Source organism: Sparus aurata, chromosome 22, assembly GCF_900880675.1.
Source record: "Sparus aurata chromosome 22, fSpaAur1.1, whole genome shotgun sequence".
Taxonomy (NCBI): domain Eukaryota; kingdom Metazoa; phylum Chordata; class Actinopteri; order Spariformes; family Sparidae; genus Sparus; species Sparus aurata.
This window is the reverse complement of record NC_044208.1, coordinates 22,045,213-22,276,360: the sequence shown is the minus strand read 5'-3', so window position 1 is coordinate 22,276,360 and position 231,148 is coordinate 22,045,213. Positions and strand designations below refer to the sequence as shown.

The 231,148-nt window shown below is 41.6% G+C and overlaps 10 protein-coding genes and 4 long non-coding RNA genes across 39 annotated transcripts; 7 read left to right on the top strand and 7 right to left on the bottom strand.

Annotated features, from left to right (window-relative positions):
- Positions 1-2,344: 2,344 nt before the first annotated feature.
- Positions 2,345-17,285, bottom strand: sec63 (SEC63 homolog, protein translocation regulator). The gene is made up of 20 exons (XM_030405143.1): positions 16,967-17,285; positions 15,938-16,037; positions 14,434-14,548; positions 14,067-14,179; positions 13,898-13,959; positions 13,468-13,526; positions 12,566-12,616; positions 12,346-12,454; positions 12,033-12,127; positions 11,779-11,911; positions 10,958-11,050; positions 10,637-10,782; positions 10,382-10,529; positions 9,210-9,292; positions 8,980-9,048; positions 8,691-8,846; positions 8,415-8,588; positions 8,063-8,263; positions 5,738-5,842; positions 2,345-4,864 (listed from the first exon to the last, which is right to left on the bottom strand). Exons 1-20 carry the CDS (start codon positions 17,088-17,090, stop codon positions 4,727-4,729), a joined length of 2,274 nt encoding a protein of 757 aa, XP_030261003.1. The 5' UTR covers positions 17,091-17,285; the 3' UTR covers positions 2,345-4,726.
- A 116-nt stretch (positions 17,286-17,401) lies between these two features.
- On the bottom strand, positions 17,402-59,922 carry iyd (iodotyrosine deiodinase). Its single transcript, XM_030405146.1, has 9 exons — positions 59,785-59,922; positions 57,453-57,576; positions 28,757-28,851; positions 28,261-28,311; positions 20,699-20,899; positions 19,178-19,375; positions 18,920-19,079; positions 18,592-18,748; positions 17,402-18,435 (listed from the first exon to the last, which is right to left on the bottom strand). The coding sequence occupies exons 2-9, from the start codon at positions 57,497-57,499 to the stop codon at positions 18,253-18,255; spliced, it is 1,092 nt and encodes a 363-aa protein (XP_030261006.1). The 5' UTR covers positions 57,500-57,576; positions 59,785-59,922; the 3' UTR covers positions 17,402-18,252.
- On the top strand, positions 23,317-50,016 carry ppp1r14c (protein phosphatase 1, regulatory (inhibitor) subunit 14C). Its single transcript, XM_030405151.1, has 4 exons — positions 23,317-23,690; positions 43,819-43,902; positions 44,770-44,802; positions 47,380-50,016. Exons 1-4 carry the CDS (start codon positions 23,454-23,456, stop codon positions 47,452-47,454), a joined length of 429 nt encoding a protein of 142 aa, XP_030261011.1. The 5' UTR covers positions 23,317-23,453; the 3' UTR covers positions 47,455-50,016.
- map7b (microtubule-associated protein 7b) lies at positions 59,789-86,811 on the top strand. Of its 10 annotated transcripts, none has more exons than XM_030405139.1 (20): positions 59,789-59,924; positions 73,170-73,328; positions 73,453-73,530; positions 74,161-74,324; positions 75,172-75,289; positions 75,763-75,864; positions 76,326-76,436; positions 77,187-77,282; positions 78,616-78,735; positions 79,881-80,053; positions 81,662-81,801; positions 82,070-82,302; positions 82,461-82,611; positions 82,703-82,874; positions 82,959-83,063; positions 83,146-83,196; positions 83,289-83,322; positions 83,839-83,953; positions 84,043-84,221; positions 84,898-86,809. In XM_030405139.1, exons 1-20 carry the CDS (start codon positions 59,879-59,881, stop codon positions 84,906-84,908), a joined length of 2,358 nt encoding a protein of 785 aa, XP_030260999.1. In that variant the 5' UTR covers positions 59,789-59,878; the 3' UTR covers positions 84,909-86,809. The 10 variants fall into 10 exon arrangements, with proteins under 10 accessions (XP_030260999.1, XP_030260993.1, XP_030260994.1 ...); XM_030405133.1 differs by lacking the exon at positions 59,789-59,924 and adding an exon at positions 64,420-65,564 and having other exon boundaries at positions 83,842-83,953; positions 84,898-86,811; XM_030405134.1 differs by lacking the exon at positions 59,789-59,924 and adding an exon at positions 64,422-65,564 and having other exon boundaries at positions 79,905-80,053; positions 84,898-86,811.
- Positions 86,812-86,908: 97 nt separating this feature from the next.
- Positions 86,909-90,024, bottom strand: armc1l (armadillo repeat containing 1, like). 3 transcript variants are annotated; one of them, XM_030405147.1, is made up of 7 exons: positions 89,916-90,024; positions 89,285-89,463; positions 88,625-88,716; positions 88,107-88,290; positions 87,879-87,995; positions 87,646-87,720; positions 86,909-87,535 (listed from the first exon to the last, which is right to left on the bottom strand). In XM_030405147.1, the coding sequence occupies exons 2-7, from the start codon at positions 89,435-89,437 to the stop codon at positions 87,341-87,343; spliced, it is 816 nt and encodes a 271-aa protein (XP_030261007.1). In that variant the 5' UTR covers positions 89,438-89,463; positions 89,916-90,024; the 3' UTR covers positions 86,909-87,340. The 3 variants fall into 3 exon arrangements, with proteins under 3 accessions (XP_030261007.1, XP_030261010.1, XP_030261008.1); XM_030405150.1 differs by lacking the exon at positions 89,916-90,024 and adding an exon at positions 89,778-89,876; XM_030405148.1 differs by lacking the exon at positions 89,916-90,024 and adding an exon at positions 89,555-89,687.
- A 30-nt stretch (positions 90,025-90,054) lies between these two features.
- On the top strand, positions 90,055-95,500 carry mtfr2 (mitochondrial fission regulator 2). Of its 2 annotated transcripts, XM_030405144.1 has the most exons (9): positions 90,055-90,204; positions 91,539-91,722; positions 91,944-92,048; positions 92,502-92,626; positions 92,829-92,921; positions 93,370-93,578; positions 93,704-93,983; positions 94,130-94,313; positions 94,954-95,500. In XM_030405144.1, the coding sequence occupies exons 2-9, from the start codon at positions 91,651-91,653 to the stop codon at positions 94,996-94,998; spliced, it is 1,113 nt and encodes a 370-aa protein (XP_030261004.1). In that variant the 5' UTR covers positions 90,055-90,204; positions 91,539-91,650; the 3' UTR covers positions 94,999-95,500. The 2 variants fall into 2 exon arrangements, with proteins under 2 accessions (XP_030261004.1, XP_030261005.1); XM_030405145.1 differs by lacking the exon at positions 92,829-92,921 and having other exon boundaries at positions 90,056-90,204.
- A 143-nt stretch (positions 95,501-95,643) lies between these two features.
- LOC115573984 (uncharacterized) lies at positions 95,644-99,443 on the bottom strand. The gene is made up of 6 exons (XR_003982398.1): positions 99,241-99,443; positions 98,080-98,136; positions 97,934-97,974; positions 97,747-97,821; positions 97,085-97,141; positions 95,644-96,411 (listed from the first exon to the last, which is right to left on the bottom strand). It is a non-coding gene; the product is annotated as an uncharacterized LOC115573984 (long non-coding RNA).
- A 6,544-nt stretch (positions 99,444-105,987) lies between these two features.
- On the bottom strand, positions 105,988-113,225 carry LOC115573983 (uncharacterized). Of its 6 annotated transcripts, XR_003982395.1 has the most exons (7): positions 113,009-113,225; positions 111,622-111,678; positions 111,476-111,516; positions 111,273-111,341; positions 111,100-111,156; positions 108,841-108,892; positions 105,988-108,702 (listed from the first exon to the last, which is right to left on the bottom strand). It is a non-coding gene; the product is annotated as an uncharacterized LOC115573983 (long non-coding RNA). The 6 variants fall into 6 exon arrangements; XR_003982392.1 differs by having other exon boundaries at positions 105,988-108,892; positions 113,009-113,223; XR_003982394.1 differs by lacking the exon at positions 108,841-108,892 and having other exon boundaries at positions 113,009-113,223.
- A 2,010-nt stretch (positions 113,226-115,235) lies between these two features.
- Positions 115,236-124,997, bottom strand: LOC115573683 (uncharacterized). 2 transcript variants are annotated; one of them, XR_003982325.1, is made up of 7 exons: positions 124,704-124,997; positions 121,191-121,267; positions 119,621-119,677; positions 118,039-118,085; positions 117,865-117,924; positions 117,140-117,202; positions 115,236-115,391 (listed from the first exon to the last, which is right to left on the bottom strand). It is a non-coding gene; the product is annotated as an uncharacterized LOC115573683 (long non-coding RNA). The 2 variants fall into 2 exon arrangements; XR_003982324.1 differs by lacking the exon at positions 124,704-124,997 and having other exon boundaries at positions 121,191-121,586.
- Positions 124,998-125,195: 198 nt separating this feature from the next.
- Positions 125,196-128,879, top strand: LOC115573682 (golgin subfamily A member 6-like protein 1). 4 transcript variants are annotated; one of them, XM_030404566.1, is made up of 9 exons: positions 125,197-125,511; positions 125,701-126,009; positions 126,112-126,375; positions 126,520-126,765; positions 126,898-127,161; positions 127,278-127,556; positions 127,687-127,950; positions 128,082-128,345; positions 128,480-128,876. In XM_030404566.1, the coding sequence occupies exons 1-9, from the start codon at positions 125,482-125,484 to the stop codon at positions 128,672-128,674; spliced, it is 2,115 nt and encodes a 704-aa protein (XP_030260426.1). In that variant the 5' UTR covers positions 125,197-125,481; the 3' UTR covers positions 128,675-128,876. The 4 variants fall into 4 exon arrangements, with proteins under 4 accessions (XP_030260430.1, XP_030260429.1, XP_030260426.1 ...); XM_030404568.1 differs by having other exon boundaries at positions 127,293-127,556; positions 128,480-128,875; XM_030404570.1 differs by lacking the exon at positions 127,687-127,950 and having other exon boundaries at positions 125,196-125,511; positions 128,480-128,879.
- Positions 128,880-134,262: 5,383 nt separating this feature from the next.
- Positions 134,263-156,393, top strand: LOC115574396 (cAMP-specific 3',5'-cyclic phosphodiesterase 7B). 2 transcript variants are annotated; one of them, XM_030405898.1, is made up of 13 exons: positions 134,263-134,591; positions 138,317-138,377; positions 148,144-148,233; positions 148,748-148,911; positions 148,992-149,055; positions 149,228-149,323; positions 150,340-150,440; positions 151,160-151,291; positions 151,407-151,498; positions 151,795-151,939; positions 152,029-152,125; positions 152,353-152,433; positions 152,533-156,393. In XM_030405898.1, the coding sequence occupies exons 1-13, from the start codon at positions 134,571-134,573 to the stop codon at positions 152,754-152,756; spliced, it is 1,368 nt and encodes a 455-aa protein (XP_030261758.1). In that variant the 5' UTR covers positions 134,263-134,570; the 3' UTR covers positions 152,757-156,393. The 2 variants fall into 2 exon arrangements, with proteins under 2 accessions (XP_030261758.1, XP_030261757.1); XM_030405897.1 differs by lacking the exons at positions 134,263-134,591; positions 138,317-138,377 and adding an exon at positions 141,519-142,431.
- Positions 156,394-164,119: 7,726 nt separating this feature from the next.
- Positions 164,120-167,021, top strand: LOC115573709 (uncharacterized). Its single transcript, XR_003982338.1, has 3 exons — positions 164,120-164,275; positions 165,088-165,148; positions 166,221-167,021. It is a non-coding gene; the product is annotated as an uncharacterized LOC115573709 (long non-coding RNA).
- A 23,398-nt stretch (positions 167,022-190,419) lies between these two features.
- myb (v-myb avian myeloblastosis viral oncogene homolog) lies at positions 190,420-199,166 on the bottom strand. Of its 2 annotated transcripts, none has more exons than XM_030404240.1 (15): positions 198,985-199,166; positions 196,753-196,870; positions 196,548-196,619; positions 196,313-196,405; positions 195,296-195,516; positions 194,589-194,805; positions 194,399-194,467; positions 194,211-194,315; positions 193,518-193,781; positions 193,210-193,374; positions 192,797-192,915; positions 192,525-192,702; positions 192,180-192,278; positions 191,922-192,005; positions 190,420-191,801 (listed from the first exon to the last, which is right to left on the bottom strand). In XM_030404240.1, the coding sequence occupies exons 1-15, from the start codon at positions 199,005-199,007 to the stop codon at positions 191,688-191,690; spliced, it is 1,941 nt and encodes a 646-aa protein (XP_030260100.1). In that variant the 5' UTR covers positions 199,008-199,166; the 3' UTR covers positions 190,420-191,687. The 2 variants fall into 2 exon arrangements, with proteins under 2 accessions (XP_030260100.1, XP_030260101.1); XM_030404241.1 differs by having other exon boundaries at positions 190,420-191,798.
- Positions 199,167-204,744: 5,578 nt separating this feature from the next.
- Positions 204,745-229,849, top strand: hbs1l (HBS1-like translational GTPase). Of its 3 annotated transcripts, XM_030405200.1 has the most exons (19): positions 204,764-204,870; positions 205,017-205,158; positions 205,786-205,851; positions 206,123-206,254; positions 206,393-206,641; positions 218,861-218,969; positions 219,186-219,436; positions 220,975-221,140; positions 221,897-222,014; positions 223,436-223,582; positions 224,032-224,106; positions 224,224-224,341; positions 225,874-225,942; positions 226,080-226,184; positions 227,578-227,668; positions 227,781-227,889; positions 228,013-228,113; positions 228,318-228,462; positions 228,671-229,849. In XM_030405200.1, exons 2-19 carry the CDS (start codon positions 205,116-205,118, stop codon positions 228,680-228,682), a joined length of 2,106 nt encoding a protein of 701 aa, XP_030261060.1. In that variant the 5' UTR covers positions 204,764-204,870; positions 205,017-205,115; the 3' UTR covers positions 228,683-229,849. The 3 variants fall into 3 exon arrangements, with proteins under 3 accessions (XP_030261062.1, XP_030261060.1, XP_030261061.1); XM_030405201.1 differs by lacking the exon at positions 204,764-204,870 and having other exon boundaries at positions 204,906-205,158; XM_030405202.1 differs by lacking the exons at positions 218,861-218,969; positions 219,186-219,436; positions 220,975-221,140; ... (9 more) ...; positions 228,318-228,462; positions 228,671-229,849 and adding an exon at positions 207,261-210,398 and having other exon boundaries at positions 204,745-204,870.
- Positions 229,850-231,148: the final 1,299 nt, after the last annotated feature.

The following is a 231,148-nucleotide window of genomic DNA, read 5'->3' as shown; positions in this document are numbered from 1 at the left end:
TGATGGCCTATATTATCTGTGTCGGAGTGTCCTTATAGAGTCGTTAAGGACATGTGTGAGCTAGGGCTAGGTGAGCCCAGGTGTGAAAGGTTGTTAAGCTGTCTGGGGAGGGAACTCACTAAGGACTCTGACACTTAGTGCTCACGGGTGTCCTGGCTGACTCTGTAAGGACATTCCCACGCAGAGTTTACAAGACTGCAACTCCCCCCCAGTTAGTTAGAACCGAAAAAGCCTCTTAGATAAGATGTGCAACGTCTTCAAGAAACTGAAACACGCCCAGTTGCCTACGACACAACACTTAGAATAACCATGACCTGGATGACTGAGAACTTTCATCAACACCTATAATGTTTTGAGTTTGTTTTCTTTCTTTTTAAAGTTAACATTGTCTGATTTCAGCCTCTTAAATGTTAATATTTTCTTATTTCATTATTTTTCGCTATGAATGTAAAATCATTTTTTTTAGGGTGTGGATGTATCAAGACAAAAGCCCAAAAGTCCCCTTTCGTACTCACTCATAAGAGTTTTTTTTAACACATGTTTTAAATCAAGATCCAGGCATTATGCCCAGACAAATAAATGAAAATGTTTTTCCCCCCCAAGACAGCCAATCACCAGCACAATTAGATCTTGGCACAACAAGCTGCATGCTTATTGGATCACTGACACTAACCATTAAAGCTGTATTCTGTAACTAATTATTTGGTTATATTTGCTAAAATTGTCATTATGATCTAACAGTAGAATAAGATACAGGTCAGCTGTGTAAAAATACACTGTCTGTGGGTCCACCCAGTGGCCCTAACTTGATTTGCAAGAATCCACTGCTATCGGTAGAATACAACCAATCAGAGCCAAGGAGATTGACTGAGACGTGTCAATCACTATCGTGCATATGCTGCTGGCAGCCACCTTGCTCGCGTGGCACGTACTCGGCAGTGCCCCTCCCCCGTGCAGGCGCAGTGCCTGTGAACAATGGCAGAGAACAGACAACAACAACAGAGAAGAAAAATGCCCCACCATTACTCAGGTCAAAGTGAAGACATAAGAGGACTGACGAAGAAAAGCAGTGTAAAAACAAAGAATTGGACCGAGCTAGAGAGAAAACACGGTTAAATATCATTGGTGGAGGGAGCTGCAGGATTTGTAAGGACTCAAGAGCGATGCAGTGTTGGCTGCTTTTCTGCTGGATAAGTGAGGACCCCTGCTTGATGTTTAATTCTATGTTTTAACAAGGCTATGGCAGCAATTACAGTAATACTCGCGATAGCACATATGGCCATACGATGTTGCAGTCGAGCTACGTAGCTTGTTGCTAATTCTAACTTGTTAGCTTGAAAATGAATCCGGTGTTTAGCTTTGTGTTATGGCTACTGGTTAGCAAAAGTCTCTTTCAAGTGACTGGGCAGTTATAACGTTAGTTTGTGTTCAAGGTGCCCTGAAGTGGTTGAATTGGTTTAGAGAAATAACGTTACACATGCTTCAGAGAAAAAATGTTGCGCCGGGTAATGATTAGCTGGTAACTTAGTCTACAGCGATGTGAGGAATATTGTTTGTTACTCGGGTTATTACAGTGATCGGCATGAGGCACTCGTCAATGTAATTTAGTTGTATTGGTCAGAAATAGAACATTCAGGGCTCATGTTGTTGTTGTTTGTTTTTAATGTGACATCTTGGTTATCTGGCTTCCTCTGTTGCCGTGGTTACAAGCCTGCACCTGCACAGCAGGCTCCTCTGTGGGGAGGGGCTTTGAAGGCAGGGCTGCAGCAGCAGAGAGGAAGAAGGAGGGACCTGGGAGCTGTATCATTCAATTGTTCTGGCTAAGTCCACTTTTTTCTTAAAACTCCAGACCGCAGCTTTAACTTTGGTATTAAATGACAAGACATTTTTCAGATAATAGTATCAAGGCAGTTTAGTCATGAAAGTCTTGAAGTTTGATTCCCAGCCCTAAACTGAGACAGGCGAAAATTGACCTCCTTCGCAGAAGTAAAAATCTTTCATTGCAGCCCTCATCTATTGATAACACATGGGCACACAATTGGGTAATTATGCAGGAATGGTTTCTCTACAACGCCAACAAGTTGAAATTGGTGGTTAAAGTTCCCTAGTGTGTTTTAAATTCACTAAATTACTTAAAAAACAAGTGATAGCACTGAATATATGGGGCTTTTTGGAGCCCTATCCTTGCCACGTGTATCAGTTTCTGCACACCAGCTGCACGACTGCACATTTAGAAGGACACTCATCCTCTCTGTGATCTAACGCACCTGAAATTCATCTTCGTCTTACATTAAAGGCCTGTATTAATATACCTTCAATACATTGGGGGAAAAATGACACCATCTCATTTAAAAGTTTTTATTTGAAATGATTTTAAATACAAATAATATATTTTTCCATTTACAATGACAGTTCCTTTGTAAACAAAAGTGGCAGATAGATAGTCATTGGGTAGTTTGTCCAAACTGAGGCGGCCTGCCAGCCAGTCGCCTGGACTGGGTCTGTCGTGGGAGAGATGGTGTCGTATTTAACCTCACTGCAGTTTTGCTTTTTTTCTCCACACAGCGTAAAATCACTGATGCTACATTCTATTGCAGAGCGATAAATACTCAAGAGTACAATATTACCTGTTAGCATACACCTGCCTCGAACACAATTACAGGAGGGTATAGTGCACTGCGCGCATGTGAGTTTGTGTGCATTGTGTCGGGAGAGCGTGCCCACTGACACCGACATGACACACTAGTATATACCTTTAAAAAAAAAAACTATTAGCTGTTGAGTGAAGTGAAAAGATTAATCATTTCTTTTTAAAAACTGCCGAGTGGTCGACATACGGCGAGAGCCCCCAGAGCTACGTAAGGAAGCTCTGATTTTCTTTTTTTTTCTGTTGCACTCATGAGTCAAACAGATGAGGAAAACCGAGGTTAGCATGGAAGAAAACAAGACAAAGACGTATGTGTTACATGTGTTATAACTACAGCTTAACTGGGACAAAAGAAAAAGATATTTAAATGAATCAGGGGTCAGAACTGCTCTGTACTCTACAGACAGAACAATTAAAAAAACAAAAAAATCCTCCAGGAGGTTTTGTGGAAAATGTGAAATGGCAGTTGTACTTACAAAACCAAGCTTGTTCCGCTTCAATGACTAAAGAGAATAAAGGTGCTGGACAGACGGAATACACTCAGTCTTGCACTTAGAAGATGATATTCAACAGCCTTTGGTTCTGGACACATTCTCATCATGAGCGCTGTGTGTCAGGGACCTCACACTCCAATCCCTTAAACATAGTCACTTGTCACGTTCCACTTTTAATCCTCTTCCAGCAGACGAAACTGTACTCATAGAGGCTTTGCCATGGCAGATAAGTGATATGTAGTCCGAGACTGTGTGGCTGTAGTTTACCACGAAGAGACTAACTAAAGTGAAACAAAAGAAAAACACTGTCGATTTTTACAAACACGAAATAAACAAAAGGGTTGTTTTTTTTTCTGCTCTCCCAAGAACTACTGGTGCATAGCACCCAAGGATTTGTATGTTGTGGTATTTCAGTTGTATTCATAAGGCCTTGTGGACAATGAGTATACACTGGAATGTGCTACAATTGTAAAACAAAACAAAAAAGATGAAGAGAAAGGAAGTCACCTCTCTGAAAAGCCACGAGTATGTATATATCTATTTATATATATCAGCGTCTAAACCCCTTAAAAAGACTGAAAAACTCACAACTTTTATGGAGATTATGGACAAAAAGAGTAGTCATAATTCAAACAAATCTTAACACTGCAAGTTTTGTCATTTTCCCCACATTATACTTGAGGTCATTTCATTTCTAGATCCACCTGCTTTCAAACAACATTCAGAGAAATACAGCTCGAAGTGGATCACGGGGCCAGAACAGAACATTAACGGAACTGACTGGAGATCATCTGTGGGCATCTCCTTCGACATACAAGTGACTGGCTGGTGTAACAGCGAAAAAAAAACAAACAAACAAAAAAAGGAAAAGGAAAAAAAAACTGACAAGACTCAACTGTGCCCCGTGTGCCGATAGGAGCAAATGTCCCAATGGGTTGACTCGGCTGTGATCCCCGACGAATTGGGCTAAAGCTCACACTTCTGCAGTTCTAAGTGTACAATAGACAGTATCATTGGTGTGGAAAACATTGGTGCCGAGTGATTTTAAACTTAGGAGCAAGAGCGATGTGGTACTTGTTAATTTTGCAAACTGAATCAGCTGTTATACATCCCCCCTCTCCCCCTCGAGAAAAGAAGTACAGAGCCCAGATAATAGGTCCTCCAGTCCACAGTGTGTCAATCTTTCACACCTGTACAAACATATACAAGGTAACAAACACACGTACGATCGCTCATTTTGTACCACACACACTCACATGCACATCCGTTCTCTCACACACACAGGCCTGGGTAAGTATTCACAGAATTCTCTTCCGGCAGCAGCAGGAAAGTGAATGAACAAGTCTCTGTAGAAAAGAGGAAATGGAGGGGCGAGGTCACAGTCCATGTCACCAAAAATGATAAAATGGAGGCGGAGGAGGGCTCTGTGTGTATAAACTGTCCCTGGTGATTCTGTGTGTGCGCACAGCTTCGCTGCTCCTCGTCTGCTCTTGAGTGCTGTTGTGGGGTCAGGAGTTGGTTAGGGGGGCCGGTCCATGGGGAAGAGGGGGGGTTTGAGCGTATGTATGTGTGTGTGAGTGTGCATTCAATCGTTGTCCTCGTCATCGTCTTCACTCTCCTCGATGCCGTCGCTGTCCTCCTGCTCCTCGTCCTCCTCCTCCGTGTCGGGGATGTCCCACTGCGGGTGGTTGTCCAGCATGGCCTTGGCCTCGTGGACCTCCAGCTGGAAAACACAACGTTTACATGTTTCAGCACCGAGTGGTTTCTTGTTTACATTTCACATAGCAACTCTTTCATCATTATTTAAATTCAACCGTCAAAAAACAAATGTGTTACCATGTTTACCAGTGCTCATAAGATCAATTATTTAAAAGTTGCCATCCAGAAGATACATTTTAAACTAGGTAAGCTGATTTTTTTAAATCAAAAATCATAGACTAGTATTGGCTTGGACACTAGGTGCAAAATTATATGTAAACCGATAAAGCTGTAATGTTTGATAAACCAAAATGACGCTGAATGAAAACACATTTTAAACTGCAAACTGAATGTGCGACAGAGTCCATGAGGAGTCACCTTGTCTAAATTAATTGAAAACCATTGATTAAATTCTTAATTGAAAAACTACAAAACAGTCAAAACAGAAGAAAGGTCGATTCAAAAATAAGTTTAAACCTCTTGTCTCACCATTCCCAGCTCAACAGTGCCTGACTTTAAATAACATGCCTGACATGGTTTTTAATGCCACTGCAACCATTAAATGAAGTTCTGACAAAACGACTTTCAACTAAAACATTTAAACTAAAATTTAGGACACAGAATCAGTACAGTTAATACTGATCATCTTGCATCAATTCTAGACCAACTGCAGCTACATCACACCTTAAGCGTAGCCTAGCTTAACATCCACCAGGTGTGAGAATGAAAAAAAATCATGCACTGTTTGTAACAAATCGTCTTATTCCCAACAGCTTGGCAGCAATTATCACCATTGTTCAGCTGCTGTTGCATTTTGACTGTGAATGGTGGGTGTATTGTCTGAGCGTTGCACACCACACACACATTCGCGCACACACACACACCGCTCTCTTCTCACCTTGAGTGGTTTGATCTGGTCCAGTCCCAGGTAGGAATCCGAGCGGAGGATGACAGAATATTGGTAGTTGCCGGTTTTGGAAGGGGCTGGAAACTTCAGCTCCACCTGGGGAACAACACACACACACAAAAAAACACATAGCTGTCAAATCCAATCACAGAAGCTCTCGAAGGGCATGACTGCTCGATGCCATTAAGTGTGGTGTCACAGTAAAACGGGGGCTGGACTGTAAACTGTTGATGTCGAGATGAAACAAGCGTCACATAATGAAACAAGGTGGAGCTGCAGCGGAGAAGATGTTTGTCATCAACAACAGAAGCAAGAGAAGGAGGCAAACGTGTAAAAAGTACAACGCTGCTGGATATCACAAACTCAAAAAGCCAATCGACTGTTACTGATGGCGCATAATCACCTCCAGAGGGATGCGGTGCGGTAGGTAATCACAAACGAACCACCACATGATGATGGGGTCCAACTGTAAATATTAGACCAACATTACCTCAGGCTGTGATTGCCGTGTTGTGCAATTACACATGGCAAACATCTAATTATCGGCACAATGAGGCTAATTATTATTCAGTGTGTGAGCGGAGAATGAGCCGTGAACACGGCGGCAATTTGCTGCCCCTGCTCCGTTGATGAATGCAGCCCCCTCTGCCCTCCCTGCCCGAGAAAAAACGTCTGTCAAACACGCAGCGTCATACAACACAAACAACAGCAGGAAGTGTTGAAGTGACAGACTAATTGATCAGCAGACAGTGAAGCATTACGCATGGGTGGGTCACCTCTCGCCATTACATTCCTTCAGAGCGGGGACAGCTGGTCGTGCAGACGTACACGGGCCTCATTAAGCCTTTACCTCGCTGTCAGTCTCAATTGTTGCTGGAGAACACCGGGATCAGGAGTGCAAATTGTTCAAAGTAAACACGCGCACACACGTATGCACACACACTCTCCTTTGTGGAAGTAATGACAGCAGTGCCAAAGGTTGCCTAGCAACAGGATGTGTGAGGGCCTACAGTGTGTGGGAAACAAGAAGCGTGAACAGACACACTTTAACTTATTAAGACCTTTCTAGTCCAGACGGATTATAGCATGGGCCACAATATACCCGCAAAGCATTTTAATATCAGACACACACACACACAGAACTGACTTAATAATAATAAATGCAAAAACTGAAAGAGTGCTGGAACAAAAACTAATAAAAAAAAAATGATACTGGCAGGGATGCACAGATTTACAGCATTGCACCAGTTCAGCCACCCTCTTACATTTAGCAGACGCTTTTAGGTGAATTAATGAACTTCAAGTCATTATATAAATGATTGATTAAATTAACAAAAACATGTAATTGCATAGTACAAACAACAAGAAATGGCAATAACCTCAATTGTTAAAAAAAAAAATAGAGTGCTTAATTTCTGGCATACCACCAATGAAAATGTTTAGTTTCACTAGACAGATCGAATTAGTCGCACCTGAGAGCCCTGGATTTACAGGCTGAACATTAGTACCAGTGGATAATCGCCTTGTTGACTGCTAATGGCCAATTCGTCAATAAGATGACATTCTCCAACAACGGAGGCCGATGTTTATCTGATGTGTTGCATCAACTCTGTGCTGGCGCGTCTATGAGTTACTAGCTTGTGACATCCCTGCCGTCAATTTGCAAAGCAATGCAAGTGCTGAAAAATTCTCTTCATTGAGTAGGTAGTTGTACAGCGGGCTAAAAAGGCTTTGGAAACCGTAACTAATCAAGCAAATTTTGTATGTGAAAGACTGTTAAATGATCATTACAAGGTTGTTTCATAAATTTGTATGATCAAATTGGGCTCCTTGGGCTAAATAACTTTAAAAACAGTATCTCTAACAATAAAGATTTCTTTGTTTCTCTGGCACAAAAGGGGGAATAATAAAACCAAAAAACAATCACCAGTACCAATAACACTGGCACCGCCATCAGCTATCTTCAAAACTACTATTTAAAACATCGGTAATAGCCCACAATTTTACGGTCGGTGCATCCCTATTTATTTATTTATTTATTTATTTATGTGGGACTCCTCACATAACGTGAATATGAGCTGACTTTTATAACAGCAGGTGGAGTGGATGGTTGTGGCGTTACAGCTTGGCAAGAACGCTTCTAAGCCAATGACCACTGTTCAAGACTGTGTTTCAACATGTGTAAAAAGACATCGACACATTCTCCAGCCATTTTTGTGGTGATTTTAAGCAAAAACACCCTAGCCAAGTGGTTTCTGTGCCTGAACTTAATAAGATTATTACAATGTTGCCATAAGGGCTGACGCACAAACTGACCTCTTCTGTGTCTTTTAACGTGCACACGTGGTAGGGCATGGAGACGAGGGTCTGATCCCGGCGGTCGGCGATGTAGAGCCACCACCACTCCTGCTTCTCCTCGGGGAAGTAGAGGCTGTAAACGGGGTGTGTCACCTTCGACTTGGTCTCTAGCAGGGCCCGCTCTCGCCGCTGGATGCTCTGCTGCAGCGCCTCCCACTCCTGAGGGGGACAGGTGTGGGGAGAGGAGGAGTGGGTTAGGTGCGGGTACAAGCAGAGATCAGGGGTCACCTTGTGATCATGTGTGGTGTATAACAGAACAGGAACACAATGCACAGTGCGTGATATTTTTCGCCCCACATGGCTCTCTGACCTCTTCATCGTCACCAGCCATCTCGTCCACTTCTGTGTCGCTCTGTTTGTCGCTGTCTTCGTCTCTCTCGCTGGGAGAGTCCTTGTTGGCCTCGCCCTCGTCCGACTCGCTGCCCTTGTCGGAGGCCTCTTCTTCTTCCTCTTTCGCCACTGCTGTGGATGCTGCTACGACTTCCTGTTACATCCATAAGAAGAATTATTTATGTAAGCAGAGTATTTTTATATTTGACATATCGAGTCAGTTAATTAATAAACTGAGCTGCGACTGGACACGTACATTTCCTGCCACGTTGCCGTTGGCCTGCTTGGTTTTGGCCGGCGCTGGTGTGGCCTTCTTCTTGGTTAATTTTTTCTTCTTGGACTTGGCTGTCTTCTTTGCCCCTTTACTCTTGTTCTGCCACACTTTTGTTTTGGATTTACTCGCATCTCCTTGCTTCACACACACAAACAAAGTAAGGTTAGGTAAACTTTCTTGAACCATTCAACTTCTATTCATGGCTAGATCTGACACAGCCTCAGTGAATGGATCAGAGTTGACATGTCCTATGTGTGTGTGTTATCCTTACGGCTTCTTCTGTAGTGGCAGCCTCCTCTGCTAGGCAAGGCGTTGACTCCTGCTCCTTCTCAAACACCTCCTGTACATCGCACACACAGATAGGAGTTGATTCATGTTTTTTCAACAATACATGAAGTCAACAGCACACTCTAGTGGTCATTCGTGGACGTACAGCTACAAGGAAGCAGCAGAAAAACTCACTATTATGTAAAATAGTGTTGGTATGCAATCATTCCTTACCGCCATCCGTTTTCTGGTCAAGGTGACAGTTACTGTGACGATAGAGCCTGCTGTGATGTTATTGCTGTCTTCATCATCAAGGACTGCAAAGACAGAAGGGCAGAGTGAAAAGGAACTAAGTATCCAAAAGTTTCACAACAACAAGTTCAGAGTCTCTACAGTGGCTCTACGATGCATTTGTGGTAATCATTGTAAACTAACGGGATGCTTCAAAGACTCTGTAAGTCAATAATATTCCAAGATCAGCTGTTTCACTGTATTCCATAATTAGGAAACGCCAAACTTACTATAATAACAAGGGGGTCATGATTTTGATTTGGGTTTTAAAATAATGGATTTTAGCTTTCAGTTTTGATCGTTGAATTCAAAAGGTAGCATCTCAGAGACAACACAGCTGCTAACAGGTGTAAAGGAATGTCCATATGTTAAGTCTCACTGATTCTGCGACATCAATTTGTTTATATATTTCATGGCCGAAGAATGTATCTGTGTCGCAGGCATTTGTGTTTACAACCAAGGTCACACTCTGGTCCTCCAGCTTCACCATATCTCATTCAAGAGATGCACTGGCGCCGTGATACACCAAACTCCATATTCACCAATCAAATACAATGTGACTTAGAAGAGAACATTTCAGATTATGTAACCAGCAGAGTGTGTTAGTTACATAGTCACAGACTAGGAAGTCAGAGATCCTTTATTGATTTGTTCGAGAAGAGGGTTTACTTGGGACAGATTTAAGAAACCAAATTGTAACAAACTTTCATATTTTGGTGATTATTGTTGAATCACTGAGGGGTGGTATTTTTTCTTGATGTCTTGAACTCTGGAATCTTTATGTTTGGTGAATTTTAATTGAACATGACGGCAAAAGCCACCTGGATATATTCAAGTTGCTCTCTTAAAAGAAGATTTTAAAAATGTAAATGACAGCTGTCAGGGCATGGACCAAAGGATCTGTTATCTTTATAAATGGACATAAAACAGCTTAAATTCCAAAGTAGAATCCTTCATGACCTTAGGTCACATTGAAACATGACACAAATAAATATCAAACTTAAGTACAGTAAGATGGAGCCATTTTACTGACATGTGGCAGTGTTTTAGACATGTCACAGGTCAACCGGTGGCCGGATTTGTCTGTGCTTGTATGTGTGTATTGTAGGACTGACCCTGCAGTTTGGTATCCATGGTGATGTGAGGGAAGCTGCCCAGCACGGCCATGACCTCATCGTACTTCTCCTCCCCCAAGAAACGCAGCATGCTGCGTCTGTCAGAGTCCTTGAGACTCACCAGGTCCTGGAGGCTCCGGACTTTATACTAGGGAGAAGAGGACAACGATCCACTGACCAATTGCAAGAAACCTTCCTTTTTCTTTACTGTGCTCAAGTACAATGAATGTGTGCATGTACACACTCCACAGTTACCTTCTTAGAGATGCAGTAGCGGAGGTGCTCCTCCTCAAAGTGGGGCAGCTGCAACAGTGGTGACTTGGACTCCTGCAGGCCCTGCACTATCATTTGGGTCAGCTTCATGCAATTCTCTATGGTTACCAGTCGAGGAGCGTGGAAACCTGGAAACACACAGACACAGTTTACCAATGAGCAAAATCATCAAAGAAGTTGTTGTGTGGGTTGAAGCTTGTGAGAATTTTATTCGAGGTGATAACTCCTGCTTATATTAACCAGGACTGTGTGTGTGTGTGTGTGTGTGTGTGTGTGTGTGTGTGTGTGTGTGTGTGTGTGTACCTCCTCTGCTGTTGGCCATCATAGTAAGCTGACAGCCCACGTTGATCATCTCCTGGAGGAGAGCTGGACTCTTCCTCACCACAAACCTCTGATCTGAAACAGAAACACACACACATACATGGCGTGTTCTTAGCAACATGTTCTTGACCTTTCCCTTCTTTAAACTCTTCCATCATCTGGATTTGTCATCGGTCAATCTTACGCAACAAAACCTGAACAGACAGCGTCACTTTTTTTTCCAGCATTGTGTAACGTTTCCTGAAAAAGGTTTCAGTCGCGCGAACATGCATGTTTCCGTCTCAATTAATCTACAAGTTTTCTCATTATTCATTCACCCATTCAGTCAAAACACTGGTGAATTGTTCACTTTACACACCGTGTTTTGAGTACATAAGCTCTAACTCTAACAGTTTGCCAAGATTGGGTTTTCACAGTTCACAAACAGATGTGGGAAAAAAAAAAACCTCATTAAATTACTCTAAACAGCTTGTTCTAGTCGAGTACGTAACGTTGCCTCTGTGTGGGAGTGTAAACAAGAATTGCGTATTCATAAAGAAATCTTGTGACTTCACAACTTCACTCCAAACTGCTTGTGCAGCCGTTTTAATTCCCATTTATGGAGCTCCAGAAAAACCACTTCCCGACCACCTATGTTGCTATGGAGGAGGCTGGCATGAAGCAACACAAGCCTAACTCGCTGACTGTTTGTGTGAACATATGAAATACAACAGACGTCATCGATCAGCCCTCCTGGTTGTCATATCTCTTAATGTAAAACACAATTTAATTAACATATATGACATAAAACTTGAGCGTCGTACCTTCCTCCAACTCCTCCGACACGTCCATGCGTGCCAGGTGAGCGAGCACCAGCACCCTGGCTTTCAAACTGTAAGGATAGCAGAATGGAGGCTCCTTCTTCTTCACGTTGATATTTCCCAACTCACGGATCAGCTACAAGACGGACAGAAGAGGCTGTTTAATGACACGTTACTTGACGATAATCTTAATTTTTTCCTTTGAATTCTGGACAATCTGTCTCTTCCTCACACACACACACGTTTGCATTTATTACCTGTGGCACTTCAATGTTGTCTGTTGGTCGTATGGTGGCTTCCTTATTGCTGCGAGGGTCAAACTCAAACGCCGCTGTCAACACCATGGCTAACCCTGGAGGGCCAAAAAGAAAAAAATTGTCAAAAACCTTATTTTGTTATGCAAGAAGTCAGGCTTGTTTAACTTAACTGATGTATTATTCACTTAACAAAAGAACATTATCACATGTCAAACATGTGCACACTCACTGTTTTCCATACACTTTAACTGTGGTTGTATCTAGTCTTATGTGCATTAAAAGTGACAATATAGTGTGGGAAAGGGACACTCACGCTTCATGTTCATGTTGGGCGTCTTGTACATGAAATGCATGAAGAGCTGGGTGGTGTTGATGAGGATCTGGTCACCGCTGTATCGGATGGAGCGGTACCACCACGTGCCCTATGGCAGAGACGGAGAAAATTAAAAAGGGATGGAGAGCAAAGGGAGCAATCCTGAAGGACGAGTGCGTTACAGCACAGAGCGCGGTATCAAACAGAGAAGAGGACTCACCACAACAACAGGGAGGATGACCATGAAGGCTAGTCCGTACACCAGGAGCACCTACAGAGGAAAGCAAAATCAAGGGTAAATGAGAGCAATAAAAGGCCTCATACATGTCTAGAATATGAGTTAGTGTTTAAGTAGAATGTTATGGTCCTGGGTTACTGATGACACTGGCTTGCTGCTAGTCAAATCAATGAATGTCAAGCAAACCAACATCAGTTATAGTGCCGATTTTCTGATTCAGATTGGTCTTCATTTGAATGATATGATATCACGTCATAAAATCCAAAGAACACTCTTTTATTATACCTTTTATGTGGTTAAAAACTATGCAAAAGGTCTCAACGGCATTTTGGTGCCATGTATGGACACACTGCCAAGGGACAGGGACTTCATGGTGCATTCAAATGAACCTCATAAACTCTGAAATGTAGATGGCGTTGCACAACAAAGCAGGCTGGCACCGGCAGGAGCTTCATGATGCATTCAAGTGCACCTCATAATCTCAGAAATCTATACCTTAAATGGCCAGGAAGGTTGTTCGAAATTAGAAAGCTTCTAATTTTTTTAATTTATTTAATATTCAGATGCTAAAATTATAACAAGCTTCATGTCACTTTTAACCACAAATCTCTGAAATCATGTAAGTCGATTCTGAAAGTTAAAATGTATATTTTAAGTAATGTGCAATTAACAGCATTAGTCCAGAATCTCTTTCATATCCAAGCAAAACCGGAATTGTAACTGAAGCATCCTGAACCAAATCAATAATTAATCAAATTTGAAAATCGAATAGGACCGGAACCTTCTGAACTGGGATCAAATCAATTTGGGAAATCAGTGGCACTAACCAGCCCTAGGGGGGTTTACCTATTAAAACATCATTGACGTAATCAATAAATAAATACCAGCATTGAGTTCTTCTGGTCAACGATCCAGGCAGGCAGGGCAATACCAAAGCTGGTAGCTGGAGATAGAGAGAGACAGAAGAGACAATGAAACAAAATTGCAAAATCGGCTTTTTACACATTATAACTCTTGGCTCTGTGGCACCGTGGACAAAGTTTGGAATGGAAATGTAAACCACATAACCAATTTTCAGCAGCCATGTTATCTTTGGTGCCCAGTGATCAAACATTACAGCAGAAGTGTGTGTAAATGCAGGAGGCACATTTTCAACGAAGGCAGGATGGAATAAACAGGCCGCCGTGTTTCATCTTTAATTGTTTGACGCTCATGACATCAAGAGGCTGACTCACCAGCACGAGGCGTTGCCTGCGTGTCAACACACGAAAACGCAAATGCATACTGTGATTGAGTTAGGAGAGCTTCACTCACCTCCTGGACCGTCTGGATTACCGTAATTCTCCCAGTTCTGTCGGGACTGTTCATTGGTCAGACTTTAGGAAAAAAGTGAGACAAGGAAGTAGATGAATCAATCGCCCTGGATTTACTAGTTTGTTTGTTTTTAATGATTATGCAAATGGAATGTGGATGAGGCACTTACGCAGCATGAGCTTTGGCAATTCTCATGAATGTGGCCTCGTCACCACCTTTGTCAGGATGGAACTTGAGTGACAGTACACGGTATTGCTTCTTGATTTCTGACAGCGATGCACCCTGGAGACAGATATACAGTTATGGCTTACCACACCACACCACACACAGTGTAAAAAAACGCCATCTTGGGCTTTGAGAAACACCGATTGCCATTTTATAGACCAAATAATTAATCAATTAATCAAGAAAATATCCAACAGATTAACCAGGAATGAAAATGCAAGTTGCAGTTCTAAATGTCAAATAAAGGGTGTCTTTAAAAAAAAGGAGGCTCTTGTAGGATGGAGAAGACTTCTTGTTTTGTGTGTGTTTACCGGGTCCAAGTTGAGGACTTCATATGGATTATACTCCTGGTATTCTCTGTCCAGCTTGGACACCTTGTACGCTAGCAGCAGGAACACAGCCCAGCCAAATAACAAGGCTGCTTTCCTGAAAATGGCAAACACACAAACAGGGAGAGAGAAGAAAAAAAACAATGTCACACACAAACATCTGTGTTCTCCCAAGACGACATCTGGCTTGCCTTGTTATTAACGGACATTTTCACACAGTGGCTTGTGATTGTTATAACTGCTATCCTGCAAAGGAAGCAATCTGCAATGCAAACTAGCTTTCAGCACTTGCAGCTACAGAGATTAGGTTGCAATCTGACAGAGAACACAAAGCTTTACTTGAATCTACTGCATACAAACAGAAGGGCAGAACAGGTTCTGACATTGTTGTTGTTTGGTACTTATGCATGGAAGTTGAACTTGTTTCCATGACAATGGCAAAACCCCATGGCCTGCTCTGCAGCATCTGTTGCCATGACAACTGCTCACTAGCCAGAGTTGTCTGAGTGGCTCAAGCAGAAGAAGAAAAAAAAAACACACTGGATGTCTGTAATAAACACCATCGTTATGATACAGTTGTGAAACAGATGCTGAGACTTTGAGAGAGAGACTGACACGACCAGTTGGATAAAGATGCTGGATGCTTTCACCGGCTTCAGTCACAAATACAACCATGCAAATAAAGAATTTATGAAATTTGAAAGCAAAAACAGGATGTAGGTCTGGTGACGGAGGAGGGGTGGAAAGTGGAAAAGACACGGCAGAGACAGAACAAAGAGGAGAGAGTCGGAGAGAAATGCTGCGACAAGGAGGTAAATGAGCGAGACACTCTCTGCAATCTCTCCATTAACCCACACACGCAGATCGAATAAACAGCGCTGAGAAAACAGGGTCAGGTTAGAAGAAATGTTAAACAGCGCAAGACTATGTTTACACCGACAGCCAAAGCACCTGAGAGGTTTTACGCATGAAAGCAACTTAAGGCAAACTTCTGCCGAAAATCACCCAAAAACAAGCACTTCCACACACGCACATAGGCTCCAGTCTCCCTGCACTATGACTACGGTCAGCATTGCCTTTGGCTCATCTTCACACAACAGTGACAACACATCCGTCCAGCTGGGAACACGCACACACTTGGGTGACGCTTCAGTGGTGGGAGGATGACTGAGCTTTCTCAATGCAAACAGCCCAGGGGAGTCAGAACCAAACACGTCTGACAACATAAGGAGGACGGAGCAAACCGGCAATTGAGCCGGCGAGCAAGCTGCAGCCAATCGGATGTCAAGACATTTACATGAAAGTAATCCACAAACGTGTTATACACAATGACAGAAATACCACCACCAGTGATTATTCAGGAGTATAATTAACTCAAGTCTCTTTTTCCATTTGACATGAGATGGGCTTGATCAGCTTTCAGAGATGACTCCAGGCGCTTTGGGAGAAAAACTGCAAACCCCCAAACCCAAACTATCGCACTCACTTTAGTGTTGGGACGATGCTCTGCTGTGACTTCATCAGCCGGAGCCGGTACCACAGACACCTGCCATGTACCCTCCTCAGGCTCTTCAAGCGCAGTTGTTCTGGAAAAACAGGATGGACGGAATGAGACAACGCCGACATGCTGGAAACCACCACACCAGACGAAATCAATACTGATAATGCCACAGTGCTTCTGGTGGGATTACTGCGGGTTGAAGTGAGCAATCTTCATTGATAAAATGTGAGACTGTGTGCATGTGTTAGTAAAGCATGGAGAGACATATGTTAACATCACTCATCTTATACATACACTTCTATGACTTTATCATTATGCAGCCTGGAGGAGAGAGAATTCAGTTAATTGTATTGCCGGAATTGTCTTCCATACATTAATCATCTTCAGTCGTGATATCAATACATTACCTGTCAGCTCCCATCTGTGTTCACCTGACTCTCAGCTGTTCCCAGCTGACCAGCTGAGTAAAGTTTGCTAGCATATGTTGCATAACCCATGTTAGATAGTCTGTTGTTGACAAACAGATTAGCCGTGCTTTGATAAGGATACACCAGTAAACGGTCAATAAAGGCATACAGGCAAGCTTGGGAGGCTGACAGAGAGTGACGCTGGCTTTTGCTGTTGCAGCTTTAGCTCAACTAGCTTGCACTTAGCTTCGTGTTTACCCACTCAAGCTGACAAAACTGGCTACATGTGTGAACTCAACACAGATGTGTGCGAGGTAAACGAGGTGAGGCAAGTGTTTTACTGACTTGTACTAAGCTCTGAGGCAGTGGAAGAGACGTGAACACCATCTGTGTAACGCCTGCTAGCTTACATTTGCAAGTTAATGTAACGTTTGCTTGGGCTCGCACAGCCTCTGCGCCCGCTAGCACACTAGCCAGATTAACGGGCTGCCAACTGGCGAGCGTTAGCAAGCCAAAAAAAATCCAAGCTTGAACACTTCACTGCGTTACACTGGCTGAGGAACAGTTAGTTAGCCAAGTTAGCGCTGAGCCAGACATCGGGCCTTACCAGCATTCTGATCCCGGGGCCAGAGGTAATATGTGGCTGGGATCACAATAAGTCCGACGAAGGACGTTAGGAAATAGAAAAAGGTGTTGCCGCTGTCATCGTACTGGAACTGTTGCCCGGCCATTTCGTAGTGGCGCTTGGGTCGCCCTTCTTCTTCTTCTCCACCGCTGCGCTTCCCCTCTCTTCTCTAGCCCAATGTGTGCGACTTGACAGACCGTTAGCTAGCCAGCTAGCATCCGACAGCCAAGACAGCGCTGATCATCGGTGTACGTGGTGTACGCCTGCGCAATGTGACCCGTCTTCTTCTACTTCTTCTTCTCTGGCTGATTGAGCGCGTTTCCTGAATGCTACTGACCCCTAGAGGCGGCAAGGAGGATAGCATAGAGGAGCTGAGTGTGAGTGACCAAGCGGGTAAAGCAGGTAAATGAGCCATAATTATGATATATAGATATTATTTTAATTGACATAAAAAATACATCAAATACTTTAAGAGATTGCTAGACAATAAAAATAAAAACAACTCGTCCAATCATCCCATATTCTAGTGAATTGCTTTTTATAAAATCTTATTTCTTGGCCCCCCCTCTAGGCACCCATACAGATTGTGATCCCCACAGTTTATCACCATGTTAGACAAAAAAATACGTGATGAATTAATTAAGATTTATATGGTCTGTCATACAACTCCTGCGCTTGGAAAAACCTGATTCGCCCTTTTTTGTAAATACAAATAAGACATAAGACAATGATTAGTCATTTAAATAAATGTTCAGTTACTTACATTTCTGTCAAAAAGCAGTACAATTATCCTTATTCTAATCTTTAGATAATGATAAGACAAGCAATCCCAAAAGAAAAAAACTGAGAACATGTTGTATTTTCTTCTTGGCAGAAGTAAAGTAAGTGTGGTTGACCTTTGTATGTCTGTATATAGATCAGTGATTTCACATTTGTCCAAGTAAGATTTCAGTACATGGTTTATACACCTGTCTCTGTAAACCTCAATGGTCTGTTAGGATAATCAAGATTAGCTCGACATAGACTGTAAAATCATGATAAAACTAAAAATGCCTGTTTAAAATGCTATTTGCCCCAGAAAGTAGTCTTTCTGTGCAGAGAAACTGCACGTGATTGGCTGTTTTATTTCCTATTCATTAAATATTCACTAGATATACCAGACCGCTTATATAATAGCAAGACCCTAAGTACAATTTAAACATTTCTAAGTCACATTTTGCTGTACTTGGAGCTTTTTTGGTATTTTAACTGGCTGCACACTGACTCTGTCATATGTGCACCATTATGTCATCCAGAGGCTTGCGTTTCAAGTCAGGCACTGTGGCGTCAGAGGCGGGATAGCCTACAGGAAGTAACATCAGCAGCTTCTCATTGGCTGGACGTTTGAGGAGGACCCTGATCTGGGGGCCGCAGTTCAGGGGCGTTGACGTGACCGTGACAAGGCCCACGTTCTGATTGGCAAACGGGGCAGAGAGAACGGGATGAATACTTTCATACAATGCATTTTAAAGAGGCTGTAAAGAACTTCTGTTTTTTGTTTTATATGCTCTTTATTTGTGACCAAGAAAGCTGAGATTGAATGATGTGTATTTTCGAGGGGTCTTTACCTGTAATGCAGCCAGCAGGAGACCGCAGGATATGGAGACACTAATTTCATTGTAGTAATGTGTCTTCTTCTTGCCGTTTGGTAGAATCCCATAGGTCTGTTTGAAGATGAGGAGCAAGTACGGAGCAACATCCAAGTATTCCTTAATCCAGTTTGTCCTACAAGAGGAAAGAAGTTGAGAGAAAAGGGAGAAATTAGACTATTTTGGAATAGTCTAATCTGAAATTGAGGACATCAGGGGGTTGGGGATTTAATCCTGCCAGCGCAGTTACTTGTTGATATATTGATATAAATGTGTGTGTGAGTGTGGAGTAAGGATGGGTGCTCACCGCAACCTGGCCAAATCATTGACCCACTTGTCCCCCATCCTCTGACGGTAGTTGACCTCCTCCTCTTCCTCCACTATCTGCCTGATCTGATGCTTCGTCTCTGGGTCTGACACCACAACGAAGGTCCAGGGCTCTGTGTGTGCTCCACTCGGGGCTGTACCTGTCCAGAGGATGGTGGAGGAGGGAAAGAGAAAAGACATATGTGCAAAACATTTCTATAACAGCTTATAGCTGATTTGTATTTAATTTCTCAAATGCCTGCAGTGCGGATGACGTTATCGATGACTTCTTGCGGCACCGGCTCCGGGCTGATGAATCGGACGGACCTCCGCTGGTTTAGCAGGGTGTAAAAATCCCTGGATCGCTCCAGCATCTTCTCCGCGGGGTAACGCGGTGGTGAGTAGGGAACGTGCTCAAGTTCTTCCTCCTCGCCGCCGTCCACCCAATCACCATCCTCTAAAAAAGGACGACAGACAAAGAGCAGGACCAGTGAGCAGCTTCTGATATGAATATTCAGATCATTTGAAAAATCTGAGCTCTTGGATTGTTATGCAGAGGTTTTGTAAATTATGCATCTTTTGCATATCTTATCACTTCGGGAGGGAAGGCACAGAAATAATTCCATTGTAAAGGGAAACTTGTTTGTAACCGTGCACAATAAACGCTTTGACTTTGAAGTTAAGTGCAAGTCAGCTTTAAGTGCTCATTAACTTCAAGAGTCAGCTTCATTATATTTTGCCTGCAGCATCTGGATCCTTAACATCGTCGTCATTAACCTGATTAATCGCAAAAACATATTTGGAAATATGAATCATGTGAGCATAATTCAGTAGTTGGGTCTGAGGGTCCCTGGCTGAGGTACAGTTCCACACTTTGTAATCCAGGTTGAGGCATCATCTTTATTTCTCACCAAGTAGCAAAGATATGATGATGTCCAGTTTTGGAAGAAGTACTCTGATCTTTTACTCAAAAATTAAACATAGCAACCACAGTGTAAAAATACTCTGTTACAAATTGAAGTCCCGCAAATAAAGTTTTACTTTAGCAAGCACATATTAGCATCAAGATATATCTGAAAGTAGTACTGAATTGCTGTGTAGTATTGTATTGTAATTAGTTACTTTGCACACTGATTATGGCTCATAATGCATAATGCATGCTGTCTGCTATAAACCATAAAACGAAAATCTGGTTCTAGGAAACTAGGTTTAAATGTGTGAGATTTAGTTTATCATTTACTGACATTTTCAAAACTTTTAATTCATAACTTGCTTGATTTATTTTAATGGAGAAAAGAGAAGGTACAATGACAAGTTCTAAAGCCACTCTACTTTCCATATATGTCTGTATAGGGTACAGGCCATTTACCATCATTGATTAACCCAGCTGAGAATGATAGTGTCTATAGTACGTTCACTCCTGCAAGGTGCATGCACTTCTCTTATAACAAGCGGTGGATGAAGTACTCAGATTCTTCACATTAGTGAAAGTACTCAAAACCTGCAACAAGTGTTCAGAGTCTTACTAAGTCAACCTCCAGTGAGGCGTGACACTCTGGTTGGCCTGCTGCCAACACTGGGTGAAGCTGAGTAAGAGACTGTCTGTCCAATATCCAACCTAAACTAACTTCACCTCGGTTTTTTGACTAAGTGAAAACCTAATCTTAAACTTTTAACCCACAAAAACTACAATGATTCACTTTGGTTTGTGTCTACCATATAAAAATAATTTCAGCCCTGCCGAGCGAGACGGGAGTGAAGCTTTCTGTTTAGGTCTGACCTTCCTCTCTTGCTGAGATGACTGTATCGTCCTGTAAATCCTGATCTGCCCAGGGTCTAGAGTCCACTTTAGACGTCCCTTTAGTTGTCCCAGGGGAGGTCGAGCTGGTCCCGGTGTCTCTTGTTTTGACCAGCATGAAGCCGATCACCAAGCAAAGGACCACAGCCAGGACAGGCGTGAGGACGGACAGGAGAGCCATGACTGCCAAGGTGGAGAGAAGAGGATAAGGGCCACCTGTGCTCGAGTGTACCTCAGATGATCTGGTGTTGTGAAACACTTGTGCTCTTATCTGGGCTGGGTCTATGCCAGATCAGACGTTGGAGCATGTAGTGCTATAAAACCAGTAAAAGCAACACGACACAATTACAACATGAATGGCCTAAAACCAGTGAGTTTAAAAGTGAAAATTGTAAACAGAATGTGAATAAATGACAGTTTTGACATCAGGCCAAAGACAGGAGGCTATTGCGTTGCAGTGGTATCTACTTGAGACAGCATGCAGCTAGCTGCTGCCTATCATGAATATCAATGCCACTCCGAGCTGGCTGGACTTCTAGCTGCACAGCTAACTATGCTAACTGAATCAATTAGCAAAGGACAGTTAGCAGCATTTAGTGGTTATTCTGGGGAGATGCTGCTTACTGTTTTTATGGAGTGACTTCAGACAGGTAGCCAATTCTTACATAATGTACCATAATAATGTGAGTTCAATGCAAAGGGTTGCATTTAGGGTATATATATACAATCAGGCAGAGTCACGGTGTATAAAATCAAATAACTAGATGATGTATGTTTTACTAAAGGAGACAGAATAACCAATTGACACGTAACACTTGAATAGTTAACACATGGTGGACAGTCATTTAAAGGGGCTGTATGTAAGAAAATCAGTTGAAAACTCTCTAAAATTAACTAAAATCATTAACGGATTGTGTTGTGTCGCAGAGAGATCTACTGAAGTTAGCATGCTAACCAGCTAGCCCTGGCCCGAGCCAGGTCCAAAGCTCCCTTGCTAGCAGTGTTAGCACCAGCACTGCCCACGTTCCCCGAACTCCCAGTCTGAACCGCTTGCTGCTAACTGAGCTAGCTAGCTAAGGACAGCTATAGTTAGCAGCAGTTAGCGGTTATGCTGCTGATATGCTGCCTTCTTTTTGTTCTGAGTTTTCTTACATATTGCACCTGTAATCTAATCAGACCAAGTTATTTAATTTAGTCACACTGACTCAGCATGATGGCAAAAATTATTAAATGTGACACTTTCAAATTAGATGGAAAATGTGTGTATGCAGCATTTTAGGCAAATCACTGTGTTGTTTTGACTGTAAAAGCTAAAGGTCAGTAATAAGAAGTCCATAAAAATGTAAAAATAAAGAGTAACGTTTATTGTTCGGCAAATTTGTTGAATAATTTACTCCAGATTTATTTTCAGAGTTTCTTTGTACTTGTGCTCCAATTTCACAGAAATAATAAGTTAAAGTCGGCCCAGTGTGGGGTCAATTTGGAAAAACTATTTTTTGTTTTTGTTTACCCAAATGGAAGGAAACTGCCCAAAAGAAAGGTTGTTTGGATCCGATAACCCAACTGTACCAGCCTATGAAAATAACACCAACACTGGGTCAGTGCACCCCGCTGGCACTGAGCCAAGTTAACTCAGTGGTGTGTGTGTGTGTGTGTGTGTTTGTGTGTGTGTGTGTGTGTGTGTTGTGGCCTCCTGGCACCACACTGGGTCAATCTTTAACCCTGCGTTTAATGTGTGGCAGAACATGAGGATGTGTCATGATTATTATTTACCTGGTGTGACCCAAAAATCTGTGCAAGTTGGTGCAATCATTAAACCTGGAGAACCAGAGTGCAACATTTCATGCAGCATAATTTTTTTTTAACCAATATGTAAGCAATGTATTCGATATGTAAATAATGTGTGATCAAGCATGTACGTGGAAGAAAAAGAAAAGTGTGTGTATCGCTCCATGTGACCAACAGGTGGCGCAAAGAGCTCTCACCACCGCATACCAGGCTGAAATCTGCGGGCTCAGAGCAAAAACATGTAGCTGATCCTGTATCAGGTGTGCACATCAGCCTTTTTTCCCCCACACACCTGTGTATCACACACATGCTCAATAGACTAGTTCATTATATAAACGGTAACACATGGTGAGTGTTGGGGAAAGACTCTCCAGCACCCTATCTCTCTCTCTTTCTCTCTCTCTCTCCAGAAGAGCACCATTGAGGGGGAACATGGCTAACACACTGCAAAAAGTTAAAACCTAATAGGTGATGTGTTGAACAAGTGTCATGCATTTAAAAATGTTTTACTTGACCTTAAAAACATATTAATGCCGTCACAGAGTCATTTCAAGTGTTTCTTATGAATCACTGCAGAACTTCACTTAGATATCTGCTGTTTTTATCAGTTGTGAAATATGGTTGTGTTTTATGATTCAGCTTCACAGGATAAGTGTTTTCTTTTTTCTTTTCTTTTTTTGTTTTTTGTGTGTGTTTTTGATGGGCACAGATTTTGTTTTTAACACGAGACGGGCGCCTGAGGAGCCGCTCACTTCTTGCAGTGTGCGCTCCGCCTTCTCCCTGTCTCCGGCGCTGCGCTTTAAATAGCAGCTGTTTAAAAGCTCCTCACACTCTCCTGTCTGCCGCGCAGCACCCGGTCCCTCTCTCAGCATCGCAGCCCCCCTCCCTCTCACCACCCGACTCATTCACAAATTTACCTTCGAAAAATTCGCATCTTTTTTTCCCCGCAATGTCGGCCGCCAGCACAGAGACCAGCGCCCCGCTGCCGACCGCCGGCAGCCGCGTCTTCTTCCAGGCGGCGACCGGTGTGGGCTGCGTGGGGTCCGGCCCCATCACCGCCGGGGACGACCCGGTGCAGAAGAGACAGGGCAAAGTGACGGTCAAGTACGACAGGAAAGAGCTGCGGAAAAGACTCGTGCTGGAGGAGTGGATCATCGAGCAGCTCAGCGAGTTGTACGACTGCGAGGTGAGTTGACACCTTATAGAGTAGATGCAGGGAGGCAGGTGGAGGACGAGAAGTGTAGCCCACAGATAGAACTGAGGCTCCAGCATCCTCCACCAAGCAGGCTGTAGGGTGATTGGCGTCTCTTTGTCCTCCGCATCCCTCAAACCTGCTGTTTTTTACAGCTGAGGCGAGGGGCGCAGCGACACAAAAGCTGTCTGGTGTAATAATGTGGCTCTCTGCTGAGCTGCTGGACACTCCGACACCCCGCACTGTCTCCCCTCTCATTACCGCTGAGGGGGAGACGGAGAGGGAGAGATGGGTGCCGGGGTTCAAGAGAAACCGCTCGGCTGCGCCTTTTACGCACGGTTCGCGTCCGTCTTTTTTGTCTACATGTATTGCTCCAATTTCCCGATCATATTCAAGTCGTAGATCCAGCAGCTGCATTCTGAGATGGGTTAATCATTTTATTCCCTGTACCTGCATGTCTAATTCGGGTAGTCCTCCAGAGCAGGAGGCATGTAAAATCATTTTTTTTACTCTCAGTGTGAAAGCGACGCGCGATGCGTTGGAATCGATCCCTCTGGCGTTTCTATGCCAAATTCCTGACCTTTTCAAACCTTTTTACACCTTCTGAGGGGGATGATCTATCGCCAGGCGGTATCGACAGCCCAATTATTTTTGCGCTCTCACGTCCACAAGTCGCATTCTTTAACATTTAAAGAGGGAGAGAGAGGGGAGGGAAGGGGAGGGGAGGAGAGGGGGTGCCTTGGGGGGGCTGTGTGCGTGCAGGTTAAGTGTGTGTGTGGAGTGAGGATAAAGAGAGAGAATCTATAGGTAATGTGTGTGTGTGTGTGTGTGTGTGTGTGTGTGCCCGCCACCACACACAGTATGCTTCCAGAGCCAAGCTGGGGGGAGGGGATGGACCGGAGGAAGAGGAAAAAAGAAGGGCAGTGGGTTAAGGATGTGCTGATGCTGTGACTCTGCTCACCAGCCAATCACCTCCCCTCTGGCTCTGACCCCCTTCCTTGCAACAGAGGGTCCACACACACACACACACACACATAAACACACACATACACATGCACACGTACACACTGCAGGCAGGCGTACAGTGTGTCTATCACCTCAGCCTCAGCCAATCAGAGAGGAGGCAGGCGGTGTGAGGGTGCATGCACACGTGGCGTGCACGCAGTCTCCACTGTCGGGGGGGATGTGTTTTAATTAAACATGGAGAAGGAGACGTGTGAATGTTGGCGTGTGGTTATTCATTTATGCCACATGAGCATCTCCTGACTCTAACTGAGCTCGACTGCAGTGCGTGCGCATGTGCATAAGGGGAACGCCACGGCAGGACGCCGATCGTCAGCATCACAGGTTGTGCCCATCGCAACGCACACATTTCTTCCCCCATGCTGAAGGCAAATAGACCACCTGAGAACGCACGAGGAGTTCACGCGGCTACTTATGTGTGCTTTCTAACCCTTACGCCGGCTGTCATCTCGTTCACAAGCTCCCTTCCTCCTTCTACGCTCCTGCTGCGGTTCTCGCCCAAGTTGAAATGAGCCGCATAGCCCGTCTGAGCGCCGTTTACATTTCAAAGCCGGCTGAGCTCCTGGCTGCGTGTCAAGTCTGACATCAGCAGATACGCTTGATCTACAAGTCATATGATGCCTCCCCCAGCGTGGATCGACCGATCTTTTTGATGTTTCGATGGGGGCTGGAGGGCGTTGATCTCAGGGAGTCACAGCTCGGTCATGCAGGATTTGCCTTTTCTCTGCCTCCTCTCTTGAAGCCGGCCTGTTATTTGTGTAATGTAAATCTATATTTGGCTAAAGAGCGTCAAGAACACCCACCAGCAGGATGCAGTCAGTCTCTGCTGTGATTTCTGAAAGGGCAGACATTTAATTCACGTTTGTAGCATTACTGTGTCCGCATACGTCCTATTCAATCGATGGCAGTTCTACCGTCCAACGGTCGATACAAAAATCACCTAAAATGATCAACAGAACGTGAGGAAATAAAGGTCTTGTATTTGTATTGTGTGTGTGTGTGTGTGTGTAAAGGTTAGCATGCTAACCAGTTAGCAACAGTCCGTCCCGGTCCGACAGTCCTGTCCTGGCACTGTAAACACCCACACTCCCCTGGTGCTCCGATCTCTCAGTCTGGACCGCTATATGCATGGCTAACCGAGCCTACTGCTGTAGCTTACAGAAGCAGTTAGCGGGCGATATGCTGCTGGCTGTTTGTTCCGAGGATCATTTCGACAGCTGGACAAATCTTACATATATTGCACCTTTTAAGCTAAAAAACCATATATAAGTAGTACATTTATGAAACCTTACTTTGACGTGGAAATGATCTTTTCTTTAAGCCAAGTTTCAACTTGACATACATGATTTTCCTGCTGGCTATGCAGTTATGAGTACTGCACTTTGGGATGCATATGCCTCCAAGCCTGTGGTGAACTTTAGATTAGCTTTATGATCAATGTGCAGTGTGCACTCCCAAGCTTTTTTTGTCAACCCACTATGAAGTACACTCAATAATATGTGTTGCCTGGTTTCAATCTCCACTACCATCACTGTAACCTTGCTCTCCAAAAAGTTGGATTTTCTCTTCTGGTCCCCGGTTGTTCCTTGGTCGCAAGGCATGTGTCGTCAATTTAAGTTTATTTTGAGATTTATAGATCACAGGTGCATAAGTCATCTGAAATCTTTTTTAATTGTTTTTTAATGTTCAGCATCCAACACTTTCAGGGTCATAATTTTATTGTGGGTTGATACTAGAGTAGGTTTGCATGCTTCGATGTTCAAAAACACGTCCGTTTTCTCATACTGTTCAGTGCAACAACACACTATTCCCCCTCTGTTACAGCTCCTGTCTCTTTACGAGCCCCCTCCTTCTGAATATCCAGTCTGCTCTGATTGGTCAGCTCACACACGCCTGAGCCAGGACCGCTCACCTTGTCTCCAGCCGGCTCTGTCATGTTTTCAGCATGCAGTTAGCTTCACTTGTACCTTCAATACAGGCATAAATAAAACCAATTTGTGATATGGTGATGTCAAGAAGTCACAGAATTAAAGGCGGAGCTGCTGACGAGACGTTTCAGGTGATTCAGGAGCAGTTTTTTCCATGGCAGAGAGCTCCTATCAAGAACTTTTACCTGCACAGTAACCTATATAACACACTGAATGAAAGGGGAAAAAAAAGCATAATAGGTCTCCTTTTAGAGTTTAAAAGTTCAAGTCTAAAAACTTTTATATAAGTGAGGCCCCCAGGTTTCACTGAAGATATTCCCAGCAGCATGACACCTCCTCATATTATGTCTTTCACACAGCAAATGGGATAATATCACATGATAATCCCGAGGCTCTCGGGTGCTGCTGCCAGTCTGATATCATGCTGGCGGCTGGAATGGGCGCAGCGTTGACTGGCGCTTGAAAAGACATGAAAGCTGGCAGGATTTCAGAGGACGGAAGGTAATGAAACCAGTACGTCATTATTTTTGACACGTTGTCACTCCGGCGCATTGTTGTGGCTTACTTTCATCCGTGCATCTGTCTGCTCGTCCGTGAATAGATGGATGATGGCAGTGTTTGAGCAGGTGGACTCAAACGGCCGCTTCGCTGATGCCGTTCGGTCACGTGACTGTAAACAGGAAGTTGCCCTCTCATCGGGCCTGTTAACACCTCCGTGTTCAGACCTAAGATAGACGCAGGTGTGTGTATTTTGCGTTGACAGTGTGTGCGATGAAGAGAGGGAGAGACTGCTGATTTGGCTGTGCTGGTCCGGTGTAAAGGTCAGCATGTGTATCAGTTTCATTAGACAACCTGATACTAGAGAACATCACAGGGTGCGTTTGTGTGTGTCGGGGGGTGGTGGTGACTGTGGAGCTATTGATGCTGAAACTAATAGAGTGCGGAAAAGGGTGAACTCATTCAGAATTGGAGTCGGTTTTCAATAACAAGCAGGTGAGAAATTCTTTTTCCTTTTAAAATATGTTTCAGGTCTTACGGTCGAAAAAAGCGAGGACGAGCACAGACTCCCAAGTATTCTCACGCAGTGAGCGCAGGTCGAAGACGCTGATACAGAAACTGGTTTGCTCACAGAGGATTGTGGAAGTGGAAAAATGTGCAAGAAAGAGAATCATTATCAGTTCTCAACAGACAAAAAGACATTATGCATACATGGTACGACACCATGCATTGATCGAAGTACTAGTCATGCATTTGTTACCATCCCTTAAAGCTAACAAGCAAGCCAAATTCAATATCATATTACCGAAATTTAATTAGAAATCATAAAATTCGACACTTATTAAAGTTACACAAGAAGACTGGTGGCAATCTCTGAGCAGTAAATATGAAGCTACAGCCAACAGTCAGTTAGCTTAGCTTAGCTTGGCGTAAAGAATTGCGACAGGGAAAAACAGCTAGCCTGGATCTGTCCGAGGGAGGCGAAATATGCCTTCCAGCACCTCTAAAGCTAATTATGTCCTGCGCACTATTGACAATTATTACACATATATATTATGTTCTGAGATAGAGCCACGCTAGCCATTTCCAGTCTTTATCTCCTACAGTGTATATACCTTTTTGCCTCACATGAGTATGGTACCGATCTCCTCCGATCTCTTCCAGCTCTGCAAAAAAAAACCCCAATAGTATTTCTCAAAATTTCAAAAACACTTTCCTTAACCTCGAAACAAATATTTGCTTAAAAGTCGAATCTCTAGAATTTTTGCATTGAAAGTTCCAAGACCCTTTTTCTTTATCCCAAATGTTTACAACAATTTTCAAACCAAGAGAAACGTTTAATAGTCACATTCAAAGTCCCATTTCTGCCTTAGTCACATCTGATAGATTTTCATCGGCAATGGTGGCTGCTCAACAACAAAGACAACAACTCCCATGATCCCACGGCACGCACATATTTTCTTTAGTTTTGATTGTGAGAACCATAATGTAACCTCCATGCAGGGTTAGTAGTATACAGCCGTGTCTCTTTGTCCTCTGTGTCTCAATGTCTTTCAATAAACTGTTTTTTCCAACATTGGCTTTAATTTGCTTTGAGCCTTGGTCTCTCACCTCCGCTCCCTCTCGGGGCTGATGACAGAAGGTGAGCTCTGTCAGAGATGGATTCCCCTTTGCTCTCCTGGGATGTGTCGCCTCTCTTCATTTTGCTGTTCAGAGGACAGAGAGGAGAGAGCAGAGAGGAGGGGTTGACTTTTAGAGAGAGCGAGAAGGAGAGAGACAAGCCGAGGACCCGAGTGCTCCCTTGGCTGCTCTTAATACAGTGGAGGCCTTCACTGCAGTCTCTCATGCTCTCTTTTACATCTGCTGCTTAGTTGGTGCCACTGCTCACATCTGCATTACGCTACAAAGACGGTGCTGCAGTGTCCGTTAGTTCTACAAAGTGCAAGATCCCAACGTCCAAAGATTCAGGGAGCGTTTCAGCCCCGTCGGCACCCCTAATTATCGGCATCCATGAATTTGATTAGGTCATCCACTGCAGGCATAACACATAGCAAGCGTCGGCTACTGTGGTGTGACAACCTTTTTTAACACGAAACCGTCACCGTAGCTGCTGAGCTAAAATAGTTAGCGCGTGCCCCTTCTGGTGCAACAGCTCGACAGCATATTGAGGGTGTAAGTAACGTCATTTCAAAACCATTTGGGATCTTTGGGCTTTGGGAGACTTCGATTACACCAGGCAGGCTGTGTTGAGCCGCTTCATCTTTTTTTTTATGTTGGATTTTATGTTTTAAAACAAGTCCCCATCTACTTTAGGAGAATGCTGCAGTTTTGGGTGAACTGTTCCTTTTAATCTTGAAAAATTCTAATTACTTTCATGGAATATTACCCCTCTTACCCCCCATATTACCCCTCTTACCCGTGGGTGTCGTGTCCCACCCCCCATTAAATGGCCCTAATATGCCAACGCGCACCTTCTCCACAACCTCTGAATATTAAAAAAAGCCACATACACACTCACTAACTCACTCAGGAGCCCCACAGTGAGCGACTGAACCAGGCTGATTAATGCTGAATCAGGTCTACTGTAGGTGATTAAAATGTGTCAGCGCGTTGATGAGTCTGTCCGTCTGAGAGCGCGTCGTCGCAATCAATGCAGGTTGTTTAGTCAGTGTGTGTGTGAAAGAGAGAGAGAATAACACAGCGACAGAGACCGATGGAGTGGCAAATCTGCTGCCGGCCCGCGGACTCTTCAGTTTCATGCGTGTGTCGGGGTGCGCGCAGCAGAATGAGAGGGAGGGGGGAGACGCACTGTAATGCCCTACTTTTTCATGGCTGGGCATCAATAGAACCCCACTCATTGAGGCTTATTCATGTGTGCGAGCACAGACACTGCCGACATACAGCGCTCTGCCCTCAGGCCTTGTGTGTGTGTGTGTGTGTGTGTGTGTGCGTTTCATATGTGTGTGTCTATGGGACTGTGTGGATGTTTGCTGAAGGTCCGACGTGTTTTTTTGGGTTGAAGATATTCTGCTGCTCTTTGGCAGATTTGGGGTGGCGAGCGGTCATGGGTGCTCTTTCATGAATGGATGAGCAGGAGGCCTCAATTGTAGGGCAGACACACACACACACAAACACACACTCACACACGCACGCACACACACACACACAGAGAGATCAGAGGACATATTTGGACCAAATGGAGCAAGGAGAACTCGGAGATGGAGCATCTTCTTGTCCTCTTCTGTCCAGCGCTCTATTTCTTGGGGGGGTTGTGGTAATTTCCACACTGCTTTGCGTAGGAGGGCTGTCTCGAGGCGGTGTTTGTGTGTCTGTATGTGAATCTGGGTTTTGCTGCCGACCTCTAAGTGGGAAAAAAAATCTCTTTCAGTCTGTATCATTGCCCCCTCCTCCCCCACTTTGCTTCCCCTGTGACCTTGTCAATAACATTCCCTTTCGTGTTGTTCTTTCTGGGAAGGACGACGAAATGCTATCATGTGAACCTCACAGAGTAGCACAGGAGGAGTAAACGGTGCAATCCAAGCCAAGTCATTAACGACGCTCAATAGGTTTTGCGATAGCATGCCAGGGACAAAACACACACTTATTGACACACAAAGACAGAAGCGTTGTGTTACGGTTAAGGTTACTGCGTGCACACATGGACAGACAGGTGGGAGCGGACGGTGTTTTTAGGTGTCATTTTTCCTCATTATGTGCATCCATCACCTCGGACACCTCGATGGATGCGATTCGGCTGAGAGATCAATTGAACACATCTCATGACAGGAAGTGGGCTCAGCTCATTATGTTGGAAACCCACTGTAATTTACACTCTGCTGAAGGTCATAAATGTACAAACAGAGCAGGAGGCGAGGGCTGGAGAGGAAGAGCGAAACATGCGCATATTCTGAACTTGGATCCACAATGGCTGCCATTGATTTAATTATTACAGCCAGGCTGACAGATCCACCCATTGGGAGATTTAGTCGGTCAATTGGATGGTTTGCTTTAACGAGTGACCCTGATGTGTTTATGGATCCGACGGGGGGGGGGTTCTTGTTATCCATCTGCGCTCGGAAAGCCAAAACATTTATCTCTCTGCCGTTTAATCTGCACGGGAACGAAAAAAGGACGCTCGCTTAGCGCCTGCATCCGAGCACGTGTTGACACATTTCACCTAGCACCTGCAGACACATGCATCTGCTGCTAAAACAAATCAGAGGTGTTGACATGGACGGACTTTTATCAGACGGATAGCCACCAGCTGCTGAGACGCTTACGAACACGCACGCAGCAGATAAAGGTGTCAAATATCCATCTCAGAAAGCAAAACAAGAGTTTAGAGGTCATTATGTGTTTGTTCCCCTCTCTGTCGTCCTTCTGCACGCCTCATGCTGCTGTCGTTCCCGGCGCTCATCCTCCTCTGTCTCGTCTCAACGTCTGACCCGCCGGGACTCCCACCTACCCGTTTTCGATCCTCCTCCTCCGCCTCCTTCTCTTTTGTTCTGCTTTCATCCCTGTGGCTTTCACATGCATGCAGATTGGCCATTTTACGTCGGGAGTAGACGCCATTAATCACAGGCTGCTACATCGCCAAGAATGATGCGTCCTAGAAAAATGGAACACTGTGCTGAAATAAATAATCACCTCCAGATTAGTAGTAATCATCAGTGAGCCAAAACAACGCTGAACAAAATGTTGAGATCGAAACGATCCAAGCAAGTTTTCCTCGTACTTTTCTTCTCTTTCGCTTCCCTCCTGTTCCTATTTCCTTCCTGTCCTTCATTCTTTGCCACTCCATTAACCCTGTACGCTGTGTTTATGGGCTTAGCTGTGATATAATGCTGTCATGGGGTTTTTTAGATGTTCCTACCAACCCCTTGGGGAGGCGTATCAGTCTGCCTGCCGCACGGAAGAGAAAATAAAGATGGAGAGGGTGAGAAATGAAAAGATCGGGGGAAAGAACAAAATGTCGGCAGGTTATTAACTTGAAATATAGCTCTTGTAAATATAGCTCGGGAGTCCCAAGACATAATGGTACAAAGAAAAAAAGGGGGATGTTAAAATGACCGGGGTAATTGGCAATCACAATTAAGTGACTCTCGCTCCATTTTGACTGTCATTTGGATTCAACCTGGACCGGCGTTTGGATTTATTTAAGGCAGTGAATTAGTCTCCAGGCTTGCTTCAAACATAATGCTTGTCTGAAAAGTGATTAAAGTTTGACAGAATCTGTGAACAACCAGATGCAAATCATGCAAAAGATAAAATGGAAAGCCGCCGAGACAAGTGAAAGGAAGAGACGCTGGCTTTTCACACTCGCACACTGAATTTCTTGTCTTCCTATGACATCTCCTCCCATCCCAAGACGATCCGGTTAATCACTGGTCTCATTGTCAGCGGGGCCCGACGCGATTTATAGACTGGCTGTGTACGAAAACACTGACTCACTCTCTGTGGTTGGCAGTGCGAAAACAGATGCCAAACACTGCCGTCGTTCACACGTGCCCGTGAGAGGGAGGCCGAAAGACACAGAGAGGGAGAGAGGAGGGAGGAGATGAAGGGAAGACCGAGATAAAGGAGGTTCGTTGTTTTGACAGTCAAAGTCAGCAAGGTGTGATGGTGTGGGTGTGTAGTTTACTTAGTATTTCTACCTTTTGCATGTGCTGAATGACTCTGCACATTTGGTTGTGATGGATCCAATCAGCAAGCAAACGCTAAAACCTAACTTATTCATGGTAAGACGAGCTGAAGTTGGTCCGTCACTCCTACGTCACTGCTTCTGCTCTTTGTCTTCACAACAAAGGTTTTCTTCTAATTGCCTCTGAATTTGAGTTAATCCATAAATTGGACTGGCGGGCTGCTTCTGACCCCGCTGCTATTGACGTTTTAAGTCCGGTTTGGCTGGGGGCTTCGCTCTGCACTGAGAGCAAAAAGGTCCAAATGGGCCCCAGCTGTCAATAGGATTAGCCTCAGGGAGGAACTGCATGCCTGATAAATACAATGAAATGAATCACACGCCAACCCCCCCAAAATCACAACACTGTGAAATCAAGTCACGAGACAGATGCTGACAGTTTCACGGTTGAATCCACGACAATATTCAGTCCCTGAGCTTTAAATCAAAATTTAAACCAGAGGTGATCTCAAGGATTTTGACCTTCTATACCAACAGCACAAAACAGCATGTGTACGCCTGCAGCTGCTGTGGACTGGGATCTGTTGGGGGATGCTGCTGCGATCCAGTTCATCCTCCACAAAGTGCTTTAAGAGAGAATAGCTCAAGGTGGACACGAGAGGCCGATTAGGCAGCCTCTTGTCAAATCTTCTGTTTATATAGAGCGCTCAGTTTAGCAGCGACCTCTTTGCCTGTCTGCTGTTTTCAGAAGATGATGGTTTAGTTAAAAGTGATGTGATCTATACGGTCATCGTCTCTACATATATACAGCCGATGTCTGCTGAGGAGTTATGGTGTAGCTTTGAAACGCATGTTGCTATTCCGTAGGCTAGCCATGGCTAATGTGCATCTCATAAAACTGTAACAACATGTCCAGGGTACGGCAGTGCCACATGGAAGAACTGGTCAGGTTGGGCTGCTATAGTGAAGGCAACATTAAGAAAGTCGAAGAAGGCAAAGGGGAAAAAAGAAGTTGGCCGAATCTGAAGCTCCACTTTTGTCAGTCAGGGTTGGGTTATGTCTGATCAGAAATAGCTTGTTTGAAGTGTTGTCTGACCACGTTGAAAACGAAGCGTCTAAAGGCCCAGTCGTTTCCATTTGCACGCACTAGAAAGCAAAGTGAAAGACCGGATGCTGGTGCACATTGTCACACAATCTCTCCTGAAAGGCATCCATAGTGCTGCAGTGAGTTTGATGTTCACATGAAAAGTGACAGAAATAGTTGTGTGGCAAATGAAAATCCTGGCTCCTTTTCTCACCTCTGCACAGCTGACTAATCACAAGACTGAAGTGGGTGTGAATGTGAGATTGTCGGTGCTTGAAGTCTCCGGGAATGATCAGACACAAACCCTCCCTCATCCATCGCTGGAAAGGTGAGAGGTTTTTTGAAACCGTTCAACTGTATGAGAACTTCTTAGGAAGCGTACTGGTCGCTTAGGCGCTTATCTCACCGTCTTTCTATACCCCAGTACAAAGTAAAAAGAATGTGAAGTTGCTGTGGGGAATATAATTAAAGCATGATATGGTTTGATCAAGTATAATACAGGAAATCTGACACCTGCTGTATTTTAGGTATCCACTTTGAGACTGTCATCAACCCCTTGCAGTCCTGGCCGAGTTTGAGTTTCAGAAAAGGGTTAGGGGCCTTTCCATTGCTTTATTTGATAGAACCTGTGAAGAGTGACACGGGGAAACGGGGTGGAAGAGAAGGGACGACATGCAGCAATGGGCCACTGATCCCTGAGCTACTGCAGCAAAGGACACAACCTTTGAACAGTGAGTGCATGCTCTACCAACTGAGCCGCTGGTGGAGCCCCCAACCAAAGGTTTTGATGTCTTGGACTAAACCATCATCAGATGGTTCGTTCTAAGAAGTCGTCCTTGGAAACTCTTTGGGACGATCGATCTGACTATCAAAGGCTAACTTTGACAGATCAGATCAACCAACCGCATGACAAAGTGGAAGAGTGCCATCAGCGGAGCCGGTTGGTCCATCAAACTCTTCCCGAAGCCAGTCAGGAGAAGAGCGATACCACTTTTTCTGTCGCGGAAAACCTTTTGGTGCCGTTCTTTGCTTTTTCTGTCAATGACGACATACTCTCCAGTTCATTTATATTGAAACCGATGCTACAGCAGCATTTACGTCAAATTCTTTTTGTTGTTTTGGAACAGTCGCTTCTCTCGCTGTTGGTTTGATTACGCCGTCATCTGCTTGAGCTTGACCTCAAACATGGATTCCAACACCTGGCTGAGCAGCGATAGTGTTGGTCCAAGTTGGAAGGAAACAAATTATCAGGGCAGCTACAACCCTATTGTGAAGAAGCAACCGCAACAATGAGTGTGCGGATGATTAACACATTTACATCATAATTAGCTTCCGACGCGCAGCATGCAGAATCATTGTTATTTTTGACTGCAGTTCTCCTCTGAGGATTAATTCCACCTCCCGGGCCTCATTCACTAGCAGTTCCCCCTCTCTGATATACTGTGTCCTCTGGAGTACAGCTGAATCAGCGTGGGAAAGAGCTTTTTTTGCTGCAGCAGCTAACTTTATCCAGTGAAGTCACATCATCCGTGCTGTATGGTTTCAGCAAATTGCATCGCCAGAGGGGGGTGAAGAGAGAGGTGCTGGGAGGCAGAGGAGGGAGGGGGGAGGAGGGATGGATGAAGAGGAAAAGAGCTGCAGAAACACTTTCCATCGCCTAAGTGTTTCTCAGTTCCTTTACTTTGTGAGGCGTGAAAACCTTTGTTCTTATCGCTCCTCTTCTTACTTCTCTCGTGCACTCTCCCGCCTTTGTCCTCTCATTCACCTTGATCCAACCCGGCCTCGCCGCGATTTCACCCGTCCCCATCCTCACCCTCCGTTCTTCTCTCCCCCTCTCCCTCTCCCTCATGTCGCGAGGCCTCGTGAGATGAATCCATCCCACCTTGAGCTCCTCCTCGCTTTGATGTGACACAGCATGGCAGGATGGCGAGGGGGAAAGAAAGCTGAGCTGTGAGCTTTTTACTCCGTTGCGCAATCCTCCTCTTCCTTCCCCTCCGCCTCATCATCACAGTGACCCACTTATCTGTGCGCTCCCCATCTCGCCGTATGTCATTTTCTCCTCTTATGTAGTCTAATTACCGCTCTCATGCGCACCTCTAATTTCCCGACACTTACCTTTGGCAGTCTTCTCATCTCTGCACATTTTAAGAAAACATTGCTTGCTAGTTCAGAGTTTGGCTTATTAAATCCCTCAATTTCCCCTCCTCTTTAATGACTTTTTTCCGTGTTTACAATATCATCTCAACGTTTTAGCGTCTGCTTACTATTAAAATTCACCTTCCTTTCATTTTCTACTACCATCTTTCTCTGCCAACTCCGTCGCCCCGTTCCTTTTTTCCCTATAATCTTTATCCGTCACCCAAACAGAGCTGTGACTAAAGAAGCGTGGGTGTTATTATCTTATTTACCGGATAACTTCTCTTAGAAAAAAACAGATCATGCCGTGCGTGTGTGTGTGTGTGTGTGTGTGTGTGTGAGTGTGCACAATATTATCTAAGTTACGCGGGGGAACTATCACTGTCAGCCACATTCTGCACTGTATGTATTACTGAGACGCTCTGTTTCAGTATCACTACAGACAGACTGGATGTTCTGGTGCTCTTGAAAAACAAAAAAAAAAGAAAAAACACACTGTCTCCGTCTGTCTCTCTCTCTTACGCATGCACAAAATGCACGCACACTGAAAATGAAAACTAATAGACGGTGCTGTCGACTGCTGAGCCTCCATTTTTTAAGCATCTGTGCCTCACAGCTGTCGTGGTGGCCCACACAGAATCTTGCAGCGGCACCTCACTGTCAGGGCTGCAGTGGTGCTGAGGTGCTAAAATAATAAATGGTATGATTTCTCACATCATGGCACAGTTTTCAAACCTCACACTTTCGACGTGGCTTGATTAATAAATAGACACAGGGGGCTTAAAGTTTCACTTTAGCTTTCACAAGCCGAGGTTTCAGGTCACTCAAAGGGGTTGGCTGAGCATTACTGTGTTCTAGCTAATCTGCTAGCATGGTAACTTCCATCTGATCAAGCGGTTGTTACAATGTTATCCTCCATACACCATAAAGGGCTGTTGTTTTGAGTATAATGTTTCATGTGTTTTTATGTTACAATATATTATAAATCATGAGACACTGATAGCCGACGTGGAGATTGATTATTCACATACTGAAACCAGGTTGTATCAAGCCAGACGAACCAAAGGGCATATTGATTTTTAATGCTTTTGTTGGTGCCGTTACAAATTTGCCTTTTTTTTGTCTGTGTATTTTGCACATTTTTAGTCCATAGAACATGTCTTATGATATAGCAGATGACAAAATGTCAGTGGGATGTTAATTGCCAGCTGAGCATTCTATTATTCAGTGTAATCTTATATAGAGCATGCTGGCTGTGGGTTTGACATCGTTGTGTCACAGACGTTTTTTTATGTAACCATATGTTCCATTAGAAATTGATACTTGAACACTTGTTTTTGTCTTTCAAGTACAGTAGCATTGAACCATTTTCTCTTTATTATCAGACACTTGACATTCTGAACAGAGCTGCTAGATATTTTACTCAGAGGCAGAAGTGCACACTTGAGAATACTGTGATAACCAGATTGTAATACATAAAAGGTTTTTTTTTTTATATCAGATTGCATGAATATTCAGAGGGGGTATAGACTGTATTTTTGATAGAGATTGGATTGCTACTGAGATGGTATATTAATGAAACACGGCAGGCTAATTAACCTTGTTTTGTCCTTTGCTGGAGAGCTGTGCTAATTTTTCGTGTCACGTGCTGTATGCTAGTTCAACTATACAGGCCAGCAGCTAGCAGCTAAAAACTAGTCCACTGATGTAAAAAAAAAAGTTTTTCTGTGGTATTTTTGAGCACAAGTCAGCAGCAGGCTAATCAGCCGTTATCCAATCATTGATTTCGAGGCCAGTCTGCTAGCATGTCTTTAGCTACCCAGCCATTATCTCCTCATTACCTGTAGACTTCTGTGCTGGTGATCCAGCCCTGGCACTAGCAAGCTAACCTGCACCATTTGACTGTGCTATTTCATACAAGAGTTAGCGGCAATCTTACCCAGCCAGTGTGCGATCATTACCTGTGGACTGTTCATGGAGTCCTTGAAATAGAACTTATTTTAAATATCAAACCGAGCCAACACAAACGTCCTCAGCAATTATCTCTTCAAGAAGTCCTATTAGCTGCTGTTAATACAACTGGTAGTTCTAGTTCATATAATAGGCTATGAATAGGATTAACCATGAATCACTTGGTACGACTGCAATGATTGCCCGTCACCGGGAGTTTGACTCTTTGTTCATGGAGAGTGTTTCAATAGAGTTTGTGTTGAGTCACAGGGTCGGGCCGCTTACATTAGCTTTGATTCACCTCATCACACACGAGGCAGACTGAAAGAACGCTGCCAGCTGCTTAGCAGTCGGTGAAAAACAAGTCTGACACACATGCAACACACTTTCTCTGCGCAACAACAAACACACCCGCTGGGCTGTCTCTCTCTCGGTTTCTCTCTCAAACTCTCTTCTGCTCGCCGGCTCTAATGCATAGTCAACACAAAGTTGCCTTCATTACGCCAAACACTTTTGTTCCTTGTTATCGCTCTCGCACTGACTATCCTCGTAATGAACATGAGATACACACTGACTCTCTTTTCCTGTTTTCATCACTGTGTCTTTCTTCTGAATGTACAAACACACAACTTTGCTCTCATCTGAAACAAATCGTGCTTTATTCTTCCCTTATACACACATATTTTTAGTCTAACACATTAAACTAAACTAATGTTGCCAGTGCACTATTTTGGCATTCGACACAAGAGATTTGTTTTACAAAGATAATGCTGATTATAAGAAGTTAAACACAATTTCAAATTTTAGGAACATTGAGGAAACATTTTTTTCCTGCATTTTCTCTGAATTTATTGGTGTTTTCATTGCGGGTCACTTGTTTCCCTCAAGCAATTTTTCCATCTGCATGCCGGCATTTTCAAGTTTATTTTATTCGTTGCGTGTATCACGTGAATGTCCTACATACATATTCAAATCACCGGAAGAATTTGTATGTCTATTGACTCCTCATTTGATCTCTTGGACATTTGTCTCGTCAGGCATGCTCATATTGTTTCTCTATTTCTGTCTGGTTTATGTTTGTGCTGTTTCTGCCGCTTGGGATTATATTAAAGAAAGAACAAAAAACATCTTATCTTGTCACACACTGTAAAGGAATACCTCCCCATATCTCCTATATGAAATATGTATTTCTCGAGTGAGGTCCTGTAGTACTTGCGTGAATGCCTTTTCAACCTGTGCCTCCATCCTGTCTTTCAAAATGAGCTATTATTCTTATTTTGGCATTATTTTGAATGTATTCTGAAGAGTGTGTGTGTGTGTGTGTTTGTGTTGCCTCTCCCTTTTCTGTCTCCTGCCTCCCTCGTCACCCTTTCACTGCCGGCAAGATGGAAAATTATTTCCCCCGAGAAGAAGTGGTGGGTGTGACCTCAGCTATTTTAGGCTCTCAATCACCAGCAGGACGACAACAAGTTCGGCGTTTATCCGCATGTTAAGTGTGTGAGTGTGTACGAGTGTTTCCATTCTTGCCATTGCAAGCAGTATTTTTAAACACACCGAGGTACTTTCTCACAAGCTCCATGGAGAGACAAGAGACCAAAGCCCCGTGGTGAGTGTCTCTACAGAAGATTGATGGGGGCAAAGATTGTCCGTGTGTGTGTTTGTGTGTGCGAAGATTTTCACGTCGTTGGCGATTGCCTTCGGTCATGCTTCACACACAGGCCATGCTTGCCCTAGTCATCACCAATCACAGTGACAGAGGGTGACGGACTGCCTGCTGACAAGTGGAATAGTCAGGCGCTCACACACATCTGCACACACACACACACCAAGCTGTCAAACTGAGTGATAACCACCGCACGACAGACAGATAGATGGAAAGACAGACAGACAGATATATAGATAGATGGTGCTGTCTTTTTCCCTCAGCCCCCTTTAAGAAGTAGGTCAATGTGTTAAAAAAACTCTCCTGACAGGTTTTCACTGTTACTCATTCTAATTCACTTATTCATCTCTATTATTAGGTTAAAGCCTCTCTCAGTAGCTTATAGATCCCTGCAGAACACAGCCAGCGTGCATCTCATCTCCTGTTATGTGCCATTCATAACTGAGGCCGTGACCCCCCCGTGCTCTGCTAGTCTCTCCGGACTCACAGGTAGCTGCTCTCAGGTGTAAAAGTAGTTGACCTTTTCAAGAAGGAGCAGCCGACTGTGATGATTTGTTTCTTGAAATTCTAGTTCGGAATCGTTAATGGGTTTCATCCAGCCTCAGGGCGTGAAACCCGCTCAACCGCGTCTGTCAACGTTTTTTGAGACCTGATTTAAGAATACTGCTGCCCGGGGATTTTATTAACATATCCTGCCTTACAACAGAGCGGTGACAACAGAAACATTAAAGTTGAGGAGAGGGTTAGAAAGGTTTGAAGGCTCTATGAACATTGACAGACCTTAAAGGGGCACTATGTAGTTTTGGAGAAGAAATTCATACTCAGAATTTTTTTATTTACTCTATTAATGAGGTAGTAATACAAACTCAGAAATATAACTTTTTTTTCCATATCTGAATAAACAAGCTGTTCTCAGAGGAAACCAAGGTCCCCAGGAGACTGTATGAAGCTAGAAAGGTGGCAGGGTCCGCCACATAAAAACAAAGTAAAACAGTATGGAACTGTGTCGTATCAGTCAATGAAGATCTTTCTCTCTTCTGATTAAAAATTCTTCCCCAAAGCTACACAGGGAACCTTTAATTTGATGCATTTTTAGAAATAACGTTATTTTTCAAAATTGCAGTCTGCCCATGGACAAATTCAATTAGCAGGAACTGCAATTTTTGTTTAATTAATCATGCCTTCAAGTCATATTCTCATCATGTGAGGGAACATGCTCGTCTGGCAGTGCTCGCAGAAAATGTCAGTTTTACTGTCAGAAAGAAATACTACGTAAAATAGGACATTTTGTGTTTCATTCAGCCAGATAGGTTAATCTGAATAATTATCACTGTCCTTACATAATATCCAAAAATTATAGTGTCATATATATCTAGGTTGTTAAAATTAAGTAAATAACCAACTGTTTGACTTTCTAGCATCTGGTATACCAAATATACGGTGTCATAAAGCAGCATCATTAGGTTCATTATTTCCTCTTCTCTCTTCAACATAAATGTCCCTCTTCTTCCCTCCATCTCTTTCTCTTGTCCATCCGTCCATTTTTCTCTCTCCTCCTCAGTTTGAAACAACTCATCGCTCTCTCTGATGTCTGGCATTTGCATATGACCTCGGCCCCTCTGGTTTCACAAGCACACACACTTCTATAGATGACAGGCTTTGATATGTTCCACCACATTCCCTCGTTTCTCCTGCCTCCCTCTCCTTAACGAGGGGGGGGGGGACTTCAGAGCGAGACCCTCTCGCTAAGACTTGGAGAGAGATTTCAGCGAAGAAGAGGTCGTAGGGGACGCTCGTCAGCAGGGAGACTGAGGTGCTTAAAATGCTGGTTGTGTAAATGCCTCTTAACGGCTCAGGAATAAGGATGAAGGTGGGGTAGCCTTGTGTGCGAGTGCGTGTATTGAATGTCAAGTGTGTGTGTCTGCGTGTGTGTGTGTGTGAACAAATGCAAATGAGTTATGTGTGAGCCAGGTTTAAGCATCGCTGATGTCAAGTGGAATTTCTGACAGTGTAACCCACAGATATGAGGTTTTATGGTCACTGCTTACCTGAAACATGTAAGTTCCTGTTTAATATTCAGTCCCACAGTGAGTTCCACTGCACTAATAGTTCGTCTGTAGTTATACTGTCATCACAGAGCACATAATGTACCGCTCGTCTTACATTTGGTATTGTAATTTCCGCAGGTATAATTGTGAGCTAATTCCATTCTGCGCGCATCAGCCCACCCACGCAAAAAAAAATGGAATCGGGGTGACTGAGTTTTAACGCTGAGAGCTGAAATCACATCATCCTTCCATCCTCCATGTTCCTGTGTCTGAATACCATCACACGCTCCGGGCAAAAAGCACACAGGAGTTCTCTGGGAGACCGAAGCACACACACACATGTGCATCATCTTTCTATGTTACCGGTGTGTCATGTAGAAGTTGTGTTAGGAAAGTTAGTCAGCCCCAAGCATTAACGAAAGGTATTTTTGTTTTTGAACGACAGTTTTCAATCTTAAATTGTACTTACTAATTTTGGTGTTATGGCTAAAAATAGCTTGTGTATTATTAATAAAGTTATTGTGAAAAACAGCTGAACTATAAAGCCTTTCCAGGTAAGAAACTACAGTAGTGGTAATTCTAAAGCCATTTTTGGAGATCCGTTGCACCCATTTTTGATGAACTTTCTAACAAGCTAACAGCAACAAAACCTTTATACGTACTATTGAGCCCTGCCAGTATACAGGCTGGATGACATTATTGGTATATGTTTTCCACTATGTGCTTACAAATACTTAACTGCTCAATTAAAAAAACAAAGAGATTTAAAATCTTTGTTACAAGGGTTGGATAACCTGAGTGAGGGATCATTGGAAAATGTGTATTCAGTGTACATACTTTTATCATCTGATCTATCAACATTGGAATTTTTGTATTCTCTAAAATCGGCATCAGCCAAATCCAGCAATAACTGGGCACAAATATACAGTCGTCTTATGATCAGCAAGTTATTTACTTTAGCTCTTTGGCCTTGGTGGAATTTATTTGCTGGAAACGGCTTACCATGGGGTAAATGTTTGGTTCACGATTCAACCAAGTGACCAAAAGAATGAGCTGAAAGTGACTGACATGGCGCTTTGTTGGAACCTGAGCGCACTGATCGATGATGATCGAAGTTAGTGCTGCAAAAAGTCGGACAAGAACACGTATAATTGACAATTCTACAAACCACTGAAGGCCAATGCCATCGTTTTTGAAAATCTTGCTTGCGCTTTCATAAGAAAGATATAAATCATGGTAAAATAAACTGGTTAGGCATCTTAAACACTTCAAGTTTAGAAAAAAATGATGGTTACAGTTATTACAAAGGAGACATAGTTGCCAGGCTGTAACGAGATGCAATCTGTAGACCCTCTCGTAACAATCCCGTTCGCTTCATGTCCAGTCGCCACCCTCACTTTCCATCTCTACACATAAAGGACATACTACTTCCTGCATTGACAGTGAGGGCTGACATTGAACGTAAATCGCGAGGTGCAGACTCATCCAATATGCAGCAGAGTCCGTTTTGCTGCAATCATGCAGTATGTTGTTAGTTTGCAGTTTCAGCTGTTGGTGGAGCACGAAGAAGCAGCACATGTACATGGTTTCCTCCGGCTGTAATTCCCAGAAGGGAGAGTTTGGAAGATACATCATGCGGTAGCTGGGAGGAAAAGGGTTGATCCTCCCTGCATGCCTCTTTTTACACAAGCCTTGTGGTGAAATAAAGTGAACCAGAGGGACACGGGACCTTTGAAGTGGTGCTGAGCAGACTACAGCATCCAACCACAGAGCCACTAAACGACCCAGCCCTGGCAGCTCGGCATGACACAATGACATTTCCATATGATAGTGCTCCTAATAGGCAGATACACTGTGTGTTCGGGCTATGTGGAGCTTAAAGTGCAAGAACGTGTTCTGAATACAAACTAAGATTTGTGCTGAGAAGTGAAATGAAGGGACTGAACGTGAGAGAACATGTGTAACTGGGATTGATTTGGGGTGAAAATGATGTAAAAATAGGTTTCACTGGCATCACTCCAACACTGAGATTCTCCAGTTATCCATTTTAACTTCCTGTTTGTCTCATCTCCTCTTGCTGGCTTGTATTCATCTCCTTCTTGAACTGCACTCTGTGTCAGCAGCTCACTAACCAAGTGTGTTTCTGTGTTTCAGGAGGAAGAGATGCCAGAAGTAGAGATAGACATAGATGACCTGTTGGAGGTCACCAGTGATGACGAGAGAGCCAGCAAACTGCAGGTATACCCCTGTGACTGTGTGTGTGTGTGTGTGTGTGTGTGTGTGTGTGTGTGTGTGTGTTAGTGATTGTCTTTGCAGCTACACATCTATTTTTAGCAAACTCCACTATGTTCAGACAGAAAACAGAGTTTGACTGCTGGACTTTTGTGTTTAATCACCCCAAATGTACCGACGGCACAGACATTAGCCGTAGCTAGCGAGCAGCATATGCACTGACAAAGTGTGTATTGAGTATGGCTGCAACTGCAAAAGTGACTTCTGCAAATTGTCCAATCAACAGTCAAAAACCCAAACACTCACTTCATTTGATGTGACATAGAAGACAAGGTTTTGAGAGTGCGCAGCCTCTGACTAACCTCAGGACTAACTAGAACTTCAGTCCTCTCATTAACCACGTGTTTATGAAGTACATTCATGAAGCATTAATCCGCTGCAGTCTGACGTAATTGTACTGGATCCATCTATCTGGTTTCTGGACACACACAGACAATATGTTGTCTCGATGAGATGAAGCAAAATCCTTGCTTTAAAGTCAAACTTGTCATCATGTCACTGCTTTGCATGCTGGTTTCCTGAGTCTTCTGTCAGTGGATAAATTGGCATCGCTGCCTTTTCTGCTGTACATTATGTTTGATTTCTCCCTGTATGATTCTTTATGCCGGTGCATTCAAAGACACTGTTGATGTGTGATTGTGGCAGATGCCAAAGCCCGATTCTCACTGACGTCCACAATTTAAAACCCACTGACAAAATAAACCTGCTGACGTTTAATGGTATATTAATTTTAACAGTTTCCTAGAGCTCCAGTGATTCAAAGACTAAAATCCATCATCCCCTCACTCTGTTTTCCCTTTTTTTTTAACACAGGAATCATTAACAGACTGCTACAAACCAACAGAGGTGAGTATGTTTAGTGTGCCTGTCATCTGTACAATGAAACGCTCAATATCAATGACCTGGCAGCTTTTGTGTAGACAGACGTTATTGATGCTCACGTGCACCGCTCGATTCGCAGCGCATAGAGCGCTGTATGTTGAAGCATCGTGTCCCAGATGTGCCAGTGTGTGGTTAATTAATGTCTGGTGACAGTCGTACACACATTTCCCTTTTCACAGTCATGCTGACCTAAATACCACAAAGTGCTTCAAAGAGAAAAAAAAAGGCGATGTTTGACCCTGTTAGCAAAAATAACACTTAACGAAATTTGTTTTGTTGGGTCGGTATGTGTTTGTGCGAAGGGGTGTGTGTGTGTTTGCGTGTCGAGTGTTTGGGTGCGGGTGAGGTAGGGTTAAGCTATCCCAGTGATTAAAGGTACTGCAGACCAATCACATTACACCTCTCATACGGCAATCTCGTCCAGGCTGGACTCCCCCATCTGTTGTCAGTGAGCTTGTGTGTGTGTGTGTGTGTGTGTGTGTGTGTGAAAAGCATTAGGTCGTACTGCGACAACCACTACAAGGTCATGATTGTTATCCAAAGCTACAGAAGTGTCCGAACAGGTTGACAGCCGCTTATACATGTCACACACAAACACAAACACACACACACACACACACACACACACACACTGTAATCCCTTGTGAGTGAAGTAGCACAGATGTCATTTTGAACACAATCCCACAAAGGAGGCATCAGCTGGGGATAAACAGAGAAGCAAAGAGAAAAAGGTGAACATGACAAAGGTATACTGGGAAAATAACAGGAGATGAGGGGGAGCAAGTAAAGGATAGGAACTGCTATTATACACTGTAGAGATGGAAGGGAAGGGTACAGAGGGATGTATGAAAAGACAGCTAGAGGGAGAAAGACAGAGAAGGAGGAGAGGTACAGAACGGGGGCATCAGTAATTAGGTCACGAGCGGTGTCACCCCTGAGATAATGAGGGGGATTATATTCTGGAATATTCCTTTTTACAACCTCGAGTTTAAACCCAAGATGTGGCTCCTCTTTGTCATCCTTCCTCACTGACTCAGTTTCTTAACAATCTAGTCCAATCCATCCAGTTTAAAAAAGGCACTCCCACTTTAATTGGAATTTGTTTTCCATCCCTTTAGTATTAATTCTGATTTATTTTCTTCTTCATGGATTCAGAACAAAATGAGATATTTTTGAGTCGACTCCACTAAGTAATTTTGGCTCCCCTCTCCTTTAATTACCCATGGCACGAAAAAACAAAAACTAATCTAATTCATTTGGTTGTCGATTACCCTGAAGAGCTGACAGTCACGTTTTGTATTGCTGCATTAGATACCAATATTAGAGCGTGAAACAAGCTGCCGCCAGGTTCTTTTGCCAGCATTTTGGAGAATTCACTTATTTGCTTTGTTGTCTGCACTGAATTTGAAGCTTAAACCCGCAGCAGGTTTCGATAACTAACATGGGGAAAGAGCTTGTCTGACTTTATATGGAGAAAGAAACTGGGGGCAGCATATCACCAGAGTAACCGCTGATTAACTGTAGCTGCCCTTTGCCTCCTGGCTCAGTTAGCCATGCAGCTAGCAACTTGAACTCGGGGTGCCGCTCAAGTGACCTTTGGACCGGGATGGGTCGGAGCTAGGTGGTTAGCATGTTAAAATGTTATTTCTTTACATTCCCTTGATATCTTTTGGTCATTTCATGTTTTCAACTACATTTTTTACACATTGCACCTTTAACAAACAGTCACTTTTGTTTATTTGAATCACAGGCTAGAGCTATGCTAGCTGCTTCCAGTTTTTATGCTAAGCTAAACTAAGTAAACCTAGCATTCCAGTTGGTTTGGAAAGGTGCCACTAGAATCTGTTTGGAAAGGGCGAGCATGTACAAAAAATAGTTGACTGAACATGCCATCGTCTATCGTGAGCTAACTTCAATGAATCAGATGAACAGTAGGAGGGGCTACGACCAACAGCGGCTCAAGCTGGTAAATCGAACTCTTGCTCAGGGCAGTAGAGAGAGGAGAGAAAACATCTTTTCCATGAAGAAAAGCCATTGTTGTTTTCCGACGAACAGTCGCTTCTCTCGCTGGTTGTCACATTTGAACCACACTCGTCATTCCTCATAGGAAGCTGACTGGTTAAACCAGTGTGTGTTCGGCCACAAGCCCATAGCTTGAAGCCTATCATTATCACAAGATCTTGTGAATCCAGCTTCCCGCCAGCTAAATAATAAGGTGCTGCCTGCTGTAACGTGATGTGAGAGTGGTATCAGTGTTCTTCTTTAACTCTTGGGCAGGAAAACAACTTAAATTTTCTCAAAGTGTTGAACTTTTCATCAATTCTGTTCAGGCCTACTTATGTTGTTTACGGTTGTCAATCACATCCCATAAACAACAGCAGGACTCCTCTGCCTGCTTTAGTCTGCAAAATCAAACAGAGATTTTAATTGTGGTGTTCTTATTTGGGAGTATTTAATGATCTAATTTGGTAACTTTGCTGCATGTCAAACAATCAAAGACATTTTCCTTTTCTTTAACCTGTTTTTCTCCTTTTCTTGCAGGACTTTGTCCGTGAGTTGCTGGGCAGGATAAGGGGAATGAGAAAACTCAGCGCGCCAACCAAGAAGGGCCTATAATGGCTGTAACGTCTACCATCGATCAACCATAAACTACATCATCTCAGCTCCACCTACTTAACCCACTCAACATGGACTGTCATCACAAAGATTAACTTATCTAAACATAACAGCATTAGTAACTATTCTGCAACCTGCAAACATGCACCACGAACTCCATGCATTCAGCAATCGTCATTCATTTCACAATCACATAGAATAACAAGGCGTATTATAATATTTGACTGTTGATAGGTACTTAAGCAAAACAGAGCTGACATGGTTCGATAGCATACAGCCACAATGAAACGTCAGGCCTGGAGCGTGCCAGAACTGCAACCCGTGCTTTAACATCGACACCACCTTATTCCACACGTCAGAGCCATGTTACAAGCCGACGCTGTGATCCCAACAGCCATAAAGACTAAAAAAAACAAAAAAACACCCACAGATCTCAAAAAAAGGGAGGTGGTAAAAAAATTGTTTGTACTGCAGTAGGTGTGAAATTAGCCGTAGCACTACGTAAACACAGTGCTTCATGATTTTGTTATTTTTTACTGAGGTGTTTTGCTGTTACTTCTTTTTAAAGAAAAAAAAACTGTACTGTACGTTGCCATTTATTGTTCATGTGATTGAAATGTGGTCTCCGACTGTTTTTCTTTTTTTGTCCTACTTCAAAGTCGACCTGCTTATCTTTACTCCGTCGGTGCTTGTGAGGGAGATCTGTAGTTTTATTTTAAGCACAAGGCGGTAAGGTAATGCATCACTTCTGTCCTTTTTTTGTGATACGTAACTCTGGGAAGAGTGGGGATATTTTAGCGAACAAAGGCTAAAATAGCACGAAGATCTTTTTTTTGCTTTTTTTACCCACTGTTCTAGAACACTTTTCACCACAGCAAGGCATGATGGGTGTTGCAGTCCTCTGTCCGAGACTACAAAACCTGTATGATTGGCAGCCTTTCACCAACCATGTTATGCGATGTTGTTCATTGCTCTCCCTCATCAGAATACATATCAGTTTGGTCATTTCGGTTTAAGCACAAAGCCCAAAAGCTGTAGTTGTTTCTCACTCTCCGGTTCACTTAACTCTGCTAACTTGCCTCTCTAATAGCAGCTGACGTTGCCTTCAAGGAATATTCAGGATCAGTTCACCTTTTTTCCTCAGCACTGAACCTTAAATCACTGACAACCTGAAAGGCAAATGCGGCTGAGTCAGAACCCAGAGGACAACTTGCAACTTTTGACACTTAAACCTGTCGGGTCCTGCAAGGGCAAGGTGTGCCAAAACCAGGAGTATTACATCCTAAATGTCATACGTCATGGAGGCATTTGTGCGAAACAGCATTTCCACAGAATAGTTTTAAGTTTGTGAGACGTCGTCAGGGGTTTGCGCGGAATTTTAAGATGTTTGAAACTTCTCCAGGTTGCAGGAAAAGATGTTTTTAATCGAATAATCCCGGGTTCAAGAGGTGGATTTAGTTATTTATTATTGTTAATGACCTTCTGTGCACCAACACACTCTAAGCAAACCTGTAAGCTCTGGTACAATCATGGCTGGTGTTATGGCGTTGGGCCCAGTTTCACTTCCGAGCAGTTGATTGCGAACCAACCGGAATGGAGCAGACCTAAACCTGCCCTGTGATATACAGTATAAACCCTCAGCTGCCAAAGACAAAAGCAGGGCAATGTTTGATTTTACATGACACTTGCGAAGCACCCGTCTTGCATGCTAACAACAGAGATAAAACACTGATAAAGAGTAGAGATATTATCAACTTATAATCGAGCAAAAAAAAACAAACCTTTTTGACTTAGCTGCCATGTCTGACTTTGTAGAACTTTTTTCTTTTGTGTTGAAACAACGTGACGGTCACGTTGGAGAGAATCCAGGAAAATTTAAAAAATATGGTGCTGTTTTTGATGTTCTTCCCAGGTTTCGGTCGTATAAAGACGCATTTTCACTGTCGAATGATGCCAGACTAATCCGTCTGCAAGAAACGTATCTGTCTTTATTGACAGGGTGCATACAGTCTACAGAGGAGTCCTCCTCTTATCTCCTTTTACTCAATTTGAACTGGACTGGAGTGGGAGGGAGGTAGCAATGGCTGACTTGTTTTCCGGATCAGTGAATTGGAAGGTAAAGTTTAGGAGGAAGCCATTATAGGCAACTGAGATGCATCCAGGGCTCACGTCGAGGTACTCCATAGGATATTCCTCTGTCAAGAAACAGTTCAGGGGCAATAGGCTGATATTTTATAATTTATGGGATTTCGTGTGGAGAGTATTTTGAAAGTGTCCATACTAGAAAGCTTTAAGTTTGCATGTGTTTTTAAAGTCGCATGTCGAGGGGAACATTTTGTTGGCCCAAAGGTTTTTATTTCACAGAATAAGACACTTTTTCCTTTTTATACCTTTTATTATGATTATAATTATTATCAAGACTAAAATATTCAGTTTTTCAGCTGCAGTTTTGTTTTTCTGTACATCCACGATAAGCGTTCTTGTTTTTAAAATGTAATGTGGTGTGTGGTTTGTTTTTGCTGATAATAAAAATGCAGAAAGACTCTGTACTGTTTAAACAGATACTCTCCCTGTGTATTTTTGAGTTTATTACGGGGAACGGATGTGTGTCTTTGTGTTTAATTTAAAGCAACGATTCAACATTTTGGTTGCAATACGCTTATTGGCTTTCTTGCTGAGAGTTAGCAGAATGTGTACAGAGAGAGTGGTATCGCTCTTGTCATCTTAGTCACGACCTGCAGCACGTTAGTTTAGCTAAGCGTAAAAACTGAAGACGGGTGGAAACAGCTTTCCTATGTCTTTCCAAAGGTAACAAAATTAACCTATTAGCAACTCTGAAGCGTACTAATTCTAATGTTAGTAAAAATGGCTAGTTTTTTGTTTTTTTCTGTTACCAGTCTTCATGCTAAGCCAAGCTAACCAGCTGCAGGCTGTAGCCGGTTAGCCTAAAAGGTTTGGGCACTGTATAAAAGGGGAATAAAAACCAAATGCAATCATTTACCAATTAATGTTTTTAAGAAGTATTTCCAAGCCCAAGTGCTTTAATATGAATGTGGTGAAGCTCGACCTACCCTTGCTTATGAATGATCAGCCTTTCGAGAATGCCCTCTCGTATGAGTCATGACGCTATTACCCGTTACCAATGAACCTGTTTACCTAGGGAAAGTCCCAAACAGGTGTTTTTTGGAGCATGCCACAGTTTTCCTGTCTTTATTTCCCGTGTCCCGATTTGGTTGAAATGTGTTGCTGCATCAAATTCATAATAATAATATATTTACATAAAACAACGACATTGATGAGGCAAAAGATTTACTAAACAGTCATTATGTTTTAATATATATATTTTATAGTTATCACATTCTGTTTTTTTTCATATTTCACACAGCACTCGAACTTCTTTGCAATTCTGATGTAGGTGCATGCAGGTGTTTTTGCACGAGGGGCATATTAAAGCATCGTGGATGTCAATGTGTTCCAGCCACGCAATGTGGCGGGAGTTTAGTAGGACAGTCATGTGCGCTGTCTGATTTTGTAAACTGCTCATCGGGGTATGACATTATTGCTCAATGTGCGCATGAGTAGCCTTTCTCTGCAGCACGTCTTTCCCCATATGGCTTGGCCTACTGTCCTACTGTACGCTGTTGCTAGGTAGAGAGTGTGCACCGATCTCTGAGGTTTTAAGATTATTTAGAAGGCCACTGTGAGTGAATGACCACAAAGAAACTTAAAATTTCATAATCATTGATTTGCGAGTGATCAAGTCAACCTCAATCATATGTTTTCTATTTCTAAAGAGAAGTTGTGGAAGAATATAGGCCAGTTTACAGAGGAGACAGACAGAAAGAGAGAGAGAGAGAGACACACCAACAGAACGTGATAATGAATGTCTTCTAATTCACTGACACACGTTCCCAAACAGCCTTGTTGATTTCACTGCAGGAACCAGAATTGCACGCACACATCCGCACACTGCTGCTGTTGCTGCTGCATGTTGGGAGGAACAGAAAGCCGGAGCGGTGCCAGAGTGACTGTGCGGTGCAACGAGGCTGCGTTGTGTGCCTTTAAATTCCATGACCCACTTTTCACAGCTGGGGCTGGCTGGCTGGCAGGGAGCGCATCGCTCGCGCACGCTGCCTTGAATAATTGGGACTGCAAGGTGAATGTGAGGAGAATGGTTAAAGACGGGAGCTTCCCCCCCGCCAGCCAGCAAGCCAGCCAGCAAGCCAGCCAGCGTGGTCGGTTCAGTCAGCTGGCTGCAAACCAGCAGATCTCACACCAGCGCCGTCCTCGAGTCACTGTCGGTCATGGTGTTTGTGAATATTAAAACTGATTTGAATGGAGACAGTTGTTTGGCAGAAGAAAGGATGTGGATGGATGAAATGAGATGAGACTGGCGAGAGCAAGGGAGTGTCATTTTTATGAGCTGCTATCATTTTGAAGCCACGGTCTGTTTTCAAGGAACACATCATAACTCCTTATGTGAAGAAGCCCAGCAGACCCTTCTGTAAATTTAATGTCCTCCCATCCCCCTCTTCATTTTCCCATTCTCTCTCCCTCTCTCTCGATCCTCGATCCCCCCTCTTCACTCTCGTCTTCTACTTCACTATGATTCCCCCCCTCTCCCTTGTGGATGCAGCGATCCATCATGCCAACACTTCAGGGAGACGAGAAGAGAGAGGAGGGGGCGCAGATTGAGAATGGAAAAAGACAGACAGAGACTGTATATATGACCAGGACGGTAAGGAGCGAGATGACAGATAGGGTGAAACCAACGTCATCCCCCCTACCCGGTAGAGAGATCCCATCTCGTCTCCACTGCTGTGGAACCCAACTGCACCATCAGATAAAATGCTGGGGCAGACATGTCACGCTGTGGTAGCCTGCTCATTCATTCACATGACAGGCAATCCAGCTGTACAGCATCACTGATTACCCAGACAGAGAGGGAGGGAGAGAGAGAGAGGAGGTGATGTTTTCTTCTGTCACCTCCATGTCAAAGAGCTGTATTTACCCTGCGCACTGGACCTGCTGCATTGTGGGTAAGGAGGACATGGCAGGCAGGACTCTCTTGCCCTTCCTCTACTTAACCCACTGTGACAGGAACGTTGTTACCAATAAACAAAGTGAATTGTAAAGACGGCCAAAAGTAGCTGCTCCAGATTGAGTAATTTCCAGTGAGATCATGTGTTTTGGACACGACTGAATATTTTATTCTACTTCAACTTTAAGTACAAGCAAATCCCTGAGAACAACCTTCCTGCCTTGACTCTATAAATACTATATAACACACATGCACGTGTTCCAGTTGCGCAGCATGCATGTGTGTGTGGCATAAAAACCTGCCGTGTATCTCGTGGGAAATCTCTTTAATTTCACTACACTGAGCCCATTCAATTTTCCAGCACTCCAGACATAAATGTTACAACTCTTGCTCCTCGTGCAGAAAAAAAGATGTAGGCGCGTACAACATCGCACAAGACTTTGTTGACCGTTTCTACCACTGCTGCCTCAACTACGGCTGGAGGCGAATAGATTTGGCTGGATATGTGGGAATTTGCTTTAGTGCAGCAGTCTGCAGCCGTTTAAACAAAGTTCAAGTTCAAAGCTGTTCCACTAATATTTACCTCTGTTTGCACACACTGACATGACTGGAGGGAAGGAGCTAATAATTGTGTAGTGTGCAATGGAAGAAGAAGTAGTCAGATCCTAGTCTTAAACGTACAAGGAACTTTTACCTAATTATGACTACGTGTCAATTTCATGCTGATGCCTTTACATGACCTACATAAGCAAACAAGAGATTTGTTGTTTCTGTATAGTTGTTATTCTTAATGCCCTGTCATTGGGTCAGATTTATACATGTCATAAAATTAAAACTGTGTCTATGACTGAGTGCTGGGGATGAATTAAGGAGTCTCATATCCTGAGGTAAGAAGCTGCTCTGTAGTTCAATAAAACAAGGATTACTTTGTTCACCATCGTCATGTTACAGTAAGTGTACACTTATTGAGCACTTATTTTAATGAAAATAACTCACAGCAGCAACTTCAAGTATAAGTTCCAGTACAACAATGTCAAAATGTTTGATGTTTTGCAGAAATAATGGCCTCCCTCGATGATATTATACCACATATTAGGGTTAGGGTTAGATTAATTAATGAAACATTATGATTATGTTTGTCATGATAAATTCTTAAATGCACAGTATGTAATTTCTACCGCTAGGGGTCTCTCAAAAGAAAAGATGTAAGTAGCATGGGATCATGGGAGTTGTTGTTTTCAGTGTTAAACAATCTGCATTGTTGCAGATGAAAATAGGCACTAGGGCAGAACGTTCACAGACGAGATAAAGCATGAGATTTTTATTCACGTTATGTTAAGCCACATTTGACAATTTCCTTCCTCACTCTCTGATGTTTTATCTGATGTTTTCCCAAAAGTAACAGTGACAGGTGACCAAATGAAACGCAGTGTTACTTTGAGTAAACCCACCGCTTTTTGTTGTTTGGAACAGTTGTTGGAAACATTTGGGATGATGTTAGTACAATTAATGCAGAAATGGTACATACATCTTCAAGAAGGCAAACATTATAATAGAGGCTATTATAACTACTTAATGTAGCTTCTGTCGAATCATTAGAACAAACAATACTCAGCAGGGGAGCATACGGAGCCTAGATGTTGTGTATCTGATGCCTTATAGTTCAGTACTGCCCTGGGCCCTACGCAGCACAATAAATGCCTGGATGTCAGACAGTAAACACTGCTGCTGTAAACACTGTGCAGACAATACCACTGTGACCACCGGAGGGATTAATTGCAAGGATTTAGAGGATTTTTTAAAAGCACTATTTACTTGGGTCACATAGCCATATGTCTGCTGGCCTGTTTGTGTATGAACTGCTTGTTGCTGAGGTTTGTTTTCTATGCTGTGATTGGCCCTTTCTGCGCATAATCAGAGGGATGAGATTGGTCAGCTGTAAAGGATCTCATACCTAGATACAGCACAGAGTGCAGAGATGTGTGTGTGTGTGTGTGTGTGTGTGTGTGTGTGTGTGTGTGTGTGTGTGTGTGTGTGTGTGTGTGTGTGTGTGTGCTCAGAGGCAAGGCAAGTCTATTTAGATAACATGGGGGCGAAGGGGGAGTCCTGGTGGGGGATCTGTCTATCTGCAGGGGGTGAGTTCAGATCATTCTTCATTATGCCATCTGTTTCTAGTGAATTATGTAGAGACAGAGATAATTAAAGGGGCTATTATCACTATGCTACCAAAACAACACAGACGTGCTTAGCACCCTTATAAGAATACAAACAACAACAGAAAAGTCTAACAGGGAGAAGAAGGTTAGAACTGCAGGCGAAGTTTGAGATTTTAGATCCAGACATAAAGAGCTCATCTCAAGAAGAAAAACAGACTGACTACGTGTCGTCATCATAACAACAATGACCAATTACACACAGAATTGTATCCCACGTTGGGTTTAAAGCAGCATTAATACTCCGTTGCACTGACATTGTTTGTTGCATAAAGAGGCGGTGAAAGTGAACATCGAGGCTAAACTAGTCTAGAGTGAATTGTTGCTATGCAGAGACAGTCCCAGTCTGTCTGCTGCAGCTAAGGTAACATGAGGATAAAGAGCCGGGGCTACCCAGACAGAAGTAGCGAAAAAAGAGACACAAAGAGTCTGTCTGAAAGGAAAAGTGATAAGATGAAGGAACAGAAGTGAGTCCCGGTTACAGTCTGTATTGTAGTGTGTGGTGCAATCACGGCAATAACGATTAACAGTTAATCATCTGCTTACATCTCCTCTTTAAAAATGCAGCATTGTAACACTACGCGGGCTGCTTGATGACAGCGGATAAAACCTGTATATTAATGTGCGTCATAAATTATAAATGTACGTGTCATTTCACCACCATGAGAACATCTGCAAAACTGAATGAATAAATTAAAAAAAATCAAGCACAATCCTGTTTTCTCAGGCACTTTATGCAAGGAAAAGATTATGGAAGCTAAGCTGTGAAAATCCATCGCTGAAGTGATATCACCACCACGCTGACATCTGCTCACTCGATGAGATGAGCGTTTTGTAGGTGGCAATGTGTTACTATCGTCAGCGCGGAGGCATGTGTCTGCAAGCTGGTTCGAAAATGAATTTCTTTACAGCCTATGCATTGTTTACCTCATTATCTCCTGGATGTTCTACACTTGCTCAGCACCGCATAATTAGCTGCTGTGCTGCCTTCAGTTGCTGTGAAAAATGTTGCAAGGCCAGGTGCAATACGGAGCGTGCTTTAATAACCTGCTACAGAATGTAAACACAAATGGAAAGTTTCATTTTACATGACACATGTTAAAAATTCAAAGATGTAGCATTCCTACTTTTGACATAATAAGGTGGTAATAACAATAATTATTTTTGTTTATTTCCGATATTCTCCTCTTATTCAAAGAGTTAAATTTTACCCACACCTGAGACTTTAAAGGACGAGTGTGTATAATTTAGTGGCATCCAGCCTTCAGGTTAAAAATCGCAACCAACTGAATACCCCTCCCCTCTCCTTCCCTTTCAAATTGAATAGGCCCTCTCCCGAGCCAATGTTTGATTTTGTCCATTCTGGGCTACAGTAGACAGCACAATGCTCATTCTAAGGTTACAAAAATACAAAGATTCTGGTGACTGAATAAATGGTAAGTATTCACCTATTAAAACAGAATTATGAGTATTGTATTTCAATTTCGAAATTCGACACACTGGACCTTTGATGTATTTTGGCCAGTTTTGGCCATTTCACATTTCATCAGGGATTTGGGGATTTGTGTTAATGTCTGTCCTCATCTCACTGGTTTGAAGGAGGCGGGACTCAATTGAAAAAAAAAAAAAATGTTGCACACTTCTGTGCACCAATTAGATTTTAGGATTTTTTTAAAATTCTAAATTGGATGACAGATGTAGAGTTGTATGACCATGTTGCCAGACCAACGTTCCTTGAATAACAACATTAAAACTCTGCATAAAGATGTCCTGATTTTGCTTTTACCCCATGTAACAAAAACATTCTGCTATAAATAGAAAGACTTAGTGTAAAGCTTTGAAACCAAGTTTTAAGGAGCTTTAGTGCCACATTCCTCTGGATATAAAAAGCAGTAGCTTGTTTCCGGATTGTTGATCTCACTCGTGAAACCAGCCTGCTTGACCTGGAAATGTATCTGACCTTCACCCACTCGGTTGCCAGCCCCTGCTCTATGTCATGTGCAAACACAAATGCATCCAAATAAATCAGTGAGGAGAGGTTGTTTGTCCTCAAAATCAATCAGTTCCTCAATCTGCTTATTCCTCAGCAGCCCACGCCCCGGCCCCAGTTGAGCATTAATCAGCGAGGATAAGCATCCAAAAGTGGAAATGTCTGACAATCCATCCCCTTCAAATCTTGCGAACATTTGGGTCAAGTGCATTGCCTTTCTTTGTCTGCCCTCGCTTCAGTTCTGCAGGTAAATACTGTGTGCCATGCAGAGACTCAGTGTGTATATTCTTTTCATGGTCTGGGTCTACTCCTGTGTAGGAAGAATCTCAAGATCCCCTTCCCTCGAGAGCCAATTACAGACAGTTCAGGGAGGCTTTCATCATACACACTGTGAACGCAGCCAAACACACATAACCCTGAACACCACCCCAGGCTTTAACCACCACCTACTGACCGAATCCTGTAACTCACAACCAACCTTTACATGGGAAAAATGAAATAACAGACATCAAGCACACACACAAAGACAGACACTCAAGAGGAAAAGAAGAGCAGGGGGTGGTTTTCTCTGGAGGGATTTTGTCTGAGAAATAAGTAGGGGGATGAGGGGCTTAGTTTAAACCATATACAAGACTGTTAAATATGTAAAGTTCTCTCTTTGTAATCATTTGCCCATCCTTTTCATCTCAGGCACCACAGACAAGCCCCAGAAGAGTGTGTCTGTATGTCGGTGTGTGAGTCTTGGGGTACATACCTACAGGCCAATATCTCCTCCTTCCATGCCAAACAGCTGGTTGCCATGGTTGCAGTTTGCTGTGCACCAATGAGTAGCCATTTTACTGGGGGTCCAGAGAGGGGGGGGAATGAGCCTGCACAGTCTGGCAAATAACAGTGATATGAGCAGAGATTAGCATACATTCAGCCAGGAACAGTAAATCCTCGCTCAAATATCACTGGGTTAGTTAAAATAACAGTGGTCTGTTTTATTTTTGACTCACGTCTCATTTTGTTTAATTGAAATGCCTCGTTGTTAAAGGCTACATGAGGCGAAATGGCCTTTATACTTCCGTGCACTGTGTTGTTCAATTACATTTTTGGCAAGAGCCAGATTTTGGTGTTTGGTGAATTGGGAAATTTATGGTAATGACATGTCATGGACTCATCAAAGCTGCCGTTATTCATGTGTAAATATTTCAAGGCATTAAACGCCACTTCATTAATTTTCATAGGTCTGCATTTAGCTGATAATGTTGATTTAAACATTGTATTGATGTACCAATGAAACCTAATGAGAAAAGTATTGAACCAGCACAAAGGGGATCGAGAACAGTTTTGATGAGTCAAACAATATCAATGTAAGCAAAGGGCTCCCTCTGCTGGTCACATCGGACAACAGCAATGAAGTCATTGAAGATTTGTCCTTTCTGGGTTGCTTGTTCAAAACCTCTTGCTATAACTAAATCTGTTGTCATGTGTAAACCATGTACCTCCAAATTTTACACAATTTTCCGAGGAGAGCTACAATTACACATATAAACAGGGTTATGAGGTGTCAGCTGATGTTAACAAACACGATAATAGTTCATATTGGTCAATCATAGTACAGAGGAGCAACACAATATAATGTGTTAAAGCACACAGACACAGGTGTATTCACTTATACTGTCTGATTAGAATTTGCTTGCCTGGCAGCTCCCTCGCTCTCACGTTGGCACCTGGTAGGATGGGACTATTTACACCATATTTACAGGCTGTTTTTACACAAGATGTTTGGCATGTCAGTAAGAAAAGCACAGGTGTAAATAATCAGATTAACGACGGCTGAATGCCTTTTAGCTGCTTCAGTTCCACAGTTCAAAGTAATGTTTATGCAGCCTGTCATGGCTTACCAGATAGAGAGGAGCCATCGTTATTGTTATTAGCAAAAGCTGGGCCTTTCCTAATATCACAAGTCAAAATGTCTACTGAGAACACCACTGCTTTTCCAGCTGCAGCATTAAAGTGATGTACACAAGTATCACTATATATTATCGAAAATGATGATACACATTATTTTGAGATTGGCCAATCTGCATAATGACTACTTTTACTGTTGGTACTTTAAAGGTGCACTGTGTAGTTTTGGGGAATAACCTTTAATAAAGAAGAAAGAGAGAGAGAGTGGTGGACCCTGCCACCTTTCTACCTTCAAACAGTGTTTTGGGACCTTATTTTCCTCTGAGAACAGCTTGTTTATTCAGCTCTGAAAAAAACCCATATTTCTGACTTTGTATTATCACCTCATTAATGTTGAAAATTAAACTCGCCCACTCTGATGATGAAACTTTTATAATTTACTTTTGACATACAGAGTATTGCTTCTTTTACGTTTATTCAGTCACGAAAGACTTTGATTATGTAGTTTGTTTAAACATGATAAGAAATCAGTCGATTTAGATTTATCTCATCTGATTACAGTTTCTTCAAAAAACTACAAGTGAAAGACTAGTGCATCTTTGATAGTAAAAAAAAATGCAGTAAAGTAACTAGTGACTAAAGTAACCAAATTAATGTAGTGAGTAAAAAGTGCAATATTTCCCTTGAAAATGTTGAAGTGGAAGTATAAAATGGCATAAAATGGAAATCCTCAAGTAGAGTATAGGTACCTCAAAACTGTATTTAAGTGTAGTACTTGAGTAAATGTACTTGTATAACAATGGTTTCACTATGTTGATGTACCTTGAGTGCCAGTAGATGTCAGCATACTTCAGACAGACCTGACACTGTGTAGTATCACTTGTACACCTTGCCACATCTCAAGTTTATCAAGCAGTCCCTTTTTTTCCCCAGTCAGTATTGATATCATAATTCACACACACTGGCTAATCTCTTAGCTAGCTGGGCAAGACTGCAACTCCTACACAGTAGCAGCTAATGCTAATTAGCCTCTAAGGTGCATTTCAAGCCCAAAATGATGCAAATGTATTGAATGACTCAGACTAATAGTGTGAGAAAGCTGTATTCTGCTTCTCGTATGTAATTATAACACACTGCTATGAGTTTATTGTAGTTTTTAGTTTAGTTATTCGCCGGTGTCGCACCCCCACCTGTCCGTGGGAGGGTGCCCGGCCTGCCTCAGGATCACTCCGGCAGGTCCCCTCGGGTTCCTGCCGTTGATCCTCTCAGCTGACGTCAGGAGAAATGGCGGACCAGGATGGCAGCGACGCATCTCCTCCCGAGTCCCAAGGTGAGTTCCCACCGACAGCAAAGTTTACTCTCACAAACTTTTTTTTAACACCGACGAGCTGTTATTCAAGCTATTACGTGCCGGGTCGGAGGAAAGTGTTTCGTTTGAGTTTGTCCGTGTTTGAACGCTGAATGACGGGGAGACTGAAGTCCTCGGAGCCGGGTCGGTCACGGGAGTGGGATTAACTATCAAGCGACTCACCCAACAGGTTGCTGTACGTTTGTTTCACAACTTTCCCCCCCTCTGAACTACACAGATATTGTCAGTTTTACGGTTGTCGTCGTCACTGTCGCCGGCAGATATTTTGAGCTCCTCAGACACCTGTTGCTGACATTTTGTCACCCGGTCGCGGCGCTCCTTCAGTTTGACGTGACAGGTGAAGTCTTGACGTGACCAGAAGCTTTGCTAGCTAGAAGCTTTGTGTCTTCAGGCTACAACTTTGTTCTCTGGCTGTTACAGGTGTTTAAAAAACATATTTAATTTCGTCCACACAGGTTTGGACTGGCCTGTGATTACCCCAAACTTATCTTTAACTCTTGATTACTGCGCACCTGCGACCTAAACAGTAAATTAATGGCGGTGTCATTTATTAAATTAACGTTAGGACTGAAAATGGCCTCTCACAGCCTCCATACAGTACGCTTTTAACCTCTTTTTGTGTTGGGCTCTTGTCTGGTTTCATGTACTTTTAATCTCAATCAATTAGCAATGTAAAAACCTTAATGTAAAAGCAAATAGTGGTGTTTCTATCATTTTTTTCAGTGTTTGAGCTGCTGTCAGTCAATTTTCAATTGTTAAAAAGCATCAAAGCTATACCCACTTATCACCAGTGGTGTCGCCAGAATCACAGAAACAAGAATATTGTGGGTAATCCATTTTTAAAAACATTTCTAATTAAATTTTTCATCACAAACAGGGCTGATTCAATTTCTGCAGCACAGTTCTCTGATGTTCGGAGAGTTGAATCGTGTTTGCATGTTTCGTCTCCGGCCAGACCTCGCTTATATAAAATGATGACACAACAGGCTGTTTTCAACTAGCTGTTAATTTGCCAAACGCCTCCGGTGACATCACTGTTACATCAGATCAGTGCAACCATCAATGTCGACAAACTTGACGCCATCTCCGCCTTAAGATGCTCTGTTGTTGTTGCTGAGGTTTTCGATGTTGCATCCGTTTCAGAACATGAGATTAATCATTGAATTTATGAAGTCAGCTTTTGAATTCTGCATGGTCATTGGCTAATAGGGGCGGGACAAAATATCAATAAGGCAGTAGATCATAATGCTTCTGTTTGCCATACAATTATCAATACAATGGCATGATGTATCTGTATTTTTATTAAAACATACAGGTACTGTAAACAAAGACTTGACTGGCCGGAGTCACTACTTCATAACTGCTTGTGGTGTGAACTTCAGTAAACCTGATTTGCACTGTTTTACTTTCTGGGAGTTTTGCCTTTTGCTAGTTCTTTCGGTTTACATTGGAATGTATAAGTTGCAGTGTGTGTGTGTGTGTGTGTGTGTGTGTGTGTGTGTGTGTGTGTGTGTGTATATAAGAAGTACTAAGACATTATGCACTTTTGTATACACTGTTTGATCCCTGTTCATATCAAATTCTGTGACACCACAACACAGTAAATAAATGCATAATTCTTGCTCTTTGCCTTTTTAGGGACATTTTGTACTCATCAGTTAGACAGATATCATGGTGTATCTTGAGATGATTGTCTTGCAATGCACTGATTATCGCCGTAATGTGATTCTATCGCTATTGGGGACAAGGTAATACTAATCATATCATAATCTAACCCAACATGTTTCACGAGGAAATGTGCTGGTTTGGTTAGGCTAATCAGGGTGAAATTTGCATCAGAAGGTGAGCTATACAAAGGCAAGCTAGTTTAACTTTTACATTAACTGTTAAGAATAGATGTTTTTTGTCAGATAGGTCGCTTGTCACAGCATTTTAGTGCAAGTATTCAACTAGGAACCCCATTTCAGATGTTAAAAGATTGAACCATTTATCTACAAATGGTTGCACCAAGTGCAGAAAAACAGGCTCTATCATTTTACCACACTGAGCGTCATCATCCTTATTCACCGTCATTCCCTACACGGTTGAGTGGGTGTGTCACTGAGTTTATCAAGTAGGCCGCAGGGATTTTTTTACCGTTTGATCTGTCCCCAACTCCTCCAGAGGACTCTAATCTATGCTGTCCTAGAATCATCCCAATTGGATGCAACTTCACTGGATGTTACGCTAAATTTAACATTTCTCCTCAGAAATAATCATTGAAAATAAAAGGGCAGCTCACCGTGTTGGCTTGAAAAAGCTTTTAATGACAAACAATTAACAATTAGTAGACTTAACATTTGTAGGATTACAGTAGCAGCGTTGTTGTTGGTTATTTTTTTTGCACTCCTCTCCATCAATATATTCGTCATCATCTTTCAACTTTCTCATGGATGAATACTTATGACAGTCTCAAGTGACTGTGCTGCAAACTCTTGTTGTCCTTTCCTATATTGTTATGCTTTTAAGCTTTCCAACCCTGCTGCCTGCCTAATATTCATAAACAACTTCCTTTCATATGCATTATTTATCTTTTATTCTCCTGCTGCTGTGAGCTTCCAGATTCCCAGTCCTTCACACCACTGCAACTTTGACCACAACACTGACACTGACTCTAATGTTTGGATCACTGTATTGTGGGATTATCAGCCGTCCTCTCATATCGGCCATTTTCCAGTATGTTGGCCCATAATATGCCTGCCCCAGAATGCTTTTTATGTCTTTTCTCAAACTGTGACAAAACCAGTTTTCATATCTCTTTCTATATCAGCTGACTAACTGATTCTTATTGGTTGCTACTGCGAGACACTTCAGAGCTCAGTTATGTTACCAGGTGTCAATGTGTCGCAGTTTTTCTTCAAATTTGCCTTGATTGGCAAGAAGCACAGCCTTCCCTGCAGCTCGTCTTCATGATTGTAATTCCTAATCTGGATAGTCACCTTTCTTTGGTCACTGTGTCGTCATGTTGTTGATTGTAGGATTGTCTTGTGTGGAGGTATCTTTGCACCAGTGGTGTTTTCTAAGGTTCATCAAAATTAGTTAACCCTATTTTTAAAACTGCCATTTTAGTTTTTTTGTGTTTTACACTGTTGAAAACCTGGCCCCAGCGTAGGACACAGGGATAAGACATAGCTTTTTGTCTTGGCCTATTCCTTGCTGTAAGATGAACTGCTTAGCTTTAAACTGAAACTTCTCCTGGCAAGAGCTTACCATTAATGTTTTTTTCTGACATTAGCGACCCATCATGTTCTTGTATCCTGTGCAACAAGAAAAATCAAGTATTTTATTTTGAAAACTTACTAAATTGATGCATTTAGAACTAAACTCATAATCCTTATCTACTAATTGCTTTGCTTTATTTCTTTACAATTAAGAATAAGGTAGGGTAAAGGCATTGCTAAATCTGTTTTACATTTGATCTGTTCTCATGTCTACACATACCCACAAGGTGTGAGAAGGGCGTGTAGCCTAGCCTATCCAGTTTAAGTCTGAGTGTAGGATTACAGCAGTACTCTATCCTGCGGGGACAAAGATCATATTGCTCTTTCATGAATACCGGGATGTGTGTTTGTGCAGCATGGGCTCCCGAAGGGAGATGGGGCAGCAAGTCTTGCCCTGGATGCCTTTATGCACCAGATACATATTTAAAAGAATTGTGAATCAGATGAATTCTTTAATAAATGCTAGTCTGCACTGAGATAATGTCTATTGGGAAATTTCCAATAGTTGACTTAAATGTAAGGCCAGCTACAAAGAGTGCACCTGCACTGGGTGTCAGCCAAGGTGCCTGTCAGTTGTGTCTTTAATCATTTCGTTACGTGGCTGTTCTGAGCCACAGCGTCTTAGTGGCAGGAAGACTCAAGCTGTCATACTGCGTGTTTAATCTTTGTGTGTATTTGCTTTGGTAGATGTGAGATAAGCAAGCATAGTCACATGCCACATGGTTGTTCAGGCTGATGTTTGCACTGTTATTGGACAGGCCTCCAATAATGTGGCTTATAATAGCAGTGATAACTTTATTATCCCATAATTTCTCCCTCCCTCCCATGACACCGGCCCTGCTTTCTGTCTCTGCCTGGTTAAACTGCTCAGCATGTCTTTGCTCCTTATTTCTCACCCTTCATATCCAGTGCATTTACACATGCAGTGTCAGTGTTTGAAATGAAAATGATGCACAAATTCAAGTCTGACAATCTGAAACTGCAGTGCAGCTACAACAGTACTGCTCATATGAATGCTGATAAGGTGAACTTATGTGTTTTTGTATTCCTGTGAGGATCCAGCAGGACATGATTTTCATATTTACCATGTCAAATAGCTGGTGGCTCTTTAAGTGGAGAATGGGGCGGGGACATATACCATGTGCTCTATGAGCACACCCCTTCCAGAGAGGCAGTTCCAGTACTGCATTGTTTGGTTTGGTGTGTGCATAGGCGTGCATCCCTAGTTATGTGTGTGTGTATGTGTGTACATTAAATTAAATTGTGCCTGTCCTCTGCTGTCTCACATCCACTGCGTCAGTGGTCCATGTGCTGCTGTTGTCAGGGAAACCCTTAACCGGTACCGGCTCACCTTCCACCGCTGGATTCCTACTGAATATTTTAACCGCCCTGCTGCCCTCTTTCACCCACGTTATCTGTGGGTCAGTGTGTGTGAGCGCACTGTACAGCCAGTTCCTGTGTGATGTGATTCTTCTGACAAGTTTGCCTTTGCAGAATAGGCCTAGCAAGAGAGAGGTGAGGAGGGAAAAGAGGGGCTGCAGTAGCAGTAGTGACAGCAGCAGCAGCATCTCTTGAGGAGAGAGAGAGTCAAGAGAAGTGCAATTTCTCTAGCTCTCTACCGAGCCAGTCGTATGGATTAAGTCTTCTTCTCTAAGCCAGACAACAAGAGCTCATCCTCAGACCCTGTCGCACTCTCTGGCTCTTCCACTCTTTCTCGATGCCTGGCACTGCCATCGTGGGCAGTGTGGACATGGCACAGTGAGCAGCTCTGTTTGTCTCTCTTTCACACTCTCCCTCATCTCATCTCTCTGCACCTTATTCTTTACCCTTTCTTAACCTTTCCTCTCATCTGCCACATTTCATAGTTTCATCTCTTCCATCTCTCCTGCCCTTTTTGCTCTGCCCTCCATCTCTCCTCCTCTCTCTCTTCTTTCTGCTGCCTCAGACACAGAGCAACAATGTGCATGCAGAGGAATTAGCTGTTAGCATTAGCTGGAAGCTGTCTACATCTTCACTGAGAAGAAGACTTTAACGGGTGGCCCCATCTATCACCATCCTTGCGCGTCGACCACCAACCTGCCCCCCCCCCTCCCCCCCCCATCACTGCAGGGTGGGATGGGCAGGGGTTGGGTGAGTTAGCCACAGGCTCGAGGGTTAGCAACAGGGCAGGCGATGCCAGATAGTAAAGGACAAGAACAAGGAAGAGGTGGAGGTGGGAGCTCAAGGGGCAAGCGGAAGCTGAAGAAGGGAGGCAGCCGTTCAGCCATCCCGGCTCTCTTCACCATCAATGAGGAAGATGAGGGGCAGAAACGGAGAGATGCTTACAGGAAGAAGAAAAAAGGTATGGAAGGAAATGATTGAGGGAAACTGACAGGGATGGTAAGTGGAGAGCAAAATTAACTTGCACACTCTGGTACTTTGTGCTGTTTATTAAATTTTGCATGTGTGTGAGTGAGTGTGTTAGGGCATTAATATGTGGGACAGAAAGGTAACTGGGGCAGGGAGATGTTTAGCCAGAGAGTGAATAAAACATCAGAAAGAGTGGAGCATTAAAAACAAGTGTACATGTGTATTTGTTAGTAGGATGGTAGTGATGAATATGTGTGCCAGGCTCTGGGATAGTAAGAAAGTAATTGTGTTACATTACTTTATATCTATGTGTGCGTGTGTGTGTGTATGTGTATGTGTAGTGTTTGCTCTTGCAGAGGAAAAGTCATCTTAACCATCAAGCTCAGCCATTTCGAGACGGGTGGCTGACAAGTCTGATGAGAAAGCAATGTGTGTGTGTGTGTGTGTTTGTGCGTGAAAACTAGCTGACAAGGCAAGATTAGGTCAACACAAGGGCAACAGATGAGAGTGAAGGTGCAGTCCACTTCACACGTGTATGCGGTTGTAATGCATCAGTAAGCAGAGCGGTCAGTCAACAGGACAGTGTGTGTCTGCAGTCACAGCGGGTGTAAATGTGCAAATGGATTTCACCAATCTTCTCTTGTTCTTTTGGGTTTATTTCCAGAACTTCTAAAATCTGAAATCAGAAGAATTCTCATTTATCTGTTCAGTCATTATAGATCTTTTCATACAGTGTCGCTGAGTCACATTTCCAGGGACAATTGGTTTCAGTAACCCATTTCTCTCTGATTAGGATTAGGGTCTAAAGAACTAGAAGTGAACTAAAGGGAGTGGAAAATAGCTATGAGCAATGTTTTCTGTGTATTGTAGTATTACAGTCTGGGTCATAAAGGCACTGGATTTGTGTTTTGGGCCAATCAACATGAATAAATTGGACTTCTCAAGGTCCATCTGAATTGGCAGTGTGCCATGATGCAAGCGAGAAACTGTTAAGCGCAATTTTTACGTCCTCCTTGCATCTTTCTTTTTAAAAGTTTTACTGTTGCCATTTTAATGTTTAACTTGTAAAGGTAGGATTTGGTCTTTGACTTCAGCCAGGAAGGCAATCAGTGACAGAAATATAAATTTTATATGATTTTTCACTTCATTCATGTACACTTAGTCTGCAGTCTTACTCCAGATGTTAGCTAACATGACTTAAGTATTTGCATCTGCACCAGCTCTATAATGTAATAAGGACAAGACATTACTCTCACACTCAGGCTTTGCAGTTTTGTCACGGGGCGAGCACTTAAATCATAAATAATTGAGGAGAATAAACCGAGGGAAGAGGGAAAATGAAGAGATGACTGAGAGTGAGATCTTGCAGCGAGCATGATCTCAAAGTATCAGGTAACTGCTAGGTTGTTCAACACTTTTTATTTAATTTTAAATGCTGTGAGACTGCCTTTTATTTAAAAGATGCAAAGTTTAGGTCGTAGTCAACAAACATCATTCAACCTAAGTCTTTAATGATCAAGAAAAGTTTGGTCTTCATCACTGAATGTGCTTTGCGAGGTGTGGAATACAGTCTTCAGTATTTGAGAGGATTAATTATGTTAATAGTAGTTTGGATGAGCTGAGATGGAGTTTTGATTGACATATTGAGTAAACGGAAATCTATGACTTTGTCATCTCAGACTAAATCTGATGCAAATACCAAATAATTGTTAAAGACAAGTTGCAAAACAAAGTTCCTACCAACATTACTTCTTTATCAAGCCATCCTGTAGAAGAGATGGCAAAACTTCAGCATTGGGCAACAGCAGTGTCTATTATTCATGGCCCTGTTGTCAGAGCTATACTGAGTGATAGGAGGTTTGTCTAGAGTCACCCTATCACCTGAGCTGAAAATTGTACCTGCCATGTGCAACAAATGCAGTTGTACCCTCCTCTCAGGCACCTGCTATCCAGGCCCGACTGCTCGTCCTGGGGCTAGAAACGAGGACTCCCACCCCCTGCCCTCGTTGCCTCTCTGTTGGCTGGAGCTTAGCGTTTAGCTTAGCATTAGCAGCGGCTAATCCTCTCAGGCTGCAGGGGAGGCATGAGCGGCACAGCGAGCTCGCCTGCTACCCACTGGCCCGGACAGCACAGCATTAATCGCTAACTCTGACCATTTAATCTGACTGCCAGTGAATGCAGATAGACTGGGGGTGGGGAGCACACCAGCACTACGGGAGGGAGGGGCAGATTAAACAGTCACACTCTCCCTATGTCTCACTCTCTGTCTCTTTTACACACACGCATAAACACACACATTTATGGACAAAAGGATGGGGGTTGGACAGTTGCCACAACCTGTCTCACACTCAGTCGGCTCTCAGCGACAGTGTCACCGACCAGAGCTGACCCCTCTCTCCTTCTCCCTTCCAGCTCTCGCCTTTATTCTGAAAAAGTAGCATTTCGGGTGGTCCCTTTTTTTGGGGTTGTTTGGTATTGCTTCTTTTTGCTTTTTCCCTCGTTGCCCTCGCTGCACCATGGACTTTGGATTCAAGCTTATCTTCCGCTGTGTAGGATGTTTTCAGGAAGTAGGAATGTTGATTCTGGCCCTGCAATCCGGCTAGTCGGAGTGGGACGACAACCAGGGGTTAAACAGGTCTCATCCTGGTATTGACACCCCTGGAATCATGAGCCAGAATCCAGGTAAAGTATTTTTGATTTGATCCCAGGAATTCCACATATTTAACTGATAATGGGCACAGGTTCTACAAGCTGTTTGTAGTAAGTGAACCGTGAAGTCTTTAGATAACAAGACAGTTTTGGTTTGGTTCTCTCTTCTAAAATGACACATGGCTGTGATTTTGAAGTATGGGCATTTAGTTTGAAGTAAAGTGCATTTAAGTTTTGGGGCTGATGCCAATATCAGTAGTGGGAAGTAAAACATTTTGGTATTAATGTATTGACACACATTTTTGCAGTGAAATGTGATAAAATACTGGTAGATATTACTTGGCTTATATATTGGTCAGGCTGTAGTGTTTACATCCACTCAGGATGATAAGTGTATTTTTATATGTAGTTCTCAGGCATCAAGAAGGGATATGAGTCCCACACTGTCTACCCAATATGGATTTGAAAACCCTGAAAACTCTTCATTGTTTCTGTTTAAATCCATTTAAAGTTTAGAAGAATTTAAAGTCTTTCAATGCTGTTTTTTTCATTGAATATAGAAGTAGCTCATGTATTGTATTGGCATGGCAAAAGGTGGTCTATGGAGGTTCAGTGATGGACATTTATTACTGGGCGCTGGCACTATTCTCCAAATATAATTGTCTTTGGTGTGTTTGCAAAGGCAGTTAAATGGCAGTCTAGTGTACACAAGCAAATATGCCTGCTGCTATTTGAGGCTTGTTTGCTTAATGACCCTGTCAACAGATGGACGAGGCTGAGAGAGGCAACAGAGGACACACATTGCGTGTGATGGAGCATTAGAAGACTATGAACCATTGTGTAAAAGTTTTTTTGATAAGTTCAGTTAGATGCCTGTCAGACAGTGCAGTGACCGAAGCCAAGCACTTGGTTTTGGCCCTAAATCTGCCGTTTTGGCGAAGGCAGATGAATTATGGATGATTTAGAAAGTTAAGCTAGTATGTTAGTGTAGAGATTGAACCCTTGCATTACAAGTAAAAGGCCTGATGTGAACTGTGAGTACATGGATCCAGGATAGAGTCCTAGTCTAACCACTGATTCATTCATTTCTATGACCATTTTCTCCCTTAGTAAGGCTTGATTTATTTAAGTCACTCACTCTTTAGGGTTACCAAACTGAAACCCCATGCTGCCCTTTGACTTCAGCTGACCTTTTCTATGCATTATGCCCTTAAGTTCACAACTCTCTTTTGATTTGGCAGGCTCTGTCTAGGAAACTAGATGATATAAAATAGCCACATCGGCCTTTTTTTTAGGTTCAGTCGAATTGAGGCTGCTACTGCTGCATCAGGCCTTTATTCAGCGAGAAACATCCTGTGTAGAGCCAAGCTGTGGAAGGACTTAAGGGTTATTGATGAGATGTCACCTGATGAAACCTTATTATAGATGACTGATGGGTTGCCAGAGAGATGGTTGGTTCATCAATCTGCCACTTTGGAATCCAAAAGTAATGACAAGATGTGCATTTATTGTCTATAACAGTCATGTGCTTCTCACATAGTGTTGTATCATTCGCACAAATGATAACTATCACACACCTCTGACCACAATCGATCGATAAGGGTACATCTGGCTATTATTGAACTTGCAAGTAATGTGAATAGGGGCCACACTATCTCACACAACTGTTGTTATGTATGCTTGCTTTAATACAAATGTCTGTTTTTCTTCATGTATCATCACCACTTCCTGCTGCAGAGATCCACATTTCTTCCTAGAATCATTTCCAGACGGTTTCTGTGGAAGTGGGATTGTAGATTATACATTTATGCTGCTGATCTGAGAAAACATAACTAAGTTATGAATTCAGTGTAAATAGTACAGGTTGTTTTTCCCCTCTTGACCCAATTGTCTCCGTCCCTCTTGTTCTTGTCTGCGTCTTTGTGTTTCTGTGCCAGACATTTAAAAGAAGGGAATTGTTCCTTATCCGTGTGGCTCAGAGTGTCCCCAGCTCTTGTCAGTGAAGTGCTCCAGTTCAAGCTGTCAAACTGAGGAAAGTGGCTCTGCCTTCAGCCTGTCACCGCTGGCTTATTGTGTAGTGGCCCACTCAGCTTGTCAGAAGGTCCACTTCATCATTCACTAGCTAGAAGTTAACTGGAATAAGTAGAAAGAATTCCTCATTGTGTTTCTTTTTGATGTAGACTAATGGTCATATGACCTTGTGTGGAAGTTGCTTGATAAAGAGCCACTGGATATATGACATGATTATTTGAATTGCATCCTGTCTGCATTGTTATGGTCTTGAAAGCCATTGACAAATCTCCAGTATAGTATTTGAGCACAGCACAATACACTCCTCACTCAATGAGCTAATGATTTTACGGGAAGGAATACATCGACTAGACATTATTGGAACACTGCCCAGCCCAGCCTTTCCTGTTATAACAATAGCCATGATAAAAACCAGATTCCAAGGCTGGTGCACCTGAGGCATGGTAGACCTGTTAATACTTGTGAATGTGCACACATCTGCAGATGTCCCACATGCAATACTTCTGCAGCTATGACCTCATGTCTTTGTCCAGCTCCTTTGTGATTCAGCGTACAAAATCTCAGTGTCTTCGGGTGGATACAGCAGAGCCAGTTTAGATTTATGCAATTTCTGCCAAAGTGTGAATCATTTTTGTTTTCTTGCCTTTTATTTGTTGCAGAGGCACCAAAATCCAATAAACTCAAATGTTGCTGAGCACTGTCACAAAATCATATACTCTCCATCACTGCTTAATCCATCTGCTGTGATGAGGGCCATGGAAGCATTTTAAAGCCAGGAAAAAGCTATATGTGTTGTCAAATATATAATTAGTTTTATTTGTTAGGAAGAGGAACAAAAAGATTTGGTCCATCTGAGGTCATTATCTGTTATTAGAATGTTTCCAGAATCTTTATTTATTAGTTGGGATTTTCCTTTAATATTGTATTATATGGATAACATTAGCATAACATGTAGCTTGATTATCATACGGGCATGTCTGATCACACAAAAACTCAGCTGAGTTGGTAAGTCAATGTTGGCTTTGAATAAGGCAGAGTAATGGAGGATCCAGTTGAAGTTGTGATTGTTGCATTTAAATGAATACAAATTAGACCTCGAGCCAAGATGTTCATTAAGGTATAGGAGACCACTGTGGATGTAAAACTTGTACTTTGCTCCTCACTGCCATTGGCCTCTTTAATTACCTGACTGAGCTTACACATCACTGAAGCCAAGAGATAAAGAAGCCAAGTAGAAAGATGTAGAATAGTGTGTGTAGCTTGTGCTATTTCAGGTAGAGTCCATGTGTAGTTTAGTCTAGGTCAGAGGGAAGGATTTAATTTCGTCTTCAACTTTCTGGGACAGATTGGTCTCTGAGGAGTCTTAACTCTCCCTCTCTCACCACGCTCTCACAAAGGAGGTGTTGAACACGTATTTTTGCACTCCATCGTTGCCTTTGCATATAGTTATAATTATTTTAGTTAATGTCGTACATCTGTCAGCAAATTTTGATCATGTTTGTCACTCTAGTACTGCCCGTCCTCAAATCCTTGACTAATTAAGCCAGCTTTTTATTTGGGACAGGCTTATCTGTTTCTGCATAAGGCCCGATGGTAAGCTCTGCGTCTGTGTCCAGGAGGCTGACCTGAAACTGCTGAGTCACCCTGAGCCTGAAGTACCATTAATCAATAGCCTAGCTCCGAGCCGAGTGGAAACACTGCAACACACCGGGAACATTTGAGAATCCAGGGAGAACAGTATATATTGTTTGAGCCCGTGTTGTTTCCTGTCAGGCTGCACTGCAGAGACCCTGCAGAGTTTGAAAGCACAGTAGAGGCAGATCATGCAGACTAACTGAAGATGGCTTACTTCACTCGACCAACACCTTTTTAATCAGATAACCTGCCTTGTTTGTTTTTTGCTTTTGCTTTCTTGTCTTTTCATAAATATATGACACGCTCAGCCATTCTATGTGGCATCTAGCATGGGTTACTCCTGGTACTGCACAAGTTCAACTCACAAACACTTGAATCATAACCCCCTTATGAAAACCTGTGTACGTGTCTTTAAAAAAAGGTTATGACCCGAACCAAATATGATGTGGTGTGTAAATGATTGAACTCTGTTGTTAGCATGAAAGAGATATTCAAATATTTTTGCTGGTGAGTGAAGCAAATCTACTGGCCATTTGAACATTTTATCAGCATCTGGCTGATGGATGAAGTTTATTTTGAGCCGTGGGAATAAGTGTTGTCTTTGCTGGTTTTTAAATGCTGCATTTCAGTAAAGTGATGGAATTTTCTGAACTTTTGAGACTCTTCTACTTGTTTTTATCATCCCTACAATATTGTCACAATATCTATATCGAGGTATTTGGTCAAAACTATCTGGACATTTGAGCTTGTCGCCCAGTCTCTTGCTTTTGAGGAGATTACAAAATACTGAGATATTCTCCATCGAGTTCATGTCCGTTTGTTCACACCTCGGTTTCTATTTGCCTCTGCGGGGTTCTTTTCCTTTTTGCAGTGTAGAGTTTCAAGAGTTATTCTAGTTATTCCACCGTTACTTGGGATAGAGAAAATGAATCCTCTCGCTGTTTTGGTTGCACAATGACAGACTTTAACTGTAAGACGACCCTCATTTTCCCAGGAAACATCGAGCCCAGCGGCAGGCCGTATAGCACATCAGTCTATATGTGGATGGTATCATTTAACCATTGTACTTTGCTGATGTGTAATAAGGTAAAGCAAAACATGTTGTCTCTTGCCATTGCCAGTTTGAGCTGTGGAAGATTATGAATGTATTTTTGGATGACAAGTCATTAAAACATTGAATCTTTCTGATGTGCAATTCTCTTCGTGTTTCTCTCTGTCTCTCTCTCGGTTTCTTGGTGGTCATTTTACCACTGACACTTGTATGGTTTGTTTTTCTTTCTAGCGTCTTACTCCCAGTATAGATCGGAGGATGGCAGAGCGTCTTCAGCCACCCGCCCTAGCTCGGCGGGCTCCGGGCAGACCTACACCCCCACCGTGACCTCCACCCCCACACCAACTCGCACCACCAGCAGCCCAAGTATCAATGCTTCCACCAAGACAGGTAAGTCACACTGGCAATCAGGGAAATAATTATACAAAGACATATTATACTACTGTATACTTCTGTCTTCACCAGTCTCTGTGGAGTCATTTATCCTGCTGTTTAACACTTGTTTGTGTTGCAGACTCGTTGATCTTCAACAAGATTGACGAGAGACAGAGGTTAGCCCGTGAACGTCGCGGGGAGCGTGAGAAACAGAACGGTGTGTATTCTTTAACTGCGTGTGTGACAGAGAGTAGAACGTAAATTAGTGCACAGAAGGCTTTAAAAGCGTCCCTCACTTTCTTTTTTGTCTTTCCCGCAACATATCATGGCTGAACTTGGTTGGTAGCTGTGGTGAAGTGCCCGTTTCACTGGTTGTTACATAAAGTCTAGGCTGAAGCCAGGCACCCCCAGTTGCCATAGCACCAATGTTACATAATAGGTCAGGCCATGGCACGGGGTTTAGGGAGGCTAATGTTTTGAATGTGTGTTTTTGTGTGAGGGTTTGAGTGACATGCAGCAACAAATGGGCTTTAGTAAAGTTGTGGCCTGTTTGTGTTTGTATGTTTTTGTCGCTGACGTGCGTTTATGTTCACAGTATAGTACAGTGGTCAAACCTCTGGCCCCAGCTGAGGGTCTGAGGGATTTAGTTTGTGTTGAGAGCTAAAGCCGAGTCACATGATCTACAGCTGACCCATCACACTGCTGCTATAAGCCTGTATGTGTGTCCATGCGGTATGTGTTTTAGCATATCACTATGTTTGTGTGCGTGAGCGCGTGAACACACAGATGCATGTGCATCAAGGCGTTATTATTATTGATTGTGTTTGTGTGTATGTGCGTGCATCAGCCATCAAGGAGGCCCAGTGGCAGGCGCGGGAGGAGCGAGCCAGGCAACACTATGAGAAGCAACTTGAGGAGAAGAAGAGAAAGCTGGAGGAGCAGAGGGTTAAGGAGGACAAGAGACGGGCTGCCGTGGAGGAGAAACGGCGGCAGAAAATGGAGGAAGACAAGGTGTGCCACACACGGCCCTGTACACACCCATGATTATGATCTTGTTACAAACATGCATGCATGCAAACCCTTTGTGTGCAACATATTTCTAAACCTCATGAACAGGCTTATAAATATCTACTTCTAGTGAACCACTGATACGCCCTGTGCCCCTTCCCTCTTTAGTCAGTTGGAGTTGAAACTTTCTGCTACTCGTATCTGCACACTTTATCCTAGTTTTTACTCATAAGCCCATATTACAGTCTTGATATAGAAAAACATGGAGGTAGTGTCTGTGTTATGATGTCACCTGTTGATTTCTGACAGGGTGCATTAAAGCTTTCATTTGGGCTTGATTTCAGAAGTTATCAAAGCTACAGTATGAAATACAAGTCATGACAAAGGCTTAAAGTCACGGTTGGAAATTAGATGAAAAGAGCATGTGGCAATCACTATGGCTGATTTTGATTGGCTGAGGCCTCAGTTAATCAAGGAATCACACCCCAAAACAAACAGCATTTCTTATTAAATCTCACTGCTGTGCTCCTGATGAAAATGTATGATTAACGAAAATAATTCATAAGACTGTAGTGTCTAGTACACAAATTGCAACAACCTAAAAGATGTCTTCACTTCCTGGGTGTTATTAATTCTAAGGACAAGTCTGAGATGAGCTCAGTGATTTCACTTTCATTTTGAGCTGGTTGCATTATCACAATTTGGATTGTATCTTCTATGTACTTCTGCAACTGGTGTCCATTCAGAGCTACACATTGCTTCAGTCTTTCAGCACTGCTTTTGCATATTGGGACGTTGTATTAATGCTGATTTTGTGACGATATTGTCGTTGTTGTTTTTGTGACTGAAGGCTCGTCATGAGGCGGTGATGCGGCGGACGTTGGAGAGGAGCCAGAGAACTAGACAGAAACCCAACCGATGGTCTTGGGGAGGGGCACTGAACACAAACACTCCCAGCACACCAGCCGGTACTTTTACACATCACACACACACCTATACACAATCATGGCAGTAACTCCCAACACTCTCAGTCAATTATTACAAACTATTGAGACACATTTTCTTGCCTTCCAGTCTCGCCGTTGATGTTTCCTCGTATTGTAGTTCTGCTTTTCCTCTTGAGTGTTTTAAGGTTCATTGAATACTTTTGATATCTCATCTACCCGATGTCTGACACTGTCTCTTGTGTAAATATGTCTGCCTGCCTCTGCGTGTCAGTATTGTTCTGCCGTGTTTGTATTTGAACTTTTCTGATCCCCTGCCAGCTGTTGTTACTGCTAACTCACGCCCTGATCTGCCTCTCCCCCTCTCTCTCTTTTTCTCTGTCCCTTACTCTTACCCTCTCTCACTTTCCCTCTCTCTTACCCTCGCTCTGGGATCTCCCTCTATCTCCTCTCCGCTCTTTGTTTCTCTGCCATTGTCCTCTTCCCTCCTGGTCCAGGTTTTGTCGAGTCGGCTTTCCTCTATCCACTCGACCTTGCTGGACTGGAGCACATGCAGAGTGCTTTCAGTTTCTACCGCAGATACGGAATGACCTCCCAATGTGAATATTATAGCACTGAGTCAGTTAGCCAGCCAGCGTTAGACTGCTGGCTCTAGCACTGTTACTGTACAAAACCGTTTTAGCTCACGGGCATTAGAGTAAATGTAGGCCAATGTGAATGGCGTGGTTAGTGTTTGTTGTTTTATTTGCATGTAGCAATCCAGTTTGTAACTTGAACATATAACCCAAGACACAGGATCATTCATTCAAACCATTTTAGCTTCATTTTATTAGACAACTTAAGATCCATTTAGCACTAATTCATTCTCTAATATTTTTCCCCCTTTAGCTACATGTTGGTAGTTTTTCCACATCTAACCACATTTAACAAAAATAGACTAGAGTGAACCTTCAAAGAGAGATTGCTGGATCCAGCTCTCTCTCTCTCTCTGTCTTCCCTAGTTCTGTGTCTTTTATATAACCATTAATTTGCTTTTATCATGTGTCTTCTTTGTTTCTAGATTCTGACAGACGGTCAGTGTCCACGATGAATTTATCCAAACACACAGACCCTATTATTACCAAACGCCTCTCCTCGTCCTCGGCCACACTCCTGCACTCACCAGACCGAGGTAATGAAAATGATCAATACACACAAATATCAAGATACAGTACACACTTTTGATGGTCTGTATTTGGCTGCATCTTCTGTCATTTGTGTTTCTTGGCAGTGTTGGTGCTCGTTGTTGTTTTATTTTATTAACTTTATTAACTAATGAACCATTAACTGAGTTCTGAGGGTACAATGATATTGACAAAAGACAGAATTGTACATAGGAGTAGGTCAGAATTTGGGGAAATACACCTCTTTCCTTTTTTGCAGAGATTAGTACCACTCGAATACTTTTATGGTAAATTTGAAGCTACAGCCAGCATTTAGCTTAGCTTAGCATAAAGACTGGAAACAGCTGGACCGACTGTGTGAAAGGAAGCCTACTAGCATATACAAATCTCACTGACAAACACGTTTAATCTGCATAAACAAAAAGTGTATCAGTGGCAAGTTGCGGTGTTATGTGAATCTTACTCACATCACCCTGAGGATGCTAGGCAGTAAAGACTCCAGGAGGTCATTGCACCCACACAAGACAAAGTAATGTCATAATCTGTTAGTTTTAGTAGGGTTAGTTTGTTATCTTTGGACGGTACCAAGCTTGCTGTTTCTTGATGCTAAGCTGACAGACTGCCTGCTGTAGCTTCAAATTCAGTCATCAAATAAATGAGTTGTGTAAATGTATCTCTTGATTCTCAGAGTATCAAACTATTCTTAAGTGGGACTATAACAATAAGATTACGTATCCTCTGATGTATGTTGCTGACAGGCTTACAGATGAGAACAGCCTCCTCCCCTGTCATTAGCAAAGCTCAGTCTAAACCCCGCCTACACCAAGGAAGGACCCCCCAGCACAAAAACACAGGTGTTTTCTGGGAATGTTTTGCAGTTTGGTCCATCATACTTTATGTTGCACACTATGAGATCATGGGCTGGAAACTGTTGAGAAATTTCAAAAAGGAATTGTGCAAAAAACCTTTTTCACTTCAACTGAGACAAAATTGATAGTCCTTTAATCGCAACATGCATACAATCCTCTTTCTTCTACATGCAGTTTTTAATCTGCAAATATAAACACGTAGCTTTGAACCTGGTTGACATTTATTTAATGGCCGAATTTAGACTTTAGAATTATATGACCTGCAATATTTATAGTAATGACAATCAACTCCAGTGTCCACACTCAGCTAATAGCATGCACTATACTGTATATGTGCATGCACCTCTGTTTGTTTCATCATAGGGATCAAGATTTTTTCTCCCCCCTCTAGCGTGACCCCTTTCTCTAATCCTCTGAAGATAATCTTTTTGTTTTTGTGGGAACACTGTAGTGCTGTTTTCATCCCAGCTTCAGCATCAACACCCACATTTTAACAATCGGACGTAAGCATAATTATAGACATAAATTCTACCCATGTGCCAAGTTTTATTCATGTTAGACAAACACTGAGAAACATCAGACACAAACCATTTAATCATTGCTTGAAAACAAGGTAGCGTAGATAAGATAATGGCTCCTTTGCGCAGTTTCCAGCCCAGTTGTGTCTTCGCCTCTAACTGACTTTTTAATTTATTTTATTCTGCATGCTCTGATAATAGTCACATTATTATCAGAGCTTGCAATGCTGCATGTTTTGCTTGATAAACTGTCCTTTGTCTCTTTTAAGTGGCAAATAAGGTTTTCATGAAGATTAATTTATCAACTTCTGGTTAATAAGCTGCAAATTTTGTACAACAACCCTACCCACGTATCAAGGACCCTGCATGCCCAAAGAATTTAACTTGCATAAAAGCGTTCTTGTATTAGTTTCCAGATTAATTCATAGATTTAAGTAAGTAAGTTTAAGTAAAGACCATTTTACAAAATGCAGATGCACCATGTCCTCTGTTCTGCACTGTTTATATGACTGCTCTCCTCCCTCTGTTTGCTCTTGGTTCACACCTCACTCCAGGCTGTTTGCTTCCCCTCATAATTAACAAACTGGTGCATGCAGGTGTAAGGTGTAACAGAGCAGCCTGTGCATGGTTACCACTAGCTCTTTCCTTCACTGCAAACCAGTGTGAGGAAAAGACTAGGTAACGTATACAGTGCTAGCGCATAATTTCTAATCTGCTTTGCCTGATTGATTAGGCTAATCAGTGGGCGGTAACTAGTTTAAGTTGTTATCAAAGCTCAAATGTTGCATGTGTGTGTCCAGGCCTGCGCCGTCTTCCATTGACGCCATGGGAGAGCAACGTGGTGAACCGCCTGCAGCAGCCAACACACTCCTACTTGGCTCGCAGCCGCAGCGCCATGAGTCTGTCTGGAGAGCAAACAGGTAACACACACACATCCCACATGGAAGACCCTCTTGGTTCCTGTGGGCAGCAGCGAGTGAAACAGAGGATTTAAGAGTGCACACCGAACAAAGAATCACAGCTCATGGTGCTGAAAGTATAAATGCAGTTTATATTCTGGTCTCTTGACCAGAGCAGTTTGGATGTTAATCAGATTTGGCCAGACTTAAAGCATTACACCGTCTGAAACTTCCTTCACCAGCCTGTATCAGGCACTCAAAGCTCACACGCACACAGACACATGCACACACAAAGGTACAAACAAGTAAGCTGTTCAGGAAGTATTCCTCTGCTGATATCATTCCTTGTCTCCTTCTATTGTTACCACGGCAACAATGGCTTTAGATTGTGTGTGTTTGCATGAACCCAACTCTGGTGTATTTCTGCCTGTTTGTTGTTCTTCTGTGTCTTTTTAATAATTACACTCTCTTACGCTCACACACACACACACACAAGAACTCACTCGTATTGACTCTCACGCAGCACACTGATCTTGTTTTTCTTGTCTACAGTGTACTTGCTTGGGAATTTTGCTGCATGCTCACTTCCTCGATGTGGTGTCTGCCTTTTAATGCATCTATATTTAGTAGTTTATTCTGGCTGAATGAAATCTTAGAAAGTAGAGATGCTTCCAACACTGGGACTCTTTAGAGGCTGGTTTGCCAAACCCCCTCCCCTAGGTTTAATAAAGCAGAAAGTGAACGGAATGTTTTCCATATTACATCCTGGCTTTGTTGTCACATATTACTCTCTAACCTGGCCAATCAACTTTACTAAATTCCTTTATTAAAAACGAAACACTAATATATTTGACTGATGGTTCCCAAGTGATGGTTGCAGTATATTAGCAGCTGTGCTTCCAGTCAGTAGCACTAATGTCTTCTCTCTCTCTTCTCTGTTTCTTCTTGGCTTCTTATCATCCCTTACAATTCTCCGCTGGTCCTCCCAAACTCTTGGCTTCCATTTATTAATTCCTCCTCCTCATTCCTTCCTCTCCTTCCTGATCTCTCGCTCTACGTGTTCCTGTTTATCAAACCCTTGCTGACATTCCATAAATCCTCACACTGTCCCTGATCCATACTTTCCTCAAAACACTTCCAAACTCTCACCTCGTACATCACCGTAGCCATGCCTGTGTGTCCTCGCTCAGTGTCCTGCCACCCCATGGGCTCCATGTCCTTTAAGGCCCTGCAGGCTCAGCCGCTTCCTCACTGCCGCAGCCACGACAGGAGCCTCAGCAAGGAGACGGCCTCGTCTTCTGCCAAGACTGCCCGCAGGAAGACCACCGGCGCCACACAGGTGGGTCATCAACCTCTAGAGATTGTTATAATAATGTTCTTTGTTCTTTTCCCCCTTGCTTTAATATTTTTGATCTCAATGTTGACACAATGATGATGCATTTGTTTTGGAGTGTTTCAAAATGCTCAAATTCATGAGTTATTTATGGCATTTTGCTCCTCTTCCTCTTGTCTTTCTAGCTGATAATGTCCCTGATCAGTCGCACACAATATATCAAGAGTATCTGTGTGGCTCTGCTCCTCTCTCTCTCTCTCTCTCTCTCTCTCTCTCTCTCTCTCTCTGTATCTCTTTCTCACACACACACACACACACACACACACACACACACACAATTTTTCCTCTCTGTCCATCTGTCTGTTGCTGCTGTGTCAGAGCTTACACCATTAAAGTCTTAGAAGGCGGGCATCTTCTGTACTTTTTATCCCACACAGTGATCCAGACACACATGTGTCAAGCATACGTGCACACAAACGCATTCATAATCTGGACCCAATCCAACATTTTTATTTATGTTGTTTGTTTCGGGCATGTCAATTCATAAGCATCACATTTCATCATTGTTCAAATAATACAACACACATGGCCGAAAGGGAAAAGCGGGAGAAGCCAAAGCTTATCAAGTCCCGCCCCCATTACCCACAGGATAAAATCTTCATCCTGATCTTTTCTTGTCTTTTGCAATTTACTTTTTTCTTTTCTTCTCTTTTTTTCTTTTGTTATGACCTTTGACAAAACATATTACAGCAGTAGCATACAGAGCTGAATTCAAGCTCTAGACAGTACATACAGATTACATGTGTGTCTGCACATGTGTCCATATTAGTCCATCATGAGTGAACAACAGTCTCATCTTATGGCCTCATCTTATAGCCAGGCTTGCCACAAAGTCAGAATATCCAATTGAGAGAGAGCAAAAGTCCAGTGTATTTATTATTTGTTGAGATGGTGTTGGGATGGTGTAAGAGCCCTTTAATGCATTTTCATGTTATTCATCAGTCTCCTCTGCAGCTTTTATCGCTGCTAGCTTCGCCATGTCCTCCCGATTGGTGGCTACATCAACTCGCATCTGTATCACGAAGTCGCGGATTGTTGAGATGTCAGAGCGTAACATAACAGTGATATACCAGTTGTAGCACTTACGTGCCATAATGTTTAGATCCAGTGTAAACATTGGTGAGTGTTGATGTGAGTTAAAGTTTGGCATGTCAAACTACAATCATTTCTACACCTTGAAGATGATAAATGCCTTGTAAAATGCTTTAAAGACGGTTGATTTATTGTTCTGTCAACAGTTACGGTAGGTTTTATTTTTTTATGTTGGTGTCGTGGCCTGATGCCAAAGGTTAAGCACGCCCAAAGGAAGGCTGTCTGATTCAAATCCTGTTACTGATCATCGTCTGCTGCTGTCAGTAGGACACCTGAGTCTGGGCAAAGTCTGTACCACCTGATTACTTTGTGTGTTGCTAAGGACACTTCTATAAAGCACTATTGTATTATTATAAAGTATGAGAGACATAATTCTGCTGGCATACTTGGGTCCTGTAAATCCTGCACATTTTGGGTAGTAATTTTTAATCTCTTGTTTCCTGCCATTCCCTGCAACAATAGGGCAAGGACCGTGACCATGTCAGGAAGTCATGGAGCAACCTGTCACTACCATTGGCTCCCATTCTTACTTTGCCCCCCAACAAGCGCTCGTCCTCACCAGGCAAAAAGACCAGCAAAGTGACAGCGACCTCTCCTGGCAGGTACGAGAACACAACTGAGGCCCATAAATAGATTGTCTGACAGGTTGGACTTCTGGATTATTGGAAGCAGGAAGAGGGTGTAACAGCTTTATAAGGTTTTGTGCAGCATTACTATGAGGGTGATGTTGGCATTTTTTTTTTAAGCTATGCTTATTTTAAAACTTTTAGGATGAAGGTAAAATGGATGATATCAGTAATCTAGGCACCATGAAAACTGTCCAAACACGGATTTTGATCAGCCAACTGCTGCTTTTCTGTCTGCACACAGACCTCCACAAAAGTCATCAGGGCGACCCCCAACCCCCAAGCTGCTTAAGTCTCCAGGAGCAGAGGACCCTGGAAATCTTCGTCCTTTCAGGATCACACCCGAGATCCCCCAGCCCACCAGAGCCCAAGGAGAGGAGGAGGAAGAGCGGGTCCTCAGTCCTCCTCAGCCGCGGCCTCAGCCGCTCGGGCAGAACAAGCCTAGTAGTGATCATATACCAGCAGCAGCATCCAGCGGTCAGTTAATTGAATAGCATAATTACATTTTTGTTTAATAGTGTGTCGTAAATGTTTTCTGTCCTGGCAGTGCTTTTAATATTTGGATGAACATTTTTGTTCTATTGTTTGCTATATTATCTGCTCTTAACTTCAATTTTAATTTTAATGCTTTTTAGAGAATATAAGCAGTCCCCCAGCATACAAGCCCTCAGCAGGCACCACAGATCCAGAGGAGGCGAGCCGAATCCTGGCTGAGAATCGCCGGCTGGCCCGCGAGCAGAGAGAGAGAGAGGAAGAGGAGCGCAGGCAACAGGAGGAGCAGGCGAGGTACGTTGGCTGAGCTGCAGTAAATATGAATGTGATCTGTGAGAGTGCAAGGAGAGATGGATAATATGCATCTGCATCCTTGACTGTACAGGTTAGCGAAGGAGGAGATGGCTCGCCGTAAGGCCGAGGAGCGAGCAAAGAGAGAGGAGGAGGCTCAGCGCCTGGCAGAGGAGAGGAGAGCGAAGGAGGAGGAGGAGGAGAAGAAGGACGAGGAAGAGAGACTTCAGAAAGAGAGAGAGGAGGCAGAGAGACTCCAGAAACAGGTCAGAGAGAGTGTACCGGTGGACTTGTGGAGGCATCCAAGAAGTCTGTCGTTCTCACAATAGGAAACTGTGTTTGTGTATTAGAAAGAGGAGGAGGAGTCTCGACAGAAAGAGGAGGCGGAACGACTGAGGCAGGAGAGGGAGAAACACTTTCAGAAAGAGGAGGCCGAACGCCTTGAGAGAAAAAAGGTGACGCATGTTCACACACATACGTCATTTGTCTTAAAATCCCTCAGGTGCAGTGCATGTAAAAGATCTTGTTTTCCAACAGCGTCTGGAGGAAATCATGAAGAGGACAAGACGTTCAGACACAGCAGAGAAGGTAACGCCTCTGAGAAAAATTGTATCTGACTAATCATGAAGAAGCGATGTTGTTCCTGAGTGTTCATTCTGTTTACTCTTCTCCGTCTCTAGAAAGTTGTTCCAAACAGGAATGGAGACAGTGCAGGTAACTTAATTGATCTCTTTTTTCAATCACACTTCTGTTAAAGAGACAGTTCACCCCAAAGTCAAAAATACATAGAAGTAAGAGTGTGTCTTCTCATGAAGTGGGTAGCTGTCTTGGCTAATGTCAGAGGTCAGCCAAGTGAAGAGGCCATTAATGTTTCACCCCGTGCTGTCACAAGCAGAAGTGTGAGCTTCTTGTCCATGTGTAGATGCAAACTTCTTTTTGCGCAGTGATGCGATTGGTGGAGAAAAATATTAGTTACGTGAAACTGCTCGAACAAGTAACTGGGTCATGATTTCTGGATAGAGACATTGCTGTTGCACCAGCAGACATCTCTACAGCCGCTATCTTAAAAACTCAGTATCTCAAACCAAAACAGTCTAGATGGATAAATAAACGTTTTTTGGGGTTTTTATTTTTTCATTTTGGGATGAACTGTCCCTTTAAATTATAACCACTGTAGTCGTTCAAATGATGCTGTTTCTGACTGCTGTGTTTGTTCTCTGTCATCATCAGCAGCTCCGAGTTCATCTGCAGTGACGGCGTCACCGACACACAACAGTAACGGTCGCCAACCTGACCCCAACCCGAACCCCAACAACTCCGAGCTGAGCCATCCTGACCTGTCCAGGTAAATGTCATGTAAATCCTCACACTGATGTCGTACATGACCGTACTGAAAGGAGAATTTAACAGATCCTTTCCGTCCTACGTTCTCAGGGAGAACGGGGAGTTTGAAGAGGTGATCGAACTGCCTTCACATTCCAGGCTGACTCCTCCTGAGGGAGAGGAGGAGCATCATGAGGAAGAGGAGAGAGTTCCTGTCGTAGCCTTCAGGGAGAACGGTCTCCTAAAGCCTCTCAGTGGAATAGAGGACATATCAGCCCAGCAGGGTCCAGGTCAATAAGCATCCTCTCTCTGCTTTGCCTCATCTTATTTCATTTGTCGTCATCATCACTTTATCCTCTCAATGATAATTGATGATAATTATAGGGGACCTAGTTTTCATTACGCATTTACTTTATTTTGAGAGTAGCACAAAGGGGCAAGCCTGTTCTGTACAATGACTAATTCATTAACTTGACTCTTGCTCATTATGTTCAGCTTTTGGTGTGAACCCTATTGTAGCATTATGGGAAATTTAGGATTGAATGTTTTTGAAACTTTCACCTACACTCAAAAAGAGGATATCTTGACTTGTGCTACATTCATTTTGACTGTCTTTTAATGGAAGTTCAGTACTTAGCCATCCATCCTCTCTTCTTCCTCTGAGCTTCACACACTGTACCCTCATTGTGAGCTGAATGGGCGGTTGGCTTCATTTACATTTGAATCTACATTTATGACGTTTGGCAGATTGTCCTATCACGAGCAACTGAAAATACCTGTCAGGGTTTAATATTACAACAATATTCAGTATCAGAGCAGGTGAACACAAACATTTGGCACTAATCAAAACAAACAAAACTGTTGTTTGTTTATTAGAGAGTTGAGATAATTTTTAAAGAGGTGATTTTTAAAGTACCTTAACCTTCATAGCAACTGCCACTAATCTATGTCATCCATGTGTTTTAGATGTTGCCTGATGCGCTGTTAGACCGAGATGATTCCACGCCCAGAGAGACAGGAAGTGAGATGGTCAGAGAGGGGTAGCACAGAGCTGTACAAAGGAAGGACTCGCTGCGTCAGAGCCAGGACCCCTCCAGAGGTTTTACTTACTTTGTCACGCTACAGAAGAGCACCGCGGCCACTTCCCAAAGATGGTGTCTCCTCCAAAGATCTCCTTAAAGCGTCTCCAGAGAGAAGTTACTGTCCCCCTACAAACTGTGTGGGGATCAGACCTGCCTCTCTGTCTCTGACCATAATCACACTTGGTCATAATGTTCTGTGTACAGCCCCAAACTACCCCTCATTCTGAAGTGAATGTCCTGAAGTCACAGGAGGCCATTGAGCACCTGTTCCATCATGTGAATCTCTTGAGATGTGTGTGTTTATGTCTGTGTGTGTGAGAGAGAGAGAATGAGAGACTAATAATAATGTAAACTGAGATCAGCTGTAAAGTCTTCAGCCGTGATACTTGAAGAGTTTTTTTTTCCCCCGTCGCTGTAGAACACACTGTAATCAGACTGATAAACTCAGTGGCGTTAAAACTGGAACTCGCTCAACAGGCTTTGAATTACAGGGTTTCATTAACGCGGTTTGCTCTCTTTGACTGGAACCTCCTAATTCTCATGTTTCTATTGAAACGTTAGAGAAGAGATGGGATGTAGGAGTGCATGAAGTTGTATTAAGCCTACAGGAAAGTGTCATGTAATATATTTTTGCGGTGTCTACAGTGTTTAAGACTATAGGTTATTACTGGGGTGAGGCAGGGGCACCTGGAGCTCAAGTTAATGAGAAAATGAAAATACTGTTTTCTCAGAAAAACTGAGAATTAGGGTGAAAACTACTGATTTTTTGTTTAGTTTTATTTAATTGCTGTACAGAAGAAATGTGATTCTTTGTTTTCGTCCTCATCCTGTCTTTGCTTTCTGTTCAAATTAAGAAAAAAAGAAACTCTGCTTTGACGTTAAGTCCTGCTTTTTTCCTTTTCAATAGTTTACCCCATCGATGCTGCATCGTACGGTGTTGAAGGACACAGCCGCCTTTTGTCAGAGATTAACCTTTGTTTTGGCCCGAGTAAATAAATTAAGTTTAATTAAGTTTGTGATGGTAACTCTGAAATAATCTGATTAATTTGATCTTTTTTGATGAAGGATTTAAGAAGAACTGCTGCTAATTTTGATGTTCCTTTGCCTTACCGCATCATAGGAAGAATGAGGTGACTTGTCTGTACTCAGTGAAGATACGCATTCCCATATGAGCTTTGACATTCTGGCCACATGCCCGAAATATCCGGAGACTTCCTTTTCTTGATTTACGTTGAAAGTATGAAATGTTTGTCTGTTCTATCATCATATAAGAGCTATACTGTCAAACAATTTGTCCTTTTTATAACGCTTTTTTTGACAGAAAGACTAACGAGGGATTCAAGTAAAACACTGGAACCCAAACATTACACCTGACTCTCAGTACTGCTGCTCCCTTAGCATTTGGTTTGAAACCTTTGCACTTAGTTTCCTCTTTGTTGACCCTGATGGAAGGAAACCTCTGAAGGATTACATGTCTTGATTATGTAGTGCTGGTCTTTACCAGTAGTACACAGCATGCTGTCATCGACACGGTGACTTGACATTGCTCGCAAATAAATTGCTTTAACGGAAGCAAAGTCCCTTGTAAATGACATTATACATAGATATCCTATAAATTATGTTTAAAAGTCGATATATTTTACTAAGACTGACCTCGAGGCTTTGGAAAATAATAAGCCCTTTTCTTCAGATGAGGGGCTGTGGGATGAGATCTTTGAACCACTGTAAAGCTGAAATCACTGTACAACTGTTGCAGCTATACTGTTTGGCAAGTAAATAAAACTTTTTGAACTGATTACCTATTCACTCATGTGGTATTGTAATCTTTTTTTTTTTTACTTCTCTTTATCCAAAGCACAGAGGAAATAATGAAAACATTTACAGTACACAATGAATACATGTGATATTTTGTAGATTTATTTTAGCATAAACCAGTACATCTACAGCAGGATATACTGAAAAAGACTCTTCCAACTTTAGAGAAAAGTAGCAAAAATCTTTAAAACACTTTTTTACACAGAGAGAAAACAGACAGTTTGGAAAAACTGACAGAAAATATTTACATTACATGAGAATACTGGATAGAAACCAGCATTATGAAAGTCCAGAGACAAAAGATATTTTTCATGTGAGTGTGCCTCCATTGGAGTAGGTGAGCACATTAGTAAAACACAATGTTGACAATTTATAGTTCTTCAAAAGAATTTATGTCAAGCTGCTGATTGGTAACATCCAGTAATGTCCATTCCAGTAACTTACAGCAGTAGGACTGTTCTTTGAGCACAACTCTGTGTCACTGGATCTCAGGGAATCAACTTGCACCAGTCTCACCAGTAGAATGTTTTTGTGAGGAAGCTGGCAGCACTGTTGAGCCAGCTTCCACTGGAAGTGTCCTTCGCTGTGGTGCGAGAAATTGCTCGGTCGACCTCCCTCTCTGGGCTCTCCTCCTCCTCTGGGAGGTAGTCTGGTATAGCTGAGTTTTGCTGCACTTCCACTCCGGAAGACTTTAGAGGGATTAAAACCTAAAAGGGAGAGAAAAGTTACAATTCTTCTAGTTTCTTGGTTTACCCACTCTTGGTACTTCAATATTATACTGTTCAGTCAAAAGGTGTGCTCTGTGACCACCACCCACCTCTTCTCCCGCCTCGTTTTTCACCACCTGTTGGGCCGACAACACTTTGGTGGCAGCGATGGCTGATGCCAAACTCTGCAAATTAAGAAACATAGGCCAAAAAGATAACTGGAATTAATTAAAATCCATCAGAAATTGGGTGTGCCATTTTCTTTTGCCAAGTTCCTGCACCACATGTTCATCAGTGGCTTTGACAATCCAATAATACCGAAGGTGAATATATCAAGAGTTACCTCAGTGGGCAGGTCCGAGCGGATACGGATGGTACATCTCTTGGAAGCCATCTGGAAGGTGAAGCTGATCACTCCTCTGACCTTAAGGAGAGCCTCCTCACACAAGCCTCGCTGGTCCTGGATAAGAATCGCACACGGTTATTATGAGTTCCCTTGCTGGCCTAATAACCACAAACAATCGCTAACGTATGAGTGCGCGTGTGTGATTGTGTCAGTCAGCCTACTCACAGTGCTGTCCAGCCCCTGGATGTGCAGAGTGACAGATTTGGCCTTCTTGTTGGAGGTGTTTATAAAGAACTGGGATTTCTTTCTCTGCTGCCTCTCAGGTGTGCGTGGCAAGGGATTAGCAGGTGCATTCAGAATATTGAACACCTCCTGGGCCAAGGCTGTGATGTCAACAGACAGTCCCTCCCTGCATGGAGACATGTTATATTTAAATGTAGCCTGATCCCAACACCACCCAATTATCTATAAAATTACATGGCACTTCAGTCTGATCATTTGGATGTATTAATCAATAATCCTATGTTTTATGGTGACTAAATACAACATGATATGACCTTAGAACTGCTTTCTTCTGTATTGCTAATTAAACTACAAATATATATGTGCCATAATTTGAAATGCAGAAAGTTCAAGCAACTATTGTTTCAACCAAAATCACATAAACATGCCACGAAAGTACTTTCCAGACAGCTCGACAGCAAGTCACAAGGACAATAAAAAAAACAAAAACATCAGCTCACCTCCCAATAAGGTTCTCCAAGCTCACCATCATACCCAGTTCATTCTTCATGGTAGAGATGTTGGGGGTCAACTCAGCCAAGTAGCGCAGGGTCTGAGGTCAGAGGAAGGTCAAAGATGGATTTAAGTATACAAAGCTATGCTACAACTAACCTATCAACACAAGCTGCCCTGCATTACAACCATGGGCATCATTTTCTACTTTTCAAGCAGCCTGTGTAAATAGATGTTTTTGCAACATTGATATTAAGGAAGGGCCAATTTGATATAAAATATAAAATATTTTGTTGCCCAGACCGAAAAAGTATGCAGTGCTTGTGAATAGGCTTCAAAATATCAAGGTACATATCATTCATCGCGGTATGGCCAAAAAATATCGGGATATCATTTTCAGGCCATGCCCTACAATAATATCATGATTCATATCATGATTCAAAACAATCAATCAAGAATAAAAAAAAACTAAATGTTCTCTTTGATGGATTACTTATCACAACAACCTGTAAAATCTCTGCAGGCCTATTTTTCTATCTGTTCTAACAGTAGGAAATCACATTAAGAAATGTTATATTAAGATAATACAATGATAAAACTTGGAAAATAGCTGGTAGTAAAGGTATCATCAAGCACGTTAACACCCCAGTCCAACCTCTTTCACACACCTGAAGAGTTGCAAACAGCACGTCTGGGTTCTGGTGGTCCAGGAAGAGAACCAGTCCGGGGAGACAGCCCTGATCCTGGACAATAACCTCTCGGTTCTGCGGCTCAGAAGCCAGATCCCGCAGCTGACTCACCACTGACAGTGCATCCATCATCTTTGTCTATTTCACCAGACCTGAAACTGAGATCGGGAGGTTAACGTTACTAAAGTGTGGATTTACAGTTAGCATGGTCAAAAGTTTAACGTTGAGCGATCAACAAAATATACTAACGTTATGCGGATGTTTAAAGAATTCAAACGATGAAGCGATAGTCATTTATTTGTTACGGTCTCAGTTTGAAGTTTTTAAGCAAGAAAAACTACACATACGAGGCTAAATCGGTTTAAAGGCGACACATTCAGTTGTCCTGTCAAGTCGCAGCGTGAGCGTTAACGTTCTGGTTAGCTAAAGAAGCTAGCGTTAGCTACTTTCGAAAAATGAGGAAGGTGGCCACCTTTTAAAAAATACATCTTCAGTTTCTTCGTTATAACGTTTGAACATAAAACTGCGTTGTTGTTACAATTTATAACACTATCAATGCTCTGAATGTGTGGTAAATGGAGTGAAATTAAATGTAGCAGTGTTTTCTTACCGAGGAAAAGTTGCAGCTCGTGTAGAAATACAAATTTGGTGCAAGCGTTTCATGAGACTCAATTGGTCAACGAGCGTTAAAGTCGCCCACTCCTATTGGCTTCTCTGCCTCTCCAGCCAATCAGAGAAGGTTTTGCTACTGCGGCTTTATTTGACTGACTCGTGGGAGCCCAGAGGGGAACTGCAAGTTACTACTGTTTATCTGCAGTTACAGTTCGTGTTAGCGGTTATTATGAATGTCCCGGACAAATGTAGCTCCTAAAGCACGTTTCGACAAGGACACGAGTACGGTAAGAACAGTTATTTATATATTTATCCGCTTTCCCCCGCATGTTTACCAGCGTCGCGCATCCGAGTTTTGATGAGCCATGCAGCTTTTTTAACAGAGGAACACACTGCGGTTCCTGCACGGGCTGAAGTTACCTGCACTGCCCTGAACAGAAGGTTACTCTTAAGGTTAAAACAAAAAATCCACTCATCTGCTTTTATGTCGACCGAATGTGATTCTATGGCCGAGTCAGCATCCATCGTTAACCTAAAGAAGAAGAGACAACTGCCTCCCTGAGCATCAGTCTGTGATGCCACCAGGTGACATCTTTTGACAGTTGGGTCAAAAATGGACGCCAGGAGAATATTTGTAATCCAAAATGTGTTTTATTTGAATTTAGCGCCGTTCTTTTTGTTCCTGTGGTTCTTCCAGTTTCATTATTAGTCACAGCTATACTCCTCACCAGTACAGCCTCAGGCGGAAAGCTGTTTAATTCACACATTTAGCAGTACATTATCAAAAATGTAGATGTTTGTTGTAAATTATTGGCATTTAAAGATATTTCAGCGTACAGTAGAAAATAACAATTTATCACCAGAATATGAAGAAATAACACCAACATGCCCTCAGTGCAGGCAGAGTCAGCTGATTCGACCGCTAACTGCACAGGTAGCTGAGCTTACTAGCTAACTGCAGCTACAGTTAGAGGTTACTCTGGTTATATGCCTCTCTTTTTATGTTTGGACTATAACATGGACAGGTGATCAATTCTACATACAGCACCTTTAATTGTATAGCCCCTTTCAAAAAGACGATTTAATGGAAACAAGTGATAGGCGGGTGGAGTGGCTGAGATGAAGACACCATTCACCATATCACAAGACACTGTGCCATCAAAATGATTTTGAAGCTGTTAGATAAAGGATAAAAGTTACATAATGTTGCTTTCATGTGATAAAAGGCAATGTATGGACAGTGAACGCTGCTTCTTCAGGTTTAGCTTTGAGTCTGGGGACAATAACTGTATCAGCAGGTAGAAAATGTGTTGTTTTTTCGCCATAATGCAATTTTATTCTTTATAATCCAATAGTATCATGTTAAAAAAAATAAAGAAGAAAAAAAAAGAAACAGCTCTAAGAACTGGACCATTGTGGGCTGATTTGATCGCCTTGGTGAGCATGAGACCGGCAGACCAGTTTAGCTGAGGTTCATATGTTCCTAAATTCTTGCAGTAGTTTATAGGCGATAAAAACTACTCCAAAACTACTCTCAGCTTTGTGGCTCAGTTTTCAATTCAACTTCAACTTTTCAACTTCAACTTTCAATTCTTCTCTTGTGTGCTTTATTTTGCTTCAGGTGTAAAGTATGTGACTTAGTGGCATCCATTCCTTGTTGACCTCTTTTGAAGTCAGTCAGCAGAAAGAGGAGCTCAGCAGTCATCAGCTGGCAAAAAGAAAAAGTCCTTCCAATGTCTTTATTAGAGGATGTCCTGGATGTGCTGCGCATCGTCCTGGAGTACTTTGGAGTGTCTCCAGATATGGTGAGCACACACACACACACACACACACACACACACTTCTGTTATGATCATATTACTGAATCTCAAACCAGCATCCAGGGATATCAGTGGGCTTACCAAAGGCATTTCTCACCAAGGTCTTATTTGTGTGTGTGTGTGTGTGTGTGTGTGTGTGTGTGTGTGTGTGTGTGTGTGTGTGTGTGTGTGTGTGTGTGTGTGTGTGTGTGTCGTCCTGTCTGCAGCTGGTTCCAGTGTGGGACAGTCAGCTGTGCGGTCAGTATCGCAGCATTGTGAGGATGATTGGGACCAACCTTCCACTGGCACCTCAACCACGTGTCCACTTTCAGGTACCCATTCCACTTTTCTAACAGACTGAAGATTATCACTCAAAATCAGTCCAGTTTATTATGATGGTTTTGTCTTTTTAAGTGCATCTATGTGTTTCTACATGTAACAACCCTGACAAAGAAAATATGTAATCTGAATTAAACTGTCACATAGTTATTCCTAAACAGAAGCAATTCTGTTTTTTTGTCATTAGCAAGTGCTCATTTATATTGTTAAGACTGTTTTATCATGAGACACACCAAAGATATTCACTTGTTCTATAGTTATGCAACTTCCCTGTTTCTCATTTTCATTCTTATATTCCTTTTCTGCAGAATGATGTACACATGTTGATGAATTTTGTCAGGTTTTATTTTTATGTTATCATTTATAGTTTCTGCAGTTTTCTGTTGTTTTTGTCACCTAGTCAGCCTCCCAGTGTGTCATCATTCCTCGTCCTGTTTCGTCCTTAGGTCCCTCTGCTTGCCTACAAGCCCCATGGTTGTGTCGACGTCCCTGCGGACACACCAGCCATTCCCTCATTCGCTGACGTACTCTGGGTGTTTGAGGACGAGGGGGAGAGCTTCGCCAAGACCAGGTAAGAAGGGACACAAAACAAACAAGGTAATATTGCCAAGTGCAAGTTTACAGTGTAGAATAACTAGAGAATGAAACCACATAGGCTGTTTGTCAGACAAAATATTTCTTCCTGACACGAGCAAGACATTGGTTTGTATATTTAACGAAATGTGATGAATCAAAGAGCGCATGCATCCGAGTCCACTGTAGCGTTTGAACAGAGACAGGCAGAAGCTCAGGGTGTCACTGGCAGCTGCTGCTGCTGCTCAGAGGAACAACAAGACAATAGACAACTCCGCAAGTGTTTCAGCCAGGTAATGTTTGTATTCAGTGTTCATAGATAGCAAGGTTCTAATATGAACTTTTCTTTGGTTACTATAATAAAAGCGGTGAGTGTAGCTAAGTGACACTTTTGTACTGCACAATGTGTGTGTAGCCATTCATTTTTTTTTGCTTTAGTTCATGAAGTTTCTTTCCTGAAGCAAGCAGAAAAGCTTGCTTTCTGTAGACAGGTGTATTAGTTAGTTCATGCTGCGGGGTAAAACATAGCCCTTCTCTTTCTGGCTGGTATAAAAACACGGGTGTATTTGTAAACCGGTGATGTACTTGTGGGAAGCCTGTCTAAGCAGGACAATGCTGATCTCTGTAAAGAAAAGCAATGATTGGACTTTTTCTATGTTTTGTATATGCATATATAGTGCATGTCTGGTCTTCTTTTAAAATGTTCAAACTAAATAGAAAACTGATATTTCGTCTCCATAGGAACCATTTGCCTCCGCAGAAGCAAAGTACTGTAAATCGGGATGTGGTGAGATACCCAGGACCGGCTCTGAATCAAGCCCAGAGAGGAGGCAGATCTGTACGGCAGGCAACAGATCCAGACGCCCTGAAGAAGATCACACTATTGGAAAACGAGCTGCTTCAACTGCAAGCTCAGATTGCCATGATTGTTACTGCTGCTCCGGCTCCAGGTCCACACTCTTTGTGACTTAAGCTTTTCACTAAAGATGCAAATGTATTCAGCATATAATGCTGTGAGTTATTTTTAAAAGTTAAGCAAATGTAACAACATTTTCATATTCTTACATTTTGTTAGGTCGGATCGAGTCCCAGAATGCACCTGGCACACCTCTTATGTCTCCTCCAGCTCTTACCTCGACACCTCGCTGTGGTGCTCCTCCACCTCCACCTCCACCTCCTCCTCCTCCTCCTCTTTGTCCAAACTCCTCCAATGAGAATGCTTCTGTATTAGAGCTGATCCGTCAGCGCAGGAAGAACGAGAAAGGCCTTGTGTCGGGCTTGGAAGTTAAAGGGATTCCTTCCATGCTGGATGTTCTTAAGGACTTAAATCAAGTTAAATTACGTTCAGTGGAGAGGTAGGATTGAAAGAATATGGGTGCACGTTCATTTTTAATAGTAATACCAATATTATTGCCCTAAAAATATGGTTTATGTGCTTATTCGTTGCCTGCTGGTTAGTTTTCTGTCCCTTGACAAAGCATTTCCCATCCTTTCTTTCCAGATCACCAGGAGGCACACCAGTCACAAGGAGACGCAGTAAGGGAGGTGCAGCATCTCTCAGTGACCCAGCTGCTCTTATTGCTGAAGCACTAAAGAGAAAGTTTGCCCAGCATCGCCATAACAATTCCTCTGATAAAGAGAACTCACTGGAACTGTCACCTTTCGGCAGTCCCGAAACACCCAAGGTTTGTTTTCTGCAAGATGCACCCCATACTCACATACCTGTTTCCATGGTATATCAGAAAAATTGCAAAGGGGTCTGTGAATCAATATCATACAAACTTATGAATGAACACGATCACCAGTGTGGTGCAGTGCGTTTAAAGGGGCTCAGTGGTCCACAGTATGGACCCTTTTGACAGCAGACACTTGACTTATCATAGCAGCAAAACTTTGCTGGAGAGTCGGAGCAAAACAATGTCATATCATTCTCTTAAGTAGATGGGAACTTGTCTTTAAACCTGAAAAAAATGCTTCAACTCCGTTTTGCTGAGAGGCTGAGTTTTGGGGACTAAAATAAAAAAAAAAAGGGGGGGTGAGTAGATAATGACTTTTAATTTTTGGGTGAAGTCTTCCTGTTACATACATGCCTTTTCTTTTATAAGTGTTTTCCATGTTACCATACAATATTTCTAACATGTTATTACAAACCTGACATTAATCATTCATTTAAATACATTTTTTTTAACATAAGGCAGCTAAAAGATGTATAACCAGGCCAGTGCAACGAGCATTTTTAATTGTGTCCTTGTATCTTAATGCAAAATCTGAGTTTGTAAGATTTATACTGTATTAAGGTCGGTAAATTTGATTCTTCTGTTCCAGGTTCCTCTCCATATCAGAAGAAGTCGGGGTCGCCTCCATCTCTGATCCTGTTGAATAGTAATTTCTCACCCCAAAATTTCGTCTCATTTACAGTCCCAACTGCAGCTCCCCCAGATGTGCCTCACAAACTGATTTCAATTGCAGCTACTGACTCACAGTTCATTTTTATTTTTGTCTGTCCTTTTGTTTGTGAAAGAGAGTTTGTATCACAATGAGTGTCTATGTTGGGAGTTTTGGATGTGTGTTTTAGTCAGAGCTATTGCTGTGAACATGGTTTTTGGTACAGTTATATTGTTTTTGTCCAGTGGAGTCTTACGTTTCCAGTGTTATTGATACAGTAGTGAAATTTTATTAAAGGACATAATGTGTATAAGCAGGTAGGCACTGTAGCTTCTAGCTACAACTTAATGCCTCTAAAGTCACTTTTTGTGGCCTTAATTCTTACCTCAACCCAGGTAATAATGGATATTGAGATTCACACTGCTCTATTCTATGCAACTGCGGTTTCAAATGATTTTGTTTTTATTAAAATGCACTATCAACTTTTTTTGGTGTTCTTGTTTGCATGTTTTGTAATATTTCAGTAAACCTCTAAATCCAGTTTTAGTTAATGAAGGGAGTCTTGCCAGAGATATGAAGTGGTGCAGGCTCTACAGACAACATACAGGCAGTCAAACACATAAGCATATATTGATTACACATCTTCATTAGAAACTTTATTATATTATTATTTAGTCAATACATTTAAACAGTGATGAGTCCTTGCCCCAAGTGAAGGAGTTTAAGTACCTCAGGGTTTTGTTCAAGAGTGAGGGGGTGATAGGGTGTGAGATCGACCGGAGAGTCGGAGCAGCGGGTGCGGTGTTGCATGCGCTTCACCGCACAGTTGTGATGAAAAGGGAGCTGAGCCAAAAGGCAAAGCTCTCGATCTACCGGTCAATCTTCATCCCTACCCTCACCTGTGGTCATGAGCGATGGGTTATGACTGAAATAATGAGATCGCAGGTACAAGCAGCCGAAATGGCTTTTCTCCGTAGGGTGGCCGGGGTCTCCCTTACAAATATGGTGAGAAGCTCAGCCATCCAGGAGGGACTCAGAGTAGAGCCACTGCTCTTCTGCGTGGAAAGGAGCCAGTTGAGGTTGTTCGGGCATCTGATGAGGATGCCACTAGGGCGCCTTCCTTGGGAGGTGTTCCTGGCAGGTCCAACTGGGAGGAGACCTAGGGGTAGACCTAGGACCAGGTGGAGGGATTCCCCCAGTCAGAGTTGGCTGCCGTGCCCGGGGAAAGGGAAATCTGGGCCTTGCTGCTGCCCCCGCAACCCGACTCCGGATGAGCGGTTGACAATTGGTGGATGGATGGATTTGGACAATAAATAACCCATAGAGGGCATTCATAAATACTAAGGCAGCTGTATCCCAGGAAGTAGAAAGGGTTGTCGTAATCAGTGGAAATTGGATCTGGAAAAGTAAAATAGAAGTCAATTTATCAATATTTTACTTCATTAACTTAATTAATTTTGGCTTATTTGGAATCTGATCCCAGTATTTCATACAAGATGGGACAGGGTTAACAAAAGACTAAGAAAGTTGAGTGCTCAAAGAATACGTGGTTATCAGTGTAACTGATAACAGATGATAGTATCATGCTTATCTCTCAATGTAGAAGGAAGTCATTAATAAAGTTCAGTTCATAATTTCAGGTAATATTGTTGCCATACTTGAACTTTGCTTACTAGCAAACTCATTATTAGTTTCAGTTAATTAGTTTCTGATTACAAACACAATCTTTGTAGGGATTGTGCAGCCTCAATTGTTAATTAAAAGTAATAGTTTGAATTAGAATTAAGCTTATTCACTTCCTTGCTAAGAGTCAGTCTCCTGCTGTATGTTAATTATGAAGCTGTAGCTCAGACACAGTTAACTTGGCTTATCATAAAGACTGCTGACAGGTGAAAACAGCTATCCTGGCTGTTTCTTAAGTAACAAAATCCACCAACTACAATTTTTAAGGCTCATAAATTAACATGTTCCTTATGATTATTTTTAATCCATACAGAAAACTGTGCAACAGCAAATGATTATCTTGTTCATCATCACTAGTTCAGCAATTGTTGAGATAGAACTGAAATACCTGTGCTCCAGCTAGTCTACCTCCATCGGGATCTCATCGTCAGTTGGAGCCACATTGCTGCATGGAGAGCAAAGTATCTGCCTTTAGTAAGTCATTCATAAACAAATGAACAGTGAACAGTAGAAACTAATATTAAAACCACACTGAAAATACTTTTCTGCAATTAAAACTTCTCCATCCTAAGGAGCACTTCTAGGGCCACAGGGTAGAAAGAAAAATGGATAGGGAAATCCATGGAAACAGATTTTTAAACAGTGCACGATGTGGTAAATCCATGCTCTTGGATTCAAAATCAGTGCGAGGATGAGGAACATATTAATTATTGCACAGAGCCATTCTAGGGTCATATGGTAGAAAAAAATGGATGTGGAAATCGGTGTTAGTGTAAATGATCAATAAAGATGATGACAACTCCTTTGACTGTGTCTGAAAACATATCTCAAAATCTTCTATTTAACTGGATAAGGAGGAGCACTGCGGTGCATCTCTGTGTGTGTAATGTGGTGCGCGGATCTCATACAGGACATACAGACTATCATTAAGCTGTTTACATAATGCATGTAGGGTCTTACAAAGATTTTGCAACAACTATTCAGAGGACAATGAAACACACTTTCTGTGTTAAATAGATTTTAAAAAGACTTAGATCGAGTAATCTTTACCTAGTTTTATCTGAAGGCTCCCACTCCATGGCAGTCTCTTGATCGTGACAGTTTGGGGATTGACATGGTCGGGAACTGCATCAGAGAAAAGGCAAAGTATAACATAAACAGGTATGTTACCAAAGTAAAAATGTCCATGCATTGTGTATGCAAAGTGTGGTGCACCGGACAATAAGACCATATTAACCTTTGAGGGTCTTCACCAGAAGGAATCCTCCCATTTGCGGTCTGGCAATGTAAGGAGCAAAAACACATGATGAAAGATATTTACAAATTCTATGTTACATGATTTAAGGACATATTTGGTTTTTGACTTTCTGGTAGCAAACTCACCGTTAACCGAATGGTATGGATGATCTGAGCAGTACAACCACCAAACTTGATAGAAACCTGCAGTATAAATTCATGAACATGTGGTGAAAATGGCTGTAATATCATAATAGACGACAACAGCCAGAAATCTATTTCCCCACACTCAATAGAAATCTGCAAAAATCATCGAAAACACATTGTGAAATTACCAAAGAATACCAAACTGTACTATTTCACAGCAGGTTGCTTAAATTGACATCGGCATACTCAACAATGCTAACAATGCTAATGTTTCAAACGAACACTTTCTGATCAATTCACAAAGTTAATCCACCTCTAAATATAAACACTAACTTCCCAAACTGCTGTACTTCTACATACTACACCAAATACTTGTATGATTATGTTCATGTCAGCCTAAAATGTGTAAACTTACATGCTCCCGTATTTCAGGAAAGCCCGCCATGTTGCTCTTTCCTCTACAACTAAAGCAATGGCGATGAGGTGATGTGGTGACGTCAAATCTGGCTATGACCAGTTGACTAAGACGTCCCTGCACTCTTAGTCCAACGGGAAGTTGGCCATTTTGATTTTCGCAGCTACTATTACCCATTTTCATACCTTGTACTTAAAAAACTCTTCCTACAGATTTAACACCACACACTTCAAATTCGGTCAGTATCATCCTCAGACCATCATTCTCAAAAACCTGGTGACAAATGGTGACGTGCGTCACCATGCTAGTGTTCCATACTGAATTCAGCATTGTAATATTTATCATACAACAATGTTGAGAGTCTTAAGAAGCTCTTTAAATAATCATACCAATCACTTTCTTGGTATGTTATTCTAGAATTATATTATTTTTCATTTGAATCGGACTTTGTAAAAACATTTTCTTCAGTTAAAAAGCAACACGTGATGTGAAAAGTACCTCTGTCCCTACGTGAAGAAATACTAAAACTACTTGGTCTTGACTCACTTTTTACAACACTACTCCTCCAAAATCCCAAATAAGTCTACTTGGACTTATCTTGCAGAAGTTTTCCAGCAGTTTGTTTACAAGACATGTAACAACGAGTTGGACCAGTTTTGAGTCTGATTATTTTAATCATAAAAATCACCACCATGAAGGACAACTTACTCTCAATTTCTGGCAATTTTTGGCAAAACGCAACTTACCTCTTTTCCTGGGATCCTTGTACAAAACACTGATTAGATTTTCCTTTCATCATTGTCATTCTGCCTTGGTCCACTGCCTCGGCTGAGAGAATTTGCGGTAATATCTGTACTCAATGGTTGGATATCTGTGTCTGTCTAAACTTGCCAACACCCAAAGTACTTGATAAAGAAATGCCTGTGACAGACACAAATGACTAATGACTACTTCTGCACTCCCACTTCTGGATTTAAAACTTCTGCATTTTCAGCTAGGATCAGCAAACTAGTCAGTTTCAGTTCTCACAAACTATGAAGCCTGCTATAACTAAATGGTAAATGTTAAAAGAAAATATTGCCTTCATGGGAATCTAGAGAATGTTAACTGTTAGTAGTCACACTCTTTGTCCCCTTTGGATACAGTATCTTAGATTAGAAGATCAGCAGACTGTCCACAGTGGCTGACAGGTTAGCTTGTTGCAGATTACTCATGCTTCCTAGTTTCCTCTCTTCCATTACATACATGTGGTGGAAGATTTTGCAGAATTTGAGAGTTAAAGTATTGCAATTTGACCCACACTATCGAATTAGTGTGTCATCAAGCGTTTCTTTTCTCTGCTGTGATATAGATATGCTGTTATTTTAGTGCACAACCATGGAGTGACATTTTAGAGCATGCTCAACTGTGGCCTTTACGAAAGTCTGATTTCACTTCACTTTTCACTCCTGATTCTGAGTTTAGAATCAGTCAGTCTGTTGCATATTGAAGTTTGACTATAATCACTATAATAACATTTTTTTTGTTCTCTTACCTTTCATGCTATTTATCTATCTAGATTGATTTGATGTGAGTTGTCTGCCTTCTCACCAGTGTAATGGAAGTAGATGGCACTCGGCTTGTGCTGCTCAAAGTGTTAAAAAAGTAAGTTTGCAGCTACGTCTCTTTCCAGTTATCATGACCCAGTTACTCAAGATTGTTTTGTGGTGTTTCATGTAGGAGCTACTTTCTTTCTGCTTTCGACAGCAGGGGATGTACATTTTTAAATTTTATTCGAGTCCTCCTCAGCTGAACTGTAATGTTAGCTAGCTTGGTTAGCTTAGTTAGCTGGCCTCCTGTCCATAAGCAGAGGCATGCTTTCTTCTGCTCTGTGATGTGGAATGAGAAAAGTTCCCACGTGAAACTGCTCAAACAAAAAAATGTGTGAAAATCGCCTAAAACGCTTTGGGATGGTGGCCGACCTGTCATATAATCACAAAGTGTCAGTTTTTGAAGAGTTGGGAATGAGACACAATAATAGAATTTTCTTCAATTCTGTCCTTTAAGAAAAAGTTCACGCCAAAATCTTGTTTAAGTTAGTTGACAAGTTGGGAATGAGACTCACAAATAAACCTTTAAATAAAATTAATAAAATGAATAAATAAACCCAACAAATAGAACCTTTAAATGACCATTTCACTGTAATTAATATACATGGTTTTACACAGACAGTTAAAGGTCAGTAAATCTGGTGTGATTAACCCTCTTGCCTTGATTTTTGCAAACCATACCATGGATTTTCATAATTAATCTGTAGTAAATGTCGAGACTGTAATCATTTGTGACTGTGGATGTGAATGTGGAATTACAAGGGTTTTCACTTTCATAAAATAAAGGCTCTGAAAGGGTATGACAGGCACCATTTAATTAGTTTGAAATTTGACTAATGTGACACATGTTGCAACAGTTATATTCCACAACAAAGATTTGAATTTCTGTGTAACTAAATAAATATTATGCAGATTTCATAGTATAGTATAGGATAGTAAACTATATTTGTAATCTAGACTGTGCCTTTGAACAAAACGGGGCCCTTGCTACCAAAAATTGCATTCCATGGTACAGATTTACTAAATATAAAGTGTGTAGGATATTCAAAATTAATGTAGAGTAACTCTCAAATATCTTTTCTTCAATTGTTGTCAAAGATTTAGTGTATTTCAAATTAATGCTTTACACAAAAACTGAGATATGGGAATTCACTCAGCAACTGTCTCATCTTATCTTATTAGGAGACTAATACCAACCTAGTGTCTGTATGTTAGAATTAAATGTTTAGCTGACAGTTGGTTTAGCTTAGCACAACAGCTAGAAACAAAGGAAACCATTGGCTTTTCAAGACATTAAGTATGCAGGTTTCTCTTGTCATCCATCTTGTCATCCATGTTGATGCCTGATGGCTGTAGATGCACCCAGTTATCCCCTTCATCCTCCACCTCCTCCTCCTCTTCCTCCTGAAGACTGGGAAATATAACAGAAGTTCAGAATGACGTCATACCATCGATCTTATATACACTGGTATAAAATGCATTTTATCTAGCTTTATGAAAATTAAAATACCTTGGATCAATTACAATAATCATAATCAGTAATAAACACATGGGAAAAAATGGCTTAAATGTTAGAAATGAAATGGGACTGAATAAAAAACAAAAAACAACCATAAAGGCAAAATTGACAAAGATAAGTCCGCCACTACGTGTCCAAAGCTCCTTTTGCACACATCATCAAATACTTAACTCTGTAGTGTGAGTGTTTATTTTACAATTTGGCTTTTTTCACACAAAAAGAAAAGCCAAATTAAATATTGTCAAAGCAGTAAAAATGCAACAAATTCAATTATTAGTAGCCAGGAAAAGCCTCATGTATGACTGTAATCAGTAGGCGATTTGAGGGGGGATGCCATCCCCATTGTTAGCTAAATTACCAAAAAGCATCCCCCTTTTTAACCTGCCATCAGTCTTCATCCGCTAGTAGCAGATAGTATGTTAAAATCACAAGTGGCCGCAGTCAGCTCCGACGCACTGTGGAGTACAGCCGGGCACGGGTTCTTTGCGATCCGGCTGCCCGGTTTATTTCTGACGAAAGCCGCAACAAGTTGCACAGAGCAGATCGAGCAAACAGGAAGTCAGAGACACAGGAACGGCATAGAGTATCCGGACAATTTTCAAAATAAAACACCCTGTGCAGACTCCGGACTGTATAAAAACGAAAAATTATCAGATCAACTAAGTCGGGCAGTATTGGTAGTTTTTAAATATAATGTCTTCATATCGGACAATATATTCACTGACACTGATATGTCTGTGATAGGCTAATATTGGCCAAAAAAATCGGCGAACAAATAAGTCGGTCGGGCTTTCCTATTTTGCACAATGTTCATTGTTTATCCTTCAAGGAATTTAGATGGTAAAACATTCCAAGGGGTCATGTAACTTCAAATAACCCTGCTTGTCGTGCATTGTGAGAAACATGAGAAAACCCTGCCTGAATAAACTCAGTCCACCGCATACAATTTAAAGGTGTATTTACTTTAATTCAGTTATAAAAAGACAATTGTAGTAGGTAGAGAAGGAAGATAACTGGATGAAATGGGATTGTAGAATGAGAAATGTCACAGTTACGGTTAAGAGTGTGTACATAGGTGTGTCAGGGCAGGATGATGCTTGCGTTGGGCCATCCCCCCTGTTCAAAATTAACAAATCACCCACTGACTGTAATTGAAAGATCTTCCCTTTTTTCGTTACCTGGCTAGTGAATTGCCGTCGGTCTCAAGAGCATCCCTATCCATAGTAGAGTCCTCATTCTCAAAATGGCCAGGTTGGAAAGGCTGCACAGAACTACATGCACATAGAGATAAATAGATTAGAGTTTTGTCAGTATATAGAAATCATAATATAATAATAATAAAATTAAATTAAAGGAAGTCCACACATTGCATGTGTAAAGCACTATGAACCGTCTTATTGTTAAATTTTCCTTGTCTTACCTGGCAGGACGTTGTCCATTATTAGTCCACTCTATGGCATCCTGGCCATGCAATGAAAAAACAAAACAAAACACATAGCATATGCTACATAAAAATACATTATTTAAAACAATATACCTTCAAATATTTTGACTGTGCTCTTAAAATATACTGTTGTAAAACTTACTTGTTGAAAATACATACGGACTGTTTTATCGTCATAGACGACAACACCGTGATCTCCATTAGGATTGCTTTCACACTGAGCAGGAATCTGCAAAATCATCAAAATGTATTGTGAAAATGAAATGTATTAAATAATTCCCATATTATGACACCAATCTGTTACACTTCAAGAGCACACTGCTGAATACAATATTGCTGAATGGACGTGTCTGCACAACATACTAAAAGACAACAGCCACTGCCACCACACTTTGTTCATCATGCTGATATCTGACATTGGTATTTGATGACCTGTGAGTCGGACTCAACAATCAACTATCTTTCTACAGAATCGCCTTCCCTACCGTCAGCGTGACTCCAACTTACATGTTGTTGTAAAATAACAATTAAATGAAATCTCTGACCCTTTTTGACCCTTTAAATGTGGAAATGTCAAAGTGCTAACATGCTAATGCTAACAAAGGGACTCGAATCTGATCAATTCACCAAGTTTTCTACATCCAAGTACGGACAGTAACATCCAGAACTGCAGTATTTACATATATATAATACTTGTACAGGTATGTTCACATCAACCTCAATTCAAAACTCACACTTTCTGCTCTGTCACTGACGGAGCCCATTGTGTGTCCTTCTTCTGCAAGTAACATATGGTAAGTCATACCGACGTGGTTTCGTCACGATCACGTTAGTGTAACGTATTTCATGGGATATTGTATAAATGTACAGAAATGTTAAGAAAATTTAAGAAAATTCTCAGACTTTGTTTTGATATTAAACAAAGCAGAATCTCATAATCATGATTTATCCTCTTACATACTATAACATTATCTATTTTTACTATAATACTCACCGGAAATGATATAAAAGTACTTCCTTATCTATTAAAAAGAATATGAAAACTACCATCTTTAGCTAATCGCCATTACAAATGTAGTAGTTCACGTTTCCGAGTAGGCTTTCCCTATATGCTTATGACATATGATTCAACACGTTCCAGAATGAAGAACATAATATTGTTCTTCATCACCTCAAAACCTTAAGAAATAAAAACATACCTCTTTTCTGGAGCACAGAACATGGGTCCTTTCCTTTTATCGTATTGTTAAACGTTGGTCCTCTGTATGAGCTAACAAAAATAGATAATTTACATCCATCCTCATTTGATGGAGTAGATATGCCTTTTAGAGGTCTACTAGAGCTATATAATACCATCTGAATTTATTGCCCAAGAAGAGGCCATCTCCTTCGCCTATGACGAATAAAAATTAAATCTGACTTCTGTGTTTTTCCTTTTGAAAGTCTGACTGCTTCAGTTCTTGCAATTCACTTTTCTTTGCAGGGAAATGAAATGAGGCAGTGCTACCCACAACCCGACCTGTGGGAGGAGACTTGTTATACACTCTACGACTTCATCTTGGTCAGACACCTCGCTCTTCATCAGCAGAATACGTTGCACCACTCGTGCACCCACATCCTGTTTTCCAGCTCTCAACGTATAAATGAGTAAACACAACCGCAACTGTGCTTAAATATATTATACAAGATCCCCACATAATATTGAGGACATTGATCCACAATGACATTTCACACTTACAGATAAGAGCAGACAGCCCTGAACATTTCTCACAATCATCCAAATAGAAGTTAAGGTCAAATATATGCACAGTACCACCATTTTAGCCTGTTGTCATGAGATGAACAGATGACTTAACTTACAGTTAAGATCTGTGACGGCTTTACAAACAAGAGAAATCAGTAAAATTTGGACCAAACAGGCAGTAAGAGCAAAGTTTGCCAATTATAATCATAGGCTCAATTACATAGGATTTTCCAGGGCACATTACTTAGTAGTATTACGGTAGAGAATGAATTTTTATAATGTCTTCCTGTCACTGAATGCTCTGGTTGAAGAATAGTTGCAAATGAAAGTACCGGTAAATGCAAGACAGGAAGTGGCAGCTCTCACAAACACTGCTAAGTAAAAAATATTAAAAGGTTTTTTTTAAATGACATTTCTTTTTATACTTATTATTTCAACTGCTCATCTTTGAATTTTTAATTTTGATTTGTAAGGGTATCCAGCACAGCATTAAACATAAATGCTACCATATACTGTACTGTTACAGCATTATCTTAATGGTGCAGGATTATTGAATTGTGAAATGTGTGCAGAATTTAAGCTTTATTTTAACATTAAAGTACCATACATCATGCTAGAGGTCGGATTCTATTGTTTAATGTAGTGACGAGGAAATAAAGGAAATAGGTCACAATTTGAATTGGAATTGTCGCCTTTATTTACCCACTGGTGATGCTTTAGTGCGACCTTTTTTGTGTGTATTAGTTCTTTAAATGACCTCAGCTCTCTCAGATCAGTATGTGCTGTACATGCAGTAGTACAGTACAAGTATTTTCCCCAGTCTGCACTTTTTCCCTGAACTTCTGACCGAGGATTTTGTAAATGTGAGTTTTTAACCACATTTCTGGGTTTTGATATGTGCCAACTAACCATCTATTGGCTGATTGATTTTTTTTTTATTTTTATTTTTTATACTGATAATACAAAAACATCTTAACCTATAACCTCCCTGTCCACATGGATAGCAAAACTGCATTAATAGCATTGGTGTATCTCAGTATTGTATTACAATGTTTAAATCAAAAAAGAAAATTAAAAATGATGTAAGCTAGTACATGAAAGTGTTCCCTACCTGGAAGTTTCTGTAAACAAACTTGCTATAAGCACGGCATATATAGAATGTTGTATTTGGGCTCAGTACAAAGAATGACAAGATGGTTTTCCCGATCAAAAGTTTATTGCTCTTGTCTTGACAGGAAATGCAAATCTCTCTTCTCTTCTCTACTGTTCCATGTTTTTCTGGTACTTTCGATGATGACAAACAGGACAAAAAATCAGTAAGCCAAACTTGCCCACAGGAAATGTAAAAAGGTTTCATTAACAATCAAAAGCAGATTTACCTGGTTTAAAGAACATGCCTATATAAGCTAATTTTAGTGTAAAAGTGGTATTTTTTTCTTATGTAACATAGATAATGATTTACAAGAAGAAATTATTATTTACTTTTAGAATAACAAAAACATTTATCTGTAAAGCATGTTTTCAATTAGACTTCCCCTCTACGCTGATGACATACAGTAAACCACGCATTCCCGAATTAAGTACCTAAATTTGTTCCTCATCAACCTAAAACCTATTGGGTCTTACCATTTCTAAAATGACATCCAAGCAAACTTTTGAAATGTAAACTGTAATCTCTTTATTCTACAGAAGAGAAAAGCTGTCAACATACGAAGGAATTACAACTCAAGCAAGTGTTTAGATATGTTATCCAAGATGCTCAATATGAAGGGAATTCACATTCATCCAAAATGACACTCCACACTTAGAGATAACAATAAGATTCATAAGTAGAATTTGGGCCAAATAGTTTCTGAGTGCAAAACCCTTGCTGTAAATACAAATCCCAGGTTTCTGTAATAGTTTTGTCAGATGAGCTTACTAGCTGATGGCAGCTACACAGAGCTGCAAACATCTTATTTGACTGACTTTAGTAAAACTCACAGGATATCGATTGTTGCTGCCATTGCTCTACATGAGCAGTCACAGTTTTAGAGTTGGAAGTACTCATTTTGTTTATTTATTTATTTATTTGTAAGGCATCATGTACAACCATTGATGTACTGCACCAGAGATTGCTTCATGGTGCAGCAACATGAAAAACCCAAACCGTCAGTTAAGGAACATGACAATGCATTGATAGCGTCTCTCATTGAATCAGATTCAAGCAGCTGCTAACGAGCTAGCAAACATCAGTGAACTACTAATAAATAATTGTGTATTATTATATTGAGTTGTAGAAGTAAATAAATGTCTGTGCGTGTGTGCCTTACATAGTACCTGAATTTAATTTCTGTTCCAACAGATGTCAGTGTTGCTCATCACGCCAATTTTTTTCACATTGTTTCTATTAACTGCAGCTTAATGAGTTTCTTTTACAGATGAATAATTCCTTTACTAATACTTCCATTCAAAGAAGCTTTTTCCTGGTATGACTACATTTAGTGGGTATAAATATTTGTCCCACAAGCAATGCAAAAATGAGATACAAGTTAAACTAGAACATTTCAAAAGCCAGCTTGATGAGGTAAATGAGTTATGCTTGCGGTCAGAATTAATGTGACTTGCTCTTCTTCTTGTACAAAGCCATTTCCAACTGTCCACCAGATGTCCTCAGAAGTTTCCTACTTTCCACATCATGTGGGCTGTGGATGTGAATGTGGAATTAGAGGGGTTTTCACTTTCATAAAATAAAGGCTCTGAAAGGATACAAGTGCCATTTAATGAGTTTGAAATTTTACAATGTTGCAATAGTTATGTTCCACAAAGTAGGTTTGAGTGTCATGAGTAACTACATAAATATTATGCAGATTACAAAGTATAGTTCTGGATAGTAAACTATATTTGTAATTCAAACTGTGCCTCTGATCCCAGCAAGGTCCTCACTACCAAAAATCGCATTCCATGGTACAGATTTACCAAAATATAAAGTGTGTCTGATATTCAAAATTAATGTAGAGTACCTGTCAGATAGCTTTTCTTCAATTGTTGTCAAAGATTTAGTGTATATCAGGTTAATGCTTTACACACAAACTGAGTTATGGGAATTCACTCACTAACTGTTTCATCCCGTCTTATTAGGAGACGAATACCAACCTAGTGTATGTGTGTTGGTTTAGCTTAGCAAAACAGCTGGAAACAAGATAAACCATTGGCCTTTTAAAGACATTAAATATGCAAGTTTCTCTTGTCATCCATCATGTCATCCATGTTGTTGCCTGATTGCTGATGGCAGTAGATGCACCCAGTCTTCCACTTCATCCTGCTCCTCCTCCTCCTTTTCCTCCTCCTCCTCTTCCTCCTGAAGACTGGGAAATATAACAGAAGTTCAGAGTGACATTTATGAAAACTAAAACACCTTGGACCAATTATAATGATCATAATCAGTAATAAACACATGCAAAAAATGGCTTAAATGTCAGAAATTAAATGGGACTGAATAACAAAAACAAACATGAAAACAAAATTAAGAAATATTTGTTTGCCACTACATGTCCACAGCTCCTTTTGCAGTGACATATTATCAAATACTTAACTGTGTAGTGTGAGTGTTTATTTTTTGGCTTTTTTTACACTAAAAGAAAAGCAAAATGGAATATTCTCAAAGCAGTGAAAGTGCAACAAGCCTCCAGGAAAGCCTCTTGTATGACTGTCATCAAAAGACATTCCCTTTTTTTCTTTACCAGGCTAGTAAATGGCCATTACTATGCCATTTTCCACCTGTCCACCTGATGTCCTCAGATTTTTCCTACTTTCCACATCTCCTGGATGTTCCACACATGTACACATCTCTTCCCACTTCCCGCACCTGCTCTGCCATTGCCTCGCCTTGTCGTCTTGCCTCCTCACCTGCATCTTGCTTCCTTGTCAGCTCTACAGATAATTAAATGTGCAGTGCATTCAATTTGGTTGCATCTAGCGGTGAGCTTGAGGTTACTACTCTCATCATCATCATCATCATCATCATTATGAAAAAATAAAAGGTCACAGTTGGATAATGACACACCTTACCAAAATCATGCTCATTCTTTTCCTCAAGCTTGACGTCAAAGGGGAAAATGACCTATGTAGAAATAGCCATAAAAATGCCTTTTTGTCACTTTTTGAGGCCTTAATTCTTACCTCAACCTAGCTAATTATGAATAATGGATATTGAGCTTCACTCTATTCTATGCAACTGCAGTTTCAAATTATTTAGTTTTTATTAAAGTGCACTGATCAACTTTTTTGGTGTTCTTGTTTGCATGTTTTGTAATATTTCAATATACATCCAAATCCAGTTTTAGTAAATGAGGAAGTGTTCCCAGTTTTAAGTGGTGCAGGCTCTCTCTACAGGAAATATTCATTCATTCCGCAAGCATACAGGCAATCAAACACATATATTGATTCCATGTCTTCAATAGGGTTTCACTTATTTTATTTAATTAATACGTCCGGTTAATGCATAACCGATAGAGGGCGCTGAAAACCACTAAGGCAGCTGTATCCCAGGAGGTAAACCGGGTCAAGTAATCAGAAGCTTGCTGGTTTGATTCCCCGGTTCCCCCGGAGTGCCCTTGATAAACTATATTGAACTGGAAAAGTTATATAGAAATGCAAGTCTATTTATGAATATTTTACTCCAGCAACCTAATTAATTTGGTCTTATTCATTGCATTTGCATTTCATACAAGTTACAACAGGGTTAACAAAAGACTCTTAAAGTTGAGCAGTGGTGGACAGTAATGGAATAAATTTACTTGAGTACTGTACTTAAGTACATATCCAAAGGATTTGTACTTTACTTGAGTATTAGATTTCTGTGGTACTTATTACTCTTACTTGAATACATTTCCAAGACAAATATTTTTACTTTTACTCGAGTTAATTTTTAGGAAGGCTAAAAAGTACTTGTTACTTTCAGGTCTGCTCTTTTTTTTTTTTTTTTCTAAAATACCATTTGACACAAGCTGTGTTTGTCAAAGAAGGAAACCTATCACAGTGCACGCTCTCCACTGGGATCTACGTAAAAGCGGAAATACGTCATCCCTCCCCATAAGGATACCACCAAAGTAGCCACGCTCTCGTCTGTGTTTTTCAACACAAAACCGCGACAATGGCTGCATCATGTAGTTTTTTGTAAAGCAGTGATTCTCAACCAGTGGTCCGGGGACAACATTGGTCTTTGAGGGGGTTCCAGTTCCCAACTTAGCTAAATGATAGAGAGTTAGTTGGACGGTGCAGGTTCTTTTGGTTACAGTTTTAATGATTGTTAATAAACATCTGCATCTGCAACATCTGCCGTCCTCCTGTGATCCCATTCATTTTATTTGTTTGTATAGGTGTTTCTGCAGGCTTTATATAACATTGTGGTTCTAAAAGCAAGCACATCAGTGCAGGTGGTTTCAAAGAATTCTCAGAAACAAGAGTTAAAAGGTCCTTAAATTCATTTAGAAAAAATTATAGTAATTCATTGATGTGAAAAATAAGAAATTTACTCTTACTCTTACTCTTACTTTTACTTAAAGTAAATTTAAAAGCATGTACTTTTGGATACTTAAGTACCTTTAAAAGCAAGTACTTTTTTACTCTTACTCGAGTAACATGTCGACTGAGCTACTTTTACTTGTAACAGAGTAAATTTTGACCAGTAGTATTTGTACTCTTACTCAAGTACTGGGGTCGAGTACTCTGTCCATCTCTGAAGTTGAGTGCTCAAAGAATACATTGTATACAGGTAATCAGGGTAACTGGTAACAGATGATAGTATCATGATTATCTCTAAATGTAAAATGAAGTTGTTAATGAAGAGTTCAATTATTAATTTGAGGTCATATTGTTGCCATACTTGAACTTTGCTTACTAGCTTGTCTAACTGTCACCAGTTTGTCAATTAACTTGTTTCTGATAACAAACACAATCTTTGTGGGGATTGTGCAGCCTAAATTGTTATTCAAAAGTAAAAGTTTAAATTAGAATGAAACTTATTCACTTTTTGGCTAAGAGTCAGTGTTCTGTCTGTATTTTAATAATGAAGCTGTAGCTAGGTCACGGTTAACTTGGTAAACAGAGGGAGAACAGCTATCCTGGCTGTTTCTGAAGTATATTCTTCAATTTAATCTTCAACTTAATCTTGCAAGAATGTGAATGAGCAGACTTTCTAAAATGTCTAACTATTCCTTTAAGTCACAGTCAACTTAATGTTCACAGTGATATTTCATGTTGGGAACAGAGCTTAGAACTGATCATTAGTTCAGCAATTGTTAGCAGTGTGAGATAGAATTGAAATACCTGTGCTCCAGCTAGTCTGTCTCCATCAGGATCTCGTCGTCAGTTGGAGCCACATTGCTACATGGAGAACAAAGCATCTGCCTTTAGTAAGTCATTCATAAACAAATGAACAGTGAACAGTAAAAACTAATACCACACTGTGAATACTTTTTGACAAGTTTTTTTTTTTTTACCTCATTGTGTCTGAATACTCCCACTCCATGGCCTCTTCTTCATTTTGAGCATGTAAGGGTCTCACAGAACTGCATCAGAGACAAGCAAGGTATAACATAAACTGGTAAGAAAACAGATATTGATTTAAAATGTTACTAAAGTAAAAATGTCTATGCATTGTGTATGCAAAGTGTAATGCACCTGACAATAAGACAAGATTAACCTTTGAGGGTCTTGGCCAGAAGGAGTCCACCCATTGGCACCCTGACCATGTAAGGAGCAAAAACACATGATGAAAGATACATAAATATGTTATGTTACATTATTTAAGAGCATATTTGGTTTGTGACTTTCTGGTATCAAACTCACCCTGAACTGAATGGTACGGATGATCTGAGCAGTAAAATCCCAAGACTCAATAGAAACCTGCAGCATGAATTCAAGAACATGTAGTCCAAAAAAGCAACTTTTGTCAGTGGTGGAATACGTATTCAGATCATGTACTTACTTTACAGCAAATGTAAAAATGCCTCAAAATTATTAGGGTAACATGATAGGTGTAAACCTTGAAAATGTGTCGTCATTGACGACAACAACCAGAAATTCATTTTCCACACACATAAAATTGCAAAATCATCAAAAACTTTTTAAGAAAAAAAAAATGTATGATGTACTTCCCATATGATGATACCAAACCGTACATTTTTTAACAACAGATTGCTTAAATGGACATCGGCTAAGTCAACAATGCTAACAATGCTAACAATGCTAATGTTTCAAACAACGAACAGCTTCTCTAATCAATTAACAAAGTGAATCCACCTCCAAATACAAAATGTAACTTCCCAAACTGTTGTACTTGTACATACTACACCAAACACTTGTACGATAATCTTACTGTCAGCCTAAAATCGTTGCAAAACCTTACATGGTCCCTTATTTCGGCGAGCTCCATTCTTCTGCAAGCTCGAAGCAATGGCGACCAAACTGGGAATATACGTCACATCTGGCGAATCATGTGACATGACTAGATGCACAAAAAACGTCCCTGGACCCATACCCTCAGTCCAACAGGAAGTTGGCTGTTTTGATTTTCGCCGCAATTTTGAACCATTTCCATACCTCGTACTTTAACGAACTGCTCCTACAGATTTAACACCACACACTTCCCATTCAGTCAGTACCATCCTCAGACCTTGAAGATGAAAAGTTATCAAAATCTTACGCATACGCTATACCTGTGGGCGTGTTGGTGCGGCCCATTTCAATGCTTCGCGACAAAGCAGGAAGTCCTCATAACTTCAACATACAATTTCCCATCCCGACTTTTTTTATTACACCAGGCAGAATCTCATATGATTTATCCTCTTACATACTATACATTACTTATCAAAGTAGGATTCATTTCTAAAAAAAGAAAAATGCCCTGCGTGTGTATGTTGTTCTTTTGTTTGTTTTTTGTTTGTTTTTTACTCTTCTTTGTTTTTCTTATTCTCATATTTCTGTATATAATAAAATTTGAATAAAAATAATTGTAATTTTTTTTTTTATTTGAAAATAACACTCACTGAAAATTATATAAAAGATACCAAAACTACCATCTTTAGCTCTCACATCTCCAAATAAGTAATGATGTAGTAAACGTTTCCGAGTAGACTTTCCCTATATGCTGATGACATATGATTCAACAAGATCCTTGAATAAGTACATAACATTCTTCTTCATCACCTATAAACCTTAGAAAAATAAAACTTACTTCTTCTCTAGAGCACAGAACATGGGTCCTTTCCTTTCATCGTATTGTTAAAAGTTAGTCCTCTGCCTGAGCTAACAAAAACAGATAATTTATATCCATCCTCATTTGATGGAGTTGAGATGCCTATGAGAGTATCTTGTGAATAATACCATCTTAGTTTTTTCACAGCTCAAGAAGAGCCATTCTCCTTGCCTGTTAAGACAGAATGAAAATGAGGTCTGACTTCTGTGTTTTCCCCTTTTGCAAATTTGACTGCTTCCGTTCTCAGAATTCACTTTGCATTGCGAGGAAATGATATGAGGCAGTGCTACCCACAACCTTGTTATAAACGTCAAACCTTCATCACTACCAGAGAACTCGTTCTTAATCAGCAGAACACATTGAGGCACGTCAGTCACATCCTGTTGTTCAGCTGTCAACATTTAAATGAGTCTCTACAACTGAAAGTGCTGGAATATGTTATACAAATCCCCACATAATATTGAGGACATTGATCCACAATGACATTTCAAACCAACAAATAAGAGCAGACAGCCCTGAACATTATTCATAATCATCCAAGTACAAGTTAAGGTCAAATATATACACAACACCCCCAGATTTTATCCCCCACATGAACAGATGACTTAACATACAGTTAAGATCTGTAGCACTCAGCATCTCAGTAGCACTTTGCCCAAATAGTCAGTTAGAGCAAAGTTTGCCAGTTATAATCATAGGCTCAATTACATAGGATTTTTCAGGGCACATTACTTAGTAGTATTACGGAAGAGAAAGTATTTTTATAATGTCTGCCTGTCACTGAAGCCTCTAGTGGAAGAATAGTTGTAAATGAAAGTAAATGCAAGACAGGAAGTTACAGCTCTCACAAATACTGTTAAGTAAAAATATTAAAAGCTTTTCTTTAATTACAATTTATTTTATACTATTATTATTTCAATTGCTAATCTTTGAATTCTTTTATTTGATTTGTGAGGGTACCTAGCACAGCATTAAACATAAATGCCACCATGTTTTGTACTGTTACAGTGTTAGCTTAATGGTGCAGGATTAATAAAATGTGAAATGTGTGCAGAATGTAAGCTTTATTTAAACATTAAATTGCCACACATCATGCTAGAAGTCTGATTTTTTTTGTCATATGTAGTGAGGAGGAAATAAAGAAAAGGAAATAGATCATAATTTGAATTGGAATTACCGCCTTTATTCACACTCTAGTGCTGCTTAAGTGCAACCTTTTTGTTCAGCATATAAATGTGTATTAGTTCTTTTAATAACCTCAACTCACTCATATCAGTATGTGTAGTAGTATTACGGAAGAGAAAGTATTTTTATAATGTCTGCCTGTCACTGAAGCCTCTAGTGGAAGAATAGTTGTAAATGAAAGTAAATGCAAGACAGGAAGTTACAGCTCTCACAAATACTGTTAAGTAAAAATATTAAAAGCTTTTCTTTAATTACAATTTATTTTATACTATTATTATTTCAATTGCTAATCTTTGAATTCTTTTATTTGATTTGTGAGGGTACCTAGCACAGCATTAAACATAAATGCCACCATGTTTTGTACTGTTACAGTGTTAGCTTAATGGTGCAGGATTAATAAAATGTGAAATGTGTGCAGAATGTAAGCTTTATTTAAACATTAAATTGCCACACATCATGCTAGAAGTCTGATTTTTTTTTGTCATATGTAGTGAGGAGGAAATAAAGAAAAGGAAATAGATCATAATTTGAATTGGAATTACCGCCTTTATTCACACTCTAGTGCTGCTTAAGTGCAACCTTTTTGTTCAGCATATAAATGTGTATTAGTTCTTTTAATAACCTCAACTCACTCATATCAGTATGTGCTGTACATACATTAGTACCTGAACTTCAACTTGTGTTCCAGCAGATGTCAGTAATGCTTGTCAAGACAATAATTTCACGTTGTTGAGTCTATTTTACAAATTAATTAACAATCAATAATTCAGGTGAGGTTGAGGTTGAGGTTTTTGTAAGTTTGTAGTTATTAATTTTTACCACATTTTCATATTTGCCAACCAAGCATCTGTTGATTAAGTGATTTTTTTTTTTTCATACTGACAATGCAAAAACATTTTAATCCATAACTCCTCTGTCCACATGGATACCAAAATTGCAAAAAAAGAAAACATTAAAATGTACAGCTAGTACATGAGTGTTCCCTACCGCGAAGTTTCTGTAAAAAAACTTGCTTTATGCACAGCATATATAGAATGTTGTATTTGTGCTCAGTATAAAGAATGACAAGATCATTTTCATGATCAAAAGTTTATTGCTCTTGTCTTGACAGGAAATGCAAATCTCTGTTCTCTCCACATCTCCTCAGACAGATGGTTAGATGAGGATCCTCTGGCCCCTTTCAATAACAGATAACATCACGGTCAATAGAAACCAACAGCCAAAAGAAGTACTGAGCACAGCCAAGGATGACAAAAAGACAGATTTATCTTTTATAAATTGTGTTATAAACCCAAAATAACTGAAACCACAAATTGATGCCACTGTAGACTTAAAGCATTTAAGTGTCCAGCCTCCTTTATCCTAAAGCCTCAGCTCTCCTTCTCATTGACTTTTTATGTACAATGAAATCACTCATAGAGTTCGGTTAATAATTTGGGGCATTCTCTTCCGAGTGCAACTCACTGTGGCAAACCACAATAAAACAGAAAAAGTCAATACAGCGCACACCAGGATACATCTGAACTATTGTATTAACAGTTACATTTAAACAAGGAGTGAATTATGCATTTTGTATGTTGCTTCATCTGATTCGCTCTTTGCTGCACTGTCTTTTCGTGTCTACAGGTGACATATGTAGGTAAAGTTTAGCCACTTAACCCCTCCTGGCACACGCCCTTGTCATCCCCTCCCTTATCAATGAGGCATAGTTATGATTTGCAGATTTTTTGTAATGTATAAGTAATGTATCATTGTAGCCTTTTTTCTCCTAGTATCTTTTCAACTTTTTCTACTACTATTCTGATTTAAACATTTTTTGGATCTCATTATCTTATGCAACATGCTAATGTAAGTTGATAGTTTTGTACGGTGGAACTGTCATTATGCCGACAATTAATTGCCGATCAGCACTTAATTTGAAGAAACACTGGTTAGCAATCAAGGGAGTGATGTGATAAAGCTTAATACGAAAGGTGTAGTTTGCTAATTGTTGTTTATAATGTAATTTTGACAAAAAATCAGGTCCATTGTGTCCTGGTGTGTGCTGGACTATTATTTTATCTTAATAATCTGAGGCATTATGTTCCTAATATAGTTTCCATAATAGAACTTTCTTTGTAGCTTGCTGTTCGTTAATTAATTAGTTAACACGTTTCTGAAAAGAAAACACAAGCTTTGTGTGGATTGTGTAGCCTAAATTGTTGCTTTACAAGACATTTTGGGAAAAAAGCTTCACTTTTGTGCCAAAACTCACTATCTTGTCTGTCCTCTACGCCTCAGGTCTCGCTGCCCAGCCATGTCTCTGTAGTGACAGCTAGTGTTTGTGTAGGTGTGAGTGTGTGTGTCTGTGTGTCAGTGTGTGTGCGTATGTGTGAGTGTATGTATGAGTGTGTATATATTTGTGTATGTCTCTGTGCATGACTGTGGGGGTTGGGTTCTTTTCATTTTCTTCTCCTGATTTTATTTGATGTTTCTCTTTTTCTGCTGTCTGTACATTTCTGTAAGGCACTTTGTGATACTTTTCTGTATGAAAAGTGCCATATAAATAAAGGTTGATTTGATTTGATTTGATTTGATTTGTATGTTAAACATGAAGCTGTAGCCAGGAGTTAACTACTTTATTTAAGCATAAAAACGGAAAGCATGGGGGGAAACAGCAAGCTTGGCTGCGTCTGAAGTAAATAAACTTACCAGCATGTGAAACCTTAACATTACACTGTGTTATATGACTTGTTAGATGAGTTTAGCAGCTGGTTGCCATCATATTTAACAGGCAGTTAAAAGTAAAAAATATTTTTTTCTATAAGGTCACAGTCGACTAAGTGGTCATTCTATGTGGGGAAATAGAGAGTTTAGACATGATAATGTTCATGACTAATTGTTCATCAACTGAAATATCTATGCAGTGTGAGGGTTTTTTCTTACCCTGTCTAGTCTGTGTCCATCAGGATCTCATCCTCGGTGGTGGAGTTCGACGGTGGCACATTGCTGCATGGACAATGTCTGCTATTAATAAGTCATTTATACACAAATAAGTAGTGGTGTTCAGATGTTTTACTAATTAACAATAGCACACGGTGAAAGCCCTGCAATCCAAACCTTATCAAGTAAAAGTACAGAAATATTTTGAGCTAAATTTACTTCAAAGCAGAATTAGCTGGACTTGTTGGTTATGGTTTGTAAACACAACATTCATAGATGGCCCCCTCTAAAGCAGCTCAATCGCTCCTCTTGGATGGATTTTTACAATAATTTATTTATTTATAATCATTGATCTTCTATGATTTGTTTCACTGTTAATCTGTTGACTGTTAAAATTGCTCTGCCACAGTGTGACTAGATGCACACTATGCACACAATTACACACACACACACACACACACACACACACTGTAATTACAAAAATGGGATTCTTAATTCTGGTGAAATTACACACTCAAAGTGTTACATCAAAATGATGGTTGGGCAGCTCTTTAAAACCTAATGGCAACTCTGAGGGAACACAGCCCTGTTTTGCGCCCTCTGGTGCACGGAGCAGTAAATCACTCTGTTATGATGGTAGAGGGCTTTGGTGTCAATCACTGTCTTTCATTGCTAGTGGGCCCAACCCTATTTTGGAGTTAAATAGATTAGAATCTAGTCATTTTTACCTCAGCTGTGAAGACTCCCACACCATGTCACTATCGTCCCAACTGGGAGATTGGAATGGTCTACAGAGTCAAGCAAAGTAAAACATTACCAAGTAATAAAACATAACAGTTACTGACTGAAAATGTTATTAAAGTGAAATGTTCAAATAATGTGTGTGCACCAGGTATATTAACCTGAAAGGGTCTTTGCAGTCACCAGAGGCAGACTCATCATGGGTAACCTGGCCATGTAAGGAGCAATAACATAATGAAAGACTTTTCACAGTTATCTTGCATTTCTTAAAAACATATATTTGTGCTTAATGGACTGGGAGCCAGGTCCAGCCCTCAGGATGTTTTCAGCTACTTTTTTTTCACTATTATTTCCTGCCCATAACGTAGGCCATAACAAGTTAATAATAATCAGCAAACCCCACACAGGGCCATTTGTTCTCCCCAAACTACTTTTTGGGAAACAATACTGGCAAAAATGATGCAAATGTAGTTTTAAGGTACTAGAATTGCAGTTGTCAAATAAGTATGAAATTTGGCAAGAAGTATTTAGAAATAAAGGGGAAAGTAGCAATACAAGTCTGGGCTTGCTGCCATTCTGCCAACTCTCACGACATTCCCTAAAAAATGAAAACAGTCACTGCCCACTTGACAAATTCTCGTAAAAAAGGATTATTTTCCAGCACTTTAAGGTGATTATGAAGTTAATTATCCCAAGTTAATAAGCTTCAACTTGAGCCCAAGATGACCTTTTAATCTTGAAAAATACACTTGCTGTGGCTATCACTATACCTAAAATCGGAGAAAACTGAAATTTCATTGTTGGTATGTTTTAGGTGTATTATGTGTAAGAATAGTCAACAGCGATTTAACAATGATTAGATTAATTCATAAACTGATACTCAACAATATTTAGCGTGATTTTAGCTAATTTCTTGGAGCCATAGACTTGGGGTCAGAAGTCCTCGTCTTAAAGATTGTTCATGATCTATAGTGATTCTCATTTGCTATGTTAAACTCAGATAATGAAAAATGATGTACACGATCGTCTTACAAAGTGACATGCACTTATAATTGCTATTGATATATTGAAATAAAAATGTTTTAGCTTGCTAGCAAAATTAACTAGCTGTTATGCTTACTACTTTGCTAGCTGGATTACATTTAGCATACAATGTGTGTGCATGTGTATGCATGCACACTCATTGTGTAAGGTGTGTTGGGATTTGCTGTGCTTTATGATATTTCAGATTGACTACACTGGATGAGGTATACTTTGCCAGTTAAGGAATTATTTTAAAGGTAAGCTTAGTCTTTATTCACTTCTGATTTCAGGGTTAGGGTTAGGGTTAGCATTGCGACACAGTTTGTGTTAAAAGCTTGTTTTTCACATCATGGATTGCAATGAATCCACTCAATGGATCACCCCTAGAAAAGCACAATTACTGTCCTGTTGCAGCCATGCAAAATGCAGTTTTCCAGGGGTTACTGGGGCGGTGGTCGATCTTTATCATCTTGTTGTCTCTTTGGCATCTTGATTGGTTTTAATACTGCAGCAATGCAAGCATTTGAAAATCAGTATATTCATCTATATTTTATTATTGTATAAATAAATGACCCGAGTTTGTGATGCTCATCATCAACATGTGATGGTGCAAGGTATAGGCTAACACGAAGTTATAGTGAAAAAAGGGTAGCAGAAAACACCCTGGCTGAGTGCTGCTCCAAGCTCCCGGCCCATAAAACTTGCTGGTAAAACACTTACCTCAAGTGAAAGGATAAGTTCATTGCCAACGCTGATCCCATCAGTTTCTACAGATATCTGCAATTTTATTTAAAAAAAATTGCATTGTCATATATTTACCATAGTACTAAACCAAACCTTTCCAGTGTAACAAGGAAGTGATGATCGTACATTTTTCTAAGCTAGCTCTTTCTAGCTAGCTAACCAAGCTAATGTCGACAGCCCTTTAGTCCAATTAGTAAACATGAATTTTCCCTGCTGCTGAAGAAGTTGAATCAGAAACTTCACTTTTTTTACCTTATCGTCACCTCTTGCAATTGTTTAATATTGTTGAGCAAAGTTTTCTTACTTTCAAATGAAACTTCATGTTGTTTGCTGGAGGATTTGTGGGTGTTGGTCAAGTTTTTCTGTTACGTATCACATACGTCATTCATTATGTAGTGCTCCTTTCAAAATACTTAATATCTAGAACATATCACATATATAAATGTTTTTTTTTAACATAGTCTAAAGCCAAGTCAGTAATGGGTATGTTTATTATCATTCATTTTGGGTAATTATAAAGGGCCCTAACATAATTCGTTACCATCAACCGAGCACACTGCTCGAAGGATACTTATAACCATTTCATATTGGCAAAAAAACCCACTTATTCCCACAGACATCTTGTGTTTTTGTGCAAATGGGAAGGTATATTATTGGGATTTACTCCAGGTCAGTTAACCCTGCAATAGTCACAGGTATTTAGCGCCTCTGGTTCGGCTTGACTGTGATGTGAGCACAACATCCGGATGGACACAATATACTTTTTCAGCAGAATGCTATGACTTGTGTTGAAATTAGTGCCATTGGCTTCTTAATATCTTTAGATCTGTCTCAGTGTCAAGTCAGCGCTGAGTTTTAAATAGAGACTGAAGTTAAAGTACAAAGTAACCATTCTTAGAAACTTCAATGTGGTCTGAGTCTAGTCAGCCTCCTGATCAGTACTGCACATGTGCAGCTCATCAGAGAGCATAAAGAAGTGAGATGTCTCAATCCTCAACAACTTTGTTAAAACATTTTTAAAATGTGTTTAATTCATTATCAGCTCCTGAAAAAACATGTTAAACTTTTTTGTGCTTAATTCAGAATATTATAAAGACTTTTAAAAACAAGTTTTCTGGATGTAGTCTGCTGAAGTATACGATCTATTGCTTTCAACTTTTCGGTGTTTTTCTGATAATTTCATGATGACAAACAGGACACACAATGGGAAAAAAATCAAAAAGCCAAACTTGCCCACAGGTAGTGTAAAAGGAGTTCATTCACAATTGTGTGCAGATTTACCTGTGTTTAATAAACATGCCTGTACAAGCTAATTTTTGCATAGAAGTGGTATTATAGTTTTTATAGTTTTTTCTTAAGTAGCACAGATAATGATTTAAAAAAGAAATCATTATTTACTTTTAAAATAATGAAAACTTTTATCTGTAAAGCACGTTTTCAATTTGACTTTCCCTCTATGCTGATGACATACAATACAACACTGATTACTGAATGAAGTACATAAAATTGTTCCTTATCAACACAAAAACCTAAAGAAAAACTTTACCTATTTTCTTGAGCACAGAATGTGGGTTCCGGACTTTTCCTCTCTTCATGTTGGTAAACATTTGTTCTCCATCTCAGCTGAGAAAAAAAGATAAATAACATCCATTGTTGTTGGTGTAGCAGAGATGCCTAATAGAAGTCTGCTAGAGTTAACTTCTGACTTATATTTTGGCAAGGACGTGGCAATTTCTTGACCTGTGAACTCTCCAGGTGACATGAGACAATGATTTTTGTGCTTTCACTTTTCTTTGTCACAGAAGAGAGGGTTTGGAAAGTACGTGAGGCATGTCAAACCGAAAAAACCTAATTGTGGAGAGGACGTGCTTCAGACTTCAGGTTGACGTGCTCTATTCACAGTCACCTAATGACAATGTTGTTTCTGCCTCGGCTACTTACAATAGACTGTTGTTTTTGCCACAGTCACAAGCGGTCTCCCTTCCAGAAGACATGAACAAACATTCTGCCTTTTCAAGTTGATGAAGAAACAGACCACTGTTGTCATCTTCCTGCTATATATGACTATATGACTCATTATTGTATGTCTATGTTGAAACAATTTATCTTGGAGCCCTGCTGGGTTGTCATGTTGGAGAGTCTCCTGCAACTGAGGGACTCAAATTCACAGGGCTGCAGTGCATGAAAAATGCAAAGGGATCAGTATGTCTGATTTCTTTGTTTCAAATGTAGATTTGATTATAGCTTTCACACAAGGACACAGTCAACTGAAACCCATTCAGGATGTTTGAATGACATTAAAAACATTTTTTTAATTCATCACAATACTAACTTCTCATTTTTGTTAGAAAGTAAACTAATGTCACTAATAAAATGTTAATGGAGCTTAAGTTTAGGATGTATAAGAAAAGTCTCTCCATTTACAAGCCCATAAACTGTCTCTTCCAGCATGTTGTGGGCTCTCTGTGGCCCTTTATTAAAGAATAATGATCATGGTGAGTTTTATTGAAACCTTGCTGCAAGACTTATCCAAAAATCATTCTTCGTATTCATCTAAACTAGTGCATTAAACTCTGCTGTTTCAGCTGCACAATCGCAACCTGTGGTTTTACTCACCCACATCCTGGGAGGTTAAGTCAGAGTCAAAAGTTCACTTAGATGTCATTTGTAAAACACCACAGAGTTCAGCAATGTCTCCTGTTACACTCTATCAGGGCTTCACCTAATGATTTTTTTTATCAATTAATCTAACGATTATTTTTTCGATTAGTCGACTAATCTAACTATTAATTTATTGATTATTCTAAGAATTATTTGTTTCCTACTCAATTCATACAACAATGAATTTACCCAAAATAAATGCCAAACACTTCTCTCATTAATATTTCAATGCTTTATTCAATCATTTTCAATAACAAAAATTATAACAAACATAGTGCAGTCTTAATGTCACTGGCCAGTGCTGCTCCAAGAGGCGGCTCATCATGTAATAAGAGCTATTCCATCTGACAGATACATCTTGGATCAGCTTATGCTCAGGTGTGCCCCATTGCTTTTGTTTTTCTTCGAGCTTGCTGCTGGCCAGCTCACCCTTCCTGAAATGCTCAACTAGGCTCCTTGCAGCCCCTAGTGCCTTGTTTATGTTGGGATCCTTTTTCAGAGAATGGTTGACCACAAGCTGAAGTGTATGGCCAGCACATCGGTGTGAAGCCACTCCATGCTTCTCTTTCAGGATCCTGAGAGCTGCCACCACATTTGTAGCATTGTCATGGACAACAGCTAGTATATCACTGAGAGAGAAACCAAACTTCTTTGCTGCCTTTTCCACCCAGCCAGCGATATTTTCTGTTGTGTGGCGCTCCTCAAGTGGCATCGTAGTCATGTTGTATGAAGTCAGCCCCCAGTCCTCATCAATTAAATGGCAGGTGATTCCTAAGTATGCCTCTGTAGCCGTGCTTGTCCAAGCATCCGTTGTTAATGTGATTTTTAATTTTGCATTTCTTAGTTTGGCTTTCACCTCCTCAAAGGTGGTCTCATATTTTTTCTAGATCAGATCTGTAAAGTAGCGCCTGGAGGGAAGTGTGTATCCTGGATCAAATGTGTTGATCATGTCACGGAAACCTTGACCCTCCACAATAGCAAGGGGTCTCATGTCTTTGATGATCATATGCAAGATGCTGTCAGACAGCTCAGCAGCCATCTGGGGTGTGCATGAGCTTGGATTTTTCTTATGAAAAAAATCCTCCACACTGCTTTGTTTCTTCCTGAAAGACACACAAAGCACGTAAGTATAATGATAATTAAAAAAATCCAGTTTCCACATTGATGCTGTGTTTGTTATTGAATACGTCACTTAAACTGTACAAAGGTTATGACAAGGACTTATTTTATTTCTGAATTTATATCCAGTTAAGTTAATCAATGGCAAATGTGTATTTGCATCAGTGGGGCAAGACAAATAAATAAATAAATATATATAAGTTAAGATAAATAAATAATACAAATAAATTAAACTATTTACAACAGTATGTGATGCTGTTTTCTCACTCACACATACTGTTCAAATAAGCCGAAATATAGATGGCCGAAACACAGCGTAAGATGATGGAATGTTTAACGTTACGTTACTTTAACGTTACGTTGACTATAACAGAAGTAACTTTAAATGGGACTTACGGTGCTGTTTGGTTGCCGCCTTGAGAGAGGTTATCACTCCGGGATCCTTAACTCTTCAGATGCTCCTGCATCGCTGTTGTGCTGCCGTGATACGCCATCTTGGCCTTGCACAGCGTGCAAAACACTACATTGCTAGACTTCTGTCTTAAGTGTTCCCAAACTTTAGATGAACGCGCACAGGCTTTTTTTGTGTCCGCTTGTCCTGTATTCAACATGTTTTTGGGGGTCGCCATCTTGAAAGATGATGACGCATCAACGCAAGTTATGCACGTCGACATAATTATGTAGTCGTGGACGTCAGCCGTCTTACTGTTCAGCTTTTCAGCCTTTTCAGCTTTTTCAAATATTCATCTTTCTTAATTTTCAGGTTTTTCAAATATTCAGCTTTTCAGCCTTTTCTGCTTTTGCCTTTTGCAGCAAACAGACTAACAATTATTTCTGCAGTAGCACACAATAACATCAATGGAGTATTGTAGTGTAAAGTGTAAGTGATGAATCCTGTCCTTGTGGATATTTGGATACATTTCATGGATGGTATTAAGTGTACTCACTTCAGACATACAGTGAACATAAACAGATTAATAATGATGTGATTAAATACGCTGTGAGGGGACCTTCCACATGTTTTAAGATAGATTAGTAGTTTGGTTCTCAGGATGCAGATGTTGGTCTGCCAATTGTTTGTTCCACCACTTTGGTCCACACTGAGATATCTCAACAAAGTGCTTGGATTGTCAGTAAACTCTGTACAGGCATTCATGCTCTCCAGTGGATTCATCTAAAACCAACCAGTGAAATATCTCAACATTTCTCAGTTAAAACATTGTACAGACATTGATGGTTCCCAGAGGATGCATTCTAATGACTGTAGTGATCCTCTTACCTCATCTCTAGCCATACGGGTTGGTATTTGTGATATCTGGTGTCTGTGATAACTTCATACAAAGCTAGAAGAAGCTGTACACAGAATAAGGTGTTTGATATACGTGTGTGATATAGGCTACCTCTGACTTATGCAAACAAATCTCTTAAAAATCTGATAAACACTTGAGATATTTTCATCACAGACTTGTGTCATGTGTGTAAGAACGTGGGCTCTGGGTTAGTGAGTTCTAATATACGATTTGACAGTCGGACCATGAAACTCTTTATTTTTTGTCATCTTCACTGTCTCCATCTGTACCATGCAGAGCAGAAGTCTGTTGAACCCTGGCACAATTTAAACATGAACACTGTCTCTGGGTGTCTATGTTCATTGCATGAATTAGAATTTTGGCTTTGATTTCAAATTTTTAGAACTTTGAGAACCCCCGTTGCCATGACGTTCGGAATGTTGGCACCATCGTGAACCTTTTAGTTGCCTGTGCTTCTGTAGAAACCTCATTTGCGCCCGACAAACTGAGCTATCAAGATCTTTTTGTCATTTCTGAGAAGAAGCCTTTAATTACTCGACATTCAGCGGATACCCTCTGGATACTCGATATTCAACGGATACCTTCTGGATTACTTGATAGTTAACGGATACCTTTTTGGATTTATCGCAATCTATCAAAGTCTCTCTGCTTGATAACCGAAACTCCGTTTTGGTTTTAAGTTGAGATTTTAAACTTTGAATTCGGCGACTATTCTTACTCCAACTTTGAAATAGTCACTGTGTTGCCATGGACAGACGTCCCAGTGAAAATAACCTGGTAAGATTTTCTTATTTGACCTGAAGAGACTTTTTTCAGCAGTGTGCCTCTCTAGTCCAGCATAATATTTAAGTAGAGTAATAATATGTTCTAAAAAATTTCTTAAATGTTTTCAGAGAATATGTTTGATTTTAATTAGTTGAGAGTGTCAACATGTTTTTCTGTGTGCGAACTGCTTCTGTCTTTCAGCCATTGCAAATGCAGTTTGTTGCTGCCGCTAACGGCCCGAACATGCCGGCTGCAGTACAGCTGAGGACCCATGAGCAGCCCCCTCACTCAGAACTGTACTCAGCCATCAATGAGATTAAGTTTCTGAAAGATCAGAACAAATCTCTGATGACTGAGAATAGTGAACTCAAGAAAGAGCTGACCAACAAGGACAAAGCTGTAGAAAGGGCCAAAACCGCCACCAATATGCTCAGTTACGCATCAAAGGAGTGGAGAATGAGATGTGAGGTCGTGGAGAAGGGCCTCACTGCCAACACATTCCAGCTGCAGGTAAGCTGCCGTAGATCATCAATTTATTCACAATAATCTCCTGTTGGATTCTAACAGCTGTTTTTGGAAAATAAAATGAAAATACTGTTTTTCTCTTTTCAGGAGCTCAACACCAAACTACAAGAGCAGAAGCAGGTGTTGACTGGCAGGCAGGTGGAGGTGTGCCGTCTCCAAGAGGAACTTCGGGAAAAAACCTTCCTCCTCGAAATGGAAATACAAAAACATCAGGCTACAACCAAAGCCCACACAGAGACCCTGCAGCAGCTGTCTCGCAAAGAAACCCAGCTCAACAGGATTGAAGGACAATTGAAGAGCCGGTGTGACGCTCTGGAAGAGAGCCATGTCTCCAACTCCACCCAGCTGCAGGTAAGCTGCCTCATATCATCAGTTTACTTCACAATAATCTCCTGTTGGATTCTAACAGCTTGTGTTGGACTGCTTCAGAATCAGGTCTTTTATGTTAAGTAAAAAAATTACTTATTAGTTACTTACTAGTTTTTCTTTTTTCAGGAGCTCAATGCCAAACTACAAGAGCAGGAGCAGGTGTTGACCAGCAGGCAGGTGGAGGTGAGACACCTCAAAGAGAAACTGAACCACAATGAACACGTCCTCATGACAGCCGTCATGAAAAGGAGGTGCAACACGAAAGACCATGTGGATACCCAGGACCAGCCGGCTCAGACAGAGCAAGAGCTCAAGAGCAGCTGGTGTGATGCTCTGGAAGAGAGCCGTGTCGCCAACTCCACTCAGCTGCAGGTAAGCTGCCTCAGATCATCACTTTACTTCACAAAAATCTCCTGTTGGATTCTAACAGCTTGTGTTGGACTGCTTCAGAATCAGGTCTTTTATGTAAAGTAAAAAAATAGAATACTGTTTTTCTCTTTTCAGGAGCTCAACATCAAACTACAAGAGCAGGAGCAGGTGTTGACCAGCAGGCAGGTGGAGGTTAGCCGTCTCCAAGAGGAGCTTCAGGAAAAAACTGGCCTCCTCGACAAGGAAATCGAAAAACATCGGACAAGAACCAAAGCCCACGTAGAGACCCTGCACCAGCTTTCTCTCAAAGAAACCGAGCTCAACAGGATTGAAGGACAGTGGAAGAGCCGGTGTGACGCTCTGGAAGAGAGCCATGTCTCCAAATCCACTCAGCTGCAGGTAAGCTGCCTCATATCATCAATTTACTTCACAATAATCTCCTGTAGGATTCTAACAGCTTGTGTTGAACTGCTTCAGAATCAGCTTTTTTAATGCAAAGTAAAATAAAAATACAGTTTTTCTCTTTTCAGGAGCTCAACATCAAACTACAAGAGCAGGAGCAGGTGTTGACCAGCAGGCAGGTGGAGGTTAGCCGTCTCCAAGAGGAGCTTCAGGAACAAACTGGCCTCCTCGACAGGGAAATTGAAAAACGTCGGACAAGAACCAAAGCCCACGTAGAGACCCTGTACCAGCTTTCTCTCAATGAAACCGAGCTCAACAGGATTGAAGGACAGTGGAAGAGCCGCTGTGACGCTCTGGAAGAGAGCCATGTCTCCAACTCCACCCAGCTGCAGGTAAGCTGCGTCAGATCATCAATTTATTTCACAATTATCTCCTGTTGGATTCTAACAGCTTGTGTTGGACTGCTTCAGAATCAGCTTTTTTATGTGCAGTAAAATAAAAATACTGTTTTTCTGTTTTCAGGAGCTCAACATCAAACTACAAGAGCAGGAGCAGGTGTTGACCAGCAGGCAGGTGGAGGTGAGCCGTCTCCAAGAGGAGCTTCAGGAACAAACTTGCCTCCTCAACAGGGAAATCGAAAAACATCGGACAAGAACCAAAGCCCACGTAGAAACCCTGCACCAGCTTTCTCTCAAAGAAACCGAGCTCAACAGGATTGAAGGACAGTGGAAGAGCCGGTTTGACGCTCTGGAAGAGAACCATGTCTCCAACTCCACTCAGCTACAGGTAAGCTGCCTCATATCGTCAATTTACTTCACAATAATCTCCTGTAGGATTCTAACAGCTTGTGTGAGACTGCTTTAGAATCAGCTTTTTTTATGTAAAGTAAATTAAAAAAACTTGTTTACTCTTTTCAGGAGCTCAACATCAAACTACAAGAGCAGGAGCAGGTGTTGACCAGCAGGCAGGTGGAGGTGAGCCATCTCCAAGAGGAGCTTCAGGAAAAAACTGGCCTCCTTGACAGGGAAATTGAAAAACATTGGATAAGAACCAAAGCCCACGTAGAGACCCTGCACCAGCTTTCTCTCAAAGAAACCGAGCTCAACAGGATTGAAGGACAGTGGAAGAGCCGGTGTGATGCTCTGGAAGAGAGCCATGTCTCCAAATCCACCCAGCTGCAGGTAAGCTGCCTCATATCATCAATTTATTTCACTATAATCTCCTGTAGGATTCTAACAGCTTGTGGTGGACTGCTTCAAAATCAGCTTTTTGTGTAAAGTAAAACAATATTTACTTTTCTTTTCTCTTTCCACAGGAAGTCACTAAACTTGCGGCCAAGGAGGAGGAGAAAAAGAAAGAGGAGGAGAAGATTGAGAGGAAAAGGGAGGAAGAAAGCACAAAGATGGACAATGACATGGAGGAGATTAAGGAGGAGGGTAAAAGTGGAGAGAGAGAAAGGAAACATACAAAGAGTCGTTGCAAAAGGAGAGCTAGAAGAAGGAATCACTGAAATGTTCAGTAGCGAGGAGGAATGGTTGGACTCCCCCCAAAATCATCCTATCCCGGCTTAGTCTTCCTTACCCTATACCCACAACCCTCCGAACCTAAACCCTCCACCCCACCCGCTACCGTCTTCCACTCCCCCTTTTTTATTCATTTGTTTATTCATTCATTTATTTTTATTAGTATTATAGCTAGTATTATTATTGGGTTTATTATTATTAGTTTTAGTATTAGTATTTCTATATTTATTATGTTTTATTAATGTTTTTATTATTATTATTATTCGTTTTAGTATTAGTATCATAAGTATCATTAGTATTATTTATAATTCTTATTCTTATTCTTATTATTCTTCTTATTATTAGTCTTATTATTAGTCTTATTATTATCATTAGTCTTATTGTTAGTCTTATTAGTATTATTATTATTAGTCTTATCATTATTATTCGTATTTTTATTATTATTATTATTTATTATTAGTTTTATTATTAGTTTTAGTATTAGTATCATAAGTATCATTAGTCTTATTATCATTTTTGTTAGTCTTATTATTAGTCTTATTATTATTAGTCTTATTATTATTATTTTAAATATTATTATTATTATTATTATTATTGTTGTTGTTGTTGTTATTATTATTAGTCTTATTATTATTAGCTGTATCATTAATTTAAAATGTATACATTTATTTAACAATAAAAAATATATAATGTTAAAAATAAATACTGAATTCTCTGTCTGTTCATTCACACTCACACACAGTGTAACAGCCAGTCTCAAGGCCCCTGTCTTATTTAAGAAGAATTTGAAAAGTTGTTACGGCACAAAACCGAGCACTGCAATACCTCTCAGGACTACACAGATGTGCACAGGCAGTACTAAAAGCCTAATACACAATCACAGTTGTGCAGTTGTGTGGTCTGTGCGGACCAGAAGCAAATCTGCAACACATGAGGGAAACAAAAATAATGAAACATTACCTGTAGACAAGTTGTGACATGCAATTATGAGGCTATCCAGTGTGCAGCCATTTTTAGAGACTGGTCACCTTCAGAGTTTAGGCACAGCCGGTTGCCACATACAGCTGATTTCTGATCAAATACTAATGTAGTTGAATCATTTGTCACTACTGAATGCATGTACTCTGTCAGTGTGTCATTGACACTTGATGATGAAGTCTATTCCAACTCACATAGTTCACAAGTCAGCCTCTCCGTTACTTTGAGCGTAGCAGGGGCCGCTGGTTGCATGTATTAAGTCTCTGCCGAAGGCTGCAAACTCCGCTGCGGAGAACTGGGGGCCATTGACGTGATAACTGTCTCTGGGATTCCATGACATGAAAAAAAGACTTTAACATTCCTGTCAGGTGGGCTGTGGAGGTGGAGGTAAGGTTAGCCACTTCAGTGTAGCGCGAGTAGTAGTCAATGACGATGAATAGTGACAGGAATGACGAGTCTTTCGCCTCTCATCAGTAGTCCGTCTGCAACCAGCAGGTCCTGGTGATACTGCCAGTACGGCTGCAGTTGAGGTGGAACAGCCTTTCTGGTTGGAGGCCAACCTGTTTGCATCATGTTTTTCAGTCTTTTGCAGATGTCACGTGTCCTGTTCTGCCCTGATCTGCACCAGCCTCTGCTCGGACGCTAGGAAGTGCTCCATGATCAGGTTGATGGACAAACACACATCCATTTCCAGATGCTTGTCCTTCCTTTTCTATCTGGACGTATCTGCGCTCCGTGTCCGTCATGCTGCGTGATATAAAGGCGAGTGGCCGCCATTCTCCAGACAGTTGCTTCTGAGACAGGCTGACCTCAGTCACTCGTTCTTGGCTTGCAGGCTTTAGCTGTTTACTGCTGTGTTGTCTAAAAGTACACATAATCATGAAGTTACCGCTATGCATTTGCCTTGAACTACAGTGTTATATTGACCGTTAGCACAAACATTTGAGAACGAGGAGCTGAGAACTGTACATTACATGATTCACCACTAAAAATCGTAACAGAAACACGACTGAATGAACGAACGAACAATATAAATGGTTCTTCCTGCCGAACTGACCGACGGGAACTGAATCTCGACATCGAACGATGAAGTCCACCTCTTGGGCTTGGCGTCCTCCTTCAGCTTAATTCTGCACTCCCCTCTCAAGCAGCCCAATCCTATGAAGATCTTGCAGTCTCTTTTTCCATGTTTCAGGATTTACAAACAGCTGCAAAATGTCCTCTCTTCTGACTTTTTCTGCATTCTGTGTCCCGTGCAGCACAGTTGTTCAGGGAGTGTGCTGGTCCTTTTCCACATTGTCCACAGCATTTATGTCCTTTCTGGAAATCCTTTTGTCCCTTTCCGTAGGTTGTCTTCCCTGCCTGGTACTCTCTGTGTGACTTTTTCTTGAATTTCAGTAAGTCCACATTTGCCTCTTTCTGGTCTGTAGTTTTTGTTTCTCTCACTATAGGTTGCTGTTTCTTAATTTCTTCATGTTGTCGTATTGTGGTAACTGCGTTTTCCAGTGTTAATTCACTGTCCATTTGTAGCTTTTCAAACAGGCTGTGATGCCTTATCCCTACTACTAACCTGTCTCTGATCATCTCATCCTGCAGAGGGCCATATTGACAGTTCTCCGCTAGTTTATAAACTGGAGAGATGAATGCTTCAGCTGATTCTCCTGGTTCTTGGCTTCTTTTATTGAAACGAGCCCTTTCATAGTTTACATTATATTTGCATATGAAGTATTTATCAAAGGCTTCCTTTACTGCCTTGAACTTCTTTAAATCTGCAGCACTTAAGCCTAGTGTGCCCAAAATATCATCAGCTTTTCATCAACAATCGATATCCTGTGAGCTTTGCTATAGTCACAGTTTTTGAGTTAGAAGTGCTAATTTTTTTAATGAATGAATGAATGAATGAATTTATTTGTAAGGCATCATGTACAACTATTGATGTACTGTACCAGAGATTGCGTCATGGTACAGCAAAATGAAAAACCCAAACCATGTCAGCTAAGGAACAGTACATTGCATTCTCTCACTGAATAAATGTCTAACATATTTTTCAGCCTACACACACACATACTGCCTGTGTGTTTTATACATAGTATAAACTGTGTGTGTGTGTCCAGGGATTTATAGGTGGGTTTTGGAGTTTTAGTCCTTTAAATGAAATTGACTCACTCATGTACGTGAGAATATGTACTGTATGTGCTTTACATATAGTACCTGAATTTAACTTCACATCCACCAGATGTCAGTGTTGCTCATCAGGCCAATGTTGTCACATTGTTTCTATTGACTGCAGCTTTGTGAGTCTGTTTTACAGATGAATAATTCCTTCAGTAATACTTACATTCAAAGAAGCTTTTCCTGGTTCCTCTTTTTTCTGAAATTCTGACTTAATTTTTATGAATGTGCACATGAGGAGTTTTTTGTTCTTCACAATTTCAACATTTCTGCAATGATACACTAAACATATGTTGGATAAGTGATTTTTTGTCTTTTAACAGACAAGCCAAAAAATATTTTGCTCTCCACTATTAGTGTGTTCAAATATTGTGTTATCATGTTTAAATTGACCCTTATTTCAGCTCATTAAAGCTTGCTGCAATGTTCCAGTCGAATCTACCTGTATTTCATTTTCATCTGGTTCCACGAACATGTGAACTAAAGTATATAATTGGAATGGACTGACAGTATTTTTAACCGTGACTGTCACAAACCTTCATACACACACAGAAACAGGGGCAGGATGCTGACATTAGGCTGATTTTGTTGTGAGCAGCATGACACACGCTAATCTGACAGCACTAATCAGGGATTACACAGTAAAGTGAGGTCAAAAGGTCTCAGATGAACACACACACATGCGCTGCACAATTATTAGTGGAAGTGTTGCATAACATTCATGAAGGTCATCTTCACAGATTACAGATAGGAAGAAAACAGCCGCACACAGATGACAGTTGTTATTGGAAGGTCGCTGGTTCGATTTCCCTGGTCTGCATGTTGAAGTGTCCTTGGGCAAGATACTGAACCCCAAACTGCTCCTGGTGTGCTGGTCAGCACCTTGCATGGCAGCCACCAGAATCAGTGTATGAATGTCTGTATGAATTACTGTAAGTTGCTTTGGACTGCTCAATGTAAATGTATATTGTATGATTTCTGAATCAGAGCCTGAGCTTCGCCCTCAGTATTAACCTGCTTCCCGAGATGATCTTTTGTTTTTATAACATGATGAAGAACACTATCATTTCACTAAACCTTGACCTTTTTTGTTTTGATTTGATTTAGGTCAACATCACAGTCACATGGCCTCAGTAGCTTTTCAGTCTGTACAGTGAACAATATCAAAATAAGAATGTAAAGGGTGAGTCCTTGAGAGGCAACTGCACCCCAACTTGCCCCTGATGAGCAGTTGGCACATGCATGACTACCTCTGCCATCAGTGTGTGAGTGGGTGAAGCGGACTGGAAAAGCACAATAGAAATGCAAGTCCATTTATAACCTAATATGTCCTGCAAAATATATTTGAATTTATCCACAATAATCTTATATATTATAGCTTACATATTGGTTTATTTTGTCCTCTATAAACATGTACTATTCCCATAAATGATTATATATGTTATAATGATTTGAGTAAGCATTCTCCAGCGTCCACTTACCCCTCACCATACACATACACATATTTACACACACATATATAAATATATATAAACATATATTTATTTACATATAAACCCACTTTGCTTTCTGTAAACAAAGTGGGTTTATGTACTTCTGCAAGCAAATAAACTAAACAGTATATGTTGTGCTCAGTGTGTTTGTGTTTTTGGCAATAAGCTCGACAAATCTGACAAGTTCATTCATGCGTTCATTCACTCAACATTTATTTCAATCTCTGAAAAATCATTGAGGGCAAGCTCCAAAGGAACAACTGACATAATCACAGTGCAGGTACAAAAAAAATGATTACAGATAAAAAGCAATATGACAGAATATAAATAAAACGGGGAAAAAAAGGTGCTGAAGAGGATCAGCAACTGCAAGCAAACAAACATGACAAAACACAAATAAAACAGAGGTACATAAAATATGTATGGCAGACAACCATACAAGACAGCACTTAGTTAAAAACAGTTATGTTTGAACGCTGAGTAGTTTTAAATAAAAGTCTTAAACTGACCTTTAGGTATAACTGTATCGCGTTTAAATGTACTTTGTAAAATGTTCCAAGTGTATGGAGCACTGAAACTGAAAGCAGTTTTTCCCAAATTTTGTGTTTACCCTATAGATGTCAAGATACCCTTATGTCTATAGATAACATCACCATAATCCAGGACGGATAGGGTCAAGAGGGGCCCGCAGCTCTTCTGCCACAGGGCCCCTGTACTGCATTTATCTGGCCCACATATCAGGAACAACCTTTTATTGGGAAAACACCGCTTCAATTTCATAGCGATGTATTCCAAAATAAAAGCACTGTCATTTAACCGAGGCCAAAGATTGTATCCCGTTCTGATTGGTCCACCCCACGCAAGTCCCGCCCCTCTGATGCTACAACTAGCCCCTCCCCTCTCCTCTCCTCTCTGCGGCTCACACTAGCGACTCATATAAACACATACGACACGCGCGACGGGCGGAAAAGGCAACTTCTGCTCGCCTCTTTTAAAAGCCGACACTGTCTTCACGGAGCGAGGAAGGTCGGAGCACACACACACACTCACAAGGCGGCGGGAGGAGGATGAAGTAGTTGGTGTGTGTTGTTTTTTTTAATTTATAAACAGGTGTCAGTCAGGGCACGGTCACCTTTCGTCCTGCTGTATGCGGCTCACTCGTGCGCCCCCCGTGACATGAAAACACTCCCGCACGCGCCGTCGCATTCACCTGGCATCCACGAGCGGCCGCGATGGTTAAATGTCCTGTTTAATGGTCGAGGTACGTAGACCGTGACTTCACCGACATATGGGGCAAAAAAAGACAGTTGTTTTTGAAGCAGACCCACGAAAAGCAGTGTTTACATTCATATTATGTTCCTGTAAAGTGTCTTCAGCGCTCAGAAGAGAGTTTATAATGATGAATTGTGCTCTATACTATGAATGTTGTTGTCATAGGAGCTTAAATGTTGTGAGTAGGAAGTGAGTTTATGGTGACCTTGGTGTTTTTTAATGGTAGGAATAGTAATTTTCTGGTTCTGTCTCCGTCATGTATAACCTCCTCTACTGTGTAAGCTGCAGTGATGGGCCTTGTGTAATACTGTACTGTAAGTCACGTCAGTGTATTGACAGCTTTACAGCAGCAGTCCACCTGCAGCACCTGGGTACTGCAGACCACATGTAGACCAGGGGCTAGATGTTGGTTTATGTTGCTTCAGAAAATGTGTTGAAAACAGTTATGAATGCTTAAAATACACAAATATATATACAGCAGTGTGGCACTTTTAAGGTAATACTACTACTATGTTATACTTCTACTACAGTATTGTACTTTTTCTCCACTGTACTTGAAGCTACCCAAGCAGTGTAAAGTAATTAAAGGGGCACTGTGTTGTTGTGGGGTAGAAATTCAAACTTAGAATTTTATGTTTACAATATTAATGAGGTAATAATTCAAACTACTATAACTGAATAAACAAGCTGTTCTCAGAGAAAAAATAAGGTCCCTAGAACACAGTTTAAAGCAGAAAGGTTGCAGGGTCCACCACATATAAACAGCAAAGTAATTCCTCACATTTTTTTGCTATTTTTATTTTTTTATGAGATTAATGAATTTTACTACTAAAATTCTTAAAAGGGGCCCTGTCTTGACAAGCTGAAATGTTAAGATAAACACAATGATGCTTTAATAATTAGAATACAGCAATATATTATGTAATATGCTCTACCTTTGCTTCTAACAGAGTATTTTTCACAATGTGTTTTTGCTACTTTTACTTGATTATAACATTTGATTTCCTCATCCACCACTGACAAGCCACCGTAATAAAGACTTTTTGATATATTTATATTATCTGAAGTGCCTGGATTGCTGTGCAACCACTTAAAATTTGGTAGGTTTTTTTGAGTGGCTGTCCTTAGAAGCAGTTGTTTGTCCACTTTCTAGTTAATTAGCTCTCTGATACTGAGATCAGATACTGCAGGTAAGATTGCAGGAACTTGACTTGAATCAACCTGTGACATGACTTGACTTGACTTGTCCTTACTTTGAACTTCCTTGACACTTAAACCAAATGACTTGACATGTCTGCTATTAGGTAAGAAGGACCTCATCAAAGCTTATAAAACTGTTATTGACGTTATTCTGTATATGTTAGAACATGTACGCGTTAATTATCGCATCATAAACATGTTTTTTTGTCAGATTGACTCTCATAAGCATTTTTTAAGAAACTTGAAAGTTTTATTACATATAAGCTGACATTTTTTTTAAAAGGACCTTTGTTTATGTGTTGCATTGCTTTCCTGGAAAACTGAAGTAGGACGACTATTTCTCAACCTTATTCTAATCCTCTTGTATACACTTGTGGTGTTGTTGTGTGTACACATATCTAGGCAGCAAATTATTCAAAAGCTGACGTTAAAATCCAAATCTCCAAATCCATTTTTGGTGAATGTACAGCAGACAGTGAACAGACCTGTTCAATGTAAACAGTTTGACAGGAGCCAGCCATAAGCAAAAATAGAGTTTGACTTGGGAGCTGTCGAGCTGAGGTGAGTAATGATGTGAGCATACTCTTAGAGAGATCACGGAAAAAACATTTGACAGAGGGCATCCTGTAAACATGCCCTAACCACGTGGGCTGGATGAGTGAAGCGTCATTGCCTCTGGTTTGTCTCCACCCACCCATTTCCTGCCTGCCAGTGAACAACAGTGAGCTAATTTTAATGTAAATCCACCTACTCAAGGTGCACTTTTATGACCGTCTTCTTCCCCAGATCCACCGTTAAACACTGTAATTGATCCAGTGTGTATAAGAAGAGATAACAGATCTGTGTCCATAAGGTCAGGTTCTGCTTTCTATCAAATGTGTACAAGTCTGTGCCTTCATGTTCCTCTAAACTAACACTACTCAGTGTCCTAACACAACTCTCACACACAGATGTTGAACCATTATAACTATTGTAGCCATTACTAGCTATTATAAATAGATGACCTCACTTGAAAAATGTACCGAGCAGAGTCTGCCTGAGCTGCAGCACAGGACTTTGTGTTGTCATTGGCCACTGACCTCAGATCAGGGTACAGTGGCAGATAACCACACTGCTGATCGTCAATGTTAACTTGTCAGAAAGAGATGTGTAAGCTGTTGTCTGGTGTTAATCCAAAAACAGCGATGGAAAATACTTGTCACATTACTTTTGCGGGGGCATGAAGTGATAAAGCAGACATCTTAATTATTCAGGACTCACTAATCGAGGCTTGATATGAATCAGACGTGAAATAGACAGAGTAAAAAAACACCTTTTTGATAATCAGTTCATCTTTTCAGCTATTTTCAAGTTATGGTTCCAACAATTAGAGAGCAGCTTCATCAGGATGTGACACCCCTCAGTGATCCTCACAAACATAGGATAAGAATTCGCCCTGGTGACAGGCATGAAGAAAAAATATTCTCAAACCTGCATTTTCTCTGGTGAAAGTGCTTTAAAGTTAATGATGTAATGAGTTTTGTTTGCAGTTCGCACCTACATGATTGGGATTTGTATTTACAACAGTGGTGTTGCACTCAGAAACTACGTGGGGCGCCAAAACAGACTCCCTTGTAAAAGAGATTTTAAATCTCAGTTGGAATATTCCTGGTTGACTGAAATTTGAAAAAAATAAGACAAAAATCAAACTGAAAGTAATATCGAAGCAGCCACTCATCTCATGAAAGGCGTCTGTATTAGATTGAGTTTCCTTGTAGTGTTTTTAAGACGCCATCTTGGTCTCTGGGAAATTGATGATAATGAAAAAGTTTTGTTATGATGATGTCTATTGGGGCCATTTACTTTAACTATTCACCATTCTTCAGTGATGACAGTGAATGATTCATTATGACAGTATAAGCCTTTACAGGATGTGATTATGATGCAGTGGTATTGACTTTCTGTGGTGGGAAATCCAGTGAATTTGATCTATTATACTATTTCTGTCTGTTGATAGTATTTTGTAAAGGAGGAAAAACAACAACATGTGACCTGAACTCTAAAATGACTGGAAAAAAGATAACTTGAGACCCCTGACCGCGTGGACCGGCCATGTGGAAGCTTGTGATTAATGTCCAGATCTTTGCCAGTCTATGCCAGCGTGCTGCCTGACCCACTTTTTCAGTGTTGCTGGCTAACACACAGACACGTCGCTACTGAAAAGACAGATGCCACTGTCTCTAACACTGACCCACTCTTACTAAGATGAAGCAAAGCCTTTTAACGGATGCCTTCAAGGATGTAAGACAATCAGTTACCATTAAAAATGTGTGCAAGGTAACACTCAGGATTCACATTTTGATTTAAAGCCACTTAATCAGAAAATAGTAGCGGGTCACCATGACTCTAAGCACAGTTTCTATTTATTAGCGAGGTTCATTGATGATCTGTGATAGCAGTGTGTATTTTGGGGTGTTGTAATATTAATCTCAGTCTCTCTTTCCCTCTCTCTCCCTCTCTCTCTCTTTGCCACAGAGGTGTGGAGCAGTCGCATTTAAAAGGTCGGAGCAGAATGCCATACAAGTTCGCATGCTGGGTAAGAACCCTAACTGACCTAAATACCACAGTCCAAAGGAGTGTTCATGTACAGTATGTGGTCGACAGCAGATCAATCAATAGTGCAAAAAGTGTCCAAATATTTGGTGGCAGTGCTTCAGGCTGCTGGTCACATGAGGCCCAGTGTAATCTCTGTCAAACACTGAGGCATATTTCTGCTATCTCTGTGTACACTGTCCAGTTGACCGGCCCAATACAGTAAGTTTCATAACTCTGGAGAAAGTCCAACTTGTTTCTGGCCCACGGTGAGTTTTACTCCAGTTGTGTTTATTGGAGTAGATTGTGAACCGGAGACAGTAAAATGTAGCCGTTTATTATTACGGTCTCAGACCTTGAGATGTAGCTCAAGCTATTTTTTCCCCTTTTGGACGTCCAAGTTGTTTAGAAGTTCCCAGAATAAATGTGAAGCAACCTTAAACATATAATAAAAAGAAAGGTGGAGTCAGGCAAATAAGTGCACTAATGTGTTGACATACTTGCAACACCAACAGGCAGAAATGTAAACCCCGTCCCCTCTTTGTAAGCAGATGGAACATTGGCAAGACTAAAAACGCAAATTACACATCAAGTAAATTGTTCCCAGACATGGTTTCTGTCATTTTAAGTCCTTGTCTTCTCACGTGATGTATGTTTTTCTGACTTAATGAGATATTTGATGCTATAAGAACGGAGTGAACCATCCTGATGGGCAGCTGAGCCCTGCTAACGATTGGCTCAACCAACCGATCACTACTCACAGACTCCGAGGAAGTGGAGACGCTTTGTCCATCTTTTTGTATGTCAATAATACAAACATTTGCCACAGTTTGCTTTAGATTAAAATAACTAAGTGGCCTGTCGGTTAGGGTTGTCACTCACATACACACTATACTCGGAGTACAGACTGGTAGCAATCTCTGTCGTGCTTTCAACTATGCATCGTGTGTGTGTGTGTGTGTGTGTGTGTGTGTGTGTGTGAGAGAGGTTTCTTTTGGTGCCAGTAGTCGGCTGGCCGGCTCCCAAGTTTACTCATCCAGACTCCCACTGCCCTCATTGACTCCCTGATATCTTTCTCTCTTTCTCTCTCTCATTCCGTGCTATTATCAGTGTTGCATTGTTTCTTGCTTTCTGTCACATGGCTTCTTTTCACACATTCACACAGTTACGAATATTAAGCTCCATTTGTCTTTTGCCATTATTCTTTTGCAGCTTTATTCATGTGTTTTCACCAGTACAGTCACATACAACAGGATTTTGTACAAGCAAGATTTTTTCTAGTCGCCACAGAATTTTATCCGTTCTTGCGAGTGGCAACATAATGTTGTTTGTGTGATTGCTGAGCTGATTAGAATTGTAATTTAGAAGCATGACTGGACATACTATGTTCTCTATTGTCCGTGTCAGGTGATGATACGATAATAAACTTTCAGTGTGTGGTTTTCAAAGAATCATGTTTTTCCTATCATCACATTTTGCCTTGTGATCTTGGCGCCGCTTCTTAAACGTGTTAGATATTTACGACGGGAAGAGTCACAGCAGACCGCTAAAATGTCAAACATTAGCTTGTTAGAATTGGAAGCTTTTTCTATATCATTTATGATAGTAAATGAGGAGTCTTTGTGTTCCGGACTTTTGGTCAGCCACATTTGGCTCTGGAGCATTTTTCAATCTTTATCTTTATAAGCAGAGTGAATAATCATTAAAATAATCATCAGATTAATTGATAGTGAAAAAATCAGTTCACCTGAGTTCACTTCATTGTTAATAATGAGCAAACAGCATTATGAAAAGGATGAAAATAGTGAAGCTTGGTAAGGTTTGTAGCCTCTGTTGGTTTCAGTAATCATGAATTATGCTGACAGCTGTTTAAAGCTTTAGCTGTCTAAATAAATCAAGTTGTTTCTGTTGTATTATAGATTTAACTCGCTCGAGTACGAAGTATTTCTCATTAAATCACTACACCTAACAAGTATAACAAAACTTGCACTACAACATTAACTCATTGATCATAGCTACAACATAACTACACAGTCCGCAGCCACGGTGCATCTCCACGGAATGATCCTGCTGTCCATTATGTATCACTGCACGCTTCTCACAGTTTCTCACAGTCTGTGAATCTTTTATCTTAACGCTTTGTCTCATGATTTCTTGCAATCGACTTCTTGTGTCTGATATGTGATGTTCAAGGTTATGTGACTCTGTGTGTGTGTGTTTGTGTGTGTGTGTGTGTGTGAGTGAGAGTATTTTTGTCTGCATGTGATTGTTTCTCAAGGGAACATTTGCGTGGAAAAAAACAATAGTTATAGTGCTGCATCCTCCATGATCACATGTGTGTAAAGAGGAACAAATAAGTCTTATTTACTCACATCCACTTAATTGCGTTCAGGTTAATTAAAATTGACCACTGGATGCCTTTCGGCCGTGCTTGTGACATTGAAAGACAACGGGAGGAGAGTGGACTCAGTTCCAGACGAATATCCAGGTCATCTGAGTTAAAAGCAGCTCAGTTAAAGCCATTGAAGTCATTTAATGAGATTCAGCTAAGACAAGACTTCGAATTCATGAAAAAGTAGGAATCTTGTTAGTTCATATTAGTTCTGGATGCAGTAAGTGTTCTGTTCTCATATTACATTGCTTGGAGCATTTTTTCCAAGGACTTCCCGTTTCGATCAGCACATCTCGTTCTTCTGCTTCTATCAGAGGTCCCAGTTGTGTTTTAAACCCAAGGCTGGTTTAGTCACCTGGCCAGGAGAATTCAGAGCAAATAAATCCACTCAAGTGTTTACATGCTGGTGAAGCCTCAACGAAGGGTGACTCGCTCGGCATGTATCTTGTTTCACCTTCAAGCAGAATGAGTTGATTATTCAGTTTTGTCAGACTCTGCTAATGTGATTTTATGCGATTTACTGAGTGTGCCTCTACTTTATATAACTGTAATTTGAACATTACAGTACACATACGAGGGCATTAATTGGGCTCCAAGATTCTGATTCTGGATTCTTTCATTACTTTTCATTATTTTCCAACATTAGGATAGTTGTTGCACAATTCGGATGATTTTATCTAAAACACTGAGACTGGATGATGCATTTCATATCTGTGCATCTCTGCGTTCCCGCCGACCTGACCGTGAGACGGACAGAGGCTGTGTCCGTGAACCCACGGCACCACAGGCATTCGCGCAAATCCCATTCGTCTGCCCTCGCCGTAGCAGCATATTGGCAGAGTGAGAGAGAGTGTGTAAGCGAGCTGCGAGCGGGGAGGGGAGGGGCTTCCATCCTCCACAACAACATCGGCGCGAGTGAGACTGTAGAGGGTAGAGAGAATGCGGCAGAAGCAGGGAGCAGACCGTCAGTTGCCGACTCTGGGAGAGAGGGAAAGAGACGGATTCTCACTTCTTTTTTCTGGATTTTCCCTGCTCCCTTTTGTTTTCCCTTTTTTTTCACTCTGCAGCCATTCCTCTCTGTCTCGCCCTGCGGTCTCTATTTTCACTGTCCTACATCTCGACTTACATCTATCTCTGTCTATCCTGCTCTTACTCACCTATGGCTACCTGACAGTGAGCTTCTCCCTCTGCCGTCTCTCTTTTCCTTTCCCGCTCTCTCTTTCACCAGCATCACTTTCTCTCTCTTCCCTCCATCAGTTTGAATCCCGTCTTTACTTTTGATCTCTCCTTTCTTGCACCTGCCCGTCATCCATCCGTTTTCTGTTCGGTGCGAGAATGCCAGTGCTGGACGGGCTTTGGGGCCCGGATCTCAGGATGCGGGACTCCGGTCTGGGCGTCGGGGTAGAAGTCGGGGTCTGTCCAGATGAGGCCCCCCGCTCGCCGGTCTGGGGTCCTCTCAGGATGCCTCCGGTGACCTGCGGCGGGGGCCTGTCGCTGGCCCTGGAGCTTCCAGCGCTCATACGACAGCTCAGGGCAGCCTGGAGGGCTCGCAGGGGAGGCCCCCTGGGTCCTGAGAGAAGTCAGGCGAGCACTTGGGTGGAAGCAGAGAAGGAAGATATAGACGTGGTGAAGCATGACTTAGAAGACAGGAGCGCTCATCTGGAAGGTAATTTGCACATAATACAAGTACATTAAAGCTTATGGGAGTCAGATTTCTGCTAAATATTTAATGGCTTATGTATTTTTTTCTTTTTTTTCGTTCACTGTGGTCGCTACACATTCATAATAGAATGGGTGACATTTTGGGGCACACTCCTTCACAATGTGAACATTTTGTGGACATTTAATTGTCGATATGTTTCGTAAAAACAAAACAGTGGTCATGTTTTTCGGCAGGTCACAGATTATGAGTAAGGATTCCTGGCCTTGTTTTGTGCATCACTTTTTCTTTGTGAATGTTTAACCATGCCTCAGTGCACATTTTCATTTCTGACAACTGCGTGTGCGTGTGTGACGGATTATCTTTGACAAGCACGCCTCTGGCCATATGTTTACGTCCACGTGTGCTCAGAAGTGTTGTGGGTTGAGATGAGGTTCACGGCAGTTCAGACACCCAGGCAGAGCAGACAGTGAGGCGAGGGGATTTGGGCTGTAAAACCCAAGAGTCTCCATTAAATAAAGCTGCGTTACCATCTGTTGAGCTGCAGCTGGACTGATGACACTGACGTGACGCCATCAGTAGAGCCGCTGTCCGTGTAACACCGGTGACACAAAGCAATCTTGTTGCCAGTTGTGAATGTGAATGAGTTCAATACAGAAGTGATGATTTGACCTTAAACCAGTGATCTGTCTTGATGATCTAATCTTTGACATTCTGCCTCATACATTGATATCATTCTGTTGTTAATGTCAGACTGACACAAGTAATGAAACCGTCAAATGTTTTCTGATAATGATGATCTCATTGCCATTTGATGAAATGAGTATGACACACTGACAACTTGACTTGAGTTTGATATTAGCATATAAAGAGGATGATACTTGAATCAGTAATCAGTTGACTACAGACATTGGACGAAGTTTAAAGTGTGTCTTTATTGTGTTTTTGAAGAGTGATGATTCAGACGGTGGGGAATTACCTGTGCGCAAGCAGTGACTCATAAGGTGGAAAATGGACAATTGTGTGATGTTCACTGCCTGTAACTTTCCCGTTGCGTTGTGGTGACCTCATTCGTTTGATGACTCCCCACGACAGAGCGTGAAAGGCTATCTGCCCATTATTTGATTTTCTCCACATACAATATGTGTCGAGACACTGTGTGATCTAGTCACGGTGACTCATCCAGACACTTACCGTAATACAGACCGAAATCTGCTGAAAAAGTTCATTTAGGTTGAAAAAGAACAACTGACTGTGGTTAGCATTTTAACCTGAGCTTACAGGTGAAACAGTTGATTAAACCTTGAAAATATTAATTAAAATACATTACAAAATTCTCAGTTCAAATGTTGTCATAGCAAGACATGAAGCAGAGGGTCAGACACTGTATTTAAAAAAATAAATAAGGCACAGTTCCTTTTCAGGTTCTGCACGGAAAGAACCAGTAAGAATCCTTCCACAGGTTCACCTACAGAAACTTTGTTACCACTTTTACTTCCTCTAGATTGATATTGAATATATGTCACTCACAGCTTCGAGCAAAGATGATAATATTCATATATTCCAACCCCTCATGTGTGACTATTAGCTGGTTTCCTTAATCCTATCCTGATATTAAACAGAATATCATTGTATTTTGGGTTGCTGCTTGGACATCACAAGACATTTTGATGATGTCAATTTTATATTATTACGACATTATAGACCAAACTAGGTCTGTCACCATAACTACATTATCGACTTAACGTACGCGTGTTATCGACTCATCGTACGTGACCTTGATAATTTTTTGCCGACCTTGATGTTGCTCATTGTGTTTACCTGCGTGTTTGATCACACAAGAATGTCAAAAATATTTTAGTCAACATGATGCCAGAATACCTTTCGTTTCCATTACTTGGGTTGTGTCCAAAATCGCTCACTACCCACCATATAGTGTACTATATTCTTATAAATGCTGTCCGAATGTGTAATGAGATTTCTTATACCTTAAATGGTTGATTCAAAGTATCCCACAATGCATCGTGAAAAGTAGTGTACAGTCGACGGTCACTAACCATCATGAGTTTCCTTGGAGTAACAAAACATAGTCCACACCAAACAACAACTCAGTTTTTTTGAGAAAATATACAGCGGAATCTTGGCCATTGAAGTAATGCTTGGCATCAGCCATAGGATGTATATAAAACAAAATATAAACCCACATTTTCCTTTCTCTTTATACTTCCACACAACCAGAAATGCTTTTAAGATGGTCTGTGTCATGTTCACATATATATTCTGAGGATTCAAAGGAGTTTTATTTTTATAAACAGGAACACACAAGTTATCAATGTGCAATTCAATTATTAATTCACCATGTCTCTACCTCATGCTGTGCAAAGGTGCACTTTGTTTTACATCTGTTTGTGCAGACATTAGAGAAAAACAGCCCTGTGTCTAGAATTTCAGTGGAGTAAAAAAAAATGTCATCAGGGAGTTATCTATATGTGGAGATTCCAACCAGCTGTGTGGACACGCTGTATGTGTCCAGTTAAAGGAAGCAGCAGGAAACATCGTCTGCCACCGTGTGTTTTCTAACCATTTGTATTCAAGTGTTGGCGCTGCCTATGGCAGAGATGTGTGTGTGTGTGACTAACAGCCCCACAGCACTATATGTGCCGTAAACACCCACAGATTCAAGAGAAGCCAAGCAAACATGTTCGTATCTTTGCCCCATATGTGAGTGTGAGTGTGTGTGGGTGATCTTGTTTTTGGAATCAGGGATTTAACCTCATTTGCAAGTGTGTGTGTGTGTGTGTACATGGCCAGTGAGTGTTTGACGAGGCGCGTGTGAATTCTTTCAAACACCCTTTTCCAACCGATTCACGTTTTCATCCTAAATGACCCAGTTTTTGCGCCGCGTAGAGACAATGACCTATTTACCGCAGAGAGAGTTAAAGGAAGAGAAAGGGAAAGAGGAGAGGAGAGGAGAGGAGAGGAGAGAGGACGGCTCAGATGGGGAGAGAGGGGGTGTTGTGAAGGGATGAAGGATGATGAGGAAGGTAGCGAGGGAGAGAGAGAATGAGGGGAGGAATAAAGGATGGAGTGACACATAAAATAGAAGTATGGAGCGAAGAGGGTGGTGTGTGTGTGTGTTTGTCTGCGTTGGAGGGGGGTGATCTGAGCGTTACTGCAGTGTTTTTTTTTTTTTTCCGGATGATGTATTTTCTCCTCTCCTTGGCAGCCAGCACGCAGCATGAAAAAGCAAAGAGGCTTTCCCCTTTTTCTTGCTCAATCTAGGCCAGCGGGACTCTTCTGCCTCACTTTAGCAGTCTGAGTCACTTCACCCAAGCGGTTTATATTTGTTTGTCCGACTATAAGATGCATAAATAGGAAATGGTGCCGCTTTTCCACCTTATGTTTTATGTGTAGCTGCTTAGCCTACACAGCACGAGCACACATTGGAGGAGGAAAAAAAAACACCTGCCTGTGAACACCTGCCTGTAAACTCTTGCCTGTCATGTCGGCAGCCCATACGTGCAAGGCAAGATCTGGCGACATCCCCCCCCCCCCCCCCGAGGGAGTCACCACAGCGACTCCGACCCCATTAACAGGTAGTTGAGCTGTTTCGCGGAGTCAGAGAGGTGATGTGGATTTTGCAACCTCTGGGACACGATACGCTCCAGTTACCCTCACATCTGATCTGTAAATTATTCAGCATTCCCACAGTTTTTTTTAGTTTATTCAAGTGCAAGTTGCATGTGTGTGCATGTGAGCCGTGACTTAGGGCCTAGCTCTGTTGTGTCTTGTTGTCTCGGGCCTCGGGGTGTGTGCGAATTGCGCATTTTAAACAGAGGCAGTATTCAGTATCCAAGGATCCATTGTGCTGCTGTTTTCCCCTTCTTTGTCGAGTAGGTGCTCATAAGGTAAGGATTAAAACGGAAAAGAGTGCTTCAAGGACTCTGCAGACATAAACAAGAGTGTTCGATGTCTTAATATTTAGAATCATTCGATAGCAACAGCATAGACAGTCGTCTTTTTCATACGTACCACTACAGAGGGATCCATACTTCTTGCTTGTCATGTTGTAATTCTAGAGCACAAACATGGAACATGGGATGTTTATACATTATAGATAATAGAAGAGAGGGGGTGTACAATATATATAAATAAGTAAAAAGTACTGAAAACAATGTAAAGATAATGATATACGTGAAAATAACATTTAAAGGTGCACTATGTAGTGTTGGGGAGTACATTTTAATCAGAGAAAGAGATTTCTTTTTTTTTTTTTTGCCTAAACAAACTAAATAAACAAACTCTCTCCGTTTTCATGACTGAATAAACAACCTGACCTAAAAGGACGACACAGTTTCATACTGCTTCACTTTGTTTGTATGTGGCGGACTCTGCCACCTTTCGTTCTTCAGTGTTCTGGGGACCTTATTTTCCTCTGACAGCAGCTTGTTTATTCACTTACGTATAAAAAAAAAATATTTCAGAGTTTGTGTTATTACCTCATAAATATGGTATTATCTTCAAACTAAATTTTGTCTCTTTAAGCAATAGAGGGGTGTTTTAGGGAATAGTACGTCTTACACTTCTCCCAAATAATCCTGAAGCCTCATAGAAAAAGTGATCTGTGTGAAAGCGATGAAGCAAAATATAAAACATCTGCTGCCTCCAGGTTCTTAAATGTGAGGATTTGCTGCCTTCCTTTGTCATTTCTGATAGTAAGTGAATAATCTATTGGTTTTGAACTGTTGTTGAGCAAAAGACGCAGTCTGAAGACTTTTCACCGTTTTCTTTTGTCATTTTCTAGACTAAATCCATCTGAATAATTGATAATGGGAATTGGTTTCAGTCCTAATCTATTCAGGACAAAATGTGTATACAGAAGCACATGGGCCCATCAAACATATGAATAAAACACACTTAGTTGTTTAATTGGTGTACATCAGTCCATCAGGCTGGCGGATACACAATGTAGATTGTGTCCTCAAAATTACTTCATAAATACTTGATTTAACCACTACGATTTAATTATTTTTAAATATATTTTCTCTGTTTCTGCCAGATTTTAAATCCACATTGACTAAATGGTTTTATTCTTTATGTATGTTTGAGAAATGCACAATAAACATGTTGATTCTTTGCATTTCCTTGAGATCACCCAAGGCAATCTGCATCAGTGTGAAACGACACTGAAAACAACAGTAATTATTGTCTGAACAGAACGTACGCGGTCAGGGCAGCCTCACTGTGATGAATACAAAGTGTTCAGACGAGCATCACAACAGCTGCACCGTGGCATGAAATCCATTCTGCTTCGGCAAACTGGGACCAGATGCACGGTGTCCTAGTGATTCAGCAATGTCAAAGATCCTCTTGTTTCACAGAGGCTGATTTCAGAACGACTCTAAATCGGACTTTATGAGGCTGATCGTCTCGAACATAACTGCTGGGACATGTGGAACACTTTGCTCCGTTGTCCTCTCATCACCCCTCTGACTGCTCCACTTATCGTTCAGCCATGATGCTCCTACATGCTTTCCTTACTCTGTTGCCTAAACACCCGCCCTCTCTCTCTCTCTGCTGCCTCCTGGAAAGTTTGATGCATGGATTCAAAAATGGAGCCAAAAATGACCACAACAGAACCTCAGTGATAACACCAAATATTTATGTTTCTCCATCAATCTTCCTCACCTTGACCTCTTACTTTCTGTCTGTTTGCAGCTGATGGCAGACTGAACACTGGTCATGCTGGTGTGTTGCTGGTTGAGAGACGAGGCTCCTACCCGCTGATTGACCTGCGAATCCTCAAAAGTAAGTCTCTCCTGACTAGGGTTTGAATCAATGCTGGTTGTATTTGATGACATAATTTTACAACTGAAATGACATTTTTATTATTACAAAGAGAGTAAAGTTCTAAAAAAAGACATTGGGGTTGTGTACCAGTTCAGAATTGAAGGTACTAAGACGAGTATCAAATATAAACCCTTTAAACAATAGTTATTTAGGCACCAACCACTGAAATACACATCTGCTTTGAAAAAGGTCTCCTGACCTAAAAACTAACAAACAAATGAAAATACATTTTCTGGCAATACCCTGCTTTTTGCCCTGTTCATCACTAATTCAATTAAATTTAGTTTGTTTCCAAAAGTGAGACACACATATGTGTGCGTACCTGATGAAGAATGAACTTGCATTAATTTGCTCCTCAGTTTATGGACAGAGACACATACGATCCAGAAAGTATTGGACTACATTGTCACATAACATTTGTCATGAACTCCTCATGGTCGGGGGAAGTAAATCATTTGACTTGTCATTTCAGCCAGTGCCCAGCAGGGGGAGGTAGAGTCTGGCACAAGGAGAAAGGTGAAGCGTCTGCTGAGTTTTCAGAGATACTGCCACGCCTCCAGGCTGCTCAGGGGGTTGGTGCCCCACACCCCGGGGTCACTGCACCTACTGGACGATGACTACTTGGGACAAGCTGCGGTAAGACAAGTCAACAAACTCACTGTGTGTATCAGCTGTGAATCACACATCTGTTCTGAACACAGTTTCTTTTGTTACAGCACATGTTATCAAAAGTAGGCACCTGGAACTTTGACATTTTCCTCTTCGATCGTCTTACTAATGGTAAGACGGCTTTTTGTACGACTGAAAATTGTTACATACTTCATTGATTTAAATACATTTTATCATAACATGTCAATGTTATTTTATTTTTGTTCAAATGTAAGTTTAATGATTGTTAAAAGTTCAAAGTACTGCAAAATTAGATTCTCAAATATGAACTTGTGTGCTGTAGGTAACAGCCTGGTGACTTTGATGTGCCATCTCTTCAATGTCTACGGTCTCATTCACCACTTCCAGCTGGACATGGTCAAACTGCACAGGTTTCTCGGTAAGCTGCTCGGAAGTGTCATTCAATATAGCAGCACCTTTTAAATTGTTCTTAGTTTTGACAATTTTCTTACCTTTGGACTCGTCAACTCTTCTACGGTTAGATGTCTGTTTAAACATCAGGGAAAAATAGTTGTTAAGAAGCACTTTACGACACACGCCACATTGACCCATTCACACACATATTCATGCACCGGTAGCAGCAGCTGCCATGCAAAGTGTCAACCTGATCATCAGCCCCATAGAAAGCATTTGTTCTGTAAAAAGTGCACCCAGCGGCCTTTTTGGCGGGCCAGCGTGCTCTCGAAAGCTGAGAAGGGTTTAACTTTTCAGGAAAGCCCAGACTGACGTCAACTGTTCCTTTGTCTGCCAATCAGTCATCACAAAAGAGACACCGTGTTTATGTTTGCAATAACAAAAACAAAGGGGCTTTGCTGTAAGTGAATATTAATCCAGTATCCAAACTATGCTAAACCGTGATATCAGACACAGCAGAGCAACAATGAGCTGCGTGTTGTTATGGAGACTAAGTGCAAAAGGTTTTACAGAAGCACACGCATCCAAACACAGTGATTACTATGTGCGGACAAAAGTACATGTGAGTCTGCACACAATAATAATGCTCCCATTAACATGAATGAGTGCACAACCATGTGATGATTCAAGCGCCAGCACTTCCTCATGACACAACAAAGAAACCTGCCCAAAGGGGTCACGTGACCGGTCTGTCAAGTAAAGAAAGGCTTCATTAAGGTTGTTTCATGAATTTGATGGATCGAATTTCTGTGGTTCAATAGATGCATTTCTGTAATCTAAATTGTTAAGGCTTCATTTTATATACTGGGTCACTGCAGCTGTTGCTCAACATCCGCAATTCAAAGACATGTTAAGAAAAATATAAAATGTGCTTTCAAACATTCCCTGCTGAGTGACAACATCGATCTTGCATACAACAGTCTGCTCTGATAATCAGCTAAAATTGTTTAATGGGTTTATCTTTATGTCCCGTCTTGCCAGGCATGGTGCAAGAGGACTACCACTCCCAGAATCCCTATCACAATGCTGTTCACGCTGCGGATGTCACTCAAGCCATGTACTGCTACCTGAAGGAGCCCAAGGTAATGAATAATACTGTATTCACACACACACACACACTCTCCGTTTCCTTCTGTCTCACACCACCTACAAGGCTTCAGTAGCCCTGAGCTTCTCCTTGACAGATCCTATTAGTGTCTCTTGCTGAAAGATAATTCCCTCTCACTTCGACACGACAACACGTCCCTCCACAGCCCACGAGCCCTTTGACCAGATCAGTTGTCTTCGCATCTTTTCCCTTTATACAGTAATTGCTTTTGTGTCCTCTGTTGCTCTCTAAAGCACTTTGTGATGCACCTATTTTGTTAAAAGCACTTGGAATAAATTAGATTTAATGGAGCACACGTGCCAGTGTGTTCTTGACGACGAGCACGCGCTCACAAGCCTGTAGATTCTCCGATCAATATGGCATTTTGTCCTTTACTGAGCAATAAGCATTTATCTTCACCCTGAGACACACACATAGGTCGTTGTGAATAAAAATTCATAATTTGAGCATGCAGTTAAAAATGGAGGCAGTTTGAGCTAAAATTGTACATTTTTAGAGGTAAATGTAATTATTCAAATAGGTCCTTTGCTGTACTTCAATTACAAATGGAACTTTTATCAGTCATCATCAATTAACTGTTGCAAAGAAACTCACACCTGTCAGGAGAATCATTATGAATTCAGCTCTTCATGGTGTTTTTCCTGAATGTCAAGTTCACTTGAAATGACTGCACGTGTCCTTCACTCTCTGCAGCTGGCAGAGCAGCTGAGTCCTCTGGACGTGTTCCTGGGTCTGATGGCAGCGGCCGCCCACGATGTGGACCATCCTGGGGTCAATCAGCCCTTCCTCATCAAGACCAGACACCACCTGGCATCCCTCTACCAGGTACATGCAGCCGTGACATGTGTCTGTGTGTGGGGTTGATCTGTGTTTAATTAGTGTCCAGCCTGTCTCTAAATCTGTGTGAAACTCATTTTGGATGTGACCCCTTCCTGTACAGAACACGTCTGTGCTGGAGAGTCACCACTGGAGATCCACTGTGGGCATGCTGCGAGAGTCAGGACTGCTGTCCCACCTGCCTGCAGACATTTCGTAAGAACACACACGTACATACACCAGAGTTGTCTGACATTGGATTTATAAGACTTGTATCAATATTTTAGATTATTTTGTTTAAATGACCTTTTTTTTACTTAATTTTCATATTTTAAGAGGTGTACTGGTTTTTACAATTCACAGACACTGTAAATCTTTTGAGCTAAATAATAAATCTACGTTAGTAATCCCACAAATGTTGCCTGCTGCTGTGGTCAGGTAGAGTAAACAAAATGTGCATGCATTGGTGGATTCTGTTGGTTTTGCTCAGTAGCGCCCCCTCTCCTCTACAGGCAGGACATGGAACAGCAGCTGGGCTCTCTCATCCTGGCTACAGACATCAGCAGGCAGAATGAGTTCCTGTTGACCTTCAGAGAACATCTGGACAACCAGGACTTGGACCTCCAGCTGGCTTCACACAGGCACTTTATACTGCAGGTACACTGCGCACCGACCTAACACCATGTATTTTCCACAAATATGGTTGCTACGTAGACTTTATGTGTGAATCTCGTCTGTGCCGTCAGATTGCTCTGAAGTGTGCAGACGTCTGTAATCCGTGTCGGGTTTGGGAGCTGAGCCGACAGTGGAGTGAGAGGGTGTGTGAGGAATTCTACAGGCAGGGTGAGTAACGTGTCCTCTCATATCACTTAACAAGGAAAAGTACTTTGTTTTACAGAAGGGATACATGCAGCGCAATTCAAAATAAATCAAGAAATCGATGTAGGGCTGTTTTTGTCGAACTAGTCGGCTTCTGTGTGGATTTTTACAATTATCCTTTTAATTGATTGATGTCTTAAGTTTCACTCATTTAGATTCTGCCTTCTAAATGTTGGCTTTGAACCCAACAGGTGACCTGGAGAGAAAGTTTGACTTGGAGATTAGTCCTCTGTGTAACCAGCAGGCTGACTCTGTCCCAGCCATTCAGATAGGTGAGTGCACACATACGTATACACCTGTCAATGTAAACAGTCTTGTCTCGAGTCATGAAGCGAAGTTCCTCAACTGATCCTTTGTTGTGTTTCTCGCAGGATTCATCTCCTACATCGTGGAGCCTCTGTTTGAGGAGTGGCACCGCTTCACCGAGCCCAGCCCGCTCAGCCAGACCATGATGGGCCACCTGCACAAGAACAAGGCCCGCTGGAGCCGCCTACGATACGCACACACACCTTCAGAAACAGAGACGCACTCCCACGCTGACGAGCCTGAGCCTGAAGGAGGTGGAGGAGAAGAAGAGGGGGAAGACATCCCGTAATCTTCCTCCCGTGTCTTCAGATGTTTTATCATCCTTTGTGAACGGAGGAGAGGATCCAGCTCCTTGTTTGTCCTCCAGCATATTTTCTCCCGCCGCTGGTCAATCAGAGGCTCTGAGAGTGGGAGCACTGGGCGGGAAGGAGAGAGGGCTCCCTCTGCTGGAGCGGAGGACCGAAGTCCTGCAAGGGAAAAAATAAAAGAAGGAGAAAGATTCGTGGTTGGGCAGATGGATGGATCTTAGTAAATAAATGCCAATTTGACAAAGCCATGCCTTTCTCTGTAACCCTGTGACATCTGCTTCAACATAACTGAGATAAAGCAGGAATTGAATTTTAAAGGTTGTTGCAGGAGAAAGGTCGATGAAGATAGAGAGTTTTAAAGTGTTTGCACAATGCTGCTTGAACAATAAAGAAATTTAAAAAGCCAAAATTATATACAGCGGGACTGTGCGGGAAGAGATGACGTAAAATATATATATATTAAAGAAAAAGAGGAATATATGAATATACCCACTATATTACGCTTTTTAAACTTTTAGACAATACACGCTGTATTAAGCTCTTTTCACTTTTTTCCTCTTTTGTACAGCTCGCACTTCTTCTGGATGCTCTTTCATACAAGTGTCTCACTGGTCTACTTTTCACTGAGGTGTGTTTTTAACTCCAGCACTAAGTCGACATGTCAGAGTACTTTAAACTGTACAATGTAATCTGTGTTTAAGACGGACTGAGCCGATGTTGCAGTTAAAGACTGATGCAGAGTGGCTTCAGATGGATGTTTTAAGAAGCGTGTGTGTTCATGTATTACAAGCAGTATAATCTGTACCTACTGTGATGTTCGACCTCAGCACTTCACATGCCAAAATCTTTGCAATGTATCGACCTTTTTACTGGATATTGGGGAAACGCAACTCTTACACTGGTGTTGCCTTTGTAACAACTTAATGGGTGCACTTATCTATCGGAGAACCTCACTTTACAAGCTCATACTACAACAAAGCCTTAACAGCAACTTGGTCTGTCTGTGAAACACATTTTGTACTGGAGCTCATCATTACCTTGGACAAGGTTTTCGTACAGTTTCTGCCTGTTTTTTAGTTTTTTTTCTTCAGCCATACCAGCGTACTCAAACACACACTCACGTTGTCGTAGCAGCTTGTTTCCTGTTTCATCTTTCACCCAGTGTCAGGGTCAGATTGGGTTAATACACCCATTCGGCATTACCACGGTGCCAATGTACTGTTCTGACTCCGCTCCGTTACCTCTGTAAGGCGTTTGTACTGACTGTCTTTTTACACTTGCTGCAGGCACTGTGTGCACTGTATCTCGAGACGTGAACTTGGGTCAAATAGTAATTGCAAATACCTTTTTAAATCTTATATCTAATTCATGATATAATGCAGTGATGTCTGTTGCAGGAAAGTAAACACCATTATTTAATATTCCAAATATATAGAATTCATCGTCTAAAATGGTACTTTTATATCTATAATCTCAGTCGGGAAATGGATCCACATGCTGATTTGAGCGTACTAAGTATTTCCAGATACTTTTTGGTCCAAGTGTAAGCTGAACCGATGTTATTTTTTTTGTTTTTTGTTTTTTTTTAACCACTCTGCTCTGAATATGTAAAGTTAAGGCTGTCACATTTAAGATTTAAGTCGATGCTGTGTACACGGTGCTAACAGAGGCCCCACGTCTTCCCTGAGCTACAGAGGAACAACCTGAGCTTTATGATTCTAACAACCTAGCTGACACGCAGTATCTTCTACATGCAGCATATTGAGATTAGTTCAGAAAATCTGTAAAAACAAATACATATATATATACACATGAGTTTTTTAACCTGATATAAGCCTCCTCGATGAGGTGCAGTGCAATAAAGTTAGTAAATATCTATAGCTGTAAGCAGATTATTCAAACGCCTTCACTATAGCACTCATTAGCTTCGCTGAAACCCCCACTGTGTTGTCTCAAGTTGCACACCATTTATTCTCTGTAAGTCACACATCGCTGCCGTCGAGACCGGAGGCCTCGGGCCGCCGTCCAATACCTCTCAGAGTCAGCACTGAAACAGGGTCACTGAGCCATACAGGTTTCACTATTAAGTACAAGTATTTTGTATGTTTTTTTTAAGACAGAGTGATTATTATACCAGACTCAATACAATTATCTTACTTATTAAAAAGAAGTTGACTTTTTACTCGTGTCCAGGTGGTTTCAGACGGTGTATACTGTACATTGGAATTCATAACAAGGCTGGACACAAAAGAATCAAAATTAAAACATAAATACCAACATGGCTGTAAACTATGAACCGTCTTTATCAATTTGCACTTGAGGAGTGTTTTTTTGTTTTTGTTGTTTACCTCCTTAAAGGATCCTGCATGTGGTCTCTTCTTGGTTTTAAATGCAGAACTGAAGCGAGTCAGACCGATCAACATGAAAACGATCTTACCATGAGGTCCGTTCAGTTCTGGGGCTTAAAATCATGATCTTCATCACCAGTCGTATATGTTGACATTTTCCATTTTCTCTGAATACCTGGAGCTCATCTTGACCATGTTCGCTGAAGTGCAGAGTTAATTCTTGAGTTGAGAAATGTATGTCACTAAAGGTCCATTTAGCAGCTGTGTTTCCTCTTCTTATTAATGCTACTGTAAGCAGGAGATAGCCACAGTACATGTTAGCTACCTTACTGAGCAACTCCACCAAATTTACACATGACAGTGTGTTTACAGGTCTTGGGGAGAACTACTGCATAGGTGAAATCGGATAAATTGCCTCCAGTGATGTCAGTCAATTACCAGGCTGCATTGTGGGTAATGCCAGCCCGAGGTTTTACATTATAACAACATTGGACTCATTATGGACAGTTTGAAAACAAATCGATACAGCAGAACCGGAGATGTCCCCCTCCTTTATGACACATACTTCTTCCCTTTTCTCAACATGGCACCTACATTACCCACAATGCAACAAAGGCACTGACTGACATCACAGAAGGCAGTCTATGAGATGACATGCAGCTTCGTCTGGAGCCACAACAGGCTTTAAACTAGTTTTTTTCACATATGCACTAGTAATTCCCACTTACCCTTTAAAGGTGCACTATGTAGTTTTGACTGACCTTTAAGGACGACACAACTTCACACTGTTTTACTTTGTTTATATGTGGCGGACCCTGCCACCTTTCCAGCTTCATATTTACTGATCTGGGGACCTTATTTTCCCTCAGAGAACAGCCTGTTGATTCACTTACTCACTGAGTTTGTATTAATCGTTAATATTGTTGATATTAAAATTCTGAGCTTGAATTTCCTCTCCAAAACTACACAGTGCCCCTTTAAGGACCGACATCTTTGTAGTTATCAAACGAAGCCTATGCTATCCCAAATTCATACTTGTACTGGTATAAGTAGCCCTACCTAAGAGTGCACCTGAGTTAACAGAGACGTTTGCACTATGTCCTACAAAGACACGACTTGACAGTGAATCTGAATTTGTATATTGGTGTTTGGACGGGTCATCAGACTTCTTGACTGTACATTTCTGTTCTGACAACCAACCTCTGAGCACTGTGAACGGTAAAATCAATGTTTTGTTTTTTTTAAAATTAAAAATCAAATGCCTCAGATATCCCATGTGTATTTGTATGTGTGGTCAAAGAAAACGTTGCCAGATTTTCGCCACTAGAGGGCAATAAAAGCATTTCAGTAGCAGAGAAGCTGCAGGAGACAACAGAGGAAGGGGGGGAGGGGGGGCACATTGTGGGCGCCTCTCCCTGCTGCTTTGTTTACAGTATAAATACAGTAGTCCACCTGTGAATCAACATGGCGATCTGTGTGATGTAAGCGTAGCTCAGGGGGCCGTGAGCTCATGTAAACAAAAACTTTACAGAAGAACAGGGTTCAAATCAAACAAGAGTCAAGTTGCGCTTAACTTGAAGCCGAATGAGTCACACTGTTGAATCAGGGAGGCTGTTGGCATCTTGTAGCTCATATCTTTCTTTTTTTTTTTTTTTTTTTTTTTTTTACAGAAAGCAGATGGCTCCTGAAGCGGAGCTCGATAAGGAATTACAAGTGAGTGAAAAAAGGTCTGACAAAGGGGAAATAAGTGATAAGAGGATTAATGGGGATTCGGTATGCAAAAGAAAGGAATAAAGAGATGTGGGGCTAGTCGAAATAAAAGAGGGAAAGCACAGGGAGAGATAGTGATAGTGCAGTGAGCAGAGTGGTGCCTGTGTCTCCCTCATTTGCATATCTCTGATTTGCAATGCAAAAAGAACAAGGCTTGTTAGATTGTGACAGACGCAGGGTCCACTTGTGATTGGTCACCTATTAAATCACATTAGGGATTAGAGCCCCGGCCGCCTTCTCTAAACTTTATCTTATCGGCGTTGTTTTTCAGATCGCCGCGACTCAACTTATTTTTTCCAGCGCTCTGGGGGGGTTTTTTGGGGGGGCAGGTAGAAAGTTATGTTTTTTTTGCACCTAAATCTGTTCATCAGAGCGAGACATCTGACGTCCATTCATACTGATAATTCTGGCTTTACCGTCTCTCTGTCTCCAGCTCAAACACACTCCCACACACACACCATCCACCCCAGTCAGTCAGTGCTCATCCAGCATGAGTCACTGTAAATATTGACACTGCAAACAGAGCCCCCTCTTTTTTTTTTCTCTTAAATGTCACCCGACCACTCCCTCTGTGAAAACATGCACCCCATCGGCCCGTCGTGGTGATAACCATCTCCCTCCAAAAAGGAGAAGGTCTTTTTTTTGGGGGGGGGCAGAGAGGGCCGTGTTTACGTGGAACTCAGGTGCGATCACGCCTGAGCTGAAAATGTCAACTGAACACTTTAGGGGACACCTCCCCGGGCCTCACTGCTGTGACATGAAGATTTTGCAGCTCTGCGCGTAGAAAGTGAAAAATGAAACTTGCGGTGTTCTCATCCTGCGTCTGTCTCACTACAAGTCTGTCTGGCCGCCGTGCTCTCGGCACCCGAAAGGGTTAATCTCCCGTTGTTAGTCAGTATCCTGGCTATATGTGCCATAAAAGTCTCCCCCTTTTCTTCACGTTATCTTTTCTTTCTTTCTTAGAAACAACAACAACTTTGCTGCCGCTTCTCTGAGGTGTGACGCTCTCTTGTTGTTCTGTCCACCTCTTCTGCTGCGGCGGAAAGAAGAAGTTGGAGCATGGCGAGATATAATTATGCGAAGGAACTCTCACTCTCTCTGTACCCCCTCACTGTAACTTACACACTGTATATCATGTATACTTACTTTTTCTGGCTCAATTCTAAAAAAAGAGGAACTGCTGTCCTCAGCGCTGGGGTTTGTTAGAGGGGGCACCCCTGGCACCTTTTTTTTTTTTTGCTTGAAGAGCCAGGATACATCTGTGCACCAATGGGACACTTTCACACCAGAGAGGCACTTGAGATACCAAAGTGGCCCTTTGGTTTCTCTGCTGCGAAAAGGAACACTAAATTTAAATGTACCATAATCCTGTGCACAGCTGGGTTTTTTTTGTACTCCTCAGTGCTAACTTAACCCCAAACCTACACAAAAGTAAAAAAAAAAAGCTTACCTACAGACATATGCCATTAAAAACAAGCGTTCAGCACGGATTGCTAAAGATGAGATTTTCAATTTACGTCACCATCGTAATGGTTTCGAGGTTCCCGAGCTGCCCCGTCAGCGCCTCAGCTTAAACCAGCCTCGCTGCCCTACACGCTGCTCACGCTAATGACACATTTCATACTCATCATCGCTTCCTGTTGCACGGCCCTCCTCGCTGATAAGAAGGAAAAATTCATATCGATATTATCTTTAAAATCTCTACAGTTTCATATCATTTTAGATCGCCTCACTATACTCGTTGAATGACTTGGATATGCTGCACTGTATGCGGAGGAACGCACTAATCTCAGCAAGGACTAGTTTCAGGAGATACGATGCACTTAAAGTGCAAAGACTTCCTACGGCGGAATGACTCGAGAAAAGCTTATTTTCGGATGTTTTCACGACGGTTGGGGTTCCTGTATGCTGGCTGTGAGGTTGTTTGGCTATAAATGTCCCCCGTATGCTCAATGAAACATCCTGATGAAATAATGATGTGTGCAGAGGTGAAATTGCGTGTGTTGACTTCAGAGGAACGTGTATAAAAAAAGACGTGTCACGGCAGCGTCAGTGAATCAGTGAAACCAGCTGCGCACGAAATTTGGGGGTGAATATCGAGAAACACGCATGCTCGAGCGGTTAACAAGGAGGAAAGGGCCTCAAGAATATAGACATGAAGACATAAAGACACTGATCTTCAAAGGGGAGCTGAATCCAAATGTGAAGATCATCATTGTCTTTTGTCAAATCTTAAATAAACTCTATAAACGATATATACACTCAGGTCAGATTAAAATGAGTTGTAAGGTGGATTTTGGCGGGTTTAACCCTCCACTTCATCCCTGCGTTTTGAGCGTCTCTGTGCTGCAGGTGGTTTCCAAGCAGCGCTGTGTGTTGTGGAATGACTCGAGCGTACACTTAGGGGAAAGAAAGGGTTAATTTGTCACGCAGTATTGAGATCTGACACGCAACACCCACACACATCTCCAAAAAAACAACTCTGCAAACAAATATGTACATGATCAATATTCAGGAGAAAAAAAAACCTGGTCGCGCCTCTGACTCTGTGTGTCTGTGTGTGTGTGTGTGTGAAGATCTCTTATCTTATCTCACACTATGACTAAACGATACACAACCCTCAGGTACCGTGGAAGCACACCTGCCACATGCCACCTTCTCCACTTTGGTGTGTGAGTGTGCGTGTGTGTGTGTGTGTCGGAGCGATGGACAGGCGAGCTGATGTCCACACCGTCTCTCTCCGACTGTGTTTAGGAGGGTTTGAAGCGTACGTACACATACAGATTTATCGGCTGCTTTCGACAATTTGCATACTGCAAATATGTGTAAGAGTGTGTGGGCAGATGAGAGCGCCTTTGCATAAGAAAGTACATACTGGGATTTTCTTTTTTTTTTTGTTTTCTTTTTTTTTTTAGTTGACCATTTGACACAAGTGACTGCAGCCTGATCGCACTCTGGGCCTGTTGTGATGTTTCGCGTCCTTGGAAGAAAGGTGCAGATTTCTCATTATTACGCACAGTGAGAGAGTGTTTTTCCGCAATTTGTCACAAAAATGTGTGCGTGGGTTGTATGGTTTCCTGTGTTTATGTGTGTTTACGTTTGAATTCCAGAGTCTGATGGTGACCTTTGACCTTTGCAGTGCACGGGGTTGGCGTGAGAAGTCTGCTGGAGATAAAGAACTGAACACCTTAAGAGGCTCAATGTAGCAATTTGCAGCACGTATCGCTCATTTTGTTGGCTTTTGTGTGAGCGGATTGGAACGTGACGTGAGAAATTAGCCCTTCCCTGTGTCTCTCTCTCGGTTGCCTACAAGCTTGTGGATCATTTCAGTTGTTTAAAGGTGCACTATGTAAGAATTGGCCACCTGTTGAATTTAATCCTTAAAACAAATAGGGAGAAGCATATCACTTGAGTAACTGCTAACTGCTGCTAGCTGTAGCTGCCGTTAGCTGAGGTAGCCATGCAACTAGCAGTACATGGACTGAGCGCATGGGAAGTTTTGGTGTTTCCCCGCTACGACCCGCCTCCATAGACGCTCCACGGAGCCCCTTGAATTTTGGGGAACTGAGAGGAAAAAGGGAGTTTTCAAAATCCAAAATCTAAATTCTCATGATGCAACTGAATTGTGACATCCATTGTGATTGAATCCTCGGGGTTATTTTATGAGTTATAATTTCAAACTGTTGAAAATAAAGGAGATTATCTGACTATATTCCGCCGACTGACTAGAAACTCCACTAAATTGTTGCACTGCCCCTTTAAAAGTCCATTTATGGGTGGATTTTCTTGACTTTCCATAAACATCAAATCTCTTATAACTCCCTCTTAAAAATTACTTCAAATACTTCAAAGTTTTTTTTGTTTGTTTGTTCTGTTTTATTAATGGGGCTCTTTTAGTGTTTATATACACATATTCACATGAAGCTGAGCCTGCTGAGTGAATACAAGCGGCTTCCTGTGAGTCACGTCTCCTCTTGTTATTACAGGTACAGTCCAACCTGCTCGGCCTGTTCCTCTGGCCCAGCATCATTAGTCGATTCATATATTTATCAAGGTCTCATTTATGAGGGCTCGATAATATTGTTGCTGTTGTAAACAAGACGTTTAGTTTTGGTTTAGTCCATGTGTGACAGTGTTTTGATTTGGTTGGTGTGTGTGTGTGTGTGTGTGATCTGTTTGTGGCTACACAGCCAAATTTTTATGGGAGGGTCGTGTTTAAATACAGAAAATCCCCCCGGACAATCTCAGAGTAACCTTCGGTTTTTCACAGTATAGAGTCGCTTTTCCAGCTTGTGCAGGGAGCTGTGTTCGCGTTTTCATCATGCTCAGGGACACCCTAAACAAGTACGTCTATACATTAAAGGACTGACTCTTTGATGTGAGGGTGGACATGAAAGATCCTATAGAATAGAGTCCTTAATTACCCAAAACACAGTAAAATTAGCCTCAGTAGTATTCTAATTCACGGACCAAACAAGCCACGGGGCAAACTCGAGCATTTGCATCGACAAATGTCACCTAGTTAATTCAAAGAGGTCCCGTTCACATTAGAGCGCTGAGCTTTTTGTTTAACAACCTGGGTCAGACTGCTACCCTTGGGGATTAAGATGTGTAGTTTAGCTGATAGCAAACACAGTTTGCTAGTAGTGTAGTTACAAATCATCAGCTTTACTGTGATGAAGAAACAGTTATATGTTGTTGCTGAAAGAGCCAGATGGTCCAAAAATTCGCTAAAAACCTAAAATTGCTCACTTAATATCATTTAAGCAATTCAAACACTATCTAAAAGTAGGCGTCAGGATACATTGTTAAATAGTTAGCTAAATGTAATTGATAAATGCTTGAAGTCATTTAAAAACAGCTGAACTCCTTAGCTGCATGTATGAAATCACAAGATAAAAAAGCAGTTTAACGGATAAAGCCTGAATTCTTTTAGCTAAAATAAAAAGATGAACAAATGGCCCAAAAAATTAACAACTCCCTAAAAATTTCTAGCTTAATATCAAATAAGCAATTCAAACAATAGCTAAAAGTGGGCTGGAGAATAAACTGTTGTGGCTAAAAGAAACAGATGGTGAAATAATGGACAAGCAGGTAAAATTGTTAGCTTGAGGTCATATTAGCAATTATGACCGGTAGCTAAAAGGAGGTAGCAGGATAAACTGTATTAGCTACATGTTTGACATAGTTAGCTAAAAGTTTAAGCAGCTGAACGCATAAGTTAAAAGTACCTATAACATATAACTAACTGTTAGCTAAAAGTAATAGATGAATGCTTGACATAGTTAGCGAGAGGTGATTTATAAACAGCTGAACTCATTTGCTGTATGAATATCGAATCATTCCATTCACATTCACACCTACAGACAACTTAAACTAAGCTGCCAGCGCACATCGAGGGAACCCATGCAGACACCGGGAGAACGTGACAGGCCATGCTGCAGCTTTAACACATAATTTTGAACTTGGCAGACAGCGAGTGGGAGCTCATTTGATAGGAATGTGTCGGTACGTAGGGCAAACGTTGGGAACTTCTGATTTATCGCACCTACCTACTTACTTATTGTACAACCTGAAAAACACAAAATAATAGAGCGCTCTCGAAAACCCTGACCTTAAAAACAAGGGGTCATGTTCACACACCAGGTTTGAAATCTAAGCCTGCAAAGGGCAGCGAGGTCCCCGACCCCCTCAGGCGTCAATTAAGACACAGCCATCATTTCCATCTCTATCAGCAATCGACCAACAAGCAAAACAAACTGACGGGGACGACAGTTTTTATTTCGGGAATGTGCCCTCGAGGCTGATTTGGGTGAGGTTCCCTGAAGATTATCGATACACTGCCTTTGCTCCGAGACGACACGGGATGTGTGCGTGAGGAGCTCCCTGCGCCTTTGTCTTCGCCGCTTGTCTGAGTCCTGCGTGCACGTGTGCAGGTGCGACCTCAGCGTGAGTCAGCGCGCTCCAGAGCAATTCCGCGAGGCCGTCCGAGCCCTTCTGAACCCTACGCGGAACGCTTGCTGACCTTTTTTTTTTTTTCTTGGAAGTGACCCGGGAGTCTCCCGGAGGGGGAATTCTGGGGGAGTTCACTTTCCAAAGCAACACTCCCACTTTTCCCATGCATCTCATTTGACTGGCAAATGTCTATGCAAATCTGCTGTGCGAGTGAGTCGAACGCAGGGAGGAGGTGTGGATCGGTCAGAGAGAAATAATTACTGCTCGCATGCTCCATCTTGCCCCCCTGTTCAGATCCCTCACAGTCCCGGCGAGAGATTTTTGCAATTTAAAATGTACCCGGGCGATGTAATATGCATACAAGATTGGATAAGAGATGTGAAAAACGTGTGTGTGTGTGTGTGTTCATTGACTTGTCCGCGTTGCATCACAAAGGAGCGAGTGACACACGCACCTTCCTCTTTCTAGTTGCAAAACAACTCTTCTCGTTCTCTCTCCTTCTGCATCTGTGTGTGTGTGTGTGTGTGTGTCTTTCTTCATTCATATGCAGCCCTCCAGTAGTAAGCAGGGCTGGTAGTGAAAACTGTGAGGAAGTTGTCACAAAGAGGGGAAGTGTGTAGTAAAAAAATATGTCAAGATATGTCAAGTATCGTCCACCTCATTGAAAAGAGAGTTTCCCCTTTTTATCTCCCGTGCGCGCGCGCGTGTGTTGTTCCTGCATGTGTGTGTGTGTGTGTGTGTGCGTGTGTGCGTATTGCAGAAAGAGGGATACACCCAACGTTCCACTACGCATTTTAAAAGACTGGATATTGCTCTCTGCTGTTGTTCCTCCTTCAATCGAACTTCCTCCAATTAAGTTCTCCATGAGGTGATTTACACCGTAAAGCCGAGGCTGCTTCCCCTTTTTCTGACCAGTAAAACCTTCATTAATTGGGTTTTCTCTTCGTTACTTCCCGGTGAAGCACAATCCCAAGAGCTCTCGGCCTGACCTTTGCTGACCTTCCTCCCTGCGTGTGAAGAAAAAAAAAGTACAATTTGTGCACCACCTGCGTGACAGAACGCTGACAGCGCGCAGGTCGGCGAATGATCGATTTTTCAAAACCTGCGAGATTAAAGCCGGAAAGCGCACGAGTTCACTGTGTAACTGTGATTATGTCACCACTGTGCCGCTTGCATCAGTGTGTGTGTATGTATGCACACGCCTGCGAGTGCATGCGTGCGCGTGTGTGTCTGTGTGTTTGTGTCCGAGTGACCCAGGAAGCTTTGCTGCGCCTCTGTCAGACTCTTCCCCCGGCTGATATCGCTCACTTCCTGCTTGTCTTCTCCTGTCCGCTCTCGCCGCGTCTCCGCCGGTTCACTCTCAGGTCCAGGGGAGAACTCTCGTCTCGTGGTGTTTTTCAGCAGAAGGGCCGTCGTGTCATCTCCGAGTAAGTCCTCAGCCGTCAGCCTTTCTTCTCTGTCTTCTTGTTTTAGGCGTCTCCCTCCACACGGGCCCACGGGTTCGGACTCTCGGTTTACTCGTCTGCCTGCTTGTCTCTGTGTCCTCCTCTCTGATTGGATGTCTGTCCTCGCGTTATCATTGCCGATCTTCGACACCGTGCAGACACTGAAAGCGTTGCCGTTTCTCGTTTCGGCGACACGATTGTGAATGTAGGTTTAGGGATGTGAGACCGCTCTGCTTCTCAATTATTTAACCACGCATTGAAATTTGGATCGAAAGCATCTGACGCTCTCGTGGGATAATGCAAACCCCAGTTGGGTTACAGAACACACACACACACACACACACATACAACTATCAGTTTCTTTTTCTCTTTCTGGGAAATAAGGAGAGGAGAGGAGAAGAGAAATGAGGAAGTTCACAGGACGGGCTGCATCTCCATTCGTTTGAATATTTTTGTTGACATCAAGACGTGCCTGTCAGACGCAGACGTGTGTGAATGTCTGTCTTTTCTCTTTTCTTTTTTTAAGACAAATCAAAATAAAGCCCAGGCGCTCCAATATGTGGCCTTGGATTACAGACTTTAAGGGCAGATTATGAACAAACCCGACTCTTTATCTGTGAAACTCAAACTGACAAGCTGCTTCTAAGACAAAATATATTTGACAAGCTCCTAATGATCCTCACGTAGAATGAAAATTCCGCAGATGAAATTATTTGAAGTAGCTGCACATACATACAGCTGGATGACACACTTTCCTTTCTCACTGTCTCTCTGTTTTCTACCTTTCCTTGAAGATGACGCCCCTTTCCTGAAAACCATGTGACTTTAGGAGAAGTCCTTCACTCGACTTGCCTGGTGAGTTTGATGCATGAGGCCTGGAGGGAGATGCGGCCTTGATTTTGACTTCTGTAATGCTGCTTTAAATGTCATCGCTGTAAAAAAATACAGTTCAAGAAATTCAATTTTGCTTTAAAGGCTTCGGTTTAAAACTTCTTTCCATCAAAAAGCGTCGGGTAGTTCGGACGTTCGAGTGTGAGCGAGCTCGGGTGTTAAATCAAATGAAACGGACACGATTGAGCACTGAAAGAAGAGTAGATAAAAAATTGCAGAGTGATGCAAGAAAGGAAAAAAAGAAACAGGAGCCGGCGTGAAATAGAGCGCAGGTGCTGTGTACAACCAAAACCCAAGGATCCGGCTGAGCGAGAACAGGCGAGACTTTCCTAACACCGCTGCAAGCCCCGACACGAATCCGGTCGTGACGCCAAGCCCCGGGATGGGATCGCGGAACGGGGAGTGAGACTAGAACCCGGAAAAACGGGATTCCTCTCTCGCTCCCTGCTCACGGAGCAACATACCTCTCCGAGAGTTTCCCACGAGAAAAACCTGGGGCGTTTTTCGGTCCAGGTAAAAGCAGAAGGAGGAAAAAAAAAAAAGGGAGAGACAGGGAGACAGATATATGGACAGATACATTATGAGGCAGCATGGGAAGCCTCGGGGCTTGTGTCGGTGTGTTTGAAGGAGGGTCTGACGCTCTCAGGGATTAAGTGTGAGCTTCATGAGAAAAAAAAACAACAAAAAAAACGCGAGATAGGCATCAGCTGGCCGTCTCCGGACAGTTCGGCGAGCTGCATTCGGGCGTTCATGCCCAGCAGATGTCAACACGAGACATGAGTCAACACGAGAGGTTAAGTCCGCCTCTGTTAGTTGTTTACCGTGAGGCCCAAACGCACGCAAGCACATCTGAACAGAGTGCCACGCAGGGTGTGGCGCGCGTGTCTGCCAGTGCCATCTCATGTGACCCACTAAAGTACCTGGATTTGCCGGTGACGTGACTTTTTTTTCTTCTCTCCACCGTCTTTCTTCCCTCCTTCCTCCCAATGCCTCCATCCACCCATCCATCCATCCCCCCCCCCACCGTCTCGTCAAGGAGGATGAAGTCAGTGCAGTCCGACCTGTTCTTTGTTCCTCGTTTATCTGCTGGATCGGGAGGGGATTTCTTTCCATCACCACCACTTCCTGCTCTTTTGGAGGAGCACACAGGAGAATTACTGTGAGCTGAGTGGTTTATTGGACCGTCTAATCCCTGCATACTGATGTATGCTACATCGTTTATGTAGGTACTGTCTAAGCCGGTGTTTACAAGCACCTGCTGCTCAGCTGAGAGGCGGAAAAACGAGGCTGCTAACTGTGTCCGACCCACGACCTTTGACCTCCCTGCGGTGAGAGCAACTGGAACAAGAAATTTGCATACCAGGACAACAGAGACGTCATTTTTCCTGGAGTTCTTTTTTTTCCCCTTTTGGCTGCGTGTGTCTCTCACACACTCAAGTGACTGTCATAATGTCCAACCAGATTTCCAGAATATATTCCATGTAGTTGTACCAATACTACAGTCGAAATTGAAATTTAAGTTTTGCTTGAGTAAACATATTAGGAGCAAAATGGCTCCTTTCTCAGTAATATAAATATATATACATATCATATTTCTCCCCCACAAGTGATATATAATTATATATCAAATTATGGGATTAGTTAATATTCATACATTACACAAAGAGAGCTGCACTCTAATTTCGTTGTATGCTTTCTTTATGAGATCATTAAAGGGGCAGTTTGCCCAAAGTTATCAAAACATATTGGGCCTCATTCACCAATATCTTCTTAAGAATCTTCTTAGATTCTTTCTTAAGTTGTTCTTAAGAGGTTCCTTAAGAAAACCCTACGTCAGATTCACCAACTCGTTCGTAAGCCTCAGAATTGTTCGCAGCTGTATTCTTACATTGATGAAAGCTGCAGGAGCAATATATATGCCATTGTTTTGCGGGCCTTGGATGGAAAAAATACCACATATAAATAGGGTGGGGGGGTTACTAATTGATGGCATGTTTCCAATTTACTTGATTTATCTTAAATCATTGGCACATTAAATTTATTTTAGAATTCAAATTCTTTGTAAATTACCAAAAATATGAAATAAATAAATAAATGAATAAATATGACAGAATTATCACTGTAAGATTGCATTTTATTGAACTACACAAGAGAAGAAAACACAACCATGCCAACATTTCGGCACTGAAATGTGAGTAAGAGTACTCCTGAGTGTTCGTAGGATTTGTTCTTGCCTAAGAAAAAATCCTAGATAAAAAAAAATTCATGAATGCCACAATCTTCGTAAAATCTTCGTAAGTGGGACTTAAGAACAAATTTGTTCGTAAGAATGGTTCATGAATGAGGCCCATTATTCCTTTCTTACCTGTAGAGCTTGTTATCCTTCAAGGTTGTTTTGCCGTGAGGTACCGAGTTTTGGAGAAACGTCTGCCTTCTCACAAATATAATGCAATTAAATAGCACTCACGCTTGTGGTGCTCGTCACGCCAACAATGACCTGGTTTGTCAAGATGACATGCAGCAAAGGGCCTCAGGTTGAATCCGAACCCCGGGCTCCTGCTAGCTCGGCTGGGAGAACAGGCCCCTTGAGGCAGTGGGCCGCACCGAGGACGCAGCAGCCCAGATATTATTTTATTTTATTTCTACAGAACTACACACATCCGTAAACATCTACTCATGGAAGGGAAGCTTGTGCTCCTGACAGTGAGGAGTGCAAACATTAATGGCATCCCCCCTAGGCTGAGCTGTAACGCTACCTTGCTCAGTTAGCCTAGCAAGCGAGCCGAGTGCCATCTTGCTCTATTACACAACAGAGAAGGTGGACAGCTCAACTGCCGCCATCTCCAAGACTCGCCGAAATGATCAGGGGACAAATAAAGTATTTTGAATTGAAATGAATTGAATCTAGACAGGTACATAGCACTGCAGGTGAGAGGAAAATCTATATTATTTGGATTTTGGAGAGAAGAGGTGTGACAAAAGATGAAAACACAAAGCACTGACTCGCAGGTTTGAATCATTTTTGGCCTGTTTCTCTATTTTCTTTTTTCAAACCAGAAGATAGGAAAGTGCTCTTTAATGGAGAGCTAGAAACTAGAAACTCCTATTTGTTACGGCTCACAAGCAAATATGTTGGTTTAATGGATAACAATGCAAACTTTTTAATAATGATACTGTAACTTCAGCAATCACGTAAAAGTTCTGGAGTAAAAATTGACAATGAATCACTCCGACACGTGGAGTGGATGTATAAAGTAATGGAAACACTGATAACTACCTCTTAATTATACTTAAGTACAGCACTTAATCAAACAGTGGACTGTTGTGTAATTGTGACTTGGAAGTACAAAAGAAAAAAAAAAAAAAAAAGTCATCTCAGAGCCAAGGAGAAATCTTCCATCTTAGTGCTGACTCACTCTTTGCATCTCATTTGCATAGTTTTGCATTCTGCTGTGTTTCTTGCCAAGTTATCCATCAGCCGTACATTTGTAGAATTTGTTTTTCCTTTTTGTGTGTGTGTGTGTGTGTGGCTGAAGGTCTCCATTATGCTCAGGTAAAAATCTTAAACTGAGATTTTTATCTGGGTGGCAGCCTCCCCGCCCTCACCCTGGCAGGCTGACGGGCAGATTGTGGTAAAGTCCCCACCGTGGCTACAATGCGGACCTGAAGCTTACAGTAAAGGATCTGGGTTTTTTTTTTGTGTGCTGCTGCTTCGGTTCATGTGTAAACACAAGCAAAAGAAGCTTTTAGGCGTTTGCACAGCTACAGTACATCCTGTTCCACAGAATGCTCCTCCACCACCACCACCACCACCGCCACACTCACACATCAACCCCACACCACAGCGTGTACAGTAAGTTTCCCAATGGGGAGGACAAAACCAGGCCTTTGTTTCTCTTCTGCGCTGCGTTCAGCTTCAACAATAACTCTTCAGTCTCTCTCCCGTCCAACGCCTCTGAGCCACAGTTGCCAAGTCCGCTTATTATAAGCGACTTTGGGCTTGTTTTTCAGTGAAGTCGCTTACAAAAATTGGTAGTCGCGGGTTTTTGGGCTTGTTGTTGAAGTGTTCCTCTTCCTATTGTATTGCATGTCATATTGTTTTGAAGTCCTGGAACAAAAACAAAAAAGGCTCATAACATATAAAAACAATAATAAATACAATGTTACAATGCAATAAATCTGGATTCAGGGTGATATTTATGTGTGTGTGCAAAGTGTAATAATCTCTCTTTTTTTCTTTTTCTTTTTTTTTTTTTTTTTTTTACCACGAACTGAGAAGTCGCTTGTTTTGGGCTTGTTTTCAGACCAGCTTGCTTGTTTTCCCCACGATATCTGGCAACACTGCTCTGAGCTGACAGCAGACATGTACATTCTCTCTTACTGTCCTTTATATTCTTAATCTTGTGTTAATATCATACTGTTGTTGATTTCAGAAAAAGCATTTTAGAAAGATTTAAACCGATATGATGGCAGTTATTAACATACGTACCAACGAAACAGCCAAAAAAAGTATTTTGCTTTACATCCTGACCGCTAGCAGACTTTCAGACGTCTACCTACCTATGTAGATGTGACGCGCATACTCCTTATCGTTCTACGTATCGTAGGTATCAACAGACAAAAAAAATACTATTCACACCTTGTTCTACTTTCTTAAGAGCATCCATGTATTATTTCCCTGCGCACCAATAATGTAAATTTTCTCTAATGATCTGCGAACTTGAACACGTTGAACGAGATGTTAAAAGCAACATTATGCAGATTATAATGTATTCAAATCCAAGGTCTGTAACAATTTGTCAGAGGTAACACAGGTGCTGACTACAAACTAAAACTAATTACATCACAACAATGTTAACACGTAACGTGATGCAGAAACAACAGGTAGAGATGCCATTCACCCTATCACAACACACTGTACCATCAAAATGATTTTTTTTTTTTTTTTTTTTTCCGTTTGGTCTTCTGTCTGAATATTCTTTAAACCCTTTCTGATCCCCGTTCTCGTTTTCATCCAGGACAGGGGCAATTTGCGGCTCAAAAAAGCTGAGCTGAACAACACAAAAACAGTCAAAATACTGCAAAAAAGTCTTTACACTTGGCCGAGGGGGGGGGAAAGGTGGAGGACGTGTATGAAAACAAAACGTGTCACAGTAGGCTACGTCAATACGTACGCAACTTAAACATCCGCTGAAGCTTCAGCTCAAAACTGGAGAGAAGAGAAATGGCAATAAACCAAAAACATTTGGTCTGCTGAGCGACGAGGAGTCTGTAACATTTCCCCCAATTGAACACTGAACAAAAGTTCAAAAGTCAAAGTTTGGTTACCTTTAATTACATCATCTTGTCGCCACGTCTTCTTCTGCAGTGTTTCAGTTTCAGAATGAGCACCCTCTCGGTGTGGAATGTTGGCTAATCCCTGATATCCTCTCAATGTCTGAAGAGGACTTCTGAGTGTGAAACAGACACGGCAAGCGTTGACTTACCTGCCGACGGGCCTTACGTTGAGCTTTTTTCAAATAAGCAGAGCGACCCGAAACACTTTTTCAGCTACATGCTCCAGTACAGTACATGAATAACAAGAATGAAGGATGAACGTATGGCATAGATTCTAAATAACGGCAATTCCTCTAACACAAAAAAATAAGTGAAGTAGAAAAAGGTGCAGGTGTTTGATTCAGTTCAGTTCAGAGGTCATGATGAAGGCGAGAGACACTTCTGACTCGTGTCTACTTCTGTTATTTTATGCTGACGAGCATATAAACAGTGTGGCGGCCACGTAACCGCGTGCACTCAGGGGATGTAGGATCCTTTGTCACGATTACAGCAGCAACAATAACTCTCATAACACAGACCGCTCATGTTTCTGATGAAGTGTTACGCCGCGCTAAGTGCCGGTTCGACATGTGTGCACTTTGTGTGTTTAAGTCATCACAGGCTGGTGTGCGTGTTCAGACTTGTCCAGGATTCACAGAAAAGACAACGCTGTGCTGGATGCGTGTGTGCGTGTGTGTGAGTTTGTGTGTTTTCCAGTGAAACAGATGCAGAGACAGAAGGGGGGTGCTCATCTATCTTAATGAGTGCTTACTCATGTTACTGTTCCCTTTTTTGCTCCGTTCGTGATGTGTCGCCTTGATGTGTTTTTTTTTCTGCTTTTTATTTCTCGGCCTCCTTCCTCTTTTACCTGTTAGTCCTGCGGAGCGACTGCGCGGCGGCCAACCAGTCAACAACTTTGTTTCCATCAATCACGCCTTGTGATCCTTTTGGCACGTTACCGTGAGCCCTGAACGCATCTTTCGGGCTTCACAACTCGCACATACACACATCCTGTACTCACTGAGGTGTGTAAGCGAGGTGGCATCAGAAGAAGGCCTGCCAATGTGGCACACACAAACGCTCTGTGCAAGTGCCCTCTGCGCAACATGCCCACACACTTTGTGTGCCCTGTATTCGTGTGTGAGTCCCTGTGTTTCCTGTTTTGCAAACCTCATCATGCCCTCCCAGACAACGTGCGCCTCTGGCTGATTCAGGAACAGCTTGTTTTCTACCCGGCTCAGAGGGGCCATTTGACACTGAGGCATATGTACACATGCAGCCTGTTAGAGAAGCTGAGCATAAATATTGTCGATTAGTTTTTATATTAGTCATAAAGCTTTGGGTGACTGTAACCGTCTTACTGGCGGTAACAGCATCATTCTTCTTCGAAATGCTCCATTAGAACTCGATTCGAGCTCCAGTAAATACAAAGTTGAAGATATAGAGCTTAGAAAAGACGTGTTGAGGCAGAAGCAAATTTTACATTGACTCACTGTTTGCATCACACCACCCACCTCAGTCAATACACTTGTCAAGCTTCCCGCTCTCATACATATATATACACATATGGAGTACGTAATGGTAGCCACAGCTGATTCACCGCTCCAGATTCTTGCGAATTTTTTAAACAAAGCTGACCTCGTACCCAGTGTTGCCAGATATTGCGAGAGAAACAAGCAAGCGGGCCTATGAAAACAAGCCCAAAACTAGCGACTTCTCTGTTTGTGGTACAAAAGAAAAAAAAAAAAAAAAGAGAGAGATTATTACACTTTGCACACACACAAATATCACCCTGAATCCAGAAATATCATTGTATTTATTATTGTTTTTATATGTTATGATCCTTTTTTGTATTGGTTCCAAGACTTCAAAGTAATATGACATGCAATACAATAGGAAGAAGAACACTTTGACAACAAGCCCAAAAACCCTGCAACCCGCGACTACCAATATTTATAAGCGACTTTACAGAAAAACAAGCCCAAAGTCGCTTATAATAAGCGGACTTGGCAACTGTGCTTGTACCGATCATAACAGCTGTAGCTAGCCAACTCACTGAGCTAACGTTAACTCCATGAATCGATCAATAACGCAGTCTGTTTCCAGCTGACTCATTTTCAAGATGAAAAGCCTTCAAAAGGCTTCAGTAGGCTCCTTGTGACTGCATGACAAAAGAATTACGCTAACGCCACGGGCAAAGTTAGAATCCTTCTGATCATCCATGTGGAAGACGGAAGCCGCACTGCGCTTGTATCGCAGGGCACAACTAGTTAGCGCCGGTGTTGTAAATATCATAAAAGAAAATTGTAGGATCAAACTGTTTATTCATTCAACTGTCCCAAAAAATGTCATTGCTCCGAAGACTTGTGGATCGAAAGAACACTCTAGTATCAGCAACTAACGTAATTGGTAATGTAACGTACGTAGCTGGAGTGAGTATTTTGACCCTAATCATGATATTTTTCTGAACCTAACCAAGAAGTTTCAATACCTAAATCCAACCAACAGCTACCATTTCTTTAAAATAATAAATTTATTATTGTTGCCATCAAGACAAAGGTCGCCAGATTATGACGACTTTGATCACCTGACTACTGAAGGTCAGCTGACTTTCTCCTTTCCTGCTGGTCCAAATTACACAACAGGTGTTTTCACATTAGGTGCAATTGTTTCGCCAGAGTATGATTGCCCGCCTCCCCTCTACCTTGCTGGTCGGCTTTCACATTACTAATATCGTTCCGTACCCAAGTACACTGGCGTATGTGCAATCGTTGGTTTGTTTTTCGCCGATGTAAATAAAGAAGAAGAAAAAGCAGTGAAGTGTACATGGATTCAGGCCCGGGTCCCTGATGTGAAAGCAGCCTACAATTTGACACGAGGTAGAGTGTACATTTAAGGAACATCGGGCCTTCTGACACGTGGGCTTTTGTTTTTTTAGGGTAATGGGCTGTCACACTAATGGTCTTTGGTTCCAGCTGGACATTTATCAGACTGTTAGGGCTTTTGGAATGATGGGCCATCGGGATAATGCACAGTCCATGTTTGGCTCACGTACTTTTTTTTCCCGAAAAGAACGCGTTTTCACTTGTCGTGCAAGAGGAAGGGCTTATGTGCCTTTCAGACAGAGGGCACTTCAAGTTTAACCTGGTTGAACTTTGGGTACAAGCCTGCTAAGTGGTGCACGGTACTTTGTAATGTTTCTTAAGTTGCTGGAGGTTAACGTTACCCAAACAAAGGACAGAGATAGTAACGTCAGCCTGAACCTTGATAGCGTCCATGAATGGCCTCCAAATACCACATTGGGTATCCCTCTAGTTGTGAATGAACTGTGCAACCCCACAAACTAACAGGACTGGGAGGGATGCAGAGAAACATGCTAGCAAGGTTGTGTTTGCCCATCGACTGAACAAACGGCCCAGTGTTAAAATTGAAGCGACCATCACAAATAAAATTGAACTCTGTGTTCACTCTGTGTTTGAACACATCTCGAGTTTGAAATTGAATGAAAAGAAAAGAGCAGGACAGTCTCATTATCCTAAGCTGTAACTCTGAATTGCTAAAATGTAATGTAATATCTGACCCAGTGCAGGTGTTGGGAGCGATTATCTTCATGTTTCAGGTAAGAGATCCCGCTTACAAGCAATCGCAGCGTCATCCTGGGTTATAAAAACACGACACCGGGTTATCTTGCTGGAATCACCTGTGTGTTGAGTGTGTGTGTGAGTGTGTGTTTGCATATGGGAAAAACTCCTCCTCGCCCTGCAATTATCTGTCCAGAGGGCCGCGCACCTGTACTTTACAACTCCGCCGACTAAACGTGCCAACAATAACACTCATAACAACTGAGTCGGGCCCCGAATACCTCCACGCGGTGCTAATGTGACATGTAGCGGGGGGTGGGGGGGGTGTTTCCTATCCATATCTGCTGCTAAGATATTTTTGATTTGAGATAATGGTTAATCGATTTTTATCCTAAGCCGTGCCCATTTGGGTGGTTTCCCGCAGGGGGGCAGGTGCTCGCCCTGTTTGCTTATGCGCGAGTGCGAAGCTGGGAGTTCCCCCTGAGGTAAGCAATTCACAACTTTCACTCATCAATACCACGCACTGATGGATGACTGTATGACTATGTTAGATTCATATTCTTCATACAGAGACAACAGAGCCGGGGAGTTCTACTATAACAACAAACGTCGAATGGTTACCTCTGAGTTAACTCTGTGTTACATAAGAGCGGGGCTGAACCGGCACGGGGGCCTCTAAGGTGTGGCAATGGTTTTGCGCTGGGGGATAGGTTTGATTGGAGTCAATTGTGGTCAAGAGAAGGGACCTACCGAGATCAGATATTGTATGGTGTGGGTGTGTGTGTGTGTGTGGTTTGTGCTCAGGATGGGTGGAGTTAGGCAGGGCTTTTTGGCTCCTGCCATACCCACAAAGGATGGTGGGTGCGATAGGACGATAAAGGTTAAATGTGATGTGCAAGTGATGTGGTGTCATCTTCATTGTTTGCATGAATGAAAGCAGGGAGAAAAGAGGGGATGCCGGGGTAGAGGTGCACATACAGGAGTGTAAAAGGCCTCGGGGTGTCTGACTTTTTTTATGTCACACAATGTCGAGAAACAACTCAACAATAGCTACAGTGTTTCTTTTAGCAGTCGAGGAGAAGAGCGGGAAAAACACACCTCTGTAGTCATCCGGCTGACTGACCTGTAAAACACACACACACAAACACACACACACAGCGATGTTGACACAAGGTTTTCCCTGTTAAACACACGCATGCACACATTTCTGATTGTCGCACGATTTACATAAGATAGAGGTACGTAGCTTTTAAACAAACAACAGATTATGGGCGATTTTCCGGCTACCCTTTTGAGCGTCCCGCCATCTAGCGTCGCTGCCGTTACCGGGGTGGCAACTCAGGTCACTCGTAGACGGTCGGATTACATTTATTGTAACATTAATCAATCAGTGATTATAACAACATTCTTCAGTGGCGGAGTCAGGATGTTTGAGGGGCACAAGCACGCTGAAAGTTGTGAGATATTTAACGTGAACAGAGAGCACCCCGTCACGTTTTGTCCACTGGCACTTTATTTTTTTATCTACCACAGGGGGCATCCAAGAGGGCAAGTTTATTGTCTCGGAAGGCTCGGCGATTTGTCATTCAACATCCAACGACTGTTGGAGGAACTGAGAACTGTACAGTTACATAGAAAGAAAAGGTAAAAGTAGAACATGGTTCACCTCTTAGGACAGTTATAGAGAGAGAGAGAGACGCCAACGCGGCAATTGCGACTTGTCTACTTGAGGTATCCATCCTTATACGCGACCAAGTACTCACTAATAAACCTGGCTACATTGAAAAGCACATTTACTGTATGAATTGAACAGGTTTCCACTTTGCAGAAAGATCTCCATTAAAAATCCTTTTCTTCTTCACGCGTGTGTTCAACAACACTGTGCATCACACACTCAACATCTGGTCGTCGGCGGGGCGGGGGGGGGGGGGGGTTCCTAACATCTCTCTCCGTCAGGTGTGTCCACTGGTGGTGCCTGATCTGTGTGTCTGACAGAGAGAAAGAGAGAGAGAGAGCGAGGACGCTTTGTTGATCTGGCACAGAGGTGATCCCTCGTGTGAGCAGCTGTCACTCGCTGCACTTCTGCTGTTGTTGTTGTTGTCTTGATGAGGTACTTTCCCTCCCTCGCACTTCCTCCCACAGGACCCTTTGTTTATGAGCGTGCGCGCGCGCGTGTGTGTGTGTGTGTACGAGTGTGTGTCGGTTGTATCTGATGTGGGCCCGTGGATTCTCGGAATATGATTTAGACCGAATGTGCCAGCGCAACTGGTGACTGGTGCCTCCGAAACACACACGAACGCAAGCATGTGTAATATTTCATTGTCTTGCACGAACACACATTCGTGGCAAATCTTATATGTATATAATCTAATATAATAACAATCAGTCATAGCAGTCCAAACTACTCACCAGGCGGCGTTTTTAATGAAGAACAAGTGTTTCTCATTTTCTACTCATCCAGTCGGTGACGTAGTCGTGTCGTATGATCGTTTTTGCATAACTCCTGCTTCTCTTTTCCTCACACACTCGCTCATCACTGCTGCCGCGATGTCCACCACCGTACAAGCGTGTGGACATCCGTCTGGGCTAAAATAGAGCTTTTCCTCGTGAACACCAGCAGTGACAGGTACTATGTGTGTGTGTTTGTGTGTGTGTGAGTGTGTGTTTTTATGTGTGTGTTCAGGGGTGTGAGGAACTGTGTGAGGACAGATAGACATCTGGTTTGAACGACACACGGATAAATTTGCTTACCTCAGCTGAGTTGGGTGCTGCGGGTGTGTGTGGTGAGACTATGTGAACGCCTGCTCAGAGAATGTGTGTGAAGAGCATGGAAGCAGTTCTTTTGCTGCATTGTTTCTCACGCTCAGGTCAACACAGCATCGCCGAACAATGTACATGAAAGGTGCGAGACTCTGACCGAGCGTGTTTGGTTGCGCACACGTATGTTTAGAAAGCCACGTGCACGAATCCGTGTGTTTTGCGACAACAGTGCGAACACGCATGCGCTACCTGGACGGTCCTTCCCGCTTATTTGGGTACCAGTGCAGCGCTGAGCCGCAGTCAGGCACCGGCCGGCCGCGCTCTCTTGACACTTGAGGAATATCATCCATGTTTTTCACGACGTTTCACCTTCAACCTTTCCTTCCTCTCTCCTTTTACTGGACTTCTCATCCCACAGATCTCAGGAGCAAGACGCTGGGAGGAATCGGGAATCCCCTGCTAACGGCTTCTTTGATAAAGAGAAAGGTAGAGAGCTGCACCCAGCAGATGGTACGTGGTGAGTGGATAAGGGCTGAGCATGACAGATGTACATTATTAACTGGTGTTCTCGTCAGGATAGAAGAGGCTTTAAACATTTATTAGAGCGGCGGGAACTCATGATAACAAACTGCTGGACACATTTTATGTATGAAATGAGATGTAACACTGACGTTTAATCAGATTATTCTTTTTCTGTATTTCCACTAGCAGTATACGAAAAATGATAATTGTGTGTTTTCTGAGCTCCGTGTTGACTATAAACAAATGTTGTTGTTTTTTCTGTTTTTATTAAAGCGACATATTCGGAGTGCCAAAATGTTCTCCGCTGAATTATGTTTTGAAATAAAACTACTTTTTAAAAAGAAGGATTAGAATGACTTTTATTTTGAAGTGCTCTAACCTGAAATGTGACCTCCAATATTGGTACCACACTGCACTGAAGTTGTGGTACACTCACGCTTTCTCTCTCTCTCTCTCTCTCTCTCTCACACACACACACACACACACACCAGACACACACACAAAGAGTCTCTATATCCATCTGTTTTCTCTGCTTTTTTTTTCTTCCTCTCGACTCGACAATCCCACAGCTTCTTATCTCTCTGCACGGCTGTGCTCCTACCACCCTCAACCCCCCCACCTCCCTTCCATCTCACACTCTCCACATCCTCACACATGCACATATATCCACACACACACACACACACACACCTCACCCCACCCCACCCCCTTTATTTTGCTGATGAGCTAAGGCGCCTCTGCTTGGTCACATTACCCCAGTGTTGCATACAGATAACTACACTGTGAAGCCTGTGGTTTTGTGTGTGTGCCCATGTGTGTGTGAACCAAGTTTCCAAGGTGTGTGTAATATTCCTCATTTCACTGGAGATGCTGTTAATGTCGAACACGAATAAACGGATTTTAAATGAAAGACTTTGTCGATGTTGTTGTTAAAAATCTCCAGACTATCAAGTAAAGTCGACGATAACATCTGAGTTGTGCGAGCTAAAAAAGTTTTAACAATTGAAATTATCAGTCTACTTTACTTGGTAATTTTGCGGTTATCGGGTTCCTTGATTCCTTTTTAGGTGAAGTCTCTCTGTCAGATTTTACAGTGCGCTTACGTCAGAGGTTTTGGTCATGGATGCACTGTAGGTACTCAAGCATGACGCATTATATACTAATGAATCTTTATGTTAAATGTCTAATATTTGTTTGCTTAAAGTTGCAGATAAGTTGTAGAATATAAAACAATTGAGCAGCTCCTTTTTTAAGGTTATGAAAAAGCAAAAGATGTAACTTGGAGAACTGGCTCTTAAAAAATGACTTAAAAAATAATGAAAAAAGGAGTGTCTTGCTTCTAATAGGTACAAAAAAAAAAAATCCCATTTTTTATGTTAACCGGGACTTAAGTAAAAGTCTTTACATCTGACGGTACATGTATTTAAGCATAAAAGTACAAGTAAAGCAAATGATACATGTGTTTACATGTACATATACTGTATCCTGTGGGTTGACTGATTATCAGAGCTGATATTAAAGGTGCACTTGTACTTTTGAAGACAAAGATCTTCACTGACAGATTTTTTTTCATGCCTGAACAAACTAAATAAACACACTGTCTTTGTTTTCATGACTGAATAAACAAACTGACCTCAAACACAATGTCATACTTTTGTACTTTGTTTACATTTGGCGGACCCTGCCACTTTTCTAGCTTCAAACAGTGTTCTGTGGACCTTATTGTCCTCTGAGAACAGCTTGTTTATTCACTTAAGGGATTTTTAAATTTTTTTTGTATTATTACCTCATTGTAAAATATTACAATTCTGAGTTTGAATTTCTTCTCCAAAACTACAAAGTGCCCCTTTATAATAGTATAGTTATAGATTTATGATCAACATTCTCATTATCAGGCAATTTTCTATTAATGTGATTGTTGATCAAATAAATGAATGTAATAAATATTCTCCTTTGGCTCTGATGCAGCATGTAGGAGTTTGAAGTAACTAGTAACTAAAGGTATCAAATAAATGTAGTGGAGCAAAAAGTACAACATTTGCCTCCAAAATGAAGCGGACTGGAAGGATAAAGTAGCAGAAAATGAAAATGCTCAACAAAAAAGTGGCTCAAAATTGTACTCAGGTAAATGTACTTAGTTACATTCCATCACTGGAGGAGAGACGAGTCAACAATCACTCCAGGAGCTTCCTGTCATCAAGGCTGATACATGAAAACTTGAGAGTGTGTGTGAGAGACAAATTTCCAGAACATATTGTACACCCGGCTGCTGGTTCATCAGTGTTAACGCTGACAATGCAATTTTTTTGAGAAAGCGCTGTGACACAACACCCTTTTTGAATTTTTTTTTTTTTTTTTTTTTTTCCTATTTCTCTTATTCTTGATTACTGCTGGTTATGAGCGCGGACACATCGTCTGGATTTCTTTCGTAAATGTAGTGTAACACAGGCGCTGTAACCTTACCACTTTAATAACAATAATGGCACAGAAAAGGACAATCGGATAGATAGATAGATAGATAGATAGATAGATAGATGGATAGATAGTCCTGTATTGCGTAATCGTTTCTACAGTGTGTGTGTGTGTGTCAGCAGTATACGTTGCCATGCCGTCTCACTTTCAAGACACATCAGCTCAGATAAGACCTCTGGAACACACCTTGCCAGCCCTCTGGTATCTGTTGCTCTTATCTTTTAGGGGACAGGTGCCTCCGAAAAAACCTGCTGTCTGCATCGCTCAGAACCATTTATTACACACACCCGCCCACACACACACACACACTCACTCAAACACTGAAATGTTTGCTCATAAATTGCCGCCACTGATAACATCTGCAACCACTGACGACCTGTGGACGGCCCCCCTCGCAGCCAACAATGCACCAGACGTAGTGATGCTGATATTCATCTGCTGTGATGCGGCTCCATTCTCAAGTCTTATTTAGAAAGAAGAGTTTGTGTATTTGTCGAACGTGTAAAGCCATTTTTTGGACAATCGAGTTTGTCTTTTTGCCATCTCTGTAAAGCCTTTTTCCCCTCCTGTGTTTGCACTTGTGCCTCTTCTGCCTCAGTGACTGTTTAGCCCACGGGCTCTTTTCGACTTTGGCGGACTCGAAGGGCCAAAGAAGAAGAGCATTTTATCGCACTATTTGCACACGCTGACCTTACACACACACACGCCCAGACACTATGCACACTCAGAAGTGTTCGGGTAAGTGTTTACTATGTCAGCATTTCCTGTCAACTTCCATAGAAGAAACGAGACCTTACATCAGCTGCCGTGATGAGTAGTGATGTGAAGGGGGTCAGGGTGCGTGTGTGTGTGTGTGTGTGTGTGTGTGGGTGGGTGTGTGGTCTAAACTTTACCACCGAATACACCAACCATGCATGAGGAATTCTGGTGTTACAAGTAAATCAATTGATTATTCACTCTTCCCATTAATTGGCGGAGAGCAGCCCGCAGGTTTTCATTCCTGATGTTGAGCTGCAGTTACACCTTCAGATGAGCTAACGTCGCGCAAAGTGTCGCCCCGACACGTCTGAGGACGTTACGGAGAGGCGCTGTGAATGATTAAAATCGGGGTACAGGAAGTCGTTTTCAGACTGTCGGTCTTTTGTTGTGCCGTGCTTTTTTCTCGCGAAGAAGGGAAAAAGAAACCCTACACACTCCCTCGCCTTCGCACGCCTGGAACCCTTCATCTAAAGTAGATGCGAAGCTTATTATGAAATGCAAATCAGGAGAACTTGCTCGGCTGAACGTTGCCTCACAGCCTTGGCTCGCTTTGTGAAGTATTCAGGAGTTTCTGGGCCGACATGTTCTCATCTCAGGTCGTTACATGCCAACTATGTTTTGTCATGCCTTCTGCCATCTCATGCAGACAATACAAGGCACCCTGTAGTGTAGGTGTGCGACGCAGAAAGCCTTCTTGCCAGAGAGTTTTTACAACAGTAGATTAACGTGAAAACGGTCATTTTTCTTCAGCTAAGGCACAGAAACTACTTGGTTAAGTTTAGGATAAGATCGGTGACATTTGGTTTCACAGAGGACACAAATGTCCACTGGGTGAAGAGTGTGTGTGTGTGTGTGTGATCCACGGCTCGATCCCAAATTCCACTGGGCGAGGGTTTTTTTTTTTTGCTTTGTATAGTTTATTGGTTCATCATTTTCTGGCATTTTATGGAGACACATGACATAACACAACCTGTTTTTCAGTGCATATGCTAAAAACTCTGTGTGTGTGTTTGTGTGTGTGTGGCAGCTTGTCCCTCAAAATGACCATTTAACGGCACAGTAATGTCCCATAAAGCTGCGCAGTGCATTCACTGCCAGCTGTACTCTTCTGTTTTTGTTTTTTGTGTCCCTATTCGTGCACCTTCTTCCCATATGTCCCTTCAACAGTTGTATCGCGTGCGCACACACACACACACACACACACACACACACACACACACACACCACAAACAGAGGAAAAGAGAACCTCGACTGTACAGAGGAACATTTGCTTGGGACTAATGATGTCAGAATTTGACAGTCGTCGCTCTGTTCACTTCATAACAGGTGTCACGAATACAAAGAGAAAGTGTGTGTGACCGTCCGTGTGTGTGTGTGTGTGTGTGTGTGTGTTTGCCCTTTCAGCCAGCCTGCCTGTGTTTTGGACAGCAGACCACAAACCAGCCTGAGGTCTGAGTATTGTCATCTCATTGGTGCAATTATGCCCACTCCTGCTTGCTCACATGCACAAACACATACACACACACAAAACTTTCACCCCATTAGCTCCGACCACACCCGTCACCCAAATGAGTTCAAGGGCAGTAGGGGGTGTATCTGGGGGGCGGTGTGTGAGTGTGTTTCGCAGGGGTGGAGGGCGGATCGAGGGCAGATTTATCGACGGCTGGGGGGGGGGGGGGGGGCCGCCCGCGGACAAGTGTCCTAAATCGGGGCGGTCAGGCGTGATCATGGCATGTGAATCGACTTGTCAGGACCACTTAGGGACAACAATGGAGCGGTAGGAGAGGAAACGAGGAGGGGAGAGGAAAGGAGAGGAAACGAGGAGGGTTTCTAGGAGACGAACACATGTGTGTGTGTTTGTGTATGTTAGATTGAGGAAGAATTGAAATGCGAGCGTGTGCAGTCTTAGCGATGGCAGGGTGGGGTTGTGTTGAACGTGCCAGCGTGTTTATGTGTGTGCGCGCTCGTGTGTGTGTGTGTGTGTGTGTGTGTGTGAGTGTGTGGTGGGCTCCATTGAAAGGCCCTTCCTTCTGCTCTATTTACCCAGGTGAATAGGGAAGCTGGACCAAGCCTGAGCGGGAAAACATGTCATTTTGTGCTGTGTAAATGTGTGTGTGTGTGTGTGTGTGTGGAGGGGGGTACTTGTGACTGTATGTAAGCACAAGTTCTCAAGACAAAAAGTTAACAACATGACCCCTCACCCTCCATCCCCCCCCCCCCCCCCCCCCCCCATATCCTGAACCCAAACAGAAGCATGAGCGCGCACACACACACTAGAAACACAGAAATTCCCAGACTTGTTTTGAATTTGAAGGATGAAAAAAAATGATTTCTCTCTCTGTTGTTCTTTTTTTTTTTTTTTTTTTTTTTAAGAAAACCTAGACGGACCCATGTGAAAGTAGACACGCTGATGTCTAAGTGGAAGTGTCTGGAGAGCGTTGCTGGTAAAAGCTTTTGGCCGTCACCACGCCAGGAAGCTCGGTGACAAATCTGACCACACAGCTCAGCACCAGCCGGCTGCGGGTGTCTCTGTGTATATGGTTTGTGTGCGATTGTGTCACCGTTTCTACATGTGTGTCTGTTGCTTTCATATAGAACCTGTTTCACTCGCGACACCTGCATCGAGGGAGTTGAAGTCATTTGCAGCATCTCGCCGTCAGGATGTCTCTTATCTTTCTGTCATCTGTTTATTTAATGTATGCAGTCTGAAAACGGCCACATAAAACCCTGCAGGACGTGTTGAGAGCTTGTTATAAGCACATTATTCTCCAGTCGATATTAAAGGCATCTCTAAGAGAGTTGATTTATTATTATTTAGGGTCTTTTTAGCCTTCATGTGACAGGAAACAGGGAAGAGAGAGTTGGGGGAGACATGCAGTAAAGGGCTACAGACTGGATCTGACCCTGGGCCAGCTGCTGCCTCCAATACGTCATGGGTGGACCGCTCTACCAGTTGAGCTGTCAGGGCACCAAAAAAGTTTTGCTGTTTTTATTTCTCATTACAAACTTGTCAAATACTGAGGCTTTGGGACGCCGTTTCAAAGTGTCAGTACTTGTATGACTAGGGAATTAGACTCAAATTTCTACTTTGATATAAATTGGACGCATAAAACAATTATGTGAGTGAATATTCCTTTGATTTGCAAGCTAACCACAACTTAAAGAGATCAAAAAGCAGGCTTTCATTATAAACAAACATATACCATATAGCCTGTGTAACAGTTCATCCAAATTGGGCTCGCCATAGTGTTGGGTTTGACCCGGTAGATGTTTTCTAGTGAGAAACACAAACTGTAGAAGTTTGTTTGAAATTAAATTCTTATGTGAGCGGTAAAATAAAATCACTTTCAAATGTAGGGTCGCCAATTATTTTTCCTAATCTGAGCATGTAGGACAGAGTGTGACACTTTGAAAGGGAACTTTAGGTCTTACGTTTGCATTTTATGTCTGTATGCTCTTCGGATAAATCTGTGTGGTTCAAAAGTCAGTCGTGAATTTTGGAAGACTTTTGATCACTCATCCGAAAACAAAACAAATCAGAACTTCTTCGTAGAAGCGGCGCGAGCGTTACGAGTCTATTCTTTAATGATGAGCCCGGCTATCTTTCTCCTCTGCTGATCTCCTCCCTGATGTTGTTGTTTGTTCCGCTGCTGCTTCAGGCTTTTTATCAAACGTCTGTTTTCTCTGCTCTTTGACACCGTTGGCACTACATTGGCAGTACTGACCCACTTTTTTTTCTAAATGTTTACAGTTATTGTTTGCTGGCTATCTGCAGCCGGCACATTGCTCTATACATTTTCTGCTCCTGAAGAGAAAAACAAACAAACGGCCAAAAACGAATGGCAGCCAAACATTGGGTCGGCAGTAACTGTTACAGACGAGTCTAATCACCTCGGCAGCAGCAGCTCCAACAGTCCCCATCGCTCTCTCTCTCTCTCTGTGTTTCAACCTCTCTCGCCCTCCTATCTCAGCCTCTCTTTCCATGGGGTCTATCTGCTCAATCTGTGTGTTCTGCTTGTGTGTGACCCTATGCATGCATGTGCATTTTTGTGATTGTGAGTCCGCCGGTGCAAGTGGGTCAAGTCGTGCACTGTCCGTGTGTTATGGTCCTCACGTGGCCCTCAAGACGTTTTGGGCACGGGTCCCGCACCTTAAATCTCTATCTGCAATCGGATAACTGAAAACAGACAACCTTAACTCTGAACAACACACACACACACACACACACACAACCGTTTACCTACACACACACACAACCTACATTTCCATAGACGCTGTCTACTATATTAAAGGGGTAAAAATAATTAGTTTGATCAGCTACTGGCTTGTGACTGATGTGTGTGAATTGTGTCACCTCTCACTCTAAATAGTCTGGCTATATGTAACTGTCCTCTCTGTGGGTCTGACTGGGCCGATTCAACACATCCTGTCCCGAATTAACTTCTTTTATAACTGATTTCCTTTCACGGTAAGCACTTTTAGGACGAACCCTGCTACAGGGATCAAGCTCATATTTGCTCCATGCTGCTTAACTTTTAATTCCTGTTGAAGGTGCAAAATATATTAATTTTAGTTGAAAACGTAAAAAAAAAAGAAAAAGAAAAGTACAATGTCAACGTTTTGTGTTTGCAGAGATGTCTAGTGCTAACCGGCCAGCCCCGCACCAAACCGATGTGAAGCTCCTGTGCTGGTTGGATAAACACCAGTAGCCCACTAATGCTCCGAGACTCCGGTCCCGATCACTATATGCACGGCTAACCGAGCTAATTAACTGATTAGCATCTCCAGTTGGCAGCAGTTAGCGTTTACTCTGATGATACGCTGACTTGTGTTTTACTTTGCGTGAACACCAGAGTTTGAGAGTTGGCTAACTAGTTGGTAAATTTTTGTTTTTTATTTTGTTATTTATCATTAGTGACATTTATAGTTATATATTCAGTGATGGAATGTAACATAAGTATATTTACTCAAGTTCTGAACTGAAGTCAGTTACTAGTTACTTTGCACATTGCATGCTGCATCAGAGCCACATCAGTGCATGTTTGAATTCTGAATCTATTTTATCAGCAATCAGATAAAAGCACTGATTCTCTTAATCAGAAAAATGTTAGATATTAGATATTAGATATGATATTATCCAGCACAATGATCAGCCAACCCACAGTATACAGTATACACATACGTACATATATGTATAATTTACTTTTAACTTGTACTTTTGATACTTCGCTACATTTACAACTATAAGCTTACTGTATATGAATGAATGACAAAGCGACTGCAAGGCAGTAGATTCCTACTGAGCAACAAAATACAGCTGACGAACATTATAAGCAGGCTAATGGAATTTCTTTTTTCATTTCTTTTTTATATATATACAGTTTTTAGCGATCATCCAGAATTTAGCACAATGTTGCTTTTTAATGTTTTTTCTAGGATGGATGAGACAATATTCACTTTGTTGAAGCCGTACACAAACAAGAGTGCAGAAATGTAAATTTGTGGTTTTATGGAGAGCGACGCGCTGTAACTGTTTCTTGACAAACTCGTAGGTGTTATTGATGACTCGTGTTGAGGCATCCCAGTGAGCCAACACTTCTGTTTTTTTACATTTAAATCAGTAAAACATGATATGACAGACATGAGAGCGGTATTGATTCTTTCATCTAACTTTCTGTGAGTATTCATATTTGTAATGTTAAACTATTCTTTTAATGCAAGCTTTATTATCTGGTGTGTAAGATAACAGTCTTCTCCGTCACATAAGACGAGGCTAATGTCCCCGCTCTCCTTTTAGTGGTCCAGTGTGTAGGATTTATTTGCATGAGTGGTGTGGTTACACACTGCAAAAAAAATGTGTGTCAGGGAAATATGCACGTAAACATAATTATGAATAATATATTCCTTTTCTGCAAATAGATTGCACTAAATCCTACACGCTGAATGCTCAAACACCAAACTCTGCTTCTGTTTCACTGTGTGACCTCGTTGATGTAAATCCTTAAACAAACCAGACCAACGATAGATTGACACCAGTTGAACTCTCGTCTCTCTCCCTGTCTCTTCATCCCTTGTTTTCGTCTCTGCCCTCCACGTCTCTCCTCTCCTCTGGTACATGGATGGGCAGAGTAGTTATCAGGCCCGGCCAGCCCAAGCCCAGCCCTCCTACCTGACCGCTGCCAGCAGGGAGCGGCTGCTGTCGCCTGAGTATCTCCGACCACAACAGCGCCCGAGGGAATGGGGAAATCGGGGCCTTGAGTAATCTACGCAGGCCCAGAGCGAGCCGGCCGGCGCGTGAGTGAGTGCGCGGAGTGTGTGTGTGCATTTCTTGCGAGCGAGCACGCGCGTGTTCAGGAGCCCGCCACTTCTGCAACATCCGGCTATAAATCTATTGTGACACGTCAAACTGAATTTATGGGCCAATCTGCTTGCGACAGACATGTTTGATTTGAAAAGGGAAAGGAGGATGGAATAAAAAAAAATAAAAAAAACTTAGTAGTAAGAGTGAACTTCTGCTTTGGCATTTGGAGCAGGAGATTTCGTAAACCACTCTCATCTGAAATTTTTTCAAAATGTTTCTCCTTTAACCTTCCTACGATGTCTCAAAGCTTTTACATCGTCCAAACGGAGACTAGAAGTAAAAATCTGAACCTCCCGTTTGCATACAGCATTAGGTTGTTTACCAGTTGCACGCTAAATCCAGAGTCTTTCCCGACTTATTTTCCTCCGCTGCACTGATACATCCAGCTGATGTCGTGAGCTTGGACTGCAGTGGCTGCACATTCTCACACAAGAACACGTAAAACACAACGGTCTGCGTCATATTTTTGATCATAAATCCAAAAACGATTACCAAAACGCTGCTTCATGCACCAATATTTTAGCTTTTCTATACATGATTCATCTTTTCTTGCTGTGTGACTGCTTAAAACATATATGCAATGATGCCTTATGTAAATAAATAGATGGATTAATTTCCATTATCGTCGATCATGCTCAGCATCATGCATCCTGAATAAAATTTAAATGTAGTAAACAAGTTGCACATGTTTATGTTCGTCAGCAGTGAGGAACGTACAGGCAGGTCTTGCAAGATTGTTACTGTCGATCATGATGTTGATAATTGGGTTTTTAAATGTTTTTAATAATTATTTCAACTTAAATGTGTCTTTAAGTACTGAGATTTGTCTTTAATGTTTTAATCAACACTTCACTTTACAGTTTGACCCCTGACATGACCACATTAACTACCTCAAAAGTTACCGAAGATTACCACAACGTTACGTAACAATACTATTCTGCTATTTTCCAACAGGCAGCGAATTATTATCGGGTCATTTCCGCGATGTATCCCAGGGAAACGTCCAACTGCTATCTTCTTTACTTTAGCAGATGTTGCCATTTTTAACTAATAGCTAATTAACGTCTAACTTCCCCATGCCTCAGTGTACCGACCTGCAGCAGTCGGGCAGACACTACACTGTAAAATCTGACAAAGTGATCTTACATATAAAAAAAATAGATAAGTCAACAAATACGGTTATCTCAAAATGACCAAATGAACTGGACTAATAACTCAAAGGCTTTTCAGCTCATACAACTTAAATGTAATAATGTACTTTACTTGATAATTCTGAGGTAATTGGTTTCATGGCCTTTTTTTTAAGGAAAGTCAACTTTACAATTTACAGCGTAGTTGCAACAGCTGACATTAATTACCAATACTTACCTACCATACCTTTTTATTTTTCACAGATTAATTTCTACTTCGCTATTTTACATGCGCTGTAATGAACTCAACATATACTTTTTCTGTCATTTGACTGTCTGTTTGCCTCTTTGGGAACAACAATAGAAAAAAAAGCTTCATTTTTCTTTCGGTCTGAACTCAAATGAACTCGACAAAACTCAATATCAATGTGAGCGGATTGTTTTGTTGATATTGTGTACTATCACACTCTCCTGCTGCCTTTCTCAAACTATTGCTGCACTGCGCTGTCGGTGATAACACAATCACTTTCCTCATATTCTGTTACACTGTTCACTTGATTAAGGGCTTTGCATTTAATGCTGGAGTCCGCTGTGTGAGTGTGATGAGGAGGAAAGATCTGCGATGACCAACTATTCACATTCACGTTTTTTTTTTTTTTTCAAAAAGCCACCATGCATCCATCCATCCATCCATCCACCCACACTCACACACTCATACACACACACACACACACACACACACACACACACACACACACACACACACACACAGGCAGCTGCCTTCTCACTCAGTGGAAGCAGGTGTCTGTAAATCTCATGAGGTTTGGTGGCTTTGGGTTTTTTCTTTTTTTTTTCTTCCTTTCTTTTGGGTGTAGTAGAAGATGGTGAAATTCCCAATGTGAAAGTCAGCTTCTTGCTCTGGCCTCTTTCCACAAGACAACCCCCACCCATCCACCCATACACACACACACACACACAAAATGACACACCGGCTCAAGTGCATACACACAAAACCACACACACTACGATTGCTGACAGAGAATTTCAAAAACCCGTCCTCTGAATTTCGAACTACCCTCATCAGAACTGTGCTATCATCTGTTGACACCATCGTTGTTACAATAGTTGAAACCACATGTGAATAGATGAATGTATGTGTCACATAAAGCTGCAATAAGCAATGCACGCACCCCCGTGGAAACTATTTTTTTCCACTCTGCCTCAAATATCACAGTTCCTGTTAGCTGTGTCCGTCGCGGTGAATGTCATTTCTGTTTATGTGTCCCTCCGAGACTCATACTTGAGATGGGAATCTATATTTGAGGGCACTGTGGCGGATCAGGGTGAGGTGGGGGTGCAGGTGGCTGGAGGAGAGGGGGGGAGGGAGGGAAGGAGGGAGCGAAAGGGTGTAAATATAGCACCTGGTCTGAGTCTGGGCCCCCTTGGCTTTCGTGGCCTCACAGGAAAACAAGTCTCCTCAAGAGACTGAACGTGGAGCTCATACACGTGCGGGAGGATTCTGCTGTTTTATACACTGATTGCACGCAGTCTATTCGCATGTGATCACGGTTCTGAGAGCGGCCACAGTAAAGTTTCTCTTTGTAGCCATAGAGGATTCACACAAATGGCCCCTTGTCCACGGAAAAAAGAGGCAACGGTTGGATACATTTGCTTACGACCGTCAGCGGCTGGCTTAGTTATTGGCAGATGGCGGGAAGGTTTTTACGATATGCTGAGCTCAACTTTATGACAACAAACCTTTGTATCTGCAGGTTGGAGTGTGTGGGAGGTCAGGGTGGAGTATTTGAATACTACAGTCCTCACAAAAAATTTGAATACGAGAGATAAGTTGAACTTTGTAGACATCAGAGAGTAAATTCACTTTCAACAGAGGAATTACTGCAGACAGCGTGGTGGCTGCACTGTGTTTACGCCTGTAACTTAAACCACTGCTATGTGCTAATGTTGTGACTAATAAAAGCATATGACCAGCTTAAATATACGGAAGTATTTGGTTATTGTCTTTGTGGAACAGCTTTTAATTGTTATTACTATTATGTTATGTTCTTTAAAGGTGCAATATGCCAGAATTTGAGTTTAAAATATTTAAAAATTTGCTAAAATTATTACCAGCATTGAAAGTTCTGAAGTTTTAAGATCGTCTATCGTAGTTAGCATGCTAACAAGCTAGCTCCTAGCCACTCAGTTCCTGAAAAGGTAGAAAAAGGTACAGTTAGCGGTTTCTCTGGTAATATTCTGCTTGGTGTATGAATCTGAAACGCGACCATTTCTTGCAAATTGTATCTTTTTCCAAAATCACACTGAACACAAGGATGTTAAAAAAACAACACACTTTATTTACTAGGCAGTATATAAAAGTATAAAAACATGAAAACTTGGCATGTATAAATGCTTTTATAAAATCACTTTTGCTGAAAAAGCTAGTATAAAAACAAGGCATCTGAAGTATAAAAAGATTGTCTGCTAAGTGTTTGACACGGTCTACTGCAGTCTTAGTAAGAAATCAAAATGCTGATTGAATAAAAACAATACAAAACTATTCAAAGAAAAAAAAAACAACATACAAAAGTTTCAATTGGGCTTTTGTTTGTAGCATAGTATAAAATATCAGTGTTTCGAACTCTCACTTTTTTTATGGAGAATATAAAATTCAAGTGCAGCTTGGTCTGACTCTTGGGAAATGCTCATGGTTTCAAACATACAAGCTCAGTTCAGATTTTTTAATGTATAAATATAAAATGTATATATTTATATTTCAATATATATGATATGTTTGTTCGTTGGATGTTTTTCCATACAAGACCAGAATTAAATTAAAAGTTGAAATGAAAACTTTTTATGAAATAAAGGTGCCAATGTGGTAACTGGGTAATACTAATAAGGCTGGCCCCTTCCGTGGTGTAAAGCAACTCATAGTTGAATAATAATGTAAGAACAGATGCAGCTGTTCTTGTTCAGTAGTTAAAAGTGTTTACAGGAGGCGGCACAGACCAAACACTTGAAATTCTCAGTAGACCCACTGTACCCAGAAAGAAAAAGAGGACAAAGAAAACCATAAAGACGTGAAAACTTTCATGACTGAAATACAGAGGTCAGTATCGAAGTAATTAGTATGCCTTTGGATTTATGATAATGCTAACAGGGCTTAAATACTTGCAACAACACTGCTCCATTGGCCAATTGTAAAAAAACAACAATAACAAAGTCATCATAAAAAAGGAAATAAATTAATCAACTTGTTCTTTATATTAATATTAAAATTCGGAATTATTAGCCCAAATGTAAATTATATAGCCACCATTTCCCAATTATAATACAACATTGATAATAATACAATGACAAGACCAAAAGTGATAGAACGTACATTTCTGAAAAAAACAAAAAACAAACCAAAAGCAAATTCTATATAAAAGATTTTCAAAACAAAAAATGTATATAGTATTTGGTTGGTCGAAATCCAACGAGTGTGAGTGTATAAACACCAATGGCATAGAGCCTCTCCCAACTGTTGTACCACAACAAATATGTAACCCGCAGCAGTGCAGGGATGTTGATGTGTCCAGATCAACACGTGTGTCTGTCTACATGACCAGTGTCCTCGTAGGGAAAGAGTTGATGTACTTGTGGCTCTGCGGCGAGGTCAAAACGACTAGCTCCTCCGTTTTCCCACAGGTCACCTCATCCCATGGAAGCTGCTGTCGACAAGAGGACGTGAGGATGAGTTTTTATTGTGCAATGAAAACAATTTTAGCATCATTTTTAAAAAACGATGAATGAATGAATTGATAGATACATGCAAGCACATGTATATATACCTGTAGTGGGCTGCTCATGCCTCTGCGAGGGAAGTGGTAGGCTTTGTGTCCATCTTCACTCAATAATGAGCTCGTAAGTAGGTCCTGAAGAAAATATAGAAAACCCATCTTTGTTATATAACATTCTGCATCAGCACTCAAAGTACAATAGTACAGGGAACTGGGGAGAGGTGGTCTTTCATATACTCTGAATTGTTTTTTTCAAACAGTTCATCTTATGATTAAGCTTTGACTTCACATTACAAGACATGAACTTACAGGTACTTCCTGTGCTGGGCCGTTGGGGGAGAAGAGTTGTGTGTGAAGGTCTTGTCCTTCCCACTGCATACACGGGCTCCTCTCACATGGGGACTCCACCTACGACCCAAAACACATCACGGTCACGTATCTTCCTTGACTTCAGTGACTGTCATTAATCCCAAGGCTGATCAAGAGTGTGTTGCAAAACTGAAACAAACTCTAATCATTTACCACAACTGCAAACTGAAAGTATGCTCCACTTCTCATCTTTGCTTTCTCACCATATAAAGTCAAATTTCAGTCTCAAATGTGACTACTTGTTCTTTTGCATATGTGTACATGCTTATTTTGAGTGGAAAGTACCTCTTGTTTTATCTTCTTCAGAGGGGGCTGATCGATGGCACACTCCATCGGCTCCTGCTTGATGGACTCCACCATTGGACCATACTTGGCCTCCTGGAGGGCCAGGGTTGACCTGAAAGGCGTGGGTGTGCAAGGAGATGACTCCATGATTGAACGACGAATGTTTGGAGTCCTGAACCTGAGAGAGAGAAAGAGAGACTGTTTGTCAAGCCTAATTTGTAGCAAATCATGCATAACTACACATTAAACACATTAGAGACAGCTCCACTCACATTTCATTCTCCTTCTGGGGCCTGACAGTGTGGTCGATCAGAGGCTTGGAGTCCACAGGCGAGTTCAGTGGTAAACTGTCGCTGTCTGAGTGTTCTGAACTCATTGACTGGTTGAGAAACTGTGAAACAGAAGGAAGGAAACCAATCAATCAAAGTAGCTTGACGGGTTCATTTTAAAGCGGTAACAATCTGGCAGATCATGGGAGCACACTTGGTCGAAACTACAGGAATGGAGCGGAATGGTGAAACCGATGCTTCGAAAGATGAGTTACAGACGAAATGGTTGAAATAAAATAAAAAATTATGGAATCAACAGCAGAAAGACTAACTCTAAATGATTGGTTGTTGTTGATGATCAGGCGGCATGGTGGTGATTGGATGAATTCTGATTCACATGCAGCTACTTTAACTACCTCTGAGGGTGAAAAGGGAAGGTTTCTGCCTGGTGAAGGCTTGTTGGGAGTTGAGCAGATGAAACCAGCCCATGCTTCTTGAGCAGTTCTTGAGCCCTGATTGGGCAAGACCCTGTCTGTTCTGAGAACACCACTGGTAGTGGCCTCATCCACTGAGGAGAGGCTCTGGGGAAAGGGTGGGAAAATATGGGTCAAGGCCCACTACTGGGTAAAATCTATGTTGCTAATTGCTACACTATCTTTTAAAAAAAAAAAAAATCTAGTTACACAACACACAGGCCAAAAAATGACTAAATGAAGACACTTACTGAATCAATGACAGAATCCATGAACTCTGGAATAGTATTTGAGAACGTTGAACTGCTGTGATGGCTGTTGTTGTTGTTGTTGTTATTGTGGCGGCATTGATTGTTGTGGGCACGTGTTGCGGAGGCACTCTCCTCAGGTAGGCAGCTCTGGTCGAGAGGCAGGGCGGGTGCGGCCGCCTGGTGATGAGGTAATAACATTGACACACCCTCTGAGCTGCTGGTCAAAGGGCTGTGGCTGGCCCAGCTTGAATAGGGCATATTAATCTGGGGAGCAAAAGACAGAAAGAGTCAGGGCTTGAAATAACAGTCAAATTAAAAAAAAATAAGAACAGTGTGGTGAGTGTAAAAAAAAAGTGTCAAACAAACACAAGAGAGAAAATGCAAGCCTGACAATAAGGGAAGAGGTGTAAAAATCAACAAATGAGAAAAAGAGAAGAAGAAAGGGAACTCTAATGTAAAGAGTGACAGCAGTTTTGAGGAGAGGGTTGCACAAGGGGTCATGCACACACACAAGAATGTTGAGAAGAAGGTCCTATTTCATCACTTCTGCAGAAACAGACCCCCCAGATGTTTCCTCCTCCTTCTGCACACAAACACACAAATCCAACCACTGTCCTCAAAGCCAGGGTCAAACACACATGCACATAAATTGTGCTGTCACAACCCACACAGACACACTTGCACGCGACTCACTGGTCGTGACGGCTGGCCTCTCAGCTCATCTTCTGTTGACATGAGTTGCAGTTCGATTTCTTTCACCCTCCTCTCCTTCTCAGGGTCCTCCTCACTATAGTGTCTCTAAGAGAAAGAGTAGCAGATTTTAGCCCCATTTCAAACATGTTTCCTCATTATTGCAATCAGCGGTTCCTTGATGTTCTTACCTGTATAGCAGCGGTTCCATGCTGGGGAATGTTCAGGATGTTCAAATGCAATGCCATGGGGAACGGTACCTGCACAGCCAATCAGACACACGTCCACATCAAACAATGAATCACGTGCAGCTACACAATCAGTATCATTTATCATTGTTCTTCTGCCGGCATCCCAAGTTTGGATTTGAAGCCAACTCACTCGGTGTGTGTCGGTGATGTAGGCGTAGTTGAGTGGCAGCTGTGCATGACTGGGCGAGTGGTGTGGGAAACCCATGATGTTACTGTTGGTCTTGACGTAGCCATGGCTGATGGAGAGGGAGGGGCTGTTGTTCTTTGACGCGCTCTGGAGATAGCCCTCTTGTTCCACCTTTCGCCTCATGGTGGAGTTCCAGTGGTTCTTTATAGCGTTGTCAGTCCTGGATCATGATTAATACATATTAGCTTATGAGGTATTCATTACAAAACACATGATAAAACATCCTGGAGTCTAGTGGTACGTGATAGCAGTATCAATACAGGCAGACAGAGTCTGCTACAGATAGATACAGACAAAATTGATAAGGTTATCAGTACAGAGTGACTACAATCAGGTCAAAACAACACTATTGTTTCTTCTCAAATTACTTTTGTCTTTGTCATTTGATTCTAAGGCTTTCTGTCTAAAGGCCACCATATCCTGAAATTATCTTTTTACAATTTTTACACTTAATTTTAGTTTCTTATTTTGTGTTCTGTGTGCTCACTTAATCCTTTTTCTCGTTTGTTTCCTCTCTTTTCATCCCTTCTTCAGCGCACTACCCTCTGTTTTACCCTCTGAACCGCAGCATTGCACAGCCAACCAACAAGAATTCAGTGATTCATCTTAGCTTCTCTTTTTTCACCCTTCTTCTCCATTCTCCACCTTACCTGCCAGGGAGCAGCTTAGCGATTTCGGCCCAGCGGTTGCCGAGTTTCTCGTGCGCCTGGTAGATGATCCGGTCCTCCTCCTCGGTCCATGATGTCTTCTTCACCTCTGGGTTCAGGTGGTTGTGCCAGCGCTCACGGCACTGCTTGCCGATGCGCCCCTTCAGGTGCTTGGCGATAACGGACCAGCGCTTGGCTCCATACTTCTGGACCAGCTCAATCACCTGGGGTTGGATGTGTGTTTGTGTGTGTAGGGAGGTGGGGGATGGGGGGCAGAGAGAAAGAGGAAAGAGGAGAGGGGAGGAGGAAGAGCGTTGAAAAGGAAGAAGTAAATGATTGTGGAGGGGCATGAGGAAAGAGGAAGGAAGGAGCAATAACAGGGAGGAGAGGGAGAAGTAAAGGGGTACAGAATAAGAAAAAAGAGCAGGTATATGAGAGGAAGAAAATGACAATAAAAGAGCTTGTTAGTCACACAGAAAAACTTACACATTATATCATTGAACACTTCTCATCTCCTCTCCCTTTCTTTATCTTTCTACTTAAGGAGGTGATTGAGAACACCTGGTGGTGAGCACCGAGGGAGTTTCCAGTGGAACGTTAGCCACTCTGCTAATCATTACAGTGGCATCTGGGTGGAAATATAACTCCTTTGGACTAGTTCAATAAATGCCTAACAAATTTAAAGGCACCAAACATAGTGCTTGTTGAGTAACGGCAAACTTTTTGGGAAACTAAAAATGTGCAACAGCAGCCAAGGAGTTGCTACAGAATGGTTGCTTTAATCAAACAGGAACATAAAGTAATTGTTTTTTTTTTTTTCTGGATGATTGCCTGTTTTCCTGTGAGGTTAAAAGGGTCATGACTGAAGCCTTTGCAGGATAGAAGCATCTTTATGCAGATCATTATTAAACTGCTATTGATCAAGTTGGTTTTGCATTACTAGGTGAAGATTTTACTGTATTGGGCAAATGTGGTTTCATGTCCTGTGTTCATTAAGGTCCTTAAAGGCTGTTTTCTTACCCTCTGGTCTTCCTCTTTGGTCCATGGGCCTTTGATGAGTTCTGGGTTTAGAACTTTCTGCCACCTGTGTTGGCACTGCACATCTGTACGATTCTAGGAGCACAGAAATCAATCATTTCAATACAAGAAAAGAAAGAAAACTGTCTTGGTTTGTTCCCACGTTGCAAGACTATATTGACAAATATTGCTAATGTTTGCTCCTGTCTCTGTGTGTATGCACAGGCCGACTACTTACAGATAGTAAGCTTGCAATGAGTTTCCAGTCTTCTGATCCATGAAGCTCAACGAGTTTCTTCAACTTTTCATCCTGAAAAAAAGAGAATGCATATTTCAGTTTGTCTGACACATATTACACTGTATGCCGATGCAAAGAGCAGCATCTCCAGCCTGCTCCCAGGTTACTCAGAAGCCATTTTTATTAAACTGGTGTCTGTGTGTACCTCTTCTCGTGTCCAGCGTGTTTTGCCAAGTTGCCGTTTTCCTGTCTTGGCAAGTGATCCATCATAATCATGTTCATACATCTCGGTCTCCTCATCATCCTCCTCACTACTGTAAACACTGCAAACAGAGAGAGAGAGAGAGAGAGAGAGAGAGAGAGAGAGAGAGAGAGAGAGAGAGAGAGAGAGAGAGAGAGAGAGAGAGAAATGTAATAACAAGTGGAGGCTATCTGAAAAAGAACAGTGTAAGATAATAGTAAGGTAAATAATAGCACAATAACCACCAGTCCATTTCCAAACTACTCCCTAATCGTCCCTTTACAGAGTGCATAAAGAACTCAGCCCACTCTTTAACTCATCAGGTGTCAACACAGACAGAACCAGTCATTCTTGAAGGTTTGGGTGCAGGCGTTTAGCCAAGACACCCACAAGGGCAGAAAGAAAGAAAGAGAGAGCGAGAGAGAGAGAGAGAGAGAGAAGATGATGAAGAACAAGCAAATGGGAGGGAGGGAGGGAGGGGGGACGGATGGATGAACAGGTTCCAATGTTGTTGGTTTCCACAGATACTGGGATTGGCGCATGCGATCATAATTTCGTGACCCTGGCGTGTTCAGACCTGCAGCTGCATTGTACAGTACAGCCGTGCATGCACAAGCACACACACACATAGACACAGAGGGGTGGCTAACCAATCAGAACGTAGAGCATGGACAACGTGGAAGCTTAGTAGGGTACTTTGGTGTCATACAGAGCAACAGGTGAACAGGAATCCCATGGAGAGGTGTGTGCCTGTGTGCTTCTTAAAGAGGATATTTACTATTTTTGTCCATTGACATAACTGATTAACAAAACTGACCATACATAAAAATAAAGAAAATGGATATATAGAGGTTGTTTTAAGAAAATCAGCAATAATAGCTCTTTTTTTTCCATTTTATCAATGAAACCACTTATAAAACACTTTATTTCTTCACAAAGAAGAAAATAACCAGTTACATATAAAGAGTCGTATGTGCACAAACAAGTCAACATATTACAATGAATACCCCTATGCTCAACTCATCTCGAGAGTGATGAATCAACTGAAAACAACATGATAAAACATTAATCATTAGCATTGCTCTTATCTCAGTCAGCGGCGTGGTTTTGTGTGTGAACTTGCGTCGCACTGTCTTACATATCAAGTAGGAAAGATTAAACCAACTATTGAAACTATTGGTCAAACTCGAGTAAAAACTTGTCACGCAAGCTGATAGTGAGTCAGATGGCTTCTTAGGGACAGCTGGTGCCGATCGAAGCCCATAAAGAAAGTGGTACGCTGGCGAGAGTGAGTGGAGCTACAGTTTGTGGCGATTCCTCTATCAGAACAATGGAAATGCAAAAAAGAAAAAAGAAAAGTAATGCAGCTTCTTCCCGAGACAAGCGCTCATGGAAAGGCGCAGTATCCGAAATAACGATGAGCAGATGCTGCGGCAATGTTAAGAAAAAGAGCATTTTCCCAGTTCATCTGCGGGATAAAGTCCAGTACGCAAGTAAAAAACGTGAAATTAAGGTATTTGTCCGCTCATCTGTTTTCATCGGAAAAAGCGCGATAAAGTATAAATATTTAAAATCGCTTCAAAAGCCAATTTGGAACATTAAAATGTTTGTTGCGATGCACTCAGGACTAAGCGTGTATTCAGACAGAGATACATGGGCGCCATGCTGCATTGTGTTCGATTTTGTATTTATTATAAGCTCCTATTAAAACCAGTGTCCACGCACCATATTGTGCACGGTGTGACACGCGCCTGCGACCACCCGCCCAAAGTTGATCATGCATATGTGTGCGTGTGTGTGCGTGAGGGAGACACACACACACACACACACACACACACACACACACACACAGAGCGAGAGAGAGAGACCCCTCTCTCCACTGACAGCGGCGCGAGGAGCGCACATGCCAGATGACCACCACCTGTCATGGGAGCGCGCGAGCGAGACACCCACAGCAGCACTCGGCTTCAACGGCCGAGAAAACACAACGGCTCACCAACAGCAAGAAAAGGCACGACTCAAGAAACTATGAAAGGATACCAAAAAAAGCACACACTATGTCATTAAAATAGACCCTTTAACCTGCGACTCACGCCGTGCTGGCTAACATGAGAGGAAAAAACGGTTACTAGATAAATAGAGGAAAAGTTGAAGAGAATGCATATTGAAAGACTGTTGTCTTCTGTTTTAACTCACCTGTTTCTCGGCCGCCGAGTCATGTTAATATGTGTAGAGCGGCTCTCAGGGTTGCGCTGAGCACGGTACTTTCGCTATCTGCGCTTGGTTTGTTCTCCCGGCGAGGAGGCAGGTTGACATTAATTTAAACGCAGCGGCCCCTCTGCCGCTGCTGGCGCTCCTCCCCTCCTTCGCATCCCGGTGAATTTGGCGCTCCTGAGCGCGTACGGCCGACTGCGCATGTGCGTGGTGGAGTGTACTTCGCTGCCGTCTGACGTTTCGCTCTCTTGGTCTGCGATAACACGGGGGAAAGTCAGACTGTTTGTTTCATGGCGACAGAAGTGATTGAAATCATTAGAAGCGTGTTGTTCTTCCTGAAAACTCACGCATCTAGGCCTTTTATGCTGTGCTATCTAAATAAATGGCCGCTTCCCACGTGATTAAATAATACGAATTCCATAATCATGAAGATGTCGCTGTAATATACTCAAACAATTGAAAGTTGTTCAAATTTAAAACGTCAGTGTGATAATAATGGTGCCTCAAGGACTATTCTGTACAGGGCTACTGAGAGACAAGTAGATGTGTAGGATTTACGAGGCGTCATTGAAGGCACCAGGCCATTACTCATTACACTTGTCAAAGGCGCGTTTTGCTGCTCTGTCCGCGCTAGATGCTCTCTGTCAACAATTTTCGGAGTTACTTCTCCTCTGTTGAAAAGCAGAAGGAAACTTATGAGCCTGGACGAAGTAAACAATTGCGGAATGGGCTTGTGGCATGCGAGGAAAGCCAAGTTCCCATGTTTTCTGTGCTCGGCTAACGTTAATACCTGACTGCTGTAATAAAAACAGACGTTCCTTCTGATAAAACATGCAAGGCCATTGATCTTATCCTCCAGCGATAAAAATGAGCTTTTGTGCTCGTCCAGACAAAGAAAATTTAAGAGATCCAGTGTTTTACGCTTTTTTTTTTTTTTTTGTGGGAGTCTATTGCACATAACTCAAGTGACAGCTGCCTTTAAAGCACATTTGGCTGCCAATGTGTCAGCCATGTTATTCCTAAAGTTGCCCTTTCTGAGATTCTTAAACAGCAGCTTGCTGATGATGTCTTTGCATTTATTCAAAATTAATCCAAATTTAAATTAGGAACAAGTTCAGCCTGTTTTTCCAGCAACCCTGTCACATAGATGACTAATAATAATGCCTTCACTTAGCTGTATTGCATAACTTCTTCTTCTGCACTAGTCCGTATTAAGGCAAATGGTCACCATGTATTATGATTATTTTGTTTTGGTTGAGTTCTCCATCCTCCCTGCGCCAGAACTGTCCACTCAGCCATTCACTTCAGGGAGGAGGAGGAGGGGGGTTAATGCTTTATTTGTATTTTGTGTCTTCTCATTGTATTAGTTCCTCCATACGCGACCGTATTGTCCTGGTCACTTGTAATTACCATCACCCCAGACCAGCCTTTTGTCCCAGGGCAGTCATCATAATAGTGGCCTGATAAAGGGCTGCACACATACACACATGACCGTGGACTGCAAATTTCACTATTTGATTCAACAGTGAGTGCTCAGTGAAGTGAAGATCTTCAAGAAATATCAAGATATACAGGACTGGAAAAGGAACGTTATTTATAAAACTTGTTATGTGTGAGTTATTATTCATCATGAGCAGCATTGTTGGTTCAGAGGCTACACATGTGTGACATTGAAACTATGTTTTACCGTAACTTTTAGGGCCACTCAAATTTACATCCAGGCCTGCTATGTTATATTGCATTGTTACCAGGCTGAAATAACCTGTAGGCTTCAAATCCCATACACATCTGTGCACATGAGCATTGTTCAGTAATTTTTGTCCCTCGAGGAGGTGGCACTTCTAATCTATTCAAATCAAATGTTTATGATATTGCAGCAATTGTGCAAGATTCCAATACACGATGCCCCACATAGAAAGAAAAGTGAGTCAGTATAAGAAATAAGGCACCAAAAATAGCAAAAGACACCAAAAATATACAGTGTCAACACCATTATTAACACGGAGTGGTAATAACCTGAATCTTACTTGACAGTTTAAACACATATTTGAAGGGAAATTTATCTCAACTTTGATTTGTGTGTGTTCAAGATGTTAAGTATATCTGTAAGAGTGTGTCTTGGGCTTATTTTCTGCATAAGCCCTAAATGTGTCTTTCCCCTAAAGGTTAAATTAAAAACTTCATGAGTAGCACTGTTTGTCACAGAGCCTACACATGTTCGACATTGATTCAAATCATTTTTATTATATCGCAGCTATCGTGCAAGATTCCAATACAAGATGCCCCACACAGAGAGTTAAGTGGGTGTCTTTAGCTTTTTTCTGCATAAGCCCTAAATGATTCTTTTCCCTAGAGGGTAATATTAAAAACAACATTTTGTTATCTGAAACCAAATTGAAGGAAGGGAGCCAGGGTATGCAAATTCCCCTATAGCAGGAAGCCTGACTCCCATTGACTCTTAGCTGGGGATATTTGCATGGGCGCGATTGGACAGGTTAAGGCCAGGTATTGTGATGGCTGCCCCCTTTGCAAAGCATTGTGTGCACAGGTTGGCTCATTTGAATGATTTTTAATGACGGCCCCTGGGCTTGAGATATCATCCCACCAGGCTTTCAAATCTAGCGTTGGGAAAGCCAGACGTGTGTATTGTTAATTGTCTGCGCGTGTTTGAGAGTGTGTGTGTGTAAAGGCCTGCGTTGGGGAAGGGTTGATCCCAAGTCAAACAGGTAGTGAATGTGATCCTCTAAGGCTTGAATGTGGTCCTCTAAGGCTATGTGGTTAAGTAAACCCCCATGTTGACTGACTGCTTGTAATTGGTATTGAATGTATATAAACATACACAGGAATTTTACATCACTGTATTATTGCTTGCAGTGCCTTTAAAAAACAGCAATAATTACTCGGGAAAACATTGTTTTTAAAGAATATCTATCACACATACTTGCTAAACGAATATTTGGTGTAGTGATCACACATAAAAGAGTTGATTATTTACTTACAGAATTGCATTTTAATTTCACATATTTCACACATGGTTCTCCGTTGACTTTAGTTGTTTGGACCACCTGTCAAAGACTGCCAAGGGTGGAGGTTTTGCATTTTCCCCGGGGGTGAGTTCCTGTGAAAGACTCTTCCCATGATGCCTTGTGCCCTTGGCAAATTATGTAAAGCATTACCTCATACCCAGTGCCAACTTTTGGGGTTGGACTTCACCCCTCACCCACTTGCATATAGGCTTTGTCTTCTACAAGTACACAAGGATTAATCTGTTTTCAGATTTACATGCTGTTGTTGACAGATTTGCAATCCTCTGCTTTCACTTGGTTCTGGAGATACCACTGACATCCATTTGCTGACAACCATGTCAAGCATCTCCTAGAATTAAATATGATCAAATTCCAGAGAAAATATGATGGAGGTAAAGTTTATTGGCCATTCTATAATGTACTTTCTGCATCATTTAATAAACAAAGCAGCCATCCGCTGAGCCGCTCATTCTTCTAGCAATCTGTCCATCCATCTGTTTACTCCGACTAATCAGCCCAACATTAATTCTCTCAGCAATCCCTCTCGCCCGCCACTGATTCATTGATCAGACTTTCCACAAACTCTGTGGCCACATCGGCAGCACAGATTTGACCGAAGAGTTCTTAAAAGGCCTTTCGCAGGAAACAAATGCTCAGATCCTGTGCAGAGGTGTGAAAAGTCACACCTCAGCCCTGTTAGGCTGTGACTTAGAAGCGAATTTATTTCAACGCTGAATCCGACTCCGTGAAGAAAAGGAGAACACAAACAAGGAAAAATGAATCATGTGAGGGGCTTTGTTGGATAATGCAATAGAGTGACTGCAGACACTATTGTAACGCTAATGTTGAGACTGTTTCACACACGACTTCTCACTTAGGCAATATGTTCCATTTACTTTACATATCAGGTGCTGCTTCTGCCTTTGGTTTCAAAATGTCCTAGAAACATTTGCAAAGGACGAGTTCCCTCCGTGTCACCTGTGTGACCCCAAAGAGATCTTGTTTGTGTCTGCTTACTTGTGCTGTGCTGCATGTGTTCCATGTGAGCATGTGCAGTTGTTTATTTTGACATGTAGATGTACAACTTCAAAACGCAGGAAGTGGAATTTTAGAGGGGAAACCTCCACCCACTCAAGAGACGCACGCGCGTGGTGCACACGCCTTACCAAGGGTAAAACTTTGCACAGAAGAAATAATAAAGTCCATGACGATCCCCTCCCGATATGACTGACCTCCTTCTTGTTATTACTAACCTCTGCCAATTAAAAGCTGCTCCTCGTCAAACTGACAGTTGCAATATGAGCCATCCATTGTGAAAAGGTCTTTACAATTACCTAAGCAGAAGTCTTTCTTTATTCTGCTCTATTTTTAGATTGGGGAGACACGCCAAACCTCATATTTCATTTCACCGTGCAGATGTGCAAGTGTATACTTCACCTGCATCACTGGTATCGGATTACCGTCTGACATTTTCAACTTCTTCCCTTTCATCAACACTGCTGATGATGAGATCAGGACAACTTAATGTGTCAAAGACCACACATGCACACACCTGCACACAAGATATGCAGAGACCAGGTCAAAGATAAACATGGGCACACAGACATGCTTGCGAATGCACAAACACAAGCGCACGAAGGGGTACAAACATGTCATTGCCTTCCCTTTTGAGGTGGAGAGGCGATGAGTTTTTTTTTGTGGTACAAAGATAGTAGGAAAAAGTGATGTCACCCTTGGGTGCGGGTGTTTGTGTGAGTGGTGTAGAGTGTGGGCTCAGATGGGTTGGTCTCTAACCATAGGGCATAACCTTTGACAAAAATGGTGTAGACATTCACAACCCAAGATCATAGGTGGGATTGAAAGTTGTACGTGTACTTTGTGCAGGCTCTTGTGTTCATGTTCTCTTGACCTCATAAGCTGAAACTATTTCCTCAGAGTTGTTCAATGAGGAAATAAGCGAATTAATTTCACCTCTCCTCTCACATTAATAACACGTCATCGCTACAATCTTCTGTCTCACTCATAAAACAGAACAGTGTTGGTACGGAGGTCATAGGCGCCATTCACTGAAGTCGTCATCCCCACAGTCATCATCACCATCACTCTTGTGAAGGTTGGTGGTTTTTCCAAGAACAACACTCGTGACAGCATCACGCATCAGCCAGTTTAGATCTTTCAAGTCATTCCCTTCTGACATTAAAGCGGCACTGGATTTGGAGAAAGAATTCAAACTCAGAATTTTAATATTTACAATATTAATGAGGTAATGATACACACTCAGAACTATTCATTTTTTTGGTAACTTAATAAACAAGTTGTTCTCAGAGGAAAATAAGGTCACCAAAACACTGTTTGAAGTAAGAAAGCTGGCAGGGTCCGCCACATGTAAACAAAGTAAAACAGTATGAAATTGTGTTGTCCTTTAAGGTCAGTTTGTTTATTCAATTTATTCAGTCATGAAAACAAAGAGAGTGTATGTATTTTTTTTGTTTAGGCTTTATCTGTGTTCTGACTACCCAAACACGACATAATGTACCTCTAATCAATAAACTAATCAACAATAAAGCTTTATATTTAAGGCGTTTACATCTCCTCTTGCTGTTCCCCAGATGATTCACATCATTATACTTATCATTAAGTATAATCTTTTTTTTTTTTTTTTTGTTTATTTCCCTCTCAGAAGCTCAATAACTGAACAAACATCGACTGATTGGAGGTCAGTTTCTCTCTATCAGACAGAGTGCACATTGTGAAGAAGCTCGTTTGGGAGATCTGATCTCAGGCAGGCCGCGTTGGTGAAAAGGCAACAGGAAGTTACGTCAGCAAAAGAAAAAGTCTCGAAGTAGGTTTTAAAATTTGATTTTAATGACTGCCTTGCTGACTATCAAGCAAACGAGTTGAATACAGCAAGGTTATTATTAAAAAATACATTTTTATATTTTCGACAAATTAATTCTGATCTCCTTCTGCTGTAATTTCCCTGAGCAGCATCAGCAGCAATGGCAGCCGGACAGTGAGACACATGTCACAACAGTCTGTGAGCCGAATAACATTTACGCTGGGGCCGAGAGAAGACACATAAGCAAAATGTCTCGGCACAGAAATGTACGCGGTTACAACTACGATGAAGGTAAATAACTTGAGCTAGCTGTGACGGTTCAATCGCCAGGGAGAGGCCTCAATGCGCTAAACTATGTAGCCGCTAAGCTAATATTGACTGTTATGGATATTAGCGCTAGCAGCTACTGCTAGCTAGTTTAGCTGGCACGATAACAGTAGCACTGTCGTGTCACTTGGCGCTTGGCAGACGATTAAAAACATCATAATACTATTATTAGCCTTAATACTCAAACGTGCAGGCTAATGTTATGATGTGAAAGCTTGACGTGACCTGCCTAATGTTTATGTTCATTAAAGTTGGCGTTAGCTACTTAGCTAGCTTGCTAACTTCCCAGTGTTTTTGCAAAGAAATGCTATAATCAGTTAACTCTTGTTTGACACCCGCTCACTGTATTAACATATTAAGGCTCCCAATTTGTCAGACTTACTGCGACATCGTGAAATAAAGTTGCACGACTCTCAGTTTACAGCCCGGCATGCATTCAGTGAAGCTGCTGACAAGGCAAAGTGACAGCTGTGACAAAAGACTCTATACAATGATTGCATTACAATAACTGCATTTGTATATGTGTATGTGTGGTGTCAAGTTGAGAAAGAGAGACATTTTGAACCCTAATAATACCCTTGTATTTTCTAGACTTTGAAGACGATGACATGTATGGACAGTCTGTGGATGATGACTACTGTATATCACCAGCAACAGGTTGGTATCAGTGAATGGAAAATTATAGGTGGGATTGTGTATGTATTCTGATAACTAGACAGTATTATTATGGAAAAAGATATGTGTCAACAAAAGCTATTTTAAGCTTGTTGGTGAATATACTACAACATGTGTAGTTAAAACAGTTTTCTATAAATGATTATTGTGATTGAAAAGACGAATTAATTTTTACACCATAAATCAAACATCACATCTCCTAGTTGAAGTTTCCTGATCGGCCAAGAGGTAAAGGTGATTTTTGTTCATACAGCAAATCAGTTCATCTACTCGCGTCAAGACAGGCAAGCGCCACGGGAGGAAACTTTAGAAGAGGAAGAATACGAAGATGCGGATGTACCCATGTCCCCCACCGTCACTCACAACCTTGACCCTCTTGATCAAGGTAATATTTCATCTTTGTGTGAAAAAATGTGCTAACTGAACACTTTTCTCTATCAATTATTCCTTGTTTCATCTGTAAATTTTTTTTATCATCACAAAATATAATGTGTGTGTCTAACATGTGTGTCGTACTCTGTAGCAAAACTGTATTCCTGCCTGGACCATATGCGGACTGTGCTTGGAGAAACCGTGCCGGACTCAGTCCTGACCCAGGCAGCCATGAGATGTGGGTTTGACCCACACAAGGCACTGGATGCAGTCCTGTCTGAAGACACCAAGACAGCCCCAGTTACCAAAATTACCAGTGATGAGCCTTCGGTAGCAAGAGTTAGCCAGGAAAAAGCGCCGCTTCCACAAAGAACCAAACAAGAGGCCGTGGCTGAGAAAGGTACGCCTGGAGCGGATTAAATTATGATCATTTCATTGATTGAAAGTTTTTGTCTTTGACTCGTCCTGTTATTTCCCTCCACCTGAAAAAAAGCTCAAAGTAGTTCTGATTTTTATCATCCCAAATCTGAGCATTTTTTTTATTCCATCTTGAATGCTGTTCTGATTACAGTATAATTCAGAATGATAATAACAGTGTTGTTAAGGAATATCTGTGAATGAAGTGGTATTATATTTGGCTTTTGGAGTCTGCTTAAGAGCTGAGAGTGTGTTGGTTTTTTAAGGACTCCAATGCAACAAAAGCAGCTGTTATTACTGTGAAGAACAAAAGGTAACAAAGAAATTGCTCATAAAGCACGGTTACTGGTTCTGATGTAGGCCACTTGAATTAAATATTTGTTTTGATGTTTTGGACTGAATATCTGTGGGTTCTTCGGAATATACTTGAACTAAATATTATCTTTTATAATGTAATTAATACTGTTTACAAATACAAATGTTTAACAAAGTGCCTTCTTTCTGCTCTTTCTTTTTGTTTATGGTATGTTTCAATGGACGTCTTTTCCGTGGTCCTCCTTTCATTCCTCTTCGACAACTGCGATTGGCTTCTGTAAGGTAAGGAGCCTGCTTGTTTGCTTCTCACACAGACATTACATCCAAGACACAACCAACTCAGCCAGAAGTGCAAGCAAGTGCACTAAACTTGCGTGACCTTTTATCGCATCAGAAGGCTGACCCTGTCTTAGGCAGCTCTGAAAATCCAAATTCAAGCCGTCAAAATGTTAGTCCAGATGTTGGTAGCACCAGTCTGGCACAGCTCATGTCTGAGCATGTGCAAAAGAGTAAGGTGTCAGGAGTAGTTGATGCAGGGCGAGGTCTGGGTATTCCCTCATTAAGTGCCGTCAACATGGGAGCTAATTCACCTCCGTCCAATATCTCTAATCTGAATAGTCTTTCATTGGGAACACTGGCATCTTTAAACATATCTTCAGCCTCTCCCAGCTCAGCTCCCTCCCTCCTTTCAGTTCCACTCAGTAGTCTGTCGCTAAACAACCCCAAGATAACAACTGCAAGCTCTTCTCTGCCTGTGCCTCCTGGGTTTGGGAGTCTCAGTTCTGTACTCCAGAGCAATCAGAAGGCAATGGGAATTGGGATTGGAGTCAAACCCACAATGGCTGATCCTAAGGGAAGCCCATCATTGGCTGATTTAATCCAGGAGCATTCAAACCGCAGCCCGACTTCTGTCAGTAACTCCTTCCCTACTCCCCAGAGCAGCATAACTTCTGTGAAGTGTCAGGGGATCGCTCCACCAGCACAAACACTTTCGCTGTTTGAGCTCGCTTCACAGCACCAAAACAGGAATACAAACCTTCAGTTTCAGTCAATGAGCACTGAACCACCAGCAAACATGCTCAGCTTTTCTAAACCATCCAACATTACTCCTGCATGCCTAGGTGGGACTGTCTCGTTGTCTCAGCTAGCCCTGCAGCATCAAAGCAACAGTTCCTTAGCTTCCCCTCACCCTGTCAGCACTGAACCTCCAGCAAATGCACTGCAGCAACCACCTGGCATTTCTGAGCAGCTCTCTTTGTCACATTTGGTGTCTGCACACAAAGGCAAAACCTCAACCACCTCAAATGGGTCACGTTACTCTCTCACCTCGCTCCTCTTACCAGCAAAACCAGAGAGCGCTGGTGTGCTAGCAGAAAGTACTCCAGAGGGTGGGACCAACCACAAACCATGCAACCAAAACTCTAGGCTGCCTAAGCTGAGGCAGACTATTGATCTGAGTGCGCTCATGGCCCAGTCAGATGGAGTGAGCCCTCGTCACTTCGACAACGACCTCCCTTCACCGTCCTCTCCTACCCCAGTTGTTATGGGACAGGATTGTTCTATTTTTGCACAACCATCAGTATTTGCAATTACCTTGTCGATTCAAAGCCGCACACCACAGAAGAGGATGAAGAATAAATTGAGGGGAAAAACAAGGGGTCAAAGACCAGGAAGTGGTTACCAGGCCTTCCTGTGTACCTCGCAAGACAAACACAGAGAGCAGCACACCCCGCTCTCACCAATTGCACCGTTCCGCTTCGACACGCCCTCACCTGACGACATCGTTCGTGCTAATCAGCAAAAGGCTTTCACCAGGTAGACAAGGACCTGAAAAGCTCTTAATTCAGTTGCGTGCAGGTTGGTGCTAAATTGACTCACTTGGACATGAACCCTTTGGCGGCATTTGCTCCACAGACTGAATGAAACTCAAAAAGTTGCAGCACTCAGGGTCATCAGTCCTTATGAGACTTTTTTTTTAACTATGTCCCATCTATCAGTCATGTAAAGTAAAGGAACTTTTGGGACCAACAGAGCCACAGAATGGCCGACCCGCTGCCGATGACTGCTTTAAAAGCACTGCAAAGAACAGTATTACCACAACATTCATGTATTAATTTTTGTATAGAGGCAATAGGTCTCCCATTGCTACTTTATTCAGAACAGTCATGTACAGAACAAACAGGATCAAAATCTACCACTCAGTTACTCTGGCAGCTTGAGAAGAATTGCAGCTAATGCTGTGTTAACACTGCATGGTACAATTCAGATCAGCTTGACTCGCTCTCTTTTGTTTTTCTGTGTTAAAAATTGTGGTTTAGCGCCTGACACCTGGTGCCTTTTTTGGTATCACCTTTTTCAAAGTACCAAGCACGGTGAGCAGATACTAAATGGTAGAGTGAAACCACTTCAGACCTCTGATTGGTCAGGGAATCATCACTAGAACTGTCACAAACGTCACATGGAGCCTTCAGAGTCATAACATCATCTGTGCTCTGACTTGGGATTTCCCAAACTCTCCAGTCTTTTTCTGAAACAAAGTTTGTCTCCCTGCTGTGACAAACAAACATCCCTTCGATGTCCTCCATTGTTCCTGTGTTTAGGTCATTTTGATATGATATTGTTGCAGTTTGATGCGGCATCTTTCGTGGAAAGTTCAAGAACAGTACCAAAAGTAGATCGAGTGTAACAGAGTCGTACCATGCAGTGAAAACACGGCTCAAATAAACTTTCTACTGTTGATCTTTTAAGAACTTTTTAGATTAGCTTTTTTCTCATTTACTGTAGTAGACATTTTTTTTTGACATTTTAAATTTGAGTCTTATTTTTGTACTGTTAGATTGCTTGTAATCTTTTTTAATTGATTTTTTTGTATGAAAGTAAAATAGTTTAATCATAGTCTGGGACATTTCTAAGTATATCTCTTTTTTGCATGGCCCCTTTTACTAGTTTTGAGCTGCATGAAGCCTCAAAGGAGAAGAAAGAGGTTGAGTTTGTTTGCAGGTGTGCTGCAGCTATTGGAATATGGATCAGTTAACCATCGTACTGGTTTACTTGCTGCCTGTGTTTGAGATCATGGGGTAGACATTTTGGTTTTCGAGGACACCTGGAGATTTTCCCATGAAGGAGGGAAACGTGCACACACACACACACACGCACACACGCACACACACACACACACAGACAAGTGAACACTTTTAATGTTTGATACTGAAGAAATGAGTTCATTATGAGTGCATGCACTGTAAATAAAGACTGTACAGAATGAACGAAATGAATGCATTCAGACCTGAACTAAAAGAGGTTTTTCTTGCTCTTATAATCTTTTAATATTGCGATGTACAAATACACTGGGTGTGTCATCACACTCTGCCAGAAGTGAATTTGTCAATTTTCAAATAAAGATGAATGACTTTATCTACTATGAATGCACCTGTGTCTGGGCGTGTATCTAGTTGTGTGTTTAGGAGTGCTTTAATGTGTCTGAGTGTAAAACTATCTTTTAATGGGTGTTGTTTTGGACTTATTCTACGTGACCAGTTTAAACAATGCTCTATTCCCTATTTTAATGTGAAATATGAGGAGTGTGTGTGTTCAGTGACTTCAGTGTCATAATATTTAGCCTTTGAATAAGAGGGTATGTCCATTTTGTGAAGTGAAAACTCTGCATTATGTATCTGGTGCAGTGTATGCGTGTCTGTGTTTTTTTTTTAAGGTTAGCCAAAAGTTTCTTAAGGCAGCTCACATTTTTACCATGAGTCATTGGTATTGGTTTGAATGGAGAATTTTGCCCTTAAAGAAATGAATGTTCGAGACTGATGATTGGACAAGAAGAAGTCCTAGAGCTGATAGTAGATAACATCATGTACTAACAGCAAAAACTGTCAGGAGACCCTAACAAAAGGGTAATCGTCTTACTGTTGTTATCAGGACACTGGTCTGTATTCTAGTGTTGAGATAGGAGGATATGATCAGAGCTGATGACAAACCTTCCTCACTGTTCAGTCATTTTCTTGCCCTGCCTCATAGTTGTCTTAAATGTAAGAAGGCTATTTGAGTGAAGGTGTGGGGTTTGGGCTTAGATGTGTGTAAACTTTATACAGGTGCAGGAAGCTGAGTGACCCTCAGGCTGTCAAACATAGAGTGGTGAGCCTGAAGGAAATAGTAGATAATAAAGGGCAGATAGTGTTAATAATGACAAGTTAAACATTACAAGTCAAACAGGTTCTGTGTGTATATCTAGTCTTGGGAGCTTTGTGATGTTTGGCAATAATTAGGTGTATTAGGGATGTTGTGGTCTGTCGTCACTGAAGATTCATCATGATCAAGAGCACTTTTAGATTTAACAATGTGACAATCTAGAAATGAGTAAGTGTTATCATGAACTGGGTTGGTCCAGCAACAGTTTTGTCCTCTTCTCTTAAGGCGAGCCAGTGTGTGGGTTTGGGCAGGAAGCTGATCTCTTGGAGCAAATGTCACCCCAAGCACACAGCGACTCTGCACAGCAGCCGATCACCTCACTCTGTGTGTCTCTCTTACAACACCTACGTAGGAAAATCTGATCATGTCTCTCGACTTTCACAGCTTTGTCAAAAAGCTTTGACAGATCAAATCATTTTGTGTCTTCACAGGCTCTGCATTTCTGCAAGGCACGCCATGTTGCACAAACACAGTTTTGTTGTGATGTGGTGCCAACACTGGAAAATACCATTTTACGCGCAACAAGTGGTCAAAAGATAGCAGGTGTGTTTGGATGTGCCATCAACACTGTTGCTTTGTTGTGGTGCAGTATGTTTACAGGAAAAAAGGCAAAGAGTGCAGTGTAGTTCTTTATTTAGATGGAAAAAGCTGCACTTGTTACACGAAATGCAAGAGGTGAGCTCTACAGAGGCTGAGGGCAAATAATATCGTTAAAGACCTCCATACAGAAGTGATGTGACAGTTTGTTGCAGGCATGCAGTGTCTTCAGAGTCATTCCGGTTAATGTGGTTGCCATGTGGCAATCGGTAATGATTATATTTATTCATCAATTAAATTCATACTAGGGCTGAAACGATTCATCGAGTTACTCGATTAACTCGATTATAAAAATTCCTCGAGGCAAAAACTCTGCCTCGAAGCCTCGTTAAATTCCTATGACGCGCACTATACGCGCAGGGATCTGATTGTTCCACACGGACCGTTGTTCAGGAAGCACACCAGCGCGTCATACATGTTGAATTTAGCTGGCTGGCACAATTTAGCTCTGTATTTGTAGTGATGTGATGCGGTTTGACTAGATATGATGTTTAGCGTTTATGTTTTTAACCTCTTCAACCCGAGCTGCGCATGTTGCATTATACACCCTATAAGAGCATGCTAACCATGTAGCAACATATTAATGCAGCACACCAACTTAACGGGAAGAAGCTCAGCTAAACGCTCATGATAATCATTTTCACCTAATCGGAACTCAATTCAGACACCAAGCGACTAAAGGAGCACGTAGAAAAAACACGCTATTGGCGCATGTCAGAAAAATCGGCGTTAGCGATTACGCTACTTTATGCTAACGCTACATACAGCATGTCATATGAAAGCTGAGACTCTACAAATTTCAACGGTATACGTCTCATCACTCTGCGTCCAAAACTCACTGAAACAGCCGCCGAAGAAGAGCAAAAATAAACATCACTTTATACAGACATGATCATGAATTACGTGCTACATTGGCTGTTTTGTGATTATAAACTCTGTTTGAGTGCATTACACCGCCTCCACCGGCTAATCCAATGTGACTGTGTCACTTTGAAATGATTCCTGACAGTTCAGGATAAGTTTCGGTTCCAGGAGGACCCTAGTCTTCCCACACAGTGTATTTGCCTCCTTGTGATTGGCGGATTAGTGTGGTTATCATGGATTTGGGGACTGAAGACTGAAAAAGTCTTATTTATAATTCATTTATTTTATTTGTTTATAATTGTTTTATTTACATTTATTTTTTATAAATTGTACACGTTGTGTGACTGTTTGGCTTGATATTTTACATTCATTCCTTGTTCTCAGGTGGGTAGTTTGCAGAAGGTGCAATCCTTTTTTTGTAATGTTGTATTAAGAAAACAAAACCAAGGCCAAATGGCCTTTACTATTCAAGTTTGTATTCACAGTTTTACATGGTATACATGTTTTACAGTAAGTTGATTTAACTGTATTGTTGTTTAATTATTGGCACTGGCACTTAATAAATGGGCTTAGTTTTGGAGCCAAATGTTGGAGTTGGAATGAATACCTATGTTTTTTTGAGAAATGCTTGATCATTTTACAGCCACATCATTTTCGTTATGCATTATTTGTTTTGGTTGTTTAAAAACGCGGTAAAAAAATGATCCTTAATCGATCGATAAAGTGCTAGATTAATCGATTACAAAAAGAATTGATAGCTGCAGCCCTAATTCATACCTTCTTTGTTGGGATTTCTGCATCTAAGTGACGAGTAATCCTAATCTTTCTTAAAATATGGTCATTTTAAAAAGCAAGATTTCTGCAAGCAGTTTCACTTGAAAGGAGGTAGGGTCTGTGTAGTAGCTTGTCCTTTTAGTTGTGTCCCTGCTCCCTGGTTATTTAATATTATTTGGATTTGGCTGCAAAGGGATTTTCTTTTGTGGGATATTATTTAAAATTATATTTCCAATACCCTGATTTACATTCAACTTCCTTTTGTTGGCTTTGTCGCTAATTAAATCATTGGTATGCATCGTGTTTGATGGTTCAGATTCGAGAAAAGTGGGTTCCTGGCAGAGTGTAGGAGGCACTGATTCTTTTGTGTGTGTGTGTGTGTGTGTGTGTGTGTGCGTGTGTGTGTGTGTGTGTGTGAGTGTGTGTGAGAGAGAGAGTAGGGTGACCTTTAAGATCTCTAACTTTAAATTGTCAGACATGGCCCCCCTATTGGAAATATGCTACACCTAAATTGGTTGGTACTAATCTGTGAACTGGAATTAACCTGTTTGCAGTAGTTTGCTCAAGTTGGAAGCAAAGTCTGCATAAATAATAGTCTTCAAGTAATTCCGCTGGTTCTCAGTTCGATTCAAGTGTGATAGTTTGTGAGGTCTTTTTAGGCCTGTGTCTGAAATAATCCCCCCATCAACTCCTTCCATCTTTGCTAAACACTTTTTAATTACAGCAAGTTAAAGCAAGTTCTGAATTGAGATTTACGACCCTTTTGAAATATGGTCATCTTGCACCATCACTGCTAGGCGCTTGTTGAGTAATGCTATTTTGTTTTCTCTCTCAATGTGTAGGAAACTCCGTTTATAGCAGCGACCTTTAGCTTGATGCCCACATAACGTGATCATGGCAGCAGGGCTCCAGGGTGCAGCTATTTTGGTCACAAGTGCACCCAAAAATCTGTCAAGTGCAACTTAACATTTTCATTGGTCGCAGCGGTGCTCCTAAAATTTAGCAGTTTATTTAAACATGAAAGGTTATAGCCATTTCTTTAATTTTTTGGGGAATGAAACATGTATTTGCACCTTTTGTTCCCGTAAACAATCTTAATTATTGTATTTTAACATAATTTGTGAAGAAATTGAATTAAAATGTGTCACTGTGTGCACCTAAATGATGTGCTGGTGGGCAATCAATGTAAAAAGTTAGTCTGGAGCCCTGTGATATGATCATTTCAGCATGCAACTGTCAGAACTCATGTCGACTTCAACGACGAGGCAACATTCCTGTTTATATCCAGCTGCTCAGCTAACATGCAGAACAGGAAGATGGTGATTGACAGTCCACTTGCTTTCACCTCCTCTCCAGTCTACCATGCTTTTACTCATCAAACATGTTTGACTTTCTTGCCTTTCATCCGGCTGGAAAAAGATGCAAGTGTTTTCATTAACGCAACTGAAAATCAGCCTCACAGTGTGATCTCTGTGCCTGTATTCTCGGTTCTTTGGAAACTCCCAAAAAAAGAAAAACACCACTAGAGTGTATACACCGAATGGAAAGTGGATGAAATGGGTTGACTGGTTTAATTAGTTTGGTAAACAATGTAAATCCTAAATGCATGCTAACACGATAGGTTAATCTTCTTCGAGTCAGACACATTAATCCCTCAGTAGCTCTATTTTGAAATCTGTCTGTAAACAGTAGGTGAGAGTCGTCAGGTGCTTGGTATGAGTCAAGGTTGACTGCTGAGTAAGTGAGTGTAGAGGATGAGGTGATATCTTGGTAGATGTCGTCCTATAAAATGTGGCGTGGTGGCACCGATGTGTGCGAGTACATGACTCAACCTGAAAGGGGTCAGATGGGTCCTACTTTCATTCATATCTTCAAGTCTTCAATTGTCAAATGTGAATGAAGTGAGTGAAGCTATTTTGGTATATCCATTGATTTACAGCAGAAATAAGCAGCCACGTGCAAACTATTGCCAAAATATAGGTTTAAATATATCTATCTATCTATATATATATATATATATATATATATATATATATATATATATATATATATATATATATATATATATATATATATATATATATATATATATATATATATATATATATTATATATCTCATGTCAGGTGAGTTTATACTCACTGCACTTTGTGGTATATGGCTCCTATCCCTGAACAGTCTTTATAACAACCAGAGCCGGACAAATCCAATTGTAACTTTCACAGTAACATATTGGGTCAGACTCAGATACAATTCTTGAATCAGTGAAAACGTTTTTCCCCTTCTTTTCCCCCACGGTCGACCTTTGAGTCAAACGTGAGTATTGTCTTTCGCAGCCTTTAGCGGCCTCAAGTGGCGGGAAGCCTCTGTATCAAAAAAGTATTTCCAGAACTTGTTTTTTTATTGTGATTTCCATCAAAGCTGCTCATGAAATGTTTCATTAAATATTCTTGGGAAAGTGTTTTGCCTTTAAGAAAATTTAAGACCATGGAACTTGATCCTTAAAACATGGATAAAGACCAACACCTAATGCAGTGTGGCATCTGTCTGCATTTCTCTCCATCTCTCTCTTGGGTCTCTTACTCTCAAATGCACAGTCAGCTCACCCTGCGAGGCTGTCAGCCACTAAATCAACTGCACTTTCACCTGGAGTCCTTGTTATTTAACTTTTGCACTCATACAAGTGTGTATTTGGATGGTGGGGGGGTTGATATTTGCATATCCTGGGCGACTCCCCTTATCCTGTGCTCAGTTGGGCCCTCAGGCCAAGGTGTACAACTGACTCACTCATTCTTAGTCACTGCAAGGGACCCCTATAGTAGAGAAATCCTGGATGGATTGACACCAACTGTTTACCCGCCAATCCAAACAGTGTAAAGAGATCCTGCTTCAAGCCTCAGAGCCTGATAGTGTTGTGTAGTTGTTCTCAGACCGCCCTTCTGTTAACGTTGCCCCAAGGCCAGCAACAGAAAAAGTTATCCAGCAAGTCGGTTGTTTGCAAAGGTGTTCAAGTGTTTGACAGACATGTCCGGTAGTAGAATTGGGGGTTGTTTATTGATTCAGACCTTGAGGGTGTTGAATAGGGTGAGCCTGTCTGTTTCACCCAAGGTTAGTAATTTATTCATTCTATCCTCGTACTGATGATTATCAACATCCGACTGTGTTAAAGAATGCATTCATCCAAAAAATAGATAGTCTGCTTACTACACACCCTCGTGCTGATAGAATCCTTGATGTTTCATAGTCCACAAAGCATTTCCAAAGCCTCAAAGCAAAACAGCATCGTAGCGCAACTGAAATAGATGGAGACTTGTTTTAAGATGTTAAAAAAACGTATAAAAAAGGCTGCTTATGTGGTTAATTCCAAGTCTCTGGAAGCCCCAGACTCTTGGTCAAGCTCGTGCATCAGCCTCAGTTTCGGACTAGAATGAGTTGCTTGGAGCTCGTTGAGCTCGCAGATAATGACAGAGTTGGTTGAACACATACTTACTTACATAATTTAGTGAAAGCGCCAATGATCATCCCCACAATATTGTTGCATTAACGATATTGAGGTATTTGCAGCCACCCCGGTCTAGGCATTTTATTAAGTGCTTTTGAGATTTAACGTGATTTAAGGAGATCATTTGTATTACAGCTGATGTTCCATGCAAGTAAATTGCAAGCTGGCTTGTTGGAAGCAGGTGGTAGAAACCTCAACGTCACTGTAGAAGGGACAAGAAAAGCCCCCAGCTGCAGGAAGAACATAAATTCCCCAGAGAGTACTTAATTTATCTCATGTTGCTGCTTACTGCTGGACAGTAATGAGTCAAATCTTAGTAATGACAGCGGTGTAAAAAATCTATAACTGTCCTTTAGGTACCATGTAGGGGTCCATCTCTTACAGGTAGTTCTTGGTAAGTTTTTAGAATTTATAATGTAAAAATAAGTTGTAACCGTTTTTCTTTCATGTACAGCTAGCAGTTTCAATGACATGAAAAATAAAATATCTTTAACACAGATTTGCGTTTGTTGCCAATTTTTCCCCAGCATTTTCATATGCATGTACGTGCCATTGCTTACAAAAAAAAATCCTCCTCAGAGTGCTGAAAGCTACCTACTTGTGTATCAGTGTTTCAGAATGAGAGGGACTTTTTCTCTTTGTCATATAGAGAAAGCTTGGTTAGAGAAAGTCCATTAATAATTCTGTTGAATCACACCTTCTTTCCTCTCATTTTCCCTCTGGGTTTTTTTTTATGATGAATAAACTGCCTGAAGCATACAGGAGAACACAAAAACAATACAAATACAAGCTATATGGTATAAGATTTTAGTTTTTTTAGTGTTAAAAGACAAACATCAAAGAGGATCGAGCTCCTCAACAATATTTAGCCTGATTTAAATTTTTATGGGTTAGGGTTAGGGTTGTGTCAGATGTGACTCTAAAATTAGTGTAGATGGTGCGTGAGTTTGTCCTGTGTTGATACTAACCATGAAATAGATAAATAAATGCATACATAAAATAGAATGAAAACTGTCAGAAATTATATTTATGACCGACATCCCTTTTCCAAGTTGTAACAGTTTAACCAATTTTAAGTCTCTTCGTGCAAATATATATATGCAGGTGTTTTTTAATCAGTTGTGCATCTGTGTGATAACACACTCATTCACCTCCAGCTCTACGCTTTGCTGAGAGTGACACCTTTTTGTACAAGATTCATTCTGCGAAATGCTGTGTCACACTGCTCTATTTACGTGGAGACGGGAGGCAACGGCCACTTCTGAAATTAACCCTCTATGCACCAGGATGTCACTGCCGCACACATGCACACAGACGCATAGACGCACACAGTGTGCACTAGGCTTGGCTGTGCAGCCCAGTCTAAATGAATCAGTAGCAGGTTGATATGACTGGTACCGGTGGCCATTTGGGACTGGGATGACAAAGCAATGACCTCAACAAGTCTCGCGGCTGCAAAATAGGAACTACCAATCAGATAGATGGGGCCTCGACTCATTGCATCATGTGCTTCCACTTCAGAGGATTTTCTTTACTGTATTTTCCAGTAAGGCGGCTATGATGAGGATAATAGTCATCAATATAAATTTTGTAATATCCTCTGGAAGTCTTCATGCCAAAGAAGCATACATGCAGTATGTGTTGTGTAAGCTATCTTGGTGTTACGTGTATTTTATGTATTACTTATTACAGCTTTATTTATCGAGCTAGAAAAGCAGAACAAGTGTGTGTAAGCTTTTATATCAAATCAAAAAATGTAGCGTGAGAAACTGTTCCGCCTTATCCTGTTCATGACAAATATCATCAAGTCCTTACCAGTACACATAAACCATTTATCACAATGAAGGTGTTTCCGGGCCCTTTTTATATAGGAAAAAATGCGTTGCCCACAGTGACTCATGATTGACTTTGTTTGTGAGCAACTGTACAGTTTTGTTCCTCTGTTCTCTTAAAGCTAAAAACAGAGATGCGCCTCACAATAAAGTGGACTCTGAAGTGGTACCCAAAGTGGCCCGCATGACTGTCTCTGGCAAGAAGCAGACCATGGGCTTTGATGTTCCCAGGTAGGTTGTACACACAAATGCACTTTGTTCTCATAAAACAGTGCAAAAGCATTCAAGCAGTGATCAAATTCCTTCTTCCATCTACAGTGGAAATCACTGAACGTTCAGCGAAATAGTAGAGTAGAGCCCATTGGAAACAGTACACTGGCAGAATTACCGTGTGTTGCAGAGAAGAGTTGTGTTTCATCATGATTAAACCCCATATTTCCTCCTCAGCACAGGGGAGAACGGCGTTGTGACTGCTTCAGTACGCCGGGGTGGCAGCCCCGAAAACGCCTCCGCGACCTCTTCATCGGAGGCAACATCCAAACGTCCCGAGACTCCATCCAAAGGGTCCAACGCAGACGAGCCCTCTACAGTACCAACCCCAGGACGCTCCTCGGGAAAAGCCCGGCAGGCGCTCAATATCAAGGCCGAGCTGGAGAAGCGGCAGGGTGGGAAACCTCTGCTGAATTTGGTGGTTATAGGTAGGAAGGAAATCTACAAAACCACTCAAAAACCACCACAATAACCTCTCGTGACTAAGCTTTTTTTTTTTTTTGTGTAAAGGATCAGCCCAATTACAAGAGTTACTCATGTTGATGCACACACAAAGGATTGAAAACAATTATAATCACTTATAGAACAATTTCCTACTTGCTGGCTGTTGAAAATAAAGAGGAAGTACAGCTTAAATTATTGGGCAATATACAGTACTACGGGTACGTTTGTCATGCAAAACTAAATTGGAAGAAGATCAGCAGCAGGAGATCAGTGGCCATTCTGTAATAATTTTTATGATATTTGGGAGTTAATTTGTATGAAGTCTTAAAATCTGAATTTTTCCATGTTGGATTTTTTTTTTCTTCACACTTTATTCTTATAAACTGGTAACAGTAATAGAGCCACATTAAAGTGTTCACACACTGCGTCACAGTAGCTTTTGTTGAAACAGGTACTGAGCTGTTCAGATTATTTATATGACTGTACTGATATACGTCAGTGATGCTGTTCATACTGACATGTCATAACAAAATGCCGACATGGAGTCAGCCATTAGGGACTCCTCTGCATAATGAAATTTACACAGAAGAAGAATGTTAATGTCGTTAGTGCCAAGCAGCCCTCCTCCCCAAGGCCGTGCTCTTGAGTGGAACTCTGTGACACTGCCTAGAGATTAGGACTCCATGGTCACAGGGGTTAACACATTTTTTTGCTCACCTTCTACTTAGTATTTTTCAATGCGGGTGTAATGGTTCACCATAGAAGCACCAGACAGACCAGAGACTATCAGATCAGCAACCTCTCATGGCTGGTTAGCTCTGTACATGTGTTCCTGCTACACTGAACGATGGTTGGTGCCTCCTCATCTCCCGCATTGCCATGAGGCCATGCCACCTACATTGACCTTCCTTTGCCATCACCTGCTGCATCTCTAAATATGGTTGTCAGCAAGGAGCTAGCACAATTTGGGTTTTTTTTCTGCCACATCCCTGAATTTGTGAAGGTGCAGAATGTCCCTCACATGCATTTGACCTCTCTGTCAGACTTTTCTGCAATGCCTCGCAATCACTTTTCAGTCACCCTGTTTGGTTAACATGTCTAAGTATAATAGTTGTAAATGAGTGGAACTGCAGACCAGTGCAGTTGCTCAATCATATTTTCTCATTCTCAGTTACACCAGAAAAAAGTGACTTGGTAGTTTCAGAAGTGCAGATGATTCTAGTTTCCCACAGCCTGTGAAACCTTTCGTTTTACCACGGTCCTCTCCCTCCCCCCTCTCCCCCCCATCCTTGTTCCCATTTCTGTCTGCCTCCCCTCTCTTGTGCAATTCTACGTCTTTCCTTCTCCCATCTGTGGCTTCCCGCTATCTTATCTCCACTCTTCCCCTACCTGTCTTATCACTGCGGTAACACTCTTCCTCTTTTTCTGTCTGTCCTCCCTGCCACTTGTTTCTTCTATCACTGAGGTCCCTCTCTCGTCGTTGTACCCCTTAACCCCTGGACTACATTATTCTTCTGTGCAGGTCATGTGGACGCGGGCAAAAGCACACTGATGGGCCACCTGCTTTATCTGCTGGGCAACGTCAACAAGCGCACCATGCACAAGTACGAGCAGGAGTCAAAGAAGGCGGGAAAGGCTTCCTTCGCCTATGCTTGGGTCCTGGATGAAACTGGCGAGGAGAGGGACAGGTACACTTTGAGCGTTAAACTCCAGACGAACAGATGGATATGCATGGACAGGGAAATTCACAGTTGTCCTCCTCCCACAAATGCACGCTGGAGAAGCACCCTTGCGTATTGCAAATGCTTACCAAGCTTCTGTCACTTCCTGCTGTGTGCTTTGGTTGATAACATATCTCGAGTCACACATTTGATCCAATTACTGGTGTTACTGGTACCAGTGATAATAACTCCACATGATTTTATCCTGCATTTGATCTGAGAAAATGGCCCGTTTACAAATCTTCCCTGCACTAGTAAATAACTTTACTGCTATAAATTGTGCTATGACTGATGGTGAACACTAAATAGATCCCCCTTTTTACCATGTCAGATATGTTGTTGTGGAAAATATGTCCCTGTTCCCCCATCTCTGTTTATATTCGAGTGAAACGGAAGCGAAATACGTCAGAAACAGAAAGTGACTCGGGTGGGAATCCATATTCAGCTATCAGTAACTTCTGAAGTAAATGCGTAATACTTAAAGCAGACTGAGAGCCTCGCCCACTAGAAGACGTTGCTCTTGAACTGAAATCGACCGAAGCTTTAAATCTGGATTCCCTTATATGGCAGTCATGCTATTCAAAACACCATCCACAAGTTTTATTTACAGTATGTTCACGTTTCATTTGACTTTTACACAAATGATTGTATATTATATATATGTGTATTGCAGATTTAAGTAGCTATAAAACAAATCCCTCTTTTTTTCTGTGTTTGCTCCAGAGGTGTGACAATGGATGTGGGCATGACCAAGTTCGAGACGAACTCTAAGGTGGTGACTCTGATGGATGCACCAGGGCACAAAGACTTCATCCCCAACATGATCACTGGAGCTGCACAGGTATACCGTGTGAAAGTGCTGAAATATGAAATGTCTCCAGGCATCAAAGTGTGCACCTCCTAATGTTGCTGTTGAAGGTCTACATTAAGAGGAACAGTCTTCGTGTTCAACTGTGTTCAGGAGTAGAATAATGGTACAGAGTCAGCTTGTTTTGCTTTAATTTTTCATTGAAAGATAACTGATCTTTTTCTGTGTGTGTGTGTGTGTTGTAATTACTCAAAAAACAGACGTCAGAGGAACAGGATACAGATGAATTGATAAAAATGCAAATTCATGGATATTATAAAGCTACATGTACCCACAGGTTAATGCTCTAGACCAGTGTGCACAAATGAGCAGTGAAGTTGTCCAAAGTTTCTTAGTTAAGTGTTAGGGTCCAGTGATCTGGTTTGCTAAGTGGCTAATGCACACAGAGATATAACAGTACTAGCTATTAAGATTGAAAGTAAATACATAGTTACTTTGTCACCTCTAATGTAGAATCATTTCACTATTGTGCATTTTTGTGTAGCCCACGTGCACAAAAATGCTTCTTCCAACACTGCTCATCACATCAGGTCGCTACATTTATGCCGTAACCATCTAAGGCAATCCTGATTGATTAATTAAGTAAAACTGACTTTCTTTCTAACTTTGCAAACCTCTGCTCGATCGAGAGGGTTCTTTCCCTCCTGCACTAGAACCTCAGCTGCCCCACCCGCCCAGAGATTTGAAATAAGTTTTTGTGGTTTTGGGTGTTGGTGTCACAAGGTGTTTTTGCCGGCATGGGTGTGCTTGTCTGAGTCTGTTTTGAGGCACTCGTGTAATTTCTCTTTTTACCATATGACTGTCATCACGTTCAGCCTCGTCTATTCGTGACTAAGGGGTTTCTGTTGCAGGCAGATGTAGGCATCAGTCTGCCGCAGGCCAAAGATGGTATATCTGTAACCTTCAATGATTTCCAGAACATCCTGTACTTCGTTAATGTACAAAGAAAAGCTTTATTTTTACATCATAGCCTAAATTATGCATTTGACTGTATTTTGATTCTAACACTTGTTATAAGATATAATATTCTTCATCAAAGAAGGGAAACAATTGAGGTTGCGCTTTGTCTCCATCTAGATAATGGAGAACATTTATTGCATTGCAGGTATTTTATCTCCCTGTATCACCCTCTCTAAGACATGTACACCAGACATTAAAGTTTTATATTTGATTATTTGAAGGGGGATTTAAAATGCTTTTGAACACTACTGACACTCTACTCTTAAGCCTCATTGAAGCTTTCTCATTATAATCTACCATGTGTGTTAAATATTAAATTTCAGCTGTTGAATTACCTGCTGAGCTGAGTTCATGTGTAATTCTAATGCTCACATCTGCCTCAGCAGCCACAGATGCATGCGGTTCTCATCTGTTCCCCTTGGTTCTCTCTTCAGGCCGATGTGGCGGTGCTTGTGGTGGACGCCAGCCGAGGAGAGTTTGAGGCAGGCTTTGAGGCGGGTGGCCAGACCAGAGAGCATGCCCTGTTGGTTCGCTCCCTTGGCGTCACTCAGCTGGCTGTTGCTGTCAACAAGATGGACCAGGTCAGACCCAGAGATTTACTGACTGTAATGGTGGGGTTTAGCTGTTACCACATGTAATACCATCTATCTTTTTAGAGAAGTCCTTAAAAATCAGCAGGTCATTTGTGCTTTAACTGTAATCCTGCAGATATTTTAGATACAAATTAATATTCAAAGAGAACCATTTCAATAATCTTTGATGAGGGGAAATGTTCTATATACTTTACTGTTCATTTTGGACTGCAATAAAATAGGCCCTTTTCACATTCTCTCAAAGTTCAGGACCTCTAAATGTTTCCGTGAGTAGAGAACAAGGCTTTAGGGAACTGTCTGTGTGAGACTGTGATTTTGTTTCCTACAATCATTGGCATTTTGCTGACACATTTCCATTGCAAAGCCGCACTGAAGGGGAAACTTTCTCTCTCTGCAATTTTCTCTTTCTTTTTTCTTCATGTGCCTTTTCAAATCAGGTAAACTGGCAACAAGAACGTTTCAAAGACATTACTTCCAAACTCGGCCATTTTCTCAAGCAGGCAGGATTCAAGGTGAGGTCACTCTTAACACATCCACATCTTTACATGATAGGATATTACACATTAATGCCATTTTGGCTATTTGGCTCAGAGGTTGATCCAGTTTTTTGTTTTTAAATGTTTTTCCAGGAGTCTGATGTCTTCTACATCCCCACCAGCGGCCTGTCAGGAGAAAACCTCGTCACCAGGAGTTCAGTGTCACAACTTACCTCTTGGTACTCTGGTCCCAGCCTGCTTGAGCAGATTGGTAATGCTTGCGACTCACTATTTAATAAGTACATCAAGTGCATCAAGTGCATCACATCACAGTGAAAATCTTTACTGTTTTTTGGTTTGAGGTTTAAAAAAGGGTGACACGTCACTTTTCAACATGTCATCCCATCTCACTAGTGAGATGTCACTCTGCTCGAGTTCCAAAAACATGTTGATTTGCATCAAAAAACCACTGAGAAATGTTTTACTCTGAATTAATAGTGATATTGTGTTACTCATAGGTAGTTACGATACCTAAAAAAAATCATATTGCACTTATTTTTGACGGATGTCACAACTGTGATATGATTCACAATTACTGGAAATTATCACTCACTCATCACAATTTTCATTTTCACTGAAGCAAAACTGTAAAACTTATGATGATGTGACATTTGTTTGTGTCTGTACCAAACAAACACTCTCTAACATCTGTAGAATAAAATGTGCAGACTTGCATCTCTTCAGCACCACAGTGAACATTTTGTCACATAGTTTACCTTTATCAAAAAATGCAGTTTCTAGCAATTGGATATTGTACTTGGCAATATTTTGATTAATTTTAAATTGCCAGTGTCTCCATATGCAGTCATTCAATCTTTATTTTAACTTGGGAAAACAGGTGGAGACTTCATTTGCAATATAGCTGAGTATAAATGTACACAGAACTTCGTAGACATTACGAAACACAAGCCTGGGACGCCCATTGGCTCGGTTGGTGGAGCGGCCGTCCCGTGTGCAGAAGGCATTGCCCTCACTGCGGCCCTTTGCTGCTTGTCACTCCCACTCTCTCTCATCCTGTTTCCTGTCATCTCTGAAGCTGTCTTATCAATAGAGCCATAAAAAGGCCAAAAGAAACACAAGCTTAAAGGAGAAAGGGTTGAAGAAAAAGTAAAACTGATTAAACTGATAAAAAGTAAAACTGATAAAACCTCAGAAATAAATGTAAAAAGTTATAACAATTTTAAATGGACAAATCAGCTGAAATTAACAGTTGGTAGTGAAATAAGTTGAGATCGAAAACCTAAGCTCCAAGCTGCACAGGAAGTCGCACATTTGTGCCACATCACACCAAAACCGTAGCCTCAGCACTATACAAGCACGTACAGGTGGAGAAGGTGATTTCGCTTTTGGAGCAGTCCGAGACATTTTTGCCAATGTTAAGACGTCATTGGAAACCATTAAAACAGACCGAAATGGAATTGACCAGAGCCGTGAGGCTTTTTACAGCCGCCTGTTAAGCCTCCAAAGCACAGATTTTGAGTGGAATATCACTACGAGGTGACTCACTTCAGCACTGACTGGTTTACACAACATAGTCTGTAGTTTTTTTAGAGTTTTACAGTCCTGTGACTGTTATTGAAGTGCTGACTATTAAGTGAGGATACTGATGTGTTACTCACCCATTACCAGAGAAAATCATTCACCACTGGGTGATTGTCAGATATGTCATCATATACAATTTCTGTTCCCATCTTGATTTCTTCCTCTTTTTTTGTCTCCTGTATTTTTCCTATTCTTTCACAGATTCCTTCAAAGCCCCTCAGAGATCTGTAGACAAACCTTTCAGACTGTGCGTCTCAGATGTGTTTAAAGGTAAAAGATACTGCATGATGCATACTTATACTTCACTAACTGTAATTTTCTTCAACCTTTTTGTTTTTTTGCCTCAATTTCATTTCTCTTTTTCTCTAAATTAAAGAGATTGCTGAGGTTGCATTTTTTCTTCCCAGACCAGGGTTCAGGCTTCTGTGTAACAGGGAAGATCGAGGCTGGTTACATTCAGACTGGAGAAAAAATACTGGCCATGCCTCCCAACGAAACGTGCAACGTGAAAGGTGCGTCTTTGCTGCCAGTGTGGCACGGTGGCTCATTTGGTATTTTCACTTTTCTCCCTTTTTTGGAGTCCTACAGAGCATTTTTTTTTTATAGATGGCGATAAGAAGCTGCACAGAAACATTTCCAAAATCGTATTATATATAATTAATCATGAGTGAGGAAGTCTCAACGATGCTCCTCATTATTATCTGTAGCAGCAGAGCGGGAGGTAGGTATGTACAGTATAATAAATGGCCAACAACTTAAAAATATACACCAAATAGTCTGTATTCAAGTCAGCTGTTCTGTATGTTGTAAACCGTACAAGTAGTGCAGAGAAGCAAGAGAGGTAAAGAAACAAGAATGGATAAAGTTGTGTACATAGGTGGATGGATTATATACATTATATGCATGTATATACATTATGCATATGTCAGCATATAAACACGTGCTGACATGAATGCCACGAGGCTCACTCATACACCCACGACACGGTTGGAAGCCCCTTTTAATAGACATCTTTCTACTTCTTTAAGCACCCAGACCACAGAGTACTTTAACTTGATAGGTCCACAAAAAAATACAGATTTCTAGCTCTGTATCCAATCCATATGTAAAAGATTACTTTTACATGTAATGCTTAAAAAAATGCATTAACTTAATTTAAGACGACTAAGTTATGAGATTAATTCACATCAACTCAATGTATTAGAAATACTTTGCATTGAACTTAATGTAATCTAATTACTTGGAAATACGTTATGTATGTTGTCATTGAAAAATAAAGTCAGTGTTCCAGGAGAATAATGTTTTTGATTGATAGACTCTACCATGTCCTACCTCTTGCTTTCTATTCTGTATATACTCTAATGTCTCACTGTTGAACTACTGTGACTGCCACACATGTTTTATACTTTTTATTCTGTATGTTTATCTTAGCATATTTGTATCTACAACATACTCTGTTTTTAACCTCTATACATGTGTACAAGACTTTGCCCTTCACCATTTTTGATGCTTTTGTTTAGGTGCTAAGCAGCATTTCATTGAGAACTTGAACTTGAAGTTCTAATCTAGGGATTAATTAAAAATATTATAATAAACTAAAAACACACAACTGTACGCTGTAAGGACATCTTTCAAGCAGGATCCTTCACTAGGCTCGGCTGGCATCAATAACTAGTTGTTTTCCATCTATGAGTCAACAGCATGTGATCTACAAACACCTGTCAGAGTGTGACTGACTTTTGAATGAGCGGTGTTAGACACTGCCCTCGTGTGGCAGATGTGTGACTTGCACCGTCAGCAGAGTAGGGGTTTCTGACCGAACTTTGCCTAACAAAAAACGTTTCAAATAAGTTGGGTGTGAAAATGAATCTAAAGACTTAGACTGTCTGTTTATCTCTGCCACAGGTATTACTCTCCATGATGAGGCTCTGGACTGGGCTGCAGCAGGAGACCATGTCAGCCTGACAGTCACTGGCATGGACATCATCAAGATCAAGTAATCAAAAGATCAATGCTATTTATTTGATTTTTAGCACGGAGGTATGTGTGTATGTTTTGAATTGTCTATGCTTAGCTATTTTTTTTTACTGATAACATATTCCTTTCAGCGTGGGCTGTGTGTTCTGCGATCCCAAGGAGCCCATTCGAGTCTGTACTCGATTCAGAGCCCGAATCCTCCTCTTTAATATCGAGGTCCCCATCACACAGGGCTTCCCAGTAAGTGCAACCAAACACACTCACAGTCTTACCATCAACATTTAGTCGACTCAAAACTGTTGTCATTCAATGCACATCCTTGTTCCAATGTGTGTGTGTGTGTGTGTGCGCGCTTGGTTGTAGGTATTGCTGCACTACCACACAGTCAGCGAGCCGGCCACCATTAGGAAACTGATCAGCGTTCTACACAAGAGCAGCGGTGAGGTCCTCAAGAAGAAGCCGAAGTGAGTTTTGTGGCGAGGCACTGTATGACATTATCTTTTTTCAAATAAACAACACATTTTCCCAAGGAGCGCTTCACATTGCTTCCTACTTTAGATCCAAATGAAATAATGTGGAGAAAATCAACTTGTTAACAACATTGTAATCCAGGTGGGTGTGTCATCTGTGGTGTTCACTGTGTGTGTGTGTGTGTCATTCCTGTTCAGGTGTTTGAGTAAAGGTATGAATGCCATCGTGGAGATCCAGACCCAGAGACCAGTGTCATTAGAGCTGTATAAGGACTACAAAGAACTGGGCCGCTTCATGCTGCGATATGTCGGCTCCACCATTGCTGCAGGGGTCGTCACCGAGGTGAAGTGCACCTAAGTTTAGACAAAATCAGAAACAACGTGTAGAAATGTGTGTTAATGCAGAAAATGATGATGTGCTTTTCTTGAGGCATATGCTGGACCTCTCTGCTGTATATCTTCTTAATTAAGAGTGAGACAATCATATGGAATCAGTTCATTGTTTTCACTCTTTAGTTAAACTGTCCCCTTCTGCTTTTCCCTCCCCGCAGATCAAAGAATGAAGAGCCCTTCAGTGGACTCAGAGCCTGTCAGACCTTGCTGTCCAGCCTGCATGAAGCCAGAGACAAAGTGCAATTCCTCAAGAGACTAGGAGCGTCACATTCATCCATCCACCTCTCTGTAGCAATAGCTGCTCTGATCAACACTAACAAACTGCACAGTAAACCAACGGTGACGGGCAAGATGCTGAGCAGCCGCCTCCGTCAAAACAGCCGCATGACCCAGCTTCTCCCACTTCACACAGACTGCTCACCTATTAGTAAAATCTTGTTGCTCTCAACTCACAGATTGATCAAGCTAAAAATCAATGATATAATCGGACTCTGAAAGACAGTCCTACCGAGCTTAGATTTTCACAGTGATTAATTTCACTGTCCTCTCCTGGAAGGAGCTGCGGCTGATCAATAATTTTGACTAAAAATGTAAGGTGGAGGATCCAGCTCAGTTTATGTGGTGTAAAGAGAACATTTGGTTTTCATTATAAGGCTCTGCTAATCAAAACCGGTGGGCTGAAATAACTGATTTTAACTTTAGACAGAAATGAAATAATGCAGGAGTTGAAGGCAAAAAAAAAGTTTGCATCTCAAATGACATGGCGAAGGAAACAAAGTCCGCTCTACCGACGGTGGAGTAGATCGTGAACAAAAAAAGGGAAACTCAAATGTTCACCTCCCTCTGGATAAAACATGTTAACAAAAGATACTTGAAATGCTTCAACAGTAAAGCACAAAAATGCTTTTTGAATTGTGGATGTGTGTTTTTTTTTCTCTCTGAGTGAAGGTGGAGCTGTGTTTCTGTTTATGTGTTAATCTGGACATGTTGGTTGCAGATGGTGTGAAGGAAGATGATGCTAAATGAGCGCGACAACATTATTAATGTGTGGTTTTGAGTTTGAGCCTACAGTCTGTGAATGTGAGTGTCCTGCATGCCAGCAAACCATATTTTCCTGTCAATCAAACTGCTTATGTCAAAGTAAGTGGGAAGTGAAAATGTAGAGGTGAGAATTTCCCGTCAGGTTTGAGCGTGGAAAGCACCACAGAACATGCCAATACGTTCAGAGTGTGAGTATATAGAAAGATTTTGCATGTCAGTCTTCAGACACACGTGTTTGGGAGTTCAACAAATGGCTCACTGCACTTAAAGTAAACTAGTTGTACTGTTTAAACATATCTGAGGTGATTCGGTGTATGCGTGCTTAATAGCGATGGGCGAAGATACCCAGGTATTCAGAATATTACAACGTTTGGGGAAATAGCTGAGATGGTGGAGAGACGAGGAACATGTTGCCTACATGTCAGCAGAAAAGACAGGAAACATCAGAGGAGATCTGAGTTTAATTGACAATGACAAATCACGGAAAGAGTAACAGGAAATCAATCCTAAGAAAAACACTTCCTGCCTTGCTTTTTGGTCTAAGCAGCTCGATGGCATCACCGTCCTGGTCATAAAAAAGAGATTTAACTTGGCGTCTGTTCAAAATAAAAGGCTGTCACAGAGTCGCGGTGAATCGAAAGCACCTTTCTGTTTTCCATCCAAAAAAATAATTAAATGTAGATGATTCAATAGATTATAAAAGTTTATAAACTCATGTAACTGAAAAACCTTCTGAGAGGACATTTTCTCGGGGTATTGTGAATCAAGAGGCACAAAGAGATCATAAAGTGTGCACCTGGTCACCCTGTGTGACAAAATAGTGAAAAAGCAACAATCTCAGTCAGATAAAGATGTGTACAGCGACAAGAGTGTGTTTGCCATTTTGAGGGTTTCCGGGTTGAGATCTTTCCAAGAAGACTGATCAGATTATGTCTCTGATAAAACACACTGTTCCTGTGTTCACACACAGGAAAGTTAATGTGCATGACAGATGGATAAAGGTTAATTATTGCAGAGAATGGACAACAAAGCATTTACTGCAAGATCCCACAGTGAGCCTGCTGAATGCATGCGATGTATATTAAGTAGCGAACACATGCTGCCTATCGAGATTCATTCAACTTGATATGACTCACATGCACAGCTGCCATGTCAGCATCAGCAGTTACAAGCCCGGCAGAACTATATATAACATGTCCGGGGCAAAGGTTTCAAAAGTTATGACGAGTCATTTCAGACCCAACAGAAAAAAGAGCGGGATCAAGTGAACAACAACAAACACCGGCTGAAAGACTTTTGCTTGCTGGCCTTGGACTGTGGTTTTAGCTAATATTGATCCCCATGTCTGTGACTGTCATCTCTTAATTCAACCTCGATCAGAATCCTCACAAGGAGGAATTTCCCCCTGGCCAACACTAGGTAGAGATGTTCAGTGACATGCTGCTTCTTGAGACATCATGTGCGTAAAGTAATGCAGTTTAATATGTCAGTCGCAGTGGAACTGATCTGAAGTACAAAACCTAGGGCGATTTTTGGTGACGGACCCCCGAGGAGCCTCTGAAGCGTCTAAAGAGCCAAGAGGACGATGACGTTGA

Excerpts from the sequence above, each read along its gene's own strand:
- myb (XM_030404240.1), bottom strand. The coding sequence starts at position 199,007 with ATGACTCGGCGGCCGAGAAACAG. Across the intron at positions 196,406-196,547 it reads TCATTGCAAGCTTACTATCT|AATCGTACAGATGTGCAGTG; the intron begins GTAAGTAGTCGG and ends CTGTGCTCCTAG. Across the intron at positions 193,782-194,210 it reads GAGGCCAGCCGTCACGACCA|ATTAATATGCCCTATTCAAG; the intron begins GTGAGTCGCGTG and ends TTTGCTCCCCAG.
- iyd (XM_030405146.1), bottom strand. The coding sequence starts at position 57,499 with ATGGCAACCAGCTGTTTGGCATGGAAGGAGGAGATATTGGCCTGTAG. Across the intron at positions 18,749-18,919 it reads AATGATTTGGCCAGGTTGCG|GACAAACTGGATTAAGGAAT; the intron begins GTGAGCACCCAT and ends TTCCTCTTGTAG. Across the intron at positions 18,436-18,591 it reads TCCTGCTGGCTGCATTACAG|AACGTGGGCCTTGTCACGGT; the intron begins GTAAAGACCCCT and ends TTTGCCAATCAG.
- map7b (XM_030405132.1), top strand. The coding sequence starts at position 65,396 with ATGCCAGATAGTAAAGGACAAGAACAAGGAAGAGGTGGAGGTGGGAGC. Across the intron at positions 75,865-76,325 it reads ATACGGAATGACCTCCCAAT|ATTCTGACAGACGGTCAGTG; the intron begins GTGAATATTATA and ends CTTTGTTTCTAG. Across the intron at positions 82,612-82,702 it reads CAACAGGAGGAGCAGGCGAG|GTTAGCGAAGGAGGAGATGG; the intron begins GTACGTTGGCTG and ends TTGACTGTACAG.
- ppp1r14c (XM_030405151.1), top strand. The coding sequence starts at position 23,454 with ATGTCGGCCGCCAGCACAGAGACCAGCGCCCCGCTGCCGACCGCCGGC. Across the intron at positions 23,691-43,818 it reads GCGAGTTGTACGACTGCGAG|GAGGAAGAGATGCCAGAAGT; the intron begins GTGAGTTGACAC and ends TCTGTGTTTCAG. Across the intron at positions 44,803-47,379 it reads ACTGCTACAAACCAACAGAG|GACTTTGTCCGTGAGTTGCT; the intron begins GTGAGTATGTTT and ends CTTTTCTTGCAG.
- LOC115573682 (XM_030404566.1), top strand. The coding sequence starts at position 125,482 with ATGGACAGACGTCCCAGTGAAAATAACCTG. Across the intron at positions 126,766-126,897 it reads CCAACTCCACTCAGCTGCAG|GAGCTCAACATCAAACTACA; the intron begins GTAAGCTGCCTC and ends TTCTCTTTTCAG. Across the intron at positions 127,557-127,686 it reads CCAACTCCACCCAGCTGCAG|GAGCTCAACATCAAACTACA; the intron begins GTAAGCTGCGTC and ends TTCTGTTTTCAG.
- armc1l (XM_030405147.1), bottom strand. The coding sequence starts at position 89,437 with ATGATGGATGCACTGTCAGTGGTGAGTCAGCTGCGGGATCTGGCTTCT. Across the intron at positions 88,717-89,284 it reads TGCTGTTTGCAACTCTTCAG|ACCCTGCGCTACTTGGCTGA; the intron begins GTGTGTGAAAGA and ends CTCTGACCTCAG. Across the intron at positions 87,536-87,645 it reads AAAACGAGGCGGGAGAAGAG|GTTTTAATCCCTCTAAAGTC; the intron begins GTGGGTGGTGGT and ends TCTCCCTTTTAG.
- mtfr2 (XM_030405144.1), top strand. The coding sequence starts at position 91,651 with ATGTCTTTATTAGAGGATGTCCTGGATGTGCTGCGCATCGTCCTGGAG. Across the intron at positions 92,922-93,369 it reads TCCGCAAGTGTTTCAGCCAG|GAACCATTTGCCTCCGCAGA; the intron begins GTAATGTTTGTA and ends TCGTCTCCATAG. Across the intron at positions 94,314-94,953 it reads GCAGTCCCGAAACACCCAAG|GTTCCTCTCCATATCAGAAG; the intron begins GTTTGTTTTCTG and ends CTTCTGTTCCAG.
- sec63 (XM_030405143.1), bottom strand. The coding sequence starts at position 17,090 with ATGGCCGGGCAACAGTTCCAGTACGATGACAGCGGCAACACCTTTTTC. Across the intron at positions 9,049-9,209 it reads TGACCAGAAAACGGATGGCG|GAGGTGTTTGAGAAGGAGCA; the intron begins GTAAGGAATGAT and ends TGCGATGTACAG. Across the intron at positions 4,865-5,737 it reads ACCAGATCAAACCACTCAAG|CTGGAGGTCCACGAGGCCAA; the intron begins GTGAGAAGAGAG and ends TGTGTTTTCCAG.
- hbs1l (XM_030405200.1), top strand. The coding sequence starts at position 205,116 with ATGTCTCGGCACAGAAATGTACGCGGTTACAACTACGATGAAG. Across the intron at positions 205,852-206,122 it reads CTGTATATCACCAGCAACAG|CAAATCAGTTCATCTACTCG; the intron begins GTTGGTATCAGT and ends TTGTTCATACAG. Across the intron at positions 219,437-220,974 it reads GCTGAATTTGGTGGTTATAG|GTCATGTGGACGCGGGCAAA; the intron begins GTAGGAAGGAAA and ends TCTTCTGTGCAG.
- LOC115574396 (XM_030405897.1), top strand. The coding sequence starts at position 142,101 with ATGCCAGTGCTGGACGGGCTTTGGGGCCCGGATCTCAGGATGCGGGAC. Across the intron at positions 148,234-148,747 it reads TGACCTGCGAATCCTCAAAA|CCAGTGCCCAGCAGGGGGAG; the intron begins GTAAGTCTCTCC and ends TTGTCATTTCAG. Across the intron at positions 152,434-152,532 it reads TGTCCCAGCCATTCAGATAG|GATTCATCTCCTACATCGTG; the intron begins GTGAGTGCACAC and ends TGTTTCTCGCAG.